This window comes from Capricornis sumatraensis, chromosome 9 (genome assembly GCF_032405125.1).
Source record: "Capricornis sumatraensis isolate serow.1 chromosome 9, serow.2, whole genome shotgun sequence".
Taxonomy (NCBI): Eukaryota; Metazoa; Chordata; class Mammalia; order Artiodactyla; family Bovidae; genus Capricornis; species Capricornis sumatraensis.
Window position 1 is genome coordinate 82,685,776 of NC_091077.1, and position 288,358 is coordinate 82,974,133.

General features: G+C 39.2%; 2 protein-coding genes and 1 non-coding gene across 3 annotated transcripts; 2 read left to right on the forward strand and 1 right to left on the reverse strand.

Moving 5' to 3' along the window:
• The first annotated feature begins 20,025 nt into the window (after positions 1–20,025).
• On the forward strand, positions 20,026–140,041 carry VCAN (versican). The gene is made up of 15 exons (XM_068979267.1): positions 20,026–20,123; positions 32,970–33,045; positions 39,549–39,926; positions 43,249–43,423; positions 43,509–43,636; positions 62,250–62,543; positions 69,165–72,125; positions 92,125–97,323; positions 100,571–100,684; positions 104,265–104,378; positions 109,608–109,766; positions 110,959–111,041; positions 132,108–132,252; positions 137,772–137,954; positions 138,101–140,041. The coding sequence occupies exons 2-15, from the start codon at positions 32,976–32,978 to the stop codon at positions 138,226–138,228; spliced, it is 10,131 nt and encodes a 3,376-aa protein (XP_068835368.1). The 5' UTR covers positions 20,026–20,123; positions 32,970–32,975; the 3' UTR covers positions 138,229–140,041.
• Positions 140,042–188,782: 48,741 nt separating this feature from the next.
• TRNAS-GCU (transfer RNA serine (anticodon GCU)) lies at positions 188,783–188,854 on the forward strand. Its single transcript has one exon. It is a non-coding gene; the product is annotated as a tRNA-Ser (tRNA).
• Positions 188,855–201,090: 12,236 nt separating this feature from the next.
• On the reverse strand, positions 201,091–276,744 carry HAPLN1 (hyaluronan and proteoglycan link protein 1). The gene is made up of 5 exons (XM_068980967.1): positions 276,665–276,744; positions 235,435–235,560; positions 214,816–215,187; positions 203,969–204,271; positions 201,091–201,380 (listed from the first exon to the last, which is right to left on the reverse strand). The coding sequence occupies exons 2-5, from the start codon at positions 235,532–235,534 to the stop codon at positions 201,091–201,093; spliced, it is 1,065 nt and encodes a 354-aa protein (XP_068837068.1). The 5' UTR covers positions 235,535–235,560; positions 276,665–276,744.
• Positions 276,745–288,358: the final 11,614 nt, after the last annotated feature.

The following is a 288,358-nucleotide window of genomic DNA, read 5'->3' on the forward strand; positions in this document are numbered from 1 at the left end:
GATGCTATCATATCGTGTTACTTTGAAGCATGGTAGAGAAAAAAAAGAGGTAAAAAGAAGCATTTAATTGACTAAAAGCAAAGGAACAAAACACCGATTGATTTATCTGTGTTCTTGCGTAAAACTGCATGAGGTAGAAGACAAATTATCAAAATCAAAATAATAAATCCCCAGAAGAGAGTCTATCATTATGTGCGGGATGGTAGGGATTTACAGAGCACTTAACTAACTCTGGGGCCTGAAATGTGATAAGTAGTGTGCTACACACTTCCCCCCCTTTTTTCTTTTCTTTTCTCTTTAGAGGGAGGGAATACGGCCGTCAATGTTCTCCTTCAGCTTCAGTTTAGAAAAGAAGGGGAAAAAAGTGGCCCCCATCGATACAGTGAAAACTTCCTAGGAAAGTTAAAGAATACTTATTCTTTGGCAATTTAATAGCAGCCTCTCTTCCTAGATTGTTTTACTTTGAACCAGATGATATATATCTCAGGTCTGAGAATAAAAACGTGTCACAATAAAGTCACATCATCGTGCTCTTATAAGACACACTTGAGCTTGCTTGACTTCTATAAAGCTCCCTCAGACCCTCTGCCCTCAGTTTCTTTCTCTGTTTCCTCCAAAAACAGTATAGAGACATATATGGTATGTTGTACATGGAAGTAGCCGGGGGACCAGCCATATCTTGACTGCTTGAGGTAGTATCTTTTCTCTCTGAACTTCAGTTTTCCCTTCTGTGAAGTTAGAAAAACCATTCACTTTTCAAGGTTATTTTGAAGATACACTTGGCTTGTATTAAATACTCAACAGTTGGTGGCCACTGTTACTATTACTTTTATTGCTATGATTATTTTTATTACTGTCATAATCATGTTTGGAAAATAAATGAAAGAAATTTGGAGCTCATCTGAGATTGTAGCATCTCTTGTATCTTTTAGACAAACACTATCCTAGAAACAAAATATTTTGGTTTCCATAACAGCAAGAGAGTACAATGATTAGGAAAATAGAAGAAATCAATGCTAGCCTTGTATATTTACTTAAACCAAGAAGAACACCCTTTTTCAAATCTGATGGTCATTGTCCCATTCAGCTTAAAACTACTGCTGGCTGCAAACTTTTTGAATATAATTTTACCCAGCATTTTAGGTTAAAATTGTTCAAAGATCATTATTTCAAAATGGCTAATAGTACCTGCTCCATGAAAGCTACGAGCAGCCACGTGAAACCAGAACCCCCAGGGACCTTCACCTCACAAGATCCCACCATCTCAGCCATACAAACACAAAGATAATTTTCAAGCAATATGCAATACTAACTACAACAAAGAGCCAACTCAGTGGAAAAGACCCTGATGCTGGGAAAGATTGAGGGCAGGAGGAAAAGGGGACAATAGAGAATGAGATGGTTGGATGGCATCATTGACTCAATAGATATGAAAGTGAAAGTTGCTCAGTCGTGTCTGACTCTTTGTGACCCCATGGACTGTAGCCTCCCAGGCTCCTCTGTCCATGGAATTCTCCAGGCCAGAATACTGGAGTGGGTAGCTGGTCCCTTCTCCAGGGAATCTTACCAATCCAGGGATCGAACCCAGGTCTCCTGGATTGCAGGTGGATTCTTTACCATCTGAGCCACCAAGAATACTGGAGTGGGTAGCCTATCCCTTCTCCAGCAGATCTTCCCAATTCAGGAATTGAACCAGGGTCTTCTGCACATGAATTTGAGCAAACTTCAGGAGATAGTGAAGGACAGGGAAGCTTGGCATGCTGCAGTCCATGAGGTTACAAAGACTTGAATGCTGCTTAGCGACTGAACAACAGCCACTTATGATATGGTGAATATAGTAGCATTTTGCTTATAGTCACATGGCACTAGTTAGGGTAGGAAAATTCTGAATCAATAAAGAATGCTTCCTTTTAGGACTCTTTAGTTTCTTATGACTGGTTCCAAATAGGAAAAGGAGTACGTCAAGGCTGTATATTGTCACCCTGCTTATTTAACTTCTATGCAGAATACATCATGAAAAACGCTGGGCAGGAAGAAGCACAAGTGGGAATCAAGATTGCCGGGAGAAATGTCAAAAACCTCAGCTATGCAGATGACACCACCCTTATGGTGGAAAGTAAAAAGGAACTAAAAAGCCTCTTGATGAAAGTGAAAGAGGAGAATGAAAAAGTTGGCTTAAAGCTCAACATTCAGAAAACGAAGATCATGGCATCTGGTCCCATCACTTCTTGGGAAATAGATGGGGAAACAGTAGAAACAGTGTCAGACTTAATTTCTGGGGGCTCCAAAATCACTGCAGATGGTGATTGCAGCCATGAAATTAAAAGACGCTTACTCCTTGGAAGGAAAGTTATGACCAACCTAGATAGCATATTCAAAAGCAGAGACATTACTTTGCCAACAAAGGTCCGTCTAGTCAAGGCTATGGTTTTTCCAGTGGTCATGTATGGATGTGAGAGTTGGACTGTGAAGAAGGCTGAGTGCCAAAGAATTGATGCTTTTGAACAGTGGTGTTGGAGAAGACTCTTGAGAGTCCCTTGGACTGCAAGGAGATCAAACCAGTCCATTCTGAAGGAGATCAGTCCTGGGTGTTCTTTGGAAGGAATGATGCTAAAGCTGAAACTCCAGTAGTTTGGCCACCTCATGCGAAGAGTTGACTCACTGGAAAAGACCCTGATGCTAGGAGGGATTGAGGGCAGGAGGAGAAGGGGACAACAGAGGATGAGATGGCTGGATGGCATCACCGACTTGATGGACGTCAGTTTGAGTGAACTCCAGGGGTTGGTGATGGACAGGGAGGCCTGGCGTGCTGCGATTCATAGGGTCTCAAAGAGTCGGACACGACTGAGTGACTGAACTGAACTGAATTTCCTATGGAACGTACTTGCACAAGAGGGGAAAAAATGTGACTTTTTAAGGAAGGGGGAACTTGTGAATTAAACTATGAATTTTAGGGTGTTTTTGGAAAAGTATCTCAGGTCTGTGGAGACAAAATTCAGTTTTGTACTTGCTACTATTATGCACATGTATTTTGGAACAACAGGCAGATAATTGCAAAGCACTATTACAATTCACACACAAAAAATATTTGACACTTTTTCTTACAGCTGCAGAGTTAGTTTGATATATCCCACAGATAAAACTGATATTTTATACTTGTTTTCTTATTACAGATTATTTCAGTCATCACCTAACTACATCTCCCAATTAAAGCACAATTTTAAGTACCAAAAATCAAACTGGGCCCTTCCAATAAATGAAACCCCAAGTATCACATGTTTACATGAACTGAATTTGAATCCAATATCTAATCTTTCTTCCATAAAAAGCCTGTAGTCACTTATGTCAAAATTGGACCTCCCAAATGGAGTTCCTATGTACCTATTTCCATCCTCAAACCACTCATTTGGTTCACAAATCACATAATTATGACTACAAAGGGATCTTGGGAAGTGCAATCACTTCACTGGCACATGTAAGTAAAATATGGATGCTCAATTTCCATCTTAATGCATGCAAATGATAGACCCACACGTCCAGGCATCCTAACTGCCCCTGTGCACAGCCTGTCACGTGAGCTATCAAATTTAAGGAGAGAATCCTGTTCCTTGGAACATGTTGAACGACATTCAGCAGAATTGTCTCCAATTCTAATTTTGTTCAAATGTCTTACTTTAATTTCTGAGTACATAAATATTGGATTCTAGCCCTTAAAGTATTTTTATCTTTTGCTTAAGAAAGTTGATGTGTTACAGTTATTTTATTTTATAAAGAAACTGGCGTATTGTCCTCTGTATAGTCTATAATGCTTGTAGCGCTTTGGATCTAGGATTCGCTAAAAGTGTGACCTAACCTCCTTGAGCTTTGCCGTCCTGATTGAAGAAATGGGACTGTATTCACGGATGCCTTGTACTACACAGAGGCTGTACACTGTGCAGTGTGAAAGACCATTGCACACCTGGACACCACAGCTCAACTCTCTGTGTTAGGATACAGGCTGAATCTTTTAACAGAGGCTCAGAGTTAACAAGCTATGAGTTGATTTCTGTCTCATGGGTCAATCTGATTAACTGAATGTAAGCAGATCACCACTGGCATGGCAGAGTCACAGGTCCCAAGTTCCCTCTCCCTTGCTTCTCTGCCATTCCTAGGCTGTTGTCCTTATACGCGTGATCCAAGAAGGCTAACAACCACATCTGCATTTCAGGCAGCAGGATAAAGCAAGGATGGAAGAGGGGCCATGTTGCCATCCTTAAAGGACATATCCTAGAGTTTGTTTATATAATTTCCCCTCCTGTCACATTGGCCAGAATTTGGTCATGTGGTCCTGTGATTGCAAGAGAATCTGGGAACTGTTGTCATTTTCCCGGAGTGATGATCCAAGAAAGGAAGGAAAGAGTGACCTATTGGACAGAAAATTAGTTGGGGGAAGTGCGCTGACTAGATTTCCTTATTTTCTATATTCTTAATGCTCTGGCATTTGAGGCCTTGATCCTGGAGAGAGTTCTCCCCCTGCAGCTAGCTAATTCCTAGAAATGAGCTTGCCTTCTATTCAGAAACCAACCTACCCACAGCCCATGCTTCCATTTCCTTTATCAAACACCCACACACCAAGCTAAAACCTACCTAAATCTTCCTGGATCCAGAGACCTGACAACTAGGGAATACTATTCAACTATCCTAACCCACATTACTCAGTGACCCTACTCGGTCTTTCCCATACCTTCCCATAAAATAGTAACAATAAAAACTCCTGGTCACATTCTGCTTTTGTTCCTCTTCTGACTTAGACCCTGTCTGGTCCTTCCCCAGGTGGCCATGCCATATGTGGGGCATGCCGCATGTCTAGGGATCTGTGAGTACAAACTTCTCCCTTTATGACAACCATTCCCATATCTGCTGTCTTACCATCTCTGACTAAAACAAATTGTGGGTACACTTTTAGCATAGTGAGCAACTAGGAATCTCTCTCAGGGAGCCTGTTACTGTCTTCCACATATACTACACAGGGATATTTTTGAGGATTAAGTGACTAGTGAATACTAACTTTGTAAATACTAACATTCTATACAAACATAAAGACAGTTATATAATTCAGTTCAGTCACTCAGTCGTGTCCGACACTTTGCAACCCCATGGGCTGCAGCACTCCAGGCTTCCCTGTCTATCACCAACTCCTGGAGCTTACTCAAACTCATGTGGGAAAATGACAGTTATATAATCCATGAGAAAAATATCTTTAATATGAAAATCTTTATTTTTAATATTATTTATTATGTCATGAAGCTGAATCTAACATCCTCCACCACTAACTTTTATTTGATTTAGCAAACACCGTAAAAAGAATGGCCAGATTTGAGAGGTGAAGGATGAATTCTTATCCCAATGGTTGATAATACAGGGGCAAGTAGAAACTAGATCCCAAGTTTTAGACACTCTCCAGAGAGTTGACTTGTCTTTATTTGGGTTGGTTGTGGGGATACGGATAGTGGGATTTTCTACAGTGAATTACTGAAATTTTACTTGATTTTTCTTTTACTACTTTTAATTTTTATCATGAGCACACTAATGAGAAATATAGAAAGATAGAATCTTTCAGGCAGTTGCCTTTAACTATTTACACTAAGAGTTAGGTTTTTTTGGTTCAAACTATTTCTCAACTGTTGGACATCAGATGCACATGTATTACACAGAAAAATCTCCCAGCAAAAGCTACAATACAAATATAACACAATTTATTTGTAGGACAAACTGGTTGTGTAAGTGACAAATTTAATACAAATGAGAATGACACAGTATACTTGTTTATATTGCACATTCCTGGATTTCACTCACAGAACTTCCTATTTAGTGAGTTTGAAGAGGGCTCAGGCAACTGAAATTTTATAAGCATCACAAGTAATTTTTTTAAATATACATTTACCATTTTTAGTAACATATTTTGTGATATAATTCATATATCATACAATTCACCCATTTAAAGTATACAATTAAATGCATTTTATTATAATCACAGTGTTATGTATCCATCAGCACTAACATAATCCAGAACATTTCCATTAACACAAAAAGAAACACCATCCCCATTAGCAGTCAAACCATTTCCCCAGCCCTAGGCAAAACACTGGTCTATATTCTCTCAATATACATGTGCATATTCTGGACATTTCATGTCAGTGGAATCATATATTATGTAGTCTTTTGTGTCTGGTTTGTTTCCCTTAGAGCAATGTTTCTGAGATTCATCCATGTTGCAACATGTGTTTATCAGTACATCAGTCCTTTTTTGCTGAATAATATTATTTTATATGGATATACCATATTTTATCCATTTAAAATAAAACTTATGGGTATGTTGGTTGCTTCCACTTTGGGCTATTGTGAATAATGCTTCTATGAACATTTGGATTTAAGATTTTATGTGGATATATATTTCATTTCTCTCATATATACACCTAGAAGTGAAATCACTAGGGCAAATGAGTAACTTTCTGTTAAACCTTTTGAGAAATGGCCAGACTGTTTCCCAAAGTGGCTGTGCAATCTCATATTCCCAACACCAGAGTCTGAGGTTCTGAATTCTGCACATCACACCAACACATGTTATCTGACATTTTGGTCCCAGCCACCTTAGTGCATGTAAAGTAATATCTCATTATGGTTTTGAATAATATCTTCCTGATAGTTAATCAGCATCTTTTCATGTATTTACTGGTTATTTGTATATCTTCTCTGGAGAAATACACATTTAGGCACTCTGCTCATTTTTTTAAAATTAGGTTATCTTTTTATTATTGAATTGTAAATTACTTTATATTCTTTATATATACTTCATATACTCCAGATACAAGTTCCTTATCACACAGATGATTTGCAAAAATTGTCTCCTATTTTGTGGATTGTCTTTTCAAATTTTTTAAGCGCAAAAGTTTTCAATTATCATGTAGCCCCGTGTTTCTATTTTTCTGCTATTACTTGTGATTCTGGTGTCAGAGCTACAAATTCCAAATGACTTTTTGTAGTGGCACAAGATATATCTTGAGAAACGCTGACCTAGTTGCAGACGGTCCTTGACTAGCTCATTCTTTTGGAGCCTGCTCTTGTGGATGTATTGAGAGCTATCGTCAAGGATAGCAGGGAAGATTAGCCTAATCACCCTCGTTACAAGATAGTCTTCCATTTAGTCATCCGTCTCGTAGCTATTAGAGACATTGTGAAAATTAGAAAGAGGAGCCAGCTGTGAGAAAATGGAATCTTTTATACACGTTTTGATGGTAGGTTTGTATCAGAGGTGGAAGATAGCTTGCCCCTTCTCCCTGTCCTGTGTAGCCCTGTGCTGGGTCAGTGGGTTAACTAGCAGACCTTGGGAGCTATTTCAAGTCCTGTTCATTCGCTTGGCTGGACACTTGTATAATTCACAGATTGCACAGCTGTCCATGGTAGCCTGGCCACTTTACTGGGGGCTTTATTTTGTTATTTCATCAAATTTAGTGTTAATATCTCTATTGTGTAGAGATCATTGTCCCTCTATGGCCAATGAGGAAACTTGGGTAGGTCAATTGGCTTCTTCAAGTTCATAAAAATTATACATAGGAGAATGGAAATTTGTGCCTTAATCTTGTAAATTCAGTTCTAACTGTTTTTCCATTATGCCACTTTCTTATATTCTATGTGTCATTCAAGTTTGAAGACCTTAAAGCTTATTAAATGTTTCTGTCTGAAACCAGATCAGAAACTCCCTGATGCGTTGGGAACCTATTTACCTTGCCTGAGTCTGCACTCAGATCACTACTTCCTCCCCATTGCTTCCCTATGTCAAACACCTGCCCTTTCCATGTGGGGGTTTGGCGGTGCTCCTCTTCCTGTACTGCTGAACCACAGGAAGATCTCTTCTACCTTCATGAAGCTGCCAGAAGGCTGTCAATCAGAAGAAATGCTGGAATTTGGTATGCGATTACCTGATCAGTGGACTGCATGGAAGTTTTTATTCAAATGAGACGTGAAGGTCTATGATACGAGGTTCACGACCACACACACAGGTGCACAAGGGCACAAGTAGAAAACCAATAGGCATGGCAGGGGCCTGGAGGAAAGACTTTTACAATTCCTTTCTTTGTAGGCAAATCTTTTTTTTTTTTTTTTTTTTTTACCCATGAGATACAGGTGGCTGCATCTTTGGACAACCCAGCAACTTGTTTTTCACCTCACCAGTCCCTGATGCTGGGAAAGATTGAGAGCGGGAAGAGAAAGGGACAACAGAGGATGAGATGGCTGGATGGCATCACCAACTCGATGGACATGAGTTTGGGTAGACTGCAGGAGTTGATGATGGACAGGGAGGCCTAGCATGCTGCGATTCATGGGGTCGCAAAGAGTCAGACACAACTGAGTGACTGAACTGAACTGAATACCTCTCACACTGCCTTCCATCTATATTATATTTCACTTGTGTGTGTGTGTGTGTGTGTGTGTGTGTGTCTATTTTCTTTCTTCTCCTCAATGGAGAAATGAAAAGGAGCCTATAAGAAAATAATTCACAGAAATTCAGGATGTCTATAAGAAGGGGAACTCAGCATAGAAAGTGGATTTGTTGCTCATCCTTGAACCTACCCAAGCAGGAGCAAAGGTATTTGGAGAGAGGCAGTTAGATGGACAGAGGGCATGGGTAGCCTCTGTTCCCACTATGTGGTCTGGCAAGAATCAGGGTTTAGGTATTTTGATGAGCTAAGTGAAATTGACCCTGAATATTCATTGGAATGACTGATTCTGAAGCTGAAGCTTCAATACTTTGGCCACCTGATGCAAAGAACTGACTCATTGGAAAAGGCCCTGATGCTGGGAAAGATTGAGGACAGAATAAGAAGAGAGTGACAGAGGATGGGATGCTTGGATGGCATCACTGACTCAAAGAATATACTTTTGAGCAAACTCAGGGCGACAGTGAAGGACAGGGAAGCCTGGCATGCTAGTTTATGGGGTCGCAAAGAGTTGGACACAACTCAGTGACTCAACAGCAACAACACAGTGATAGAACAGGAAGTAACTGCACAAAGCTGCCTTGCTGGTGTCCCAGGGGTGGTCTGTCAGACTAGGGGACCATAACACCAGGGGAATCAGGGCATGTGAACTGAGATGGAGTGGAGGAGTGTGAAAGAATCACAGTTCCATCTTCTAAGGCAAAGAATTGCACAGGGGGATATCCCGTAAAGATGCTTGAAAAGTACATATGTGTCCTCAGAGGCCAGTGTTGGGACACCTGCCACACCAAGGACATCTGCTGTCACTCACTGTTTCGAGGGAAGCTTTCAGGATCCCAGAGAGGATTATAACAGCAGCCAGTTAAGTAAGAGGGCCTTGTTATCCCTTTCCTTCACCCTCACTTCTGCATTTCATAACAGAGGTGCTGAAGACAGGAAAAGACAAGAGCAGAGTCCCAGAGCAGTCTGCCCCTCCCTGCCCTACGCCTGCATCACAGAGGAGCAGGGCTAGTGAAAAAGCAGATGTCCTCTCCCCCCTTACCCCCCTGTCACGACCCTTGAGCCTCAGAAATAGAAGCTTTAGTAGAAAGAAAGCCTTAATTCATATATGAGGTTTACACATTAAACTCTGTAAAAACAGGCATATATTAAGGAAAAGTATTTATGGACTTCCCTGGTGACTCAGATGGTTAAGCGTCTATCTACAATGTGGGAGACCCGGATTTGATCCCTGGGTTGGGAAGATCCCCTGGAGAAGGAAAGGGCAATCCACTCCAGTACTATTGCCTGGAAAATCCCATGGACAGAGGAGCCTAGTAGGCGACAGCCCATGGGGTCGCAAAGAGTTTGACACGACTGAGCAACTTTACCTTACCTTACCTATACAGATTGTTATGAAACCTGCCCAAGAATCAAGAAATTTATTGTCAGTGGGAAGGGGACTTTTGAAATAGTCGTTTGGGCAGAGACTGGAAAAACCCACTGACTTCCAGGCTTTTAATTCTCATCTCACTGAGTAGAGTCTGCAAGATGAGCTGGTTTTAAGCAACCTAAGTTTGTACTCATCTTTGTTCTTTATCATCCCTCTCCCACTGTTTCCCAAACATCATCTACTCCTTGGTTCCCAGATTAACACTGTCCTCGCTCTGGTCCTTCTGTTTGTCATCCTGATGTCTTTGTGAGGCATCTCTGAGTCATCTTAGGAAATCATTCTCAATTGCAATTGAGTTTCTGGCTTGTTCCCCAGGTGTGTGCATTCTTGATCTCTATTTCACTCCTTCTCCTTCTGAGGATGTAATTGCCATTCCCACAGGAGGTATACTCTTGCCTATCTTGTTTATAGCCTGGTATGTCAGTCTCTACTTATGAATCACGTAAAATTGTTCTTTTAGATCTCAGAATACATTGTGTCAGAGATTTAGAATCATGTGGTGCCTTCTGACTGAGATTGTACACTGAGGACTACAGATGCAGAAGTAATGTTTACAGCTCCCTTATGAAATGCAACCACTGTTCCCATTTGGTTTGCTGGGGATCTGGCTTCCTCAACTGCAAGAGGAAAGGGAACTCCCTTGGCCACTGGAACTGGGCCCCAAGAGGAATCAAGGCTGCTGATGGCACATGGTGAACAAAAGGGGAGCTGGGTCAGGATGGAGAGTCTTCCCTGCCTGTTATATATTGGTCCCAAGTGTGAACTGGACCACAAAGGAGGCTGAGTACTAAAGAATTGATGCCTTTGAATTGTGGGGCTGGAGAAGACTCTTGAGAGTCCCTTGGACAGCAAGGAGATCCAACCAGTCGATCCTAAAGGAAATCAAACCTGAATATTCATTGGAAGGACTGATGCTGAAGCTGAAGCTTCAATACTTTCGCCACTTGATGCTAAGAGCTAACTCATTGGAAAAGACCCTGATGCTGGGAAAGATTGAGGGCAGGAGGAGAGGGGGTGACAGAGGATTAGATGGTTGGATGGCATCATTGACTCAATGGACATGAGTTTGATCAAACTCTGGGAGATAGTGAAGAACAGAGAAGCCTGGCATGCTGCAGTCTATGGAGTCATGAAGAGTTAGACACGACTGAGCGACTGAACAACTTCAAATTTCTCAGAGTGAGAAAACACTCAGAAGAATGTTCATTCCACATCTACTTAACACATATATGCTGACTACCTACCACGAGTCAGGCACTGGGTTAAGGATCTCTATGTACAGCATGAACCTGACATAGAACGGCCCTGTTCTCGCAGACCTTACACCAGCGACTATGTGTCTGAAGTAAGAGGACTTCACAGAAGGTGAATTTACAGTCCTTCTAGACCTTAACTTCCATCAATTTAAGATTCATTTGATTCCCAGGAGGGCACTTTTTAGGTCTCATCTTATCTGGCTATTTCTTCCTGGGAGTTGAGATGTATGAAAGAGGAGAGTGACAAAGCTGGCCTGAAGCTCAACATTCAAAAAACTAAGATCATGGCATCCAGTCCCATCACTTCATGGCAAATAGATCGGGAAACAATGGAAACAGTGACAGACATTATTTTCTTGGGCTCCCAAATCACTGCGGATGGTGACTGCAGCCATGAAATTATAAGACACTTGCTTCTTAGAAGAAAAGTTATGACCAACCTAGACAGCATATTAAAAAGCAGAGACATTACTTTGCCTACAAAGGTCTGTCTAGTCAAGGCTATGGTTTTTCCAGTAGTATGGATGGATGTGAGAGTTGGATTATAAAGAAAGCTGAGCACAGAAGAATTGATGCTTTTGAACAGTGGTGTTGGAGAAAACTCTTGAGAGTCCCTTGGACAGCAAGGAGATCCAACCAGTCAATCCTGAAGGAAATCGGTCCTGAATATTCATTGGAAGGACTGTGTTGAAGCTGAAACTCCAATACTTTGGACATCTGATGCGAAGAACTGACTCCATAGAAAAGACCCTGATGCCGGGAAAGACTGAAGGCAGGAGGAGAAGGGGACGACAGAGGATGAGATGGTTGGATGGCATCACCAACTTGATTGACTTGAGTTTGAGTAAGCTCCGGGAGTTGGTGATGGACAGCAAAGCCTGGAGTGCTGCAGACTATGGGTCACAAAGAGTTGGATATGATTGAGTGACTGAAATGAACTGAACTGATGCAGACAAAGACCCTTAGAAAAGCCCTCAACTGACAATAGGCATGTAAATACTCCAGCTCCCTCTCTCTCAGATGGGATGCCTCCGAGGTTCGTGTTCTCCGTGGTTTCTCAGCATCCCATAGTGAGAATATGCTTCAGTTGACCACAGTGGCAACCTGCTTAAAATGCACCCTCCCTGCCCCGTCTCATTCACTACTTCTCCCTCGATATTTCTTGGTCTCTCCTCCCAGGTAAACTACCTGAATTTGAATCCTTGTTTTAGGACTTGTCTCCATAAGAGCCCAAACTAAGATAGACATTGTGTTGATCCTATTTCTTTTTTTAAAAAAATGCCATTGGAATTTTGATAGGGATCCCATTGAATCTATTGATGTCTTTCAGTAGTATGAACAATATTAATTTTTCTAGCCATGCCCACAAGACATCTTTCCATTTATGTGTTTCTTCAAATTTCTTTCCTTAATGTCATATAGTTTTCAGTGCATAGAGCTTTCACTTCATGGTTAAATTTATTCCTAAATATTTTATTGTTTTTGATGTTACTGTTTTCTTTATTTCTTTTCTTTTTCAGGTAGTGGTTACTACTTAGAAATGTAACTGATTTTTGTGCATCTTGGAATTTTACTGGTTTATTAACTCAAAAGTTTTTTGATGAAGTCTTTAGAATTTTCTATAAACAAGATTGTGTCATCAACAAATAGAAACAGTTTTAGCTCTTCTTTTCTAATTTGGATTACCTTTTTTTCTTTTTCTTGTTGTCATGGCTAGAACTTCTAGTACTGTTTCAAATAAAAGTGGAAGCAGTCGCTACCTTTTTCTTGTTCCTGATCTTAGTGGGAAGGCTTTCAGCTTTTCACTTTTGAGTATGATGTTAGCTCTGGGATTATCATATGTGGCCTTTTTATTATACTGAGAGTAAGATGGTGGTTGCCAGTGGCTGAGAAGTGGGGGAAATAGGAAGAGATTAGCAAAGGGTACAAACTTGAGGTTATAAGATAAGTAAGTTCCAGGGATCCTTGGTGACCATAGTTAACAATACTGTACTGTATTCTTTAAATTTGCTATTAGAATAGAGCTTTAATATTTCATAACAACAACAAACTGGTGACTATGTGAGTTAAAGGATGTGTTAACCTTATTGTAGTAAAGATTTCACAATATATACATGTATCACATCATCATATTGTTTGCATGCGTGTGTGTGCTCAGTTGCTCAATCACGTCCAGCTCTTTGGAACCCCATGGACTGCAGCCTGCCAGGCTACTCTGGGCTTTTCCAGGCACGAATATTAGACTGGGTTGACATTTCCTACTCCAGGGTATCTTCCAGACCCAGGGATCGAACCCACGTCTCTTGCATCTTCTGCACTGACAAGCAGATTCTTTACCACTGTGCCAATTGGGAAGCTCCCATTATGTTGTATGACTTAAACTTATACAATGTTATGTGCTAATTATATCTCAATAAAACTAGGGAGAAAAGAGATAGATTGTGTGAGATGTTATGGTGAGGAGGAGGTAGTCATAGGCAGCTACCAATGAGAGAAAAAGAGATAAAAATTCTCCAGAGGAGTTGCAGAAGCAGGGAATGGGAAAGGCCAATATTCATTCACAACTGCATTTCTGAGGGAAGCTATACATTTGATACTATATTTAAAATCAGATTATTTGAATCTTCTGAGGACTAAGAAGAGTAACAGTTTTTTAGCACAATGTTCTTTTCTCTAGTTTTCTAATGTCTACATTTAATATTCATGTCCAGGAGCCAGAGACTCTAGTGTCCTTGGATTGATCAATTTCCTTGACTTCTTTTCTCATCAGAATGACATTTAATGCTTTCCTTCCACTATTCAACTTCAGTTTGATTTATCAACTCTGGAAGGCTTTCAGAAACTTGAAATAAATTCTGAGTGCATACCATATAACTAACTTTTTATTATGAGAAAATAAAAAAATACATTTTTTTCATCTATAACAAGATTAATCCCAGGAGTCAATGTCAGTAGAATATGTGTGTGAAAAGATTTTCCAGTGAAGGAAGTAGCTTTTTTGGGCTAGCACTCTTCCCTGATTCACTGGTAGTTGGTGGCATGTTTTTTAAAAAAATGGCTGAGTGGACAAGCCACTGGACATGCACACACAGACAAATACTTTTCCCCTCTAAGTTCATTTGTCATTATGTAGATGATAAGCTTGACTACTCTAATAAATATTTGTTCTATAGAAATTATAAACTTCTTTAGGATGGGAAGCAATTCTTCCCTTTTGAATTATGCCTGAATACCTAAGGTCTAAAACAGTGTACATAGAAGGCACTCAGGAAATGTTTGTCGAATTGAACAAAGAGAACAGAAATCAAATTGAGAGTGGTCTGTTTGTGACAAGTATTTGCACAGCCTTATAGATATTCTTTTTTTTCTTGGTGAGTTATAGCAAATATTTGATCTTGTTTGTATCACAGGGTTGAAATGTGATTGTTCATAATTTGTGATAAGAGCCTAAAGTCCCTGACATTCAACTAGTCCTGCAATTCTTTCTACTGATAGAATAAAAATAGTAACTGCTGTTACTGCTATCCCTTGTTCTGATACCTATACTGGAGTTCTCCAAACATTCTTCTCACTAAACTTTTGTGTCCTGTCTTGCCTCCACCTTTGTTCACAGTAGATACTAATGATGCTATGCTGACTTTTTGCCCCATCCGTTGTGCTCTTGGGCTTCCCAGGTGGCGCTGGTGGTAAAGAACCCACCTGCCCATGCAGGAGACGTGAGATGCAGGTTCGACCCCTAGGTCTGGAAGATCCCCTGGAGAAAGCATGGCAACCCACTCCAGTATTCTTGCCTGGAGAATCCCACGGACAGAGGAGCCTGGCGAGCTATGGTCCTTAGGGTCACAAAGAGTTGGACACGGCTGAAGCGACTTAGCATACATGCATGCCCGCCTGATGCTTTCATTAAGCTTCCTGACTGTGGGTTTCATTGTCCTCTAATTAAATGAATGGAGCCTGGTACTCACTGAAAATACACAGCAAGTTTTGGCCCTTACCTGTTAATAGATTCTAAGATCTCTGTTGCTTCCTTGTGTTCAAAATCCAGATTCTTCATTTTGTCTTGGTTCATTCAGACAGATGCTTTATATATATACACATATTTATCAGGCTGTGCAGAGGAAAAGAAAAGAATTTGAGAAAGTGACTAAGAAGAGGAGGAAGGTTGCTACCTGTGATTCGATTTAGCTGGACTGCTTTATTTGTGCTTTGATCTTTTCCTGTCTAAAAACAATGGCATTTTTGATACTCTGCTCCAAGCAACCTCCCCAAGGCAAGTGCCGATGTGTTGAGCCATTTGGCAGCCGTGTGGACCGACTCAGAGATCCTCTCTTCTCCCTCATGAAGTCATCTCCTCTCGGCAGCCCAGCCTTTCCCATCACTCCATGTTGGAACTTGGCCTTGGCTTGCATAGTTCCTTCATGATGTAGATGGTCTCCTACTTCAGTTCTGGAGAAATCTACCCAACCATGAAGAGGACGTTTACAGGAAAGAAAGAAAAAAAAAAGAACTCTTTTATTGAAAGAAATATTTTACTGTAACATTTTGATTTGGAGGTTGGGGAGCAAAGGCTTGGTATCCGATTTCTGGAGAAAATCACATTTTTCATGGCTTTCTAAGGATATTTGTCTGTATTTAATTTCTCTGAGTAATTTATATACTTCAGGCTAAAGTGTAATGAGATTGTCACCATCACTTTGCCTTTCGTAGGATTTCTTTTATTTTTTAAAGAAAGTGACAAAGACTGTATATTACTTCTGCATTTCCTAGAAACCAAAGATTTGAAATGTTGGATGAAATGTCTATCCCTAATCTGTAGAGTTATTTTTGTTTTGAGAAAGCATTCTTAGAGGGTTGACTCCCTTTTTCTAGGGTCTTTGAAGTTCGTTAAAGGTGCATTTTTAATCTTTCACATTCTTTCACCATCCAGAAAGGATATTTGCTTAATTGTGCCTAGAATCTGCCAGATCAGGGATGTGAAATATGAACTGTTTTCTGAATGTGGATGGGACTGGAACCTTGTCATTCCTAGTGCAGCCACAGATAATACGATGTCTAAGAATACTCCACCTGATCAATAAAAAAGGAGAAGACTGAAATGTGATCCCAAAGGACCTCAGAAGGAGGTTTAGATAAAGATAATGAAATTCCCTGGAGACCCACCTGACATCTACACCTTTCTTCTCTAAGTCATTGGCTGGCTGCCCCTGACCTCAGCCAAGTTCCTAAAGACAAGATCAAGGCAATGAAGCAAGGCATGTAGCTTCTGGCTTCTGGTTTCTTGTAGACACCAACCCTGGGAATGAAGAATTTGTTTTATCCATGTCTGGGACCACGGAGTTTACACACAGAACATCCCCAGGACCAGAACATGATTTGAAGGGCGAAGCTCAGAATGATATTTTAATTGCTATTTGATTCAGACAAGTATATTGGGCAAATACAGTTGTAGTTATGCATGCCTGCTTGCTAAGTCACTTCAGTCATGTCCTACTCTTTGCAACCCTCTGTCCCTGGGATTCTCTAGGCAAGAACACTGTAGTGGGTTGCCTTGCCCTCCTCCAGGGCATCTTCCTGATCTAGGGATGGAACCCACTCTCTTATGTCTCCTGCATTAGCAGGTGGGTTCTTTACCACTAGCGTCAGTTTTAGTTATAAAAGCTGCAAATATATATTTTCTCATTGAATAACTTTTGTAGAGAAGGAGAGGGAAAGGAAGGAAGGAGGGAAAGAAGGAAGGGGGAAAGAGAGATAAAGTCCTCAAGGACAGTTACAGTCGCAAAGAAATAATAGAGCTGTAGACTCTGATGAATGTACCCGGTATGCTTTCCTTTTTATTCCTTCTCTATTATAAATAGCCAGAGGGGAAAATCTGCCTTAGAAAAAGAAAGCAGATATTCAAGGGTGTCATTTCATTCTGATTATTTGACAGCCTGAAGAGTGTTTAATTTTCTAAATAATAATGTTACATGCCAAAGTAAAGAAAAGGCGTGCAGTATAAAGCTTTCTAATGTTGTCCATGTTCTGACTAGTTATGTCTGCCTGAGAAAGTGCCTTTCCCTGTAGAACTGCTCGATCAAGAGTTGTAATGTCTGTGGACATAACAAGGAACTGTAAATGTTGGAAGGGTGAAGAAACACATTTGGCAAGATAAAGGAAATTATCTCAGGATGTAAGGAGTAGCTGACCCATAATTATAATCATGTTCCATCATGTACAGATGGTATTATTTATAGTGAATGTTAACCAGTAACATTTGCTTGAAAATGGATATTAATCTGCTATTAGCTGCTTGCTGCTGCTCCAGGTCTCCTTTGTAGAAAAGTTTTACTTAACTGAATTATGAAGGGAGAGCAGGATAATGGAGCGATAATAAGCTTTTCAGATTGGCAGATCTACCACTTAGAAAGTGGCCTTGGGTAGGGCATTAAACTCTTCGGAACCCAAATAGGTTCACTCAAATTTAAAAATGAGATGAATAATACATGCTTTGAAGTGTTTCAGAGAAAGATCTAGCCTGATGCTTGGGATATAAACTTCAATAAAGACTGTTTTATTTCATTTTTCTCTCTTTCTGAGTAAAGTCTTTACGTAGCATAAAGTTGCTATGAGGAGCACTGAAAAGATCACTGGACCAGAAGTCAAGAGTTGTGTGCTGGTAACAGCTCTGCTATTAATCATGTGACTTTAGAAAAAGTCACTTTCTGGGCCTTAGGTTGCTTATCTGTCAAATGTAAAGATTAAAATCCGTTTCTGTTCTATGACTCTCTTATTCTAAATATGTTTTAATGGACAGGAATTTCAACATTGGGAATGGTTGTCTAATAACTGTGTGTGTATGTGTGCTCAGTTGCGTCAGATTCTTTGCGGCCCCATGGACTGTAGCCTGCCAGGCTCCTCTGTGGAATTTTCCAGGCAAGAATACTGGAGTGGGTTGCCATTATCTTCCCGACCCAGGGATAGAACCTGAATCTGTTGCATCTCCTGCACTGGCAGGCAGATTTCTTACCACTAGCACCACCTGGGAACTCCCTACAATAACTGTACTAAGAATAAATAAATCATTGTGAAAACAAATATGTTGATTTCCAAAGCCTATAATTAATAGTTATATCATTCACAGTATTGAACTGATAGATAGATCAATCAATCAATCACATTTTGAGGACTGAAATTCTCCTGACCAATCTTCTACTTGTTTATTAATTAAAATCTATGATCCTGGAGACCACATACAAATTGCAAAAGAAATATTACAACAAGAGTCTAGGCTTCTACAAGTTTTAAAGTATGAACTTAAGTTAACTTACTCAAAGAAATTCAGTGTGAAAATGGACTTTGTCCTTTAATCATCACTGTTGTGAGATGTTGAGTTTGATATAATTTTAATAGGGATTTCTTCAGTGAGAAAAATTATCTCATTTTCCATATTTGGAATACTTCTATTTTTGTGTAGAAAGAAAAGTGTGCTATCCACTCCGGTATCCTCCGTGTTAAACTGATAGGCACCTCGGATTTACTTTGTTCTCATTGTATAAACTCATACTTGACTTCAAAGAAAAGGGAAATACAAAGTCCTTCTTTTCTAAGGGGCAGAAATCCTTTGTGTCAACTGGTTGACCCTTGCTGTCAGGTCCTCTTGGAAGGCTTTTGTAGCAGGAGGCAGGGGACTCTTCCATGTGTTGATATTGTTTACGTAGTCCAGTGGACCTGGCTGAGAATAAAAATCACATAAACTCAAGAAAGATTATGGTCCCATTTCCTGACCACAGGGGAGGTGATTGATACATCCAAGGAACCTCGGCTGCTCAGAGAAATTATTAAATATTCTGCCACGAGGGACACTTGTAAAGACTGAGGGAAAGAAAGAAGGAAGAAAGCCGAATATAGCCTTCTGGAGGTTTGTGGCAGGGGAAGAGGATCTGTTTGAGTTTGACAAGGGATTTGCCTCGGGGAATTTCCTGTCCAGCCCCGTTATTAGCAGGGTCTTTGTAGATTGCTCAGTGACCCCGGGCTCCCCATCGGGTAGCTCCAGGGGAAGGCAGTGGGGGATTCTTATACTTCCTCTCTAGGTCTCAGAAGGGTCCCCTTGTCTCAGGGTCTCTTTCAGGTTGGCAGAAGCCAGGACCCTGACACTTGCCTCACATGGGACAGGCAGGCTCGGTGGCCGCGTAAACACGCTGTAACCAAGTTCTGGGCTAATTTTTACAGAGTTTCGTTTGCTCCCCAGAAAAACCGACGGTACTCCACGGTCTCCTGCGGGCCGGCCCCGCAAGAGCCTGGGGGCTCCTTTCGCCGAAGCCAGCACTGGCAGCGCGGGGGGCGGGGTAGAGGGGGTGGGGAAGGGTGGGAGGGCCGCCGTTTCCTCGCGCACTGCGCGATGTTCCTGAGTGAGCCGCTGAATGGGGAGCGCGGCTGTCCCCAAGCCGATTGGTACTTGCTTGTCAGGAAGAAACGCCGAGAGGTGGGAGTGCCTGGGGAGGGAGGCAGGCGGTCCCTACCGCAAGCGCGGGGAGCTGCCTTTCCGCCCCTCTGCCTGCCTTCCCAGCCTGGGCTTTGAGGAGTGGCTGAAGCTGCGGAGCGCTTGAGGAGCCCGTGAATGAACCCTCCTCCTCCTCCTCCTCCTCCTCCTCCTCGCCGAGTCTCCTCCTCGGCGCTGACGGTACAGTGATATAATGATGATGGGTGTCACAACCCGCATTTGAACTTGCAGGCGAGCTGCCCCGAGCCTTTCTGAGGAGGAACTCCAGTCGGGAGGGCGCAACAGCCGCGAACCTTCTTAGGTGCTGCGGTCAGGCGTGGGGACGGGGATCTGCGGCCAGCCCCGCATCCTCCAGGACCATCCCGCACGCTTCCCCAGGACACCGCGCTTCCTATGTGACCCGCCCCGGCAACGCCGAGCCCAATCGCGCAGCGCTGAGGTGAATTTTCCCCCTAAACTGCAATAAGCCGCCTTTCAAGGTAATCACGTTTCTTTTGTTTCCCCTTTTAAAAAAAAAAAGAAAAGAAAGAAAAGAAAAAGAAAAACTTATAGGAAAAAAAAAATCTAGTTTAGAAAAAAGTACATTGTGATTGGTAGAAGGCTTTAATTAAGGCAAAGAGAACTATCTTTGAGAAGTTAAGAAAATATAGGCACTGTAAAAAATGCAGGTAACTTTCAGAAGGATGTTTAGAGAGAGGACTACGGAGGGACCTTGGTGCTGAAAAAGATCCAGACAAAAGAAGCCTGGGGTGGGGTGGGGGTAGACCGACTAATGGAATTGGGGGAAGGGAGGGAAGGAAATGCGGAGACCCCCTAGAAGCGTCGAGGGGTCTGGAGCTGGGGAGGACGGAGGGACCCTGGCACCTTGATCTTTTTGTTGTCGTTAACCTGCTCGAGGCAAAAGTTTGAATGGGGACTCCCGAGACTTGCCCACACGCAAATCCCCGAAGCCGCCTTGGTGCAGGCCACCTGGTTCCTGGCCCCTGGTGTGTGGTCAGTGCCCGGCGTTCCTGGAAAGCCGCTCTCGGGCAGCTCCTGACAAGGCGATCCGGGTTCTGAGCGGACGTGACCCCCTCATCCCGCGGGCTGTATGGGAGGTGGTCCGGTCGGGGGGAGGTGCAGGGTTCCCGGTCCGCGTCTCTTTGGCGACTTGAGGGCTGTCACGGCTCTCTCCGGTGCCCCTGGGTTCTTTTGTCCAGCGCGCTGTGCTCCGGAGCCGGCCAGGAGGGAGCAGGGGATGGGGGTGGGGTGTTTGGGGCGCCGCGGAGGTCTGCTCGGCGCCAGGGCGGGAAAAGCTTGCTCCGAACCAGTAGAGATGTGCAAGAATTTTAGCTCATTCTGAGAAGCGAGGTGGAGGCTTTTGCTTCCGTCTCAACCAGCAAGCCTGCGCTTAGAGCGCTTTTCAGACAAAGGTGGCGTGGGGACCCGAATCTGGGGCCTCTAGGATCAGCCCTCTTCGCCCAGACTCCTGTAGCCCTCCTTTTCCTTCCATTTCCCCACCCCTTTCCCCGCTCGCGGCCCTAGTTGAGCAACTTCACTGGCGAGTCTTGCGGCGGCAGAGAGCGAGTGTCGGCAGCTCCGGGGGACGCCCTGGGCTGGAGCGCCCCACCGCCCTGCGGAGGCGTGGGCGCCGCCGGGCAGTATCCCTGGTGCGTGCGGGCTGGGGGGCATCAGGGTTGTCTAGGCTCACTGTCTGTGTCACTGGGCGTGGAGTGATCCCTGTGTTAGGCAGCGGAGAGCGAGGTAGAAAACTAGTGTCATCGCTTAAACTATGTGCTCTGGGATCCAGCTGCGCCCTAAGAAGTCCTGCAAGTTCCCGGGAGATGCTACGGGAGGGAGGAAACATTTACACCGCGCCTGGAGAGCTGTCCCGCCGTGCGCACACCCACAGGCGGAAAGACAGTCTGGCTATCTCTGTCCGCTTTCTCATCTTTGTCTCTACCTTTCTGTCTCCATCTTCTCTGTTTCCCTTCCCCTCTCCCAGCCTCTGCTCCGTCTCTTTCGCTCCTGCGTCCCCTCCCCCACCGCTGACAAATGAATGGCTAGTGTGAAATCCCTGCCTCCTCTGTCCGCCGAGGCAGGCAAGAAGGGAGGAGCGAGGGAGGCGGTGCGCTCCTTCGGATCGGCCCCCAGTTGGAGAGCTTCGAGCTTGCAGAACCCAGATGTCTAGGAATAGGGAGTTTTGTGACGGGTGTGGGCGCCCCCTGATGGAGAAATCCAGTACAGGTGGAGAAAAATGAGCTCACCCTACCCACCTCCCCCCGCCCCAAAACCAAACGAGCCTCTTTCACAGCCCTGCATTAAACGATGGAGGGCCATAGCTTCCCGTTTAGTTTTCTACTTCGGAATCTGCGAAGTAAACCTAAGTGTTGGCAGGCCCAGGAAGGAGACGTCTTTGCCAAGGGCTGAAGCGCCTTCTCTTCAGTCCGCTGGGGTGTGCGCGGCGCTCCCGGGGCAAGCCTGCAGTTTGGTAGACTAACACACGTGGCCAGGTTTCAGAGGGCTTGGTACTCTATCTTGGGCGTCCCTTTAAGAAAGATCATACAGATCTTTGGGAGATTTTACTAAGGCTCATGACCACACGAAATCGATGCTAGGGCCCCGCCCAGACTATTGCCTCCAACATTTAAACTTTCTCAATTTCACAACACTCGTCGAAGACGGAAATTTGGGAGGAGGGCTCCGGGTGGAAAGCGAAGAGAAGGAAAGGACAGGAGCAGTAGGGAGAAAGGGAAGAAGAAAGGATGGGGCACATACACGCAAACAGCCAGGAGCGGACCGGCTGGGTTCGTTTCAAGGTTTTGGACTGAATTTCACGTCTCATTTTAAGCCATTGTTTTAATCCCCAGAGCGGTAACAAATCCTACTGAAGCGGCGTGCTGGGGTTAGCGGGGTAGGGGGGAGAGGCGGAGGAACTAGGCTTAGAGAGTGGGTGCTGGGGGTTTCTTTCCATACCCCTGTCCCCTCTAAAGGAACCGCATGGAGCACTTCCCGCAGCGCCGGGGTTCACCAGCCGCCGCCACGTGGGCTGGGGCTTCAGCTCCCGGCCCGAAACGGGTGTGACTTCTTGGGCTCGGAGACAGCCGCACTGCTGGACCGGCAGTCGTTCAGAGCCGCGGCTGGCTGGGCGCCTCCTGGGTCTCCGCCCAGAGGCCGGTGGGGGCGTGGCTTTGGTCCTTCCGCGGGATCGGGGCGGGGCGGGGAGAGCCCGGCGGCGGCGCATCCCTTGTAAAGGGCTGGTGGAGACTGCTGGAGCGGATCTGACTTCTATCCAGAGGGCGCTAAACACTTTTATTAAATAAGACCTTTTGATTTTTTTTTTTCCCCTCTCTTGCTTCTTGGGAGTGGGATGGAGTAGTTTTTGCCTGGCGACAGGAAAGAAGTAAAGATTTACTCCAAGCAAACAGTTTTGGAAGAAATTTGAGATGAGTTTATCCTATGATCTATATATTGACTTTTTAAAGATCGTTTTTTAGTCAATTACAAGATATTCACGTTCCAGATGTCATGAAGAGTTCGTCTAGCACGACAAGCAATTGCCATTGACAGGATTGATAGATTCCATGAACACAAACCTTAGGGGCTGTGGGTGTAACCCTGATCCCTTTGCAGCAAGCAGGAGCTTTTAGCTCCCGCCCGGCCCATAGTTGGAGCTCAGCTCATATTTATGAAATGACTGAGCGAAAGACTGCGGAATGTGGCGCAGAGTAGACGCTGCCGCTTAGAGCTGCATTTTAGACTTGCCTACTTCTTCGGTTTATCTTGGAAGAACGGGGTTTTAACGATCAGTTGTGTCCGACCTTTTGCGACCCTCGTGGACTGTAGTTCACCAGGCTCCTCTGTCCGTGGAATTCTCCAGGCAAGGATACTGGAGTGGGTAACCATTTCCTTCTCCAGGGATTGAACCTGGGTCTCCTGTACCGCAGGCAGATCTAGCCCGTCTTCTGACATCTAACTGATACACTTGCCGTTCCGTTTTGACTCCTTCTAAAAGCTGTGACCTAAATTCTTTTAAGCATACTTGGCAATTTTGCCAAACTTACAGTGAAAATATTCCTTTAAAGACTTAAAATAGGATGTTGTGAGATTAACATGAAAATAGGAAGGCATCAATGGAAGCAACTAGTCTTTGAGATGAAATTTGTTCCAATTGGGGGAATATGTAACTTGGAATGTGAGAACATACCAAGCAGAAGGTCTCAGACTGAACTTCTGGTTCTGGTGCTATGTTTAAAAAAAAAAAAAAAGGAAGATTTTATGATTGTATGTCCCAGCTAATACGGCAAAGGCTTCCATGGATTCCAAAGTAGTTGAGCAATTACTTCCTCCAGCAGGAAGTCCACGATCCTTAATCTTGTGGGTTCTGGGAAAAGGGATGAGAGTCAAGACAATTGCTAAAGATTTGTGTATGAATTCAAAGTTTTATTTTGTTTTTCTTAGTAAGTAAAATAAAGAAATTTAAAGTTAGCCCTAAATTGTATTTCCTACTTTTAAAGTTTAAAAAGAATTTTAACTTTAGTTCAAATTTAAAGTTTTAAAAGAATCCCCCTGGATTTATATATGTTTACAGACAGGTTTCTGTTTCTTCTTTTTCTCTGTGCCTACAAACTGGAAGGAAATACCTTTGATATCCTAGGATACCTATATCTGCATAAACCCTTGTAAGTTGTTTGGAAAAGACCTAAAAAGTTAATTTAAGGCTGAATATGATTAATGTTACAGATATACTCATTGGTCTTTCTTTCCTTACATTATTATGCTTAAGTACTTTGTGGTTAATGATTGGTCAGTAATTGAACATCAGAGCACAAAGATCAACCAACACTGTCACCCAAGAGCGGTATAACTAAACTTTCCTTACCTGGTGGGGTTTAAATATTTTTGTTAACTTTATTCATGGACAAATGTCACTAGATACTATATTTAAAATGGGATATTTCCCTGTGACTGAACAGAATTTTTCCAGACTCAGGGTTCTTTTTGGGAAAAGAATGAATGACTGCAGTAGGCTATTATTCCACCACCCACCTAGACAAACCAGTTAGGAGTCATAAACACTCATTGTTGGGGGTAACTGGCTCCGGGATGAGAAAACGTGTTGACTATTGCATAGATCTGTACTTTACCAGAAAATACAAGGTCTGTACTCTGTCTGATTTGGAATCAGAACAAGGAGAAGTAGAGATAAATGTCTTGACCAAGCTCCGCTTCAGTTAGTGAATGTTTGCCAGTTTCCTCTGGTAGCCTATATGTGGTTAATTACATATATGTGCATTTATACATTTATATTACACATATGTTCTCCAGGGTTTTTTGACAGCTGTGTTTCTATTACTGAATGTGCCAAGGGTAGTTCCATTTCAGTGGTCAGTGCAAAGCATCTTTATGTGATGAGTTGGTTTCCCTGAAATTCTGCTGGCTAGATTGATCATCTTTAAAAGGGTGTAAATTAGGTGAGCTACATTTAAATTTATCTTTTTTCTTATCTATATACATCCTACTTCATTCTTCTAAGAATTTTAAGAGGTGTTTACATCTATAAATTTATGATTGCATAGTTTATAATAAACTATGTAAACATATAAAATATATGTTATCTTTTTATTATTAAATTACTGAGTTGGTATTTATTACATGTGGTATAGTAGAATGAGTACTAGGCTTAGAATCAGAAAGCTTGAGTTGCAATTCCTAGTTGAGAAAACCAAGTTAACACACAACTTTTGGGCATTTGGTGTCAAAATCTATTAAATGGATATACATTTATAAACATCAAAAGCATAAGTACCTGTGAAAGGGCTCTCATAAATAACTCCACAAATAAATAGTGTTAAGATATATATCCCTGGGGCTCATCTTGATCTAATTCTATAATCTTAACAGCATTACCCAAATCATGTATTTCCTACTAAACCTGTAAAATGAGTTAGAGAGGGACATACTGTTGTCAGAATTGTCTAGTTTCGCACTTGTATGTGGAATCTAAAAAAATCAATACAAATGAACTTATTTATAAAACAGAAAGAGGCTCACAGACATAAAAAACAAATTAGGTTTACCAAGGTGGAAACAGGGCAAGGGATAAATTAGGAGTTTGGGATTAACAGTAAAATATATAAAATAGATGAACAAAGACCTACTGTATAGCACAGGCAACTATAAGATATTAAATATCTTGTAATAACCTATAATGGAAAAGAATCTGATAAAAGGTTATCTATATAACTGCATTTATATGTGTATATATAATGTATATATGTATATACATATACATGTATATGTATATATGTTTTATATGTATATTTTTAACTGAATCACTTTGCCACACAGCTGAAAATGACACAACATTGTAAAGCAAGTATACTTCAATTAAAAAAAAAATTGTCTAGTTTCATTGACTAGAAGACGAAGTCCATAAACAAACTCAAATAAACATGGAAATTCAGTGGAAATGAAAAATTATTCAGTAAATGACTTGGGCACAACTGATTGGCCCATTCAAAATACAAATCAATCTTTACCTCATTTATCCCAGAATAAAATTAAGATGGATCTAATATGAAATGTTGGGAGTAAAAAAATAACCTTTTAAAAAATAACTAGAGGAAATTATAAAATGGTTAAAATAATAAGCTAGGAGAAAAGAAACCCCTGATAAAGAAAGGTATAACCCAAAAGCTATACTAGAAAAGATTGATAAATCTGACTAAATAACAATTAAATTATTTACACAAAACACATAACACATCTAGAAAATGTCAGCATATTTTGATATGCCAGGAACATTTACAAAAGAATAGACCACATCCCATCAAAAAGAAAAATTGGCAAATATTTTGTGTGCAGGCTGCTGGCAGAAAGAGAACAATAAATGTTTTAAAAATCATATGAAAAATTGCTTAGTCTCATTCATAATTTAAAAAAAATAATGTTTATTCTGTGCCATTTTCATCAATTGGCTATAAAGATAAAGTTTAATAAAAGTTTGTGTTGGTCAAGTTGTGGGGAAACTGGATCTCATATATGTAAATAGGTTCATCTTCTTTAGAAAGTGATTTGGTAATAGCTATAATTTTTTTTTAATGCACATACATTTTGACCCAGCAATTCCACTTCTAGGTATTGTCATATAGATATTGGTAGAAATGTCACCCAAGACAAATGGACAAGAATGCCCTTTTGCAGCATTGTTTCTCATTGCAAAAATCTGGAGACACCTTAAAGGCTCATCACAGGAACTGTATAATAAAAGATGATATGTTCATGTAGGAGAAAATTATGCAGCTGTTAAAAGTAACACAGACAAACTGTATTAGCTGATTCAGAACATTCTCAGAGATAAACTGTATTTTAACTGAAGAAAGTAATGTGCCAAATAGTGTATAATGTGCACATAATTGGCTTCCCAGGTGGCTTCCCAGTGGGTAAAGAATCCCCCTGCAATGCAAGAGCTGCAGCAAATGCGGGTTCGATCCCTGACTTGGGAAAATCCCCTGGAGAAGGCCATGGCAACCCACTTCAGTATTCTTGCCTGGAGAATCCCATGAACAGAGGAGCCTGGCAGGCTACAGTCCATAGGGTTACAAAGAGTTGGACATGATTGAAGTGACTGAACACGCATGCATGCATGCACATAAGGGCATAGTCATTCATTCAAACAATATTTACTGGGTGTCCTGGGCATTGTGGATACAGCAATGAATAAAACATCAAAGACTGCCTTCCTGGAGCTTATATTATGGAAGGCAGAGAAGGGCAGTTGCCAAATACACATATATGATGGTGAGGTGTGCTATGATGAAAACAGAACTTGAGAAAGGGAATGAAGAGTGCAGAGCATTTTACATCAAGGAGGGCACAGGCAGTGAACACAGCAATACTAAGGAGCAGTGACATGAAAAAACAGCCAAGTCCAGGTGCAGGAATCTATACCTGTGTTTGTGGTAAATTCACATGGTGCTATTATTCATGGAAAGCAAATTCATGACACTGTATGCTTAAACCATGATATCTCTCTCTGCATTATAGCGATCCTCCTTTGTGTAAGCACCACATGGCAACATGATAGACAATGCTCTTTGCATCCACTTTGTGGCTGAGGTATTCTGAACAATTGGTTGTCTAGGGTAACTAATTCGAGAACTGGAAGACAAACCACTGTGTCTGCATCCTTAAGTCACCCTTTGCTCAGTGGAGCTTCCCCAAGATCAAGGGAGAATACTAAATATCTGTTTACTAAAACCTTGGCTCTCTCTTTCGCTGAGGCAGCCTACCCCTGGCATGACCCTTATCCCCTTTGCAGACATTTCTCATGGATAGGAATCCTGTTGACCTTGTCTCTCATGTCTCCTAGGCAATTAAACAGCCTCAGTCAGCTGTGACTTGATTGTTCAATGACTTTTTCCTCTTCTCATTGACTTCACTGGAATAGAAGACTAAATATAGGCACCAGCTCTCATATCTCCCAAGTCTTTCTATGCAGTCAGACTTGTTATCACTAACAGATAATGCTTACAAGACCCACACAGAAGAGCAGAAGAATAAAAAATGGGGGTTAGAGTGGTGCTAAAAACAAAGAAGCTTCAGAAAGTTTCTCATTTTATAAAATCAAAGAAGGCAAATGGTGTGCTTAAACAACCATGAGCATGAACACAGACTTACGGAAATTAGAGAAACGGAATGATGTCTGTGGCCTGTAAGGAAGAGGCAGTAGAAATATAGTTCTGAGATCAGAAGTCTGGGAATTTGAGTTGCAAACTCTGGTGACTACAGGGAATAGGCATGGAGTAGAAATGGATGAGAGGCCAACTGGGGCATTGATAATCTTGAGCTCACAGAGCCAAGGCCAGGGTCTGATGCTTGCTTAGTGCTAATGATTGGCTGGCTAGAATATGGACCTCTAATTGTTAGGTCTGATTTTGCAAAGAAGTCAGAGATCGGGGGCTTAGTGTGAACACTCCAGGTTTTAAATGTTGGCAACTTAATTTATGCAAATGTATTTAAAATATGACTGATCTCTTCCTCGCACTTTTAATGCACCAACTTCCTTCCCTAACCTTGCCTTACTGGCAGTCTTACTTGGGCAAGTGATGAGTATACTTGTTAAATAGATGAAGAACTACTTCCTCCTCTCCGTCAAAAAAAAATAATAATAAAACCCCGCACTTTTGTAAGGATGGAGTATCCTTATAAAAGAGTTAGACTTTTAAGTATCTGCTTTGGGTGGAAAATTGTGATGCAGAAGACCCGTTCTTGGTCAGGATTGCATCTTCTCCACTGGTTTTGTTACAAGATTTTGACTCTCCAGATATTGCAAACATCAGATATTATTGAGTCACGGCCAATGTTAACTGTATTTCATGTGTTAATTAGCCCACTCACGCATGTCTAAAGAGATTGTTGATGCTTCTCTTCAGAGTGTATTTCTGAATAGGAAATGAGGGCATGTTGATCACGCATTTGGTCAGCAAACCTCCCTCAAAGCAACTACTCCAAAGCCTGCACTGTGGAAATATTGTGGGAATTAGTAAGTTGAATACGACACAGATCCTGCTTTTCAGAAAGCTACTGTTCTACACAGGAGATAAAACATATTTCTAAGTAATGATTCAAAGGACATAATGATAAATTATAGGACAATTTACTGTGAGCATGAAGGTGTACAAAGTTTTAGTAATAACCCAGGTTATGATTTGCAGATCCGAGGGCTTTAAATATTCTTTTTACTAGTGATATGAAACCAGGAGGTTCTCACTGATAGAAAGCTTGAATTAGAAATTTTAATAATAAATACTGAGCTCCAAAATCACTGCAGATGGTGACTGCAGCCATGAAATTAAAAGACACTTACTCCTTGGAAGAAAAGTTATGACCAACCTAGATAGTATATTCAAAAGCAGAGACATTACTTTGCCGACTAAGGTCTGTCTAGTCAAGGCTACAATTTTTCCTGTGGTCATGTATGGATGTGAGAGTTGGACTGTGAAGAAGGCTGAGCGCTGAAGAATTGATGCATGTGAATGGTGGTGTTGGAGAAGACTCTTGAGAGTCCCTTGGACTGCAAGGAGATCCAACCAGTCCATTCTGAAGGAGATCAGCCCTGGGATTTCTTTGGAAGGAATGATGCTGAAGCTGAAGCTCCAGTACTTTGGCCACCTCATGCGAAGAGTTGACTCATTGGAAAAGACTCTGATGCTGGGAGGGATTGGAGGCAGGAGGAGAAGGGGACGACCCAGGATGAGATGGCTGGATGGCATCACGGACTCGATGGACATGAGTCTGAGTGAACTCTGGGAGATGGTGATGGACAGGGAGGCCTGGCGTGCTGCGATTCATTGGGTCGCAAAGAGTCGGACATGACTGAGCGACTGAACTGAACTGAACTGAATATACTGTGTATCAACAAGCTATATTTTATATGTATTGTTTTATCAATTCTCATTGCACTGTTTAGTAACTTACCCCAAATCTCAGAGTATAAGCGGAAAATTCAGAACTCAAATTCAGGGCTCTTTGATGATGGAGCCCAGACTTTTAACATTAAGCTTATAAATGTTTTCTGAAAAAAAGAAAAACAATTTGAGAAAAAATTTTTCTTGAAGGAGAATAATAAATTATTGTTTGTAAGCACAATTAAAGAAAAGTTTCTTATTTGGATTCAATACTCATGGAGTACATTGTCTTTATAGTATTGTATGATACAATCTAAAGTTTCATTTTGTTGGAAGCTTTAGGGTATGTGAAATTGACATCTTATTTTTTTTCCTGAAATATTGTTATAGTAATGAGATATAGGTATATACTTCCTGCTTGCTGTGGTATCTTGTAAAAAAAAATCCAGAAAAGTAGAAACCTAATTCCCAGTTTGTGTGTAACAATCTTTATTAGCATATCTTAGTGATTATATGGTAAATAATAAGCTTAATTATCAAAGTTAATTTAGGATTATCAACTATATACTTTTCATTGTGACTTGTCAGATGGTTCATTGATGGAAAATATGAAATGTATAATGTGTTAGATTAAAACTGGTCTTCAGGAAGTATCTAGAATTTTATAATTTTCTCTTAGAAAGATTCTAACACTTATTTCAAGCTATATAAAATAAAGCAATTAAATGAAGAAGAATATGAAGGGAAGAGGAATAGCTGATGTCAATTATTAAATTGAATTTGAACCCAGATTGGACTTGGATTCTTACAAGATTTTAATCTAGGTTTTATAAATAATACAGAATTTAGATAATTTCTGAGAAAGTTATAGGGCACCAACTCAAATATGTGTCAGTTACGATGCCTTTCAGTGACATTGGCTAACAAAAAGCCCTGACTTTATTGGGTTTAAATAACAAAGGAATTTATTATCTAATAAAAGAAAGTTCAAGGGTATGGCTAGCTGTTGGTCTAATGCCTGAGCACTTCAGCCCTGCCTCTCCTGATTGTTTCTCAGCTTCATCCCAGAGGGTATCTTATATACTCATGGATGCAACATGGATACAACAGTTTCACAGACTATATTCAATCTTGATAATGTCCAGTGAAGAAAAGTAACCATCATGTCCCTTTTTCTCTTCTTAAAATGAATATCCTTGCCCAGAAGCAACTACTCCAAGATTTTCTCACATCTCTTTGGCCAAAATTGCGTCATATGATCATTCCAAAATCAGTCATTGGCAAAAGAAATAGGACCCGTGTAATTGGCTTGGAAGGAAAGTTATGACCAACCTAGACAGCATATTAAAAAGCAGAGACATTACTTTGCCAACAAAGGTCCATCTAGTCAAGGCTATGGTTTTTCCAGCGGTCAGGTATGGATGTGAGAGTTGGACTGTGAAGAAGGCTGAGTGCCGAAGAATTGCTACTTTTGAACTGTGGTGTTGGAGAAGACTCTTGAGAGTCCCTTGAACTGCAAGGAGATCCAACCAGTCCATCCTAGAGGAGATCAGTCCTGGGTGTTCATTGGAAGGACTGATGCTGAAGCTGAAACTCCAATACTTTGGCCACCTGATGCAAAGAGCTGACTCATTTGAAAAGACCCTGATGCTGGGAACGATTGAGGGCAGGAGAAGGGGACGACAGAGGATGAGATGGTTGGATGGCATCACTGACTTGATGGACATGAGTTTGAGTGGACTCCGGGAGTTGGTGATGGACAGAGAGCCCTGGCGTGCTGTGGTTCGTGGGGTCGCAAAGAGTCAGACACGACTGAGCGACTAAACTGAACTGAACTGAATTGGCTTGGAATCAACAGGATCATCCATTAGGACTGGGGTTTGACCCAGGTTCCACCAAAGTATGGCCGTGTGAAGGAAGGTAGATATTAAAATGGAATCAAAGTTTTGTTAGAAAAGAGAAAGCATTGGCTACTGGGTAGCCAACCCCTGATGGCTGTTATAGAGCAGTTCTAAATGTAACTGGGGAGGAAACAGCTGTTGAGATCAAATAGTCTTCTGTGGTTGTTTTGAGCTTAGCTCTTTGATTTCTAGATGGTCCCCAACAATGATGCTTATCCTCCTCATAGTTATAACAGCAGAGAAATGTGAGCTGGAAGGGATCATTCTGAAACCCAGATTTGTTAAATGTCTTCCCCAAAGTCACACAATAAATTAATGGCAAAGCCAGGGCAGGGTTTATTGTCTCTCAGTACAGGGTGTTTCCTTTCATTCTTTACCCTTCAGACCATTGGAACTACTTTAAAACTCATGGCAAGCACTGGCCTTTTTTGTAATTAACAGCTCCTTATAATACATTTATTTTGTTTGCTCAGCCTCTTAGAAACTAAATTGAGTCTGTGCTTTAAAAAGCTTGCCGAGGTCCTCATTCTCTGTCCTGGTAACATGTGCGTGAATCAGCGATGGGTTTCCACACACTTCACATTTGGTGCAAATCCCTTTCTTTCCACATCTCTCCCAACTGCCTCCCCATCTTCTCTTGCTCCATCTATGATCAGCTTCCTGTTTCTAAATAGATTTTGTGGTCGCCCTTCCCTCCTTGTTCCAGTTGCTAGCCACTAGTTACTTAGGCTGTGGTCTATATTGTTCTTCCAACAGCCTACCCCATTGCGGTTGCCCCACACATCCACATTGTTATATGTCCCCAATTTGGGTTCTGGAATTATTTTGGTAACGACCACATTGGGTGAGAGTCAAACTAATAATTAAAGTGTTGGGACAACTTCTCCTATTGCAAGTCTCCTCCTGTGTTTACAACCCAAGAGGAGCAGCTTCTTGTACTCTTGTTACATACGATGCACAAATAGCATGTGACGTATGGCCTCCCACAAGCCTGAATGCTTACAATTTACTTTGTGTTTTTCTTCATTTCTAGGACAAGATGTTGATAAATATAAAGAGCATCTTATGGATGTGCTCCACCTTAATAGCAGCCCATGCACTACAGAAAGGTGAGCGTGGTAATCATTTTTTAGGACTAATTGAAATAAAAATTAAAGTATTGGGACATGGAATGTGATTATGGAATCACTAAAATAAAGGATGAATTTTTTATCTATTTGTTGCTGAAGACTTTTAGCTAAAATATCATTAGGCTGAAAACAGTGGTTTTAAATAAATCGGTTATTACAAAATAATGAACAGGATGCTAAAGAAGAAAGTGGGCTTTCAGTAACTTCCCAGATTACTGTCAGACTGTGCAAAAAGGCTCATTTGAGTGGCTGGGCATATTTTAAAGTTCCACTCTTTTTGATACCACTCAAAGGCTTTTCTACATTAAAAAAAAGACTATTGAACTTTTAGAGGGATACAATTTGAAAGAAATCAAGAAGATATAGAGAAGTCTGATAGACAAGTTTTTACCCCTACCTCCATTTCTTTCTTTTTCTCTTTTCTTCTCCTTCTCTCTTTCTCCTTTGTAACTGGATAAGTACACATGCACTGTTTTTCTTAGCTTTAAATTATATGTCCACCTAATGAGAGTTTTGTGATTCCAAATTTGTAGACTCTTGATCCATGAAGAAAGAATCTGTGCTGAGTATCAGTGACCTGCTCCCGTCAAGGGTCTCTCTAGACCCAGCTTCTGCTTCTTTCTCACACTCACTGCCTGCTTCAGAGTCTCTGAAATAATTTAGAATTTCTATTCTTATTCCCTATTTTTTCCTTAAACCTGTTTCCCTTCCCCTGCCCCCAGGCAGTTCCTTCTGCTCAGCAGTCCCTTCTTTCGTCCTCTACAGTTCCACTTCAGTTCATTCTTAAGATTCAGAACTTGTGACACTCAACCTATTTATTCATCCATCCTTCCTATCCATTCATTTATCTATCCATTGACAGTATTGTTTGAACAGATTCTGCGTGCTGTGCCTTAGTCTGGGTCTCCAGGGATATATCAGTGGATGAGTCATACATTGATTTAGATTTCATTAAGCCTAATCTCCTTAGTTACATGAGGTAGGCGATAAACACGTAAACCAACAATCCAAGTACTTCTGAATTGATGAAAATAAGGCAGAGTGACAACATAGAAAGTGGCTTAGGGTGGGAGCAGGGGAGGTGGTAAGGCGTCTTTGAGAAAGTAATACTTACACTGACGTGGGAATGACGAGAAGGAGCCAGCCAGCTAAGATCTGGCCCAAGTTAGGTAATGTGTTTGAGCAATAGAAGGGTCACTGCAGTTGGAGAGCAGTGATCAAGGAAAAAATAGGAGATCTAGATACAGAGATAGGCAGAAATCAGCTCGTGTAAATAGAAACACTATCTGACACTCAGAAAAGAGCTTCCTATGTTTATTTTTCTGCACCCATGTCTCTATTTCTACTTTGCAAATCTGGATGGACACCAAAGAGGTGGGATGAATTGGGAGATTTGGACCAATATATATACACTACCATGTATAAAATGGATAACTAATGAGAACCCTCTGTAAAGCACAGAGAATTCTACTCAGTGCTCTGTGATGACCTACACAGAAAGGAAATCCAAAAGAGGGGTTATATGTATAGGGAGTAACTGATTCACTTTGCTGCACAGCAGAAACTAACACAACGTTGTAAAGCAACTATACGCAAATAATTATTTTTTTTTTTAAAGAAGGAGCTTCCTATGAGCCAGGAACAGTTTTAATACTTAACATTAGCTTATTGAAACATTCACTATCCATAGAGGAAACTGAGATCCAGAGAACCTAAGTGACCTGCTCAAAGTCACAAGACTAGTAAGTTGCAGAACTGGGAGAAGAACCAAGGCTGTCCCAGGAGTGTGTGAGCTTTACCACTGGAACGCTTCTTATCCATGCAAGCATTGTAAGCTTTAGAAATGGATTTTATTCCCAGGAAGCACTAAAGGCTTTCAGCCAGGGAAACGAAGTCGATGAATATTTTCCAAGTTCCATGTTTGCTGTTCTACGTTGGTTTGACCGTAGGAGAGAAAGAGCGGCCCCAGGGAGATGACTTAGGAGGTTATTGTGATCACCCATGTATGAGATGAGGCGCTTGTATCCCGTGATGGCAGGAGAGCTGGAGAGAAGTGAACTGGATGTGTGGAGATGGAGGATTAGGACCGATGCCTGAATGGGATGTGGTGTGGTGAGGGTGAGAGAGGAACCGAGGATGGGCTGACTTCTGAGATGGCTCCCACCTCTCCTCCCCCAAATGGTTTCCAGGCAGTTTTAAAGCCCTTTCTCTACGTTCTCATTGTCCCCTGTGCTGTGACAGCTATTATAGTCCATACCACTCATTGAGGGTAAGTTATTCCTTGTTTTTCTTCCCAAGCAGACTGTGACTTCAAGAGAGCTGTTTTTTTTCTCTTTTTGAGCAGAGTTCCTGACACACTGCTAGCACTTAATCAATTTATGCTTGAGTGAATAAGTGAATGAATAAATAAATAATGAGTGAATACCACAATGAATGACCTGAATGGCCATCAGAGTCTAGGCGCCACTAAGCCAATGGCCAAGAAGCTGTCCTCTTCGGCATTTCTGGAGAGTAAAGGTGACAGAGAAGAAAGGACAACAGCTTTGAGTGAAGAGGGAGGACACAGAAAAGAGATAGAGAAAGGGGAGTTGATTTGGTTGGGTCGTAATAGAAGGAAATTACGGAGAAAGTAGCGGGAGGACTGAGAAACAGGACCATCACCCTTTCACTTAAAGAACTCACACAAATAATAGGGAAACTAACACTTATGGTATAGCTCCTTGATGATATTTTAAATAGTAATAACCGCTAACAATATTGAGTAATTTCTACATGTTGGGCTTTCTTCTAAGTATTTTACTTTGTCAACCTTTTTAAATCTTAACTCTTCCATGAGACACGTGCTTTATTCTCCCCAGTTGGCAAATGAGGAAACAATAGTACCAAAAGATTTCTCGACATAACTAATGTAGAGATCACACAACAAGTTAGTTACGGAGGCTGGAGGTGAACCTGGCAATCTGGTTCATGCTCTCAGCCAGTGTACTGTTCTTTACCCCAAGCATCAGGTGTTTTGTGAATTGGTGATCACTATTAAACAATATCATTAGTTTGGGGCTAATTTCAGAAGAATCTTCATTTTTTCAAAGGGATGAAGTTGAAAATGTAAGATACATGTAAAATATATTTTCCAAGTTCACAGTGAAGCACAGAGTAATAGCTAGTTGGGTCAACACAAGTACTCTCACCTTAAGGGTTTTTCTATTTAAGTCTAAGCACTTGAAAGGTGAGTAATTAATGAACATTTTGTCTCTTGGTTATTGGCTTGATTTTAATCCATAAGGAACTCTTTGATTTAACAATACCTTTTATATGGATTATTTACCATTGACTCTGTTATTTGGATATTCATCTAATACAATAAATGGAATCCTGCACAGTCACAAGTAAATGAATGAATGAGGGAGTGATATTAATACTTGAGAGGGTGATAAATTCCCCTAGTTTCACTCTGGCACTTCTAGGCCAAGGTCTGTGTGTGTGTGTGTTTGATTAAATTATGTAGATAGAATTTGCATCATTCTTGCTCTGCAGAATTTACTGACATAGAATGAAGCATAATTGATTATTCATTATTTGGAGTTTTCTCCCTTACAGTATTCATTTAGACCACAAACTTGAATGGTGAACTGTTGTTAGCATTCATTTTTGTTTCTTGCACTGTCAGAATTTCAGACAAGTTCTTGCAGGTAGCATTCTTTTTTAACATGCATAGTCGATAAACATTATCCTCTGTGCTACTAAATTTCTTTCTTAAAATATTTATATTTGGTAAACTCAATTCTTATTACCCAATGCATTAAGACCCAAGATTTTATACACAGAAGACTTGGCCACACAGCTTTTTGTTAATCTTGTTGATAAGACTGGATTCTCCATGAATATATATTTACATACAACTGCAGCTTTTAATTTTCTTGTATCTGTAAATATCCAGAACAATAAATAACCCTTGGGAAATTGCCTTTTAACATTATTTTGTTCCAATATATCTTTTCATTATAGCACAGTTATGGAGAAAGGCTCTAAGTGTCAAAAACCTCCCAATTGAATAGATTGGGCTGAATCAAAGAGTCTTATAAATTTATACCACAATTGATGTCAATGATAAAGATGTTTATTCTCCATTTAAAAAGCCATCTTTTATTTGTGAGCTTAATCATCTATAACTCTTCAGGAAGGAAGATAGGAATTCCTAGAACATATGATAGGTACAAATTAAGACATTTTTTAGTTTGTAAAATTCTCACCTCTTTCCTTCTCAGGACCCCTTCTCTGCCAAAAAAAAAAAAAAAAAAGTACAAGATATCTTTTTGTTGTCTTTAGCTCCCTAATGGGATCCAGTCCTTTTGAAGTTAAGTTTTAGTCTTTAGCATCTATATCATTTCTAATGCATGTTCATATTGAGATGTGTGTTACTAATGCCTTTAACCACTAACATACCAAGTGTTAGATACATAGCATTTTGTCAATTAAGAAATATTCTTTTACTCCACCTAGAGGTTACTATTGCTGTTCATCATGTTTACATGAACTGGGAGCTCCCTGTGCACTATAATTTATATTCTATTACCAACACATTGTTTCGCCAACTAGGAGAGACTGGGAGATGGGTGCAAGATGGGGAGGAGAGGTATAGATCCCTATATGAGTGGGTTTTATTTATTTATTTATCTGCATGTAATGGTGTTAAATTATAGTTGAAGTGTTCTTTCTCATTAAAAGTTTAAGGGCTTAAGCAGAAAAGCATTCTGTAGATTAATACTTTAGAAGGGTTGCATGTGTGTGTGTTCAGTCGCTTAGTCACGTCTGACTCTTGCGACCCTATGGACTGTAACCCGCCGGGCTCCTCTGTCCATGGGATTCTCCAGCAAGAATACTGGAGTGGGTTGCTATGCCCTCCTCTAGGGGATCTTCCTGACACAGGGATCAAACCCACATCTCCTGCATCTCCTGTATTGTAGGCGGATTCTTTTTTTTTTTTAATTATTATTTTTTTTATTTGGCTGCACTGGGTCTTAGTTTCAGTATGTAGGATCTAGTTCCCTGGCCAGAAATCAAACCTGGGGCCCCTGCATTGGGTGGCTAGAGACTTAGCCACTGGACCACTAGAGAAGTCCCTGTAGGCAGATTCTTTATCCCTGAGCCACTTGGGAAGCCAGGCTTAGAAGGGTTAGGTGAACAGAAGCCAACATTACCCCCCAGGATATAATGGAGGGATTGGGGTCAGGAGGAGAAGGGGACGACAGAGGATGAGATGGCTGGATGGCATCACCGACTCGATGGACATGAGTCTGAGTGAACTCTGGGAGTTGGTGATGGACAGGGAGGCCTGGCGTGCTGCGATTCATGGGGTCGCAAAGAGTCGGACACGACGGAGCGACTGAACTGAACTGAACTGAATGTTTCGCTGCAAAGCGACTGTAGCTGAATTTGTCATTACGATGAAAGCCTTTGATTCAACACTGAACCATAGTGGGTCCTTCAAGTGTTGGACGTTTCCCTGGTCCAGTCTACTGAAGTACTTTTGATAATTTTCACCTCTTGAAGTTGTTTTCATTTCCTCTAAAGTAATGTGGCAGTTATCTTAATCATTTTTCTTCTTCTCACCTGTTAACTGAAATCTGCTTTCTAACTATTCTTCCTAACATTGGTCAGGTCTTTAAACCTGCATTGCTTAATCTAGGTTCCTTTCACCCTTGATTTCTTGCCTTCCTACAATGGCCTTATTTTATCACTTGTTTTGTTCATGTTGAAATCTAAGTTGCAAACACTTTAAAATGAATGCTCATATTTTAGCACATAAAAATGAGCATTATCCATTTGCAGCAACATGGATGGACCTAGAGATTGTCAAAGTGAGTGAAATCAGACAGAGAAGGAGAAATATCATATAAGAAAAGAGTTATAAATATACCCGGATGAGGGTGTATAGAAAAGAAATTATACAAATGAACTCATCTATAAAACAGAAGCAGACTTACAGACTTAGAGAATGAACTTTTGGCTTGCCATGGGGGAAAACGGGGAAAGTGATAGTTAGGGAGTTTGGGATCGACATGTACACACTGCTATATTTAAAATGGGTAGCCAACAAGGTCCTACTGTATAGCACTGGGAACTCTGCTCAGTATTATGTGGCAGCCTGGATGGGAGGGGAGTTTGGGGAGAGTGGATACATGTATATGTATGGCTGTGTCCCTTTGCTGTCCACCTGAAAGTATCACAACTTTGTTGACCAGCTGTACTCTAGTATAAAATAAAAACTTTAAAAAATAAAAACAAAAGCAACTTTTAATGAGCATTATTAATTCCTGGCTTTGTTATAAAACATTATTGAAATGATGCACTATTCTCTGTATATAAAATCATCCTAATTATTTTACATACTGAAGATGTAACCAAATCCCTGTAATGGTTCTTATCCTTTCACTCATTTAATAGACTCAGCTTGTCGATTTTGTATTTTCTTTTTCCTGTAGTCAACATGGAAAAAAGCCCATCTGTTAAGGGCTCCCTCTCTGGAAAAGTCAACCTACCTTGTCATTTCTCAACCCTGCCTACCTTACCACCTAGTTATAACACCACCAGTGAATTTCTGCGAATCAAATGGTCTAAGATTGAATTGGACAAGACGGGAAAAGATTTAAAGGAGACTACCGTCCTCGTGGCCCAAAATGGGAATATCAAGATTGGTCAAGACTACAAAGGGAGGGTGTCGGTGCCCACACATCCCGAGGACGTGGGCGATGCCTCACTCACCATGGTCAAACTGCTGGCCAGTGATGCGGGCCGCTACCGCTGTGACGTCATGTACGGGATTGAGGACACACAGGACACGGTGTCATTGACCGTGGAGGGTAAGGCTTGGGAATCTAGAAGAAGCTGGTATTATAGGATACCTGCTTCAGAAGTGTGGTGAAACAAGATTCAAAGTAGCCATTGCTCAGGGTTTGAACAAAGGGAAAAAACACACCAATCGACCCAATAGTCCATGTCTTTCACTAAAAATGAACTGTTAATTGTTCAGGAGTCAAGGAAGGTGACTTTATACCACATATAATGAATACTTCAAGACATGGTATATAGCTCAAGAATCATTACTTCATTACTGAGACCTATCAGCAATTATTTTTTAAGAATGCAAAGACGGATCTACAGTTTAATTTTTTTTACATATATGTATATATGTGCATGTACACTCACATGCATACATATACACACATATACATACACACACACACACACACACCTTTTTTCTCACTCTCCTAGCATGATTATTAAAATGTTTGAGTTTGCTTTTAAGACATATAAGTTATATCTTAACTTACATTGAATAAATAAGGCACCTAATAAGTCCATGGTATATATTAATATCATAGTGCTTTGAAAAGGCAAGGACTCAATAAACATTTGAATTGGATCAAAACAAGAATTCGGTGTATTTTTTTAAGGTCAATACACTAGTTATCCACTGTCTTGCAATGAGACACTTTAGTTTCAGCCCCCTTTCAGTGGTAGTTTGTATGTCATTTGAATTTAAGTTAGGAGACAAAGCAAAGAAAAATTGCTTTAATTGGGTACACACATAATGCCACAGCTCTTGGAAGCAGAATATTTTGGCAAGTTATTAAGCAAAATTCTCATACCCAGACATGATGGAACAGATTTTTCTTCCAACCCTCCGTTTCCCTATAAAATATTTACCTTTCAGAAACATATACAAAGGGTTTTATTAAAACTCTTTCTTGTGTAGCCAAAAGGAAATACTCTGAATTTCAGATGTGACAGATTAATTTTCTGAACATCCTTTCCCATTCAGATCCTATTGCTCTCTTCTATAAATCTATTTTTATGTTTTCCAGGCATTCACTGAACACCCTGGGCTCTTTGCTTTTAATCTTTTTATCATTTACTTTGATTAGTCTTGGATTGTTTTTTCTACTGATCTATTTCTTCCTCTTTTTGTGTGATGTAACATACCATGTATATATATAATATATAAACTGAGATATGCATTATACATATATTATATATATATATTAAATCCCAGAAGTTTAACAACTTCTTACAATCTTCATCATTAAAGAATTAGCAGTGGATTTGCCCCTTTCCCCTCTGAAACAATGAAAATTCTCCACTTAATCTCCTTAGCCCCATGAGGTCTTCAAATTATCCAGCAATTATAGATACTTATACAGTCTGATATTCCCTGCCTTGGTCATGGAGGCCCCTTTGTGCCCCCTTACTGCCAATCCTAGGTGCACAAGGAAGATTTTTAATTACCAAGAAGGTTCTTTGAAGCTTTGATCAGCAGAAGACTAATTTAAAACCATGCAAAGTCTTGCTCAAGTCTCAGAGGTCATTATAAACATACTTATAGGACCATTTATACTTCCTGGAAATTTTAAAGTTGTTCTGTAAAGGTATAAATTTTATGAAAAACATTCGGTGGTTTTTTTTTTTCTTTGAAAAATCAGAAATGGGAAATAAGTATTAGTTGTCAGTGCATCCACTTGGTACCTGTGCAGGCCTTTTTGAATTGACACTGATCAGAGGTGCTTATTGATGACATGCCTAGTCTGTCCCCTGTAAGATGCTTTATTGGCACATACCTGTTTTGGAAGAGAGAAGCAAGGATAGGCATGTGGAAAACAATTTAATAGCTAGAAGTCAAGCTGTGTGTGTGTGAGAGAGAGAGAGATGGAGGGAGGCTGTTGTCAACTCTAAGAAATTACTAGGAATAAAAGGAAAGTGGAAGATATCTTGGAAACCAAAATTAATTCCACATAATAAATATGTGGTGTTAAATGATATGACAATAAAATCTCATCCATATAACCCAATTACTCCGATTTCTATTTTCCAGTGACTTCCTAGGCACATTAGCTTGACTCACTTTGCTGTCTGATGAAAATGACTCACCATATTTACTCCAGTTAAAAATGGAGATGCCCTTGCTCAAGTGGGAGGAAGGGCCCAAGCTTCACCCCCTCAGTTGCTCTTTTCTCAGGCTTTTGACAGCTCTTTGACCCTGAAACACAGTTCAAGAACCACTAGTTTATGCAGCTCCGAAAATACAACAAAGTGGAATTTGAAGCACATATCAGGATGCTTGGCTTCTACCGCAGGAGTCTGGAGAACTTTATTTCAGGCCTTCTTTGGGATAAAAATCATACATTTTACCTGTCAAAGTGGAGATCCTACATTATGCAAATCAGTTAGTGAATATGATAAACATTTGTTATAGTAGCCTATCCAATATTTTAAGCTATTTTAAAATTCTTTATCTAATTTGATCTTCATTTCAATAAGACAACATAAGCACTGTTAGGTATACTTTATAGAGGAGGAAATTAAGGCTTATATATGATTAAGGAGCAAATCAGGAATTGGAATAGGCCTTCTCTTATATACTCCAGTGTCTTTTCCATTATAATATATTGTCTCTGTAAGTAAATACCACAATATTTCAAGTTTGGTGGAAGTGGTATTGGTGAAGGTTCTACATGCTTCTACTGAGTTGGCCCTGAGTACAAACATGAAGTAAGAGGAGTTGATCTCGTGACCTCCTTAACTCTCTCTATCTCTTGCAGCACCTACTCCCTTTAGTTGTTGGTGGTTCCCCTGATAGCTTGTGCGTGCATGCTCAGTTGCTTCAGCCGTGTCAGACTATTTTGAAACCCCATGGACTGGAGCCCACCAGGCTCCTCTGTCCATGGGATTCTCCAGGCAAGAATGCTGGAGTGGGTTGCCATGCCCTCCTCCAGGGGATCTTCCCTACCCAGGGATTGAACCTGTATCTCCTGCATTGCAGGCAGATTCTTTATCCACTGAAGCACCCGGGAAGCTGTGATAGCCTCAACACTACCTATAATTAGGACAACTAGTCACCATTTGGGATTTAGCAGCTTAAATCTTTTTTTCAGATGGTTTCTGTGGGAACAGAAAACTCCTGACTAGGAAACTCTCTGATGGAGCAGAATGGGATACCTGAGTGAATAGCACTTCTGGGGTTCCTTAGATCACCATAATTTTGCATAATGCTATATGAAGTAAAATAAATTGTCATGGTCTTAAGACCGTGTTAGCAAGTCATTTGACATATTGCTCCAATGAGAAAATGCACAGTATGTGGGGAGACTTGAACTGGCCTGTAATTGTTCGCTGCTATCGTTGCAGGGGTTGTGTTTCACTACAGGGCGGCAACCAGCAGGTACACCCTGAATTTTGAGATGGCCCAGAAGGCTTGCATGGACATTGGGGCCGTCATAGCCACCCCAGAGCAGCTGCATGCGGCCTATGAAGATGGGTTTGAGCAGTGTGATGCAGGCTGGCTCTCAGATCAGACTGTTAGGTGAGTGGTCTGGGGGCCACTGGCCTTACTTCATCACTTGGGGAGTGAGAATATAGCGCTACTTCCTAGTCCTTTATTTTCCCAGGTATCCCATCCGGGTTCCCCGAGAAGGCTGCTATGGAGACATGATGGGGAAGGAAGGAGTCCGGACCTACGGATTCCGTGCTCCTCATGAAACTTACGATGTGTACTGTTACGTGGACCATCTGGATGGTAAGATGTTCACATTTCTATAGCTTCATTTGACCCAAGAAAATCGAGGAAACACTGGGAGCACGTGGGGATAGAGTGAGTCTTCATGCTTGTTTGGATTCCAAACAGCAACATTTAGTTTAAATAACCGTATGATTCTGTGGTGAAATAAGCTTAAATTAAAGTGGAAAGAGAAAGAGGGCTGTGTAAATGGTTATGTAGGTTTGAAATGTCTTTAGTTAATGGCAGGTTTGCTTTCAGTCATGCTGCCATTGGAACGTTTCCAATACACTTTTAGAGCATTAAGAATAGAAACCTGTAAGGGCGGTACCTATTCTTGTAAGAACTTCAGGTAAAATCCTGTGATGACAAACCACTGTGAATCCAAGTGCTGATAAACATCCCAAAGTGCAACTGAATAACACAAGCTAGCCAAGGAAGGATTTTCATGGTTTGCTTCTCCTTGTGTTCACTTTGCTACACTAACATTTAAAGTAATCATTTATTCATTCAGTCAATCAGCACGCAAAAACAAACAAACAAACAAACAAAACAAACACCCACTATGTGATAGATACTCTGCTTGTTAGAACTGTGAAGTCAGGTAAGATATAAGCCTTGCTTTAGAGATTCTTAGAGCCTGATTGACTCTGGCGTCTTCATTTCTTCCTGGGTGACAGAGTGAGACTCTTAGAGATAGTAAGTTTGAGTTCTCTTCTGGCAATGTTACCTAAGGACACAATATAGTTTTATTATAAGACACATGGAGTAGAAGTTTCTGTGACTTTTGAAATGGAAGTTCACTTGTAGCAATAGCTATCTTAGAGGCCTAAATATATAAATAGAGGTATCGCATTGAGCTATACATTTAATTTTAGCTGGGTACCCATAGAAGAATGATCTCAATTTTCTTATGTTTAAAATGAGGAGGTTGGACTAGAAAATTTCCATAGTCCCTCCCAACATAATTAAATTATCTGATTCTATGAATTGAATAAACAACCTCAGTGACTGAAAGCTAGAAAATAAGCAGCTTATATTTGCCTGGTGTCCTAAATTTGAATAGGATAGCCTGATTCCAAGAAGCCTGATTTCTTTAGTGTGGTTCTCTAGCATCTTAACATTCTTATTATGACTGTTATTTAAGATTGATACATGTGTTTTCTAAACCATAATTTCAGATACTAACAATTTACCTTTTTCACAAAGATAAAGGGAAAATAATCTAGAAAATGCAAGCTATGAGATATAGCTTATCTCCCTCCTTAAGTTTAATTTTAAATTTAGTTAACTTTTTCCATAGGATAAGAGATGGTTGATAGGAGATTCTGATTTTAGGAAACAAATTTTGTTATTGCTGTCTCAGTAAGATGGAAATTTGTACCTAAATTCAGTCAGGTGGAATTTATATTACCATTGTTGTTTTCTTTTGGAATAATGTCTATTAGAGTGATAGCAATAGAAATTTCTGGAATGTTGGTAATACTGGAACTAAATCAGAGACAGATTTTGCTAAAGTATATATGTTGTAATTATCTAAAAAATCTTTACCAAGTGTAATTGAAATGGTGGCTTTCAGGTATAAATCTGTGGCCAATTTGATCCCAATATGAATAAACATCAACAGCACAAGCCAACCTTTGTGATGGAAAGTTACAATTATGTATTTACAGTGCTCCCAGAAAGCATGCCTAGGGGTCCCTCTGCATGTCTCTTCTTCAGTCTGATCCTGATGAAGGTACTGAAACCCCACTCTCTAAGGCTACAGAATCGCTAGCTTTTTTGAAGTCTAGAGGACTTTGTGCAGAAGCTCCAGAAATTCCATGCCCTCCACAAATTCTGTGTGAGATACTTTTGACAGGTCTTGGTGAGAAAAGCCCTGCCAAGGACTCCTAGCCAAGTTGTACCCATCAAGAGCTGGCTCCCTAAAATCTGTTTAGAGTATCATAACTAGTGTTTGGGGAAAATTGAGCTGTTAGAAGAGCCATTCTGAGGATGTATGCATACACCACAATGAGAAGGATTTATCAGTCATATAGGAGTTCTTCTCCACCTCCATAAACATTGTCACTTCTAGGGCAACTGTTATTCGTAAAACCAGTCTCTGCTCCAGGGTAACCCAACTGTGTTTTATATAGTTATATATTTACTTGGGATATATGTTCATGTATTTGATAACTGAAAACTTGAAGTATGTAACACAGCATAACTTTAGTTGAGGTATTTATACTAAAACGACAGAATCTGAAATTTTTTGTCTTACCACATAGAAGTTGGAAGACAAAGATGAAAGAATTAATATAAACTCGAATTCAAGCACTGGTTGAAATTTGTGTCAGCAGAGTTACAAGGCTTTAATTTGTTTCACAGAAGGGATTAGTTTCAGAGGATATTCAATATGTTTATAATGACATTTATTGTGAAATGGGATCAGTAAGGATAATTCCCTTTTCATCACAGTATGAAGATAAAATGAGTTAAGGTATAAAGTGTTTGTCACAATGTGTGGCACAAAGTCAGTGCTCAATAAATAGTAGTTATTATAGTTTATAGATTTTAAAAAGGTTCTTATTTCTGCTGAATTCTTAATTGATTTCATTTTTGCTCTTTTGTATGTAAGTAAGTCAAGTGCCTTGAGGGATGAACAGGACCTGAAAAGATACCAAGAGAACAAAAACAAAATGAAAAATGAATACTAAATGAAAACTGAAATTGTTCCAAAAGTTTAGTTTTCATTTTTCATTTAGTATTTAGTTTTGCATGTCTAGCCCCAAACTCTCTTCTGAATTCCATATCTGCACTTCTGGTTTGTGAATCATTTTGGTGTCTCATCTCTGCTTTTCTGTCTTACCTCACAAGTAATCCCCAAGCCTTTAATAGTTCTTCAAGGGACCTGTTTTATGGCCATCAAAACAAGCAATCACCATGGCCATATCATTTGCCTACTCAGCGTGGTATGGTATGAATTTCCTGTTGCCTTCCTCCTCAAGCAAATGCTGCTGGCTCATTAAAGAACCTCAATCCTGGCTCAGGAGTATAAACTTTTCAGCTGTGTTTCCGTCTCTCTGATATGACCTTGCTTACGTGCACCAGCTGTCCCTAGCTCCTGCCAACAGTTGTGCTTTGAGCCTCTCTGAGAACAAACCTCTCGTCTTCCCAGCATTCCACTCTTCCCTATGCCTGTGAGCAGACTGCCTTCAAGAGCCCATCTTTGGCCCTTCCAGCTCACACTGCCATTTTCTGATTTTGAACTCCCACTTTTCTTAGAGTTAGGGCCACATATCTGGTGTTGAATTCTTCTTTCTGGTTGTTTTATATTCATCATACACAAACTATTACCTAATATTTTTATTTCTGAAAAAACTTGTGTAAGATCCTGGTAGAAATAAGGGAATAACCATCTTCTATAACTCTCCAACCACAGTGAAGAATCTATTCCAGTATAAGACACATAGCAGAACTAAAGAACTACACGGTGGTAATTGCAGTATTTTTCCAAACTTTGTCTCTTTCGGAAACCGCCTCCACCACCCTACCATTTCTACAGTACTTGAAAACAAATGCCAAATTTTGTTCACCAGACTTACTAAGGATCTATTTTTTTCATTGGATCACCAAGGTGCTAGTTTTTCTCTTTGAATTTCTCCTTTCACTCTTTTCTGTGGTGTCTCTTAGAAATAACTTTTGCCTAGAGATACTCCTTTATTCTTTCTAGCCTCTCCAGTCATTTCCCATTTTTGCCTCCCCAGCCAATTGTCTTTTCTGGGATTGGTCCCTTTGTACCTATTCATAAATCATAGGTTTATTTTTCTACTGCTTCCTTATTTCAAAATCAGGATAACACGTCTATAACTTGTCTAATGCTTCCATGTCATCCAGGTGTCTGACCTAGAACCAAAAGCAACTTTTCCTTTTTGTCTTCTGAGCTCCTTTATATATGTAAGCTTCTCTGGTGGCTCAGCCCATAAAGAATCCTCCTGCCAATGCAGGAGATGCAGGTTCGATATGAAAACCTAAAAATATTCAGGTAAAAACCTGAATGTCATTAAACAGCTCTTAGAGCAGGGCTTAATTCCAGCTTCTTTAGAGGATTTTATAGGATCAAAATCAGATACCAAATCTGTAAATTGTGTGATTTCCTGCCTGTGGATTCTCAGATTGACTTTTAATATTAATGGAGTTTTCAGTGTGTAATCTACAGATTACTTTACTGCTGGGAGTTATTTAAGAATTAGTGATAATTGGGTTGATTCCGTTAAAATGCCCCATGTCAACTAGAATAGCTTCCTGCACACTGTGGTTCAGCAGATGGCTTCAAATATTGATTCCGGATTATAGAATCTCTCCACATTGATTGATGTCGGTGCTCGAAGATGCTGAAACTTTTTATTCTCTACAGAACTCACAGAATCGTAGATCACAGTTAAGGCTGTGGGTTCCCAAACAGGCTTTGGACATGAACCCTTGCTAAGGGTTTGAAATTGAACTTGGAGTTCTTTTTGTTTAAGTGAATGTCTCGCTAAGAGTCACTGAGGAAGGTGTCCAGGCGTGGACCCTGGCAGAACCTCTGGAAAATGATGCCCTCTGTCAGTGTGACTTGAATAGATTGACTGTGAAGTAGCTCCAGGGGTAGAATAAGAGAAAAAAAAAATTATTTGTTGTATGGTTGTATTGTCCTTTAACTTAATTCTCAGAAAAACCTTGACAGGGATTTTTGTAAAACCTTCCTTTTTATACATGAAGATACTAAGGAACGGAAGTGAAGTGACTGGATATACCCTTTTTTTACTGTCCTTCTGGAGTAGCTTTTCAGGACCACCAAAGATTCGCCAGTAGAGGAACAGGCAGTCTTACAAACCAGGAGGGTGCCAAGTACTCTTAAGGCTCCCCCAAAACTCTGATTTTTCACATCACACAAAAATATCCTAATTCTTATCTGAGTAATGATTGCATTCCTGTTTGGATTACAGTGATTGGGATTGCTGGGTTAAATGGCAACTCTATTTTTAACATTTTGAGGAACTGTTTTGAAATTTTTACCAGAAGTACCTTAGGGTCCTGATTCTTTCATTCTTGCCAGCATTTGTTTTAATCTGATTTTTTTATTATAACCATCCTAATGTGTGCAGTACTATCTCAGTGTGGTTTTGATTTGTATTTCTCTGATAGCTAGTGATGCTGAGCAACTTTTCCTATGACTGTTGACTATGTACATAATTTTCTTGGAGAATTATCTATTCAGAAGCTTTGCTCATTTTTAATTGTGTGTTTGTCTTTTTATTACTGAGTTATAGGAATTCTTTGTATATTCTAGTTCAAGAGTGTCTATGCAGATATATAATTTGCAAGTATTTTCTCCCATTCTCTGATTTGCCTTTTTACTTTCTCAATAGGACCTTTTGATGAACAAAGTTTTTAATTTTGATGAAATCCAATATCTAGTTTTTCTTTGATAATTTGTGCTTTTGGTGTCACATCCAAGAAAACACTGCTAAATCCCTAGTCATGAAGACTTATTTCTGTGTTTGTTTCTAAGAACTCTGGAAGTTTTCACTTTTATTTTTATCTATTTTGAGTTATATTTTGTATATGGCAACTCTTTGCAGAAGAAGTAAAACAATTTTGAAAAAGAAGAGCACAGTTGGGAGTCTCATATTTTCCACTTTCAAAATTTACTACAGAGCAACAGTAATCCAAACACTGTGGCAGTGACCTAAGGATAGTCATAGAGATCAATGGGACAGAGTCCAGAAACAAACCCATATATGCATGATCAATAGATTTTCACCAGGGTGCCAAGGCCACTAAATGGGGAAAGAATAGTTCTTTTTAACAAATAGTGCTGGCATAATTGAATACCCACATTCCAAAGAATGGATTTGGATTCTTATGCCATATACAAAGGGATTTCCCTGGTGGCTCAGATCGTAAAGAATCTGACTGTAATGCAGGAGACCCCAGTTCAATCCCTGGGTCAGGAAAATCCTCTGGAGAAGGGATTGGCTACCCACTCCAGTAGTCTTACCTGGAGAATTCCATGGACAGAGGAGCCTGGCGGGCTACAGTCCATGGGATTGAAAGTGAAAGTGAAAATCACTCAGTTGTATCTGACTCTTTTCGACCCTGTGGACTATACAGTCCATGGAACTCTCCAAGTCAGAATACTGGTGTGTGTAGCCACTCCCTTCTCCCGGGAATTTTCCTGACCCAGGGATCGAACTGGGGTCTCCTGCTATACAGGCAGATTCTTTACCATCTGAGCCACCAGGGAAATGCTTTTATATATGGCATAAGAATCCAAATCCATGCTTTGGTATGTGAGTATTCAATTATGCCAGCACTATTTGTTAGAAAGACTATTTTTTCCTCATTTTAATGGCCTTGACACCCCAATGAAATCTATTGATCATAAATATATGGGTTTGTTTCTGGACTCTGTCCCATTGATCTGTATGACTATACTTATGTCACTATCACATTGTTTTGATTACTATTGCTTTGTAGTAAATTTTGAAATTGGAAAATATGAGACTCCCAACTGTGTTCTTCTTTTTCAAAATTGTTTTACCTCTTCTGGACCCCTTGAATTCCTACATGATCTTTGGGATCCATTTATCAATTTCTGCAAAAAATCCAGCTGAGTTTGAATTGAATCTCCAGATCAATTTGAGGTGTATTGTCATCTTGACAATATTGAGTCTTCAGATTATATCTGTAAACATGGGATATTTTTTCATCTTTTGTTTGGATATTCTTTACTTTCTTTCAGCAGTGTTTTATAGTTTCAGAGCTTTCAGAATATAGGTTTTGCATTACTTTTGTTAAATTTAACCTAAATATTTTTCTCTTTTGATGTAAATATAAATGGAATTTTCTTTATTTCTTTTTCTAATTGTTCACTCGAAGTGTGTAGAAATAAACTGATTTTTTTAGATTGGCCTTGTATATTTTATCCTACAAGCTTGTTGAAATTATCTATTAGTTCTAATATATTTTTATAGAATCCTCAGGGTTTTCTATATATAGTCCCTTTTATTTTATAATCTAGAATTAAATAAGTAGAAATGTCTTGACACAAACCCCTTAAAACATGTGACAGTCATTTGCTTTAAGGCTTGATGGCAATTTCTAGAATTCTAAATTGAAAGAGCTTCTTTGGAAATACAGGGCCATTTAACTCTGAGCTGTGAAAAGTTTAAAAAAAACTAGGCTGATCTTCCTATGTTGACCTGCAGCCGTGCTGTGCCTGTCAAACCAAATAACACATTCTATCTTCTGTATATTTTGAAGACTCAGACATCCAGAAATTTTTTAGAATCTCTTTCTCACTCTAATTAAAGTCTTACTGCTCTGTCATGGGGAAAGAATGAGATCTGACATCCTGAAAACCATAAAAATATGCTTAAATTTTGGTGGGATTTCCTGTATCTTTAATCCCTTCAAATGACGTGTAGAAGATCTTGTGTAATAGCACATCGACAAATATGTGGATTCCTTTTCCCATGAATGTTATCTGATTTAAAGAATGTTAACTGACTATCACATGACTGATGACAATTCTCTAAATTAATTAAAGTTTGAATTCTTCAAAACCCAGTGTCTATGCTTTAAGCCACATTTTGTTTCTCAGTTCAGTTCAGTCGCTCAGTTGTGTCCGATTCTTTGTGACCCCATGAATCGCAGCATGCCAGGCCTACCCGTCCATCACCAACTCCCGGAGTTCACTCAAACTCATGTCCATCCAGTCGGTGATGCCATCCAGCCATCTCATCCTCTGTCGTCCCTTTCTCCTGCCCCCAGTCCTTCCCAGCATCAAAGTCTTTTCCAATGAGTCAACTCTTCGCATGAGGTGACCAAAGTATTGGAGTTTCAGCTTCAGCATCAGTCCTTCCAAAGAACACCCAGGACTGATCTCCTTTAGGTTGGACTGGTTGGAACTCCTTGTAGTCCAAGGAACTTGCAAGAGTCTTCTCCAGCATCACAGTTCAAAAGCATCAATTCTTTGGCGCTCAGCTTTCTTCACAGTTCAACTCTCATATCCATACATGACCACTGGAAAAACCATAGCCTTCACCAGACAGACCTTTGTTGGCAAAGTAATGTCTCTGCTTTTCAATATGCTATCTAGGTTGGTCATAACTTTCCTTCCAAGGAGTAAGCATCTTTTAATTTCATGGCTGCAGTCACCATCTGCAGTGATTTTGGAGCCCCCAGAAATTAAGTCTGCCACTGTTTCCACTGTTTCCCCATCTATTTCCCATGAAGTGATGGGACATGTTGCCATAATCTTCGTTTTCTGAATGTTGAGCTTTAAGCCAACTTTTCACTCTCCTCTTTCACTTTCATCAAGAGGCTTTTTATTTCCTCTTCACTTTCTGCCATAGGGTGGTGTCATCTGCATATATGAGGTTATTGATATTTCTCCAGGCAATCTTCATTCCACTTTGTGCTTCCTCCAGCCCAGCGTTTCTCATGATGTACTCTGCATAGAAGTTAAATAAACAGGGTGACAATATACAGCCTTGACGTACTCCTTTTCCTTTTTGGAACCAGTCTATTGTTCCATGTCCAGTTCTAACTGTTGCTTCCTGACCTGCATACAGGTTTCTCAAGAGGCATGTCAGGTAATCTGGTATTCCCATCTCTTTCAGAATTTTCCACAGTTTATTGTGATCCACACAGTTGGCTTTGGCATAGTCAATAAAGCAGAAATAGATGTTTTTCTGGAACTCTGTTGCTTTTTTCATGATCCAGTGGATGTTGGCAATTTGATCTCTGGTTCCTCTGCTTTTTCTAAAACCAGCTTGAACATCTGGAAGTTCACAGTTCACGTATTGCTGAAGCCTGGCTTGGAGAATTTTGAGCATTACTTTACTAACGTGTGAGATGAGTACAATTGTGTGTTAGTTTGAGCATTCTTTGGCATTGCCTTGCTTTGGGACTGGAATGAAAACTGACCTTTTCCAGTCCTGTGGCCACTGCTGACTTTTCCAAAGTTGCTGGAATATTGAGTGCAGCACTTTCACAGCATCATCTTACAGGATTTGAAATAGCTCAACTGGAATGCCATCACCTCCACTAGCTTTGTTCGTAGTGATGCTTCCTAAGGCCCACTTGACTTCACACTCCAGGATGTCTGGCTCTAGGTGTTTTTTACTTCAGCCCAAAGCAAGTGAGATATTTGAAAGGTGCTGACCTGGCCATTACACCCCAAATTAGATACATTGCCAGCCTAACACTAGAATTGGATGAAGCTACCTTGGCAGCCCCAGTTTTCTTGTCACTGGTAACAGAAGATTGGTTTCTGTATAGGTTAAAGAATCGAATCTTAGGGGGAACTGACATGCTTTTGAATTATCTACAAATTTTGGCTGTCAAAAGATTATATAATAGTGTATGTTGGCTATTAACCAACCACATACAGCTGATGGATTTTGTGATCCAGGATAATGAGTATTAGTCTTTATTGCTTTGATCCTGTATATATAGACATGAGCAAAAAAAAAAAAAAAAAAAAAGAGAGAGAGAGAAAGAGCAAAAGGCAGAGGGGAAAAAAAAGGAAACTTTCTTTGAAAAAACTTAAAAGTCCAAAACTTTAAACCTAGTAATAATTATATTGACTTGTCTTTATTGCCATAACACCATATACTGTAAGTGGTTTTATTATTATGGACATGTCATGTGACTATTTCCAGCTCATATACCATGTCTACGTTTGCATACACTTATTGCCTGTATACGATTTTGACCCAAACAGCAGGGAACTGTAATAACAATCACAAATCTTGATCTTCCTTATAGTGAACAAAAAATCATGAAATTCTATTCTCAGATGAGCAAAGAGACTCATGATTAGTTTATAGGAGCTAATTTTCAGACAGTTCAGGATAGATAGGTTATGAGCATGTACACACACACATAAACAGAAGAAGCATAAATATTTATCACACTCTCCAGAAAATAGACCCATCTAGATAACTGTGGTGAGACCTCAGCTTTGACTACCACAGAGAGCAGTCCGTCTAGGAAGGACCTGAATAATTCTCTGTGATCTGCTGGGGCCAGTTTCCTGTTCGCCTTGGCAATCTCAGAGAATTGTTTGTGAAAGAAAAAGATCCTCTTTCAGTTTGCTCTGAACTCAGAGTTTCTTTCATAATTTTTCTGAGTTACTCCTGAGTATCAGCTCTTGGTTTTTGAACATTGTAGGTCATCTTAATGTTTTGGTTTGTTTTCATCACTACTTGCCACATTTTAGTATGTGTCATTTCTAAGTCTGCCAAGGAATAGCTTTTCCATTTAGCAATCAAAAGTGTGGAAAAAGAACACGCATGATCCACTTTCCAGAGAGTCTTTTAGCAGTTACTTTTCAAATTTAAGTATTATTTTTCCTTAATATTTTTGATGATGTTAATTCCTGTCATTAAGACGAATTTAGTTTGTAGAATGTCACCAGATATTAAAATCTCACCAGCAGTGTCTTCCAGTTTCTTCTAGGGCATCCCTAGAAAGTTGGAAAAATAGGAATAATTTAAAGTCACAGCATTTAACTTGATATTTTGGAAAAACAGAAGTTAAGCTACTGCATATGTGTTTACCATATGAAAATGCAAATTATCCCATGTGTGAAATCCTCTGTTCTACATTATAGTTTATGTGTGTACTAATAAGAACGTATATATATATATACATGTCAGTAAATTCTTAGAACAACTTAACTTCACATTTTACATTAAGTCGTGCATTGCTTTGTGTATAAAGGATATTTTGTGTATTTCTTTCCTTACATTTTATCTGCTCTCAAGAGCAAATGATTGTTATTACGTTAGGACACTTACATGTTCACCTTACATATGGTCCTGGACACCATCAGGGTCTTTGCCCTGGTCCAGCTTCTTCTGCTCATTTACAGTCTTTGACACAGCCTTGGTAGGCAGTGGACTTCATATGACCTGCATTTTTGTGTTTTTAGTTCCTGGTTTGATTCTGATTACCTGGTCTATATACTGTGTTTCTGTCTTGGACAGGTTAACACATAGGCTATGAGAAACTTAATATGTGCTGATGTATTTTTGTTATGGCTCAACTGAGATTCTTCTTCTTGACTGAAACATACATGATTCTCAGTCGCTCAGTCATGTCTGACTCTTTGCAACCCCATGGACTGCAGCACACCAGGCATCCCTGTCCATCACCAACCCCCAGAGTTTACTCAGACTCTTATCCATTGAATCAGTGACGCCATCCAGCCATCTCATCCTCTGTCATCCCCTTCTCTCCAACATTCAATCTTTCCCAGAATCAGGGTCTTTTCAAATGAGTCAGCTCTTCGCATGAGGTGGCCAAAGTACTCGACTTTCGGCTTCAGCATCAGTCCTTCCAATGAATATTCAGGACTGATTTCCTTTAGGATGGACTGGTTAGATATCCTTGTAGTCCAAGGGACTCTTAAGAGTCTTCTCCAACACCACAGTTCAAAAGCATCAATTCTTTGGCACTCAGCTTTCTTTATAGTCCAACTCTCACATCCACACATGACTACTGGAAAAACCATAGTTTTGACTAGATGGACCTTTTTTGGCAAAGTAATGTCTCTGCTTAATATGCTGTCTCAGTTCAGTTCGGTTCGGTCACTCAGTTGTGTCCGACTCTGTGACCCCATGAATTGCAGCACGCCAGCCTACCTGTTCATCACCAACTCCCAGAGTTCACCCAAACTCATGTCCATCGAGTTGGTGATACCATCCAGCCATCTCATCCTCTGTCGTCCCCTTCTCCTCCTGCCCCCAGTCCCTCCCAGCATCAGAGCCTTTTCCAATGAGTCAACTCTTCACATGAGGTGGCCAAAGTATTGGAGTCTCAGCTTTAGCATCAGTCCTTCCAATGAACACCCAGGACTGATCTCCTTTAGAATTTACTGGTTGGATCTCCTTGCAGTCCAAGGGACTCTCCAGTCTTCTCCAACACCACGGTTCAAAAGCATCAATTCTTTGGCGCTCAGCTTTCTTCACAGTCCAACTCTCACATCCATACGTGACCATTGGAAAAACCATAGCCTTCACTAGACAGACCTTTGTTGGCAAAGTAATGTCTCTGCTTTTCAATATGCTATCTAGGTTGGTCATAACTTTCCTTCCAAGGAGTAAGCATCTTTTAATTTCATGGCTACAGTTACCATTGGCAGTGATTTTGGAGCCCCCAGAAATTAAGTCTGCCACTGTTTCCACTGTTTCCCCATCTATTTCCCATGAAGATGAGACTGGATGCCATGATCTTCGTTTTCTGAATGTTGAGCTTTAAGCCAACTCTTTCACTCTCTTTCATCAAGAGGCTTTTTAGTTCTTCACTTTCTGCCATAAGGGTGGTGTCATCTGCATATCTGAGGTTATTGATATTTTTCCCAGCAATCTTGATTCCAACGTGTGCTTCATCCGGCCCAGCGTTTCTCATGATGTACTCTGCATAGAAGTTAAATAAGCAGGGTGACAATATACAGCCTTGGCATACTCCCTTCCCAATTTGGAACCAGTCTGTTGTTCCATGTTCTGTTCTAACTATTGCTTCCTGACCTGCATACAGATTTCTCAAGAGGCAGGTCAGGTAATCTGGTATTCCCATCTCTTCAAGAATTTTTTACAGCTTGTTGTGATCCACACAGTCAAAGGCTTTGGTGTAGTCAATAAAGCAGAAATAGATGTTTTTATGGAACTCTCTTGCTTTTTTCATGATCCAGCGGATGCTGGCCATTTGATCTCTGGTTCCTTTGCCTTTTCTAAATCGAGCTTGAACATCTGGAAGTTCACAGTTCGTGTTCTGTTGAAGCCTGGCTTGGAGAATTTTGAACATTACTAGCGTGTGAGATGAGTGCAATTGTGTGTTAGTTTTAGCATTCTTTGACATTGCTTTCCTTTGAGATTGGAATGAAAACTGACCTTTTCCAGTCCTGCAGCCACTGCTGGGTTTTCCACATTTGCTGGCATTTGAATGCAGCACTTTCACCGCATCATCTTTCAGGATTTGAAATAGCTCAACTGGAATTCCATCACCTCCACTAGCTTTGTTCGTAGTGATGCTTCCTAAGGCCCATCTGACTTTGCATTCCAAGATGTCTGGGTCTGGGTGAGTGATCATACCATCATGATCATCTCAGTCGTGAAGCTCTTTTTTGTACAGTTCTCCTTTGTATTCTTGCCACCTCTTCTTATTATCCTCTGCTTGTGTTGCTGCTGCTGCTAAGTCGCTTCAGTCGTGTCCGACTCTGTGCGACCTCATAGATGGCAGCCCACCAGGCTCCCCTGTCCCTGGGATTCTCCAGGCAAGAACACTGGAGTGGGTTGCCATTTCCTTCTCCAATGCATGAAAAGTGAAAAGTCAAAGTGAAGTCGCTAAGTCGTGTCCAACTCCTTGCGACCCCATGGACTGCAGCCCACCAAGCTCCTCTATCCATGGGATTTTCCAGGCAAGAGTACCGGAGTGGGGTGCCATCGCCTTTTCCGCTTCTTTTAGGTCCATACAATTTCTGTCCTAATTGAGCCCATCTTTGCATGAAATGTTCCATTGGTATCTCTAATTTTCTTGAAGAGATCTCTAGTCTTTCCCAATCTATTGTTTTCCTCTATTTCTTTGCACTGATCACTGAGGAAGGCTTTCTTATCTCTCCTTCCTATTCTTTGAAACTCTGCATTCAAATGATATATCTTTCCATTTCTCCTTTGCCTTTCACTTCTTTTATTTTCACAGCTATTTGTAATGCCTCCTCAGACAGCCATTTTGCCTTTTTGCATTTTTTTTCTTGGGGATGGTCTTGATCCCTGTCTTCTATAAAATGTCACAAACCTCCATCCATAGTTCTTCACACACTCTGTCTATCAGATCTAATCCCTTGAATCTATTTGTCACTTCCACTGTATAATTGTAAGGGGTTTGATTTAGGTCATACCTGAATGGTCTAGTGGTTTTCCCTACTTTCTTCAATTTAAGTGTGAATTTGGCAATAAGGAGTTCATGGTCTGAGCCACAGTCAGCTCCTAGTCTTGTTTTTGCTGACTGTATAGAGCTTCTCCATCTTTGGCTACAAGAATATAATCAGTCTGATTTCAATGTTGACCGTCTGGTGATGTCCATGTGTAGACTCTTCTCTTGTGTTATTGGAAGAGGGTCTTCACGCTGCTGCCGTACATGTCGCTATGGCAGTTTAGTCCAATCTGCTCTAAGAAACAGATCCGTGGACTATTAGTTAGTCTTCTATGACAAAAGGAGATTATTCTTTCTTCAAATGGTCAAATGGCTTAAAAATCCTGACTTCTTTATAGGAACTCGCAGTAAATTCTATAATATTACCTGCTCTGAGAAGTCTTACAGAAATGAAACCTGTCAGATGACTTGTATGTATTTGTTTTCCAAATGCTGTTGTCCACAAAACCTCTTCTCGTTGGATACCTAGTCATGTCCCAGGGATTACCAGTTTTTTGTATAAGGCATTTTTGGAAATTGTATTCTTAGAACTTGGACTCTATGTTAATAATCTTCCCAACCCACATCTTCAGCAATAAGCTTTTATTTGGTTGTGTACTAGCTTAGTCGCTCAGTCATGTCCAACTCTTTGCAGGCTCATGGACAGTAGTCCACCAGGCTCCTGTGTCCACAGGATTTTTTAGGGAAGAATACTGGAGTGGGTTGCCGTTTCCTCCTCCAGGGCATCTTCCAGATCCAGGGATTGAGCCCACATCTCCTGCATTACAGGTGGATTCTCTACCACTGAGCTGCCCAGGAAGCTCAGTGGTAAACCTTTTAATAGGTTAATTCTGATTTAAACAACAGATCATGTACATTTGTATTATGTTAGATAAAAAAAATACATAATGTCTAAGATTGTCTAAAGCCAGGTAGCTTGTGAATCAAAAAGGACTTGACAGGAGATTATTTTAGTAATATCAATAAGAAGTAAAAACAGATGTCTTAGAAATCAAGAATACTTAGGAATATGAATTAATTCAGTGATTGCTATCTGTGTATTACCCTTTAATTTACTTTTTTTTTCTTTGGGTTTTAGTATATGAAACTGATGCCAGGATATTCTGGCACATTTGAGAACAGTATTAGATGTCTGACGTTAATATTTTGAGGTTATTACATAGAAAGGTCACAATTTAGACATTCAACTTAGTTTCTTTTGGTAGAGATTGAGTGTCAGTTCTAAAAGCTTCTAGACTCAGTAAGATAGTTCCGTAGTATGGATACTTCACTGTATCATTAGAATTCTGAAATAGACAAGGCTATGTTTATGTTAAACAAGTATGATTTAGGAAGGCTTAGACATCTATTTTTTGCAACAGAGTTAAAGTAACTGTTTTTTAAATTATTATTTCAAAATCAAACAACACTTATGCCATGTATAATGATGGGCCACACATATGGATCTTTATAGATGAGTTGTTTTGATTCTCACCTTAAGTCACATTAATGCTAGTTAAATCTTCCTTTATTCATCTGAGTTACATGAAATCCAATGATGACTTCACTTTCAATAAGTTTTTAAAATTTAATTTGCAATGTTTGAAAAGTTTTTACATACAAATGAAAAGGAAAATAGGGGAATAACAGAATTTATACTTAAGTAAAATCACTATTTTTTGGAGCTTGGAGAAATAGATATTGTATACCCCAAACAAGTGAATTAAATAATTAATTTAATATAAAGTCAGACTTAAGAGTTTTTAATGAAAAGTTCTATAAGTAGATCTTTATTGATTTGATAATAATAAGGGTATATTTTTTAACCTGCCAGCACTTACCGAAACCTTTCCTTCTGTTAATACCACAAACATGTTTGCTACTTAAAACAGAGAAACAATTTATCCAGAAAATCATGCTGTCATTTTTCTTCATTAGCCCTTTGGTCTGGCTGTATTTGGAGAAGTTGATTCCCCCCATCATGTGGGCGAAAGTTGCTGTTTGGTGAAGCAGAGGTTTACTCATTTAATTTATTTCTATGCCTTGCTCTGGTTGTCTGATCAGTCTTGTTACTGAAAAGGAACAGTACTCTTGCCTCCATGTAGAAGTACCTCACCATACAGGAAACGAAGGCAACAAAATTGATATTACAGCTGTAATAACAAACCCAAGGGTTCCACCTTGGAGGGAAGCGTGCTGGCGGGCTGCCCTCTTTCACACTTCCATTGCTTTCAGGCCAAATGCAAGCGTAATGCTCAGGTGAACAAGGCTGCTGAGGCTGCTTGGGGCGACACGGTCTGTCTGTCTGCCTTTCCCCAGGTTTTGTTCTTATTTTCCTGTCATTTAGTCAGTTAAGTAGTGTCTGACTCTTATGCGACCCCATGGACTGTATGTAGCCCATTGCCTTGAGCCAGATCCACAGGCGAGATGAAGCTCCTGTCCCAGATGGCAGCTACCCAGAGCACTGCAGCCTGGGGAGCACTCTTTACTGTGCTGCTTGGGAAGGATGGAAGGAAAAATGGCACCTTTTTTCTGAATAAGAACCTGAAATGCCACTCATGTAACAAATTATTGAATACGTGCTATGCAACTGGTACTATGACCTTATGATTTTAAAACCTACTGGGAAGGGAGACATTCTAGGAATGGGGGGGTGGGGGGGGCCTTTGTTCTTTAGGCTTCCCTGGTGGCTCAGATGGTAAAGCATCTGCCTACAATGTGGGAGACCCGGGTTCGATCCCTGGGTCGGAAGATCCTCTGGAGAAGGCAATAGCAACCCGCTCCAGTACTCTTGCCTGGAAAATCCCATGGATGGAGGAGCCTGGTAGGCTACAGTCCATGGGGTTGCAAAGAGTCGGACACGACTGAGCGGACCTCACTTTGTTCTTTCAGTGTATTTTTGGGTTTGAGGTTACTGTCCTTTGCCAGCCTAGATAATTAAGGACAAAACCCCATTCTCACTTCTGCCTTACTTTTTGCAGTCAGGTGAAAGTCATTTTTCTTTTTCTTCATCAAACAGCTTTTATTGGAATTTGTCCTCGTTTCATTGGCAGCGTTTTTAGATTTGTAGTGAGAAGAGCCGAGCTGGGTGACCTGACCTTTTTCTCCTGACTATAATTTTCTGGTTTTATAAAGTTATGACATTCGCACATGGAGTAATGGCTCTATTCATTTTAAACAATAATTTGTTACATCTGGATTTAGTTAGGTGGAGGTCCAGATCATGAGAGCCCTTGTGTCTGATAGATCATAGAAGCAAAGACAAGTCTCAATGAAATGGAAGCAGGACCCCTGGCTGCTATAAAAATGGGCTCTCAATGTTTTAGCTACCTCTCTACCTCATTTTGTACTCCTCATCCTGCCTGCTCTATTTGCTTGAAAGTGAAAGTGAAGTCGCTCAGTTGTGTCCAGCTCTTTGCGACCCCATGGACTGTAGCCTATCAGGCTTCTCCGTCCATGGGATTTTCCAGGCAAGAGTGCTGGAGTGGATTGCCATTTCCTTTTCCAGGGGATCTTCCCGACCCAGAAATCGAACCCGGGTCTCCTGCATTGCAGGCAGATGCTTTACCGTCTGAGCCACCAGGGAAGCTCTATTTGCTTAGGTCTTCTCTAATTCTACCTCTGTCTTTTAACCACTTGTGAAAAGCATAATTTAATTCACATTGCATTCATTTCAGGCAGTTGTTACATTACACAAGTAACATTCCTATTTAACAAGCTCTCTGGCATTTCCAGAATATTTTACTGTGACATGTTAAGTGATAATGAGCATACTAATTGGGTCTAATTGAGCCTAATGTGGAGAACAAAGGAAATGTTCACCCTTTCTTTGTTAATCAATAAATAAACATGAAAGTTTCCCCAACCTAGTTAGAGCCCCTTCTGGTAACTTTGTGAGAACCGAAAGGCAGACGGATTTCAAACGGTATCCACCTTGGGCAGAGCAAGTGAAAAAAAGGGTGCCCCTTCTTCCAGGGGGACTTTTGGTCTCTGGCTGGTTGACTGGGAGCTGATATTGGTCCTCACACATCCTCAGCCCTGCCCAAGGGCAGGCCATGACCTGCGTAACTCTCAAGGCAGCCCTGTGCCTAAGACAGAAAAGCAGGCAACTGCATTCCATTCTGCCCCTTTCCCTCCCCCTCTTCAGACCTTGGAAGTCTTCTTGTTTTGTTGTTTGCTTTGCTGGGAGTTAATCCATTTTGATGGCAGAAATGGATGAAAGAGTCAGAAAATTGCTATTTAATTTTAGGATAAACAAAGAAAAATGACCTCAAAGACATTTCAGTACAGCTTTCTCCTTCCGGCATGCAATGTTAATAAGTACACCACAGCCTCTTTCATTGGAGAGAAAACCCGTTTCCTGGACAGTAAATCAAAGAATCAGTTGGAAAAGTTTGTTCACTTTAAAGAATCTATTGTAACTGTATTATCAAATGACTGCTTCTATGACCTAGGGAATGTACGTATATAAAATGAAATGTTTCTGGTGTGTGTTTATTGTGTTATTTCTTATCATACACTAATATTAATAATAACAAAATTAGGTAACTGAGTTTTCGGCTGTAAATTTCAGAAGATGATTACTCACTATAAAAAAAGAATGGTGTGCTTTTCCCCATCTCCTATAAACAGGAAAAGACTGAAGAGTACATTTTACACCCTTTTTTTCTTGTTCTTATTGCAGGTGATGTGTTCCACATCACTGCTCCCAATAAGTTCACCTTTGAGGAAGCTGGAGACGAGTGTAAAAACCGGGACGCCCGCCTGGCGACGGTGGGGGAGCTCCAAGCAGCGTGGAGGAACGGCTTCGACCGGTGTGATTACGGGTGGCTGTTGGACGCCAGCGTTCGCCACCCTGTGACTGTGGCCAGGGCCCAGTGTGGAGGTGGTTTACTTGGGGTGAGAACCCTGTATCGTTTTGAGAACCAGACAGGCTTCCCTCCCCCTGATAGCAGATTTGATGCCTACTGCTTTAAACGTAAGTGTTTGATACCTTTTAAAACATTCTAGATTAAAAAAAAAAAAAAAAAAGCTTCGAAGGCATGCAATTGATGTTCAACTAGCCATTGGAATGATTCCATGTCTTGCATTGTGTGCACGGAATGGAAACAGTTCAGTGACTCTCAAAAACAAGGAAACGAAACAGCAGTGATATGGTTAAAACAAGTTAGACAAATGGTTTTTAGAGAGGATGAAAAAATGTCAGGCAAAGGCCTTAACTGTGCTGCATTGCACAGAACCTGTTTCTGAGCACTTGTTTTATATTAATTGCAGTCCTTCAATGCTATTGGATTGTTGGTGCTATTATAATGCTGGGGCCAGTCATGGCTGAGTTGAATCCCTGAGTTCTGTTTTTTTCCCTCTTTGTTTGGTATCACCCTTTCTTTCAAATAGCAGAGGATTTAAATTTCAGTAAGTGCAGGTGAGTACTTGGAGCTGACATGGATAATACCTAAAAATGAACCGTGCTATAAGTAAAAATTTCATTTTATCTCAGTTTATTTCGTATAATGGAAATATGTTCCTTCTAATGCTCTAGAATCATATGTACAGTATATGTTTTTTGGCAAGCTCTAACAGAAATAGGCTACCTTCAGTTAAGTATGAATTTAAAATAACTTAAAATGGATTTGAAGTAACATTTCTCAACATTAATGATATATTTTAATTTTTACATGTCCTTAAATTACTTTAGCACTAGCAGTCACATACCATAGTGTCATGCTTGTAGAATGCTTAATTAAACAAGCAACTAATCCAGAGTCTCACTGTGATATTTACTGTAGGATCTATATTATGCCAGCAAAACAAAGATCTGCTAGAAATTTTGGTGACCTTTAGTGTGTTCAAGATGGAGCCATATTATATTGAATTAGTGAGAATTTTTTTACTCAGTTTTCAATATATGTATTGTTTTAGCAATACATACAGTCATCCCCTTGGTATCCATGGGAGATTGCTCCTAGGGCCCTCAGGGATACCAGAATTACTTACAATACCTATACTGTATAATGGGATATAATATCAGCTATGTAAGTAGTTGCTAGCACACAGCAATTTCAAGTCTTGCTTTTTGTAACTTCCTGGAGTTTTTTGGTTTTTTGTTTTTTAATCAGAAGTTGGTTGAATCCTCGGATATTGAACCCATGGATACAGAGGGTCAACAACAACTGAAATGAGTCAAAAATACACTAGCTTATTTTATAATTGGCTTCTAAATATACAGACTTTCTTCATCAACCAAAAAAACACTGAAGTGGGATATCTGAGTAGTCAGGAGAATAGATTGTTAGTGCAGTGGAAAGGTGTAATTTCATATCCTGCTATCTCCCAGCTAAGATATTTCTGTTTGGATCTCCTCCTGTAAACTCAACTTTCTGAGTGTTAAAGCCATGTGTTGTGTATCAGTGCAATACAAGCTGGCCATGAAAATCCTTTGGAATTATTTGTTTTTGTTCTTAGGCCATGAAACTGCAGGAAAAGTCTTGATCATTTTCAGGAAAACAAACAAAACAACAATAATAGCCAAACCTTATCCTCAGAAGTAGGAAGATATCATTCTTTTAAGCCACATACCCATAACAGTAGTTCCGGGAATATTTTCAAGTAGTTCAAGCTTTAAAATCAGTTTTATGTTAAGTGACTGGTGTGATTAAAGGAGAAAATCAAATTTGTGTGTGTGTATTGGGGAGGGGAGGGAAGAGGTGGATTAGAGAAATTAAATTCAGGAAGGAGTTGAATTATCCAGTGTGACTACCTTGCTTGATTTTATTTTCTTGTGCTTTATAAACCTGGCACTAGAAAACTTTTAAACATTTTTGTTTTCTATGAGAGAAAAATGTCAAACAAAGCCTGTCTATAGCTCCAAAGAATTCATCCTGATGTGTTTTAAATTATTTATTTAAATAAGGAATTCACATGAATGTACAAAATAACAAGATACTTAGATTCAAGTAGAATAACCACCTACTAAAACATCTGTATAAAACGTGAATAAAATTTGAAAGTTTAGGTCTTCTTTTTTCTCCCTAATTCATTTGAATCTATATAACTTGGAAATATATAACTTGCAGATATAATAGATTCAAATTTTTGTTTTTTTACCCCAGTTAAGCTAAAGATTAGATTCTTATTTAGTTCTTCCCTAAGACTCTACCATACTCAAAATTTATTCAGCACATAAAAGGTTAAGAAAGTTTAGTCATACATAAAAGCCTTCCTTAACACATAATGCCAACACCCTCCCCAAATTTCGAATTCATTTTTAAAAGATTCTTTTTAAAACATATACATTTTTTTAATTTGAAAAATATTCTTAAAATGACTTACCTGCTGTAGTTTCCCACAGAGTTGAGTCATGACTAAATCTATAGGGTTAAAGTTAATAAGAATTGTGACCTTAAGGACAAGTTCCAAAAGTGATGTCAGGGATGTACAGCTAGTTGGTTAAGTTGAAGAATTTTGAAATATAACCATATTTTTCTTGTTTGCTTTTACCAAATGTCAAAAGTGTTTTTAAGGCCACTTCATGGTGAATAAACAATACCAAATCTCACTTTGGTATAATTCCCTCTTCTGAAATCACTGAATAGAACGTTAACAATGGGCGATGATAAATATAATTAGAATCTGTTCTTGTTAAACAGATTTGAAAAACAAGGAAATTAATGTCCTTGTGAAATAAAGTCTTCCTGCTGGTTTCCCCTTGATTAAATTGTGTACTTTTCATTTTTCTTTGACCTCAGAGTTAAGTTTTGCAAAATAGAGTTATGCAGTGCTCTGAAGGTTCATCCATACTCCCCAAATTTAAGTGAATCAAAACCATTAAAGACTCGTGATAACCTCTCATTTAATATTATTAAAGATCTCCAGGAGAGGAAGATAGGGAATGTTTCATAGAAAACACATTCCAATATCCTGTTATTATCACTCTCAGACTGTTTTCCTAATTATCTAAATCCTTCGCATTAGAATCCGAGTCCATCTTTCCTTCTCAAGTTGGAAACCAAAATCTAAATAACAGCACTTCTACTATTGAAAACCATTGTTCAGTTGTCCCTCAGTGTCTCCTTCAGCTGAAACAATTTCCTTGTTTTGAAATTTTAATTTCTAGGCCTTTAATCACCTATGCCATCTTGCTTTGAACCCTCATTGTTTTTCACATCCCTCTGTTCAATTAAGCTTGGAGCTAAAGATAATGGTCTAAAGAAGACTAAATAAACACCCACCACTTCCTATGATGTCTTTCTTATGTATTTGTTCACTTTTACAATTGATCTGCCCTTCTAACCTATGATCAGCTTGTTATCTTTTCTGCACCCTAGATCATAATCTGACCGTAGGTGTCAAAACGTATCCTTCCCTAACTGGTCTTTTTGAAATGTTTTCTCTTTATTGAATTTGAATCGGTTGGCATTCAATCACTCATAAAACTTAAATATTACTTTGAATTCTAATCCCGCGGTTCCAACCGTTACTCTTTCTGCAACTGTGAACCCCAAATCAATTTTTTGAATATCTAGTCATTTCCCTACAATAAAGGCAGTATGGCTGTAAAGTAAATTGACTATTGTGCTGCTAATAGGGTTTTCATATTTCATTAGGAAAATGTGCCTTGTGTCTCACAATGGAAGCACTGGAGAAGATAGTCCATAGGATATAAAATACCATAAGTACAGTGATGTGAACCATCTGTGTGGCAAACAGCTGCAAATGTTCGAGGGGAGCTTTTGTGGGAAAGAAGCCTGCTGCTTTCCGACGGCTTCCTCGATAATGAAGCTGAAGAAGGGACACTGGTAGTTTTCCAGGACAAAAACTTCTCCACGTGAATTCTTCTTGTGGAGAGACACTTTCAGAAAAATCTGGAGATGTGTTTTTACTTTTGTAATAGTCATCATTAATACACTGGTATTTATTCTTAGGTTATTTTTTTGTAAATATTTGTGTTTTTTTTTTTAATTAGTTCTTTTTTTTTTTTTTGGAAGGGTTGAAACAAATGGTGCAGATGCTCAGATATACTGAGTTGTGATGGAAGTCATCTGTTAAGTTGATGAAAAAGTAACCCAACCCCAAAAGGAAGTCTGAGGTTTTCCATTCCAAATAGTAGAATTAATCAGCTTAACTATAAGCAGACCCTTAAATGGGGCTCTCATTAAAAACCCTTGCTCTGAAAACAAAGTCATGTAGCTTTGTAAAGAAGATCCTGAGACACACTACCGCCATATGACTATGTTTCAGGCCTAGATGAAGACAGCACCAAATAGTACAGTACCAATTGATAATGACATACAGTCATGTAGTTTTTGAAATCTGAGTCTTTCGTTTTTAAAATGATATGAAAAGTATTTTCATAGTACTGTAGACAGTTGCTGGCATACAAACTGGGTTGGAACATTAGGAAGACCTGATTCATAAGCCCTGTTTTGGCTCTCAGCCAGAGATCACCTCCTTTTAAGTGAATTTCATCAGCCATGGAAATACTCAGAGGGAAAAAGCAAAATTAGCTTTTGTGTTGTTATTAATAATAATATGATTAAATTTTCTCTAATATGTAGTGTACCAAGTGTTTATATTATGTTTCCTTGGGAACTTTCTCTGTATGTATATTTTACTGCTTCCCCAAAGAATGCAGTTATAAAACAAACATGATATCTGGCAGTTAAATGAGGTAACAGTTATGGAATTTCAGAGGATAGAGAATTGAATGAAAAGAAAAATAGTCAACCTCACTTTGGTTCCTTAAGTTGTTCATGTCAATCAAAATAGACCAAAGCTTCCTCCAGGAAATGATTGCAGAAAAAGCTTTCTTTAAAAAAGGGGGGAAAAACATTATCTAACATGTTTTTGAAGAGTTTAATTCTTTTTGTTTTTATTGTTTAGTTTTGTTTTAAGATAAAGGGATAAATAGTGACAGACTAAAGAATTTTAAATACACATAATGAAATGGTCACCAAGTTTTTGTATAATATTAATGAATCTGGGCTTCAAAATGGTCTAGGGAATGAACACAACTAATAATAGCTCATAGCAGACCAAAAAAAAATGAGGAATCTGTTACAGCTCAAGTCTGATTTACAACAAAATCACATCATTTTATCATTAAAATTTTAAAATAGGCTTTATTTAATAGTTTTACGTTCACAGTAAAATTTAGTGGAACATTCAGAGATTTCCCATATATGCCCTGTCCACACTCATGCACAGCCTCTCCCATTGTCAACATCCCCCGTCAGAATGGCACATTTATTAGACCAATGAACCCACATGGACACAACATAATCACTCAAAGTCTGTAGTTTGCATTAGGATTCACTCTTTGTGTTGTTCATTCAACATTTGGGTTGAATTTGGACAAATATATAATGACTTATCTTTGCCATTCTCTTATCACACAGAGCAGTTACAGTGCCCTAATATCATCAAGTTTTGACAGAGTAGATGGAGCTCAAAAGTAATCAACCAGTTTTGTCTTCCAAGGACTCTGGTTTGGGGGTTATTAAGAGTAGGCCACAAGATATTATAGATGCTACAGATATTACAACTTAGCAAAGCAGTGACCACAGATGTCCTCAGATCAGTTCCTTCTGAGGCTAGTGGCAGTTTTTGATTTTTGAAAATCTTGAGTATTTTTAAAAGGACAAAATCTTTATGTGCCTAACTACTGCATTTTCTTTATGGTGAGATGGAATCCTATCTACAACACTGTCATTTTTATATACAACTTAAATTTCTTTCAACAGTCCAGGCCATTCTCTGTAAATCTGGAGGCGTTATAATGTAGCATTTTATGATGACATGTTACTTTTTATTGCCTGAGCCCATTCTTTCTGATGCTCAGGGTTGTTTCCAGTGATTTGTAATTACAGAGCTAAAATATATCATGTGGGTACGTTACTTCCTGTTCTCCGTTTGTGTTTCCTGAAAGTAAGCCTGGACCCAAGACTCGTAGAGTTATAAACATATCGTGTAGAACATAGAACAAGATGTAGAACTACAACAAATGCCAAGCAGCCTCTGCCAGAGGCATTTTAGTATTTATTATAAACAAGGCTACCCTGCAGAGTTGAAAAGAACATGAAGACAAATGTCCAACACCTGGGATCAAGCAACAAGTGGTGTTAAAACGTTTAATATCCTGTTTTTATGAAAGCTTCCACATTATGGACCATGTAATCGTTGATATGTAACTCGGGTACATTTGATGTGGCTTTTTTGTTATTTTGCAATCTGAGGCACTCCCTCTCCCTGGAGACACTGTGTAGCTACAGACAGAATAGTAGTATTGAGTTCTCCTACTAAACTTCAAGTTGGTGCTGTAGTTTCTGAGAAATAATGTACCTACTGTTTCCAAACTCAGCATTTGTTTTTTGACCTTCTTATCTGAAAACTACATAATATTCACATTCGTTAACTAAGAACAGTCTTTTGTGATGATTAAATGTTTAGTTTCTGTCTTTGGGTTAAGTATAGTTTTTAGACTCCCCTCCATCACAAAACACTTTTGGGTCTCTCCAAATTACAGACAGCACTTAACAAATACTGGACATACAACTTTTTATTAGTGACTTGTCTAATCAACTCTTTGAAATTATTTTTCTAGCTAAACAGAATATATCAGAGGCTACAACCATCGAACTGAATATGCTTGCAGAAACTGTCTCACCCACTTTATTGGAAGAACTACAAATGGGACCAGACAGAACTACACCAATTGTCCCTTTAATCACTGAATTACCTGTCATTACAACAAAGTTCCCTCCTATAGGAAATATTGTCAATTTTGAACAGAAATCCACAGTTCAACCTCTAACTATTACCCACAGATCAGCTGCAGAATCACTCCCACCTGATGGAAGTACAAAGAAGCCTTGGGATATGGACTATTACTCACCTTCTGCTTCAGGACCTCTTGGAGAGCCAGACATATCTGAAATTAAGGAAGAAATGCCCCAAAGTACAACTGTCATTTCCCATCATGCTCCTGATTCATGGGATGGTGTGAAGGAAGACCTACAAAGAAAAGAATCAGTTACACAAATTGAACAAATAGAAGTGGGTCCCTTGGTAACATCTATGGAAATCTCAAAGCACATTCCTTCTAAGGAATTCACTGTAACTGCGACACCATTTGTATCTACAACGATGACCCTGGAATCAAAAACTGAAAAGAAAGCCATAAGCACAGTCTCTGAACCAGTGACCACAAGCCGCTATGGATTCACCTTGAGAGAAGATGATGGGCAAGACAGAACCTCTACGGTCAGATCGGGTCAGCGTACCTCGATCTTTAGCCAAATACCTGAGGTCATTACAGTGTCAAAGACTTCAGAAGACACCACCCGCAGCCAACTAGGGGATGTGGAGTCAGTCCCAGCATCAACGGTTGTTTCACCTGACAGTGATGGGTCATCCATGGACCCCAGGCAAGAGAAACAGACTCATGGTAGGATAACTGAAGATTTTCTTGGCCAGTATGTGTCCACCACACCTTTTCCATCACAGCATCATACAGAAGTAGAATTGTTTCCTTATTCTGGTGATAAAAGATTAGTCGAGGGAACATCCACAGTTATTTCTCCCAGTCCACGAACAGGAAGAGAAAGTACAGAAACACTAAGACCAGCGATGAGAACGGTTACTTACACCAATGATGAAATACAGGAAAAGATCATCAAAGATTCGTTTATAGAAAAAATAGAGGAAGAAGGCTTCTCTGGAATGAAGTTCCCTACAGCTTCCTCAGAGCAAATTCATCATACAGAGTATTCAGTGGGAAGGACCAAATCTTTTGAATCCCCAGCACTGACGACAACGACAAAGCTAGGCGTGATACCAACAGAGGCGACAGGTGTCGAGGAAGACTTTACAACTCCAGGTGGATTAGAAACAGACGGCTATCAAGATACCACAAAGTATGAGGAGGATATTGCCACAGTGCATTTGATCCAGAGCACTTTAAATGTGGAGGTGGTTACTGTATCAAAATGGTCATTGGACGAAGATAATACAACATCGAAACCTTTATGGTCCACAGAACATGTAGGCTCTCCAAAATTGCCCCCTGCCTTGATCACCACCACGGGAGTGAGTGGTAAGGATAAAGAAATGCCAAGTCTTACTGAAGATGGAAGAGATGAATTCACTCATATCCCAGGTAGTATTCAAAAGCCACTGGAGGAGTTTACTGAGGAAGACACAATAGACCATGAAAAATTCATAGTTAGATTTCAGCCAACTACATCAATTGCTACCACAGAAAAGTCCACTTTGAGAGATTCTATAACTGAAGAAAGAGTTGCACCTTTTACAAGCACAGAAGTCCGAGTTACTCATGCAACCATAGAGGGAAGTGCTTTGGATGAAGGACAAGATGTGGATGTCTCTAAGCCTTTGTCTACTGTCCCTCAATTTGCACACCCTTCAGATGTGGAAGGGTCAACCTTTGTTAACTATAGTAGCACCCAGGAGCCTACTACTTATGTAGACACTTCCCATACCATTCCTCTTTCTGTAATCCCCAAGACAGAATGGGGAGTGTTGGTACCTTCCTTACCATCAGAAGGTGAAGTTCTAGGTGAACCCTCTCAAGACATACGTGTCATTAATCAGACTCACTTTGAAGCTTCTATTTATCCTGAGACTGTAAGAACAACAACAGAAATTATAGAAGAAGCAATGCGAGAAGATTTTCCTTGGAAAGAACAAACTCCGGAAAAACCAGTTTCTCCTCCCAGATCTACAACTGACACAGCCAAGGAGACAACACCTTTGGATGAACAAGAGAGCGATGGGTCAGCATATACTGTCTCTGAAGACAGATCAGTGACGGGTTCTGACAGAGTCTCAGTTTTAGTAACAACTCCAATTGGAAAATTTGAGCAGAGTACGTCTTTTCTACCTGGTGCTGTCACCAAAGCAAAAACAGATGAAGTGGTAACGCTAACACCAACCACAGGGTCAAAGGTAACTTTCAGCCCATGGCCTGAACAAAAATATGAAACAGAAGGTACCAGTCCAAGGGGATTTGTATCTCCTTTTAGCATCGGTGTTACCCAGGTTATAGAAGAGACCACGACTGAGAAAAGAGAGAAAACATCCCTGGATTATACTGATTTAGGTTCAGGATTATTTGAAAAGCCCAAGGCCACAGAACTCCCAGAATTTTCAACAGTTAAAGCCACAGTTCCAAGTGACATCACTGCTGCGTTCAGTTCAGCAGATAGATTTCACACACCTTCATCCTCCACTGAGAAGCCACCTCTCATTGACAGAGAACCTGATGAAGAAACAACCAGTGACATGGTAATCATTGGAGAATCAACATCTCATGTTCCTCCCACTACCCTTGAGGATATTGTAGCCAAGGAAACAGAAACAGATATTGATAGAGAATATTTCACAACTTCAAGTACTTCTACTACACAGCCAACAAGACCTCCCACTGTGGAAGGCAAAGAAGCCTTTGGACCACAGGCATTTTCTACTCCAGAACCCCCAGCAGGGACAAAATTCCACCCTGACATAAATGTTTATATTATTGAGGTCAGAGAAAACAAGACAGGTAAGTCTTTGCTTTCTAGACATACCAATCAAGGCAATCAGCATTTTATCTTGAAAATTACTTTTGGAAAAAAAAAAAATCAACATGCCAAATGCTGCCATTAGAAGATAACTGGAGTGTGAAAAAATTCTGTTTTAGCTTCATATATTGTGTATTTGTACATGAATTGGAAGAATATGTTAAACAGTTTGGAAGAATGTTAGATATGATTTTATTTTAAAAGTATAAGAAGCCCTGCTTTGTCATCTAATATAACCAAATCATCACTGTTACATCACTTCAGAACATGCAGAACAAGATGTTTTAATTTCAGTGTCTTTCCATGTGTTACTACTCAAGTGTAGTACTAGACTGTGTTAACATTTCATTGGTCTTTAACTATTAACCTTCAGTACTTACACTATGGACAGCTAAAACCGTATCACATATCCCTAGGGCTGATAGACATCTAGAGGTTTGTTTTGGTTTTTCTCTTCCATGATTTGCAGGTTTATTATGCAACTTGTGGGGTGGGTAATAGGTATGCAGTTTAAATGTTCTTTTAAAGAAAGTTCAACATATTTTCAAGCTGTTGTCCTTGGATATTTTCATTAAGCTTTAAATATTTAGAACAAATAAGGTCTCGCTCAATTCTAGGAAATGCTGTAATATATTTATCAAATACAATTTCAGAAAGTGGATTACCTCTGTCCCCTGAAAACCCAGGCTATAATGTTATTTATTTTGTGATTTAGTTATAGGAATATTCATGGTGCCTTTGATTCTGCTCAAGTATTTTCTATATCTCTCTGGCAAAATTCTTAAAAGCTGTTTCTTTACATTGACTAATACTTGCAATTTTTATCATTGAACTTAACTTATTCCTTCTTAAAGGTCAGTACACTCTGTCTTCCAGATGTGGTAAGCTGAATTGCGAATACGCGTTATATGCAGTTCAATAGATCTATACAGGTTTGTCTTTTTTTAATTTAGAAGTTAAGATCATCGATTTTTGTTAAGTTGCTGTATTTTAGTTTTAGTGTGTGGATTAGAGGAATAAATGCTCGTTTTTCCTTAACCTAGCTATGAGAAGTCAAGCTAGAAGAATGTTTTTTGAGAGGTTTTTTTTTCTCTTACTGTTGGGCTATTCCCCTAGAGGTGTCATTTTTTGTAAGAGGTGTCATTTTTTTGTAATTTATGCGATACTCATGAGCCTGCTTGGGGATGCACTTGTTGGGAACACAGGTGGCTCTAATGTCTAGTCAGCTGGCTTCCAGTTAGATGGTAATTTGGCCTCTACCACCCAGAACTTTCTCCATGTCAAAGCTCTTGTGGGACAGTGAATAGCAGAGAAGAGAATACACTCTCAGAGTATTGATATTAATCTCCACTTTCCAATACAGTTGAATGAGGTCAGGATTGGAGCATTATTTTCCTGTTAATGATGCTGTTTCTTGGAAACCATATTTCTTCTCTCCTACATTGCTCTTCTGCCTCTTGGAACTGGAGATGGAGAGAGAGGACAGGCTGCCAAGTAGTGGGAATGAGGATTGCTATTAGCGGGGCTGGAAAAGTGACAAGAAGATATTACTATGAAAAAGAAAGAAATGAAGAGAAGCTTAGGGATTCCTACGAATGCTTAATTTGAGAATTTAAAAAAAAAATTCTTGAATGACTAGCTATACAAAAGTTTTTTCCCAACTTAGATTACTCTCTTGTTAGCGTAGATACTATGTTGAGTCAAATGATAGATAAAGCAGTAAGACATGTTCTGCATTTAAAAACTCTTCTAAATGGGAAACTGCACTGAGGTGAGGGTAATCAAATTACTAAACGGGAAAAGTGAAACTCAATCTCTCTGGAAGAATTGGCAGTCATCAGGAAAAAAAAATCTAAGTTTATAAATGGCTACTTGAAATGGAGAGTCTGAGTAACTTAACTCATAAACCATTTATACAAAGTGTGTATTTTTATCTGAATTATAAACTTAAGTCAGCTGGGTCTGGGAAACACAACTACGTATTTCCTCCTCTTTTTTCTACCTTATTTTTTACTTTTCTTTTCTTTTTTTTTTGGAGTTTAGTTGCTTTACAATGCTGTGTTAGTTTCTGCTGTAGAGCAAAGTAAATCAGCTAAAGATATTCATATATCCCCTCTTTGTCACCAGAGTGTTGAGTAGAGTTCCTTTTGCTATACAGTAGGTTCTCATTAGTTCTCTATTTTATACATAGTAGTGTATATGTGTCAATCTCACTCTTAAAACATGTGGCCTTGACTTGCCTTCAAACTAATTTCCATTCAGCATTGATAACTCTGGGTCAGAAAGGAGAGGGAATACTTGTTTATCTTCTTTGGCAGAGGGTTTCAGTGAGTGCAGTGGAATGCGGGGGGCTAAGGATGAGAATAACATGTATCTATCTATTAACTCCCTCACTCCATCTCTCTTTTTCTCCCCTGTCCCTGCATCTATCTATCTTTTCTGTATGCTTTATATATGCCCTTCTTAAGACTAAAAACACTGTTTATTGTCTTCATAAGACAATGAGGGTGGTGACTCAGGTCCAACTGCTTTATACTCATTTTATTTGTTTTCTATGAGAAATTTAATTTTTCAAGCATTTTTCACTTTGGAAGGGAAAAACCTGAGAGCAGATGTTAAATTAATGAGTTTTAAGGCAGGTGTACATTAATAAGGAAAAATACATATGTGCCTGGAAAACCAACCTTTTTATGTATCAAGGCACATTTTTCCAAACTGGAAAATCCTTGGTACATGTACAAATTTGTATAAATTTATTCAAAAACATAAAATTGACCTCTACATATACTGTATATTCAAATAAGCAAAAATACCACCCATATTACTTTAAACCAAGGCATTCATAATTTTTTTTGCTGCTCTCAGCAAGTCACATAAATCTTGATTTTTAAAAAAAATTTTACTACTATTAAACAAAACACACTATGCAGGACACATTTATGTTCTATTTGCTCAAATGGATCTTAATAGCAACTTAGGGTGCTGTTGCTGGAGGGCAACTGTAGTTAGCAGTTAAAAAAAAATCTGAAGGAACTTTTCAGCTCATAAAATTTTTATGAGCTGAAAAATGCTATAGGGTGTGTTTAACAGTGGTTCAGGGGATACTGAAAACATGGCTCCTGTCTATTTCAGGAGTAATTTGCACACCTGCACTTTGAAAAGTTATTGAAAGGTTTTCTTTGTGAACATGTGATGGCTCAGACGATAACGAATTTACCTGCAATCAAGGAGACCCGGGTTCAATTCTTGGGACAGGAAGATCCCCTGAAGAAGGGAATTACTACCCACTCCAGTATTCTTGCCTGGAGAATTCCATGGACAGAGGAGCCTGGTGGGCTATACAGTCCGTGGGGTTGCAAAGAGTCAGACATGACTGAGTGACTAATACACACACACACACACACACACATGAAATCTATAGAGTTTAAAGGCATAGGAAGAGTTAGCTCAATTCTGCACTTTCCCCTTTTTAAAAGCATGCTCCTCCTTGAAATCATCTGAAATGTCATAAATTAGTGTAACAGGATTATGAATGTTTCTAAAAGCTAATACACTGTAATTTTAACTCAAAGAATAATTTAGAAGTCTACAGATATTGACTGTAAACATTATTAGGCAAATGCTTACGGTTATAACATTAAAATAAGTGACTTATTAGTTTTTTTAAAACAAATTCATGTATACTGCCTATTACTTGTCAGACTTGCTTGTATTATTTGCTGGTTAGGTGTTCTTTTTTGCTAGTTTTATCATTTCTAGCTATCCAGTCTAAGTGTAAGACAGGTATTAAGCCAATATGAAACTAAAATGATAAATAGAAAATATTGATGAAATTATTAATGAAATGGCATTAATGATTAATGAAGTTTTGAGAAAAATAATTTTGGCCTCTAGATTAGAGTTTCTTTTGCTCTGTTTCCTTGTTGAGAAGTATGGTACTTTATTGGTCACAGAGTCGGACACAACTGAGCGACTGAACTGAACTGAACTGATTGCTTACATCATTCAGAAATAATTCCCATGATTAATCCCATCTGCATTTTTGTTTGTATATTTGAGAAATGTACATAGAGCTAAATATTTATTTTCTGAATATGATGCTGTTGAGGAGAGGGTAAGGAATAAGGATCATTAGCTCTGAGTACAGGAGATATCTGGGTAAATGCCAATATTTATACCATTGAAAGCACAGTCATTAGTTTTTAAAAAGTAATGTTACTCAAGATAACCGTATATACTTTTTTAATCACATTTTTATAGAATTTATTATGTAGAACTACTTTCAGATTTTTAATTATAGGATCAGATTCCTTTCTTGGGCTTCCATATTTTGAGTGCATGAAAGAGTGGCTGTTCTGGTTAGTGTTTGAGAAGAGAATATTAGGAGTCCCACTTTCTTGGGACCCCTCTCTCATCCCCAAAGGTAATTTCTAAAGTAACATGTACCTTAGAACACAGCTAGAAAGAGAATGAGATCATGTGGGTAATTCAGAATAGAGCAGCAAAAAGTTTACTCATTTCTGAATGAATTTATATATATATATATTTTTAAGTAAAAACATTTTTTAAGTTAGTCTCTCACTATATGGGCTTTCCTTGTGGCTCAGATGGTGAAGAATCAGCCTGTGGTGCAGGAGACATGGGTTCGATTCCTGGGTAGGGACGATCCCCTGGAGAAGGGAATGGCTACCCACTCTAGTATTGTTGCCTGGAGAATTCCATGGACAGAGGAGCCTGGCTGGCTGCAGTCTGTGGGGTGGCAAAGAGTTGGACATGACTGAGCGACAGGCACACACAGTTTCACTACCTGTATGTATATGTCTCACTATAATGATACACATGATTAACGTTTACCTTTGAACATTTACCCACATGATTCTGAATAAAACAAATTAAGCAAATCTAACTTTAATCTTATTGATAGCTATATGTAATCAAAATTATATATAATTATATTTCAGAGTGTGTGCAGGGCAAAATCATCATGCGTGCACTTAGAGCTTGATATTTTCAGACCACTCTTTATATATTTTATCATGTTTAAACTTCAGAGGTAATTTGTGAGGTATCTAGGGGAAGTGTGGCAGATGGCAGACAGAGGCACACTGGGCCTGCCACTTTGGTACTAGTCTGAGTCTTGGCACTCCTTGGAGCATTTTTGCAGTGAGGCAGTTCTCTCCCCTGATGAACTCACAGGAATAATGACTCCCTGTTGGCTCAGGTGCTGCTCTGTCTGTCAGTTTCTGAAAGAACATAGACGCTGGAAAGACTGGCTTCTCATTGGCATTCTATTGGTTTAAGAGGAGATGGCTTAGATTTCGTTTGCTGCTAATAAGGGGCTCTGTGTATGCTATTCAGATACCTGCTCTGGCAGGAGAACAGCATGCTGAAACCAGCAGCTCTGGGTCTGGGCTGTTTCTCCCCTGCAGAATTTTGGAGCACATCCCTGAAAGTGGATGGGGCGGGTGTCTACACACTTGAGTGGTTCCCTTTGCTGGGCTCCAGCTGTGGCTCCCTGCCAGAGAAGCACATGTTTTTTTTTCCCCTGCAGGGAATTAGGATGGCTTCCCTCATTCCTCCTTGGCTGTCTAGAAAAGGACTGAATTCTTCTATTGGCAAAATAATGAAAAAAAGAAGAGACTGTCTCTTTTCCCTTCATTTCTATAGTAGGAAAAAAAAGAATTGGCCTTAATATTTTTAAATTATTAATGAGCTTAACACTACACTACAGATCAAAGCTTACCTTTTTACCAAGTCCTTCTAAGTGAAATGTTTTGTATGTATAACACATACACTCACATAAGACACAATACAGAACTCATAGAATCTCAAACTTTTAAATGCTCTATAAATATTTTATTAACCCACTAATCTCAAGAAAATCTTGAAGACATTAAAATCATGCTTCTCACAGGTTGGGGCTTTCTAATAAAAGAGATGTCCTGTAGATGGGTAAAAGGAACTTTGTTGTCTTCTTAACATGAAGAAGCCTATTCTTTCTGAAAATGGCACTTGCAATTACAAGTTGCCAGTATCTAAGCTGCTATTGAGGTGGGGCATCAGCCAAAGACAAATACCACTTGTTGTCATTAGCAATGACCTTGAGAGAAAGGTGCACACTGCCTTCTAGCAGAGTAGTCAGTCAAGGGTTATCCTCAGGTAAAGCTACAACATGCTTTGTTCTTTAACAGACTCAAAAGGGACACAAAATAACTGTAAACCATAGGCCCTGCTCCCAAAGCCTTTAAATGCTTTTGAGGAGCCTATATTCACATAGTCAAATGTAATTAACAGTACAGAAATGCATAATTACACACTAGGTATGAGCTACTGACTAAATGGCAGATAATATCAACAAAGAAGAAATCAATGAAGGCAGGGGAGTCAGAAAATATTTCATGAGAAGAATGAAATATAAGCTGGTTCTTGTTGGAAGGGTAAGATCAAAAACAAATGACTGAAAACTCATTATTAACCTATTGCTTCACAACAGAGACTCACCAGTTGGGCCAAGGAGCCCCAAGTACTATCAGGCATTTTTCTAGACAGGGCTTGAATGACAGAGTGGCACCCCTGATTCAGAAGATGAATGCCTTCTTAGGATTCACCCGGAAGCCTGTACAGATTCATGGAAACTTCAGGCAACTTCCTCAGGAAGGAGTGTTCTCTCACATTTTCCTATTTTTCAGTGATTGATACATTTTGATAAAGATGACATCATCTGTAAGTTAAGTACATTTAGCTTTTCAAAACACGTCCCATGATGTAGCATGGTTCAGAATTAAACATTTGTAAAATTAAATGACATAAAACTACTTTTTAGAGTGGGCTGCATACCCTAAAAGGTGATTTAAAGTTTTATAATATCTTAATTCAAATGCAATTTGAATTAGCAGTATTACAGAAGCAGGTGATGTAAGTTGGGGAAGCTACAATCAGTCTTTCCTTTGATTCCTGACCATGTGGACCCAGGAATTTCTTAAATTTTCTGTCAGAATTTTTTGCCAGTAAAATGGATGTAGTAGTGATTATTGTATAGAAAGAATAGTTCCTAAATTCTGATACATACTCTTTTTTTCCCAAAGCACAGGGATTATGTAACAAAAGATGACTGTGTGTGTGTATATATATATATACACACACACATATACAAGCACACATATAAGGATCTTCCCAATCCAGAGATCGAACCCAGGTCTCACCGTATTGCAGGTGGATTCTTTACCAACTGAGCTATACATATATGTATGTATCCAAATATATTAATATACATGTATCCAACAAATAGTCAAATAATTGCCATTCACTACATGCTATACTAGAACTGGATTTTTGAAGCACACTCTGATATTCTGAATGTCCATGGATAGGTAGTTGATTTGATCCATGGGATACAGTTCGATGGAGTGGAAAGAGCCTTTGGAAACAGACTTGGGTTCATGGTCAACATTGTTATCTGCCACCTATTTGATCTTGGGTAAATTGCTTGATTGCCACAGGCCTCATTTGTTATAATAGTAAACATATGTGTTAATACTCCTGCTGCTGCTAAGTCGCTTCAGTCGTGTCCGACTCTGTGTGATCCCATAGAGGGCAGCCCACCAGGCTCCCCCGTCCATGGGATTTTCCAGGCAAGAGTACTGGAGTGGGGTGCCATTGCCTTCTCCGATGTGCTAATACTACAAACTCACCAGATTCCTTAAAAGAGACGGGGATCTCTTCCTGGGCTTGCAAGACATGGTGGCAGGCACGTCACATGTTAAAACCTAAGTGCCTAGAAAGCACCCACCACAGGGGCCTTGCACATGGCAATGACGTAGTAGAAACGAATCGCCTGTCAGCTACGGCAGTTGTTTCATTGTGAACGTCTAAATGTCGGAAAATGTAGATTGTTTTGTATTAAATATGTTAAAAATGCAATTTCCTTAAAATCTGAGATGATTTATACCACAGCAAGACAAATATAATTATACTCTAGTATCTGTCTGACTGCAAGAGCTTGTTAAAATTTTAATCATCTATGGATTGTGTTTGTCTAGGGTGATGCCATTTTGGGTGCAAATCAGAAGCAGCTGCAGCCCTTATTTAAATTTTAAATATAGTTATAGTATTGATTCTATACTATCAACATGTAGAACTCATTAGCTTTCTGCTCTTTTTCATGTGTGAAAATTGGACTGGTGATTTTTGATGATTGCAAATTTAATTTTTTTCAAAGAAAAGATCTTTTCACAAATTCTTTATAAATTTTTCCAGGTGCTGAGCCAGGCCTCTTCTTGCATATTCATAGAAAACATGGGCATTTCCTGCTGTCTTTTTGTTGTTGTCAAGGAAACCCCCTAGTTCTCTACACAGGGATTACATTCTTCTTTCTTAATAGCTCTTAGATCATTCATTTGTGCAGTGAATAAAAAATGTATTCACGGGCCCAGACTGTGTTCAGAACTTTTGGAGGGGAGGGGTGTAGCTAAGGGGAGAGACATGTGGTGAGAGGAGCAAAGGGATAAAAGAGGCAGAAAAAGAAATGCTTTGTAAAGGTTTCATTTTAATGAGGTAAAATGAAAAAACAATTTAAATGCATTATCTGTGTTTGTCAGTTTTAAAATTTATTTGCAAAATTTGTTACATTGAACCTCAGTGAGGCCAGTTTGTCACATTAAAAAAAAAAAAGCTGGTTAATAAGTGATTTTATTGATAGAGAGATTCCAAGAATGGGGCTCTGGTTGAGGGGGCAGGGGAATATTTTTTAGTGAAAACTGTTGTATTTTTTTTCTCGTTTGAATGGAAGTACTTTGATTTTTTTACAACACAACTGAGGCAATGGAAATTGTAATATATTGTTTCAACCTAGGGTATTGTGTGGACAATTCAGCACCTATTGCATGAGAAACTGTGTTCCTTAGAGGGATATGCCAATATTCAGACCTTTTGAGTGTGAATCAAGAAGGAAACCCTGATCTAATGGTATGAAAGCTATAATTATTCTCAAAAGGAGTGGTTTGATTTGGAGGAGGAGGATAAATTATGGCAAACCTTCTAAATACTTGCTAGACTTATTGTGATAATGTATAAAAATTTTTTTCCATAGATAAGTTAAAGTAGGAGATTTGAAACTGGAAAGAAAGAATCCCTTGAGTGAGAGGGAAAGTTTAATTGTACTTCAACATCTGTGTCTATGAAAGCTTGACATATTATGTACCTAGACCTGCTTGCCCCTAGTATGTAATCGGTATACACTCCCTTGTCTGACTTCCAGTGACTTCATCTTTTCATTTTACACCACAGTATTCCTGGCATTTCACAGGGTGAGTTAGTTTCTTTGGCCATGTGCTGTTCGGAGTAGGTTTGAGTTTCTCTAACTTGAGAAAGGGAAAAGAAAACACACCAACGCATGCTTCTGTAGAGTACAATGGGATATACTATAGTTACCATCCTTTATTACGTTGTGATCTTACCTTGCTCTGCTTTCTAAGGGAGCCATTTCACTCTCTGAAGATAAAACATTCTCTGCCCATCTCTTCACACTTATTCCCAGGGAGTATTTGAAAGGCTTGTTGAAATAAAGCCATTCAATCAAGCTACTCTGTGGCTGAAGTGAATTGAAATCACTCAGTCATGTCCAACGCTGCGACCCCATGGACTGTATAGCCCACCAGGCTCCTCCGTCCATGGAATTTTCCAGGCAAGAGTCCTGGAGTGGGTTGCCATCCTTCTCCCCCTGGAGAAGGATCTCCAGGGGATCTTCCTGAACTAGGTATCAAACCCGGGTCTCCCGCATTGCAGGCAGACGCTTTACCATCTGAGCCACCAGGGCTAGGGAAAGGAAAATAATGTCATCCGTAGCTTAGTTGGGAAGGCAACTTGAAATAATCAAAAAGCAAGAGGAGTATACAATAAAAGCTAGTTGCTTGCTTTAATAAAAAGAAAAATAGAGGTAATATGGGTGTGAGTTTGAGCAAACTCCAAAAGACAGTGAAAGACAAGGAAGCCTGGCTTGCTACAGTCCTTGGGGTCGCAGAGTTGGACAGAACTGAGCGACTAAACAATAACAGCAACAATGAAGTAAGTCACTATAACAGACAAAGTCTCAGAATCAGCCTCACAGGAAACTCTGGGCATTCATCCTCTTGCTGAGCAGCCATCCATGTTGCCCAGGAGGCCACAGGACAGCACCAACCAGGTGTCAGCAGCTGACAGACAGTGATGCCATTCTGTGCAGAGGTTTGAAGGAGCCTCAGGAAATCTCCCAGTGCACAAATTCTGCTCATGTTTCTTCTCAACCTTGGTTTTACATCAGAATCACCAGGGAGCCTCCATATAAAAATATCCACTCCCCCACCCCCCACTAGACAACTTGAATCTGAATTCTAGTGGTGGGACCCAGGCCTTCATATTTTTTGTTTCTTTTCTTAAATTTGCCTTCTTTTTTTAGTATTAGATGTCTGTATTTTTTAATGCATGCAGTCTTTATTCCTGGAGAATGTTGAACCCTACAGTTAAGTAAAGGCTTTCTGACCTTCAGACAGGGGTTGAAATATAGACATATACCTGGGGAAGGGGCTGCTTTAAACCTCTGCAAGTTTAAGTTTTATTTTACCAGTTTTAAGGAGGAAAAAAAAAAAGTTTAATTCAGTCTCACCTAAATGAAATGCTGGCCTTTATCACATTTTGGGAAGAGTAGCTTTTCTCACACATGTTAAATGAACCTTGGCATCTGTAAGGAAGGAAGAAAATAGAATTAACTATAACTGAAACATATGTTTTTTTAACATTTCAGAGTAATTGTAATTGAATCAAAAGTGATTGTGGAGAATGTATCTTGAATTACATGGACCTGCATGCCTCACACTGCCATACCCATATTACTTTCTCTCTATCAGCATGGAAATTAAAAGGAAATACATATGCTCATGGCTTAAGGATGACTTTGACTATACTGACAAAGTGAATATGTTCATTATATATTTCCACTTGAAAAAAATAGTGAGTATTGCCCTGAGATAAACCTATATGGATTCTATATTTGGAAAGGAAAAGAATTATAAAAAATAACATTGAGACTATGCCTGCCCACTTAGATTATCTGACTTTCATAGCCATAGAAGTCTTTAATATTTGCATAATCTGTGTTTCTTTCAGTTGTGTCTCAGAATTTGAGCTATTATTGCAGCCAAAAAACAGTTTCTTCAGGACCAGAAAAAACGCAGATATTTAAAAGAAAGTGTCAAAGTAGTAAATGTAAACGTTTCCATTCTTGATGATAAATAACTATGTAGACATTCTTTCAACTAAATTCCCAAAGAGAAGCTAAGTGGCTAGAATAAGGAGAGCCTCCAGTAATCTTGTCTGGAAAATCCCATGGACGGAGGAGCCTGGGAGGCTGCAGTCCATGGGGTCGCTAAGAGTCGGACACGACTGAGCAACTTCACTTTCACTTTTCACTTTCATACATTGGAGAAGGAAATGGCAGCCCACTCCAGTGTTCTTGCCTGGGGAATCCCGGGGACGGGGGAGCCTGGTGGGCTGCTGTCTATGGGGTCACACAGAGTCGGACACGACTGAAGCGACTTAGCAGTAGCAGCAGTAGCAGTACATGTTTAAAAGATCCTTTCACTTTACGGAACATAGAAGTTAGTAAGGAAGCTGAGACAAGTCTATAATAACCACTAGGGAATTTATAAATAAGAAACAATATGACATAAGTCCTATGGCATACCGATGAAAGACACAACCAGTTTGGGCTGAGGAGTTTTAGTGAAGACAGACGGGAGGAATGAAGACTTCAGCTGGATTGTTCATAAATGCAGGAGTGAAGCTCCAAGGAGGGTTTATGAAGCATTCCAAGGTCGGGGCAGGAGGATTCTTGTTGAATAGAAGTGTGAGTTGGGAATGAGGAGGATATTGAGATGGGGGCATAGATTTCTCTGCATCCAACTCAGAGATGCAGAGAATGAGAACAAAGAATGAGAGGGTGAGGATAACTGTGAGGACAGCGATGGAGCAGCTTGAACATGCTATTGAAGAGGTCGGGTTGGAAGAGGCAACTTTTGAAGAAGGGAGTGTTGTAATGAAAACAAAATGATGTTTGGTAAAGTTCAGTTTAGTAGCTGTAATTTGAGAGCTTAGAAGGAAGTATCGAGATAAACACACGCACATACACACACATATATATGAGGGGCATTTGTTTTACTTATGTCAAAGTGTTTTACCTACATTTTGAATCCTTGATTTTGACCAAAGTATTTTTCTGGTGTTGGGCATCTAGTCATTATCTGTCATCTATTTATCTATGAAAATTTTTGACAATCTCGGGAAACTAACATGAAAAAGATAAGAAAAGTAAGTGAAGTCACTTAATCATGTCTGACTTTTTGTGACCCCATGGACTGTAGCCTCCCAGGCTCCTCGATCCATGGGATTTTCCAGGCAAGAATACTGGAGTGGGTTGCCATTTCCTTCTCCAGGGGATCTTTCTGACCCTGGGATCGAACCTGGGTCTCCCGCATTGTAGGCAGACACTTTACCGACTGAGCTACCAGGAAAGCCCCTATTAAGAAAAGTAAGTACTGCCCAACAATTGGCTTTTGTCATTTGCTCTGCTTTCAAGGAAACATTTACAAACTGAAATAACCTGCCTTCTTTTTCATGCAGCTCTTTATCTTACTGTTCAAAAATGCTTGACGGGCCCAAAATTACTTGATTAAGCTCTCCAGGAAAGCCCTTACCCTTTAAAAATTGGAAGTTAGGGAGTCCCTTGGGCCTCTTCTATAAGCAAGAAAAGCCCACACTCAGTGGTAACTCCTTAAGCGCACTTAGAGCAGATGACTGTATCTAAACACATTCTTTCCACTTGAAAGAACAGCATTATTAGAGGATTATCTGAAGCTGGGAAAAGAGATGATTCCCATTTATCATCCCCATAACATGTCTGCCTCAAAAGTGAGGCCATCAAAAACGCTTATATTGTTTATTGCACTTTCTGGGTGTAAAATTCATGAATTGAGAAATATTGAGCTCCTTTCTCAGCAAGCAGGAGCTGTCAGTGTCCGATAGCATGCATGGGTGGTACACCAAATGAGCCTTGGCTAGCAGAGCTAACAGGGAGACACGGGTCACAGAATCCAATCTTGATCTCCCCTCTAATCTCTTACCTCTGGAGGCATTGGGTGTTGATCTAAATATCATGTGATTTTCAATTATCAAAGTAATTTAAGCATATGAAAACAAGTGACAAGATTTGGGGAAGATATTTATATCTTGATCACTAACGTCATTTATTTTTTCAACATCCTGAGTTGGCACCATTTTTAGTGTCTCAAATTTTGAAAATGTTGGGAAATTTGGAACATCTGAGAAAACCTAGTGGAAAGGCAGATTAGGTAGTCTTCCTTGCTTTACAAGGTGGCAGCTAGCATTTCATTTTAGTTAAGAATATATCAATGGTGAATGAAATTGAAGCATTTGCTTATGTCTGGATATATTAGATTCATAGGTATGTGTCAGAAAGCTTAAATATCTTAGACAACTTCAAGTTTTCTCTATTTAAATTCTATAAGTGCTTCTCAAGTACTTCAGTATGGCTGTCTATTGTATTTTTTAAATAAGGAAAAAAATCTTTTTTTTCCACACATTAAAGTGAAATCTATTTTAATAGAGAAATGTGATCCTAATATTTCTCCACTGAGTGGATTGGTATATACTTATATTTAATTAAAAGCTCTTAAATTGTAGAATTCCCTATAGAAGGCATGGACTTTAGCCAGCTGCCTCTGCATCTTAGCAACTATGTTTTGTGTCTGCTAACAGTGTGATTGTAAGACTTGTGCTATGTCTACAAAATTTTGCCATTAAGTACTTCAATATACTTGATGAGTAATTTGAGGTCAGCTAGCAATAAAGCTTTGTGTGAAATGCCATTAAAAAAATCTATTAGCATGGTATATTCAAGCTTTAAAATACATTCATAGAAACAGAGAAAAGATTATACATACGCTGTGTAGAGTTCTGCGGTTTGACTCTTGCAGTCCAAATAAAAGTTATATCACCCTTAGAATAAAATTCTAAAATAGAGTCCTCTTTTGTAAGAATTTGTTCACCTAAGAGCTGGGGTCATTAATTATTCCATGAGGTTGCACTGTTAGTACAGAATAGAGCAGATCACAATTTCATGATGAAATACTTGCTTTCACAAAAACACAGGTGTTCCCTACTCCCCTCCACCCCAAGCCGGTCACACACCCTACAAAGAAACTTTTCTGGTTTGCAATAATTATAGCTCTGGCAACTCTCATAATACGCGTGGTGGGTGAGGGTGGTGGCAAGAAAGGGGGATGAAGAAGTAACTTCAGAAACTAAATAAAGAGGAGCAAATTGGAATATGGGTGAGATGGAGGGGGCAGTGGCAGAAGTGAATTCACTTGTCTGTCCCAAGTAGATTTTGTGACTTTTTACCAAACATATTTATTTATTTGTTTGTTTGTTTTTGGCTGTGCTGGGTCTGTTGCTGCTCAGGCTTTTTCTCTAGTTGCGGTGAGTGGGGACTACTCTCTAGCTGCCGTATCTGGGCTTCTCGTTGCAGCGGCGCCTCCTGATGCAGAGCATGAGCTCCAGGGCTCACAGGCTCTGTAGTTGCGGCTTCCAGGCTCTGGAACTCAGGCTCAATAGTTGTGGTGCACGGGCTTAGTTGCGCCTCAGCACGTGGGATCTTCCTGGGTCAGGGATTGAACCCATGTCTCTGGCTTTGGCAGGTGGATTCTTTACCACTGAGCCACCAGGGAAGCCCTTCCTGACATTTTAAAAGTATGAAAACAAGTTTGCCATGCTAAGAATAAAATGTAGATTCATCTGTAGAGAATCTGTTGGCCAAAAAAACTGTCTTCAAAGCCCTGGGCAATGAATATTTTCCTCACCCTTGAACCAATATTAAGAAATCAGAAGAAACGATTTGGAACACAACTCATTTTAATAATAAATACTGATAAGTTATTAAGACTTCCCTGGTGGCTCAGATGGTAAAGTGTCTGCCTACAATGCGGGAGACCTGGGTTCAATCCCTGGGTCAGGAAGATCCTCTGAAGAATGAAATGGCAACCCACCCAGTATTCTTGCCTGGAAAATCCCATGGATAGAGGAGCCTGGTGGGCTACAATCCATGGGGTAGCAAAGAAGTCAGACACGACTGAGTGACTACTTTCACTTTTCACTGATAAGTTAATTGTGAGAAGATTCCTTTCAGAAAAGAAAACCAAATAATTTCATGTCACATGTCATATCTTTGTTTAAGAATTCTTGTCAAATGGAGCATTTTTACAGTGCTCATATTCAATGAGCACTTTTTGAAATGTATCTCCTCAATCACTGTTTATTATGATGCACGGATAGTCCTTTGGTCAGTGCCAGCTTCAAAGAACAATGAGAAGCATAAGAAGAAATTACTTGAGTATTTCTGTATTTTCTGCCATTCTGAGGCAAGGCAGATCAGGTACTTGGAAGGCAGGTGGAAAAAGGAATTCTAATTTAAATGTAATGATTGGTACATTTGCATTACGTACAATCAAAAAGTGTCCTTTGCGAAAAAGAGTTATAGGAAGGTCATTTCTCTAACCTATTGGCAAGAGGACTTGTTTCAGAGAGAAAGAGAAAGATTTGGAAGACACCCTTGGAGGCCGTAGGTTTCTGTAAAGTTGGTAAATATGAGTCTGCCATATAGTCTCATAAAGAATAGGTATTTAGTAAATTTTGTGCAATCAGTTGGTCTTGGGGATATTGCATTTTTGGGTGCCATGCATAGTTGTGGGAATTAATTTAATTTTGCATGCAAAAACCAGTACGATGCTGAGCTGTGTTGTGAACTATATGGCTGTGATTGAAGTATTGTGGTATTTATTTAGGTTAGAAAATGGAATAAATTGCATCTTACAGTTGAGTCTTTTGGCAAAATATTCTAATATGCTGGTCTAAAATGCTAAGGGAGTCCTCAGAGTTATGAGCAATGAGAAATGTCAGGGTTCCTTATCCAAGTGGAAAATGGGCTAAAAGAATATTATACTCTGTTCATTGAACTGCAATTAGAGAACATAAAGTGAATGTCAAGGAGTTTAATTAATTGAATTAAATAGACTTAATGAGTTGATAGACAATGAAATTATTATAAAAATTGTTGATTTACAATGAGTTCTTTGTTTTCTTTGCTAGGAAAACATTTTATTTTAAATTATTCTTTTCCTTTGTAAAACATGTAATTGAGCGTCAGTGTCAGTTCCTTTGACATGCTGACATTTGACAAACTGACAGGCCTCTGTGTCTTCTTTCTGCTTTTTTCCATCCCACTTGTTTTTAGAGCTACCAACATCATACCTAATGGAACCTCTATCTGTAATTATTCACTAAGAAGTTCATGGGATATGTTTATATCCGTTTTGTTTTTCTAAAAAGTAAGGAATTTATTTAGAATATCATACAAATCTATAATAACATTGAATATTTTTACCCTATTCCCAGCCTAGGAGTTTATAAATAAAGACTATCAAGCAGTTATTTCCTTATTTATCCTTGCGTTTGGCTGGAGAAGCTTGGCTGAGTAGTTAGTTTAATCTCTACTGCTTATACAAAGGTACAAAATGTGATGGGGATTTTTTTTTTTTAATATGCTTAACACACACCTATGCTTCTTATTGAAATTCTTTCTGTATTTAAGTGCAAGGTGCTGTGGAAATTTAGACTGTATATGTGATCATTTTTAATAATGAGTTCTCATGATATTTAGGGACTTCTCTGTTGGCACAGAGGTTAAAGCATCTGCCTGCAATGTGGGAGACCTGGGTTCAGTCCCTGGGTCGGGAAGAGCCCCTGGAGAAGGAAATGGCAACCCACTCCAGTATTCTTGCCTGGAGAATCGGATGGACAGAGGAGCCTTGTGGGCTACAGTCCATAGGTCGCAGAGAGTCAGACACGACTGAGCGACTTCACTTCATTTCATGATATTTATACCTAATGAAACCTAATGAAAAGGGTGATATGCTAAATGATACTATAAGCAATTTAAAATTGGCATATTTTTGAAGTTCCTGTTAAATTCTACAAAGTTTCACAGAATCGTTTATCTGAGTGCAGCTTCATGGTAGCTCAGACGGTAAAGAATTTGCCTGTAGCACAGGAGATCTGGGTTCAATGCCTGGGTCGGGAAGATCCCCTGGAGAAGGAAATGGTAACCCACTCCAGTATTCTTACCTTGAGAAGAACTCCATGGACAGAGGAGCCTTGTGGGCTGTAGTTCATGGGGTTGCAAAGAGTCAGACAGGACTGAGCAACTAAGACACTTTCACTCAACTGTATTCAAATAGTATTAACAATGAGACTACTTGATTTAGTGATTAGATAAGGTTATGGATGTGATATTTCAAAAGATTCATTTATACAGAAGGCATTTAAAGATGCATTCTCTCGTATACCTATATAAGCATAGGCATATATATTCTCTCATATTCTTTTTTCCTTAGTGAGAGGTAGCCTTCAACACAAGCTATATTAAAAGGTATTTATCATCTGAAGATGTTTTCTTTTAAAACATACACCATGAAACAGTATAAGATCACAGTAATAACTTCTATGATCTAATATTAAATGAACTTAGCCTTTTTTGAAAACAAAGGTAAGGCATTTAGTTATTTCTATGAGTTTGGCAATTAGGAGTAGCTATAACTTCTGTGGCAGAAATCATCTATATTAGTATATATTTTTAATTTTGTAATTTTTATTTTATATTGGTTTATAGTTAATTTACAATGTTGTGTTAGTTTCAGGTATACAGCAAAGTTATTCAGCTCTACATATACATATGTAAATTCTCTTTCAAATTCTTTCCCCATTTAGATTATTACAGGATATTGAGCACAGTGCCCTGTGCTATACAGTAGGTCCTTGTTGGCCATCTGTTTTATTTATTTTTTAGTTGTTTTTTTTAATTGGGGGATAATTGGTTTACAGTATTGTATTGATTTCTGCCATACATCAACATGAATCAGCCATAGGTAATACATATATTCCCTCCCTCTTGAACCTCCCTCTAATCTCCCACCCTATCCCACCCCTCTAGGTGGGGTTTTATATTTTTGTAATATGCCAGAGTTATGTACTGATCACATTTCTGTTTAGGGTAGCAGTACTTTTTGTCCATTTGAACACCTATCCCACTTTGTTTACATGTTTGAAGTGCTGAATGTATTCAGTGGAGATAAAAGTGTGTGTGGAGATAAAAGTAGTGTGTGAATGTTAAATAGGATGGACATTTGTAGAGAAGAGTGGCCTACTCTGACACAAACAGTAGTGATATTTTATGGTGACAATACAGTGAAGATGGGATACAGAGAAACAAGTTTTCTTTTTTGTTTTTATCAGAGTGAAAGGGACTAATGTAAATACAGTATATCTTCTAGTTCCATAAAAGTTTTTTTTTTTTATTAGCAAACCGTAGTTAGAAACAGAAGGAGCTCTGTAGAGTTTTTATTGGATGTTCATACACTTCTGTATTTATGCTGATGCAGAGAATACAATGGCAGAGTCAGACATGACTGAAGCAGCTGAGCACACACGCATGCAAAGAATACAAACAATATTGCTACCGTCTCAATAGAGTGTTTTTCTTTTTTGCCATGAAGAAATGTTAGGTGTTGATCCTTTCACGGGTGAAGGAGAGTGGCTTCTGACAAGAGAAGCCATTTCCCTGCCAATAGGGGGCAGGAGTGATTCCGTCGCTGTAATTATTATTCCTCCTGTAAGTTCTCAGGTTCAACCTAAGCATGTGTGGCATGGATCAGGGCTAGGCTGAAAGCTGTATCTGCAACAGTGTTCCCGGGACCAGAGGGCGAGACACCGGGCAACCCTCCAAGCTTCTCTGTGTCTCTTGGGGTCAGAACACCCACAGGTACCTCTTTTCGTGCTGCCGTAACTCTGAAACTAGCACATCTGCAGTGCAGGACCCTCTCCAAGGACACTGAATTCCACTCCGATGCAAATGAGTGTGCAGAATGTCCCCCTCCTGGTGTCCGGATGAGGAGCTTTGCTGGTGGATTTCTGGAGAGAGGAAAGGCAGATGGGCTTAGTGGCTGGTACCCTGTGGCAATCTACAATCTAGGAAATGTTCCGAGATAGGTGTTATTTCAGGTATGCTAGTTCTAATGTTTAGAAGTGACTCCTGAACTTCTTTTGGAGAAAAGGTTAATGAAAAGAATGACAATTGCCCCAGTCCAGATCACCTCTCATTACAGATAAAGCTGTAAAGGTGTGGAGGGCTCTTCTTTCCTGGTGCTTTCTGTGAGACAGCCCTGCATGGAGACCCACAGCCCCTCCTCCCCAGGGCTTCCTGCCCTTGCGCATGGAATGTGGCTGCAGTCCATTATACAGCTAAGTCTTGTCTTACTGTTGCACTGGGTCAGAATTCTCATCACACTGTGAAAGGGCTATAAAGAAACCTCTCTTTGACTTTTCTAAAAACAGTCTTCTCTAGGGTAAATTATGACAAGAGGCCAGAAGAAATCGCTTCTCATTTCCCTGTTCAATAGAGGGCATCTTCGCATTCACCGACATGAATGACAACAATCAGTTACTTTTTCTGTATGATCTGGTGAAGGGATTTTAACTTGAAAATTTTTTTTCCAGTTTGCACAGAGATGAACTCCTCCATTTCATGATTATACTGTGTGTACCTGGTGCCTTGTTTCAAGGATGTGGTTTTGTTAAACATGTTGAAGAGCTTTTGTGACCTGTTGCTACAGTTGGATTTATTTTTCCCGTTGTTAATATCAAACAGCAAATGCGAAGACTGAGAACCATGTGTAGAAGGGTGATTGCTCTTACTGTGAGCAGATTTGAATCCTTCTTTTTGTGTGAGAGTGTGATCAGCCAGCCTTGCTATCGATTTCTTCTATCGTGCACTGCCAAATCTTCTATTTAAGTATTGTGAAAACTCTTTGTTTTTTTCAGGTCGAATGAGTGATTTGAGTGTAATTGGTCATCCAATAGATTCAGAATCTAAAGAAGATGAGCCTTGTAGTGAAGAAACAGATCCAGAGCACGATCTAATCGCTGAAATTTTACCTGAGTTACTTGGTATGTTGCACAGTGAAGAGGATGAAGAAGATGAGGAGTGTGCCAATGCCACTGATGTCACGACCACCCCATCCGTGCAGTACATAAACGGGAAGCATGTAGTTACCACGGTTCCCAAGGACCCAGAAGCAGCAGAAGCTAGGCGTGGCCAGTTTGAAAGTGTTGCACCTTCTCAAAATTTTTCAGACAGCAGTGAAAGTGATAGTCATCAGTTTATAATCACCCATGCTGGATTGTCCACTGCCATGCAACCTAATGAATCTAAAGAAACGACGGAGTCCCTTGAAATTACGTGGAGACCCGAGATTTACCCCGAAACCGCAGAGCCTTTCTCAAGTGGTGAGCCTGATATTTTCCCCACAGCCTCAATCCATGAGGGAGAAGCCACTGAGGGGCCAGACTCAGTCACAGAGAAAAGTCCTGAACTTGATCATCGGGCGCATGAACATACTGAATCAGTACCTCTGTTTCCGGAAGAGTCTTCAGGAGATGCTGCCATTGACCAAGAATCTCAAAAAATCATCTTTTCAGGGGCTACCGAAGGAACATTTGGTGAAGAGGCAGAAGAAAGTTCTACCACACATACTCCAAATATAGTTGCAAGTTCTGTATCAGCACATGTCTCAGAGGACGCATCATTTATCTTAACAGGGACTCCACAGTCTGATGAGCCATTGTCCACAGTAGAAAGCTGGGTGGAAATAACCCCTAGACACACTGTCGAGTTCTCAGGAAGTCCTTCAATTCCAATTCCGGAAGGCTCTGGGGAAGCAGAAGAAGACAAAGATAAAATATTTGCCATGATAACTGATTTATCACAGAGAAATACTACAGACTCCCTCGTTACTTTAGACACCAGCAAGGTCATGATCACGGAGAGCCTTTGGGATGTGCCTGCAACCACTGTATATTCAATTTCTGAACAGGTTTCTGCAGCAGTGCCTACCAAATTTGTAAGGGAGACAGACACTTATGAGTGGGTTTTCAGTCCACCTCTGGAGGAAACAACAAGGAAAGATGAGAAGGGAACTACAGGTACAGCTTCTACAGCTGAGGTACATTCCCCTACCCAGCGATCAGATCAGTTTGTCTCTCCCTCTGAATTAGAAAGCTCAAGTGACACTCCGCCTGATGATTCAACAGCTGCTCCTAGAAAGAGTTTCCTGTCCCCGATGACAGCCACACAGTCTGAAAGGGAAACGACAAGTTCTACTGTTGTCTTTACAGAAACAGAAGTTTTAGACAATCTGGCAGCACAGACCACAGATCCCAGCCTTAGCAGTCAACCCGGGGTTCTGGAAGGGTCACCTACTGTCCCAGGGAGCCCCGTGTCTCTCTTAATGGAGCAAGGGTCCGGAGAAGCTGCTGTTGACCCAGAAACCACCACTGTTTCTTCACCTGCATTAAATTTAGAGCCTGAACTTCTAGCTGAAGAGGAAGCAGCTGGCACTTGGTCTCCACATGTGGAAACTGTATTCCCTTTTGAGCCAACCGAACAAGTCTTGAGTACTGCAGTGGACAGGGAGGTTGCTGAAATTATAAGCCAAACATCCAAGGAAAACTTGGTTTCAGAGACCTCAGGAGAGCCAACTCACAGGGCAGAAATAAAGGGCTTTTCTACAGATTTTCCTTTGGAAGAAGATTTCAGTGGTGACTTCAGAGAATACTCGACAGTATCTTATCCCATAACAAAAGAAGAAATAGTGATGATGGAAGGTTCAGGGGATGCAGCATTTAAGGACACCCAGATGTCACCATCTGTAGCACCTACCTCAGACCTCAGTAACCACACTGCTGACTCGGAAGAACCTGGCAGCACCTTGGTCAGCACCTCAGCCTTCCCTTGGGAAGAATTCACAGCCTCTGCCGAGGGCTCGGGTGAGCAATTGCTCTCAGTAAGCAGCTCTGTTGACCAAGTGTTTCCCAGTGCCGCGGGAAAAGCCTCTGGAACAGATTCCCCGTTTATTGACCAACGATTGGGAGAAGGTGCTATCAATGAAACTGATCAAAGATCCACCATTTTGCCAACAGCAGAAGCTGAGAGTACTAAAGCTTCAACGAAAGAGGAGGAGGTGAAAGAGAATCACACAGTTTCAGTGGACTTTCCCCCAACTGTGGAGCCAGACGAATTATGGCCTAGACAAGAAGTCAACCCTGTAAGGCAAGGAAATGGAAGTGAAATAGTGTCAGAGGAAAAGACTCAAGAACAAGAATCTTTTGAACCCCTTCAAAGCTCTGTTGCACCAGAACAAACAACTTTTGATTCACAGACATTTCCTGAACCTGGACTCCGAACCACAGGTTATTTCGCACTAACAACAAAGAAAACTTACAGTACTGATGAGAAAATGGAGGAGGAAGTCATTTCCTTAGCTGACGTGTCCACTCCAACTCTAGATTCAAAGGGCTTGGCATTGTACACGACTCTCCCTGAAGTTACTGAAAAATCCCATTTTTTCTTAGCTACTGCCTCAGTGACTGAATCAGTACCAGCTGAAAGTGTAATTGCAGGTTCAACCATCAAAGAGGAAGAAAGCATAAAACCCTTTCCCAAAGTTACGAGCCCGATAATTAAAGAGTCAGATACAGATCTTTTATTCTCTGGACTGGGATCTGGGGAAGAAGTTTTGCCTACTATAGGATCAGTGAATTTTACTGAAATAGAACAAGTCCTTAGTACATTATATCCCCCGACTTCTCAAGTACAAAGTTTAGAAGCCAGCATCTTAAATGATACAAGTGGAGACTATGAGGGAATGGAAAATGTAGCAAATGAAAATGAAGTGAGACCACTCGTTTCCAAAACAGACAGCGTTTTTGAAGATGGTGAGACAGCATCCAGCACAACGTCCCCAGAAATTTTAAGTGACGCCAGAACAGAAGGGCCGTTTACGGCACCTCTCACTTTTTCCACAGGCCCCGGACATCCTCAAAATCAGACACACGGTAGGGCAGAAGAAATCCAGCCCAGTAGACCACAGCCTCTGACTGATCAAGTCTCTAGCGAGAATTCTTTGACAGCAGAAACTAAAGAAACAGCAACCTCTTCCACTGATTTTCTGGCTAGAACTTATGATCTTGAAATGGCCAAAGGATTTGTTACATCAACACCAAAACCATCTGACCTGTTTTATGAACATTCTGGAGAAGGTTCTGGGGAATTGGATGCAGTTGATGCAGAAGTCCACGCTTCTGGAATGACTCAGGCAACTAGGCAAGGAAGCACCACATTTGTTTCTGACAGACCCCTGGAAAAACATCCCAAGGTTCCAAGTGTTGAAGCTGTTACTGTTGATGGATTCCCGACAGTTTCAATGGTGCTGCCGCTCCATCCTGAGCAGAATGAAGGCTCTCCTGGGGCAGCCAGCACACTGGCAAGCACAGCATCATATGAGAGGGCCACAGAAGGTGCCGCAGATAGTTTGCAAGACCATTTCAGGGGATTCAAGGATTCCACGTTGAAACCCGACAGAAGAAAAGCCACTGAAAGTATTATTATAGATCTGGACAAAGACGACAAGGATTTAATATTGACAATGACAGAGAGTACCATCCTTGAAATTCTACCTGAGCTCACATCAGATAAAAATACTATCATAGATATTGATCACACTAAACCAATATATGAAGACATCCTTGGAATGCAGACAGACTTGGATCCAGAAGCACCCTCGGGGCCACCTGAAAGTAGTGAAGAGAGCGCTCAAGTTCAAGAGAAGTACGAGGTAGCTGTTAACCTGTCTTCAACCGAGGAAAACTTTGAGGCTTCTGGTGATATTCTGCTGGTTAATTACACTCAGGCAACACCTGAATCGAAGGCTCCTGAAGACAGAAATCCATTAGATCACACAGGCTTTATCTTCACAACTGGGATCCCCATCCTTAGCTCAGAGACAGAATTAGATGTTTTGCTTCCCACAGCCACATCTCTGCCCATTCCTAGTAAGTCTGCCACAGTTAATCCAGAGTCAAAAACTGAAGACAAAACCCTGGAGGACATCTTTGAATCAAGCACTTTGTCTGATGGCCAAGCTATTGCAGACCAAAGTGAAGTCATATCAACGTTGGGCTATTTGGAAAGGACACAGAATGAGGATGAAGAAAAGAAATATGTAAGTCCTTCTTTCCAACCAGAGTTCTCCTCTGGGGCTGAGGAGGCACTGGTAGATCCTACCCCCTATGTAAGTATTGGTACTGCCTACCTTTCGGCTCAGAGTTTAACAGAGGCACCTGATGTGATGGAAGGAGCCCGTCTGCCGGATTCCATTGGCACATCCACGATTTCAGCTTTTGCAGAGCTGCTCTCTCAGACACCATCATCTCCTCCACTCAGTGTCCACTTAGGCAGTGGAGACTCTGAGCACTCAGAGGACCCCCAGCCAAGTGCTCTGCCAAGTACAGATGCCAGCACACCCCCAGTACCCTCAGGAGAACTTGCAAACATTGAAGCGACTTTCAAACCCTCGAGTGAAGAAGACTTTCACATAACTGAACCTCCATCCTTATCTCTTGACACAGAGCCTTCAGAAGATGAAAATAAACCTAAACCATTAGAACCCACGGAGGCTTCTGCCACAGAACTAATTGCTCAAGAAGAAATTGAGATTTTTCAAAATTCTCACAGCACAACCAGTGTCCAGGTTTCTGGGGAAACAGTCAAGGTGTTTCCCAGTATTGAGACTGTTGTCACAGCTGCAAGTGAAAGGAAGCTAGAAGGTGCTACACTGGGGCCACATTCTACTTCTGCTTCCGTGATGCATGGGGCCGAGGCAGTTGTGGTGCCTCAGCCCAGCCCACAGACTTCTGAGCAGCCCACCATCCCTTCTCCTCTGGAAATAAACCCTGAAACACAGGCAGCTTTGATCAGAGGGGAGGATTCCACAGTAGCGGCCCCCAAACAGCAAGTACCGACGAGGATGCTTGATTCTAATAAGCAGGCAACACTAAGCACCACAGAGTTAAATACTGAGCTTGCAACACCATCATTTCCCCCTCTGGAAACTTCTAATGAAACCAGTTTCCTGATTGGCATTAATGAAGAGTCAGTGGAAGGCACAGCAATCTATTTACCAGGTAAGGACACACGTTGATAAATCTGTTTCCAAACGTGGAAACAGTCCCTTGGTCCTAACATATTTATGTATATAATTTTGTTGTACTGTGAAAGGGGTGAAGGTTCTTTGTATTGTTCATGTACAGCAGAATAGGCCATGGTATTGATTCCCTAATGAGATGCAAAGAAAGTAAGTATAGACTGGGGGCTTCCAAGAGATACTTTGTATTTTTCTGGGTTTCAGAAACATGTTATTTCTTTTCTTTTTTTTTCAGTTGCAACATGCAAAACCTGAAATTGTTAATGGTATAAAAATTCAATTTGACTTTACCCACAACTTAAGTATGACTTTGTCTTAGGTCCCATAGTTATGCATGTTAGCTTTAGGAACGGGAAAAGCATATTATTTAAAAAAAACAAACCTCTAATGAATGGGTGCTATTATGGCAATATTAAACTCTTTCAGGCCGTTTACAAATGAGACTAGTAAATAACTCTAGTAAATACTGAACATGGTTCACACAATATCGGTTATAAGTTCATACCTTTGTGTAAGTTCCTTGCTTTAGATAGGTAGTTTACCTAATGCTTCTAACACAGTGCCTAGCCACAGCAAGTATTCATTCGGTATATATTCAAACTCTGCCTGTTGAGAGAAGATTTCTAGTGTTTTGCTGAGTAGACAGGAAGCATGAATTTGATACTGGTTCATATAGACTATGCCATTTGAGCTTCACAGAGAGGCCACAATGCGTACACTATTATCTCCATTTAAAAGGGTAGGGTGCGGAGGTTCAGAGAGGCTCTGTAATTGGCCCAGGGTTGTAGCCACACATATCATGGTAAAGTGGTATTTGAACCCAGATGGGCCTCACTCCAGAGTAGGTGGTTTCTTCCACTGGTCTTTGGTGGTTTTCTGTTAATATAATATAAAAATGCATAATATTTAATTACATGTAAAGCAGAGATCTTGGAATATTTACTCTGTAGAATTTATTTTCCTTTTAGTCTAGTTGATAATGTTAAGAAGTTAAGTTTAATGGTGTTTCCCAAGAACAGTGGGAATAATAATGTTAGTGGAATCCATAAGTAGCTATCACCACCTAGTTGCTACCTAGAAAAAGAAAAAAAGAAACCAAAAAATAGTACTTCTAGGACTGTGTTGATCAAAAATATGTTTTATTTTAATGAGTATGTTTTTACAGCATGGCTATACTTAAGAGTTATTCTTCTGAGCGTTGCAACCTTATCTTTTGTGCTACCAGTGCTTCAGTTTTGTTGTGCTTCAGATAGAGTGAAATAGTCATAAAGTGTAACTTTTATAAATGATGAAGTATTTTGTGAATACATCTGATCAAAGGTGGCTGATGGATTTTTTTTTTTTTTTTTTTGGTCACTCTTTATTGAATCTGTAAATGATAACCTAGTAATCTGGCCAATATTTATTCTTTTGTAATTTAGTTGACATATACTTCAGGTTAGAGGAAATATGATAGAGAAATCACTGATAATAACTATATCTATGGAGAGAGTTGGATCTGACAAGTGAGAAATGTGTACCAGTCTTCCAATTCGTAATGTTTACCTAGAAGCAGAGCTTGCGTCTTTGCAAAACAAAGTGGCACTTTAGGTGAACTCAGTAAACAACAGCTCCTATTGGATTGCCTGGTCTATTTGCTGCAGTTTCAGCTTTCCGAGATGACTACACACTGCTTAGGGAAGAATAAAATGAGTGAAACCAAAACTGTTCTCATCTAAACTACTTTCAGCTCCCAGCCCCCTCCCTCGCCAAGCCCTTGTCCTATACTCCTGCATGATGTCCCGTGTCCGTGGTGGGAGTAACGGTGTACTTCACATTTCTGTGGCACGTCACACTTTACCAACCACTTTCACTTTAGTGTCATTTTGGTTTTGCACGGAGAGCAGCACGTAGAAGTGTTGTTGACCGTAGCCTTGTCATCTAAGCAGCATGTTCTCAAAAGCAGAAGGCAGAAGTAGGGAGATCTTTAGAACTATAGGGAGAGTCTTAGCACAATTGGGGTCACTTTTGAAGAAACAGTTGCAAGCATCTGAATTAACCTAATTATCAGGAACCCACGCGTGCACATGTGCCCCTATCAAGTCTTTCTAGTAGTCCAGAATTTCCTTAACACTCAGAAAGTGTGAGTTTGACTTTTCTGGGTGGGAAAGGCTGTTATTTTCTATAGCCATACCTGTTTCTCACGTTTCATAAGTGGATATCTTCTTTTCTTCATGTGCAATTATTTCAGACTTTCAGGTCTTAAAATTTTTGAAACTATGGTTTTTATTCTATATATAGACTATTTATTTCAGTTCTTTTGTAAAAAATGGTTAGCTGTCATTTGGATTCTTAAACATTGAAGCAAGCACTTCTGGAAAAGTGTTCAAATAATATATAAGCTATTAATATAAATATAATTACCCATGGGATATTACAGAATAATAGATGTGCCTCAGTTAGTCTAAAAGTACTTGGATTTAGAAAATATGTATTAAACTGTTTTCTCCTCATACATTTGTACCTCTGGCCTTTATATTGATCACCTAGGAGTGTCAATTTTGTGTTTTTAATAAGAAAATTGTAGTAAAAGTTTGGGGTTTCACTTAAAGTGAGGTTTTTGTATTGGGGTTTGTTTTTACACAGTAGAGTTTAATCCATGTGTTGCTTTTCTTCAAGTATAGTTTAAAGGAGTACAATTGGAACGTGTTTTTGGAAAAAGCATATTAATGTAGCAGAAGAGACTTCAGTGCACACTTTCGAAGAAAAAGTTTCTGAGCATTAAGTGGTAAAAGGCAATAATAATTTAAATGATGGTAACAAGCCAATGCTAAAAAGAATGCATGTTCTGTGTATCCAGCCATTTCACATGAACTAACCTCGTTTAAAAGAATACATTTTCCATTCACTGTGCACATATGTGTAATCATTTTGACTAAAATCAATTGCCATTATCATGCCAACTAAATCTGCAGTAGAATATATTAATTAGTTGCCAGATACCATACAAAATACTGTTTAAAAATAATGATGATTGATTGGATCCCAGAAATGAATAGATGCAATTTGTAATAATTAGTTATAATGCCAAGAAACACTCCAGAGAGTAAAGTTAATCTTAATTTTTATGTGTAGTGCTGTGGTAAAGCCTTATGTTATGGTAGCAAAAAAATGGCATTATTATGCTAAAATATGTTGAAACTGAGAGATGAGCCTAATTGCTCTTCTTACTTTCCTGAACCTGGTAGGACCTGATCGTTGCAAAACAAACCCTTGCCTCAATGGGGGCACCTGTTATGCTACTGAAACTTCTTACGTGTGCACCTGCGTGCCAGGATACAGTGGTGATCGGTGTGAACTTGGTAAGATGTTCTTCCCTGAAAGACCATAGTGCTTTTCCAGAAGACGTATTGAGGGAGAGTTTATGTTGCTTGAATCCATCAGAGGATTTCAGAGAAGCCCATTGTAGATGAATGGCGTGTTAGATGAAATTAAAATCAGAGTAATTTAAGTACTCTGTGGGAAACAGGGATAGATGCTTATTGAATTTTCTTGATATCACCAGGACTCAAGGAAGATTACTGAGGTCAGTTGTATTTATGTGTGGTTTTCACACTCAGGCTTTACAAATGTAAAGTTTGATATATAGTATTTGCTTACATACTGACAAAAAATTTTGAATCTGTCTCCAAATCTGCATATCAATAAATTATCAATTTAAAGCTCTATTTTAAAAAATGGATTTCCCACGTGGCGCTAGTGGTAAAGAACCTGCTTGCCAATGCAGGAGACCTAAGAGACGCAGATTTGATCCCTGGGTCGGGAAGATCCCCTGGAGAAGGAAATGGTGACCCACTCCAGCATCCTTGCCTGGGTAATGCCACAGAGGAGCCTGGTGGGCTACAGTCCATGGGATCACAAAGAGTCAGATATGACTTAGTGACTAAACAACAATTTAAAAAATAGGGAGTTTTTATGTTTTGAGATGACTTGCTGCTCTGGCGTGTCATGGCAGCTCTGGCGTGCTGCTCTGGCTGTGCCCAGAGACCAGCCTAGTCCATCTCTCCCTCGAGGAGCTGTGACATTGTTGTCTTCCTCCTCTCTTTTAGATTCCAAAGAACGTCTTTGTCTCTTTAGTAAATCAGTCCCGTTTACTTCCATTCTTATTTGGGGTTCCTTCTCCTGAATAAAAATTTAAAGAGGACTCCAGTTTTGATTTGGCTAAATATAGACCTTGACCCTCGGAGAAGGCAATGGCACCCCACTCCAGTACTCTTGCCTGGAAAATCCCGTGGACGGAGGAGCCTGGTAGGCTGCAGTCCACGGGGTCGTGAAGAGTCGGACACGACTGAGCGACTTCAATTTCACTTTTCACTTTCATGCATTGGAGAAGGAAATGGCAACTCACTCCAGTATTCTTGCCTGGAGAGTCCCAGGGACGGGGGAGCCAGTGGGCTGCCATCTATGGGATCGCACAGAGTAGGACACGACTGAAGCGACTCAGCGTTAGCAGCAGACTTTGACCCTAAGAAGTAAAATGATGGGAGCTACTCATTGGGTGCTCCTTTTAGCAGCACCATAGTGGTTTTCTCATAATGACTGAATAAAGATTACACTTTAGATTACACAGAAATGTTGAGATAAAACCCCCAGCATTCATGTTAAAAAAAGTGCTTATCTTTAAAAAAAAAAAAGCAAAAGTCAACAGAGCTAGTAACTTCTATTTGTGTGCTAACCAGTGAAGACAGAGATCACAATAGATAACATTTAAGAAATAATTATGTCTTAAATATCAAATTTACATATTTTATGTGTGTTTAGCTCCTAAATCCTGTCTGTCTCTTTGCAATCCCCTAGACTGTAGCCTGCCAGGCTCTTCTGTCCAAGAAATTCTCCAGGCAGAAATACTGGAGTGGGTTACCATTTCCTTCTCCAGGGCATCGTCCTGACCCAGGGATCAAGATAGGTTTCCTGCATTGGCAAGCAGGTTCTTTACCACTGAGCCACCTGGGAAGCCCTCAGATTTATGTGTGTAGTATAAAAGTATATATGTGACCCCCATTTTTTTTCACATTACAATCAATTGAAAATAATTTAATGAGTTAATATATGTGAAACTGTTTGATCAATGACTGGTTCTTAGCAAACAATATAAAACCATCATTATGATATTAATATAATATCATTTCTACTAAGGTCATTTCTTTAGGTAAGAATAGAGAATATACCTCCTAGAAATTTAATTTGTTTTTTATATTCATTTTTGGGCTTCCCTTGTGGCTCAGTGGTAAAGAATCTTCCTGCTGTATGGGAGACATAGGAGATGGGGGTTCGATCCCTGGGTTGAGAAGATCCTCTGGAGGAGGGGATGGCAACCCACTCCAGTATTCTTGCCTGGAGAACCCTCACTGACAGAGGAGCCTGGCAGGCTACAGTCCAGGGGGTCGCAAAGAGGTGGACATGACCAAAGTGACCAAACACACATATATTCATTTTTAATACTTAATATAAACATTAACTAAATTTTTAGTGTAACTGCAAAATGCTATGGAATAAAGGCATTAATTTCATCACAAGAGATCATAGATGTCTGTTGAAAGTTTGCATTCAATATAGACACTGAAATTAGGGAGGATTTTCATAGGTGGGAGAGGAAGACTCGACACAGCAAACAAAAGCAGGATGCATCTGGGGGACCGCGAGTATTCTGGGTGCCTACTTAGTGGGCTGTGAGAGAGAAACACCAGGAAACAGCAGTGGAAAGCTAGTTGGATCTAGGTCTAAGGTCTAAGACTGTAGTGTACATGAGAATCACCTGGAGGGCTTGGTAAAACACAGTTTGTTGTTCCCATCCTCCAAATATCAGAGTCAGTAAGTCTTGGATGGGCCTGGGAGCATGCGTTTCTGATATTCTCAGGTGATACGGATACTGCTGGTCCAGCGACCACATTTTGACAGCTGCTACCCTGGATAATCCGGGTCTTTGGAATGTTTAGATGCCAATGAGGGAGAATGGCGGAGAAGGCAACGACACCCCACTCCAGTGCTCTTGCCTGGAAAATCCCATGGACGGAGGAGCCTGGTAGGCTGCAGTCCATGGGGTCGCTAAGAGTCAGACACGACTGAGCGACTTCACTTTCACTTTTCACTTTCCTGCACTGGAGAAGGAAATGGCAACCCACTCCAGTGTTCTTGCCTGGAGAATCCCAGGGACGGGGCAGCCTGGTGGGCTGCCATCTATGGGGTCGCACAGAGTCGGACACAACTGAAGTGAGTTAGCAGTAGCGGTATCAGAGGGAGAATGGATATGTGTATATGGCTGAGTCCCTTTGCTGTGTGCCTGAAACTATCACAGCATTGTTAATTGGCTGTACTACAATATAAAATTAAAAATTTTGTACAAATTGAAAAATAAATTTAAACATTTAAAAAGATTAAAATAAAAAAAAACAGTGAATAAAATTACTTTGATGGTGACTAAAGATGACAATCAGCTAAATGAAGGATATATTGGAAAGGGAAGGGTCTGGAGGCTATGAAGCCAGTGAAATATTTTCAGTGTTTCACAAGTGAGGTGGTCAGAGCATGAGCCAGAATTGGGGGTGGGAAGGCTAGGGGGATTCTTTATTGGTTTTAAGGCTCATGGGACTCATCTAACATCAGTGGAGATAATGACCTTACTCTGAATACACTTGACATTTTCTTAGGGTTGCCAGATTTAACAAATAAAAATATTAGGTCAGTGACACTAAAATTTCAGATTTAAAAAAGAAGAGTTTTTAGTACAAGTTTGCCCTAAATAAAGGATGTGACATACTAAAAGTTCTTTTTTTTCAATCTGGAATTCAAATTTAAGTGGCTATCCTGTATTTTACCTGGCAATCTTATGAAATAGGATCTCTTGACCTTTTACTGAAAGTACTTTTGTGGCTTTTATTATAGATTTTGATGAATGTCATTCTAATCCTTGTCGCAATGGAGCCACATGTATTGACGGCTTTAATACCTTCAGGTGTCTCTGCCTCCCGAGCTATGTTGGTGCACTTTGTGAGCAAGGTAAGAGCTTTTGCAACATTTGCATGAACAGTATTGATACTTCATTTCAACTGTTAATTCTAGACAGCCCTTTGCCATAATTATTTGGATTTTGTTGTTATTATTGTTGTTGTTAGCAATTTTGACCATACTGTATATTCTTTTCTGCAGAGGAAATTATCAGATTGCCAAAATACATTAGGTTTCCTAATGAGTTTTTAGCTCACAACATTTGAACAATAATGTTCATTTGATCATTGTTGTTTTGCTGATAGAATGGAATTGCAGACAGGCATGCTGAGCTGATTTTAAGGACATCCATCCACCTAAAGGGACACTATGGTACATATTCTTCCTGGGGACAGACTAGGCATGGACCTTAATCACGTATGTGACTTGTACCAAGGATATTGAATTCAGTGTTAATTGCCTTTATTTTCTCCTATCAGCATTTGAGATTCAATGGTCTTATTGTTCATAGTTGATCATCTCTGGAGAATGAGTTAATGCAGTTGTGTGAATACATTCACCTTGACTTGGCAAATACTACAGAAAAGATATTATGAACCAGGTTTCTTTCCTACTGAAGAAAAATCTATTTTCTCTGAATGAAAGGCCTAAATTCATGATGGCTTGAATCAAGTGATCCCTGTAATTTGCATTTTATGGCCAACCTGAGAGTGTATTTTGGGTGGTTAATGGTAACATTTCTGAGCCCATCAATCAGAAACAGATCGCATACTCAGCACACTCGGTTTTGGAACATCGATTTCCTCTCCTTAAAGTCATACAGTGGTTTGGCTTTAATAAAAGTGCTTAATGCCAAACTTCCATTCCACCAGACAAAATGAAAATGAGTGTCTAATAACTCAGACACATTGGTCTGGCCCCACATTCCGCTTTGCAGCATGAATCTGAATGTCAACACAATTAAAGCAAAGCTAAAAGGAGTGTGCATTGAATTGCCAAAGGAAAGGGATGGATGATGTTTGGGCTTTTTAGGGTTTTCTTTTCTTTTTCCTTATTGCATAGGATGGGTCTGTTTTAAAATTGTAAAATATAAATATGATAATTGACCAAACAAGGTCCTCTTCTTTAAAGAAAACAGTAGGAAAGATGCTAATTGTTGAAGAAAACAAAAGGGTGAGGTGCTTGAGCCTTTTGTATGTGTTAAAATGATTCTGGCTTCACTTAGTTCCAAGTACAAGGAGTGATTCAAAAAATCATTTGTGGCACAAGTATTTTGAACACGTGCAGTCTTGCAGGCACTGTTCTGGGTGCTGGTGATAGAGCTCTGAACAAAACAAAGGCTCTGATCTTCTTAACTCAGCATAATTCTTGGCAGGGAATACAAAGAGATACTATTTGTTGGTTACTTTTTAATTTACCACGTGCTTCAAGGTACAGCATTTCCTTTGGCTGACAGCAATATTTCTGTGGGTTAAGTGGACCAGAAATTGAGGCCCAGGAAGGAAAAGTGATGTGTTCAAGGTCACACAGCTAGTAAATTAGAGAGTGGGAAGAATGAACCTCAGTGGCCTTGGAAAGCCCAGATTTTTTCAACATCTTCACTCTTCTAAAGTAGCTCTTAAGGAGAAGCATTTTGTTTATATGTGAAGCTGATAGATTCAGCAGTAACATCCTTGGAAGGGAGTTTGGGAGCAATTACCTTTTACTTCCTTTTAAGAGAATATTAAAAAGAAAAAGTTTTCATTTTTCTTCTCATTTCTGGTATCGCCTTTCAGGTGCCTTCTATTTTATCTTACAGCAAGTTTAACTTTCATCCGCATGATTTGCTGAGGAATAGCTACCCCAGTCTGTTTACCAGATGCAGCTGTGCTCCTGTGATTTACTGCCAGGACACTGAAAGATTTTTTTCTCCTCTTTTCAGGTTGCCTAAGAACAAATGTTTTCTTCATTAACAGCGGCATTGTTGTCTAAACAGTTTTCTATCCAAATGTCGGTGATGACTGTGTTGTTGTTTCTTCAGCTGACCTTTTCTGTTCTCTGCTTTAGTAACTTCCCAACTCCCAGCAACTCTGAAAGAGGGGACGCATTTGGTGGAATGATAACAGATCTTAAAATCTAGAAGGAGGTCTTAGAACCGTGGAGGGCCAGTTCTGTACACACAACTTGCCCCCAAGTCAAGATACATCTTGCCAGCCAGAAGTGCCAGAGTGTTGACAGTTTCTTAAGGCTTGTGGGCTGTATGTTAGGAGTGTTGAAAACGTTACCTATATAGCGTAAGGAGAAGAGAGTTTTAGTGAGGTTGTCTAAGAATGACAATTTCAGCCTCTGTGGTCGTGAACAAGTGTTGCTGTAATCTCCCCATCTTCCCCCAACACACACAGGCCAAACTAAATCCGGGACTTTGTAATATACTCTTTGCGACCCCATGGACTGTAGCCTACCAGGCTCTAAGGAGCCGTTCAGTCCATGGAATTTTCCAGGCAAGAGTACTGGAGTGGGTTGCCATTTCCTTCTCCATAGGAGTCTTAAAGCATAAGAAATATTCCCAAATGTAGACTGATGCCTAAGAAAGCATCATCTGAAAGCATTGCCTTTTAATAAATAAGATGTGTATCACATTATTTTTAGTTAAGATTGAAAAGACAAACTGCTTCTGATAACTCCTTTCATAATTGCATCCTAGAAGGTGCTGTTGACACATAGTCCTTCATTACGTATTTGTTGAATTCACGAATAATAAGAATTAAGTGAATTGATGTGGATATTTGGCTTCTTTAAAAAAATTCACTCTGTTAAGTATTTGCACATCTATTTACAATCATTGGAAGAGTACAGATAAATAATCCGTCCCCATTTGGTTTTAGCAGAAACACTGCCTCTGTTTTCTGTACACATGTGCTGACTGAGAAAGGCACTGGGGCAGTGTCATGGTAATACATCTAAATTTTTAGGATCACTTGGTTTTCTGTACACAAGAGGAAAATACTGTCTCTTAGTGATAAAAGACAAAGAAAACCAGACTAAAACTGTTTAGGTTAATAGAGGATAAGAAAGAGGGTAGAGAATAATTTTTCTGTGATGTGTTATTCAGTAAGTTAGGGATCCTCTAGAATCTTAAACTGTTTCTTCAAATAAATGATAATTTCCAAGGTTATGGTTGGATGGCATCACCAACTCGATGGACATGAGTTTGAGCAAGCTCTGGGAGTTGGTGATGGACAGGGAAGCCTGGCGTGCTGCAGTCCCTGGGGTCACAGAGTCGGACATGACTGAGTGACTGAACTGAACTGATGCTATTACAATATCACAGCACTGACTGGCAGTAAGGGTATTTTAACAAATTTCCCGATTCTACCTCCCCCCGCACCCTCCGCAACCCTTTCATATACCAAGATCTGTTTCCTCTACACCTCTCCCACTTCTCCTCTGAAATCTTCCATGTGAACTTCCCGAAAGAAAACCCGCTACATCCAAGTAGCCAAAATAGGCTTCCTTCTTGGGTGCTGAGTGCTACTGTTATCAAACTGCCTATCTGTGTCTTGAGTCCTTTCCTATGAGATTAGTGGTGTCCAAACAACTCTGTAATACAACTCAAAACTTCCAGTGCACATTGTTGAAATCAATTAGTCAGCTGGCTCTAACTAAACAACAGGCCTGATAGACTAAACTGAAATAAGGACTGTTCTCAGAGATAAGCTGCATCTGTTGTATGATTCTGGCTTAATCGCTGAAGCCAGGAAAAAAATTAAGTCTTCATCATGCATGATTTCCCACAATGAGTTATAGCAGGAGGAATAAATGGAGTAAGAATCAGGAAACAATCTGACTTTCAGCTTGGCCCCCAAGTCAGACATATAAAATGAGCGTTTATTTCATCTCATAGAGTTTTGTTATCTTCATCAATCAGTAAAATTTAGGGGAGAGGCATCTGATCATTAGGTAATGTGGAGTTTTCACAGTGTCCCCAATTTCATAAACTTGGCCATTTTGTTCGTTTTTACATGTAACTGGTTCAATATCTTTGTGAGATTATTTCTGTTGATCATCATTTAATGCATATTTTAATCTCACCTGTGAGTGGGCTTGGAGAAGGCAATGGCAACCCACTCCAGTACTCTTGCCTGGAAAATCCCATGGACGGAGGAGCCTGGTAGGCTGCAGTCCATGGGGTCGCTGAGGGTCGGACATGACTGAGCAACTTCACTTTCGCTTTTCACTTTCATGCATTGGAGAAGGAAATGGCAACCCACTCCAGTGTTTTTGCCGGAGAGTCCCAGGGACAGCGGAGCCTGGTGGGCTGCCGTCTATAGGGTCGCACAGAGTCGGACACGACTGAAGTGCCTTAGCAGCAGCAGTGCGTGAGCTAGTCTGAGAAGGTTGCCAGTGAGAGGGCAGTGCTACGTGCAAGACTACTTTCTTTTGATATACTTAAAAACTGGCAATCTAGAAAATATAGCTGAAGTTTACTGCCAGTGTAAAATTTAAACATATTTGACAAATGTTTTCATCTCACCAGGATACAGGTTATAGTGTGCTTGTTTCAAAAGAGAAGTATATGTATATATTAATACATGTACACATATCTACATATGTGCATATGGCTTGATGGAATGAGGGGTACTAAGTTAAAGTCATTCTTGATAAACTTTAAATCCTGATGCTTTTACACTTACCTATATTCCCTCTCCTTTTGGGAAAAAGGCTCACAGTTGTTAGTTATATCCCAGAAGCTGCCAACTGATGAAGAATTTTCTTCTCTTAGTAAATCTACATGGCAAGAACCTGTGACCATGCAGCTCTCTCTCTGGGAAGTGGGGAAGGACTATTTCCAGAGCCTTTGAAGTTATTATGCAAATAGAGCATTCATAATCCTTTTAGCAAGAATTCTTATCTTATCATTTGACTGATTTCTCTTTAGAAAAGTTTGGTAAGAAATTATTAGCCCCAGTTGCTTCACAAGTGAATCAGTAGACTCTGAAGCCTACTGAGGTTTTGATTGGCCCCTTTTCCAGTTTTTCTCCTGCTGATACTGGCTTTCATCAAGGAAAGTGCAGTTCAGTAGTGCCTTTCCAGTCCTAAGATGTATTGTCACTCACTTGGCAGGAATCATGTGGGCTCTCTTTATCATGATTTCTTTGTCACTGTAACCAAAATTGGTGAATCCCTTGCTTCAGGGACATTGCATTGATGTGGCTTGGGATTTCTATGAACTTTTGGATGAGTGAACCAAGTTTGAATGATAAAGGTGAGTTTAACAAGCCCATCCTTGTTTCTTCCCAGACACGGAGACATGTGACTACGGCTGGCACAAATTTCAAGGGCAGTGCTACAAATACTTTGCCCATCGACGGACGTGGGATGCAGCTGAACGGGAATGCCGTCTGCAGGGCGCCCATCTCACCAGCATTCTGTCTCACGAGGAACAAATGTTTGTGAATCGTATGTACCCAATATACATGGGTTTTCATTCAATCTTAACACCTTCTTAGTTTTTCCTGCATCTAACTGAAACAAGTAGCATTCTCAGTTGTGACTCAACTTATTAAATCCCTCGTCTGTAAAATGCTTAATATCATCTCTCCTATGTAAGTCCCCTATTTTGAGAAACATTCAACTGTAACATAGGCAGACATTTCTTGATTTGCCACCAGAAATAGTTGAAATAGCATGCTATAGGTGGAATCATATGAAATTGCTATTTAATCATTTTTTAACTTACAGAAATGACCACCTCTTAAGTTTCCAATCTAATTCTTCCCATACTTTTTGGTCTTTGAATATGTACACATGTTGTCTAAAGTTAAAGAGAAAATTGCTTTCAATTATTTTTATCCCACTAGTTAAAATTAAATTATAATAGCACCCTAATGTTATTCTCTGAGCATAATTGGCTTATGGATGCTGAAAGCTAATGAAACTTATTGCCAGAGCTGTTTAATAACTTCCTAGACTATGGCAAAGAGGAGGGCAGCTAGCTTTTATGTAGAAAATACATAGAAATTTTTTGCTCATGAAGCATTGTTTGATGATCTATTTAATATGTTCTCAAGATGCCTGCTATCTTTTAGAAGTTTGATTGTTAATTTGCAATCTGGGTAGAGGTTCATTTAACTCTTTTCATGGTGTCTTTGCCTGTGACTCATTTCATGGTGAAAGTCATTATTTTTGAGGAAGTTTTGCAAAACTGTCCAGTCTAGGTGCTCACCATTAAAAATGCTTTGAGAAGAAACATGTGGCTTCAGAAATGAGTCTAGTATGGGTGAGATCTGTCACATTTTATTGGTTCACTGAACTTTTGCCAACTGCACAGCTTAATAAAAAAAAAAAGTGGAAAGTTTCTATCGTGAGTAAAGATGGAAAAAACTACTTAATTGTAGTAAACTGCTAGGGAAATAATTGTCCCTGTCTGATATTTTAATGTTTCACGATATTTGCAAATTAGGTTTTTAGTTTAAAACACGTTGGGCAGAAGAACAAAAGATAGTTAGACCATGAAAGATTTTTATGAGCAACTAAACAGAAATTCAGCCAGGAGAGGATTCATGATTCAGTCCAAAAATAACTTTCTTTGATACATTTCATCCATAAGTGGGGAAGGGAATAAAAAGGTCTGTGTTGTTCTCCTTCTTAGGTGTGGGCCATGATTATCAGTGGATAGGTCTCAATGACAAGATGTTTGAGCATGACTTCCGCTGGACTGATGGCAGCACGCTGGTAAGTTGGTGATTAAAACGCTGCCAATTCTAGAACTTGGTACTGTGGGTTGCTGGCATTTTACTGAGACACATTAGGCTGCAGACCAGTTAAACATCTTGCTCAGTGATATTTTCATCTAATCGATGTAATATTTCATCTACTTGGTGAAATAGGGGTTAAAATAGTTCATTCCCTGAGAACAGATCCAGCTACTAATATTCCAGTCAGGGTGGCTCTCTTAAAAGAGGAGCATATTGGATTTCCATTGAACAGGTAAACTGCACAATCAGCAGAATTGCCTCAGGTCTGTCTTTCAGATGGTTATCTTTGTTTTTACAGCTTCAAAGCAAAAAGGGAAATAATAAATGTGACAGAAAATGTCCTTAAAAAAAAAAAAACCTTTTCTTCTTACATAATTGCACTGGAAATCTGCTATTGTAAGGCATGGCTCATTTTTATCTGAGCAAAAAATGCTCACTTTTTTTACATCTTCGAAAGGATTGTTGAATTATGATCTTATAAATTTCTTTCTATTCAAACTCTGCTGACTAATTATATGGTCTCTTAGATTTTTCCACCTCTTAAAGAAAGAAGTGATTTGATAATACTGCCCACATCCTTGAGTAGGCTTCAATAAGTTTCTTCAGTCAGGATGGGTGAAGCTGATTTGAGTCGCTGCTAGTAAATGCATGAGTCTAATTCCTAAGAACTGGTTCAAGTGCAACTAGCTACAGTGGTTGTTCTGGGCTCTGGCTGTTCATTAAAATCACCTGGGGAGCGTAATTTAAAAAAAAAACTGGTGTCTAGGCTTCGGCTCAAATTCATTAAAGCAAAACCTCTGGCAGCTATATTTTCTAAGGGTTCCCTGGGTGATTCTAAAATGCAGACAAAGATTTGGGATCTACTAGGCTAGACAGTTAAGTGTAAATTCAATTCTAACTTAGATAAACAAGAGGAAAACCTGAAAATAATTTTTAAACACTTTTTGTGTGTGCTTAAGTTTCATTCATTACTGCCACTCATCTGGATTTAATGAGTTTGGCAAAATGTGAAGTTCATTCTAGAACAGACGCCAAACTAATTATTGTTTTCAGAAGTTCTGCTCTGCCTGTTCAGGAAAACTTCTCTGGGCTCTCCTGGACATGCCCCTCAGTTCATCTCTGTGTCCATCATTGTACTCAGCATTTTGTACTCGTCTATTCTCCACATAACCTGTAAGAAAGGCATTAGGTTTATTTTAATAGGAAAATGAAGGTCAGTTAGGCTAAACTTTTGCCCACAGTCACAATGCTATTAAAGGGAGAAGCCATAGGCTTTCTCCTAGCTGGTACCTCCTTGACTTTAAAAAAGGTATCCCTTATCACATTTTGCCTTTGCGGCTGCTGCTGCTGCTGCTAAGTCGCTTCAGTCTTGTCCGACTCTGTGCGACCCCATAGACGGCAGCCCACCAGGCTCCCCTGTCCCTGGGATTCTCCAGGCAAGAACACTGGAGTGGGTTGCCATTTCCTTCCCCAATGCATGAAAGTGAAAAGTGAAAGTGAAGTTGCTCAGTCGTATCCAACCGTCAGTGACCCCATGGACTGCAGCCTTCCAGGCTCCTCCATCCATGGGATTTTCCAGGCGAGAGTACTGGAGTGGGGTGCCACTAGAACCCTAAAATACCCTGGCTTGCACTGTCTCTGTCATCACACCTTATATTTAATCAACATTGTTTGTCATTTGTGTTAATAAGTAAGTTCTTTGGTAAAAGGCAGAAAAAGTACAGAAAGTAGTTTGTCCATAAAATATATTCTCAGTAAGGTACAGGATTTCAGCCCTTGTATCAAGAGACTTAGGCTTCCCTGGTGGCTCAGACAGTAACGAGTCTGCCTGCAATATGGGAGACCCAGGTTCAGTCCCTGCGTTGGAAATATACCTTGGAGAAGTGAATGGATACCCACTCCAGTGTTCTTGCCTAGAGAATTCCAAGGACAGAGAGCCTGGTGGGCTACAGTCCATGAGGTTGAAGAGAGTCCGACATGACTGAGTGACTAACACTTTCACTTTTCACTTCATCAAAAGTCTCATTTTCTTCTACTTGTCCTGGGTGGATGGTATTAATGTATCTGCAGTTGTTACCTCTGTCTGTTTTCATTTTGCTGAAATGAGTAATAATTGCAGGCCGATAATTTTGTTCAGATTATTAGTGGTTCATGTAGATGAGTTCTTATATATAAATTTTAGTTTAAGATAGACAGGATTGTTTTTATTAATGTAAGTGAACATAAAAATTAAAGATTTTTCATGTATATTACAGATAATTAAAACTTTTTATAATTTTGTTGAAGTTTATTATGTAATATAGGCATTTTAGTAAGTTTTCCCTTGTTGAATGTAGACTTCATTCCTGTGGGATAAATTGGGTCTAGGCCACCCACTATGAAGTCTCCCCCTTATAAATAGCCCAGTAAAAGTGCAGGTTCTTGTGAGCTCTATTACAGAAGCTGGAATGCCAGGCACTCAGGTGACCATCTCTGGTGGGTATTTACCTGTACTCTGCGGACCTGGACCGTGACTTATCTCTAAGTGTGCATGTTAGTTGGCTACCTGTATGCTCCTGCCCTGAGCTAGGATAGATGCATCTTGCCAGGTCGAGTACTTGTAAAGTCTCTCGTTTGAAACATACTGATCTGATGGCAAGGTCCCTGACTATCTCCAGTCAGCCTGTCATTGGTCCTATAGACCAGATTTATATATCCTCATTGTCTGTACTTTTCCATGTTACTAAATGTTTTTTCTGGTCTCTCCAAGAGCAACTTAGCTCTTCAAAGACGTGGTTCTCTTGCTTGCATTTTCTTTCTGAAGGTGTGTAGAATAAGGCTCTATACTCCCTCTGAGTTTGGTTAGTGAGCTTGAGTATCGGCTTATAGCTGGCAGATTAAGTGAGGTCTGAAAAATGTCTTAGGGAATTTATCTTGCCTGTCAGGTGCCATTTAGATATGCTTGATTCATCAGATGTCATTACTCCACTCTTCTGAAGCAAGCCAGCTGAATTCAATGTTTTTTTTTATCTGTGTCCATTAAGTTTTAATGGACTGAACATGTGTGAAAAAATAACTTACCATTTCCATAGTTTTTACTGGTCCTAAACTTGGTAAATAAGTGAGCATTGCACTTTTTCAAAGGAGAAATAATGATCTTCGTCTGATATTTTCTGGGTTTCCCTGGTGGCTCAGCTGGTAAAGAGTCCGCCTGCAATCCAGGAAACCTGGGTTCGATCCCTAGGTTGGAAAGATCCCTTGGAGAAGGGAATGGTACCCACTCACAGTATTCTGGCCTGGAGAATTCCATGGACTGTAAGGTACATGGGGTCGCAAAGAGTCGGACAAGACTGAGCAACTTTCACTCACTCTGATATTTTCAGATGAAGGTAACGTGACCTAAAATAGGTAACTATACCACATAAACAAGAAACTTTCCCTCAATTAATTCACATTTTCTAATGCAAACCCAAGGGTTTTGGAGAGAGCACCAAATAAATGGGGCTTAATTTGAAGAAGGCAGCAAATGAATGACATAAACAAGGTGAAGTTTATCAAAGAAATGCCGCAAGTAAATCTAGGAAAAAACTCTGACAGACCCCTGGTTTCTTCTTAATTCACTCTTTGTGTAAAATAAAAGTGTGCTAAGGAGTATCCTTAACTTTGAACATTTTGGAACAGAAGAGGCCATCTGCCCAACAGTCTGTCTCCCTCCTATTCGACTGATCTCTGGCCCACTTTCTGCTTTTCTAACCACCCTTGCCCCCATCCTTCCTTTCCGAGGCAGCCTAGGTGTTTCTTAAATTCGTTTGTAATTCTTTCTGCAGCCACCATCCCCTTAACAGGTTCCATGTGTGCTCAGGCCTTGGAATAAAATAGTTCTCCTTTGTTTCGCTGTTTACTCCAAGTGTCCTGCTTTTGAAAATATCCCTAATAGTAAACTCTTCCTTGGGAAAAGCAGTATCTGCTTACACTTGGGAATGGTGTTAACTTGACTATGTGCAATTTCAAGGACTTTGTTTATATTTTAGAGTGATTTCTCCCCTCTCCCCCCACCCCCATTTTTTGTTTGAAAGGCTTATTAGAGCTTATCCTTCTTGGGAGGTAGAGCAGTATTAAAACAAAAAGAACCTTTGATATTTACCGTATATTATCTTTTGTCATTCAGTCTTACAGTTAAAACAAACAAGTTGATACTAGGTCTCAATTTCAATCATTTCTTTTCTTGAAATCATTAAATTCTGCTTCCAAAAATCTTGCAGTGTATCGCATTTAATGTGATTATGCTTTATAGCTGGAATAATTCAATTTATACGCTTATACTAAATTAATAATGTTATTTGGCCAAGTTATTTACTTTGCCCTTATTCTTCAGATTCTGATGGATTCATTCCACATTATTGGTTTATTTAATAGGATGTTGCTACAATGCCAAATTCTTGCCTTTGCTGAATCTTTAAAATATTTTTTGTTATTTATTTGGAGTATTTATCCAATAAATTTCACAAAATTGTACTCATGAACAATATTTGTTCTAGCTTAACTTTTCTGATTTCTATGAAAGCTATTTTCTCTTGATACATTTCAGTTTTTATTTTGTCACTTGCTTTCCTACTAAGCAGTCACATTTCAGTTTGTCCTTTGGTTTTCTACTCACCAGTCATTCTTTAACTTGACTATTGATTTCTCACAGCAAAATGCCTCAAGTGCTTGTTAGAAAGCCTGACAAATAACTTCCATAATGAATTACTTTCCTTGTCACCCAAGTAATGTCTTCAAAGACACTAAGTTAAACCATCCAAGTTAAATACACATTAAAGCTGGCGAACTTAAATAAACATTGCTTATCTAGCTTCTATACTATTAGCTGACTTTTAAGTTTTTTCTTTAACCTATTGTTAAATGAATGACTAGTCTGAAGTGTTTTTCCCCCAGATCTTGTTTTCCACTGCTTATGACCTTCCTCTTCCCTTGCTCTGAACTATTGTTACTCCCTTTAAAATTCTGCAAATGTCTTCCTCTTGCCTTCAGGATAAAATTCTGTAATTATTTGTGAGGCGTATCACGCCCACTTTCTCCATCTGCCACTTCCTAAGCTGTTTTATCTCAAAATACCCAGTTCCAGGAATAAGCCATGACATCTCACTCCTGCAGGTCTTTGCATTCATGTGCCCTCATTCTCAAAATGTTCTCACCTATTGCCCTAAATTCACTTGATAAATGCTTGAATATCTCGCTTAGCCAAGAGTCGCCTTCTTCCAGGAAACCTTCCTAGCTGGATGTGACTAAGGACTCCTCCTCTATGTTGCAGAAACCTTTGTGCACTCTTCCCATCCTACCATTGAAACCTGTAGTGTTAATTTCCTGACACTGAGCTTTCTGGGGCGGAGATTAACTTTCATCCCTATTTTCTTGGCACCTAGCAGAGTGGTTGACAAAATCAGATATTTGAATGATAATCAGTATCCATACATTGGTCAACCAACTCACTGTGTTATCTTTTGAATCCTGAAAAGACTCATTAAGTCTTTTGGCTGAATCTCCCTATGACAATTCTTGTTTATCTAAATTGTTTTATTTAAAGTTGTATCAGTATGAAAAACATTAAACCATAAAATAGGTGGTGTTTCAAACATGATGAAAAGAAAAAGAAAATGTTTCTGTGAATTAGAAGTATGTCGCTGAGCATAATGCATCTTACAAAAGTTATTAACTCAAAGGAAAACAGATGTTCCTCCTGGAAATGATGACAATTTTGTCCATGGTTGTCCCAAGAATACATATAAGCCTTGGGAAGAAGAAATGGAAAGCAAACTTTTCAAAAGTTTGAGTTATATCAGGGCCAATTTTCCATGAAGTTTTGGGAAACTGACAATTACTCAGACTTTTAAAAACCATATTATCCAAATCCAAAATGTAGTGAAACAAGCAAAAGGAATCTCACTCCTGAATGTTTTCAGCTTGTTTCATTTTTTATGGGTTGCTTCCCTAAGGATGACGCGGTTGCTGAGTTGGGCAGGGCTTCCTTTATCCATCCGCTATCTGAGTCCATCCTTTCAAGCACAGAGGGAGCCAGACCTCAGGGAGCACTATGGAGTCACTTATGTTTCTCCCCATACATACATCCTGGCAAAATCACTTCATGACTTGCTTTTCAACTACAGATTATAGTGTGTCCATGGGCAGCAAAGTTAGGAAGATGTTGGAACCTGTTAGGTGCCGTCGTCATACCGTATTTTTATAACACAACTCCCCAGTTTAAAATCAACCCGTGGCCCTCAGAGACTTAGAGTTTTCAGGCTCTTACTCCCTCCTCTCTCTAACCCCCCCCAGGAATAAAACTCTCAGAGAATTCTCCCGAGGTCTGTATTGCTCCTTTCCGTCTTCTTTTTAGTCAGTTCCTGCAGCCGCTCAGAACTCCCCCCTCACCACTGGGACTCGGATGCTTCAGTGGACCAGATGCGATTACTTCAAAGGAAAATGTCACCTTCGATGTCCAGAGGTTGAGGATTGAATAGAACTGACAATCCAGTTCCCTTTAAAAAACATGTTGAGGAGCTTTGGGAAAGTTTGATTTGTAAGGGAAAAACCCCTGGCTTTATACTTAAACATTTAAAAGAGCACTTTCTGCATCTCTTCTATGCTTTTCCCGTCATCTCTGTTTTGTCAGCCCTCAGTGTCTCTCTGTGAAGACCGCTAGCTTGTCAGCTTCCTAGGAAGTAGGCACAGCCTCCTTCTCACTCTCCAGTGTCGTGTTTGGAGACAACAGACTTCCTTTTCTCTGCACTTGTCTGGCTTTAGTCAGAAAGTTCTCAAACAAGTTAGTAATTCACAAATCTCTAGATGTCTTATTTTCTAGCTCTAGCTAATTAATCTTGTGCCTTTATGTTATGAGATACATTATGAAATACTTATTGATATCCTTTTTGTGCTTAAAAAAATGCTACGGGAATAATATTCTGGAAGATATCTGAATTTTGCAATTTAAAAAAAAAAAAAAAAAAAAAAAACATGGTTGAGCATTGGCAAACTGGCCGTCCTAGAATTGGGAATACTCACTTGCCGTCCTGGTCATGATGCAGAGTTGATGCAAAAAAAAAAAAAGCCAAATTGGTTGTGGATTTGACTTTAAATCTAGAGTCCCCTTTTCTTCTTTCATGAATAAACACCTCAGTCTGTCATGCAAAGTATGGTGAGAAAAAAAACCAGCTTTTAAAAAGGTAGAAACAATAAAGAAATGGCCTTTAATCCAGGAAGAGACACTTAAAAGGGACAGAGAAAAAGAGTAACAAATTGCAGGCCATAAACCATTATTTTTTTTTCTGCAGGAATGTACTGTTATTACCCTTTTATAAACACAAAGGTTCGTATCCTCCTCCCCCTCCCAGATGTCTTGGACATTGAAAAGAGAATCAAGAGAATTAACTAACTGTGTCTTCCAAGTTTGTTTGCAAGTTTGTAGGTTTGAAGGGACTGAGCATGATTTGGCCGAAAACAATGATGCAAAACACAACCCCCAAGCTAAAACTTTCAGTTTTACTTTTTCTACCTGAAAATCTTAGAAGACTTCCTGTCAAGTGTTTGCAGATGGATGTGTGTTGGCTGTGCTGTGGTTTCAGCTCCAAGTCAAATGCCAGTTCCCTGTGAGCAAGTCACACTGCATATCAACATTAATTTAATTATGTTAAATCTCACAGGCTTCATCACATTATCCTAAAAGCCAAGGAAAATGTATGTTGTTTCCTCTTCCTTTCACACATTGCCCATGAGTAGAAGAATTTTCAGTTTCTTGTCCAAAAGGCCACTGAACTCTTAGTGAAAATTTTTACTTGTGTTGCAGTTCAGTTTGATTTGAAACCAAGAATTGATTCTTCTGATTCTACACGTGAGATAGATCGAGCAATATTGTAGTTGTAGAAAACAAAACACTCATCTCCTCCTTTCCCTTCCTTGAGTACAGCTGGTTTGTTACAGGCAAACAGCTGGAAGAACCATATTTAACCTCCACCAGATCACTTCATAGTTGACACAATTCTCCTTTAAAAAAGAAGAATCGATCAATGCAGTAGTTCCTTCTCCCAGAGGCTTTTCCAGCAGTGCCCTGTGAAACTTGAAAATCACACACGGTTATTTAAATTTAATTGCTAATTAGTTTAAGGCAATGCATAACCAAGGAAAAGGCCAAGAAAATGTTGAATGGATTTGGCATTTTCACGTTGCATTTGGATCGTTAGCACTTCCTGACTGAAGACCTGTACAAACAAACTTGGGGCGAAGGAACCCACTGGCATCATTCATGGTGGGGATTAAATGCAAGTGGCTTGTGGGGCTGTGCCTGGGGCCCCATCTCCCAAGTGCTCTCACAGTGGAAGGAACTCACATCCTTTGGAAACTGCTGTTGATAATTACCACTTTGTAGGGCAGTGAGCTCACGCTATTACACAAGATTAGCGCTGTGCTCCAAAGCTGGCAGATCATCTCTCCCGCACAGAGACTTGCCAGCTAGGAAAATAGTGGGCATATTGCCACTTTAACAACTATCAGGAGACCCCAAGTTAGTTTTTTTTTCCCTTCGACGTATTCATGTTTGCAGGATCCGAATCCAGGCTGCCAGCCTAGGGCAGGGACACCAAAACAAACGTCTCTTTCTCCTTTAAAACAAAGCTGCTCTTTTCCTTTTGGTAGTTGGACTAAAAGACAACAGCAAAACCATAACCTCCTTTAAAACATAAATAAACAACGACCGAGACCAGAGTAACCTGAAGCAAGTACCAGGATCAGAAGAGGGTATCTCTACCTCGAAGTGAGGTCATGTGCCCCGACAATTTAAATAAAACAAAATTAAATACAACCGCCCCCCTTCCCCCCCCGTGCCGCAGACTGCAAACAAATGCCTATTGTGACCAGAGCCATCTAGGGGAGAAAGGCATTTTAAAGTTACCAAATGTTTTGATTTCTCTAATAAGTAGTCCTCCTAAGCTCCTGGCAGATAACCATTTGACCTGTGTTCTGAAAGGTGGAGAGTTAGGGGCGGAGGAAAACCCAGAGTGGTTTATCTGAGTCCTTCATTTAGTGCAAAGGTGGTTTCTTATCAGCATATGTTTCAAAAGGGTAAGCAATCCTCTAGGGTGGGTGTTGTCTCTTTGGAGTTTGCTTTTATCCTTTTATCCTTGGGTGGTTATCTGCTTACCCCTGGCATCCTGGCATCATCTGCATTTGGCCATGGGAAGAGCAGCAGTGGCCCTACCGGTTCCAGGTGATAAAAGGAGTGTGGACACAGAGAAGTCAGCTTTTAGTACAAGGGTCATGTTTTTATAACTAATCTACATAAGATTTTAGTTAAAAACAAACTAAATCACACAAAGACGTTAACTTGTGTGCATATTGTTGTTCAATAGCTAAGTCGTATCCCTGCTCCATGGACTACAGCAGGCCAAGCTTCCCTGTCCTTCACTATCTCTTGGAGCCTACTCAAGCCCATGTCCATTGAGCTGGTGGTGCCATCCAACCATCTCACCCTCTATCTCCCTTTTCTCCTCTTGCCCTCATTCTTTCCCAGCACATGGTCTTTTCCAGTGAGTCGGCTTTTCACATCAGGTGGCCACAGTATTAGAGCTTCAGCATCATTCCCTCCAATGAATATTCAGGACTGATTTCCTTTAGGATTGACTGGTTTGATCTTGCAGTCCAAGGGACTCTCAAGAGTCTTCTCCAGCACTACATCGAAAGCATCAGTTCTTCAGTGTTCAGCATTCTTTATGGTCCAACTCTCACGTCCATACGTGACTGCTGGAAAAACCATAGCTTTGACTATCCAGACCTTTGTTGACAAAGTGATGTCTCTGATCTTTAATACTCTGTGTAGGTTTGTCATAGCTTTTCTTCCAAGGGGCAAATTGTCTTTTAATTTTGTGGCTGTAGTCATGGTCTGCAGTGATTTTGGAGCCCAAGAAAATAAAATCTGTCACCATTTCTACTTTTTCTTCATCTATTTCCCATGAAGTGATGGAACCAGATGCCATGATCTTAGTTTTTTGAATATTGAGTTTTAAGCCAACCTTTTCACTCTCCTCTATAGGTGCTTATTTTTGATCTGCCCTGTTCTAAGGATTTTAGGTGGCTATTATAGATTTGGCTTGTTTCTGATGCAGTTTCACCATTGATGTAAGTCATCTGATAATTTTAAAAGGCCAAATAGTAAAAATAAACTATTGTAGTTGAATGTTTTTGTCAAGTAGAAAGTTTAGATTATAGCTACATTGGCCTGTAGCCAAATAGAATGTAATGGGATTGGTACTTACTGTTTAGTTGAGGTCTATTTTTTAGAAAAGTGTTCTCTTCTTACTTTTCCTCACAAAACTGAAAGGACATAACACAGATAATTTTAATCTTTTTTTTTCCCCATAGTTTTGGGGGGATTCTACATTGTTTTAACTGTGACTTAGTTTGGTAATTCAAAATATAATGATGGATGGATATCACCACCTAGTGGCCAGATAGTATTTTGCATTTCAAAACTTCATATTTCCAGAACTGTGCTTAGGTTCCTGCAGGAGTAATATTCTCTGTGAGTTAAGTCCCTATAGCTTTAGGTTTTAAAATTCTAGTATGAATTGCATTATATTGTGAACTTGAAAGTTACATGTGATATGAGATGATTTTTCAAATACAATTGAAGCTAACACATGAAGTCACATGCTTAGTGAAATCCTAGCAACTGAGGCAAATATTAGGACCAGTCTTTCCCGTATCTTCACTTTATACACAGTAATAACAGCGGAAAGTTTTCCTTGGCTGGTTCCCTTGGCGTGTGAACCTAGAGGATATTTTTGGTTTTCTTATGAAAATTTTTTTACAGTGAATTAAATCAGCAGTGTTTGGGGAAAGGGAGACTAGGTAGAAAGTAGAGACTGGATTGTTCATGGGGAAAAAAAAAAAAAAACCACTCCAAATTATAACTTGAAGCCTTAATAAATTCTCCCAACAATTACAATAATATATTATATCATAGAATGACTTTACTGGACAAATGTCAAGAGTGGTTTTTATCAATGGAATGTATGTGATTAATTGTTTAAACATACTTGGCAAAAGCCAAAGTAGTTCTAAAACACAAAGCCATTAAGATAATCTAAATTTCAGTGAATTTTAAAGAACAAAAGATTCAGTCTAACTCAATCGAAGCTGAAAAACTGTAGATAAATATGTGTGTAGGTCAAGGTCAGTGACAGAGGAGGCCCTTGGCAGACGCAGATTCAAGATTTGCAGTTCAGATATACATGAGAGATTTGGGGCTCCAAAATAGTTGCAGATGGTGACTGCAGCCATGAAATTAAAAGACACTTACTCCTTGGAAGAAAAGTAATGAACAACCTAGGCAGCATATTAAAAAGCAGAGACATTACTTTGCCAACAAAGGCCTGTCTAGTCAAAGCTATGGTTTTCCAGTAGTCCTGTATGGATGTGAAAGATTATAAAGAAAGCTAAGTGCCAAAGAATTGATGCTTTTGAACTGTGGTGTTGGAGAAGACTCTTGAGAGTCCCTTGGACATCAAGGAGATCCAACCAGTCCATCCTAAAGGAGATTAGTCCTGACTGTTCAATAGAAGGACTGATGCTGAAGCTGAAACTCCAATACTTTGGCCACCTAATGTGAAGAACTGGCTCATTTGAAAATACCGTGATGCTGGGAAAGATTGAAGACGAGAGGAGAAAGGGACGACAGAGGATGAGATGGATGGCTGGCATCACCGACTCAATGGGCATGAGTTTGAGTAAACTCTGGGAGTCGGTGATGAACAGGGAGGCCTGGCATGCTGCAGTTCATGGGGTTGCAAAGAGTAGGACGTGACTGAGTGACTGAACTGAACTGATGATACGAGAGAGCCTCAAGATCCATGACATGAAACAGTTTGTACTTTTTGCTCAAGCACAAATTCAAACTCTACCCAGGGACTAGTGTGTAAAGATTGTTTAGTTAGCTAACAAGTTTGTCCAAAGGACAGCTCTGTTTTCCCATCTCAAGGAGTCTGCTGCTGTTGATTCTGCTAGTCATTTTAACCATTTTGGAATTTCTGTATCATCTTTATAGTGGGAACCTATCCACTGCACAGGTCTGCATGAACAGGGGCACTCCCAAAGGTCTAGCCTAGATATTGCCTTCCCTGAGGCCAAGAAATACTGTACTTGCAGGGGTGAATATGTGTGTGTGTGTGTGCGTGAGAGAGAGAGAGATGGTAGTAAATGTCAAATTTGTGTCACAGAAAGATGAACTTTAATTTCATTTAGTGTGTGAAAAAAATTTTTTTTTATTTCATTAGAGAAGAAAAGAAACCAAGAGATTCTGATCCTTTAGCAGAACTAATTTGTTTCCATCAATTGTTCTTTGTGGTTATTTGACCAAATTAAAAAATCGTAAAATCTCAATGAAAAGAATTTGAAATGGGTCAAATATTATGGAGAAGGGCTAGTTATCAACCAAGTTTTGATAAGGTCCATTGCTTTGAGAATGTCTTAGCTTTAAGGTGCGGATAAAAGGGATTTAAAAACAAAGCTCTTTCATGTTCCAGGAATTCTTTCTCTACTAGAGGTTGAAGCATGACCTTGTTATCTTCAGGGTTTTGATTTTTGAATTGGCATTAGCCTTTAAAGACAAAAGATTTCCTAGACAAAGTCTTCTCTAGTGGCTCAGACAGTAAAGAATCTGCCTGCAGGGCAGGAGATCTGGGCTCAATCCTTGGGTTGGGAAGATCCACTAGAGAAGGAAATGGCAACCCACTCCAGTATTCTTGCCTGGAGAATTCCATGGACAGAAGAGCCTGGTGGGCTAAGAACAAAGACTGTTTTGGAATGTTGCATGTGAGGATGAGAGTAAGTCATTCCACAGTTCAAGAACCTTCCTTGATCCAGCCTTTTCTTTTCACCATCCAGCTGCTTGCCTGTTTCCTCATAAATTGATCTGTTTATATATGTATCATATAAAGGACCAGCTGGGACGTGCCTATCACAGAAGTAACTGACTAATACTGGATGCTATGTTTCCTTTCTTGAACGGAAAGCAGTGCTCAAAGCTGAACCAAGCTAACTCCTTCTGTAAAGCAAAGCAAAATACCTGATTTATTTCTAAACCTTGTCTATTAATGAAATAATGCTTTTTGAAAAATTGAAGTATAGTGGATACACAACGTTGTGTTAGTTTCAGGTATATAGCAAAGTAATTCAGTTATATGTATGTGTGTGTGTATTCTTTTCCATTATAGGTTCTTATAAGATATTTAATGTGGTTCCCTGTGCTATATACAGTAGGTCTTTCTTGCTGTTTATCTATTTTAGTTATAGTAGTGTATATCTTTTAATCCTAAAGTCCTAATTTATTTCTCTCTACCTTTTCCCTTGAGTAGCCATAAGTTTCCCTTCTGTGTTTGTGAGTCTATGAAATCATGCTTTTTAACCTTAGAAAAAAGACAGTGATCTATCTTTACTTAAGGAAAAAGTCAATTACTTACATTACAGTTTTATCCTCAGTTTATTTTGTTCATGCTCGTGATGCTAGTTATCTGCTGAGATTTCAGGGCCATTGATCATGGTGGTGTGTATTTTAAAGATAAAAGTCGGCTGGTATCTTTGAATGACAGTTCAGACTCCAAGACACTATACAATCAGAGTCACCTTGAAAGGATGTAAACCCTGACTGAGTTTAGTAGGTTGCTGATAACTTTCAAAAGCAGAGACTCTACCCCCATCCCAAAACACAATACATACATTTTCCCTTCCAGTATGTTGAGTGAATCAAGATGGAAACTTTCAAAGAGCTGGGGAGGAAAGAATAACTCTTCAGCCACTCTGCTTGAGAGAACTAAGTCAAGTTCATCTTAGATCCGTGGAACTGAATTCACTCTCCAAGGGTGGAGAATGTTTGCAGGCAGGGGAGTTCCATGTGCTCCAGGAGACCTGCAGGGTAATTCTCTGCTTTTATGTTCATTTAAGACAGGAATAAAATTTCGACAGTAAGATACAGATTATTTGGAAACAAATAACCTAAGCATTTGTAAAATTTGATAGATTGTGGTGAATAACTTCAATCAATATTAGGATTGATTCAGAACGAATTCTCTGGTTGTGGAGACAGTTTTCATTTGAGAGAATGGTATGTAACGCTTGGATTTGGGCCAGGATTTTTAGAATCATTTTATGTTTTTGGCAGCTAACTTGCTTGAATCTGATTGAGGGGAAAAGAAAGAGAAAACAGTAATTGAAAAGTTAATCAATTAAATTTAATTGAAATGGTTGTCTTTGGGGGCACATTTTCTTTCTGTACAGATGTGTAGAGGTGATCATTTAATTGGGACTCTAACTTCTTCATACAGTATAGAGCATTAAGCAGTTCATACAAGGTTTAAATAATTATCTGTTATAAAATGCAAGTCTATTACAGAACATGTAGAAAAGTTTACATCTGATCTGGCTTTCCATCAACTGTGTGACTTTTATGTCATAATTTCCTCTGCCATCAGAAGAGAACAAAAATGCAAAGTAATGTAAGGGTTTCTTTTCAGACACGATATTGATCTAATTCTGGTCTCTAGGGGAACAAACAAGAGTTCAAGGTTTAGAATGGTGAACATGAGTCTCTGAGACAGAAACGGGCTGAGGTCTGGTCAGCATTTATTTCTGTTAGTGATGTTAAGATGAATTCTTCCCAAACCATGCTGATGTTTTGAGATAATTCTTAGTTTGTCCATCCAGTCCTAGAAGAGGGTCGATCTGGGCTGGATCACCCAGGATGTTGGCTTATAATCCTAGTGAGGAAAAGATAATCCAGATGAAAGTAGAGAATTTTTCTCTGCTTGATCCAAGAGTCTACACTTCTGTATGTATGAGACACGGTCTGTATGAACAAGGCTCGGTTACATTCTTATAACTCAGAATTGATTTCCTCACATTTAGCTTTAGTGAAAAAAAAAAAAACATTATTAAACCTAAAATCAATGATTTATTTTTCCTACTCTTTCTCCCTACAAATGATATTAAATAAGGCTATAAAGAATTCAGAAGGATACAAAGAAAGTTGTTCAGAAAACTGGAGTTTCCTTTGCTAAGTCAGTTTGGCAGTAACACGAAGCAAAATCAAAGCATCCAAGCCAAAATAAATGTGCACAATGGAGCAATCAGATATGAGGTAATAGTGTGACATGCCTGTGGCTATCAGACATTCTTGTAAAAACCACAGACTTAAAATTTGGTCCTGCACCATTAAGCCACAGTTCTGCCAAGCAACAACACAGAACATGGGTTTTAAATCACTGTTGTGAGCCAAATGCAATTCCCACCCAAAACAATTAAATCTTTTACCAGAGGTCTGAGTCTGGGCAGCTTAAGGCCTGAGAATTACTTTGGTGGCATGGAATCAGAATCTCATTTCAGTGTGAAAATGAGATGGTTATTGTTCAGATCAGGAGGAAATGTCAGCTTCAAAATGCATGGCAGTTAAGGGACTTGGATGACTTGAAATGGTATTTGTTGAGGTTAGATTGAAAAAGGGGTAGCTGAGAAATCGGTAAGTTCTTTCTGATCACTGCATAGACCATTTTATACTGTTCACTTTTACTAATTACAGAAGTAATTCATGCTCACTCAAGGCAAGTCGTCAAACCTGTAAGAATATGTAGAATAAAATATTACCTTAATCTCATATCACTGGGTATAAACTTTATATATGACATTTGATCACATTTTTTTGATCCTTTATATACACACATACACACAGCTACATCTGAGAGTATGTGCAAAATTTAGATCATTGTACATTTTTAGTACTTTGATTTTTAACTTAATACTTCTTTTAGTATCTTTCATCTTCTGTATAGTCCTCAATAACAAGATATTTAATGCTTATATAATATCCCATTTGTCTGGCTGTACCCAAGATTTATTGAATATATGTTTGCTCTATATATTTTTCCCACTTACTACCAGTTTAAGTAATATTTTAGATAAAATGTTCACACCTCTGGTTATTTTTTAGGATAGCTCTTTAAAAGTAGAATTACGAGGTCCAATGGTGAGAACTTTTTAAGACTCTTGATGTATATTGCCAACTGTTTCCCACAACGGTCATTTAACTCTGCTGACTTTGTGATTGTCTTGCTTGCAGTTTACTGGGGGCAAACAACATCTTCAATCAGGGGCCAGGCATAGCTCCTGAGGATACAGGAGTAAACAAAAGAAGCCCAAATTCCTGTCCTTAATGAGCTTACACTCTGCTAAGGAGAAAAAAATGCAATAAGTAAATAAGATACATAGGATGTTAGATGGTAATCAGTGTTATGAGGAAAAATAAAGCAAAGAAGGGAGATGAACAGTATGGGAGGGACGAGAGGGGAGCATTGCACAGTATACACATGGGGTCGGGATGCTGGGAAGTTTTCACTGGTTTCCTGGAAGAGGTTAAGAAAGTAAACGAGAAAATATTGAGCTCCAAGTTAAGTATATGGGAACTCTGGAATCTTTCACCATAAAAGTATTAAATGTAGATCTTTATTAGTTTTAGGTGATTCTTATTCTTTTACTTCTTAATTTTTAATTTTATCCTGCTTTAATTCATCTATTAAAGACAGTTTAGTTATACAGCAGCAGGACGAATGTGACATTTCTATCTGCAATGTTGCTCCATTTCCTTTTCCATTATCTATTAAAGGAGGATAGCTAAAAAAAAAAAAAAAAAAAAAAGACAGGCTTGGTGGGCAGAGGGTAAGAGATAATAAGGAAAGGAAAATAAAGAAGTAATTCGAAACCCAGGTCAGATCAAACATCAGCTCCTTGTTGCAGGAAAACCTGGCAGGCAGAGTGGCTTGGTGTCTACGGTCCTCCAAGCATCTTTCCAAGGGTCACCTAGTGGGTAACTCAGTGCTACCCTCCAGGCTAAGAGAATGCATTTAAATCCATGTAATTTCTGGATTTCCACAAGAGCAGTAAAAACATCCTTAATTCTGTGCTATGGGGGAAAAAAATCTTTACTAACCTCCCCTTAATTCTTTGCAGTTGTATCACTTTTCAGAGACTCTTCTTTACATAGCAGAGGTCTCTTGTCTCCTACCTTAATTTTCACATGATTGAGGTGTATTTCCAAGCAAAGTTAAGCAAACAGATTGAAGGAAAAGTAGAAGAGCTCTTAATTTTCTACCTTTCAAACTTAAGGTCTTCATCTCACAAGTTATTTTTCAAAGATCTAGGTTGTTTCACTATATTTTAAAGTTTTAAAAACCACATTTTTTTTTTATTTCTGAGGAGAAAGGAAAATTAGAACCATTTTCTAGTAAATTTACTATACGTTTTCTTAAAACATAAAAATAGCCATAGTACTTTTGGAAATAACTAGCAGGACCACCTCTTGGCATGCTCTGAATTAGGAACAATTGCCTTCAGTCATATTCAGTTCTTTCTTCTCTTTTTTCAGATAGAATCTAATTCATTGTTGCAACCACAGACTTATTTTTCCCCCTTTTTGAAAATTTTTATTGGAGTATAGTTGATTTACAATGTTGTTAGTTTCTGCTGTACAGCAAAGTGAATCCGTTCTATATATATATATATACACACATGCTCTTTTTAAGACTGTTGAAGACGGTTTACCCATAGAGGTCATTACAGAGTATTGAGTCGAGTTTCCTGAGCCGTACAGTAGGTCCTTATTAGTTATCTATTTTATATATAATTATCTATTATATATATATATATATATCAATCCCAACCTCTCAATTTATCTCTCCCTCCTTTCTTCTCCCCTTGGCAACCATAAGTTTGTTTTCTACACACAAACTTATTTTAAATGTAATTCAAAGTGCATGCATGCTAAGTCGCTTCAGCCGTGTCTGACTGTTTGCAACCCAATGGACTGTAGTCTGCCAGGCTCCTCTGTCCATGGGATTCTCCAGGCAAGAATACTGGAGTGAGTTGCCATGCCCTTCTCCAGGGGATCCTCCAGACCCAGGGATCAAACCTGCCTCTTTTACGTCTCCTGCATTGGTAGGCAGATTCTTTACCATTAGAAATTAATTTTAAATATAATTCAAGAAAACATGAATAAATTTGTATGCCCAGAGAGATATCATATTTGCCATTGTCCCATAAATCTGAACCTATATTCCTTTCAAATGAAGGAAATGTGTCTCCACCAGTCTAGTCAACATTAGATGTGTTGTAAAAGCTGACAGTAAGCAAAGCATATTGGGAAAGCAGTACCCAAGTTGAGTCAGACAGACCCTGAACAAACTTGTCCCATGGGAAACTACTTTCTTATTTATCAGTTCAGTTCAGTCGCTCAGTTGTGTCCGCCTCTTTGCGACCCCATGAATCGCAGCACGCCAGGCCTCCCTGTCCATCACCAACTCCCGGAGTTCACTCAAACTCGTCCATCGAGTCGATGATGCCATCCAGCCATCTCATCCTCTGTCATCCCCTTCTCCTCCTGCCCTCAGTCCCTCCCAGCATCAGAGTCTTTTCCAATGAGTCAACTCTTTGCATGAGGTGGCCAAAGTACTGGAGTTTCAGTTTTAGCATCCAATATTATTTTCATCTCACTAAAGTTTGTTACTTTTAAATAGGCATAAGGACTATGTTTTTCATGTAATTGTTGCTTGATATGGAGGCTGAATTTTAAGGTGACAAAAAATTGAACGTAAACTGAAAAGTTCTGGGTGTTTAACATTTCTAAGGTCCAAGTTATTCCCAGTCTTGCTGGATCATTGTAAGAAATAATGCATACCAAGTACCTAGAATAGGGTTTCATCTATTATTGGTGCTAAAATAAAAGGCAAGTATCACTGTTCAGTTCAGTTCAGTTTAGGGGCTCAGTCGTGTTTGACCCTTTGCGACCCCATGGTCTGCAGCATGCTAGGCTTCCCTGTCCATCACCAACTGGACAGGTTGCCATTCAACAATCTCATCCTCCGTCGTCCCCTTCTCCTTCTACCTTCAATCTTTCCCAGCATCAGGGTCTTTTCCAATGAGTCAGTTCTTCACATCAGGTGGCCAAAGTACTGGAGTTTCAGCTTCAGCACCAGTCCTTCCAATGAATATTCAGAATTAATTTCCTTTAGCATTGACTGGTTTGATCTCCTTGTATTCCAAAGGACTCTGAGGAATCTCCTCCAACACCACAGTTCAAAAGCATCAATTCTTTGGCACTCAATTTTCTTTTAGTCCAATTCTCACATCCATTCATGACTACTGGAAAAACCATAGCCTTGACTAGACTGACCTTTGTTGGCAAAGTAATGTCGATGCTGTCTAGGTTGGTCATAGCTTCTCTTCCAAGGAGCAAGCATTTTTTAATTTCATGGCTGCAGTCACCATTTGCAGTGATTTTGGAGCCCCCCAAAATAAAGTCTGTCACTGTTTCCATTGTTTCCTCATCTATTTGCCATAAAGTGATGGGACTGGATGCCATGATCTTAGTTTTTTGAATGTTCAGCTTTAAGCCAACTTTTTCACTCTCCTCTTTCACTTTCATCAAGAGGCTCTTAGTTTTTTGCTTTCTTCCAAATGAGTGATGTCATTTGCATATCTAAGGTTATTGATTTTTTTCCCCATCAATCTTGATTCCAGCTTGTGCTTCATCCAGTCTGGCATTTCTCATGATGCACTCTGCATATAAGTTAAATAAGCAGGGTGACAATATATAGCCTTGAAGTACTCCTTTTCCCAATTTGGAACCAGTCTGTTGTTCCATGTTCCAAGTATCACTGCTGCTACTGCTGCTGCTGCTGCTAAGTCCCTTCAGTCGTGTCCAACTCTGTGAGACCTCATAGACAGTAGCCCACCAGGCTCCTCTGTCCCTGGGATTCTCCAGGCAAGAATACTGGAGTGGGTTGCCATTTCCTCCTCCAATGCATGAAAGTGAAAAGTGAAACTAGTGGAAGGCAAAAGATATTTCTGGTTACATGTCATTGCTCAAACTAGAGAATCAATAGGAATTATCTAAAGATATAAATATAAAGGCAACCAGTAGAAAAACATCAGAACAATAAAATTCTTTTTAATTATCTGAAGATTCATTAAAGAAACATTTTTAGTAAGATGTATTTTAAAAGCATTACCTTGTATATCAATATATAAAAATGTGATAAATATTCCTATTTTAAAAAGTTGCAGATCGGATCATAAAGCAAAACACAACTGTATGGTGCACATGAGAATCATATCTAAAGCAGAATTACTCAGGGAAGTTGAATGTAAAATGATGGGCATAGGTATATTGGATAAATAAAAAACAAATATAGCAAATATAACAATTTACATATATATCAATATATCAAAGAATTCGGATAAAACAATTTAATTCAATAAGACAAAGAAAGTTACTTTATAGTGATAAAAATATAAATGAAGGACTGAACCTTTTATTCCACTATAATCACAACTATATAAAAGTATATGTACACATAGGGTCTGGAAGAAAGTATGCAGATTAGAGTGCCGAGTTTATGATTTTTCTCTCTAGTTGTTGCACTGCCATTAATGCTGTTACAATTAACAATAATGCCATGGTTAAAATTCTTAAAATGAGCATTGATTTCGTATTTAGAAACCTAGGATACATGCGTGCACACTAAGTCATTTCAGTTGTGTCCGACTCTTTGCGACACTGTGGACAGTAGACTGCCAGGCTCCTCTGTCTGTGGGATCCTCCAGGCAAGAATACTGGAGTGGGTTGCTATACCCTCCTCCAGGGGATCTTCTGACCCAGGGATCAAACCCACAACTCTTGTCTCCTATATTGGCAGAGGAGTTCTTTACCACTAGCACCACTGGGAAGTACTATTAATAGCACCAAATTCCTTAGATATATCTCATTGTCAAAGGAAAAAGTATGCATATTTCTTGAAGAGAGACTTCGAGATAACACATATTTTCCACTCAAAGTGTAAAAATCTTTACCACCAAAATTATTTGAGCTAAATTGTTCAACAGGAATTGCTGAGCCCATTCTAATTCAATTCTGCTGTAATGGAGCCATCACTTTTATAGTATGCTTCAACAGTTATCTTTCCCTGCATTTTTACAGCAATATGAGAACTGGAGGCCAAACCAACCAGACAGCTTCTTTTCTACTGGAGAAGATTGTGTTGTGATTATATGGCATGAGAATGGCCAGTGGAATGACGTTCCCTGCAATTACCATCTCACCTACACCTGCAAGAAAGGAACAGGTAATGATTAACCCATCAATAATGTATACTTAATCTGCAGTTCAGTTATCAAGTAAATTCAGGAAGAATAAACATCATTCTTTAAGACATAAGCTGGATGTCATATACAGCATCCTTATTGCTCTGGAACAGTTTACTTTCTCAATATAATTGAAAAGTTTGTTTTCAGAAATGTGTTCATTTTAGATTTCAAGTGCTTAAGATAATAATGTAGCATTTATGCAAAAAAAAAAAAAAAGCCTGTCAGTATTTTTAAGAAAAACAACTGTCAGCCCCAAGGGCCCACAGATCTGTTAATTTTGATGAGGAAAGCATTAAAAAAATTAGTTGTCAAAAATTAAAAACTGGGGTATACCATAAGATAATGTGAATTATTTTTTACAAATAAAAAAGACCACTTAGTGCCATTTGGCTCATGTTCAAATTTATCAGTGGCTTAAAGTACTGCAACTAAAAAACACTGCCCTGCTTTGGTGGGGACTGTGGTCCCCACCTCACTGCGGTCCTCATTCAGACTTTCCCTCCTTTTTGGTTAAGCTCCTGGTCTTTATAGGCATTTGAGTTTTTCAGTCAGTCCCTTAGAAGCTCAATCTATACTCATAAACCACAGAACAAAAATACCATCCCTATATCTATTATGACTATTTTCAAGAAATGTTAAAACAAAAACATTTATAATGTAAATTCTAGAATGAGGAGAATTGCTTAGCTGACATTAACAGATAAAATTAAGAAAGCTGATTTTTCAGTATTTATCATTGACCAATATGTTTGAATTCTAAGCCACACTACGTAGACTTCTTCCTTGAAAAAAACAAGAATTGCATCACAATTTTTAAACCTGGTTACAATTGATAATGGTGTTAGGACATGCATATTTAACTTCTAGACCCAGATTTTACCCACCTCAATTAAGAGTACAAAGTACACATGCAAAATATAAAATCATTTGACTTATTTTTTAATATAAAAATAATAAAACTAAAAATATATTCTCTATCGATATTTTAGAAAAGACTTAAACACCAGTGAAAAATTCTGTTAAAAGACAGAGAACAGTAATTTACACAAAGCTGAGTTGAAACTCAGCTGTTATCTGTGATTACTTCACTCTGCTATTCTCTTTTCTAAAATAGAATTTATTCTGAATATCCTTTCTATGTGAGCAGCTTTCCTGACTATGTATGTTACTTTAGCACTTATGCCATTAAGCTTGTGAAAACAGCTGTTTTCCCTGCTGTTTCCCTGTTGTTCCCTAGTGTAAGAAGTCCTTAATGAACTGTCTGTCTTTATCCAAATGTCATGTTTGCCTTCTTAGATATCCAAATGCCCCTGGAGTCATACTTTTCAGTTTATGACCCAAACATTCTTTTATTTCCAGTGTTATTTTTTCCCATACTAGGGTATATTACAGCAGCATTATTGACATTTTGTACTAGACAGTCCTTAGTTGTGGGGGGCTGTTCTGTGCCTTGCAGAATGTTTAGCATCATCTCTGCCCTCTATGGCCTCCCGGGTGGCTCAGTGGTAAAGAATCCACCCGCCAGTGCAGGAGATGCAAGGAACATGGGTTCGCTCCCTGGGTCAGGTATATCCCCTGGAGGAGGGAGTGGCAACCCACTCCAGTTATTCTTGCCTGGAAAATCCCACGGACAGAGGAGCCTGGTGGGCTATAGCTCATGGGATCACAAAGAGTCTGATACAACTAAGCAACTGAACACGCAACACTTCCCTCTATGCACTGAATGCCAGAGGCATTCTCACCAGCTCTACATCCTCCTCTGCTTTGTGACAGCCGTCCACATCTCTAGCCATTGCCAACTATCCCTGGGGAAGCGGGAAGAGGAAGAAAACTGCCCCCGGCTGAAAACCACAGGCCTATATCTAAAAAGGATTCACAGAAGCAGCATCATGGTATACATTTCCCAATGGGGAAAGATTTACAAAACATTAGGTCTACCTCATTAAAGAAGGAAGAAACCAAAACAAAACAATTCATATATTTTATCTCCCTACTGTCTGATTTTTATTTATGTAAACTTAATTCTTTGTTAATCTTTACCCTGGGGAATTTTATGAATTTTATAAATGTCTATATAGACTCATTTCTCTTTACAGATAATTTATACATCTTTACAGACCTAGGTAGTTTTAATTAATTACAAAGAAGAATTATATTATTTACAAAAGACATATTAAACAAAACAAACCTCAGTACATGCCATTCATGCATCTTTGGAGTGTTATGCAGGTTTTTTCCAGTCCCATCCATTTATCTCCAAATCCAGCCACAGATAATAACTTAATTCCCTTACTTTTCTCTTTAAAATGATCACTTATGCTTGTATCTGTAAGCAAATTGTTTAGTTCTGCACATTTTTGAACTTTAAGTTTGTGTTTTGTGCCTTGCTCTTTTTGTTCAGCATTGTATTTGTCAGATTAATCCACGTCATCCATGCATGTAGCTGTATTTCTTCATTGTTGCTGCTGTGTAGTATTGCATTGTGTGACTATATAACATTTTATTTATCAGTTCTACAAGTGGACATTTGGGTTATATTCAGTGTTTTTGCAGTTATAAACAATGTCACTATGCATATTCTTGAACTTGTTTATGGTAGATCTCTGCAAGTTTCCATAGGGTGTTTCTCCAGGAGTGAACTGCTGAGTCATAGGATATATATACCATCAAATTTGCTAGAAAATGCCAAATTATTTTCCAAAGTGGTTGTACCAATTTGCACTCCCACCAGCAATGTGTGAGGGGTCCTGTTACTCCACATCTTCTCCAACATTTGATCTTATCGGACTTTGAAATTTTTGCCAGTCTGGTGGGTATAAAATGTTATCTCTTCTGATTTAACTTGCATTGTCTTGGATGATTCTTTTTAGAAGTCTTTTCATATATGTATAGCTCTTTTGTAAGCTATCTGCTCATTTCTATTGCTTATTTTGAAAGATTGTTTGCTTCTCTTATATATATTGATTTGCAGGAGTTTTTTTGGTTTGTTTGTTTTTGTTTTTAATGTCCTAGTTTCTAATCCCTTGATAATTGTATGTTGCAAATATCTACTCCTAGTTTGTAGCTTGTCTTTACCCTATGGCATTTTTTAATGAATAGAGCTGTTTATTTTGTTGAGTTTTCTTTGATGGTTTAAGCCTTTTTGTGTCTTAAGAAATTCTTACCTACCCTAACATTGGAAAGATATCCTATGTTGTTTGCTAAATGCTTTGTAGTTTTATCTTTTACATTTATATATGTGCACCATCTAGAATTGATCTCCCATGGACTCTCTGAGGTAGGGAAGCAAATACTTTCTTTTTCCTTATGAATACCCAATTGTCCAAATGAAAAAAACCACCTTTTTGCTACTGCTCTGCCATGTTGCTCTGTCAAATATCCAGCATATATATGTGGATCTATTTCTAGTCTATTTGCCTTTTCTTGCCAATACCACACTCCTTGAATTATTTTAACTTCAAAATAAGTCTTCATTTATAGTTTTGGAAGAAATCTATACATTGCTTTCCTCTCAAATTTAAAGATAACTTTTAATTTGCCAGAATCAAGTATGAGTTATCTAATTTATATCACTGCTATCTCATTCTGTCTGGTACTTACTGGTGTCTGGGCCCAAGTATAGACTTTCCATATTACAATAAAAGAAGTATAGATATGCAGATGGGGGTTATCATTGAACTATATATAGTGTAGACTATTAATTGAACATAACATATTATAGAATTCTCAGGTTACCTTCTAGGAATTTGTGAAAATGAAATATGTGCACAAATACTTCTAATTTCTTAGTTTTAGATAGTAGGATTTTATAAACTATTTTTAGGTTATGTCTATCTGAGACACAATTTCTTATGTGAATGAAAAAATATGCCTGGATTGTGTTTTATTAAAGACAATTTTGTTTGCTATGGGGTCAACACTTTCTAACTTGTGTTGTTAGGCAGAAGTAAATTAAAGAGGTAAATATTTAAGTTAAACCTACGTTTGTCACTGCAAAAGAATATGGTTGTAAACAGCCTTCTGGATATGTAAGTAAATTTAACATTCACAACCTTTTAATGGGCTTCCCAGGTAGCACTAGTGGTAAAGAACCCACCTGCCAATGCAGGAGACGTAAAAGACACACGGTCTCGATCCCTGAGTCAGGAACATCCCCTGGAGGAGGGCATGACAATCCACGCTAGTATTCTTGCCTGGTTATTTTAGGATGTTGACATCTAAACATCTTGGTACCAAGGTTTCTGGTAACCATTCTCCCATTGACGATTTGCATTATTTCATAAGAGACTATGACATACCCTTGTAGGCCTTATGATGGTATTCTTAAAGTAAACTATGGGTAGGAAATGTCATTTAGGGAAATTATATTGAAGTTAAGTTATATTTTTATTAGAGCTATATAGCAAAACACAATCACCTAGAGTTAAATTAGTATATTTTTAAAGCAAGTACACTAATATGAGTAAAATTACAAATTAATACAAATGCAGTTGAATCAATTTTCCCACCTTCTTGAATTTCAAAATTACAAGTTTTTTTTTTTTTTTTTTACTGTTATTTCCTTTTTACTATTTCTACCATCACTAAGTTTGTTGCTATTCAGAATTTTTATTGTAGGTTAAAAATGATGGTTATATATTCTAAGATTTACCTTTACTTACCTTTCTTAAGAGTTGAAATTTATATATATAAGGTAATTACAAAACTGAGGCATGAATACTATGTCCTGACTTGCTCTGTCTCCATAGAGAAGACAGAAAGAGCAAATAAACATAATTGAACCTGGATATATTTTATTTACTGAAAAGTCCATATGTTAGAGCTATATTGTTATTATACATTGTAAATTTTTTCAGATAAGTAGAAATAGTAATTAATTGTTACAAATCTATTATTATTTGAAGTGAAAAGTGAAAGTGAAAGTCACTCAGTCGCGTCCTACTCTTTGCGACCCTATGGACTATACAGTCCATGGAATTCTCCAGGCCAGAATACTGGAGTAGGTAGCCTTTCCCTTCTCCAGGGGGTTTTCCCAACCCAGGGATCGAACCCAGGTCTCCCACATTGTGGTCATGTTCTTTACCAGCTAAGCTGCCAGGGTAGCCTGTTTGAAGTGAAGGTGAGTGGTAAATAAAACCACTGGGATAGAGACAAAACCAACAGGCCACAAGTGACATGAGACAGATGCCTTTTAATTTGGAATTTTTTCAGAAAAGTAGCTCTTCCAAACAGACAGATGAATGTATAACCATATGCCCTATGGTTCCTTTAAAAAACACACACACACACAATTCAAGATGACAGAATCTGAGATTCAAACCAGGCCCAAAGCCTCAGTGTTTCATTTTGTCTTGAAATTTTTCAATTTCTTAATCTAAATGATTACTGAAGGTATTTGATTGGGTAAAATAAAGAAGGAAAGAAAAAAGAGAAGAGTGTCTCATACTAATAGAAATATTTAGATTATTTGGAAATAACCCAATTTACTTTTCTTTAGTTGCTTGCGGCCAGCCCCCTGTTGTAGAAAATGCCAAGACCTTTGGAAAGATGAAACCTCGTTATGAAATCAACTCCTTGATTAGATATCACTGCAAAGATGGTTTCATTCAACGCCACCTTCCAACTATCCGTTGCCTAGGAAATGGAAGATGGGCTATGCCTAAAATTACCTGCCTGAACCGTAAGTGGTCCTTTAGAAAGAATGGACAACCATGCTATAACAAGTACTAGACACCCTCATTTTACGGCTACGGTATTGGTAGTTTAGGGTATGGAGCAAGTAATATTGTTGTGTTTTCTTTTCTTTCTTTCTTTCCTTCCATGTAGCATCTGCATACCAAAGGACTTATTCTCAGAAATATTTTAAAAATTCCTCATCAGCAAAGGACAATTCAATAAATACATCAAAACATGATCACCGTTGGAGCCGAAGGTGGCAAGAATCAAGGCGCTGATCCCTAAAATGGCAAACACATGTTTTCATCATTTCAGCCAAAGTCCTAACTTCCTGTGCCTTTCCTATCACCTCGAGAAGTATTATCAGTTGGTTTGGATTTTTGGAACACCATCCAGCCCAGTCATTTTGGGTTGCTGTGCTCCCAAAACATTTTAAATGAAAGTATTGGCATTCAAAAAGAAAGCAAACAAAAGAAAGGAAAATGAGAGCAGAGTGGAACCATTTCCAGCCTAATTTCTTTAGTTTTCTATCCGCCTCCAGTGCAGACCATTTTATAATGTATACCAGCCTACTGTACTATTTAAAAAGCTCCATTTCAGCACCAATGGCAATGTAAATAAGATGATTTAATGTTGATTTTAATCCTGTATATAAAATAAAAAGTCACACTGAGTTCAAGCATATTTAATGATGATTACGGAGCCTTAGAGGTCTTTAATCATTGGTTCGGCTGCTTTTTGTAGTTTGTTTAGGCTGGAAATGGTTTTCCCTGCCCTTTGTCAGCAAGGCTAAAGACAGTTTTTGCTGGACAATTAACAAACACAAAATTTTGTAGGTCACTGTCCCATCTCCAGCACAGGTACAGTTGGCTTCCATGTGATGCTGAAGCCTGGCTAATGGGATCCCAATGAAACTAGAGACTGCAACATGGAACTCTTTATTTTATTTTTTATTTTTTTTGCTGCGTTCCTTTTTTTTCACTTACAAGAAAGGCCTGAATGGAGGACTTTTTTATGACCAGGAGCATTTTCTAGGGGTCAAAGTGCTAATTATTAACTCAACTGGGTCTCCTTTTTAATGGCTTTCATAACACTAACTTGCAAGATTACAGATCAACACATTTCAAATGGATATAGACCTAGGGTTCTGGAGGGAGGGGGTTTGTTAAAACAACACACATTCAAAGAAAGAAATTTTGTATATATAACCATTTTAATCTTTTATAAAGTTTTGAATGTTCATGTATGAATGCTGCAGCTGTGAAGCATACATAAATAAATGAAGTAAGCCATACTGATTTAATTTATTGGATGTTATTTTCCCTCAAACCTGAACATTGACGTAGTTGGTAGTTATTTTTCGGTTTTAGCCTTTATACTCCCCTCACAGTTTGGAATCGTATAATCTAGGTACTCTGTCCCTGATTAAATAATGTGATGGATAGAATGCATTAAGTGTTTTATTATAAAGAAGAGTGGAAAAATGTATAGCTTTCAGCAAATGGTGTTTGCCCATTCTAAGCAAGGAGCACATATATAGAGATAGTATGGGCATTGCTTCTTATTAGGTGGAGTGTATGTGTTGGAATTTCTCCCTATCTCTTCCCACTCCATTTTCTCCCCTTAATTTGAATAAAATGACTGCTAAAGATGACTTTGAATTATTATCTGCTTAATTTAATGTTTAAAGAAACCCTGTGATGGAAAGAAAGCATTTAGGTGTCTTTTCCTAATTTTAGTTTAGAATGATCTTGAGAGCTCAAGATAATAAATAAAATGCAAATAGAAACAGAGCAGACCCAACAGGGATTCTTTTTCTCAAATCCTCTTTTGACTAGAAGGAGCCACAGTAGCCACAATCATACACACTGTCTTTAGGCAAGTTTCCTTGGTTGCTGTGTTAAATGTGATTAACCTTTGGGTGTTCTAGAGCACAGAAAAACTCTGTGTCTACCTATGAGGTTTTTATTTTTCCTCTTTCATTACAATGCACATAATACATTCCTGTATTTATATTATAACATGTATAGTGTAAAATGTGAATGATTGTTTTTTTTTTTGTGAATGAAAATCTAAAATCTTTGTAACTTTTTTATACCTGCTTTTGTTTCACCAAAGAAACCTAAAATCCTTCTTTTACTATACTGTGACTGGTCTGGTTATTTACCTTTTTTTATATTTACACTTATTTATTTACATATTTATAACTTTAAATCCTAATGTGCACCAACATTTTTACATTCTAGATCTATCATGGAATACAAGCTGCTGGCTTGGATGAAATGATTTTGTGGCTAGCAGAGAGATGATTATAAATGTCCCTGCAAAAATTGGAGATAGTAATTCTGATAATGTTTACAACTGCATTCTTAGGCATTGATCTCAAAGATGAAAGAAACATGCAATAGGAAAAGTGATAGGCCACACTTACACAATTCTTCCTATTAACCAGGCCAAGTGTTTCATGCGCATCATCTCCCAGCAAGCCCAAGAGAGAGGCTGTTACTGTCTGATTGATGAGGGAACAGCATAGAGAATTTAAGTCATTTGTCCCCAGTTGCATAGCTTGTTTGTAGAGGATGTATGTCATCTTTACAACCTGCATGATACTCTCTCAATATAAAATAATATATTCTCAGTTGGTAAACATTCAGGAGGTTAATTTACTGGCTAGAAGATCGTATCTAACAAAACAATCAGAAGATGTCGCAAACACCAAGTTCCTATCCATCCAGATATTCATTCATCCCTGTATTTTTATTCATTCACTATTACTAAATACTTACTATGTATTAGGCACTGGACTAGGCCCTGGAGATTCTATAGTGAGCAAGCTACACAGGTTTCTGCCAATGTAAGTTTTTTTATACTGAATGCATCTCATGTGAGTTACAGTCAATTCTATTCAATATATTTATTGATGCTGTGAAAGAACAAATCCATTGTATATTCTGCAGGTGTATAGAAGATATCAAAGGAGAAAGGTGAGTGGAAAATTATTCTGAGGTTTCTTTCTTGGAATGTCAAAAATACATGGGAAGGCATGATTAGACGCAGAAGAGATACTTTGCCTTGTTGAGCTTGTCCTTTTAATGTGCTGTCATATCTATACAGACCTTTAAAGAGAAATTACCCCAGGGAGTGTGTAAGTATGTGGCACAGTGGTCCACCTCTCCGTGTCAATGCAGGGGACTCAAGAGACGTGGATTTGATTCCTGGGTTGGGAAGATCCCTTGGAGGAGGAAATGGCAACCCACTCCAGTATTCTTGCCTGGAGAATTTCATGGACAGAGGAGCCTGGCAGGCTATAGTCCATGGGGTCACAAGAGTCAGACACGACTGGGTGATGGAACACAAGCACACATACACCCTTATTAGATGTTTATAAATAAATTTTTATTGATCTAGGTACAAATAATAGAGGCTATGAGATGTTCCATTACCTATAATACTAGGACAAAGTGAGAAGTTTAAGGAGACTCAGCACTACTCAATATCAGCCAGAGGCAGTTTTCTATTCATTTCTAAAAGCTGGGTTGTATATCAGGGGAAGAATGTGCCCCTACCATAGGGAGCTATGTAAGAAGAGGCGGTCTTATGGGGTAGCTGAAATAGAAGAGAGATGAGAGATTGTATAGGGAGGAATGTTGTTCAGTTGCTAAGTCCTTTCTGCTCTGCAACCCCCTGGACTGTAGCCAGTCAGGCTCCTCTGTCCCTGGAGTTTTCCAGGCAAGAATACTGGAGTGGGTTGCCATTTCTTTCCCCAGAGGATCCTCCTGACTCAGGGATCAAACTTGTGTCTCCTGCATTGGCAGGTGGGTGCTTTACCACTGCACCACCAGGGAAGCCCCATAGGGAGAAATACATCATTTGGATGTGATAGCAACTTTGCTGATCTTAAGTGAATTTTCAGTTACAGAACAGAAAGTAAGAACTGGATTAGCCTTGAGCTAATTGTCCAGAAGGCATATATCATGCAAACCTAAGTTATTGAGTTTGGAAACGGACAGAAAAGAATAGAATAGGTTGCCAAAAAGTGCAGAGTTGCTTTCATGAATGGGCTATACATGAGTGTCTCCCAAGCAAAGAAATCTCCAAGAGGAAATATGTCTTAGATAAAAGCAAAAGATGTTACTAACAAGTGGTTAAAGCCTCGATGATAGCTTCAACATGTTTTATTGTGTTTCTTTTAATGTTTCCTAGTATTACAAATGTGGAGAAGGCAATGGCACCCCACTCCAGTACCCTTGCCTGGAAAATCCCATGGATGGAGGAGCCTGGTAGGCTGCAGTCCATGGGGTCGCTAAGAGTCTGGCATGACTGAGCGACTTCACTTTCGCTTTTCACTTTCATGCATTGGAGAAGGAAATGGCAACCCACTCCAGTGTTCTTGCCTGGAGAATCCCAGAGACAGTGGGCCCCCAATTTATGGGGTTGCACAGAGTCGGACACGACTGAAGCAACTTAGCAGCAGCAGCAGCAGTATTACAGATGCAGTGAAAGCATTTCTGAAGAAAAAGGCCCTGCAGTGATGGTTTCATATAACTTGTACATCTTTTTTTTTTTAATTGTGCTGCAGTTCCCATTTGCTAAACACACCGAAATTTATCCAAATGATTCTTTTCTAAAACAAGTCTATACAGAAAGTTGATAAAGGTCTTTGAATGAGTCATTCAAGAATGTGTAATCTTTTCCCATTATTACTCATTTCTGTGTGTTTGGATCCCAGCTGGACTAGAAAGAGCAAATGCCAAACAAGAACAAGAATGGCTTTTGTTGAGATGTTTACAGAATAAGCAAAGCTTGGGTTTTAATTGGAATTTAATTCATGGTCCTGTCTGAATCCATCAAATGATCCCTGTTGAAGATTAAAAGTTGATTGCCTTAAGGCTGTAAGCTGTAAATGATTTTGGTAGTGTTTACTTTAAAATAAAACTTTAAACTGCGTTCCCATCACATCTGACATTGTCAACCAAAATGTTTTTCATCACAGAGTAAAACAATTATAAAGGACTTTGTTTTTGGCGTATTATAAATATTGCCATTCTAAAGTAAACATGTAACATCACTCTTAAATATATTCATCAGGACTCTAAATACAATACTAGTTTGATTCCCATTCTCATCCATCTGAAAAACAACTGAAGAAAAATAATCTTTTTAACAGTCAGATATTTTATGTTTTTCTTATTTTTGGACTTGGTTTTTTAATTTCACTTCCCCCATGTAATTGTATCTAAATATTATATATTTATACGCTTGAAAATCTTCTATTGATTAAGCTATCAACACATATACATCAAAATTTGTACTTTGAAGTGAAAAATTAATTTTAGGAACATAAACATAAAGGTGTAAAGTTAAAAATCTGGATTGAGTTATCATTGTAATTTACAGATATAAAATTGGTCAAGACAACACAATGTTCTTACAAAATTTGAAAAGTCATTACACAAATTGTAACATTTTATTAAAAATACAGCTCAATGAGATGATTAGGACTGTTTATCCCAATTCGCATTTCCATGAAACTAGAATGTGTCATGGTTTAGCATCAATTCTATTCCTATTTTATTCTTATAGATTTTAAAATGGAAAAAAACTTACTTAACTAAATGGAAATGCTTGTTTTATTCTGCAAAGCTACTCAATTTTTTTAAACTTCTTTTTAAATTATATGCCAAAAATCACATAGTGGTCTATCAAAAATTATTTTCAATTATTTGTCAGTTGATATCTCAATGAAATCCTTAAAATTTATTGGTGTCACTAGAGTCATTCATTTGGATTTGTCCTTTTGTTTGTTTATAATTTTTACATCCCAGATCAGTGCATCCTAAGACTCAGGACAGATGAAGAGTGTGTTTGATGTGATGGGATTTTTGTTTGTTTGTTTGTTTTTAATAAATGGTTTTGGTTTATTCTAAAGCTTTAGGTTTTCAAAGCTTGTTCTCTGAAACAACAACATTAACATCACCTAGAAATTTGTAAGAAATACAAATCCTCAGACCCTGCCCTAATGAAATAGAAATTTTAGGACTGAGAAGAGCAACCTGGGTTTTCACAAGCACTCAGGGTGATTCTGATGAATTCTAAAGTTTAGGAGAACTGGTTTTAAAAAGATGCAAAAGTAAAACCAATGGCCTCCACCACAGACACCTTCTTCAGTTCAGTTCAGTTCAGTCGTTCAGTCGTGTACGACTCTTTGCGACAACATGAACCCCAGCACATCAGGCCTCCCTGTCCATCACCAACTCCTGGAGTTTACCCAAAGCCCTTCTCCTCCTGCCCTCAATCTTTCCTAGCATCAGGGTCTTTTCAAATGAGTCAACTCTTCGCATCAGGTGGCCAAAGTATTGGAGTTTCAGCTTCAACATCAGTCCTACCAATGAACACCCAGGACTGATCTCCTTTAGGATGGACTGGTTGGATCTCCTTGCAGTCCAAGGGACTCTCAAGAGTCTTCTCCAATACCACAGTTCAAAAGCATCAATTCTTTGGCACTTAGCTTTCTTTATAGTCCAACTCTCACATCCATACATGACCACTGGAAAAACCATAGCCTTGACTAGACGGACCTTTGTTGGCAAAATAATGTCTCTGCCTTTTAATATGCTGTCTAGGTTTTCATAACTTTCCTTCCAAGGGGTAAGCGTCTTTTAATTTCATGGTTGCAAGCACCCTCTGCAGTGATTTTGGAGCCCAAAATAAAAGTCTGACACTGTTTCCACTGTTTCCCATTCTGTTTTCCATGAAGTGATGGAACCAGATGCCATGATCTTCGTTTTCTGAATGTTGAGCTTTAAGCCAACTTTTTCACTCTCCTCTTTCACTTTCATCAAGAGGCTTTTTAGTTCCTCTTGACTTTCTGCCATAAGGGTGGTGTCATCTGCATATCTGAGGTTATTGATATTTCTCCTGGCAATCTTGATTCCAGCCTGTGCTTCTTCCAGTCCAGCATTTCTCATGATGTACTCTGCATATCAGTTAAATAAGCGGGGTGACAATATACAGCCTTAACGTACTCCTTTTCCTATTTGGAACCAGTCTGTTGTTCCATGTCCAGTTCTAACTATTTCTTCCTGACCTGCATACAGATTTCTCAAGAGGCAGGTCAGGTGGTCTGGTATTCCCATCTCTTTCAGAATTTTCCACAGTTTATTGTGATCCACACAGTCAAGGCACCTTCTTTGGCAGATGAATGTTATAGGAAAGAGGCCAGGTAAAAGTTGAAGTTTTGGGAACTTCTCTGGTAGTCCAGTAGTTAAGAATTTGCTTTCCTGTGCAGGAGATGTGGTTTTGATCCCTGGTGGGGGAATTAGGATCCCACATGCTAAGCCTGAGTGCCACTACCAGCGAGCTCATGCATGCATGTGTTCATGTTAAATTGTGTCTGACTCTTTGCAACTCCTATGGACTAGAGCCCATCAGGCTCCTCTGTCCATGAGATTCTCCAGGCAAGAATACTGGAGTGGGTTGCTGTTTCCTTCTCCCAGGCATCCTCCCCACCCAGGGATCGAACCCACATCTCTTGTGTCTCCTGCATTGGCAGGCAGATTCTTTACCTGGGAAGCCCAATGTACTGCAACAAAAGACCTTGTGTGCTGCAACTAAGACCTGATGCAGCCCCAAATAAATATATATTTTTAAGTTGAAGTTCTGGAAATTGTTTCCTTTTGTGTGCCCATGTATCTTCCACCCCCCCACCCCGGAGAGTCTTGGGATACTGCCAGGATAAACAAGCCTGACTTGGAGAACACTGCTTTCAGATACACTGTACTTAAAGCACTTTTAGATTTTCATTATATTACCTATCTGTACTTACGAGCATGTTTGTTGATTTCTTTCCAAATTTGAATGGGCCTCTGGTTATACCAAAAAAAAAAAAAGTAAAAATAGCTTTCTCTACAGAGAAAATTGAATAAAGAGGTATGGTTAAAAAAGAATTGTTTCTTAAAGACAGACCTGAAACAAAGCCTTAAATGAAAGAACTAAGACAAATTTTAAAACTGAGAAATAGAAGTAAACAAGAAGTAACTTCCAAGCAATAGCTAGCCAGGAAAAGCGACTTCAGATTCAGTGGGGAGCCCTAAAAGAGGTATAGATGAGAGAATCCTTCACAGTGAATTGATCTATAAATAAGTCCAGTTCTTAAATCAGATGACCCTCTCCAATGCCCATTAGCCAGATCAAGTCATCATTCATTCAGTAATGTACATTGAGACTGACCATGTGCCAAGCACGATGCTAGATATTGAGGATACCATTAAAAACAAGCTAGGCCAAATCCCTGTTCTCACTAAGATTTACTGTTTGGTGGGAAAGATTATCAATGGAACTAAAGCAGGAAGAGCTCTGAAGTTTAGAATGTTGCTAAAGCCTCCATTCTTGAACATCTGTGTGCTCTGTTCTCCATTTTCACCTGATTCCAGATATAACCATGTACTTTAACTCATTCCTACATTATAACTTCCATATCTCTTTCTTGTGTGGGAAAGGTATATATTCAGCTGGTTGGATTTCAGCAGTACATTAAGTTCTATATGTCCCAAATTGAACTATTATCAACCCCACTAATTATGTACACTTATTTTTTAAAACTAGGAGTCTAAGAGTCCTAACTCTCAACTCCTAATTTCTGTCCACGTTCAATCAAGCACCAAATTCTATTAATTCTACCTCCAAAAGTTTCCTGTATCATCATCATCTCTCTATCCCGACTGTCTACAATATTTTATATAGTATTACTGTCTCTAGATACATCATTTTCAAAATGATCTTTTAAACTACTATGGAGTATTTTTTTCAAGTGTGCAAATCAAAGCTTGGCATTCTACAACTCAAAATTCTCAGAAGTTATTGTTTACAAAGTAAAATTCATTTTACATGCATAGAAAAACGTTTTGGGCAGGAACAGCTGTTCTAGGTATTATGTGCTTAATAGAGGAATTGATTTAGAAGTCTTAAGCAAATCAACATAATGAATTTTAATTAATTTGTTTTAGTCAATTAAAGTTTTAGGTTTTTTCTTCTAAATAAATCAGTTTGGTTTCCGGTTCAGTCTCTGATGAATCGTCATGTTCCCCTCGTAGCAACTGGGTACAGGGTGAAAATGGAAGACCGAAAATGTTCTCTGATTTAATAGGACATAGGCTTGCCCTCCAGGTACATTCTCCACCCTTGCCCTCCTACGAGAGACGCAGTCCCATTTCCACATAGCCCTCTCTGCCTCTGAGTCCCTACTGCTCTCTCAACTTGACCCTTCAGGACTGAGGCAGGAAAAGCTCACTATTCTGGCCCAGGGGTATTGCAGTATTGTGATTTCCTTAAGCCGCCCACCAGTATATTCAATAGTCCTCTGGTTAAACTCTCAACTTACCCTGTTTGATTGTGTCATCTGTTTCCTGCTGGATTCCTATGTGTTTTTAGATGCAGTTCAGGGAAATTTTGGGACTTTCCCAGTGGCCCTGCAGTAAAGAGCTGCCTGTGGTGCAGGAGCTGAAGAAGACACAGGTTTGATCTCTGGGTCGGGAAGGCCCCCAGGAGGAAGGCATGGCAAACCACTCCAATATTCTTGCCTGGAGAATCCCATGGACAGAAGAGCCTGGTGGGCTATAGTCCATAGGGTCACAAAGAGTCAGACATGACTGAAGCGACTTAGCATGCACACAGGCACCCAGTCCCTGTCAATCACTGGATGGGCACGCCACATTACAGTCTGCAAGAGATCCAATGTACAGTCTACATTGGATCTCTTGGTTTCTTCCACAGCACCTTATTGTGAGCTTTTGTGAGGCTGTATCTTTACTTCTTCTTTATAGCCACTAGACACTAAATGTGATTGTTGCAACTGCCAGCCATTTTTGTGCTTCAGTTATGAATAAACATAGCCACACTTCACACTGCTTGGTCCTAAGGCTGTGTTCTCTGGCTTCAATTTCCAAAATTAAAAGTGATACTCCTCAGCTTGGAGTCACAATCAAGTTCAGTATTCAATGCTTGTCTTAAAATAAAGAGCAAAGAAAAGAGTAGATGTCAAGTTATACATGTACATAACTTTCTCTGAGACTAAACATCAATATTGTTGAAGATTTATGACCACATGGGGAACTGGGAAGAGAAAGGAGCAGAGACTGCTATTTTGAGGCTGCCAACCCATTTTGTTTCTCTGGATAGAGGTCTGCTTCTGTTTTTCAGAGAGGAGGTTGTTTTTTTTTTCCTCCTTTTGTTTTTGGAGGAGCCATTCCAGGCTGTAAGTTATACAAGTTTAAGACTGAGCTTCTACTTTGGAATGAATTGGTAAAAGGAGGAGCTGAGTTGCTCGGCATTAAAAAGTAGATATTATCTTATACAAAATGTTGTAATTTTAGAATAAATTTTTACTTTAAGAAATATTCTGCTTGCTCTCTCCAGGGTATTAATTCTAAGGAGTGGAAAATTATGGCAGAAGGGCCTTCCTATGTTGAGAAGGGAAGCTGGTTTTAGTAACCCGGTAGCAGAGGTGCTGAAATTAAGAGAAACAGGTCTCTACCTGTGGAGGGGCCTGTAAACTCTGGAAATAGTTGATAAACTACACAGTTTTAAGACTTGCTTAGCTGTGTTAGAATTCTTTACATTTCTTCACATCCTCAGCATAGTTTTGTTAAGTTAGGGCTTAACTGAGATTTTCAGAATTAAGGGATGGGCTGTGCCCTCCTAAGGGAAGAGTGGAGAGGCAGAGAGCAGCAGCAGCCTTTGAGAGCCAGGTACAGATGGCACAATGGGGTAGGGAGTCATGCGCCTGGTACCAGAAGACTGGCTGGGGTCTGAGTGACATGCCAGCTGGATTTATGGGACAGGGCAGTATGCCAGAAATGTTCAGAAGGAGTCTAATAAAATTTTTTAAATTTTTGTCCAGTAACAAGTGGTCTTGGGAATATTGTTTGAGCACTAAAGGGAAGTGCAATTTCTTAAAACTAAATGTGGGAATCTGTTTACATAGGCTTTCTTATAAGTAATATCATTGTGTAATACATGGCGATACTTAGACTTTACCATGTAGGTTTTACCATGTATAGACTTCATAGTATTAGTATAGACTTTACCAGTACGTTACAATGTACTATCTTCTACCTTAAGATGTGAGGTGAATCAACAGATTCTTTTATTTTGCACAGGAAATGTAGGGCAGAGTGAGTAATTTGGGAATTTAAAAATGAATACACAGGCAAGAAAAAAGATAACCCAGTAAAATGAATAGAAGAAAATTAGCTAAGTAATTCAGGAAGAAGGAGAGTAATACAATACTATGCTTTTTTGGTAAGGATTTAGGTAAGGAAGAAGACTTGCTGAGACTTTAGAGGCTGTACTAATCTTCATTTCAATTGCTCAGTCGGGTCTGACTCTGTGACCCCATGGACTGCTACTAATCTAGGTAGAGACAAAACATGTCATTAAAAGGCAAGCATTGAGATTTGGTGATGCTGTCATTATGATGGAGAATAAAAGAAAAATATTAATTATAACATTTCCTATGTAGTATTAGGGAAAACAGAAATACTATAACACATTCATGCTAAAAAGAGAAGACAGTTCACCTGGAAAACCAAGCAATATTTGAAGCTCACTAACAATGGGCAAATATCAATTGCTTGGGAGTTTCTGGTAGTATAAGAATGGGAAACATGTAAAATGATTTTTAATAAACTGAGGGCTTAAAAACACAAAAATAATGATCCTGTACATCCATGAAGAAAGAGGCTTGGGTTGGAGACTAGACCAGAGGATGAGAGATGCTGAAGTTACCAAGCATGAATGGCCCACTGTGCTGAAGTTGGAAAATACACATCCAAACAGAGAACTGTGTGGGCAATTACTGTTTGTTGAATCATTACCTGAATCATAATTCTCCTTTAGACACCATGAAAACTCTTTTAGATATTTGTTAAATTATGTCATTGCTCTTTTACTTTTTAAAATTTATTACCTTAGCAACCCCTGCTCATTGTAAATATGTTGGAAAATTCAAAAAGGCACAAATAGGAAAGTAAATGTTCAAAAGAATATTTGCTTGAGGTCACTATTTTTTACCCATACTACCCCAAAGAGTGCTCAATTACTATGTGTTGAAGGTACTATTTATTGGGTGCTGGTCACTCTCATAAGCGAATTGCCATCTGTTTTCTTTCATGAAAATGTAAGTTCCGTAAGTACAGGGACTCCTCTGTCTTGATCATCATCATGTTCCTAACACCTGCAACAGTACCTGGCATGCAGCAGGCACTCAATAAATATTTGCTAAATGAATGACTAAACCACCTCTCTTAATATTCATGATGATTTTACTGTCATTCCTGTTTACTGATAGAGATATAAAGGCTTGGAGACATTATGCTGACAGCCCCAGGTCTCTTAGTATAAAACCTCAGATGTGCCCCCTGAAAGCCTAATTCTGAAGCTCAGGAATATATTTGGATGTAGCTCCTCAGATAGAGGGGGAGCTTGTTGAAGCTAAGATAGGATGAAATTAATAACAGAATAATGAAACTAAGACTGAGATATCTTGTCTCCTTGCCCCAGGTACCATCAAGAGCCTCTTATGTTATATTCTTTGAGCAGTTTTATTAACCAGCAGCAGCAGATGCTGAGGACAGAATAAGAAAAATGTGAAGCCCTTTCTCTCTCTGTCTCTTACCACTCTTTGCTCCAGAAATATGCCATCTACTGTTGTCTGTCACCTAAGTTAGTGGACTGAGTGATTTAGCAGATGAGAAGTTGTTGGGATTTTTAGAAAATCATGTGAATGTTTAGAAAAATACAGCTGCAATTTATGTCTATCTTAGCCTGAGAGTCAGAGTGAATGAATGTCAGTGTTATTTCATGGTGGATGTCAGTCCTTTGTGACTCTCCCTGTTGCCTGTTTAACCAAAGTAATATTCTCCATTAGAACAGAACCAGAAGTTGCTTTCCAGCAATGTGTGAACAAATCTCCAAGCAAAGATCAAGAAATTATTGCATGAAATTTACAGATAGAGCTGTGTTACAGCTATGCTTTCATCACGTGTCCTGAGAATGTTTATGTATATGAATTTTTGAAGTGAATGTCAAGATTAAATAAAATACCTAATGTATTTCTTCAAAGAAAATGTAGCAGAAAAAAAAGTGTGCTCCAAATTTTCATAACCCTTGAGATGTATTTAGATTTAAGGTACAAATGTAAACACTTACATTTATTCATTTGTGCACTCACTTCAAATTTACTCAATAGATTTTTTTTTTTTTTGAGTAAGAACTACATTCCAGGAACTATTCTTTTTAATTTCTTAGATTCATTTCAGACTTTATTATATTGTTCTGACACTAGCATAAGGCTCTTATGGTTTTTAGTAGTTGCTCCTGACAAATGAAAGTTTTCAGCTGTCCAGAACATCCTACACCTATACAGACACACTGAAAATACACATGATTAGCCTCAGGATTAAAGACGTTTCAGAGTAAAACAAGCTGTATTGGCAACTAGAAATAGCCTGTGAGTTCAGTATGGAAATAAATGTTTGGGGAGAGGAAGGAAATTTTGTATCCAAGCAACAAGTAGTTTATAATAATTCTGTGATAAATAAGGACCTTCTTGAATTTTTTGTTGTTGTTTAGTCACCAAGTCGTGTTCAACTCTTTGGCAATCCCATGGACTGTAACCGCCAGGCCCCTCTGTCCATGGGATTTCCCAGGCAAGAATACTGGAATAGGTTGCCATTTCCTTTTCCAGGGGTTTGTATTGACTCAGAGATTGACTCTGCGTCTCCTGAGGCTCTTGCATTGGCAGGAAGATTCTTTACCACTTAAGCCAGCTGGGAAGCCCCAGATCCAGGGTAAGGGCTGATAATTCACATTTCTAATCAGTTCACAGGCAATGTAGCTCTGGAATGATCGTGTAGGGCAGTAGTTCTCAAACTTGGTCACACGTAGCAAAATTATATAGCATACTCAGGCTAGGCCCTCCACCCCTCTGCAGCCTCCCCGCCTGCCTAGACCCCCCTCTCACAGAATCTGATCTAAAGTCCCCTGGGTGATCCTAACATGTCCTCAGACTTGAGAACCATCAATAGAAACCTTCAAAGGTCACATAAATTTTACCCTAAATATGAGACCATATATTTGTTTTCTGTGCTTTCAGAAATAATTTGTGAATGGATATAAAGGTATTTTAAGGCAGACCACTGATGAAATCTTGACAACTGAACTACGTGCCTTTATCTCGAAAGGTGAATGAATAAGCCCTCTAAGGCAGGCATTGTCTTCATTATCTCCTTTATTACAAATAAGGGAGACTCAGAAAGGTTAACCAGAAAACTCTTTAATTCCTGTGGAGAAATGTATTTAAAAGGACACAAATTGGTTAATTTTGAAATCTGCTCACACCAAAATTGACTCAGTTTGGTTTGCTCCTGCTTTCTATTAACTTCAATGTGTTCCATTATGGGTTATGTGGCAAAAGCTAATTACTGGAAGCCTGTAATTTGAAGTGACTGGTAATTGAAACTTGGGTTCTGTAGGAATATCTGTGTAATGCATAATACATTATTAAACACAAATTATTTAAAATACAAGTGAAGCCAGTTGAAGTCAGCTTCTGCAGTTGGTGGTTCATAATGAAATTGAAACTGCAGATAATTAACATGGGTGCAAAAAAGCTCATTCCAATTTATCCTGCAAAAATTATTCTTTGTCATTTGATATTAATTATGACATGCTAATATGTGTAATTTATTTGACCCATCTATATTCACATCACATACTCAGAATGAAAAGCAGAATAAAGCTCTAAATCCAAGAAAGAAAGAATAATCTATCCCACACTTCTATTAATATTTAATCTTTTTTACTGGACTAATATTGTAAGGTTGCCAACACAAACCTCTGTGGAAATGGTGAGACTCTTTTGAAACAATATGAAATCAGATTTTCATTTCAAATGGGATGTTATTATCTTATAAAATTTGATCACTTGATTTTTTCTAAATGGAAAAGTTTCATTAGAACAATGAGATGTGTATCACCTGGTGATAATAACATTCCATTTGAGACAAAAATCTGATTTCATAGTCTTTCAAATGAGACACCAAAATTATCCAATTTCTGTTTCAGGAATTTCTGAGGCAGCTACCATATCTACAACTGCTGCCTTGCCACTTACATTTACTTTGTGAATGTTAGCTCTAGGCTTGAACTGATGAAACCAGGCATGGCTGGCATTAAAAGATGCAACCTCTGATTCTCCACCATTTTTCAAGTCTTCATAAAGGCTTTTAGCTTTCTCTTGAAACAGCATTAAGTTGAATTGGATTCGACACTGATGCTGGTCCTGCATCCACACACTGAGAAATTCCTCCCTCACCTTCGTTACTTTTCCAAGCTTGTTTGGTATTATTGTCAGCATCATCACAGAGCAGACTTCACCGGTTCCAAGATCTTATCTTTGTTCTGTAGAACCGTGCCAATGGTTGAACTATTCAGATTAAAAGAATGAGTGACATCTACCATCTTTTTGTCTCACTCCACTCTCTCAATTATTTTCACTTTTGCTTCCATCAATATTGCTTGGTGTTTCTTAGCAGTACCAGCTACATCACTGCTATTTTATGCTTGCTTCCAGACATCCTGCGCTGGAAATAAAGATACTGTACCACTGTACTCTGCCCAGTAATGCACAATAAAGTACGCAAAAGCACAACCACTTGTAGAGGATGCATGCATATGATGATGTACACAAGACACATGAACTAATGTGACTGGACATGTGAATGCACATTCACTTCTTTGAAAGTTCACAACTTGAAGGTTTGTATGCAAGGGACTTATTGTACTGTATGAAAATAACAGCTCTTGCATTGAGGCAGGTTCTTTATCACTAAACCACCTGGGAAGTCCTGAATATAACAACTCTGACTTTCTCTGCCATCCATCTGCAACTTGGGGCATTGACACTGAAATCCACTTCTAGCCTTTAACATCCTTGTTTGTTGTCGCTGTTGTTTAGTTGCTAGGTCATGTCTCACTCTCTCCATGGTGACCCCATGGACTGTGGCTTGCCAGGCTCCTCTGTCCATAGGATTTCCCAGGCAAGAATACTGGAGTGAGTTGCCATTTTCTTCTCCAGAGGATCTTCCGGACCCAGGGATGGAATCAACGTCTCCTGCATTGGCAGGTGGATTCTTTACCACTGAGCCCCCAAGGAAAAGAGAGCTTTAAAACTCTAACTGCCAGTATATAGTCTTCTACAAGAGCAACAATCTAAAAGGCTGATTACCTTTGTTATGAAAACAAACTTACCACAGGTATAAAGATTTATACTTATGTGAAATGAAAATATCTCCTGCTATATCAAGAAACGAGACATGCCACGGTCATCAGCGATTTCTGGCCTCTAAATGTGAATGCTCAGTCGTGTCCGACTCTGCGACCTGTGAACTGTAGCCCACCAAGCTCCTCCGTCCATGGGATTCTCCAGGCAAGAATACTGGAGTGGGTTGCCATTTCCTTCTCCAAAATGTGAATGAGGGCTCCCCAAACTGTGATCCAGAAGATGCTGCTACTGCCTCACCACCCCCCCGCCCCCATGGTGATTGCTGAGTTGCTGAGGTGAGGGAATGCAAGAGGCAGCCATCTGCTACTTCTTAAAGTGAACAAGGAAACAGTATTTGGCGCCAGATAATTGAGGTGCCTATGAAAAGAATGAATTCAGTGAACCCAGAGGCTTGCATCTTTCCATACATAGAATGCTAAATTCCTTAACTTGACATTTGATCTCTGATGCCCAGACTGCCTGCTCCCTTTGTTGCAAACTTGTATATAGCCTGACTTCCTCTCCCGCCTCCTTGGAGCAGTTTTCTCAGAGCTACTGAGATGTCTCAGTCTCCTGAGCTCCTAAACATTCGCACCAAATAAAATAACTTTACTTTCAGGTTGTGACTCTATTTTGTAGTTGACACTTATAAACTGCAGACCTTTCTGAACTGAGGTACTTCTGTAATAGAGCACAGCTGAGTGCCGCCCTTAGCGCTCAGCAGGTGTTGCGTGCCGTTATTGCTGCCCCCAACCCTGTTATGAGGCAACGGTTATGAAGGACCGTTAGTGGTCCTGCTCAGCCATTGGTGGGTGGGGCAATGGGTCCCGCCCACAAGCAACCAACTGTCAATAAGCGACTGTTAGCGGTCCTGTTGCGCCATTGGTTGGTGCTGCAGTGGGTCCTGCCCACAAGCAAGCAACTGTCAAGGAGCGGCCGTTAGTGAGGAATTCAGCCAGCGATTGGTGAGTGGTGGTCATCAGGTGGAGAGTGAGGTAAGAGGCAGTTCCCAGCCTTCTCCCAGGGCCCTCCAGCTCACTGAAGCTTGGGCCAGTGGGTAAGCTGGGTGGCCCGTGAAACAGGGTTGTGGCTGTGTCCTGCAGGACTCCAGAGTCCTCACCAAGGCCACCCATTGGCCACGGCCGTGCCTTGAGGAAGCAGTGAACCTCTCCCCCATCCCCACTTCTGCGAGCTAATGGCAGAGTCAGCGGGCCTGGACTTGCCCCTGCCTTCCAGTGGCCTGAGGAGCCTGAGGGCCAGTTGGATTCTGGGCTCCCGACTCCCTCAGTGATGACAGCTGGGCAGGGTCTGGGGACCTGGCCCTGAGAGAGCCACCAACCGAGATCTGCCTCCTCTTAGGCAGGACTTGTGTAGTGGTGGTCCCAGATGGGACCCAAGGCATAAAGGGCCTTTCACTCCCTGGCTCCAGCCTTCATGCTCCACTGAGACAGACACAAACTATAACAGTCCTCCTCAGCCATTGGTTGGGTACCCCAGTGGGCCCCTCCTCCAAACCAAGTGAGCAACTGTCAACCAGCAACCAGTTAACAGCCCTATTCTGCCACTGGTCAGTGCCACTGAAAGCCCCTTCCTCTTCCCTAATGTATATAAAAGGACCCTGAATCCTAACTGGGAGAGATGAATTTTAGAGACACTAGTCTGCCATTTCCTCGGTCTGTTGGCCTTCTGATTCAAGTCATTTTTCCTTGCTCCAACAACTCTTCTCCCGATTTGTTGGCCTTGTGTGGTGAAAGTTGTGCCTTGGGACCTCGCCCTTTTTTTTTCAAAACAGGGAATAACATTTGTTTGGTGGAGATTTACAGGAACAGCATTACCTGACCTCGAGAACAAAGGGTCTGACCCAAAAAGTTTGCAACAACTACCCACGCCCTTCCCTCACCTTTGCTAAAGAAGGACTATGCTGAGAGCCTTCAGGGCACTTAGGGCTTTTAAGGCCAGAGCCACCCATCTCTTTGCATGGCCCTGCAACTAACCTTTCTCTACTCCACCTCTGACATTTTGGTATTATTTCGCCTCACTGTGTGTTGGGCACAGGAACTTGCTTTTCAGTAACACTTCTTGTTGGCCATCCATAAACAAAGAAATTCTCTCCCTAGACGAATATTTAAAACACACACACACACACAAGATTTTCCTGAGGTCCTTTCTCCACAGAAGGCACAATAGCTGTGTTGTATGCAAGTACATTTGATCCAGCTGGTCACTCATTTAAACCCCTCCTGTAAATACCGTTGCTGCTGCTAAGTCACTTCAGTCGTGTCTGACTCTGTGCGACCCTATAGACGGCAGCCCACCAGGCTCCCCCGTCCCTGGGATTCTCCAGGCAAGAACACTGGAGTGGGTTGCCATTTCCTTCTCCAATGCAGGAAAGTAAAAAGTGAAAGTGAAGTCACTCAGTCATGTCTGACTGTTAGCGACCCCATGGACTGCAGCCTACCAGGCTCCTCTTGTCCATGGGATTTTCCAGGCAAGAGTACTGGAGTGGGTTGCCACTGCCTTCTCCGCCTGTAAATACTACATTCACTTGACTTCCAGGAATCACATTGACTTGATTTTATTCTACTTCTTGGGCATCTCCTTTGCTGGTTCCTCCACATTCTTTTCTATTTATACCCTTTTTCCTGTTGATCTCATCTAGTCTTATGACTGTTAATACCATATATGTTGATGACTCAGACTGAATATTTCCCTTGAACTCCAGACTTATATGGCCATTTGTCTACCCTGCATCTCCACTTGAATTTTAACATATAGCTCAAATTTAACACATCCAAATACAAACCCCTGTTTTTCCCTCCTACTTCATCCAAGGAAGAAACTGAGTACTGTGAGGAAGAATAACTGGCGGGGAGGCGGGGCGGGGGGGTAGGATATCTACTTTTGATGGAATGGGAATACGACTATAAGGAGGTGACATTTAAGCTGAGGGGAGGTCTGAAGGGCAAAAAGGAACCAAGAAAACAAAATATAAATCTGGGATGGGGGAGAGTATTTCAGGGAAAGAAAACAATCTATGTGAAGACCTTGAAGGATTAAACAACATGATATATTTGAGAAACCAAAAGAAAGCCATGTGACTGAAGTGAGAGATTGGCAGTTCCTGTAGGTTTCACAGTATCTGTAGTGTTTAGGAATTCTCGAGTTAGATTCCTGAGGTCAAATCCAGGTTTCACTTCTTAACAGCTTGTAATATTTGACAGGTTACTTTAACTGCTCTGTGCTTTCGTTTAGTTATCTCCTAAAATGGGAATATTTTTAGCGCCTAACCTATAGAGTCGGACATGACTGAGTGACTAACACACACCCTATATAGTAGTTGTATGATCAAAAGAGCCATTGCATTATTCTTAGAACAGCAACTACAATGTAGCAAATCTTTTAGTAAAAACGGGAACATCTATTTTGAATTCAATTACTTCTCACCTCCTGGAGAACTGCCAGTCTATTCCATTATCATTTCTGGCCCCACTTCTAAAACGGCCTTTCATTTGGTCTCTAGGTATTCACTCTTAACCAAATACAATCCATTCTCCACACAGAAGCCAGGGTGAAATTTTATTAAAGAGAAGTCTGTGTCCTTATTGACCAAGAGGCTGCTTGAGGGGGATAAAGCAGGAGTGGGTAGCTCTGATGCTGGGCAGCTGTGCTTTGTGGGCTTGTAGGTGATTGAGAACTCACCTAAGGAATGGCCAATCATTTCAGGCAGTACTTGGGTGCAACCTCAAAAACGACAGAATGATCTCTGTTTCCAAGGCAAACCATTCAATATCACAGTAATTGAAGACTATGCCCCAGCCAGTAATGCTGAAGAAGCTGAAGTTGACTGGTTCTATGAAGACCTACAAGACCTTCTAGAACCAACACCCAAAAAAGATGTCCTTTTCATCATAGGGGACTGGAATGCAAAGTAGGAAGTCAAGAGATATCTGGAGTAACAAGCAAATTTGGCTTGAAGTACAAAATGAAGCAGACCAAAGTCTAGCAGAGTTTTGTCAAGAGAATGAACTGATCGTAGCAAACGCCCTCTTCCAACAACACAGGACTCTACACATGGACATGACCAGATGGTCAATACTGAAATCAGATAGTTTATATTCTTTGCAGCCAAAGATGGAGAAACTCCATACAGTCAGCAAAAACAAGACCGGGAGCTGACTGTGGCTCAGATCATGAGCTCTTTATTGCCAAATTCAGACTTAAATTGAAGAAAGTAGGGAAAACCACTAGACCATTCAGGTATGACCTAAATCAAATCCCTTACGATTATACAGTAGAAGTGGCAAATAGATTCCAGGGATTAGATCTGATAGAGTGCCTGAAGAACTATTGACGGAGATTCATGACATTGTACAGGAGGCAGTGATTGAGACCATCCCTAAAAAGTGAAATGCAAAAAGGCAAAATGGTTGTCTGAGGAGGCATTACAAATAGCTGAAAAAAGAAGAGACATGAAAGGCAAAGGAGAAAAGGAAAGATATACAAATTTGAATGCAGAGTTCCTTTTGGAAATAACAAGGAAAGACAAGAAAGCCTTCCTCAGTGATCAATGCAGAGAAATAGAGGAAAACAATGGAATGGGAAAGACTAGAGATCTCTTCAAGAAAATTAGAGATACCAAGGGAACATTTCATGCAAAGATGGGCTCAATAAAGGACAGAAATGGTATGGACCTAACAGAAGCAGAAGATATTAAGAAGAGGTGGCAAGAATACACAGAAGAACTATATCAAAAAGATCTTCATGACCCAGATAACCACGATGGTGTGATCACTCACCTAGAGCCGGACATCCTGGAATGTGAAGTCAAGTGGGCCTTAGGAAGCATCAGTACCAACAAAGCTAGTGGAGGTGATGGAATTCCAGTTGAGCTATTTCAAATCCTGAAAGATGATGCTGTGAAAGTGCTGCACTCAATATGCCAACAAATGTGGAAAACTCAGCAGTGGCCACAGGACTGGAAAAGGTCAGTTTTCATTTCAATCCCAAAGAAAGGCAGTGCCAAACAATGCTCAAACTACCGCACAATTGCACTCATCTCACATGCTAGCAAAGTAATGCTCAAAATTCTCCAAGCCAGGCTTCAACAGTACCTAAACTGTGAACTTCCAGATGTTCAAGCTGGATTTAGAAAAGGCAGAGGAACCAGGGATCAAATTGCCAAAATCAGTTGGATCATAGAAAAAGCAAGAGAGTTCCAGAAAAACATCTACTTCTGCTTTATTGCTTTAAATACTACACCAAAGCCTTTGACTGTGTGGATTGTGGAAAATTCTTCAAGTGATGAGAATACCAGACCACCTGACCTGCGTCCTGAGAAATCTGTATGCAGGTCAAGAAGCAACAGTTAAAACTGTACATGAAACAACAAGTCAGTACAGTCGCTCTGTCATGTCCGATCTTTGCGACCCCATGAACTGCAGCATGCCAGGCCTCCCTGTCCATCACCAACTCCTGGAGTCCACACAAACCCATGTCCATTGAGTCGGTGATACCATCCAACCATCTCATTCTCTGTCATCCCCTTCTCCTCCTGGCCTCAATCTTTACCAGCATCAGAGTCTTTTCAAATGAGTCAACTCTTTGCATCACGTGGCCAAAGTATTGGAGTTTCAGCTTCAACATCAGTCCTTCCAATGAACACCCAGGACTGATTTCCTTTGGATGGACTGGTTGGATATCCTTTCCAAGGGACTCTCAAGAGTCTTCTCCAACACCACAGTTCAGAAACAACAAGACGGGTTCCAAATCAGGAAAGGAGTAGGTCAAGGCTGTTAATTGTTACCCTGCTTATTTAACTTCTATGCAGAGTACATCTTGTGAAATGCCAGGCTGAATGAAGTACAAGCTGGAATTAATATTGAGGCGAGAGATATCAATACTCTCAGATATGCAGATGACACCACCTTTGTGGCAGAAAGGAAAAAGAACTAAGGAGCCTCTTGATAAAGTGAAAGAGGAGAGTGAAAAAGTTGGCTTTAAACTCAACATTCAGAAAGCTAAGATCATGGCATCTGGTTCCATCACTTCATGGCAAATAGACTGGGAAACAGTGGAAACAGTGAGAGACTTTATTTTGGGGGGGCTCCAAAATCAGTGCAGATGGAGACTGCAGCCATGAAATTAAAAGACACTTCCTCCTTGGAAGAAAAGCTATGACCAATCTAGACAGCATATTAAAAAGCAGAGACTTTACTTTGTCAAAGCTATGGTTTTTCCAGTAGTCATGTATGGATGTGAGAGTTGGACTATAAGGAAAGCTAAGCAAGGAAGAATTGATGCTTTTTGAACTGTGGTGTTGAAGGAGACTCTTGAGAATCCCTTGGACTGCAAGAAGGTTAAACCAGTCTATCCTAAAGGAAATCAGTCCTGAATATTCACTGGGAGGACTGATGTTGAAGCTGAAACTCCAATACTTTCGCCACCTGATGTGAAGAACTGACTCTTTGGAAAACACCCTGATGCTGGGAAAGATTGAAAGCAGGAGGAGAAGGGGATGACAGAGGATGAGATGGTTGGATAGCATCACTGACTCGATGGACATGAGTCTGAGCAAGCTGGGAGTTGGTGATGGACAGGCTGCAATTCATGAAATCACAGAGTTGGACATGATTGGGCAACTGAATGGAACTGAACTGAATCATGTTGCTCACCTGCTCAACTTTCCTAGGTTTAAAGTGAACTCATTGAGAATGAAATGCAAAATGTTTTCCATTTTCTCAAGCCCTCCCTACTCTGTCCCTTGTCATCCTAGGCTCATTTTCATCCAGGTTCCCTTCACTCGCTCTGTTTTCTGTCTTATTCTCATTCTTATCTTATGGCGTTCATATGTCATGTTTCCCATAGTATCTAGAATGTTCATTTTCTAGCTTTCCACACCTCGTTTTTCAGGTCTCTGCTCAAATGTCTTCTTTAAAATGACTTTCTTAATTATTGCACTTACACAGGCGCATACTTGGGCTTCCCAGGTTGTGCAGTGGTAAAGAACCTGCCTGCCAGTGCAGGAGATGCAGGAGACTCGGGTTCCACCACTGAGTCAGAAAATACCCTGCAGTAGAAAATGGCAACCCACTCCAGTTTTCTTGCCTGGAAAACCCATGGACAGAGGAGCCAGGAGAGCTGCAGTCCATGAGATCACAAAGAGTTGGACACAACTGACAGCACTCGTTGCACGCACATGTACATTGTCCTTGGTCCCTGTAAAACATTTTCTTTTTTATTTTTTTACTTTGCACTTTTCATCAGCTGAAATCTCATTACTTATTTCATTGTTTACTTGTTTCTTGCTTGTCTCCATTCCTAGCTCTCAGTGTTTATAACTATAAGTACCTATATGTTGAATCAGTGGATGCTTTTCCATATTCTGATAAATGAAAGAAGAATAATTGAGGATGTGAATTATTTCCACCTGTCAGGTAGTCAGATGGAACAGCATTTTTTTTAGTTGCCTCAACTGTTTCTCCTCTATCAGGGATTGCAGTCTTGTGCTGTTGTTCAATATCTGAAACCATTGTTTATATATATATATATTTGTTGTTGTTGTTGAAGACAAAATACATAAGTCTGGTCCCCATTTCTCTATCTTGATGGGAACTAATTGCACATGTATGATTTTTATGACTCCAAATGTTTGTACTTTGTATGGACTTTTACAAGTGCAGAGCATCTTACATAAAGGCAATTCATGCAGATCATTGTGTCCTTTCTCCATTTGTCTCCAGGTTCTGAATATCTAAGTCACTGTGCTGCCATCATGGGACACCATGCATGAGAATAGAAATTCTATGAATACACATTTAGAAGGGTCTAATAGCATTTCCTGAGTTTTTCCCCAGGGCCCATCTCTTTTATATCATATCTAGTTGGTTGAAGAATCAGGGCAGATCCCAGAGGAGATATTTCTGGGAGACCTATAATCCAAGATGTGACTGAACCCTACATGGTGCTTTGAACAATTCTTGCTTATTTATTACCAAACCAGATAGATTGTTTTAAATCTGAATGCTAGAAAAGAGAACAGCTAAGTTAATATCTGCAAGAATTTAGTTGTCCTGAGTGAACACAAGATGTTTATTGCAAGAAGAGTTACCCTCTCCCCATCTTGGAGACATATTTAAAGGATAAAATTGAATAGATATGGATATTTATTCAATAGATCTATACTTGGAAATTTGGAATATGGTTCAAAACAATAAGAAATATTTTCTATAGAAAATCAAGCTTCTATTACATCAAGTTCTAGGCAAACTGTTTCAACCTAAATATCCTGGAATTGTGTTTCTACAGACTGAAAAGTGATAATTAGATATGAATTAATCTACTAGAACTTATCATTTCTATTTTCATTTTGAACACAACAAATTTTCTCTATCAGTTAAAAGGCTGAAAATGGGTGATTTTATTACAGCATAGAAAATTCTATGTTATTTAAACCTTTGTGTAGTGAAAGGGAAGCATATAAAGAACTCTGAAAAAGACTTTGCTGTTGGTAATTGTTCTGCTATATGATGCCAATTTCTGCATTCAGACCTGGTCTGAAGCCAGGAAGTTGTATATGAATAATCCTAATGTTTTTTTATTATACATAGAGAAATAAGGCATGAAGAACATAATGATACCCTGGAAGGAGTGGGGGATAAAAGCAATGTAGACTGAATAATCAATTCTAGCATGAATGAGGAATATTAACTAGTGAATTTTTTAGTAATGTAACTTGAGTTTAGGTGTAAATATAGTATTGAAAGTTAGTATTCCACATTATTAGGTTAACCCTAATGGCTTGAAATCAGTGTCTAGCTTTTAGGTTTTAGCTTTTGACTTGGATGAAAAGCCTTACTGAAGTATTTTGGTTAATGAGTTTAGAAGACTTGTGAAAATCTTATTTATCAGAAGTCTCTGGGAGACACTTGCTATTGGTTGGGTAGGAAAGAGAGGAACAGTTATCACAGGGAAGGAAGGGAAAAATGATTTTCTCAGTCAAACTTACACATGGACCAATCCCCAAATGATAAATCCAAATTGCCCTAAAAGTATTTCCATGACACCAGAACAAAATGTGAATTACACACTTTTATTCAAAAAATGTATAAATATATGATATGCAGGAACTGTGTTTCTATCACTCTTCTAGATATTATTATTTTCAAAACATCAGTTAAAAACAAAAATCCCCATAATTCCTGCTCTCTTAGAGTTTAGATCCTATCAGGGGATAGACACACCATAAAAATCAACATAACTGAATACATTACAAAGTAGAGAAAGTGAAAACAACTTTGGGAAAAATAATAGTGAGCAGAATGGGGGCAATCCAGCTGGATGCATTGTCACTGATGTCTGAGTAGTCTCATGCAAACAGCAATATTTGATCAAAAACTTGGAGGAGATGAGGTCCTTAGCTGAAATGATATCAGAAAAAAGTGTTCTAAGCAGAGTGGGTGGTCAGTACTAAAGCTCTAAGATGGGAGATTACTTGAAATCCGTAGGAAAGAGCAAAAAGATCTGTGTGCATAGAGTAGAATAAGCAAGGAGGAGGAAACTTGGGAGAGAGATCAGAGAGATAGTGAGGGCTAGACCTTTTCTCCTTCCTACTCTGAGGAGGGAGATCCACTGTGAGTCTATTCATTCTTAAAAGATTCTATCCCAAGAGACCAACTTTGTTCTATAGATCTAAAATTAATTATGTACATTGCTCATTACTGGCTGAAGCTGTACTACTTCTGATTCCAAGCACCAACAACTATCTTCTCTCCCAGAGCATCAGCATCATCACTTCATATTAAGAAGTGATAAGTCAAGAGTACTTAACCTGTTGATGAAGAAGTTAATGGCAATGAGAGCTTCTTAAATTACAGTAATCAAATTTATTTTTGCAATGAGCTACGACATGGATCAGCAAACTTTTTTTCTGTAAAGAGACAAAGGTAAATACCTTTGGCTTTGCTGGATTTATGGTGTCTGTTGCACATACTCAGTTCTGCCATGGTGGAGCTAAAGCAGCAATAGATAATGTATAAATGAATATGCACAGCTGGGTTCCATAAAAAATTCATTTACAAAACCAAGTGGTGGGCTAGGTATGGGCCACAGGCTATAGTTTGCTTTTCCTTATGAATTTATTAGCTTTGGAGTGAAGCTCATTAGGTGAGGGGGGATGCAACATGATGTAGGAGAAAGAACAGTCATTAAAATCATCTGGAATCAGACAGACCTGTCCTTTAAGCTCAACTCTTCTACTTACCCAGTGTACATAGCAGGGGTTATTGAGTGAATGTTTGTATCCCTTCCTCATACCACATACAAAAAGATATTCATAGGTGATGCCCAAACTCCCAGCGTGATGGTATCTGGAGGTGTGGGCCTTTTGTAGATAATTAGTTTTAGGTAAGTTCATGAGAGTGGGGCCCTATGATGGGATTAGTGTCCTTATATGAAGAGGAAGAGAGACCAGAGCTTGGTTGCTTTCTGTCCACCATGTGACAATGTAGCAGGAAGGCAGCCATCTGCAAACCAGGAAAAGTATCCTCAGTAGAAATTGAATCAGATTTGCAGAAACCTTGATCTTGGACTTCCCAGCCTCCAGAACTGTAAGAAAAAAAATGCTTGCTGTTTAAGTCACCTGGTCTATGGCATTTTAGTCAGCCCAACCTGACTAAAACAGCAGGCATTAAAAAATACAAGAGAATGTTTACCAGATATTAGAGTTTGAGAAAAAAAATCGCCATTTTAGAATGTAATAATGATTTGAAAAATAAGGAAGAAGCATTGTTGAATAGACCATTATCTCTCTGAATACTGGTTCTGTCCCATTCTCTCTTTTCTCCTTCCAGTACTCCAGCTTTACAGCTTTATACATTTGATCATGCCATGTGCATACATGCATGCTCTGTCACTTCAGGAGTGTCCACCTCTTTGTGATAGCCTGCCAGCCCTCTGTCCATGGGATTCTCCAGGCAAGAATACAGTTGCCATGCCCTCCTCCAGGGGGTCTTCCCAATCCAGCATCTCTTGCACTGAAGGTGGATTCTTTACCGCTGAGCCACCGGGGGAGCCCCTGATCATGCCTTGTTGGGGATGGGCAGGCCTGCAATGCAAGAGCCATAGGAGATGTGGGTGGGTTTGATCCCTGGGCCAGAAAGATCCCCTGGAGGAGGGAATGGCAGCCTACTCCAGTATTCGTGTCTAGAGAACCCTGTTGACAGTGGAGTTACTTGTCTCTTATTATCTGTTTTGTTTCCTCTATATAATTTTTTTTACTATGATTCTTCTCTTGCTTATTCTTATTCACCCATCTTCTAGTTTGCCAATCTGTCTTATACTGTGTTCAGTCTGCTGAAAAACTCATCTAATGATTTCTTAATTTCAAATATTATATTTTTACATTCTAAAATGTCCATTTGATATTTTAATAAATTACACTTTTTTTTTTACTTTCATCCTCTTCTACTAGTTGGTCAACTTTTCCTCTAATATCTGAACCACATATGCATCTTTTTTTTTCCCTTCTTAGCTTTAGCAAACCTACTGTGTCCTATCTGTTAACATGCTTCATAAGTTTAGATACTGAGGATAAACCCCAAATGAACTATAGACGATCTGTTGATTTCTTTTGTTGACTAAAAGAAATGCACAACATGAGAGTTGTGAGATAAGTTTTATTTGGGGCAAAATGAAACCTGTGGCCCAGGAGACACCACCTCAGAGGTAGTAAAAGGGTCAATATATATGTGATTTTGGTGGAATGGGAGTCCATGCAATTAAGCACTTATCCTACAAAAGTTTTTCTGCTAGTCACAAGGAGCTGATGTCACCATGAAGGGATTTAGTATTTTTCTAGACATGAAGAGATGCAAAGATTGGGATCATGAAGTCAGTTTCTGAAAAATATCTATCTAAAGACCTTTCCACCAGTTTTCCTGGAACACAAAGTGTCTCATTTTCCACCTTGGGTTCTCTTCAGGGTGTGTTCAAGGTCACCAGCTGCAGCAGCATAGGATTCAATCTACAGAGGCAGATGGCAAATAGCCTTGGCAAGTGCCAATGTGTAATTGACACTTTCAAAGACAACTATTTATTTATTTTGGGGGGAGCAAGTAGATCAGTCCTGATGAAGTATGATTGAAAGTGAAAGTTGCTCAGTTGTGTCCAACTCTTTGCAACCCATGGATTAAAGAGTCCATGGAATTCTCTAGGCCAGAATACTGGAGTGGGTAGCCTTTCCCTTCTCCAGGGGATCTTCCCAATTCAGGGATTGAACCCAGGTCTCCTGCATTACAGGTGGATTCTTTATCAGCTGAGCCATGAGGGAAGCCCAAGAATACCAGAGAGGATACCCTATCCCTTCTCTAACGGGTCTTTCCAATTCAGAAACTGAACTGGGGTTTCCTGCATTGCAGACAGATTCTTTACCAGCTGAGCTATCAGGGAAGCCCAAAGTATGATTAGATTGTTAAATTTTTACCTTACTTGACCCTATTTGGCAGACCTTATTTCTCACTGATTACCCCATCTGAGGTCTTCACTAAAATTTTGTTTACTAATGCATCTTCTCTTTGGTATGGTGTAGACTCTAACCTCTGTTTTCTTAATACATCATGCTGCTTAAATATGTGATCAGCTTTTTGGCATTCAAGCTGCTGTTTTCATCTGGGTTTGTAGAGTTCTTCCCTACCCATGTGCAGCTTAGGCATTGTCCAACAATGTACAGGGATATATACACCATTTTCTCAGGGCTCCTTTTCTGAATTTCTCCCACTCTCATAAATCTGCTTCTGGTGTGCCCTGCTCTTGCGAGACAGTTACTCTCTACTCAGGTCCTATTTTCCCATGCTTGAATGTGGAAAACTATCTCAGATGAAAATCCAGGGGCTCTATGAACTCACCTTCTATGCTTCCTTCTCTCAAGAATTATGGGACCTGTATTATGGTTTTTCAGTGTCAAGCAGTTGTTTGGTATATTTTATCAAGTTCTTATAATAGTCTCAGTCATAGCATTAATCCATTATAAAATATTCTGCCACGCCAGAATGGAGTTACCTTTATGCTTCAACTTCATATAGTATAATTTCCATCCCACTGTTTCACTGAAACTGTTCTTGCTAGAGTCACCAGTGACATCCACAGCACTACTCCAGTGGATTCTTTTTAGGCCTTCAGTTCAATTCAGTCACTCAGTCATGTCCGACTCTTTGTGACCCCATGAATCACAGCACGCCAGGCCTTCCTGTCCATCACCAACTCCCCGAGTTTACTCAGACTCACGTCCATTGAGTCCGTGATGCCATCCAGCCATCTCATCCTCTGTCATCCCCTTCTCCTCCTGCCCCTAATCCCTCCCAGCATCAGAGTCTTTTCCAATGAGTCAGCTCTTCATATGAGGTGTCCAAAGTACTGGAGCTTCAGCTTTAGCATTATTCCTTCCAAAGAAATCCCAGGGCTGATCTCCTTCAGAATGGACTGGTTGGATCTCGTTGCAGTCCAAGGGACTCTCAAGAGTCTTCTCCAACACCACAGTTCAAAAGCATATCCTGTACCATCTCCTAATAGCACTTGAAGCAGTTGACTACGTTCTGTTTTTGGCTGTTATACCATACATTCTTGGTGTTCCTTCTATCTCTATGGTCATTTTTTTCTCAGTCTCCTTCACTGACTTAATCCTCCATTACTCAGCCTTTAGTTGTTGGAGTTCCCCAGGCCCTCTGATAGCATGAGTCTTAGAAGCTTTTTTCTGCTCACTTTACATCCCTTTTGTGAAGTGAAAGAAAGTGAAAGTGAAAGTTGCTCAGTCCTGTCCGATTCTTTGCAACCCCATGGACTATAGAGTCCATGGAATTCTCCAGGCCAGAATACTGGAGTGGGTAGCCTTTCCCTTTTCCAGGGGATCTTCCCAACCTGGGAATCGAACCCAGGTCTCCTGCATTGCAGGCGAATTCTTTACCAGCTGAGCCACCAGGGAAGCCCTTGTGTAGGTGAATTCATTCAAATCTGATGATTGCCATGGTATGCTGGAAATTTAAAATTCATGTTTCCACCGCAGGCCCCACTTCTAAGTTTCACAACTTAGGACTAATGGCCTACTCGATAGCTCCACTTGGATGCCTCACAGGGATTTCCAGATTTAGTAGATCTAAAATGGAACTAGTTTTGTGCTGTATGCTGATCTCTTTCTTCTTTCCAAGTTCTTCCTCTCAGCACAGGGCAGACTTCGCACCTCTCCCCTGTAACTCTTGCCAGCCACTTGGGAATAACCCTTGATTCCTCCTTTTCATTTTAATCCACCAGGTATCAGTAGCTCACCTTTTGATCACACTTTCAGCATGATAAGAATCCATCTCTTTGCTGGCTAATGACCTTACTTTGCTTTGTCCTGGGCCAAGTGCATTGTTCTGGAGCCATTGGAGTCGTTTTTTTTATTATAGAGCGTGTGAGGGTATCGGTTTCCCAGCTGGTTCAGTGGTAAAGAATCTACCTGCCAAGCAAGAGATGTGGGTTCCATCCCTGGGTCAAGAAGATCCCCTGCAGAAGGAAACGGCATCTCACTCCAGCATTCTTGCCTGGGAAATCCCATGAACAGAAAAGCCTGATGGGCTATAGCCCTGCTACTGCTGCTTCTAAGTCGCTTCAGTCGTGTCCAACTCTGTGCGACCCCATAGACGGCAGCCCACCAGGCTCCCCCATCCCTGGGACTCTCCAGGCAAGAATACTGGAGTGGGTTGCCATTTCCTTCTCCAATAAATGAAAGTGAAAAGTGAAAGTGAAGTCACTCAGTCGTGTCCGACTCTTAGCAACCCCATGGAATGCAGCCTACCAGGCTCCTCCATCCATGGGATTTTCCAGGCAAGAGTACTGGAGTGGGGTGCCATTGCCTTCTCCGGGGCTATAGCCCATGGGATGGCAAAAGAGTTGGATACGGCTTAACCACTAAACAGCAACAACAACAATGCAAGGGTATAGGGGCTTCAAACCTCTCTGTACAAATCTCACTGTACAACACAGGGCAGATACAGATATTGATAGGCAAGACCAAAGTCATCAAATAAAGTTTAATCTGTGTTCTCTACACTTTTATAAGACATTTCACACATTTAATGGTTAGTTTTTAAATAATGTTTTGGAAACTTTAGAATTTGGAGGCTAATTTTCTGTAGATTCTATAAGGCTTGTCTTACGGAAAATAGTCATCATTGCATAGAATTGTTTTTGCAATTTGTGAAACTGCTGCTAGCTAGATGAGCTATCAATTTATATTGCACAGGCTAAAATCTTAGGCTTCTTTTAGTCATGGATAATTGGGGATTTTAGATGTATGCATGCCATCTAGTCTAGTAAATGTCTTAAAAGTTAAAATACTTATTAGGAAGAATAATATGTTTTAACTAATGAGAAACAGTCTAAGTAAAATTCTACTCATATTTTATATAATTTCTTCAGAACCTCTAGTCACAGCACGGTACCTATTGACCTGAGTGACCTTGGGAATGTCACTGACCTGCTCTATCTTCATTTTCCTCACCTATCAATGGTGATGATATTAGTGCCTGCCTCATAGGTTGCTATGAAGCTTAAGTGACTTAGTATTTATAAAGTGCCTAAAACTGTGTTGGCCCAGGACAAACATGATGACCATTTGTTGAGTAAATAAAGTATTCCTAGCTTCTCCTTTTTGGTTTCTCTTGTTTTGGGAAAGACCTAAGGAGTCAGGAACCTTGGATTTTTACCTCAGAGGTGTCATTGCTTAGCTGTGTGACCTTAGTGTCACTTAATTTTTAGTGTCATTTACTGTAACATGATAAGTAACACTTACTAGATCCTTTTCTTGTGCCAAATACTCCATGAAGCACTTGACCTAATCATCTCATTTAATTCTCACAACTACCTCAAGATACCTGCTGAAATAATCACCTTCATTTCATCTAAGGCTTAGAAAAGATAATGACTTACAGGAAGTCTCACACTGAGTAACTGTGGCAATAGGCAGCCTGTCCATTTCCAGAGCACAGAGCTCTAACCACCTCTCTGAGATCCTGAGCCTCGCTCTTCAGTCTTTCCCAGTGGCTGCTTGTTTCCTACTTACAGAGCTTTCAGGCATTGAAAAGCAAGCCCAGTTGCAGCCAGGCCTCTGCCTCTGCCAACTGTCTTGTTCGTGGGAGGAGTCCGTGAGATGGTCTCCATGTCCGAGTGAGAATGTCCCTTGCCTCCTGGTGCAGGCTGCTCAGCAGCTCACTAGTTCACTCCAGAGATGAAAAGTAGGAGTCTGGGTGGGCCTTTTGTTCCCTGGCTTTGGCTCTTCTCTGTCATTGCTTTCTTTCTAGGATGCCTTTGTAGTTTTAACAAAAATCGTGCAGACTCAAAGCCTTGTGTTGCTTCTCTGGCATTTTTTCTCTGAACTGAGTCTTGGTTTCCCTTGGCAACCATGTAGCATGACCCTGCATAAAGCAGTTCTCACTGTAGTGTTAGCATTTCAAAACTGAATCCCTTGTCAATATAATTGTTTGTTGTCGGGAATCCAGATTGTCCTTACAGCAGCCTTCAGGAGACAATATGTCTATTTGTCATCTAATACTTTTGTGACCTTGATGGTAAGAGGAACAGGCCAGCAAGGAGGGAAGCATCACAAGGGTGGAGTGTTCTCAAAGCAGCAGAGTCTTGTGTGAGTGGAGGGTGGGGAAAGGCTTCATCCATTCCTCCATTCAGGCTCAGAAGAATCATGATGTCAGCACTGAAAAGGATCAGAGACTCTATCCCAGCCACCATCAAGATGGAGAAATCAAGACCATTAGTGGCTAATTGCCTTGCTCAAGGCCTCATGCCACCTTAACATTGGACTGGGGCCAGCCTTTCTGACGTGGATGTTCTCAGCTCGGCACAGTGTCACCCCCTCCACACCAAACTTATCTGAGTAGCAGGTATCAATCCCAGACCACAGATTCAGGTGTACAGTGGGCTGAATTGCATCTCCTCAAAGAGAGGGGACCTTGGTATCTGTGAATATTAACATATTTGGCAATAGGGTCTTTTCAGATGTAATCAAATGGGATTTTCCAGGCAGGAGTACTGGAGTGGGTTGCCATTTCCTTCTCCACAGGATCTTCCCTACGCAGGGATCGAACCCGGGTCTCCCGCATTCTAGGCAGACGCTTTACTGTCTGAGCCACCAGGGAAGTCAATTTAAGATAAGGTCCTATTGATTAGTATGGATCCTGAATCCAATGGCTGATGTCCTTATAAAAAGAGAGGACACACACGGACGCACACCAAGAATAGGTCACATGAAGACGGAGGTGGAGACTGGTGTGATAAAGGATTTCCAGGACCTGCTGGCAGGTACTGAACTTGGGAAAAGGCAATGGAGGAGTCTCCCCTAGAATCTCTGGGGGGAGGACGGGTCTGTAGCCGCCTTCATTTTGTGCTTCTAGCCTCCAGAACTCAGAGATTAAATTTCTGTTATTTCAAGCCACCCACTTTGTGGTAACTCGTTATGGCAGTCCTAGGAAACTAATACAAGGTGGCTATTAAATATAATTTTATTTTTCTGTAATTCAACATGACATTTATTTTGTCCTTCAGTTCTTCCAGGGGGTAAACACTTAAACGCAGTCCATTTAGGTTCCTGCCACCTCCCAGGGCTGTTCCTAAACTACAACTTGGGTTCATCTGCCCAACCCAGTTGTCTGAGAACATGCTTTGCTTCTGTGCCCATGGCCTCTACAGCTCTGATGACTCCAGCAGCTTCCAGACTACCGCCAGGCACGGCAGTCTCAGACAGACACTTTTTTCTCGTGTACACCAGGTTGGGGTTTTCTGGACATTTCTGCAGTGGGTGCTTCTTTGTTATGATGGCTTTGCAGGAAGAAAGGCTTTTAGGCTTCACTTTCCAAGACCCACCTGTGTCTTTTCTTCCATCTTTACCCCAGCTCTGCAGTCATGGAAAAATAATTACAGCCACTTCCTTCCACTTCATTTCTCAGCACTCTTGCTATACTCTTTATCTCTGCCTTGATTCTCTAACTTCCTTACTTAGACTTTTGGGATACAAAAGCCCAAATATTTGCTGGCTGTTTCAGCTTTCTGTTTGGCTACATCCTTGTCCTGAGGCAATGAACCCAGAATATTTGCTACAGGGGACAAGGAGGAGGAGGGCAAGAAAGCGGAAAATAGCAGTGGAAAAACAAAGAACATTAGTTGGTTTATCAAAGCTGTTATCTGGATGAATGTGATATGGAAGAAAAATGTACTTCTGAAGCCAACAAGACAAGAAATCAGATGCCAACAATGCTACTTTCTAACTGTAAATAGGGCAAGTTTTATTTAGCCTTTCTGAGCCCTTGTAGTCTCACTTACCAAAATAGGGAATTAAAAGACCTACCTTCTGGAGTTGTTGTGAGGATTAAATATAGTAAGATAATATATGCAAAGTCATAATACCTTCATTTACTAAAAACACAAAGAAGATTCCAATTAGCCAACCCACCGTTGTCACAGAAATGATGAAAGAGTGGATCGATGTCTGAGTTCTTTCCTGAGCAACCAGCATCCATGAAGACACCCGCTATTGAGCCTGAAAATTCATTCTGAGAGCGATCTCTCACTATGAAACAAAATGCTGCTCTAGAGGCTGGCCAGCTCCTTAATTGTCTTTCTGATGCTAAGGAATAGCCTGAGGATGGGAATTAGGTTTTCAGTTCTTCCCTATCATTATCATTTTTAGCCTTTGGAACAGTTTATTTTTTGTGCTTTCCTGAATCCAGATGAATACTCTGCATACAGATAGATGCCTTATATTTTAATCCACTTGGCCCTTAGACTGGAACACTGCTGAACTCTTGTGGGGAGAGAGGAGTGCTCTGGTGTTTTTTTAGGAGTTGGAGAAACCCAGCAGAGGCCTGTTGCCAGATTTTCCTTCTCTGCCTAAGAAGTTGTCATGCAGATGCAAAGCCACTAGATGTCACAAATGGGGAAGTGTTTGTCCTGCTCCCTGTGGTTTCTCCTGCAAGGAGAAATGGTGATGTACTGTAATCCTTTAAAAAAAAAAGCTTCTAAAAGACTAATTTTTAGGGCAATTTTAGGTTTATAACAAAATTGAGTGGAAAGTTGGGAGTTTCCCAAATATCCACTCACGTAAACATACTTGGCCTCCCTTATTGTCAGCATCACTTGCTAGAATGGTACATTTTTTTTAAATCAAAGAAGAACCCACACTGACACATCATTATCACCCAAAATCCATAGTTTACCTTAGGGTTTATTCTCGGTTTTGTATATTTTATGGGTTTAAACAAACGTATAATAACATACGTCCATCATTATACTATCGTTGCTATTGTCTGAGTGGTTGTATATCCTACCAAATTCATATGTTGAAATCCTAACCTTCAAAGGTGATGCTATTAGTAGACGAGGGCTTTGAGAGGTCACCAAGGTGGAGCCCTCATGAATAGTACGTTGTTGTTGTTCAGTTGCTCAGTCGTGTCCAACTCTTTGCAACCCCATGGACTGCAGCACGCCAGGCTTCCCTGTCCTTCACCATCTCCCAGAGTTTGCTCAAACTCATGTCCATCGAGTCAGTTGATGCCATCCAACCATCTTGTCCTCTGTTGTCCCCTTCTCCTCCTGCCTTCAATCTTTCCCAGCAGCAGAGTCTTTTCTGATGAGTCAGTTCTTTGCATCAGGTGGTCAAAGTATTGGAGCTTCAGTTTCAGCATCAGTCCTTCCAATGAATATTCAGGACTAATTTCCTTTAGGATTGGCTGGTTTGATTTCCTTGCAGTCCAAGAGACTCTCAAGAGTCTTCTCCAGCACCACAGTTCAAAAGCATCAATTCTTCAATGCTCTTCCTTCTTTAAGTCCAACTCTCACATCCGTACATGACTGCTGGAAAGGCCATAGCTTTGACTATATTGACCTTTGTCAGCAAAGTAATGTCTCTGCTTTTTAATATGCTGTCTCGATTTGTCATAGATTTTCCTCCAAGGAGCAAATGTCTTTTAAATTTCATATCTTAAGTCACCATCCACAGTGATTTTGGAGCCCAAGAAAATAAAATTGTCATTGTTTCCATTTTTTCCCTATTTGCCATGAAGTGATGGGACCAGATGCTTTGTTCTTTGTTTTTTTTGAACGTTGAGTTTTAAGCCAGTTTTTTCACTCTCCTCTTTCATCCTCATCAAGAGGCTCTTTAGTTCCTTTTCACTTTTTGCCATTAGGGTGGTGTCATCTGCATATCTGAGGTTATTGATGTTTCTTTTGGCAATCTTGATTCCAGCTTGAGCTTCATCCAGCACAGCATATTGCATGATGTATTCTGCCTAGAAGTTAAATAAACAGCCTTGACGTACTCCTTTCCCAATTTGGAACCAGTCTGTTGTTCCATGTCTGGTTTTAACTGTCACTTCTTAACCTGCATACAGATTTCTTAGGAGGCAGGTCAGGTGGTCTGGTATTCTCATCTCTTTCAGGATTTTCCACAGTTTATTGTGATCCACACAGTCAAAGGCTTTAGCGTAGTCAATGAAGAAGTAGATGTTTTTCTGGAAGTCTTGCTTTTTCTATGATTCAATGTATGTTGGCAATTTGAACTCTAGTTCCTCTGCCTTTTCTAAATCCAGCTTGAGTATCTGGATATTCTCAGTTCATGTACTGTGGAAGCCTAGCTTGAAGGATTTTGAGCATTATGTTGCTAGCATGTGAAATAAGTGCAATTGTGTGGTAGCTTGAACATTCTTTGCCATTGCCTTTCTTTGGGATTGGAATGAAAATTGACCTTTTCCAGACCTTTGGCCACTGATGAGTTTTTCACATATTCTGGCTTATTGAGTGCAGCACTTTCACAGCATCATCTTTTAGGATTTGAAATAGCTCAACTGGAATTCCATCACCTCCACTAGCTTTGTTCATAATGATGTTTCCTAAGGCCCACTTGACTTCACATTCCATGATGTCTGGCTCTAGGTGAGTGATCACACCATCATGGTTATCCGGGTCTTGAAGATCTTTTTTGTACAGTTCTTCTGTGTATTCTTGCCACCTCTTTTTAATATCTTCTGCTCCTGTTAGGTGCATATGATTTCTGTCCTTTATTGTGCCCATTTTGCATGAAATATTCCCCTGGTATCTTGAATTTTCTTGAAGAAATCTCTAGTCTTTCCCATTCTATTGTTTTCCTCTATTTCTTTGCATTGATCACTGAGAAAGGCTTTCTCCTCTCTCCTTGCTATTCTGTGTAACTCTGCATTTAGATGGGTATATCATGAATAGGATGAGTATTCTTATTAATGAGCTCCCTGGCCCCTTTTGATATGTAAGAAAATAAGGAGAAGTCGACCACTTATAAGGGAGGCCTTCACCCTAGCATACTGGAACCTTGATCTCTATCTTTCAGCCCCTGGAACTGTGAAAAATACGTTTCTCTTGTTTATAAGCTACCTGGTCTATAACATTTTGTTTTAGGTGTCTGCATGGACTAAGACAATCATACGGAATATTTTCACTGCCCTATAATTCCTCTGTGCTCTGTCTGCTCATCTCTTCTCTCCTTCCCCCAACCCTGACAACCACTTATCTTTTTACAGTGTTTATAGTTCTGCCTTTTCCAGAATGTCATATAGTTGCATTTATACAGTACTGTGGCCTTTCAGATTGGTTTCTTTCACTTGGTAATAAAATCACTCTGCATCTCTTCATGGCTTGATAGCTCATTTTATTTTAGCACTGAATAATATTTCATTGTCTAGATGTATCATAGTTTATTTATCCATTGACCTACTGAAGGACATCTTGATGGCTTCCAAATTTTGGAATTATGAATAAGTCTTCTGTAAACATTCATGTGTAGAATTTTATATGGACAGAAGTTTTCAACTCTTTGTACTAAAGTGTGTGATTGCTGAATCATCAGTAAGAGTATTTTAGTTTTCTAAGAAATAGCCAAACTGTCTTCTAAAGTGGCTGTACCGTTTTCCCATTCACACCTGCAGTGTTTTCTGGTTTTCTACATCCTTGACAGCATTTGGTGTTATAAGCAGTCCAGGTTTTGACCATTCTAATAGATGTATAGTGGTATCTCATGGTTGCTTTAATTTGCATTTCCCTGGTGACATATGATGTTGAGCATTTTTTCATATGCTTATTTGTTATCTGTATATATTCTTTGATGAGGAGTCTATTAAGATCTTTGACCCAGTTTTAAAATCAGTTTTTTATCATTATTATTATTGAGTTCTAACTGTTCTTTGTATATTTTGAATTGAAGTCTTTTATTGTTTGTAAATATTTTCTTTGTGGCTTGTCTTCTCATTCTCTTAATATTATCTTTCACAGAGCAGAAGTTTTAAATTATATTAAATTCCAGGTTAGCAATTATTTCTTTCATGGATCATGTCTTTTGTATCTAAGAAAACATCATCATACCCAAGGTCACCTGGGTTTTCTCCTATATTATCTACTAGGAGTTTCACAGTTTTGCATTTTACATTTAGGCCTGTGATCCATTTTTGAGTTAATTTTTGCAAAGGTGTGAGATCTGTGTCTAGATGTCAGTTTTTGCATGTGCATGTCTAGTTGTTCCAGCATCTTTTGTTGAAGAAACTGTTTTTTTGTTCCATTGTATTGCCTGTGTTCCTTTGTCAAATATCAGTCAACTGTGTTTATGGTTATCTATTTCTGGACTCTATTCTGTCCCTTTGACCTATTTTTCTGTTTTTCCACCAAAACCACACTGTCTTGATTACTGTAGCTTTATAGAATGTCTTGAAGTTAGAGAGAATAAGCCCTCCTTCAATATTGTATTGGTCTATTGCCCCTCCATATAAGTGTTAGAAGTTCGCCGATATCCATAAAATAAAACGTTGAAATTTTGACTGGGATTGAATTGAATTTATATATCAACTTGGGAAGAATTGATATCCCGTGTTTTATGACAGCCGCAACCTTTAGATAACCAGTGTTGTAGCTGGACCTGCCTTGTGGTTCTTATGATTGCAAAATGCTGTCAGCAGCAACCATCAGAAAACTTTAAAAAATATGTTTATTGTTTTAAGTCCTGGAAGTTATATGGCACATCAGTGAGCACACAGTGAGGTCACAGGTAGAGAGTGAGAGAAAGCATAGATATGGGTTTCTGCTTTTATTGGGACCAAGGGTGCATGCCCAGGGAGGGCGCCTATGGTCTCAAGGGCTAACTCTGTATTGGTGAATCTAAGCATAAAAGTGGGAATTTAAAGAATGAGAAGAGAAGAGATACAAGCAGTCCAAACAGTCAGTTACTGAAATCAACCAGAGGTGTCAGGGAGAGAGCTAGGGAGGTGGCAGCCTGGTTCTTTATCTAGCTGTGTGGTTCTTACTAAGGACAAATGCTCAGGAAGACAAAAGTACGTCAAATGACTCTTTTCCTCTAGAATGTGGTGGGACAAAAGGTGGACACGGACAAAGCATTTCAGGGCTGGGACTGACTGCTGCTCAGTGTCCTGCCTTACGTAGTAATGTCCCTTCCTGGGGAGCCCACAGCCAATGACTGACTGGGGTATAAAGGCTCAGTCATTTCAGTGCAAAGTGGGACAAGTCAACAGGGCCATCTAAGCTCCAGAACTCCCCTCAGCATCAGCATCAGCTGTTTCTGAGACCTGCATCACAGCTTGACTTCGCCCTCAGCTATTCCTGCTTCCTTCACCGCCCCTCCACAGGCACTTTCTAATAAACATTCTACACACTAACTTCAGCCTCCAAGCCAGCTTCTTGAAGAACCTCTCCTGTATCAGTGCATGGAGAGACAGCCCACAAGCCACATTCAGGGTTCCCTTCCCTTCCGGTAGCAAAACTGGGTATTCCCAAGTGTGAAAAGGCCGAGAGAACAAAATAATTGACTTACATTGAAAACTAGCTGTGGTAGTTTTAGCTGATTATGGATGGAGGTAATACCAAATGCGGGCTCCCCAGGTGGCTCAAGTGGTAAAGAATCTACCTACCAATGCAGGAGTCACAGGAGACTCAGGTTCAATCCCCGGCTCAGGGAGATCCCCTGGAGAAGGAAATGGCAACCCACCCCAGTATTCTTGTTTGGAAAATTCCATGGACAGAGGAGGCTGGTGGGCTACAATTTTATGGGGTCACGAAGAATCAGACATGACTAAGCGACTGAGCACACACACAATACCAAATACAAGTGTAAATGAATAGAAGTACCCCACACAGAACAACGAGGCCAAATGGCCCGTAGGGAATTAACATTGTATAATATTCTAATCCAAAATAATTAGGTGAATTCTTAGTTCTTCTCAAAAGTCATTTAAAATGTCAGTGATCCTGTTATTCTTTCTGTAACTTCCTCAGAAAAGATCTGTTTCTTCTTTCACTTTGCTCATACAGCAGTTGGCATCAAGGGGATGGGAGAAGGGGTAAGGGGAAAGCAGTGTGCCCTGGTGGCAGGCACAAAGTGGGTATATTGTCTGTGGAGAATTTAAAATAGTACTAAAACGGACTAAGGGTCAGCCTGCTTTCTGTTATCACCATGCATTGCTGATTCTAAACAATGTCAGTAGCAATATGCTTCTTCCTCCAGGGAAGAGTGCTCCACCTCCCACCCCCATAACTTATACACTCCTCTCTATCTTGGTCAACTATGAGTCAGTGTATACCTTAATTATGGCAACTTGTATTAATACTAATTTCCCCATAAGTTCTTTACATCTGATTTAATAATGGCTGATCTTTGACCCTTCTTTGTCACCTCTGTATTATCCTTATTATAATTCCTGGCCAAAGTAGTCATCAGTATTATTTAATTGAATAAATAAAGGGTAGTGGTTCTTCATCTACATGTTACAAAGATAATAAAGTCTTCTAATCTTAAAGCTCAGTTAGTGTCCTAAGTCAATATCATTGTGATCCCCTCAAAGTTGATTTTCTTTTAAATTTCCAGTTATTGAATCAAAACAGTTTTCTACATACTGAGGCAGGAGATAGATGGGTTCCGGGTTAGACATTTATAGCCAACCTCCTGTTTACACTTCCAGATAGAAATAACAACAGGAACAGGGTAAATAGCTGGACTTTGCCTCTGGTGGACACTTAAAGATAACAGAAAGGCAGAGGCAGAGAGGAACAGAGCCCTGCCCAGATAAGAGATAGAGAGACCACATATTTCTCATTCTCGAGGTCAAGGAAATCTTCCCAAATGCATGTCTTCAGAAAGGCTCCTTGGGGGTCAAAATGGAGGAGGCGTCACCCCATACAAGGTGATTTCAAAGTACCTATAGGCCTCTTCCATATTGGCTAGGATGCTGCACATACAGGGGAAAACTGTCAATTCAGTTCAGTTCAGTCATTCAGTCGTGTCCTACTATTTGCAACCCTATGAACTGCAGCAAGCCAGGCCTCCCTGTCTATCACCAACTCCTGGAGTCCACCTAAACCCAAGTCCATTGAGTCGGTGATGCCATCCAACCATCTCATCCTCTGTCGTCACCTTCTCCTTCTGCCTTCAATCTTTCCAGCATCAGGGTCTTTTCCAAGTAATGTTTTTTGCATCAGGTGGCCAAAGTATTGGAGTTTCAGCTTTAGCATCAGTCCTTCCAATGAATATTCAGGACTGATATCCTTTAGGATGGACTGGTTGGATCCCTTGCAGTCCAAGGGACTCTCAAGAGTCTTCTCCAACACCACAGTTCAAAAGCATCAATTCTTCAGTGCTCAGCTTTCTGAGTCCAACTTACATCCGTACATGACTGCTGGAAAAAACCATAGCTTTGACTAGATAGACCTTTGTTGGCAAAGTAAACTCTCTGCTTTTTATTATACTGCCTAGGTTGATCATAACTTTTCTTCCAAAGAGCAAGCATCTTATAATTTCATGCCTGCAGTCACCATCTGCAGTGATTTTGGAGCCCCCCAAAATACAGTCTGTCACTTTTTCCATTGTTTCCCCATCTATCTGCCATGAAATGATGGGACCAGATACCATGATCTTAGTTTTCTGAATGCTGAGTTTGAAGCCAACTCTTCCACTCTCTTCTTTCCCTTTCATCAAGGGGCTCTTTAGTTCTTCTTCGCTTTCTGCCATAAGGGTGGTGTCATCTGCATACCTGAGGTTATTGATATTTCTCCCATCAATATTAATTTCAGCTTGTGCTTCATCCAGCCCAGCATTTCTCTTGATGTAATCGGCACAGAAGTTAAAAAAGCAGGGTGACAATATACAGCCCTGATCATCCTTTTCCTATTTGGAACCAGTCTGTTGTTCCATGTACAGTTATGACTGTTGCTTCTTGATCTGCATACAGACTTCTCAGGAGACAGGTAAAGTGGTCTGGTATTCCCATCTTTTTAAGAATTTTCCACAGTTTGCTGTGATCCACATAGTCAAAGGCTTTGGCATAGTCAATAAAGCAGAAATAGATGTCTTTCTGGAACTCTCTTGCTTTTTCAATGACCCAACAGATATTGGCAATTTGATCTCTGGTTCCTCTGCCTTTTCTAAATCCAACTTGAACATCTGGAAGTTCCTGGTTCACATAGTGTTGAAGCCTGGCTTGGAGAATTTTGAGCATTACTTTGCTAGCATGTGAGATGAGTGCAATTGTGAGGTAGTTTGAGCATTCTTTGGCATTGCCTTTCTTTGGGATTGGAATGAAAACTGACCTTTTCCAGACCTTTGGCCACTGCTGTGTTTTCCACATTTGCAGGCATATTGAGTGCAGCACTTTCACAGCATCATCTTTTAGGATTTGAAATAGCTCAATAAGAATTCCATCACCTTCTCTAACTTTGTTCATAGTGATGCTTCCTAAGGCCCACTTGACTTTGCAATCCCAGGATGTCTGGCTCTGGGTACTCACCATTGTATATTGGTGATGCCCAGCCATCTCATCCTCTGTCGTCCCCTTCTCCTCCTGCCCCCAATCCCTCCAGCATCAGAGTCTTTTCCAATGAGTCAACTCTTCGCATTAGGTGGCCAAAGTACTGGAGTTTCAGCTTTAGCATCATTCCTTCCAAAGAACACCCAGGGTTGATCTCCTTCAGAATGGACTGGTTGGATCTCCTTGCAGTCCAAGGGACTCTCAAGAGTCTTTTCCAACACCACAGTTCAAAAGCATCAATTCTTCAGCACTCAGCCTTCTTCACAGTCCAACTCTCACATCCATACATGACCACTGGGAAAACCAGAGCCTTGGCTAGACGGACCTTAGTCGGCAAAGTAATGTCTCTGCTTTTGAATATGCTATCTATGTTGGTCATAACTTTTCTTCCAAGGAGTAAGCGTATTTTAATTTCATGGCTGCAGTCACCATCTGCACTGATTTTGGAGCCCCCAAAAAGTCTGACACTGTTTCCACTGTTTCCCCATCTATTTCCCATGAAGTGATGGGACTGGATGCCATGATCTTCGTTTTCTGAATGCTGAGCTTTAAGCCAACTTTTTCACTCTCCTCTTTCACTTTCATCAAGAGGATTTTTAGTTCCTCTTCACTTTCTGCCATAATGGTGGTGTCATCTGCATATCTGAGGTTATTGATATTTCTCCTGGCAGCTTGTGTTTCTTCCAGTCCAGCATTTCTCATGATGTACTGTGCATGTAAGTTAAATAAGCAGGGTGACAATATACAGCCTTGACATACTCCTTTTCCTATTTGGAACCAGTCTGTTGTCCCATGTCTAGTTCTAACTGTTTCTTCCTGACCTGCATATAGGTTTCTCAAGAGTCAGGTCAGGTGCTCTGGTATTCCCATCTCTTGAAGAATTTTCCACAGTTTATTGTAATTCACACAGTCAACGGCTTTGGCATAGTCAATAAAGCAGAAATAGATGTTTTTCTGGAACTCTTTTGCTTTTTCCATGATCCAGCAGATGTTGGCAATTTGATCTCTGGTTCCTCTGCCTTTTCTAAAACCAGCTTGAACATTAGGGAGTTCACGGTTCACGTATTGCTGAAGCCTGGCTTGGAAAATTTTGAGCATTACTTTACTAGCATGTGAGATGAGTGCAATTGTGCGGTAGTTTGAGCATTCTTTGGCATTGCCTTTCTTTGGGATTGGAATGAAAACTGACCTTTTCCAGTCCTGTGGCCACTGCTGAGTTTTCCAAATTTGCTGGCATATTAAGTGCAGCACTTTCACAGCATCATCTTTCAGGATTGAAATGGCTCAGCTGGAATTCCATCACCTCCACTAGCTTTGTTTGTAGTGATGCTTTCTAAGGCCCACTTGACTTCACATTCCAGGATGTCTGGCTCTAGGTGAGTGATCACACCATTGTGATTATCTTGGTCGTGAACATCTTTCTTATATAGTTTTTCTGTGTATTCTTGACCACAGACCATATTTATTCATGTATTCAATTGTACAATGGGTAAGAATGCATATGATGAATATTAACTCCCATGTGCCAGGCTCTGTGAGCTAGTACCTCTGACATATCACCCAGTTATGTCTGAGAGTTCCCAAGTAGAGGTATTAGCCATGGTCACAGACAGATGAAACTTAAACACGTATATTTCTCTCACTAATACTGACCTCCTCATATAATACAACTTCAATGCATTATTTAATTATTTAATAACAATGGAGAAGAGGGCAAAAAAAGAAAAAAGAAAATTATCTCTAGCCACTCATCACCCTTCATTTCTCCAATCTAGCCTTTACCTTGTGGCCAGATTATCTTCCAATGTCTATATATAATTTTAAGTCACTTTCTTCATCAAATTTCATCAGTGGTTTCCTGTTATTACAAAATAAACACCCAAACCCATGACATTTAAGGCTAGTTGAAGGATTAAAATATACAAATAAATGTCAGAGAATCAAAATGACAAACATATGGAAATTTTCAGAACTTTTCTTCTCCCTGCCAACTGCAGAGCGGTCTGGCTTTCTACTGCTCAGTGTTTTCTTTTCCTTTTTCTTTTGAGAAGCATCCTTCCAGTGTCCTGTGCACAACTGCTGTTTGGGGCTGGGGTATAATTTGGGGGCAAGAAGGAGAGTGGGCCTGAGTTTCACTGTGTGCTTAGACTATTACATGGTGGCAGGAGATTGCCCAGAACTCCGGCATAGTTGATTTTTGTGAATCAAAATGGGAGAAATGATGAAAAATCTGATCAAGAAAAGAGAAGGAATGGTGCCAGAGAGACAATGGCTAGAAGTGGGAAAGGAGATTTTTAGGGTGATTAGTGTGGGATGGGACCAGAGTGGCTGTGGGTTGGGAGGGAGATGAATGGGGAGAAATGGGATTTTAAGAAGCATTCATCAAAGTAAGAAACTGAGTTACTTCAAAATTTCTTTCGGTGGCTGGACTATGTTTTCTTTGTCTGCCATCGTGTTAGAAAAATTATTTAACACTCCAGACTTCATATCTTAGTTTAACTAGCTAATCAGTTAATTAAGGTCTACAGCTGCCTTCGAGGTCAATGAGTATTAGGAAAAGAAATCCTCTCATCTTCCCAGTTATGTTATCTGACCTTTTGGAAGTTAATACTTTTCTTAATTTCTGTTTTTTCATCTGCACACTAGGGTATTAACGGTGCCTGCCTCATCAAATGGTTGTGAGGATTAAGTGAAATCACGCATATATAAAGTCCTCAGTTCAGTCTCTGACATAATGTGAGTGATAGATGAATGATAACTTCCTGTTATTGTTTATATTATTAGTTGGAGAGACTCAAGCTGAATCCTTGGAAGTCTCCACGATGAAATTATGTGTCCTGGCAAGTTAGATGGGACCAAGAGACACCCTGGGGCTTGCTGAATAATAGTGACTAGAATCAAAGCATTCTATGCCTTGCAGTGGTTCCTGTAGTCTGTAGACACAGCATATTTTTGTATCTAACTTCTAACATGTCAGATTTCCTCTAAGTAGTAGTTTCTTCTGTTAAGCCTTTCATATAATTTTGACATTTTTCTGCATCTCATTTGCTTGTGTGTTTTTATTTTTTCTTTTATATTCCATCTTGTTTGCTTTATCTTACTCAATTCCACTTCTAAAAAAGGATTTAAGGATTGCAAAGCTCCTCCAAATTTGAATTTAGCAAGGCAAAAAAGAACAACTTGCTCCTCAAGATTTTAGCTTTTTCACCTTCAGAGGTGAAAAGGATGGCGGTCTTTAATCAGTTATATCTTTTTGCTTCATAACACAACAACAAAAAGCCACACTGCCTCATCAGATAGTTGTAATTATAAGCCAGATACAAATTAAAATAAAATTCGAAGAAATAGACACTGGGGCAAAAGCTCTTTGAGCCCAAGTGGTCTAAAGGGACTATTTGTCTTTCCCTTGGTTTTCTTTCAGTTTCTCCTAAAGCCTGTTCTCTGGTTATTGAAATTATAGGATTCTATTCTCTCATACCATTTTCAAAGGCTCAGTGTTCTTAATTTGTGGTCTGAGAATACCAGCATGAGCGCTCCCTACTAGAATCATCCGTGGAAGGGTTTCCAGGGGACAAGACCCTTTATAACTATTGTAAAGATGTGTCTGTGTGTTCATGTGCACAAGCAAACTGTTTTCTGGGAGAAGGGTTATATCCATTAGTAAAATCCCAAAGACCTCTCCAAAATTACAATTTGTACAATTTTAACCATTCATCCAAATACTTAATTCTATTTATTTTGGTTTGTTCCTGCTTTTCTCATTGCATATATATACTATGGTAGTTCTATACAGGCATTTTAGATTTCAAAGCAGAGATATTTCTTCCTTATTCACTATCATCTGAGAGGATTAACTTCCAGTTCAGGGCCTATGTAAGAGATATTTCAATTAAAGTTTCCAAAGAGTGTGGATGTGTGGTGATAAAAATGTCATTAAGCTTGGTTCTTCCTGTGTATGAGTCTATAAGTAAACCAGGAAGACAGATATGTTTTTAAAAAAAAAAAACCACCACCAAGAACAACAGTCACAGCACTAGAGAGTCCTATGGGGAGTAATGGGGAAAATAGATGAGTTTCTGAACCTATTCCAGGAGGTTAGGATGGACCTGTTGAAATAAGTGATATTCAAAAGTGTCTTGAATGGCTCTGAGGAATTTTATAGTGAGACCAGGTGGGAATGAGCATTCTTGGCAAGAAAGAGGACAACAGTCAGTTTGGCCGTATCTGGAATCTGAGGGTATAGTGGGACCTGTGACTTGTCAATATAGTCAGGTGAATGATCCCAGATGGATGACTTGGGATTTCAGATCAAATCATCTGTACGTGGATATGGTGTGTGTCCTGACATAAAAGTCTATCTAGAGGAAATGTCCTTTGGGAGGTCTGCTCAGTTGTTGAGAACCTCCAGGGCTTGGGAGAGAGGGAGACAGAGAGACAGAGGATGAGCAGACAGGGACCATCTGGGAATTGAGCAGTTCAGGATCTAGAAATGTAGGTCCAGGTCTGAGATGGAGACACAGGGACAGTCCTCTGAAATATGAAAGGACCTGAATCTGCCAGAGGAGAAAGAGGTCAATGGTGCTATATACATTGTTCAATTTTATGAGCAGTTTACAATGCAACAATGAATGTAGACCCTTAAACACTTCAGTTTGATTGTTTAAACAGGGAGCTTTCAGCTTATTTTATTAAGAAGTATCTTGGGCTTTATGAAGATCATTGTACAGAGAGCAATGGTTTAGGTCAGGCAGTTATGTTCTAAATGAAACCCTATTATTCACTGGAAAAGGTCAAATGTAAAATGGCTATTTTTGAAAAGGTGACTGTCACGTAATTCCTTTGTATTTTAATAAATAGCATATTCATGGATACTTTATTCTTTTACTTTCACATTTTTGGTGCCTTGGCAAATAGGGCCATGTAGCATTTTCACTGATAAACACATTACTGATGGCAGGGCCTATAGACCACAAAAAGCAAGACTAAACATTGTAAAGTTGTTTGTATGCTATGGCTCTTTGCGAGAGAACCAGACATTTGTATCCTTTGCCTGAGGCTGCTTAGAGACAGTTTAGCTGCCAAATAAAGTTACTAAATGGGCTTTTAATTTACTGTATATATCTGAACCTGAGGATAATGTTGTGAGTATCTGAGAACTGGCTGTGGAACGAGCTAAATTTAACTGTTATCACCATATAAATGGTCATATTTGTTTGATTCTTTTAGTTTGGAGAAAAATATTTCTACACTGGTGCTGAGATAATATGTTTGAATTAAACGTAAGGGGCAGAGTCCCTCTGGAAAGATTTTGCTCTGAAAATGACTTTTTTCTAAGCCCTTTTCCTAATCAAGATAGAAAATTTTATAGGCTGTTTCCCCCTATCAAATAATATTTACTAGTTATATATTTTGACGACACAGGCCTTTGTTTCTTTTCTTCCTTTGTTACCGTTTATTATTTTGCCTAAGTATGTTGTCAGTGAAAGTGAAAGTGAAGTCGCTCAGTTGTGTCTGACCCTTTGCGACCCCGTGGACTGTAGCCCACCAGGCTCCTCTGTCCATGGGATTCTCCAGGCAAGAATACTGGAGCGGGTTGCCATTTCTTTCTCCAGGGAATCTTCCCGACCCAGGGATTGAACCCATGTTTCCTGCATTGCAGGCAGACGCTTTAACCTCTGAGCCACATTGTCAGTATATACCCTTAAATCAAGAAACCCTAGGGTCTGGCAGGCAGGAGGAAGTGATAATGTTTATAGGATATAGTCACAGAATATAGGATTTGTTAGAAGTGAGGGGGCAATAGAGGGAAGGAGTTGAAGAAACAGCTGCCTGGAAGTTGCTTTCCTCCTCTCAGACCTCTAGCAGTCTGTGAGATGGTGACCAGTAAAGTCACAAAGAGAGGACCCCCTTCCTGAGTCCTCCTAGGCACCCCAAGGAGGACACATTTCCAGATGGGAATTAGCAGACAACGAACCTCTTAGAGTCTGGCCCTGCAGGGCTCTGGACATGCTGTTTACAGACTTTTTCCAGAAAAACAGAATTGTTTTCCATTTTCCATAGTTGGCTGTTGGTAATGACTGAAAGGTATTTAAAACGCAGTTTACTAGTCTGATGGGCATCTTGTCATTACCACTTAACTTAGGTGCTGGTACTCTACATTGATTTTTAAAGTTTTACATATTCTTTGCATTTATATTGTTCATAAAAGCTTTTTGTCCAAAAACTTTACCAGTTGGCAATTTAATTCTTTCCAAAAGTGTCTCTTGTTTAAATATGAAATCACAGCTTGCACTTTTATCAAAGAACTACTTATCTTGAACATACTTATTTTGAATTTTTAAATTGTGGATAAACCCGGTTGCATAAAATTGTGAATACTATATACTTCAAAATATTACCACCTTCTATTAGCAAAATCTAATATTAGCAATGCTAGTGACCTGTATTTTTTTTTTAAAGAAGTATTTTGTTTATAAAAGCTTTTCTCCTAAAGATAAAGATTCCATTAATGCTAGCTCAAAGGGATCAGTTTAGCAGCTGGTGTGTGGCATGTGGTATGTAAACACTTTTAATATAAAAATGACATGAATCTAATAAAATTATTCAGGCATTCACAATTTTAAGTGCAATTAAATCAATGCATCTAGATACATATCATATTTTAAAATTTTTCTCTTCATTTGTAGCCTAATCTTGAGTTACTTAGTTTATTTGTTTTGAGTCTCTGACTGCTAACCTTAATCCCATTTCTCCAGCATTTTGTTCAGCTGCTGCTAAGTCACTTCAGTTGTGTCCGACTCTGTGCGACCCCATAGATGGCAGCCCACCAGGCTCCTCCGTCCCTGGGATTCTCCAGGCAAGAACGCTGGAGTGGGTTGCCATTTCCTTCTCCAATGCATGAAAGTGAAAAGTGAAAGTGAAGTCAGTCAGTCATATCTGACTCTTAGCGACCGCATGGACTGCAGCCTACCAGGCTCCTCTGTCCATAGGATTTTCTAGGCAAGAGTACTGGAGTGGGGTTTTGTTCAGACTAGTCCTTATATTATCAGGAGGTTGTTGCCATACTGAGAATTTAGAATCTGCTTTGAAATTTCAGGAGTTTTCCCTGCTCTTAATGCTATAGAAAAATGTATATATCTGCAAAAAAGATTTTAAATTCCTATTCAGGGCTTACAAGGCAATTGTTTACCTGAGCACTTAGGAGAGAGAGGAAGCCCTCAGGGTGTGGATGAACAAATTCAGTGTTTGGGAAGAAATATGCCAACTAATACTTCAAAATATTGCACTTCATCACGAATGTCTGTATTGTCTGTTATATATGAGGGGGCACAGTTTGAGAGCTGCTGATATATATAACATTGTCTGGCTAGACCAATTTGGAAACATTTCAGTCAAACCTGGACGTTGATCTGCTTCACAATTGGTGCATTCTCACAAATTCCACTGGGACAAGTTCCATGCATTTCCATTCCTCTATCCAGCATGCAGAGAAGCCTCTGGAGGCTTGGAAATTTGTCTCATGACCTTAAGTTCTTCACATATTTACTAAGACCAACTCATATTAAATAGCCCAACAAAACTTGAACAAGCTTCAATAATTGTGTTTTCCTGAGCGCAAGTTGCCTTTCATTAAAGGCCACAGGGGCTTCCCTAGTAGCTCAGTTGGTAAAGAATCTGCCTGCTATGCAGGAGACCCAGGTTTGATCCCTGGGTAGGGAAGATCCCCTGGAGAAGGGAATGGGAGCCCACTCCAATACTCTTGCCTTTAGAATTCCATGGACAGTACAGTCCATGGGATCACAAGGAGTCGTTCACAACTGTGCAACTAACTTTCCTTTCCTTTCAAAGGCTACATGAAGAGGAGAAACTCAATTATTTTAAGATGAAAATTTAGATTAGGTGGAACTCTACAGATTTGCCAGCCATCTGGTTCTGTTACAAACTCCTCAGGGATCCTGAACATATTTGCAACTGAAAAAATTTGAACTTGAATGACTTTTAAATTGGGATGTAAAATGTGGCAACCCAGACTATGCACAGATATTTATCAAGGACTAAGGAATAGATTTATTTTGAGGTTTATTCCCCATGATGTTTTCTTTTCTTCAGAGAAAATTAAAAAGAACACATACATGTTAATAATTCAACAAAAACTCTTTCCCTAAAATTAAACTGAAGAAAGAATTCATAGGGCCTGGACTCCATCTTAGGCCGGTTCATGCTGATCTTGCTCGGCCACCTTTCCAATGGACTCTGAACTCTGTGTTTAGTGCCTATGAAAACAACAGAAGGATAAGACCCCCTCCAGACAGGGGAACCTTGAAGATCGTATCTAGGTTACCCATTGCCTAACAAAAAACATACACTAGTCACCCCTTCCTCCAGACCGGCCATAGATTTTCTGTATCTATCGGAGTGTAACCTCGGGTTTATTGATTATTGGTTAATTGTTTGACTGAGCACATGAGCACATAGCATGTGAATGATGGGGTTACTGGGATTGTATTTTCCTTGGTTTATGTAAGGCTCAAGGAATTTGGGGTGGTGGGTTCAGACACCTACACATGGGGTATAAAAGATTTTCACAAATACTGGTCAGGGTCCTTGGCTAAGAGGAGACTCTACCTTGGGCCCGCCGGTGTAATAAACTGCACTCCACTATCTGCATTGTCCTTCTGAGTGAGTTTGTTTCCTGGAATGCGTGACTACAACAAAACTATATTTAAAAGCTACATTTTAAATTAATCCAAAAAGTCTTCTGCTCTGTAACCGTTCTCACTTGCCAGTTTGCAGGGAACCACATTATCAGCTGTTAAATTCTTAAGTAAAGGAAACTTCTTGTAAAGAAAATCCAAAGTGTAATTAGTTTAGAGACTATAGATTATGCTTTTAGATTAGTTTAGAGACTATAAAGTAATGTATCTCATTTTCATTTTGGAAATTTTCTTATCTTTTTAAAATTAAAGTAAATTTGACACGTAACATTGTATAAATTTAAGGTGAAATGTTGTGTAATCCGGAGTCACAAAACATACCTTGGAGAACACTCAAGACAGTGGAAAGTGAAAGTGAGTCCCTCAGTCATGTCTGATTCTTTGTGACCCCATGGACTCTACAGTCCATGGAATTCCCCAGGCCGGAATACTGGAGTGGGTAGCCTTTCCCTTCTCCAGGGGATCTTCCCAACCCAGGGATCGAACCCAGGTCTTCCACATTGCAGGTGGATACTTTACCAGCTGAGCTACCAGGGAGGCCCCTCAAGACAGTGAAGTACAGTTTATTATGCCAGCAGGTCCAAGGGGAATCAGTTCACAACAAGGACTCTGATATTTCTGAGAGGACCAGTTTTATACCCCCCACTACATGACTGGTTACATGTTAGCAACCTCTTTGTTGTATATGGTTGAGTTTTACAACAGGTAGGTGCTAGGAGAACAAACAATTAAGGTTAAAGGGTGGGGGGAACAGTGATTATACATCAAGGGGAGTGTCACCATGGTTAATCTAACAGGGGCTGCCTGACCTCAACTACAATCTCCGTTTGTCATCTGTAAGGAGGGAAGAAGTCACTAGGAGACCTGGTTTTCAGTAGCAATGGTTTCCTCACTTTGGGTAGGGTTCAGGCCCAGTTCACATCCTGTCTGTAAGATGGATGGCAGGCTTCAAGATGGAGTCACTCCTGCTTTCTTCACACTGGCCCCAACAATACAACATGTTGATTAGATACATTTATATACTGTAATCTGATTATCATGTAGTGCTAATACCACTATCACATTACATAATATTCATTTCTTTTTCTGTGTGTGATGAGAATAAGATCTAGGAAGGGATTATTTCATTTTCAGATCAGACACCTCTTCAGCGTTTTCTCTCAATTAAGCTGCACCTGTTTTGAGATTTGCAGTGAGCAGTATGTGAGAGCCTGGGCTTCTGGAACCATGTAGGAAGTGGAGAAGTATGTAGGGGGTTTGCTGTCAACAAACTTGCAGTGTTTCTTTATCAGAAATGTCACATAACAGAACACAGGTGACCAAGTTGTGTGTCAGAACGTAACTTTCAGTTTATAGCAAACTGGCATACACCAATTTTAGATCCCTTAAGAATCATTAGTAAGAACCTCACACTCCCTGCCTACCACGATCCCCTATTAACTACCAAAATTTCACTTATCTCCACTAAGGGGCTTCCTAGATGTCACTAGCACTACAGAACCCGCCTGCCAATGCAGGAGACATAAGAGACACAGGTTCAGTCCCTGGGTCAGGAAGATCCCCTGGAGAAGGAAATGGCAACCTGCTCCAGTGTTCTTGCCTGGAGAATCCCATGGACAGAGAAGCCTGAGGGGCTACAGTCTATGGGGTCTCAAAGAGTTGGGCATGACTGAAAGTGACTTAGCACTTAGCACAAGGGAGTAATACCAACACACACCCAGACAACATATGTTTCAGGATTATCATTGAAAGATATCTCAAACCTTTCATGCATGTAATTGACAGTGGTTTCAAGACAGTTAATTCTAATTTTGAATCCTAGAGGGATGATCTTGTATCAATGAAAAACAGCTTCACTTACAACAGGAAGATATGTTAAGCCAGGAAAAAATATTTTTGGTTCAAATGTCCATAGAATTATACGTTGAGAAAATCCAACTAGTTCAGCCTGAGAAGAAAACTTCCAAAGGAACATTTACAACATAAATTTTACATTGTATTTGATTTTACAATTCAATAAATGTTTGTAAAAACATACATTTGTGGAGAATTTTGATGATTCATTTGAAAACTACATTGACAACGACAGAACCATTTTCATGCTAGAAATATGGGTACAACTTGTGAGGGCCAGATTTTGACTGTGGGGCAAGAACTATTGAGGTCTTAAATTGATTATTACCATATTAAAGAAGGAATAACTTGCTTTGTACAGAGCACAGTATATAGTCGACTAAAGGGTAATCATTGTAAGTTTAAAGTCTTAGACTTTTGTACAGAATTGCTATTTGTACACTGTGCTTGAAAAGGAAATCACAAATAATTATGATGATGATGATGATTAATGATAAATATAGCATTTATTGAACACTTACTAGTGCCCGACACTCTTAGAAGCATTTAACTCATTTAATCAACAAATAAACCTAACCAGTGGATAAATGCTGAGATGGATTTCCTGATGTTAGGCACTTCTATTGGATCAGTGCTGATAAGATACTAGAGATGGGTAAGATATCCTAGGACTTTTTGCAGAAGGTCAACTTTGATTGAATCACTGGAGGTGGCTGGTTTCAGGAAGAGCACACTTAGCTAGCTTAGATGGACATTAAGACAAGAGCATGGTTGTGGTTTCCTTACAGCTGATTTAACAAAGCTTCACTGAGGCTTTTCCACTGGTTTCTTTGTTCTCTTTTTACGCTGATCATCCACCTTGTAATAGAAAACTCAAGCTGTTCCCCCAAACGGCACTATTACCTGTCTTGGGGATGTAGGGAAACTTGGGGGGTATGTTTTGAGCTGTTAGATTGATTAGAAGTGAGTATTCACTAGCAGTGACTGGAAGAGTGAGGGACGTTAAGTGCCCTAAAAGGTGAGATAATCCCACACAGTAAAGAACCATTTTATCCAAAATGTGCATGGCATTTCTGAGAAACACTGCGGGTGATTCAGATCCTCACCAAGAGATATCCAGGGAGACTTTATATTGGCAGACCTGTAATAGAAGATACAGTGGAGAGCAATTCATAAAATCAAGTCTGGAATATTTTTTCCAAGGTTTTTTTTTGTTGTTGTTGTTAGAAATTGTTAGATTCCAGTCAGAAGGCAATGGCACCCTACTCCAGTACTCTTGCCTGGAAAATCCCATGGACAGAGGAGCCTGGTAGGCTGCAGTCCATGGGGTCGCTAAGAGTCAGACACGACTGAATTATTTCACTTTCACTTTTCACTTTCCTGCATTGGAGAAGGAAATGGCAACCCACTCCAGCGTTCTTGCCTGGAGAATCCCAGGGATGGGGGAGCCTGGTGGGCTGCCATCTATAGGGTTGCACAGAGTCAGACACGACTGAAGTGACTTAGCAGCAGCAGCAGCAGTGAGAATCCACTAATATTATAGCACAATAATTTGTTAAATAATTTTTGTGTAATGCAACTTTGCTGTAGAGATTTCAGAAGTAGAAGGAAAAAGGATAACACTCATGAGTATGTTAGTGTATATCCTTCTAGACTTTACTACACATATTAATTAATTGCACAAAGAAGACATCACATAATTTTTTTAATTGCCATTTTTTTAGTATTTGCATGGAAGGAAGGAAGTTTCATAGCCTCAGATCAATACTCTCTACTTGTAAATTTTTGAAGTTTTTGAAAGGATTTTATATGTGAAGAGACATCAAATACTTACATTTCAAATAGCAGTGTTACTGATATTTTTTCAGTGTTTTATTTATCTTTGCATTATTCCAAAGATTGGAAGTGATTTATTTACATCACATGTCAAAACTGACTTTTGAAGTAGTGCTTTGGTCAGTAAGATAAGGGCATTTCTGCAGACTACTATCACTGTGATAGCTTTCCTCCACCGACTCTCTAAGGCATTAGGCAGCAGTCTCTAGATGCTTTTATGCTGTCTATTGAATTGAGAGTTTCTAAGTTTTCACAGTTCATCCTGAGCAGTGCTCTCCCTCCAAATCCTGATGCCTGAACTTTCCTCCAATGGTCATTTAATACGGAGCCAGTTCTCAAGGGAATTGTCATGCTTCAACAATTTGCTTTATCTGTTTGGTAGTGGCAAATTGTTATATGTTAGTGCACTTTTCTAATTAATATTTATTCTTTTTAATCCACTCAATATGGTATATTTTTCTTTAGAATTAGAATTCTTCTTCTTGGTGGAGAGGATAAAAATAGAACGTTATGCCCTCTGTTTGCACAGGCAATATTCTGGTAGGGAGCCTCATGCCTTGTACCACTAGTACTAGTCTTTCTTTTGTTAGTTGAAAGCCAGGGAAGGAAAGGTCAGGTCCTGCTTCCTCTGTCAATGCTAGACCATTGACCTCCTGCTCTCTGGAGGGGCCAGAGAGCTAAGGGAGCTGAAGAATGGCCGGAGGATATTTCAAACTAATTAACTGTGTTGTTCATGACTTCCACGTGCCTCAGCGTGAGTTGCAACTGACTTAACTAACTCTATCAGATTCAGAGGCCAGTTAGGAAATTATTTATAGCATTATTGACATAGTTTATACATCGTATATTTTCTAGAACTGATGACTCAATTTAGCAAGTGTTTATTTACAGACATAATGGAAATAAGACATTATAAAATTTAGCAGTACTTTTCCCCAAATATTTAGATTATGAGTAATTTTCGTTTTCTTTCTTTCCTATTGTATGTTGGCTTTTTGTTTATTTATCTATATTTTTGGTCTAAGGGCCCATGTTGTAATATAAAGCTCATTGTGAGAATAGGTTCTTCTTCCTGAAATATAACTAAATCTCAGAAGCAATTGGCTTCAAGTAGAGTTTGAATTCTTGTCCCCGAAATGTTTTACACAATTATTGTATAGCCCTCGGATTTTGGTAGTTTATATGGGAAAGAATTTGAAGTTAGGATATATGTAGTTTATAGTAGTTTTTACATAAGTGACAGTGATAGGGCAGGCAGGCAGAAAAATAGCTTATTAGAACACATCTGCTAATATAATGGAAACTATTACTTGAAGAAAAAGAGAAATCAAATGAATCCAATGTTCACATTTGAAGAATTTCTGAGTTTGATCAAATTCAAACCAATTATACTATTTTTAAAATTATTTTAAATTGTGAACTATAAATATCAGTCCAACCATATATCAGTGGAATGGTTTTGATTTTTTTCCTGCTAAGTCTGTTAAGTCAGTGTTTCTCTACCCTGACTACATATTAAAATTTACCAGAGGTCTGTGAGGGAAGATTCGAACAATCCTGATGTCCAGGTTGCACCTTGGACCATGATCTATGGGAAAGAGACCCAGGCCTCAAAGTTTTTCTAAAGCTCCCTAGGTGATTCTAATATGCTGCCAACTGCTTTAATATATTACTAAATTTTCATGTATATTGAACTGAAAGGTTGGCCTTTAAAAAACTTTTCTTTTTTTTTCCTATTAGAATAGCAGACTTTGCTTCTCAGCCACTTGAAGTTAGGCTCTCAGCACAGGAATTAAAGTGCTTTCCCATGGAGCAAGGATGTTCAGTTTGGCTGACCTCGAGTATAAGCAGAGCCGCAAAGTACTTTATTTATCTTTTCCCTGGGCTCACAGCAATCATTACATGTGAATATGTTTATTTATCAGAATAATAAATGAATGGTTCTGCAGTTTTGTTTCAGATTCACATGTAAGATTCTCAGCATTTTCAAAGAAGGGCCTTTCAAAGACTTAAAACTTCAAAATTTCCTGCTTTTTGTTTTCTACTCATATGTACGAGTTTTGGCAGGCAAAATTTTAATTGACTAAAATCAAAGAGAGAAATAGTGAAAAAAAATTTAAAAACAACAAAAATCCCAGATATTTCAAGCAGAATGAAGAGCTGCCAATTGAGCCCCTTACTTAGAAAGAAAAATATGGGAATGTGGTATTCTTAGAATTTACCACCATATGAGAATCTCATCTTTGTTGATCAAACTAATAGGTTCATTGTTAGAAAATGAAGAATCTGAGCTTTCTCTCTACCTTGAGAATAATCCCTTGAATAAACACAGCTCACGCTGCAGTCAGACACCAACTGAAAGCAAGAGGCATCTTTTAATAATGGAGGCATGTGGAACTGGACAACTTCAGTGGACAGGGATAAGCTGAGAAGGAAAATTGTTTAACTTCAGAGAAGACATGGAGCTACTCTCTGGGCGGACCCAGGTCGTTTAGATGATGAGTAGCTATAGAGGTGACAAAGCTTTATTGGTCTGAAACAAATACAGAGAAAATAAGCTTCACTTCTTCTTAGTGGAAAAAAAAAATGTATGTGCAGTGAATTTCCTTCTAAAGATTGGAGCAAGTAGACTGCTGTCAGTATCCTAAATACATCACCTACAGAGAGATAAGGACTCCAGAGTCATCTTAAGCTGTGCCCTCTAAATAATGCTAAATGAAGGGCTAAAGAAATCATACTACCCAGTAATGCTTTAATGTAACACTTTACTTTTTGGTGGCTCAGCAGTAAAGAATCCATCTGCCAATGCCGGAGATGCATGTTTGATCCCTGGGTCAGAAAGCTTCGCTGGAGAAGGAAATGGCAACCCACTCCAGTATTCTTGCCTGGAAAATAAGATGGACAGAGGAGCCTGGAGGGCTATAGTTCATGAGGTTGCAAAGAGTCGGACACAACTGAATAACTAATCAATTCTTGCATATCATCTTAGACAAGGTCCCTTCTGCTCAAGAACAGTCTTAGTATTAAACCTTGTCACTTGATAGAGAATTAAGGGCACCACATCTGAACAGTGAACTTGTTTTTATTTAAGCACTTTTCTAAAGGAGATCAGTCCTGGGTATTCTTTGGAAGAAATGATGCTAAAGCTGAAACTCCAATACTTTGGCCACCTCATGAGAAGAGTTGACTCATTGGAAAAGACTCTGATGATGGGAGGGGTTGGGGGCAGGAGGAGAAGGGGATGACAGAGGATGAGATGGCTGGATGGCATCACTGACTCAATGGACATGGGTTTGGGTGAACTCCAGGAGTTGGTGATGGACAGGGAGGCCTGGTGTGCTGCACTTCATGGGGTCGCAAAGAGTCAGACATGACTGAGCGACTGAACTGAACTGAACTGATGGAAACCCATAGGACCTTTCAGTGTTAGTACCAAGCAGGTTTGTGTGTGATTTGGCCATAATAATACAAGAGGTTTGCTGGAAAAGTTGAGATGATACCTTTCAGCTGTGTGATAACTTAAACATTAAAGAAACATGATTTAATTTTATGTTACCCTTAGACTTTTTTCTCCAAGGCTGTTCAATGTATTCCAAGTAAGTATGGGAAAAAATTTAAAGTAAACTTTTCTGTTTGAATGTCAGTAACCCAAATTGTTTTAGATGTGCTTACATTCAAGTCATTGTACCAGTAATAGACTCTTGCACTCAAGAATCCATTTTTAAATACCAGAAATATCCAGAAACTGTCTTCCACATTGAAAATTCAGAAGGGATGGAAATATTAACAAATATGTTCCTTTTTATTGGAGTATAAAGTACTTGAGAAGGACTTTAGCAAGAAAATTAAAAACCTTTTTAAAATTTAGCTACATATGTAGTTTAAATATATAAATCTATTCGAGGATACTACAGATTCCTGGCACTGCTAACCAGATGAACAAAATAAATTATAGTAGATTTGAATCAAGGTAGATTTGGGGATAATACTATTGCTGATTTAGTTATACTACAGATATACTCCTTTTGTTGCTGTTGTTGATAACTTTACAAAATATAGGAAATGGGAGTTGGTAGGTGTTTACAATTTGAAGTCAACTGTATCAGAGCAAGGATGAGTTAAATGTCTTTTCTTGAAACAATGCATTTATGGGGTTTGACACAAAGAAAAATAGCTAAGATTCTACAACTCAAAAGAATCAAGAGATACTGCAGTAACACAAAATTGACTTTTAATTTTTGTTTACCAGTTCATTGTATCTTACAGAAAATGAAAACTTTTTTTTTTTTGTAATACAGATATGGTTCTTCTCAGATTTGTACTCAGTAGGTATTAAATGCCTTTAAATACTGACTTCCTTTTAATCAGGTGGCTTAATAATGACTTTTGTATTTTTCATTTCTTTCATTGTACATCATTGCTGTGCTGGCAGTAGTGAGCTACGGTACAGTTAACTTCTCTACACAACTATGTCAGTTATCCACTGATCATTCTTTATGTATTCTATGCTGAGAATGAATAAGTGATTCCCTTTTCATCCTTCCCTCCTTAGTGGTCAACTACTCCTTGAGACCACCATATTCTTTGGAGCACTGAAATCAAGAAACCCAGTATGGCTGCCAGCAACCAAATTGGAATCTCCTTTGAGACTACTTCTAATTGCCAAAATAATAAGCGACTATATTATTGCATAAAATAAAACTTTAACAGGTACCGGCCCCCTTTCTATGAAAGAAAGTTTAAATTTACAAATACCATAGTTGACTAGAAATTACTGTGATAAAACATGGCAGCAGTTGGTAAAAGATGGCTTCCAGTGTTAATGTAACTAACTTGTTTTCATTCTTATACTGCCTTTTATAGGTATCATTTCTTCTTGTCTATTTTTTCAAATGTAGGCTTGTCAGTGAAATATGCAGATATACTTTGTTCCTTAAATGGGCCAAGTGTTAATTATAAACGAAATGATCAAAGCAAGATTTCCTAACCAGACTCCCATCTCATCCCTCTGTTGTTCTTAGTACCCAAGTCTGAGTAGCAATTGTTGAATTAGCCAGTGTTAGCCAGTGTTGTACCAACTTTCCATTAGGAACTGTGTTAGTATAACCTTTTTTTTTTCAAACACTCTCAGTGAAATATCTTGAGGAATGAAATAGGAAAATAGATATTTGGTGAAAATGGAAAAATAAGAACATTAAAAAGAAACTCTTATCAAGGAGGAGTCCTAAAGGGTATGGGAATTCTGATCCTTTGGGAGAAGTCAGAGGATAAAAATTCTGCCCAGCAGTATTCATTCTGTTAAGATTTTTTTTTTTCCCCAAGCATAGAAAAATGGTGTGCAGTCAGTATAGACTTTAGTCAGCTAACAGTCACTCCAAAGATTTTTATCAGCACCAATTCCTATACTAGTAAGTATTCAAAAGTTAAGAAATGTTACTATGCTTAATATTATAAAGGTAGAGTTTTGCAGCAATAACTGAAATTTGTATATCTGCTTCAATAGAAATTCCTTTCCACTTGTACTTCCAATAATATTCTTGTAATGCGAGTAATAATCATTCAAGTATGGATTTCCTCCAGTGAGCTGAACCCACTTTTGAGGTACTAGAGTCACTGTTTTGGAGATAGTCCCTCTTTAAATAATATATTCATATTATCTTAGACCATTCAGGTATTTTTAATTTAGAAGTTTGAATTCTATTTGTATCAGCAGTGTTTGAGTTAAACTACACAATCTCTTTGGATTTATATTTTTGTATAATTTGCATATCCAACCTACTGTAAAAATGTGCATGCATACATTCTCATCTTTTAATAGTAAAGCATCTGAAAATTTCCAGATATGCTTTTGACAGAAGAAATAATCTACTTTTATTTACAATATTCTGCCTAGAAAATATATGAGTATAGTTATGGTTTCATGGACTTCCAATTGTCCTATACCTTCCACACACATAACTCTACATTTATAGAGTAAATTTATTAGAATTATTACAGAGCTTTGAAGGCAACCACAATCAATTCAGGAAACAGATTTATTTACTCATGTTCATGGGAGGAAAATCTACATAAAAACATTCATGAAAGCATATCAGCTATGTCATACTTGGATTATTATACTAAATCCCATTTATTAGAACTCATTGTGAAACAATGGGAAACCATGAAATGTAATTTGAATACAAATATTGGTCCCTGTGGGGTTTCAACACTCATAAAAATATAGGAAAACCGAGCTTTATTTAAGATTGGAGCTGCTAATGGGGAAAGTTGTTTTTTGAAGCTGGTCTTACCCTTTCATATAAAACCCTGAAGATTTTAGTGTAAACTCTTTGACAGCTTCAGCATTTCATTTACGCCTGATGATGATCAGCAAGAAAGTGACGTCCATCACTGTTCACATTTTCTATATGGAGAAAGGTTAAAACTACTTTGTTGACTTTTCCACCCAAACACAGGCACCAGTTGGACTTCCTAGTCTATATACAAATAGGAATAATAAGAATTCTGAAAGTTGGGTTCTTATTTCTTGGTTAGGCAAGTATAGTTATTTATTCCTTCTATGATTTAAATTTTTGTCATGTCATGTAAATAAGAAGGAAATATTAAATATTTTAAAGTTAATTTTATAGGACAATATCACTTCATAGGCTAACATAAAATCAAGCTGCTAAATTTTACAATTTTTCTGTCCAGCAGTTTATCTATATAACTGCCCTGAGTAGATGCTAAATGCTGCTTAGCAAACGGCCCTTAGAATTTAAATATAATTCAGTAAAGCTACTCAAAAGAAAACAGTTCTTCTCAGGCATGTATAATTTTAATTAGAAGAAGGTAGGAATCTCTCATTGGTTAAATATGATCTGCTTATCTTAGTTTCATACTTCATACAAATGGGGGTCTTAAGGGGTTTTAACTGTGCTTGTCATACATTGGAGTCCATCTGCTTTTTTTTTTTTTTTTTTGGTCAGAAAGGCAGGATTTTAAAGAGTAAAATATTCTGACTATTGGAGCTTTGAAATATTTTAGAAAAGTGTAGATTGTTCCCTTGTGAAACTAAGTGTTGTGCAACCTCTCAGAACCTCAGTTTATGTAAAGAAGCCTATATTTCAAATCTGTTGTCTCTAATCTGTTTATTGTAGTGCATTTCAAAATTGTACAAACGTGTAAAATTTGTGCTTGTGGCAGCTGCTGCTCTGAGTAGCTTTACTTTCCTTAGTTTAATCCTAGCAATCCTCAAGCTATTGCATGCCCCGATCATGAAAGGATACTTCATTGGGATGATGTAGCCTAAACAGTTTGGCTCTAAAACCTCCATATGTAGTGCTTCCCTTAAAATTATATTAATTTATAATATATATTGAATGATAATAGCTTTACAAAAACAAATTAATGAATTGGTCTTTATGAAAATGACTTTTTACAGTAAGTAAAAAAGGGTTATCACAGTTTTGGTAACTTGCATGAGTTCATATTGGAAAAAAAAACCAAAAAACCTTTCATTTCACATGTTCTTAATGACTTTCAAACTGACGTGCTTTAGGGTCACGCTCAGTTGTATGCTCTGAAGCAGTAGACACCATACAGCTTATGCTTTTTATCTGGGAAACCCACGAAGCGCACCGCAGCCTCGCTAGGACTGCAGCGCCTTCTTGGCCTAGAGATGGGGTAGCGGACACTGCCGTCCGCCAACCAGCCTGCATCGCAACGGTCATATCCCAGAAGTTTCCAGGCAGCGAATATCTGGCCCACTTTAGCAATCTGAGCACCATCATTGAGACAAGCCTGCACCGCTTCGTCGTAGGTCAGCTTGGTGGGGTGGATCAGGTAGTAAAATCGGCCTGCAGAGAGAAGGAAAGAGGGTCAGTGGGCCTGTCTGGAGCTTAGCCCAAGAGAGATGGGAAGGGCCCCAGATGGAAGTGATTCTCAATGCAGGGGTATATAGAGCAGTGTCTGTAGAGGTTCTGAAACAGGCTAGTCAGTTAAAGGCAGTAACCCTAGATCTCTCTCCATTAAATTAGTTTTTTCCTTGCCCCTTAATGTGTGTTCAGACATGCCCTTTTAGAGTGGTGAAAAAGAAAAGGGAAATGACAGATGCAGCCTCTGTTAGCCAATTAGTGGCTAAAAGGGCCCTTCTGTGGCATTAGAGAAGACAGAATTCCATGTTAAAAGCAAGAGCTATTTAAATTCTAGCTGTAGCAAGACTGAAGCCCAGCACAAGTTTCTGGAGAGCCAAAATTTGAATGTGAAAGGATCAAAAAACATTCCTGACAGAAAAGTCCATTTAAAAAAAATCAAAAGCCCTCAAGTCCTTTTCATTACAGGTATCAATAAGGCATTATTCTTATTCAAAGACTACAGTATGAAAATGCAAAACATACAGGAAGTCACTTGCCATAAATAGTGCGGACTTAGAATGTGAACCCAGTCTGTTCACTCACTAGCAGAGAGGAAAGGAGTAAGTTGTTTTTTCCAACTTCCCTCTGTGGGAGGGAGCTCTGACACCTAACCATTTCTTGATTTCACAAAAAAGAGCGAGTTAGCCTCAACCACTTACCTCAGTAGTGTTCATTACCGAGATTCCTTCAATTTGTACTAAATATGCACAAAAAGTATAAAACATGACACCGACTAACTAAAGTCACAGGCACCTACCAGTGCAAGATTTTCTCAGACTTTTAGTTTCAGGTAGAATAGGATCAGACTCTTACCAGGTTACACATTGTCATGTGATACCCTCCTGAAAAGTGAAAGTCGCTCAGTCGTGTCCAACTCTTTGGGAGCCCATGGGACTATACAGAATACTGGAGTGGGTAGCCTTTCCCTTCTCCAGGGGATCTTCCCAACCCAGCGATCAAACCCAGGTCTCCCACATTGCAGCAGATTTTTTACCAGCTGAGCCAGAAGGGAAGCCCAAGAACACTGGAGTGGGTAGCCTATCCCTTCTCCAGTGGATCTTCCCGACCCAGGAATCGAACCAGGGTCTCCTGCACTGCAGGTGGATTCTTTACCAACTGAAGTATCAAGGAAGCCCTGATACCCTCCTGCCTCTCTTCAAATATAGATTATTGAAGTCTAAATTAGTGCTTGTCAGTTCTTCCTAGACTAAAAGGGTATAATTTGGAGAATGGGTAGTGGTCATGGGAGCATTAATAGAGGGTTAGCTCAATTACCTGTACCCGAGGCTGGCAAACTATAGCACATGAGTCCAATGAGGTTTTATTAGAACACAGCCACAGCCATCTGTTTAAGATTGTTCGTGGTGGCTTTTGTGTTGTAGTACACAAAACTACTCTTGCCTGGAAGATCCCATGGGTGGAGGACCCTGGTAGGCTGCAGTCCATGGGGTTGCTAAGAGTCGGACACGACTGAGTGACTTCACTTTTACTTTTCACTTTCATGCATTGGAGAAGGAAATGGTAACCCACTCCTGTGTTCTTGCCTGGAGAATCCCAGGGACGGGGGAGCCTGGTGGGCTGTTGTCTATGGGGTCGCACAGAGTCGGACATGACTGAAGCAACTTAGCAGCAGCATACAAAGCTACATGAAGTAGTTGGAACAGAGAGCATATGGCCCACAAAGCCAAACATATTTACTGTCTGACCTTTTGTTGATCCCTGATTCCTTTCTGTGTTCCCCATAGCATATCAACAGGCAACTAAAATGTAAAATAATGGGACCTGGGCCAGCCTCATGGGTTTGCAACCTGCACAATTACATTGGGCCTCATGCTTGATTGAATGTTCTGCTGTGTCATCTTAAGATTTTTAATAATTTTTTTTTTTTTAACAAGGAACCCACATTTTCATTTTGCACTAGGCCCCACTGTCACATCACTGGTTCTGGAAGAAGCAAGATAGGGTTGGGAGTTGTGCTGAATTCAGCTGATCAGTCATCAGTACCGATGCAACCTGGATCTCTCACTTCTGCTTTTGCCTCCAGTGTTATTTCTACTTAATTTTCTTGCAAAGTTCTCTAAATCAGAGCTCTCTCTTTATCAGAGCTCTCTCTTTATCCAAGCTCTCTATCCTAAGCTTTGCTGATGATCTATGAATAAATTGACACTGTAATTTAAAGAAGAGCATGACACTGATGCCATCCTTACTTCAGTGGAGAGATCTATATCCTATGGAGGGCACACAGTGGCAGCAGCATCTTTGACAGTAAGAAAAAGACTCCATAAAACATGACAAACTATTTTACAGCAACAGTTGGATGCAATAAAACCAAATAATCATGGAAATATGTACTTGTGCTTGGTATCTGTGTGGATTTTTAAAAATTATGATATTACAGAGCTTCTTTTATATGAAGCAATACTTCAAAGATTTTTCTTTTTTTAAGTAGATAAGATTAAAATTTTAATGTCATATCATAGTATGTATTGGTCTCTGGGATAGCAAACAAGGTAGTATGGTTAACATCTTACCATTGAAATTGGATGTAAAACAGAAGACATCATATCTGCTTTTATCTTTGTCCCAAAACCCGTAGTTCCTGACGCCAGGCACTGTGTTCTGGCCTCCACAGGGTTCTCTGGGTTTTGTGATGGGATATTGCACAGACCCATCACTGAGCCAGCCAGCGTTGCACCAGTCCAGCCCACTCCGCCAGGCATCATACAGCTGATCAAAGGAGGCAATCACAGCATCCTGGTCCAGACAAGCCTGCTGTGCCTCATGAAAATTGAGATTGTAGCGCCCCAATCTTGGAAAATAAGGGAACACTACACCTGTCCAAAGGAGAAAGCAAGGACTTGTTAGTGGCACAATAGTAAGAACTATAAGCAAATCCCACTTGGGTGGGGAAAACAGAATCACCATCATATGAAATAGCAGCTTTTTGTTCAGTTTGCAGTGTTTTCTAATGGTCCCATTTCCCTTCAAATAGACTCTCAGCTCTGAGCATTTCACAATGAGCTATTTGGTCTGGTAACTTCAGTGATTTACCTGTTTTGCTAAGCATTCAACTCAAGCCTCATAATTCTCCTTTCTGAAATGATTCATCTGCAAATTATAGTTTTCAAGTTGCCCTCCCGGTGAACTTACCTTTTGCATATCTAACAAAAACCTAACTAAGAAGTCTTATTTCATATTAATAGGGTAATTTTTTACAGTGAGGCACTTCCATAAAAAGCAACCTGGCTCTCTTATTCATTTGTCTCAGCTTTTACTGTAGCTTAACTTAATCTTATTTTTTTCTCTCCTTGAACAATACAACAAAATAAGAGCTTTCATTTTAAAATATTTCTATTACTATTTTTTCAGCTTCTGTATTCATGCATTGCAAACTGAAACTAAGCTTTTCTAAACATTGATATTGCAAATAGAAAGCAAAAGCCTTTAGAAGCTTGTCCTATACAAGGTAGGTACAAAATAGACATCTGCCAAAGAATTAAATATTTTAGAGGACAAAAACCCTTAGTAAATGTAGCACTTGGTGAAGATTTGGCCCTTGACTTTGCCTGGGAATATGCAACAGTTTTCCAAAGCATTTCTTTAGGTTGGTTCAAATCAGATTATTACGGGAGGTGATTGAGCTGTCTCACAACTTTCTGCACAGTTTCTTTAAAGAATAAGGGTTGCATCATAAAAATGCAAAGTTGTATCATTTGTTGGACTTTATGAAGGACCACTGAGTCAAAATGTCTCCTCCATGGTTGCTAAAAGAAAATTAATTTTGCCTTTAATTTTTTTATTATAATGAGTAATAATTCATATTTTAGCATATGGAATGTAAAAAAATGTCTGACTCACATAGTAATTTGGTGGATTATACCAAATGTGCTATTTTACGAGACTGCAGACCCTGTGCAAGATGATGCACAATCTACTAATAGTGTAACCAGTTGCACAGGAAATGTTCTCTTTTATCAATTGTCCTGGAATATTCTACAGGAAGAAATTTCAAGAGCCTAAATCAAGTCATGTCCACTGAAGGCCTCTGGAGGACACATTTGTCCCTGCAGGGCAGTCCAGCTGGCACCATCCACTAGAGGCAGAGATCCAGGAAGGCTTCCTGATCTCATCCTGCCTTCTCAGGTTCTTGGCTGAGAGATCTGTAAACTGACTTGAAGCCAAAAAGTAAGAAGGAAAAGACTCTCTTGGTTGCCTCTGCCCCCTGTAGAGCTGGGGGGATGGGGGTGGGGAAAGCCTGGAGGTGACTCCTTCTAAGAAGGGCTGTGCCCCGGCATCCAACTAAGAGCCCAGACAACACTGAGAAGGAGACGCTTTAGTGTTCCCAGTCTCCTCACGCTTTGCATCCTTTTCTCAGCATGCCCAGGAATGCCAATGGAAAGGAAAACATTTCATTTTTCCAGGAGAGCTTTCCTTGGCAGCTAGACCTTAAGTGAGAGAAAATCTCAACCTATACAAACCTAGATTCAACCATTTAGGTTGAATTCCATTTCCCAAATAGCTTGAGACGGTAACAGTGGAGAAAGCAGGCTATTTTAATTTGTAATAGTTTTAAAGACCTAGGCAACCTCTCAAGTTTTAATTCACCAGACTGATTTGGTGAACTCCCATAGGCATTGTGGAAATTTTTTCTTTAGTCATTTGTCCTTGATTAACCATTGAATTATGTTTGATTTAGTTCCAAAAACAGTGTAATATATTTTTGAGTTCCTTTTACATTTAACATAATTTTATGCAATCATTTCTCAAAGTCAAAGTGTAACCCTATATTAAAATTTCACCTTTTTTCAATGGTGAGAGTAAATGGTCAACTTACTGTAACTCAAAAAATTTACTTAGCAGATTTTAATCAATGTTTGATGCTAGAAAGAACAAATTCCAAGTAAATCAAGGTCAATTTCCACATCCTCACCAACATTTTAAAAGTTTCACTTTATTGTACACATTTCAACAATCAGATGTTTTGTACAAGTGGGGGCATTTCTGGAACATGTTTGTTAGTATTTATTTATTTACTCGTTTTACTTCCAGCTAGTTAAGATTTCAACATCTAAGACTATAACTGCAGAAACTTTCTTGGCTCTGTGGAAAAATGTGAAATTCCTACAGTTGAATTATGGAGCCAATGGTGATTACTTTCATCCAGCATTACAAAAATAAGAAAAGTTAAACTTTCATGAGTGAGAAAGAAGGGTATATGATTATTTTCCAAGTATGATTATTTTATACTTATATGTCAAAATATAATCAAAAGCTCTTTACTTTTCCCTGAAAGGCTGGTATGCATTACTACAAAGGGGATTAAAAAGAAATATCCATCACATGGAAAAGGATAATATCAAGTGATGTGAGTAGTTTAGTGAATTGAAATGACCCACAGAGATGTTATGGGGAGGGAGGTGGGAGGGGGGATTCATGTTTGGGAACACATGATGTAAGAATTAAAGATTTTAAAATTAAAAAAAAAAAAAGCACATTCTTTAAGACTTATAATTGCACAGTCCAGTTCATCTTAGTTGTTGGCAAATATCAATTTGTTGGGTATGTGAAAGATTTTCATGCCATGGTGCATAGTAAAGCTAAAGGAAATTTCAGTAACTCCATAAAGTAAATATTTTTAACAATAAAAAGGTAGAGGCCATGCAGAACACTTCTACTTTCCACAGTATCTCTCAGAATGCCTTTCAGTGTTACATACATATATGAAATTAGCTTTCTATTTCTAAAAGTTCTCAGATCATATTTTTGTGAATTGGCCCCATTTTCATCAGTGGAAGACCAATAATACAGTGGAAGATTGGAAGTACAAATATCATGTTTTTCATATCATTATCTATATATTTATCTATTGCTCAAATGAATTCTGTAAGCCAAGCTACTCATGAATTTCTGGGGACACTCTCCTTGTTATATAAGGCTTATCTCTTTCTGGATGTTGTTTCTAGCAGTGTGGGTAATTTGGTAGTAATCAGAGGGCTTTACCCTATCCAAGATTCTACATGAAAAAAATTATGCTTCCACAGCTAATTCCAACTCATATGTAGGTCAGTTTTTCAAAAGGGTTTACTTTAAAAAAAAATCAGTGTGATTTGAAAAACAGACTTTAAAATACAACTAAGAGCAGGCATTATACTGAGTACTCTAGGATACCTTGAGTTTGGGGTATGGTGTCTTTCTGCAAAAAGTCTGTGATTGTATGTGTGTATACACACACACACACATAAAAATACGACTCCAAGACAGAATGCTGCTGCTGCTGCTAAGTTGCTTCAGTCATGTTCGACTCTGTGCGACCCCATAGATGGCAGCCCACCAGGCTCTCCCATCCCTGGGATTCTCCAGGCAAGAATACTGGAGTGGGTTGCCATTGCCTTCTCCACCAAGACAGAAGAGAATCTTATAAACACAAACCATACAATTTTGGCATCTTGAAGTAGAACGATTTTTTTTCTAATTGGGAAAAGTCTTTGAACGACATAGCATTTAATCTGGTATTAAGGGCCAATATGATTAAAGACATTGTACAATTACAGTTGGAAAGGCAGCTTAATTATGACATTTAAAATGATACACTTCCTTGGTCTTATTTATGCATGTTAGAACATTGACAAGGAACATAAGCAGAACTTGCCTGACTGCGTGATGACCCTATGTAAGCATGTAATTGATAGTGAAAAAAGGTCAGAACCTGGAATAAGAGCTAGAAATGATTACCACAAGGTATCTCTTCTGCTGCATGTGGTTTACCATAGCCTTCCAATTCTTATGTATATAATTGCTGCACTGTGAGCATTTATCCAAGACTCAGATAACCATTATATCTACTACTGTGGGCAGGAATCCCTTAGAAGAAATGGAGTAGCCATCTGGTCAACAAAAGAGTCCGAAATGCAGTACTTGGATGCAATCTCAAAAATGACAGAATGAACTCTGTTTTCAAGGCAAACCATTCTATATCACAGTAATCCAAGCCTATGCCCCAACCAGTAACGCTGAAGAAGCTAAAGTTGAACGTCCTATGAAGACCTACAAGACCTTCTAAAACTAACACCCAAAAAAGATGTCTTTTTCATTATAGGGCACTGCAATGCAAAAGTAGGAAGTCAAGAAACACCTGGAGTAACAGGCAAACTTGGCCTTGGAATGTGGAATGAAGCAGGGCAAAGACTAATAGAGTTTTGCAAAGAAAATGCACTGGTCATAGCAAACACCCTCTTCCAACAACACAAGAGAAGACTCTGCATGTGGACATCACCAGATGGTCAACTCTGAAATCAGATTGATTATATTCTTTGCAGCCAAAGATGGAGAAGCTCTATACAGTCACCAAAAACAAGACTGGGAGCTGACTGTGGCTCAGATCATGAACTCCTTATTGACAAATTCAGACTTAAATTGAAGAAAGTAGGGAAAACCACTAGACCATTGAGATATGACCTAAATCAAATCCTTTATGATTATACAGTGGAAGTGAGAAATAGATTTAAGGACCTAGATCTGATAGATAGAGTGCCTGATGAACTATGGATGGAGGTTCATGACATTGTACAGGGGACAGGGATCAAGACCATCCCCATGGAAAAGAAATGCAAAAAAGCAAAATGGCTGTCTAGGGAGGCCTTACAAATAGCTGTGAAAAGAAGAGAAGTGAAAAGCAAAGGAGAAAAGGAAAGATATAAGCATCTGAATGCAGAGTTCCAAAGAATAGCAAGGAGAGATAGAGCCTTCCTCAGTGATCAATGCAAAGAAATAGAGGAAAACAACAGAATGGGAAAGACTAGAGATCTCTTCAAGAAAATTAGAGATACCAAGGGAACATTTCATGCAAAGATGGGCTTGATAGGAGACAGAAATGGTATGGACCTAAGAGAAGCAGATGATATTAAGAAGAGGTGGCAAGAACACACAGAAGAACTGTACAAAAAAGATCTTCAAGACCCAGATAATCACAATGGTGTGATCACTCATCTAGAGCCAGACATCCTGGAATGTGAAGTCAAGTGGGCCTTAGAAAGCATCACTACGAACAAAGCTAGTGGAGGTGATGGAATTCCAGTTGAGCTATTTCAAATACTAAAGATGATGCTGTGAAAGTGCTGCACTCAATATGCCAGCAAATTGGGAAAACTCAGCAGTGGCCACAGGACTGGAAAAGGTCAGTTTTCATTCCAGTCCCAAAGAAAGGCAATGCCAAAGAATGCTCAAACTACCACACAATTGCACTCATCTCATGCTAGTAAAGTAATGCTCAAAATTCTCCAAGCCAGGCTTCAGTGATATGTGAACCGTGAACTTCCTGATGTTCAAGCTGATTTTAGAAAAGGCAGAGGAACCAGAGATTAAATTGCCAACATCCGCTGGATCATGGAAAAAGGAAGAGAGTTCCAGAAAAACATCTATTTCTGCTTTATTGACTATGCCAAAGCCTTTGACTGTGTGGATCACAATAAACTGTGGAAAATTCTTCAAGAGATGGGAATACCAGACCACCTGACCTGCCTCTTGAGAAACCTATATGCAGGTCAGGAAGCAACAATTAGAACTGAACATGGAACAACAGACTGGTTCCAAATAGGAAAAGGAGTACATCAAGGCTGTATAATGTCACCGTGCTTATTTAACTTACATGCAGAGTACATCATGAGAAATGCTGGGCTGGAAGAAGCACAAGCTGGAATCAAGATTGCTGGGAGAAATATCAATAATCTCAGATATGCAGATGACACCACCCTTATGGCAGAAAGTGAAGAGGAACTAAAAAGCCTCTTGATGAAAGTGAAAGAGGAGAGTGAAAAAGTTGGCTTAAAGCTCAACATTCAGAAAACAAAGATCATGGCATCTGGTCCCATCACTTCATGGGAAATAGATGGGGAAACAGTGGAAACAGTGTCAGACTTTATTTTTTTGGGGGGCTCCAAAATCACTGCAGATGGTGATTTCAGCCATGAAATTAAAAGACGCTTACTCCTTGGAAGGAAAGTTATGACCAACATAGATAGCATATTCAAAAGCAGAGACATTACTTTGCCAACAAAGGTCCGTCTAGTCAAGGCTATGGTTTTTCCAGTGGTCATGTGTGGATGTGAGAGTTGGACTGTGAAGAAAGCTGAGTGCCGAAGAATTGATGCTTTTGAACTGTGGTGTTGGAGAAGACTCTTGAGAGTCCCTTGGACTCAAGGAGATCCAACCAGTTCATTCTAAAGGAAATCAGTCCTGGGTGTTCATTGGAAGGACTGATGCTAAAGCTGAAACTCCAGTACTTTGGCCACCTGATGCGAAGAGTTGACTCATTGGAAAAGACTCTGATGCTGGGAGGGATTGAGGGCAGGAGGAGAAGGGGACGACAGAGAATGAGATGGCTGGATGGCATCACGGACCCTATGGACATGAGTCTGAGTGAACTCCAGGAGTTGGTGATGGACAGGGAAGCTTGGCGTGCTGTGATTCATGGGATCGCAAAGAGTCGGACATGACGGAGTGACTGAACTGAACTGAGGTGGAAATTGTCAAGTCCTTTATAGTGTCTGTTCTTAGCAATCACGATTCGTCAGATTTTATTCTATGATGGCACTGTGGCTATCGTTAAAATTTTTGTATTTTTATTTTTAAATGAAGTCTTATCTCAAGTTGAAATATATAGATAAAATAATACCCTGGATTTTTCTTGAAAATTATTCAGTGGGTATAGCAGGCTACAGATTGGCTATCTGATGACACTTTTTGAAGCTGGATGATTATATACAGAGAACATTATACTCTTCATCATAGTCTTTCCCCTCTTTCAAACATTTGAAATTGGTGATAATGAAAAGTAAAAAGAAATTTATCCCACCCTATTGCCATGCTGAGCCTTAAATCAGTCAAACTGGATGCTAACTACCTGTGGCATCTGTTGCTCACATTTTGGCCTTTGAAGAGTTTCTCCTTCAACCTGTGAGGTTCTCTTTCCCATTTTGTCATGCTTTCTATGCTATGAAGGTACAAAGTTCACCTCTCATGGTCCATATCAAGTGTCTCTTCCTTTAGAGAGCTTTCCATTGCATGGCCCTTCCTTTGCATGCAGACTTTTTTGTATTGAAAGTATAAACCCATTGTATCAAACATTCACTCACTTATAAACTATTTACTGGAGAAGGGAATGGCAAACCACTTCAGTATTCTTGTCTTGAGAACCCCATGAACAATATGAAAAGCCAAAAAATATGACACTGAAAGATGAACTTCCCAGGTTCAATAGGTGCCCAACATGCTTCTGGAGAAGAATGGAGAAACAACTCCAGAAAGAATGAAGAGATGGAGCCAAAATGAAAACCATGCCCAGTTGTGGATATGACTGATGACAGAAGTAAAGTCCGATGCTGTAAAGAACAATATTACATAGGAACCTGGAATCTTAGGTCCACAAATCAAGGTAAATTGGAAGTGGTCAAACAGGAGATGGCAAGAGTGAACCTTGACACTTTAGGAATCAGTGAACTAAAATGGACTGGAATGGGTGAATTTAACTCGGATGACCATTATATTCCATTTAGCAGGTGAAAAGTGAAGTTGGACAAGTTTGCAAATATTTACCAAAAAAAATGTGATTAGAGTTACAGTAGAAATCTGTCGTCTGAGAACATCATAGCTGGGGGTGGAGGGGATAAGGCTCAGGGTAGCATTGGTCTTTGGTCTTATTTTTAAAGGATTGCATTGTCTCCAGTTGTTCAGAAATGGATTCATGTAGATAATGTTAAATGTGGAAATGTCAGTCACTTTAAGGCAGATCCTCTGGTTAATGACTGTTTCTACTCTTCCTATAGCACACAAGAAGATGGAAAAACACTGCAATGAAGGGGATTTAGCAGCTGTAATAGACATACCAATTAACGCAGTATGACTAAAAGACAGTCCCTTGATCATCTCCCAAATAACTTTGGGGCCTTTAAAAAACTTTAGAAAGCTTCAGAAGAACTGAGGCTGTCAAACACCAGTGCCTTTCTGAAACCTCTACTCTTTTACTGCAACAGAAACTTTCTCCTTACTGCAAACCCCCAGATCATAGCAGATAAAAACAATGACCTCACTGAGGGCACTTGAAATCAAATTCTAGTCCTAGCTCTTACTCCTAACCATGTTACCTTTGGAAAGGAGTTTTCCCTAAGTTTCAGCTGTCCAGGGGCATTACTGAAAGTGAGCAAAATAAATATGGATATGATTAGAGCAATTTGTACCTACTTACTTTAACAAGTTCCACCTTATTTTAAAGTTCTTACTTTTGAAAGTATCTTAGAATCTTTAATGGACTGTAAGATTGTTGAATGAAAGGAACTATGTTTTAGAATTTTTTGTTTCTCATGGTACAAAAACAGCACTTTAAAAAATATTTATCAGTTAAATTGGTTTCTTGGGCACATTTACTTAGCTCATATGCATATGAGTTATATGGTAAAGAAGTATCCTGAAAACATGGAAAACATGGAGATTTGGGAAGGTGCAGGGCTTGTATAGGAAAAATTACTCTTCTTACAATTCCCCTTCAACATATCTAAGTATGTCTTAAAGGCAGTCTCAGTTTGACTATCAAGTGTATTATCCTCTAAAATGTGCTAAATCTCTTTTCAAAGGGACAGCAGGCTTTATACTCAAAGCCATCATCAAACAGTTATAATTTAGAAAGACCTTATATTCATTGTACTTATTTATCTGGTTTCCTTCTATTTCTGGCAAGTTATATTGTTTTCTATTTATTTAAAATTTATTTTTAAGTAAATATAAGGAGATAACAAATATGGGCATATGAGTTACTTAAGTTTAGGAAATACTGCGGTATATAAACATGGACTTTAAGAAGAAAAACTACCAACTGATAATATAGTTCAAGCTATTGTTCATAGATTGGAAGCCAATGTACAATATGGATAAGTAACTTGATCTGGTTACAAAACATATACTGACAAAGCTGGGACTAACATAAGCATCTTAGAGTTTCCATTGCCTGATGCCCCTTTGATAAAAGAAAATGACCCTCAATTAATATTTGATGATTACTGTCTTCTCTAAGCCAACTGCTTCTTTCATCTTTAATAATGCCAGTGTTCATGGATATTAAAGTGAATCAATAAACACTCTAAGTATAAGGCGGCGTGCAATCAATCAGGTGCCAAGAACTACAAGTAAGAAAAGGTCACAAAAATGCACATTACAACATCAAGCAATGTATCAGACACACAAAGCTGATAAATCTGTACGCATGTAATGGTACTCTATCGGTTTCAGAAGGTCACATCTTCAGTGGTATGCTAGTGGACAAAATAGATATTTTTCCAAAAGCCACAAATATGTCCTAGAATGTAAAGGAACTTAGAGCAAACACACACCTATGGTTTACATAAGGAAGGACTATTCCATTAATGTAGTCAAAATTTGTTCTCTCATGTAAAGAAATGCTCAGATTATGAATGAAGAGTGTCTAGAGATATATCATCAACTAAGGAGAAGTGTAGAGGGCTTTGGTAGAGGCAAGATGGCACACTTTATTGTTTAGCTTTGTATACATTTTGGTCTTTGAACCTACTGAGAGTGTTGAGAGTGTTAGTTGCTTAGTCGTGCCTGACTCTTGGTGACCCCTTGGACTGTAGCCTGCCAGACTCCGCTGTCCATGAGATTCTCCAGGCAAGAATACCGGAGTGGGCTGCCATTCCCTTCTCCAGGGGCTCTCCCTACCCAGGGATCGAACCTGGGTCTCCCACATTGCAGGCAGATTCTTTACTCTCTGAGCCACCAGGGAAGCTGAACCTACTGAAAGTATTGCATATTTAGAAATAAAACTCCCTCCAAAATGCCTTGACCATTTGCTATTCAGTATCTAGGAGACTATGGACCATTTAAAAATTTACTTCTTTACAAGAATATTTAAATAAATCTAGAGGTTACTTTTTGTTAAATTAAGTTTTCACAGTTATTTTACAGAATACAACTAAATTTATTTTAGTTAGCAGATGTCCTTCACAAACTTGCCATTATATTGAAACAGAGACAATTTTAGAAGCATAATAAAAAGCCTCCACTCTGCATTTCTTAATAACTATGTAATGAGGTTTACATTTTGAATGGCACAAGGCAGTTCCTGAATATTGTTAATTCAGTTACACTGCACATTTCTTCTACTTGCAAATAGCTTCAATTTTGCATATAACCATTATGTATAAATTTCAAATGTGAAAGCTTGATTTGTAGACAGACGGCAAATTACAGAAAAACATGCTTTACATGGACTTTTGGTTTCTCACATCAGCACTGGGGTAACCACTGGACATTACTTGTCATGAAAAAAAAAGCAATGATTGATTATCATTCCTAAGTTTAACACAATACTTACCTTGTAAATCTAATGCTACCACAGCAGTATCATCTTCTAATCCTTCAATCACCTCACACTTATATCTCCCATAATCCTCTAGAGTAAGGTCTGTGATCACCAGAGAAGCATCATTATCGCTGCCTCCTTTCAGAAACACTCTACCGTGGTAGCCTCCATAGGTTTTCTTGTGGTATCCCATGGAAACAAAGACATCCACTTCCTTGAGGTAATCTGAAGTTAGCTTGGTCCACTTGATCCGGATTTTGTGGGTTCCTGAGCCAAATGCTGTAGGGTCTCGGTAAAATTTACATGGCAGTGTAACATTGCCACCTCTACGTGAGAACACCTTGGCTTGTTCTGCTTCCACCACTAGACGGGGGCCATTTTCTGCTATAATTGAAAAAAAAAAGAGAAAAAATATGCTTTTAGACTTTTATAATATGAAATATACTACCTATACAGGGTATCTGGTAAAGAGTAGCGTTGAAGATAAGCTTCTCTGCCTTGTTGAGCAGTGACCTGAGAAAGGTACCTCTACTACACAGTGGGGTTCTACAAGGTAGTCATGTCTTTTAAGCCACTGAAGAAAGGGAAAGTTGTACATGACAATCAATGAGAAATACTGGTTATAAGATTCTATGGTCATCTGAAGTTTGAGGATGTCATCATAAATTCCATTTTTCTTCTATATTTAAATATAAAAATGTAGAAATAAGACAAAGAGAAGTGATGGGGAGCCATAATTATTTCATTGATATAAACCTCAAAATTCAAATTGGATAAATTGATCTTTCCTCAGCTGAACTTTCTAATCCAATAAGTCTGTATTGTATTTAGGGAAAAGTTTATGGCAACAGATTAATGTTCATTGAACTGTTCTGGCCAAATAACTTAGAATGTTCTCCCATCTCTGCCTTCAGATACACACCTGTGATATGCCATTCTGGAGCATTTCAAGCAACATGTATGTATTTTATTTTCACACAAAGGCTAGACCTCAGAAAGGCATTTTTAGTGAATGTTTTTGAAAAAGCTCCAGATTTTGAAATATATTCCTCAAACTTTGAATGGCAAAAGTGTATCCAAAGTTATATTTCTTTTCTAATTAACCAGATAGTTACTTGTTTCTTTATTCCCTTAAATCTCCTTCTACTGTCCCTCTGCTTTTTCTGTGTCTTGGTTTACAGAATCTTCTCACTTCACTTCTGCCTTGACTTGCCCTTTAGCTTCCTTCCTCCAAGGACTTTATTGCCTTCCTAAGAGCACCACGATATTCCTAGCCTGCCAAGTCAGCAGGGCTGCCAGGCTCTGGATAGCCAGCTGTTATTTTCAGATCTTGGCTTTCTCTGGGGTTCCCCCTGGTTCGCTCATTGTGCTTTTGACCTTGATGAGCTCTCTTGAGAATGTGTAAGCTTTGAAAATGAGAAAGCGCTACAAGAACTCCTGGATGCACATACCCTCTCATCTACACACAGCTTTCAAAGGCTGCCAAAGCTGCCTTTCAGGCAGTCTTTCCTCCTCTAGGCTGGAGGTTCTGAATCAGCCTTGGTCATGAATCATTAATGGTATACAGGTCATCAGGCAGAGTAGTCGGTCATCTCCAGACAGACCTCAAAACTTGGTTATTTAATGGCATATGTAACTTTCAGATTTTAAAATAAAGTGTCCAAGAATGGACACACTGGTTCCATTTTTATTATAAAGCAATCAAAATATTAAAAAATAAGTATATTTAATTTATGTCAGCTCTAATCTTCAGAAACAGAATAGTTTAACCGCTTTTAAAGCCATCAGTGCCCTACCTTGAATAGTTTTTAAAAAATGAAAGGATAGTAGCTTAATTAGCCAGCTTAAAAAAATCCAATTCATTAAGCATTGCCTTTGATTCTCTTCATCTTCTTATTTAGGCCCATAGATTCATAAGGCATAACAGGTAAATCTATTCAGCTCTACTGTATGTATGATACTCCCCCTGCAATGTCCTCAATGACCACACCCATGTTCTACTTAAATATTTCTAGTGTCTTCTTTCTGGGAGGAGGAAAAAGTGCTGTTTAGTAAGTTGCTTAGCAATGCCTGAGGCCCTACATGGATCTACCCAGTACCTTGGGAGGACCCCTGGAGCTGGGTCTTTCCATGATGGGACTTGAGACATGACATGAAAGTGAAGTGAAAGTCAAAGTTGCTCAGTCGTGTCCGACTCTTTGTTGACCCCATGGAATATACAGTCCATGGAATTCTCCAGGCCAGAATACCAGAGTGGATAGCCTTTCCCTTCTCCAGATCTTCCCAACCCAGGGGTTGAACCCAGGTCTCCCACATTGCAGGTAGATTCTTTACCAGCTGAGCCACAAGGGAAGCCCATATAAGACCTTCAAAAAGTTGAAGTTACCTGATTCTCTCGTTTTTTTTTTTTTTTAATCTTTTATCTTATATTGGAGCATAATTGATTAACAATGTTATGATAGTTTCAGGTATACAGCAAAGTAATTCAGTTATACATATACATGTATCTGTTCTTTTTCAAACTCTTAATTTAGATGTTTACTTAATATCAAGCAGTTTCCTGTGCTATAAATTAGATCCTTACTGGTTATCCATTTTAAATATAGCAGTGTGTACATGTCAATCCCGAAGTCCCTAACTATCCCTCTTCCCTCCTTTCCACCATAAGTTCATTCTCTAAGTCTGTGAGTTTGTCTCTGTTTTGTAATTAAGTTTATTTGTATCATTTCCTTTTAGATTCTGCATATAAGTGATATCATAAGGATAGTTCTTTGTCTTACTGTCTTATGACAATGTCTAGGTCCATCCATTTTGCTTCAGATGGCATAATTTCATTCTTTTTAATGGCCAAGTAATATCCATTGTGTATATATACATCTTCTTTATCCATTCCTTGTTGGATATTTAGGTGGTTTCCACGGCTTAGCTATTGTAAACAGTGTTTCAGTGAACATTAAGTGCCTTTTGGACCATGTTTTTCTCTGATATATGCCCAGGAATGGGGTTGTTGGATCATATAGTAGCTCTATTTTTAGTTTTTTAAGGACTCTCTATACTGTTCTCCATAGTGGCTGTACAAATTTACGTTCCTGGCAGCATTCTCTCCCCACCCTCTCCAGCATTATTGTTTGTGGATTTTTTGATGATAGCCATTTTGACTGGTATGAGGTGATATCTCATTGTAATTTTGATTTTCATTTCTCTAATTATTACCAATGTTGAACATCTTTTCATGTGCCTCTTGTCCATCTTTATGTCTTCTTTGGAGAAATATCTATTTAGGTCTTCTGCCCATTTTTTCCATTGGATTGTTGATTCTCTCATGCTTTTTACTTTAAAAGTCAAAGCTAATGCCTGAATGGATTGGGTTAAGGGGGTATTATAGTAGTTAGGAACAAGGGCTTTGATGTATCAGAGACCTTGTACTAACCTCTTTAGGTTTCTAGCTCTCTAGCTTTGAGCAAGGTGTGTAACCCCCAAGCCTCAATTTATTTTTATGTGAATTAGAGGTAGTAATATCTACTATGTATAGTTGACATAAGAGACCCTGAAAGCACTTAAAATAATGGCTGACCAAACTATTACTCTGCATAGTTTTTCCACTATATTTTTCCAGTATGATACTGCCTGATATTACATATAATTTTGACATATATTAACCTTCCGTGGTTCCATTATAAAGTTTTGAACCATGTGGAGTAAAAAAATACATACAATGCCACCTGTGTTATATAGGAAACTTGGAAATTATTGTGTGGTTTAGCATAATCATAAGGTATTCCAGAATGAATACAAGGCCTGAGTGTTTTATAAATTAAAGAGTCAAAGTACAGATCAAAAGTCTTGTCTAAGGGATTGAAACTTCTAATTTTTTTCTGAGGTTAACTATAAATCATCTTGTAGTGTTTTAGAAGTATACACTTGTGATTTTTTTTTAGGTACTATTTACTTATACTCTGGCATTGTGAGTAGATGATGACTTATGTGGTATAATGGTGAGAACTAAGCAGACACCAAAAATAGTTTTTCTAACAAGACTGCTAGAATGTATAAATTTCTACCATTCTTATCTTTTGGACAGCTGGGGTGTTGAGGTAAAAGATGCCAGAAGCCCTGGCTGAAATTCAAAAAACCCTATGAAAAATATGTAATGTATAACACGTTGAGTGACTGAAGGCCATTAGTGTTCATTAACCTAAATCCCCAACATGACCTTTAGAACAATGCATTTTATTAGTTTGCTTGCTTTCAGAAGCTCAACACTGCAGATTATACAGCATTGAATACTGCTTGTGGGAGTAGCAGGTAAGATGTAGGAAAGAGCTCTGGCCATTGAGTCAGGAACCCTGGGTTCTGTTGCAGGCTCTGGTAGGGCTCTTTGAGTGACAGGTTTATGTCATGAGAACATTGAGCTTTGGATTTGTATCTAGCTGCCTTTGGCAGGTTGTCATGATAGGGATCAGCCAGGAAACACACTAAGCTGGAGATGGGGAGGGCAGGAACAAAGGGAACCTATAATACTGAAGACAAACTGCACAGTCGCGCCTAGAGTAAGATTTGAATCTGATCCTTGGATTCAAAAATGTGAACTGGTTTGAAATAAATGTTTAAATCAAAACTATTCAGTCAACAGGGTACTTGAAAAGCAAATCAAATGCAAAAGGTAAAAATAAACTTTGATCATCAGAATGAGTATTGCTTATCCCTTAAAATTTTTCTTTAACTGGAAAAAACTAGGCAGCATATATGTGCTCATTTTAGGGGCACTGAATTTTTTAGAAGTCTATCTGTAAGTTACAGGAACTTCATATTTTTATTAGTGAGTGTCAATGACATTGACTTGAAAAGATTTGATGACCTTCAAGACCATAGTTGTCTCCAGGGGAAACAGCAGGGCTTCATTATTATTTTATGAATTCTGCTGTGAAGTCTAGAGGACATCATTCAATTTCATGAAATTATGAAAGCAATGGCATGACTGAACAACTGATCTCTGTGTCAGTCTGTAATTTAGAGGAAATCTTTTAAACAATAGGACAAAAACAAATAGTTGCAGAAAAACAGTTTAGAAATATGGTATGGGAATATTACCTATTGTTCTTAGTTCTATTAAAAGTGTAATCATGGCGGGGGGCCGTTCATTGCTAAGGAAATAGAGATAATAGAAAAGAAAAGGTGTTATGAGTCAGAGTTGGTCTTTTAAAAATAAATAACTTTTGGATTTTAGAAAACAACCAGTTTTGGTATCGGTTACTTTCTCACTGGTGTATAATGAAGGAGCCTCCAAACTTTTGGATTTTCTAGACCAATAAAATGCAAAAAGAATCCAAACAGACAAAATGGAGGAATATATTTCAGATGGCTAAACAAGAACAAAAAAACACTCCCAAGGAAAAATTCTACCACTATCGTTTGATTTTTTATTTTTTACATATAACATAAAATTTGCCATTTTAACCATCTTTAAGTGTACAGTTAGCATTATTAATTACGTTCACACTATTGCGCAACCACTGCCACCATCTATTTCCAAAACTTTTCATCGCTTCAAGCACAAAACTAATTCCTCCCTTACATCTGAAGCTAGTCAGCAGACACTCAAGTGCCAGCTCCACAATGAGTCATTTGAAAATGCTGCATAAGAGTTTAAAAATGGTTCCTTATTTTTGTGGTATTTGTTATCACTGTGATAGGTTGAGATGTGTAAGACAACACTTTGGAAACTGTTACTTCCCTTAGGCTAGCCAGCCTGCCCAAGGATGAGCAAGCAGGCTGGATTTGTATCCTTATGCCTGTGCTTACCACAGTCTACTGAAAACAGTCATTCTGTCTGTTTAATGACAGTCTCTCTAGTGCACATCTTGTTATATTGTTCCCCCAGCATCAAAATAGTGCCTGGCCTGTGATAAGTGTCTGTAACTGAATTAGACTAGTGCCGCCTGGAGCCTGCACTCAGCTATGGTAGTAATGGACCCCTGCACATGCTTTATACCATAATATAGCTCTAAGATGAAAACACTTTTATAAAAACAGCTAGATATATGTATTAAAGACAGTATTTAAAAAGAATACATGATTTAGACATTTATCTCTCATGGTATCTTACACATTACATTTGAGTAGGATATAGAATTTAGGAAAAAATTATCTTACTCATTAACCTTTAACTCTTGATAATTACAGTCAGTCCTTCATATCTAGGTGTGCCTCTTTTGAGATTCAGCCAGTTGGGGATAAAAACTGTTTTAAAAAAAATGTCAGGAAGTTCCAAAAAGCAAAATTTGAATTTGTTGTGTGCCCAGCAAGTATTTACATCGCATTTACATTGTATTTAGAGCTATTTGTCATGAATGGATTTGATTGTTGGACTGTAAAGAAAGCTGAGGACTGAAGAATTGATGCTTTTGAACTGTAGTGTTGGAGAAGACTCTTGAGAGTCCCTTGGACTGTGAGGAGATCCAACCAGTCCATCCTAAAGGAGATCAGTCCTGGGTGTTCATTGGAAGGACTGATGCTGAAGCTGAAACTCCAATACTTTGGCCACCTCATGCGAAGAGTTGACTCATTGGAAAAGACCCTGATGCTGGGAGGGATTGGGGGCAGGAGGAGAAGGGGATGACAGAGGATGAGATGGCTGGATGGCATCACCGACTCGATGGACATGAGTCTGAGTGAACTGCAGGAGTTGGTGATGGACAGGGAGGCCTGGAGTCGGACACGACTGAGTGACTGAACTGAACTGAACTGAGAGCTATTTGCATAATATTTGCATTGTTTTAGGTATTATACATTATCCAGAAGTGATGGAAAGTATAAGGGGATGGTGCCTACAGGTCAGGTGCAAGTACTGTAGCATTTTATATAAGGGACTTGAGAATCTGAAGATTCTGGTATCTCAGGTGAGTCCTGGAACCAACCCCGGTGGATACTGAGGGAAGATTGTATTTTGTTTCCTTCAGACCAGAATAAACCTAATTGTTTCTGAAGCTGCTTACTGGGAGTCAGAAGCTCCCATCGTTTGGTCTTGATTCTGATCTGTCTAGTAAGCTTTGCATCAGAAACTTTTACAAGGTTCGCCCCCACTGTCACCACCCTCCAGTCCCCCACCCCTCCACCCATCCAGCCTTTACTGCCCTTTCAGAGGGCTAATTGCTTTTAGTTTATCAGAGACAGAGCTTTAGTTTCTTCCCCAGCTCTTCCTGACTGTAAGAACTCTGAGTCTCTATGACTCAGCTCTTCAGGAAGGACAACCTGATGAGGGCAAGAAAGAGGCTCTAAGGAAGATCATGTCTGCCCTCTGCACTCAACGAGTTGATCTGAGTTTGAAATCCTATTGGATTTATCCCTAGCCCATCTTTACTTTCATCTGGAGTTCAAACACTGATCTGAAGACTTGTAAGATTATGGGTATTTCTTACCGTTTGTATGAATTCAAAAGAAAAAAATATATATATTTGCCTAAACTAAACTATACCTGAAGGAATCATTGGAAGCTCAAGAAACTAATAACCATGAGAGCCTGTGGGAAGATAAGGTAGCTGTGTGGGTAGAGACTCCTGAGAGATTTTCATGGTGTATACTATACTTTCATATTTTAAAAACTTTTGAACTGTGTGTATGTATCACCCACTCACACAGTAAACAGAAATGGTATAAAATACATAAAATGATTGAGGGAATTTAATTAACAAAATAAACAAAAAACTTTGCCTAGAAATACACACAAGAAGCTGGTAACTAGAATTGTAGTATACTGCTATAATTGCAGGATTATAATTTTGTATAAGACCTACAGCTCTGTTATTTATAATGTTATCTTTAAACAGGTCTTCAAAATGTGAAAGTTTTATCTCATTTTTTTTCCCCAGTCCTTTAAGATGCTGCTGACAAAGGTACTGACTGTCATCTAGTTTCGATTATAAAGGAAGAATCCAAAGCTGAAGATAAGGTAAGTGAAGGTTACTCTTTGCTCTGAAGTGATTACTGCTGTTTCTCACCCTCTGTGACCCTGCCTCTTGGTCTCACAGGCTACAAGAACATACTCCTCTCAACACCCCCCACTCTCTGCCAGCACCTCCCTGTTCTCTAACCACTGTAGAGTCTTTGTCCCCTGCTAGTTCCTGTCAGTCTACAGCTGAACCAGATTACCTAGAGTTGTGTTTTCAGGTTCCTTAAATGCCACGTGACCTGTATTATCTGATGTGATGTGCTGTGGCGCATTCTCTTAGGTATTGACCACATCCATCTTCCTTTCTGTTATGTTCAGGCCACTCAAGATGGCTGTTCTCTTGCTCTCTGTATATCCCCAGTGCTGGCTTCGTCTACACCCTACTCCCATGACTGAGCCTCCTACATAGCTACCCCAGACCCCAGCTAATGATTGCTTTAGCTTTATATCAGAATGTCTCCACCATGACAGCTTATCAAAGGAGAGGTGAGAGGCATTCCCCTCTGCTGGTTTCCCTGGTAACTAATGAACCAACCTGATTTTACTTCCCTGTATAACTGATAACCTTCCCTTACCCCTGGGAGTAAAGACTACAGCCAGGTCCTGTCCACTCCCTGCCATACACAGTGGGGTGTTGCTCCAGGACCTTGCTTCAGACATGTAAGCTCCCTCATCCATTAAACCATTGATGACTTTATTGCTGATTCTGAGCTCTTTCTTCAGTCTTGAGGTTGGGCAAGTGCAGGGCTTATAAGCCTATGAAGATCAGCCCAACACTTGCCTTAGAGCTAAAGCAATTCTGTGATGGGTGCCCAACACCAGAAAATAGTATTGTTTGGGTGATGTTGGGTATGTGTACCACGTTATTTTCATATATCCAAGTTTTATAGTGAAAAAATAATGGTTAGAGCCTATAGGTTTTTTTCAGAGACAGTGGAAATCCCACCCCCCCAAAAGGATAACTTAAACAAATTTTTGCCATAAAAAATAGGCATCAAGAGCCTCCAAGTAGTTCGAGGGCATCCACTGATGTTTGTTCTGAAATGTAAACCCAAAACTGTTACTATCTTGAAAAATATTGTCTCTTTTTAATTACTTTTTCTTCATCTGTTTTGACCAGGAGTAAGAAGTGTGGTGAGGGTGTTTAGCTCTGTTCTGCTGACTAAGTTCTTTGTGGGCTTTTGTCTTTTCACTTTCATTCTTGTTTTATCTGTTATCGCAGACGCTATAGTTTATTGATTAAGCCTATGAATTATGCCTCTTACATTGTATCACTTAACCTATATGGCCTCAGTTTCCTCATCAGTAAAACAGAGTTAAGTCACCTTCCTCCCAGGGTTCTCATGAGGATTAAAAGGTCATACACTGAGAGCTTAGCCTGGTACCTGGCACCCTGAGTGCCCAGTAAATGTTGGCTCTTACTCACAAACACTTACTTAGTGTCCCAAGTGTGCTAGGTATGCAAACCAGCTTCTGTCTTCAACATTGTCTTCTTTCCTGCGCTCTTTCAGAAGACAGTTCCTAGAAAGTACTGATTCCCAAAAACTTGCACCACATCAACTTACGGTGATTTTCCTAGTGGTTCTTAACAGCATAGGAGCTTAATTCAAGACCACCACTTTAAAGCCTTAAAAACGAAACCAAACCTGTATCTATATAATCCGACTTCTTCCTGCCTCTTTCTCAGTTTTCTCTGGGGCTCCAGACAGTCTTCATCTGGGGGTAGGGGTGGAATGTGCATATATATAGCTGTCATCCCCACCTTGCCCCTCGAACTTCTCTTCAGAATCTCTATGGCAGCCTGTGAGACAAGTTTCTCCAAGGCTCGAGACCAGATCTTTTCTCCTTGTGATTTAATTTCTTCTGGAACATAGTTATATCAATTGAATGGAACAAGATGGGAGCCGTTTTTACCTACCCCTTTGCTCAAAAGTTTTTAAGAGAAGGCTTAGATGGAGGTTGTATAATTCCTGGTGGGTTAGGAGCACAAGAATCAGCCTGCCTGAGTCTGAGCATCAGTTTTACCACTTAATAGCCAAATGCCCAGGAGTAAGCTACAGACGCTTTCTCAGTTCAGTGAGGATAACCACTTTTCTATAGCATGGTGGGGAGGACAGACTGAGATGATCTAGGTAATGCACATTCTATTGTGCATTCTATATTCTATACTGTGAATCACACACAGTAAGTGGTTTTAAATGTTAATATTAATTTATCAGTATTATTGCCATTGGTAACTTCAGTATAACTGGTCCCCACACTACAGAGTCACGCTAGCTGTGTCAACCCAGAGCTGTTTGCATTTGCTAATAATTTTCAGAATTTAAATTTATCCATGTTATCAATGATTTATGGATAATGAAATAGCATTTTATTTCCATTATTTGAGACAGAGTAAAACCAAATTGAGTTATCACATAGAGAAATTAAGAAATACATTATAAGAAAATAAAATTGATTGTTTCATTAACAATGAATTACAATCTTCGAAGAAACCTGCTTTCCAGGATTTTAACTGTAATACAGGCTTATTTCAAAGGGTATGGAGAAACCGAAACATTAGCATGAGTCATTCTTCTTCATTAGGCTGTAATTAACCATAGTCCCTAATTATTAGAAACATGTCTTCATGTGGTAAAGGGCCCAAATCTACTTGTCTCTGCTCAGACTGCTTCCATTTTGTGGTGAAGTGTAAGGTCAAGTTCTCCATAATTTGCAGAAAGGACCCTGTTGGTTTTCTACATTGCTATGGTTACTGTCTTCCCTTAGTGTGAAAAACATCAGGATAATACTGCCCAGAGTCAGTTCTGGAGGCAAAAGGGAACTGTTGATTCTTTGCTTAATCAATGATCATGACTTAATAGCCTATAATGTATCAAATATTAAGTTTAGTGCTGAAACAAAATGAAAGGTAAATGGAACACAGATACCTAGGTGGGCAAGACTGAGAGAAGTGAAGGGAGCACCACAGTCCCGAAAATAACAGGGAGTACAAGGGACTGTACTACTGCTGAGCACACATGCTCCATGCTAAAGGGAGCGGGTATTGGTTCCCACTGATGTCCAATGAGAATGCAGCCTGAAAAACAGCAGGACTTTCAATTTTTTGGCAGATGCTAGAAATGTACGTTTTAAGACAAATATCTCCTATTCTATTTTTAAATACCTTGCAATTCATTTAGATTTTTTAAAGCTACCTGGAAAAAAAATGACCACACATCAGTGATCAGGATTTAGACTCTAAGAGGTGAATATGTGACCTTTGTAACCTCCTTCACTGCCCACCCTCCCACCCCCCCACCTCTAGTTGATGCTGAGGGATTCCAAACTTCAGACCAGGGCAATCTCCTTGTCTCTGCCTGCATTTCCTCCTTCTTCAGGTGAGCTCATCTAGTCCTATGGTTATGCATATTTATGTACTGGTGATCCCAAAGCTTCCTACCAGTGTACTTTTCCTTGAGCTCTGAAATAGTAAATCCAATTACTTGCTGCTTATATATTGGATGCCAAACAGATAACTTGAGCCCTCCTCTCCAGTCCAAACTTATTCTTCTCCCGGTCTTCCTCAACTCATTTTCTGCCTACATCATCCATCCATTTGTTCAAGCCAAAACCTAGAAGGTGTGTTTGATGTGACCCTTCCTTTCCCTTAATCTCTTCATCTCTACATCTAATCTATTATCAAGTGCTGCCATCTCTGTCTCCCCCCCTTTTTTCCCCCCAGATTGGCTTCTCTTCATCCATTTCCACTGTTCCCATCCTGGTTCACACCACCATGATTTCTCATCTAAACTACCTCAAGACCCTTCTAAATGTTTCCTCACTTTTACTCTTCACCCATCATAATCCAGTATCTACTTGATCTTTTGTACATGAGATTCATAGTACACCAGCCCCTTGCTCAAAATCAAGCAGGCAAACACCACCATTACAAACAGAAGCCTCTAGAAGTGGAAGTCTCCTCACTTCAAAGATATGTTTTCAATGGTGTTTCTACTGATATTTAAAATTTATGATTCTTTAGAAATAAGATAGGACTCTTCTTTCTGTCAACCTCCTTCACCTCATCTGAACACTTTACTGGTTGCTCCTGGTTCTAACTTGCTTTGTTATTTTTGTTCTCGATGGACTATGATCTTCCTGAGTTTTTATCCTTAATGTCCTTGTCTTGCTTGAGTGGACAGTGTTTGGAAAAGGTAGGTAAAATTATTGTTTAACTCAGTATTGTTTAGCACATTTCACAGCACCACCCTCCAATATGTAAAAACATACTACTTGGAGCTTATACGTGTGGTAATTAGTCTCCAAGTAAGCACTGAAATTAACAACCAGCATGTTTAGTTAAAACAACATTAAAATGGCTCCAGTTTGCACTGGTGATTTGGTATTTCTGAGAACATGTGTATTTAGTGCCACTACCCTGTTGGCTTTTCAGATGGGGCAGTGGTAAAGAACTCAGATGCCAATGCAGGAGATGTGGGTTTGATCCTTGGGTCAGGGAGATGCCCTGAAGAAGGAAATGTCAACTCATTCTAGAATTCTTGTCTTGGAAATCCCATGGACAGAGGAATCTGGCAGGCTACAGTGCATGGGGTGCCAAAGAGTTGGACACCACTAAGCATGCATGCACATAGCACATTGTAGCAATACAAAATACACAAAATGTTTTGGAGTGATTTGGATAGAACTTTTATATTTCTTGTGCTTTCACTGTCTTCATTTTGAAATAAAAATGCTCAGATCATAAAGATTCCCCCCCCACCAGATATTTTCACTTTGATATCTCTTAATTAAATATTTTTAACTTCTTAGCATTTTGATAGATTTTTGTATTCCAAACTACATTCTGAAAAGAGTAGTTTCCATTTTATATTCAAAATAAAGAACCAAAACAACAAAGAAATCTAAATCTATTTTTTTCTTGATAGCCCCTGCTAGCAAGTCAGAGAAACAGGGAAAGTCAGAGAAACATAGCATGTTGAAATTACTCTAACATTAAGCCATTAAGTTATAGGTTAGTACAACTTGCAACCAAAAAAAAAAAAAAAGCTTCTCTATTTAATTGACTGTTTCTGGGGAAAAAGAAAAAAAGCTTTGGGAAAGTTTCCAAATAATCATTGACTTCCCACATAATATGCCAATTTCAGCCCCCAGAATGGAACAGAGAAAACAATGACTGTTTTAGTGTGAATTAGCTACTACCTGAAAATATTATTAAATATAGGTTTTTATACCTGGAAATATTCCAAAATTCATTGTTTTAATGGATGCCTTATAAATAACACAGAATTCAGACTTTTAGGTTACTTAATAACAAGATTAGAAATATTCTTAAAAGGTATTTTATGGGTTTAAAAGGTGAGTATGAATACAGTTTTATAATAAGATATTTTTGTTTGGCAACTAATTATTCTTTTCTTCATATTTCCACCTCTATATAACACTTATTTTAATTTTTTTAATCACCTTTGATGCTCTAATAATATTGTCATTAAGCTCATTGAGGAGATGGTCTGTCCTACAGAGAATAACTCATTGTTTTGCACAAAGAAGGCCAATGTTTAACATATGCCCAAATAAGTAAATTATTTCAAAAGACACACAAATGTGAAGAAGACTCCGCCATGGGCTAGCAGATGCAAAGTTGGCATGAAAATATACATATATATTTCTGAATATAGATTAAAGGATTTATCAAAAGTATATATCAACCTACAACTGACTTATAGTTTTTGCTTAGTTGAATGGCAGTTATCATAGTCATATTCATAATGATGTCTGCCTTTCTCTAGACCATAAACTTGATGAAGACAGACTGTGTGTTCTGATCATCATTCATTCCCAATTCCTATTTAGGTGCTTGCTGTAGACTGAACATTTGTTGCCCCCACCCCCACCAATGAATATATATTGCAGCCTGTTTCCCAATGTGATGATATTTGGAGGTGGGGCCTTTGGAGGTGATTAGGTTGTGAGGGTGGAGCCCTCATGAATAGACTTAGTACCCTTATAAAAGAGGCCCAGGATAGGTCCCTTGTCCTCTTCTGCCAGGTGAGGACACAGAAAAAGGATGGCCATCGCTAAACTAGGAAGCCAACTTTCACCAGACACCAAATGTGCCAGCATCATAATTGTGGACTTCCTAGCCTCTAGAACTGTGAGAAATAAATCTCTATTGTTTACAAACCACCCAGTCAATGGTATTGTGTTATATAGCAGGCTGAAGAGGGGTATATGTGTATTTGTGCAGCATTTTGCAAATATATATGTATATATGCCTGTATATACATTTTCATTCTTTTGTGTTTATTTATTATATATATGGTAACATTCTTATTTTTATCAAATGATAAACCTGTTTAATGTAGTAAGTTCTCATTAGTATATTTGACCTTATATCCTAAAGCAAACTAAGAAGAAATTTTAGAATTAGGGTGTTGCTAATTTTTATAGTTTCATGATGAAATTCTCTGATTTTTTTAGCTAATAATTTCTAGGTAGTATTATTAATAGTGTATGTATTTAGCTAAATGCAATTTGGAAAATGTAGTTGACATTCATGGATTTTGCATTTGTAGCTGTAAATAGTATATGATACCTCAAAAAGAGAAAAAGAAATTATAATTTAACTCTTAATAACAGACTCATAGAGTCTGAGTCCAAATGAGTTTTAAGTGAAAGAGAGAACACATATCCAGTTCTCCCACTAAACTCTGGCTCTGTAGATAGTTTATGATCAATCAAACATTATTAAATTCACTTTTGATCCTTTCTGCACCACCAGATCTTGACTCTGAAGATATTATATAAAGAACATGATAGCATTGCAATGACCACATGTAAATCAAATATTCTTCAAAGTTTCATGCCCACATTAGGAGGATTGCTGCATCCCACCTCTGGTTGATTCTCCTGGAAGTAAGATGTTATGTGCAATACAGGAGCCATAAAAGCAACCAAACAAAACTTGCTACCGAAACTCAGAATCCTCTTATCTGCTGCCTCTCATTCTACAAACTGAAACCTTCCCTGCAATTTGCAAAGACTGACTTGGGCTTGATTAGGAAAAGTTCCTGGATTTTGGTCCTGAATTTATTCAACAAGCATATTGATCAACTACTACTTGCCCAGTAGTATTAATTTAGGTGACAGGGAGGCATTAGGCAAAGATTCCTTCCCTCCTGGAGCTGATTTATGTTCTTGTGGCAGAGATGGACACAAACAATTACGTAAAAATAAGTAAAGTAGATATCCAAGACTAGAGAGAAAAGGAAAAGGAGATCAGAGATAAATCGGGATGCCAGAGGAGGGTAGAACATGGTAGGCAGGGTGAGTTCATTAAGAAGGTGAAAAGTGATCCGAAATTTGAGGAAGGGTAGGGGGTTAACAAGAGAAATTGTTCCTCATCAGCCATGCAACCTGGGCCAAGCAACATTTAAACTCTGGGTCTTGATTTCCTCATTTGTACAATGGGATATTGACCTCAATGATCTATATTAAAGTCCTTTTAAGTTATTACATTCTGTTAACTATTATTTACTTTATGCCAACATTACAGAATGAAAGCTGTGACCCAGTTAGTGTGCACGAGGCCCACACAACGTGTCATGTGTTGCTAAATGCCATAGGTTCTGCAGGGTTTAAGAGGGGCTTGTTATGGTGACAGTGAGAGAGGAGAGTGAAAGGCGGCTTAAAGGTCAACATTCAGAAAATGAAGATCATGGCATCTGGTCCCATCAGTTCATGGCAAATAGATGGGGAAACAGTGGAAACAGTGTCAGACTTTATTTTTGGGGGCCCAAAATCACTGCAGATGGTGACTGCAGCCATGAAATGAAAAGATACTTACTCCTTGGAAGGAAAATTATGACCAACCTAGATAGTATATTGAAAAGCAGAGACATTACTTTGCCAACAAAGGTCTGTCTAGTCAAGGCTATGGCTTTTCCAGCGGTCATGTATGGATGTGAGAATTGGACTGTGAAGAAAGCTGAGCACCGAAGAACTGATGCTTTTGAACTGTGGTGTTGGAGAAGACTCTTGAGAGTCCCTTGGACTGCAAGGAAATCCAACCAGTCCATCCTAAAGGAGATCAGTCCTGGGTGTTCATTGGAAGGACTGATGCTAAAGCTGAAACTCCAGTACTTTGGCCACCTCATTTGAAGAGCTGACTCATTGGAAAAGACCCTGATGCTGGGAGGGATTGGGGGCAGGAGGAGAAGGGGACGACAGAGGATGAGATGACTGGATGGCATCACCGACTCGATGGACATGGGTTTGGGTGAACTCTGGGAGTTGGTGGTGGACAGGGAGGCCTGGTGTGCTGTGATTCATGGGGTCGCAAAGAGTCGGACACGACTGAGTGACTGAACCGAACGGAACTGTAATGATAGTGGCAATTTAGAAGTATCTCATTACACTCATTGATGTATTTATCACATATATTCAGCACCTACTATGTGCCAGGGACTACTGTCTAGCTGGAGTGTGACAAAGCCAACAGTCTAACGCTAAGCTGGGATGGAGAGTGGTTTGGGACACAAGGAGGAAACAGCCACATTGAGTGGGGAGTGTCTACTTCTGCAAGGGATTCTAGATCTGCATTAATTTTTCTACTCACAAAGAGATGAACTTCTGACAACTCTTTCTTTAAAAAAATCTAATTGCTTTATCTCTTAAGACAAGTGACCATAAATTTCACTTATTATAACAAAGGGTGCCACAGTGGTAAAGAATCTACCTGCCAATGCAGGAGACGCAAGAGACACAGGTTCAATCCCTGGGTCAGGAAAATCCCATGGAGTAGGAAATGGCAACCCAATCCAGTATTCTGGCCTGGAAAGTTCCAGAGAAGTCTGATGGGCTACAGTCCATAGCATCGCAGAGTCGGACGCAGAGCACACACTTGGGCACATTACAAAGAAGGGAACTGCTTTCATTTCCAAGATTTCTTCTTCTTTTAAAAAATTTAAAGGAGCTTAGTTGTGTTTACCTGATATGTATATTCAGGGGAATATTACTTAAGTTTGGAAAAATTCAGTTTCTACAAGGAAAGTAAAAGTGATCAGATAATATTTAATACCATTGGGGAAATCTTAAATTGTACAATTTTAAAAGGGCAAAGAAAGCTACTTATAAAATGTTTATTTCATTAGAACTAAAGTAAGATATTGTTCTTACTGCTAGCAAATGAATTGAAAAGCAAGAGCTTTTCCCACCAGTGTTTGTGTTCCTTTTTTATTTAAAAATCATTTTTCCATGACAGTAAAGAAATAATCAACATGGCAATAACAACTTTCATCTACTGGGAGCTTATTGTATGCTGGGTACTAAGCACTTTCCCATATGTTATCTAATTTAGTTCTCATAAAGCTTTATTGAATAAACAGTGATGATGTCCAGTTTTATAGATGAGATAACTGAGACTGAGAGAGACTAAGTGAATTGCCCAAGGTCTAAAGCCAGAAAGTGGCATTAGGGGAAAAATTCTTAAACTGGCATCAGGGGAAAAAATCTTAAACTGGTGATCAGAAGGCCTGCACCTGAAATAGCAGAGGCAGGAGTCACTAGATCACTGACATGGAAAGGAACAGGCAGGTATGTATTCAGTAACTATTTTGGTTAATAGCAAACAGTCATAAAATTTCTCTGCTGTCCATATAAATGTTTTCTTAAAAACTGTATTTTATAAAGTATATTCATCATCTCTGAACTTCTACTGGTATCTGAAAGTCTATAAAGAATTTTTAGACCAGATCTAAATATTTTTAAAATTGTTCTTTTGTGAGATTTAATATTCCATATGAAATTCTCCCTAATGAACTCAAGTTTCAAAGGATTTAGATATTGTTTGACTAGGCACATCATGAAATGAGGAATATAATCCATTAGCTGAGATTGTTATAGAGACAATATTAACAGTAGCTATCTCTTTCTGTAGAAGTATTTGAGGAAATTACTATTCCCACACTGTCAACAGTATATGATATATAAGCGAATAAATTGATTACAGATTTTTAGCAGACTCCATGGACAAGTAGTTTGCTTTCTCATTTTTATTGAATCAATTTGTAATCAAACTGATTTAATAAAAAATTAAAGGAAGCGAGTTAGTACAAGCACATTTTTATCTAAAACTATGCCTTTCTCCATGGAAAGCTAGCACAATTTCCTTTTTCATCACCAAAAAAGATACTTTTCAATAGAAACTCTTTGTATAGGTATCTATACTTGCCATTTTCCCCCCTGGTATTCTGATTTTCTTTAAAAACCAGATTAAAAAAATTTTTGCATACATATCTATAGAATTTCCCATAGATAGAAATCTTCAGAAAAAATAATTAGGTAACTCTTATGCATACGAGTTAAGAACATGTTAACAAAGTGTTCAGCATCTCTATCAAGGCAGCCAAGATGAATTTGAGGGTGATGTGCCTGGGGAACTTAACAGTACAAAAATTTTAAAAATTAATGGAAAATGAGAGACAGAAAAGGTGTTCTTGCAGTAAAATGAATTTTGAATGATTTTCTATTACTGACAGAAGCTTATCAGTATGCTTATCAGTATGATTCAGGACTTTGAGATTCAGATTACTAATATAATGATTTGATTGCAAAATTCTTATAAAATTTTTATGAAAGTTTCAGCTCCCTTAAATTCCTTCTTAGCCATGTTTGATTTAATAAAAGTTTTAAATGTGACAAAATAATCCAGTATTTCAAGTGAGTAATGAAAGATGTCTGCTTTAATGAACACCTACTGTGCTATGAGTTTATTTTTGTGTTATAAAAGATGCCTGAAATTATGGCAGATATTTGAAAGTGTTTCTCTGAAGGGGGAGAACATGAAAGTTCAATCTGAATGCTCTAATAAAGAAAAAACAAAAATTGTTATTGAATAGAAACTAAGAGGAACAAATAATTGGAGCAATTTTAAAATAAATTTCAACTATGGACATAGCATGACAATATTGACTCAAATCATATTTCAGTATTAAACTTCCTCGAGCAAAATGTAGACCTTGTAGTTTTATTACTTGAAAGCTCAGGGCAACTTTCTAAGAACATTAATTTACAATTAAAATGAAATGGACTAGCAAGTCATTTTTGAAAAAATCAGATAGTGTAGGCAAATAATCTCAATACTTTTGATACCTTGTGTCAGCAATTCTTTTGCACTAAATTTCAATAGAGTATATGGGAATGGAAAGACTGGAGAAACAGAAGTTTTTCTTGATGAGAAATCTTGAATCTGACTTATAGGCTTCTTTCAGGAATAACTTTTAAAATGCTAACATACTTTAAAATATTTTTATACTCTGCATGAAATTTACATTTTGTGATTTATACATAGTTAGTAATATAACAGGTATCTAGTCTAGTAATAACTTAAACTTCATTGCTAAAATTTATTCTCCATGAGATTTAAAACCATTGTTAACAATTACTAGGTATTAAACTCTGAATTGACTTTGACTTGACATTAAGAGGATGTTATCCTTCATCAGAAATCTCTATGTGTAAATGTCTTAAGTCTCTGGGAAACAGCCTTGATTCTGCTTTTATACAGTAAAGAAAATAGCTGAGTCAGCAGTTTGCATAGTAAAATTTGTGATTATATAATTCCTTTTTATGGTCCAATAGTGAAAAATGTAAAGCTGTTAGAAACATAGAGGTCTGAAAGAGGAATGTCTAAAATAACTAGACATTGTCAAATTCAGAGTTCTATTTGGGTAGTCATAATACATACAGAAAAATGCTTTCTAGCCAGATCTACACTATCATTTGACCTTCACAAGTCATACTTTTCAACAGTGGATGCAATTTTCTGAGACTGCACTTTTGACCTTGAAGATATTGAGTTATATCTTCTCAATGTTTTATTTCTCTTAGCAAACTTATAATGTTTCTGGTCCCCAAACTGACTTCATCTAAAATTCTTATCATCATATGTTTAAACTGTTAAATTCTGTAATTCTTACTTTAAATATTCAGCATACAAGGGCAAAGAGAGAAGCTCCAGGTCCTTTGGAACTATCTTTTTCTTATTGCATAAGTCTCTTAGCTTTCTTAATGCGGGATGTCCCTCATCTGAAGCTGGAGCTGAGGAAATAGCTGCATTGTACTGCAGCCTCAAATCTTGCTACAGCTCCCAGGCTTAGGATTCAGCTGAGCTGAAAAGAAACATGCAGGGAAAACATTGCTCTGTGGAAACTAAAGCTTTACCGAAGGAGATTTTAATAGGGTAAGTTCTTTTTCCTGAAAGTTAGCTTGTCTGACTTATTTTCATGTTGTTTTTCTTGATGACTCTAACAGAATGACCTTACATGTAAGTTTTACTTCCTATTTCTCCCTGCTTTTGCCCTGTCTTTAAATGAACTTTCTCCCCTGCATTCTACTTAGAAGATAGCAACTGAAAAGCCTTGAACAATTGCATCAACTCCCTGCAGTTGGATATCCTTAAGCCAATCCACTTTAATTGTCCCTGATTCTTAGCTCTACCGTAATGCAATAGCATTTGAAAGCCAGGGAGCATGTTCACCAATTAGCAGAAAGGAAAAGAAAAAGTCAATGCAGCAGAACTAACATTGCGAAGCACTAACGTTAATGTTAAGAAATCACTTAACATTTCTAAGTAACTTGAAATGGATTTAACTTTCATAGGAGAAGCTGCGCTTTCTTACCTTGGATATGAATAACTCTGTCATGATCTACAGTATAGTTGTTTGAATGATGATCAGCCCAGCAGATTGAAATCAGCACCAGAAGAAGTAGACTCTTCATCTTTGTAGCCCGAATAATCTTCTTCACTGTGAGAGCATCACATACAAAGAGGCTTGTGAGGTTTGGAACCCTTTGGAGTGTTGCACTGCACAACTTTTACTGCCTTATCATCCTAGAATGGGTCTGTAAAAATATTTAACCCAATCTGCTCAGAAAGTTACTGTAGCTGTCTTTGGGAGCTGAAGACTGCAGCTTTGAACAATTCCAGTTTCCCTTATGTAGTCAGAGTCCAAACAGTGTTTAACTCTATCTTTACAGAGTTGTAAATCTAAAAATTTTTTTAGAACAGTATAGTTTTGATACAGAGAGTTACAGCAAGTTAAAAGAGATATGACAAAGATATAAACAGACTTAAAAAAAAACATTTAGACCTTTGAATTTGAAGTACAAGTTAATAAAACAATTTGATATAGCTACCTATGACTATTTATCACCCAGTTTAATTTGTAACTGAATATTAAGCCAGGGCAAATAAAGAAGATTTGCATGAAATTTGACATCATCGTTCATTTTACATATGGCTTTCTAAGCAGGTTAGATTTGCTTGTTCTAAAAAGAAAAGAGGACACACACACACAATGCCTGATTAAATAGAAGCAGCACATTTGTTACAGACTCCCCGTCTTAAACACTGCTTGGGTCTATGGTGAATAATTGAAAATTAGAGACAAACGAAGTTAGAATTGTGCATGCTATCACTGCAGTCATCCTGATTGATTTTTCATTCATTTCTACCTGAAATGCTGACGCATCAACTTGGAGTGCCAGGTAGGGTCTCTGCAGTCAGCAGAGCCTTGGCTGCAGGGAACATCCCCGCCAACCTCGCAGGGCAATTAGGCAAATGAAGAGCTGAAACAGACAGCCAGGGACAGCTCTGGTCCTAAATGACAGCGGCAGAGCCATTGCCTGGCTATCCTCATTCAAGACCAATTTGATAAAAAGGGACCCAATCCCCGCAAAACTTTGTCATTGTAAGGACCAAAAAGTGATTCCAAATAGTACACACCAGATGACCTTTGCAGTATTTGCCAGGCAAGAATTTCAGTGTAGCTCCTCTGTTTTAAATGTGGAAGCTGAGAAAGATATTAAGAAGGGCTTTCTTTTCCTCTCATGCACACAGAAGCCTTAACAATACTTGGCTATTTTTAAAACTGAAATTGCACAGTACTGGCTTCTCACACTAATTTGTTTTTTCCAGGAAAGCCTGACTCCCTGGAATACTTATTAAAGAGCTCCGAGTCTGTTCCTGGAGGTCTTTGCAGGCCAGCCTCTTCTCCAGAGCCTAATGCCCTAATCACGGACGTCTCCAGGTCCCTCTTGGGACCTCAGTACCTCCCTGTCTCCTCCTCTCAGAGTCATTATGATGCTCTGACTTCAGGCTCTAGTGTTTGCTTTAACCCTTTTCTTTCTATTATGTCACAGAAAGAAGATAGTGGATGAGCAAATTGAGAAACTTACTTTCCTAAGAAACTAAAACTGTCACCTTCAAAATTCTATCTGATTTACTGATTTTATTTTCAGAAGTTTACTTGCTTGTTCCTTTGAGGCTTTTTGGGAAATGGTTTTTTTTTGAAGCTACTGACTTTTGCCTGTAGGAATACTGTTAACAAATATTACCTGTTTTCAGTTCGGAATAATGCTTTGGGTGAAAATATATAATAAAGGTGACCTTTTGGAATTTGGAATATAATTGGCACAATTACAGACACACACATAAGATAGTAGGCCAGCTGGTGCACGAGGTGTCCTGTGCTGTCTTGCTTGACATGGGAATCAGAGAAGAGGGGGAGTTGTGGAAGAGAGGGTATGAGAAAAACATACAAGTGGGCATTTAAAAAAGACATTCAAAGAAGGGTCAAGATGAACTGAGGCAGAGAATTTGCTATATTATCTTTCACATTAAATTGAACATCTACAGTATAACTTGTAGAGAGTTGTGTACTCTCCTCTCAAAACATACACATACATGCACACACATACACAGTTATGCATCCTACCACAGAAGTCATCCTGATTTGTTCTCATTTTTCCTAAGATTTATTACACCCAAACTTGTCTCCTTTAATTCCATATCATAGTCTTAAAATTATATCACTAAGAATTCATTCCACTATGTTATGATATTAACTATCCAATGACCCAATTTAAAAATGCAAACATCCCTGGGGGGAGGGTGGGATAGACAGTGCTGGGGGTAAATAATAGTAATAAAAGCAGTTCCTTTTCACTGAATGTCTGTTATCTGCCAAGAGCTCTGCTAAGCACTGTGCATATACTGGCACATGCAGTCCTTACAATAATACTGTGAAACACAAGCTTCCATTTTTCCTGACACAGTCACCTTGCTGGAGGTCACATATCTAAGAAAACAGCAATGTTTGTGTTTGCTTCGGCAAAAGCAGCACCTATTTTGAATTGCACTTATTTTTCTGAAAGAGAAATCTACTTACTTGTTTCGTTACCTTTTTAAATTTAGGCTCTTTTACTTGAACCTACTATGCTCTTAAACCTTTGACTTGTGTTATATGTGAATATAAAACTTTTCCCCCCAAAAGTATGAGGAGTCAGATGGCACTTTTTCTTAGCCTCCTTCTGCCCTGCCTCATTTACAATACCATGATGGTGCCATGAGCACTGCCATGGTGGCTCATGTGTGGGTGCACAGACGTGTGGGTGCACAGACGTGCTGGTGCACAGACGTGTGGGTACACAGATGTGCGGGTACACAAATATGTATTCATACACACACACCATCTTTAATTAAAATAGCTGAGGACATTTCACATCTTCAGTGATTTGTGATTAGAATAAATGCATATATCAGTGAACACTTGCAAGTACCCCACACTGGCATTAATGCAGTCCAGGTAGGAGAAAGTGGAAATGATCTTTGTTACTCTGCTGGTATAACGGCTGTCTTACCAAAAGACATGAAAATATGTAAGAAAGCTTTAGGGACACAATCTTCAGATGTGTAAGCAAACTGCAGGTACACATGAGGCTTTGCACACTAGACTGAGGTTCATGAGGACGAGGGCTCTGCCAGCTATCTATGTGCTGATCCTCAAAGGAGACCTGCTTGTCTGCATTTGTAATGATGTCTTCTCTGAATGTCTAGATATTTTTGGTTAAAATTTTTCAGTTTTTTATAGGAGCAAAATTTAGAAAATTTGGGAGCATGTATCCAACCAGTTATTGTTGGCCTTGATTTAGCATTCTTAGCTCACCTGCAGCTCACACACTGATGGTCTCCTTCTACAGGCTACCAAACTTTGGAACCATGGTGCTGTAGCCACCTTCAAGATGAGTGCATATGGAAATGTCTGTGTTCACAGTCACAGACATCATAGGACTGTAATTTTGCAGTTCTGCTTTGGTGAAAATTGAGCTACTATTTAGAAGCAATCTGTCTACCCAACTAAAAGTCTCATATTTTTATAGACACAGAGATAAACTAACAGTCTAGTAACAAAGTGGCCAACTGCTATTTCTTAAATACCTAATATGCTAAAATTATTATTTAATTAGACAATGGAGAAATAAAACCAAAAACAGCATGTATGCTGTTTTCTGTATCTTGAGAGGTAATGCCACATATTTCCTGAACTACTATTACAGTGGGCCCTCTGTATCTGTGGGTTTTGCATCCTCAGATTCAATCCATGTCAGGACAAATATATTTGGAAAAAAAATTCCAGAAAGTACTGAAAAGCAGAACTTTAATTTCAACTATTTTGGTAGCCTTTACATTGTATTAGGTATTATAAGTAATCTAGAGATTTAAAACTAGGGGAGGATGTGCCTAGATTATATGCAAATACCACTCCATTTTATATAGAGACTCGAACATCTGTCAGTTTTGGTATCCACAGGGCATTCTGGAACCAGTTCTCACGAGGACACCTAGGGATGACTGTACATGCTAGGTACTGTCCTTGAAGCTTCACTCATTTAGTTGTTATATCTCAGAACAACCAAATTGAAGTCAATCTGTTTGTATACACATTTTACAGTTCTGGAAATGAGTCAGTGTGGCGAATTCCCCATCATGTCAAGTGAGAAGCTGGGGATCTGGGCAGTCTAATATGACCCTAGAGCCTGCACAATCCACCACCATCGGTGGGGGTGTCCTGGTACCCTGAGGAATGCCAGCAGCTCTCACAGCTCTTTCAAGGATTCATACAAGCTGGAGTGCTTCTCCCCAGCCTTCTCTCACTGGGCTGTAGGCATAGCACTCATCACAGCCCTACTGGCACAGTTATGTGCATGTCCAGAGTCAGAATGCTTTCCTCACTGCATGCCCAGCACCCAGAACTATCCTTTGTGCCAAGAAGAAGGGTGAATTTAAAATTGGACCTAGGAGAAACACTTACCAAGACTAAAGGAGCTAAGAAGGGAGTTTCTATGCTGTTTATAAAGGTCACATGTGTTATTATGTGGCAGATGCTGAAGAGTTGGTTTGTTCCTCCATTGAGGGCATCATGGAATTGACCAGGTTTGAATTTAGCACTTGAAATTTAGTTTACAAATTATGAGAATCACTACAAAGGTTGCTAGAAACTGAACAAACCATAGAATCTCATTGGACAGAATTATTCTGCCATAGACTGAATCTCCTCTTCCTTGCTATCAAGTCTGATCTAGTTAGAGGTGGGTTTGTGATCAGTGGTGCAGTGAAATGAAAAAAAGGAAAGACAAGGGAGTGCAAAAGTATACCTTTTTCATTAGGTTAAATTAATTCAACTTTTAAAAATTGCTCTTTTTCTAAAGTAACTTTTTTTGTTATCATTTTTATTGTTCGAATGGCCTTTATTTCATGGAATTACAACTTTTAGATTTTTTAAAGATCATATTTTATCCTTATTTAGCAATATCTTTTTAATGAAAGCCTTATACTAGCTCATCACTTGTTTTGTTGTTTTTGATTGGCTTTGTCTTCTGTTTTGACTCTGCAGGTGTGTAAAATTCAGAAGTCAGACTACTGACCCAAATGATGGCCAAAGAACTCAGACTATTGATGCATTTGAATTGTTCAGTGTGTGGAGGAACCGCTGGGCTGTTACCTAAGCCTGAGGATTTATAGTACACAATGGAGCAGAATTCAGAACGGCTTGGAATATACCCAGCGCTCAAAAGAGAAGTCATGACTAAAAAACAAAACAAAACAAAACAAAACTTTGCTCAATTATACAACAAAATTCCCCTCAGGGGGTTAGTCTGTATAAACTCCAAGTGAACATAGCATCTGCTCTGTCGTCTTGCATTGTTCTATGAAAGTGCAAATTACTAAAGAACCAGAAAAGAATTTATGATGCCCTGAAGTAGATGTCCAGCCACAGACATCATGATGACCTCCTACTCAAGCCATCATCAGTGTGCTGCTTCCAGAAGGTGGGGAAAGTCCTCAGTCAGGAAGAAGGAACTTTTCCACCTTCTCAGGTTGTTCCCCCAGTGGCTCAGTGGTAAAGAATCTGCCTGCCCAGCAGGAGATGTGGGTTTGATCCTTGGGTTGGGAAGATCCCCTGGAGAAGGAAATGGCAACCCACTCCAGTATTCTTGCCTAGGAAATCCCATGGACAGAGGAGCCTGGTGGGCTACAGTCCATGGGGTCACTAAAAGAGGTGGACACAGCTTTAGCAACTGAACACCAGGAGGAGGAAGGAAATGTGAGTTCTACAAGAAGTCTCATAATCAAAACATCATGTCTCAATTTTTTCACCTACAAAATAGTAATATTTTGTTTCCTAAGGTGGAAAGTTTTTGAAAAAGTATAAAAACTATGCAGCTTGTATTGTTATCAATACAAGTTCACCTCAGACCTGATCAATTTTTATGGCGAAATGTAAGAAAAATAACAAACTAAAGATAATTTCCTTCTCAAAGGCTGGTGAGTTCTAAAAAGTTCACTATCCCTTATATGTGGAATCTAAAAAAAAAATGATACAAATTAACTTATATACAAAACAGAAATAGACCCGCAGACATAGAAAACAAACTTATGGTTACCAAAGGGAAAGGGGAATGGAGGAATAAATTAGGAATTTGGGATTAACATGTACACACCAGTAAACATTCAATAGGTAACCATCAAGGGCCTTCTGTGTAGCATAGAAAACAATACTTATATATACAGAGAACTATACTGTAGTAACTTATAAGAAAAAGAAACAGAAAATATACACGTATATGTACATATATACATACACATATATATGTACATATATACATACACATATATATGTACATATATACATATATATATATAAAACCCTGAATCACTTTGCTGTACACAACAGTGTAAATGAACTATATTTCAATTAAAAAACAAAGGTCATTATTTGGAATGAACACAGGAATGAAAATACAGCAGAGGGCAGGAGCAACAGGAAGCCCATTAATAAAGCAAATTCCCAGGGCCCTAAACCAGGACTTCTGAATCAAAAATGAGAATGAGGCCCGCCCGCAGTGCTTGACAAGCCCTGCCCCCTCCCCCAGGTGAATCGGACACAGGCTCAGTTGGAGAACCACGTGCCTAAGCCTTTAATACCAGGCATTCTTCATCTGGTGGTTCAGGGAGCCAACGCGAAGTTATTACGCCGAGGACAAGGAAGCAACCGACTGAACATGTCTGGACCACAAGGTCACCATGATGTCTGGTAATGTTACAGGTTTAGACTAATTGAACTTAGGGTCTTCACAATTCTCCAACTAAGCTGCATTTAAAATTTTATGAGTTGTTTTTTTTTCTTCCTGCTCCATACTTTCAAATCAGCCTATTTAATTCCTATTTTCCCCTAAGTTTTTCATTTCAAAGATGCTTTTATCTTTTCTCATTTTGCTTTTCTGCTTCTGTTTCTCTATTTGTTATCTACAGACTTACCCATGCACTGTATCTTCATTTTTTTCTCTTTTCCCTATATGTATTGTATATATTTCATTACTTGGTAATTGATGTGATCATATGATTTATCATCCAAACCAGAGCACAGGGTGAACAGGAAAACTATAACTATATGGGAAAACAGTACCATGTAAACTGGGTCTATTCTAGGGAGAAGGGCATATGTTACGAGTATAATGGAGGAAAGGCACACTTTAGATTTGTTCTTTGATCTGCCGCTTTCTAGTTGTGTGACTGTAAGTGGTCATCCATCTGCTTCCAGGTCAAATACTTTATCCATCAGTTGGAATAGTTGATGACAAATATCAGAGTCTTCCACATGTTCATTGTTGTTCTTATTGGCATTTAACTTTTTCTTACCAGAGATATTAGACCCTCCATTCTACTCACTTTGCATTTTAGGACTGTCCTCCTCAGCAAACAAATTCATGGATTTTTTAAATGGATGACATCAATAATGCTTGTTTAAGTAGCATCTTGAATCACTTACTGCTTTTTGGCTCAGTGTTCTTTGCCCACTCTTTCTTAGAGTATTGGGGACAAATTGATAAAATTTGGGACAAACTCAGCAACTCTTCACTTAATCAAAGCACACAAGCTCCAGCTGCTTGTTGACCCATCTGAACCTACTTAAGGTAATTCCTGAGGAGGAGGTTGCTGCTGCTGCTGCTGCTGCTGCTAAGTCGCTTTAGTCCTGTCTGACTCTGTGCGACCGCATAGACGGCAGCCCACCAGGCTCCCCCGTCCATGGGATTCTCCAGGCAAGAACACTGGAGTGGGTTGCCATTTCCTTCTCCAATGCATGAAAGTGAAAAGTGAAAGTGAAGTCGCTCAGTTGTTTCCAACTCCTAGCAACCCCATGGACTGCAGCCCACCAGACTCATCCGTCCATGGGATTTTCCAGGCAAGAGTACTGGAGAGGGTTGCTGTTGCCTTCTCCAGAGGAGGAAGTTAGACTTCTCCAAAACCAGCTTTATGAAAGGATTCCACAGTGCTTTTGTTTGTGATTGTTTTTCTAAAACAAATGTAGAAGCACAAATTATGTTTGGTATTTATAGTGTCAAGTCCTTCAATCTCAAGGGAGTAAGGGAGAAAGCAATGCATATACTTACTAATTAGCACAGTGACTTATTTGGACTTGTTTCTGAATAACTAATACTGGCATTGCTGAACAAATATGTGAATGAAACATATACAGCAAGATCCTGACACTTTCAGGTTATAACTATGTGAAACCCTAACAGTGATGCTAGGGAACATTGCTAGCAATGAAATGCTGGGAACATTCCATTCAGTGTTTATTTATATGCAATACCTTTGGTTGGAATTGTATTGGAGAGTAGGTAGTATAAACTGTGCTTTTCCAATCTAGTGAGATAATACCAGTGGATAGATAGATATCAAAATCCACTCTTACGACAAGAAAGAAAACAAACAGAAGTTGTTAACTATAGTAACATTTAACATACTATGCACTATGTTAACTATAGTAACATTTACTATGCACATTTACTATGTGCATTTACAATGGCAATGAGTAAACTCTCTTCCGAGGTCATGGCAAGGAAATTCCAGACTTGCTCTCAGTATACTACAATATTCTAGTCTGAATACTAGTGGATAATTCACAGGTTGCTGGAGAGAAAAATAGTATGAGAGATGGGCAGTCTTAGGATACCAAAGTCCTGGAGTGTTGCGGGCATTGCCTCAGTAGCTTGGGCATGTTCTGTGAGCTCTCTTTACGTGCCTTCTGCAGGGTTCTCGCAGCTACTCAAAAGCCATTTAGTTACATGAGATTTCTAGGTTTTCAGAGTCGGCGCATGTCTTCTATAATTAATAGTCTGTTTCTTAACCAGAGAGAGTTGTTAGTAGAGGAAGTCAATAAATATATGCTCAGCAATACATTTTGATGATAACTGTGAGATTAAAAGACAATAAATCTTTTGTCTTCCTTTCTGTTTACTTTGGGGAAATTATCCTACTTTTGTTGCCCTAAAAAAAATATTTTACCATAGAACATTAAAAATTAGACTATAACTAGTATGAATATTACATTGCTATGCAATTAAAATGCATCCTTCATAGAATGTAGAAAACATTCATTTTCTATTATTAAAGAAAACGTTCAAAAAATCAAAATATCTCATGAGCAATTCTTAAATTTGTTGGTATATAAATTAGCAGTGCTATCATTTCACAAGCTCACTCATAACTTCTTTACTGTTTTGATTGCTATCAGGGTGTATTGGCATTCTAATCATGATCAAATTATGGGAGTAATAAGTCTACATACTAGAGGTTATTTTGATTAAAATTAAAATGTCACTAAAATTTTGTTTCTGCCCTGGAATAATTTCCTCAAAAACCAACAAGAAAAATGTGTATAGATGTTAGCATTGTTCTGAAAAATTTCTTTACTTTAAAGAATATACTTGATATGCATACTTGTACAGGGAAACACATCATTTTATATATTCATTCTTCCTTGAGTCATGATCAAAATTCTCAGCACAAATAACAGGCATTACATTGAATAATATAAAGTTAGACCTTAAAATATTTTTCTTAATGTGTAAAATCAAATGACTGGCTGCCATTATCAGTAATACTGAATGGTTTTTGAACACTGACAAGGAATTTGGCACTAAATTAAGAACTCTGCAAAGGTAGACGCATTCTCTAGTGAATTGCAATTCAAATAGGACTTGAACACAGGCACTTTAAAGAGACTGGAAGGCCCATTGGCCAAGAATAGTTATAGTTTTAGGAAGCAGTTTTTTTCTGAAGCATTGCAAAAGAATGAATATATATGAAGACTACGAAGAGTTTAGATTGCTATCTTATTGTTTCCTAACTAACATATAACATCCAAAAACAGACGAAAGTGAATAAAATACAACAGTTCATTTTAAAGCCATGGAAAATAACTCTCTTCATATTTTAATGGACAAATAAGAATAAAATTACCAGTGTTCGGACTACTTTTAAATGTAGGTTACATAAAAATGAGTTAAACTCCAGCTTATATTCATGCAACTAAATAAATGCAAACTTCTTGGCAACAGACTTTATAATTTGAAACAAAATGTTTTAATTTAAACTAGAAGTAGGGTTTATATGGATAGAAAACTGATCATAACATCACTTTGAAATAAACTGCTTTTGAAAGTACTTCTAATTAAACTTGCAAAAGAGTGTTTTAAGAATATTTCATTTACAATTTTAGCATTTCTTATAAAATTCAAAATTGCAACAGCTGTCAGTTAAACATCATATTAAAACTGAATCTAAAAATACAACTGCAAATCATCTACAGGACAGCTTTGGGGGATCACAGATGTGACAGTAACAAGTTTTCAACATAACGCAAAATCCAGCTCTCAGCCCCCACTACATCCCGCATGGAATTCTAAACTAGTTAACAACAAGAATCAGGAAACTCACATATATTTTAAACGATGATCAAACTCTGAGAAGGTGTAGAATGATTTTAAATATGTCAATCCTGACTTTTTACTAAGCACACCGAAGAGTTTTATGAGCAATGTTTTGCTGTGGTATCTTATCATACTAAGTCATGATAAACGCAAAAATAAATCCATTCATGATCTTTAGCAGCAAAAGCTTCTCTCCTCTCTGCTTGATGCAGTCGCCACCTCTTTTGGCTGCAACTTCTAAGATCTCGTCCAAGACCCTGAAGCAGGTTTACTATTGGTCCACATCCTACGTCAAAGCATGATCTCATCAGAATTCAGTTCATTGGCCTAGGGATAACAAAGGCTGTTCCAGTCCAAAAGGCTGTGTCTACACAGAACAAAAAGGGAGTATCCAGTATTCTTCAGTTAACTTGGCAAATATTGACAACTAAGCTCATTAAATCAAGTTTCCAAATTGGTTTTGTGATACAAGACACAACCCAAGAATACATCTTAATAGATGTTTTAAAGTTATAGTGATCTTCGAGAGTGTTTTAAGCTTTTAAAACTAAGTAATCCTCCTTTGTATCTTCTTGAGCTGAGGAATTTGTTCGTTCTGAAAACAACCAAAATCATTTAATCAGCCTTCTTTATAGCACTGAAGCTTAGAACTGACTACCCTAGAATCTAAAATACCTACATAATGTATAACTTTTGTAAAGAATGCCATTTAAGACTTTTATGTCATATAAGTATTAGGCTTGCCATTGACTTAGAAGTAAATAATCAGCTAGGAGTATAGTGTACAAAAATGTGGGCAGTATTATCACAAGAAATACAGAAAGTGGATGCACATAAACCTCAAAAGTTTTTCAATGTCTTAAATACCATGAAATTACACTCCCACCCCTCCACAGACTTTCCCTTTCAGTTTTCTTCCAAATTCCCACCATTAGAGTTTCCAGTACGAGGTTCCCCTAGGTCTTTTCTATTTCAAACCCGAACATGTTTTTTTTAAGATGTTATGGAGAGCTCACATCCATGCTAGTGAGAGCAGTGTAACAGTGACAGAGTTCTGGGATGAGTACTGTTAGAGTTAAGGAATAAACGGCCAATCATGAACAGTTACATAAAGATCAGAATTCTCATCAATGCCAGGTAATGAGAGCTGTGTATTTTTTGTGTTCTAAGGCACAGTGGTAAAGAATCTACCTGCTAATGCAGAAGAATCAGGAGAAGTGGGTTGGATCCCTAGGTTGGGAATATCCCCTGCAGTAGGAAATGGCAACCCGCTCCATGGACAGAGAAGCCTGGTAGGCTGCAGTCCATGGCGTCGCTAAGAGCTGGATACAACTGAGTGACTTCACTTTCACTTTTCACTTTTGTGCATTGGAGAAGGAAATGGCAACCCACTCCAGTGTTCTTGCCTGGAGAATCCCAGGGATGAGGGAGCCTGGTGGGCTTCTGTCTATGGGGTCACAGAGTCGGACACAACTGAAGTGACTTAGCAGCAGCAGCAGCAGCAGCCAGTATTCTTGCCTGGAAAATTCCATGATCAGAGGAGCCTGATGAGCTACAGTCCAGGGGGTCATAAAGAGTAGGACATAACTGAGCAGCTGAGCACAGTGACCTTTGAATAGTCGCTTTCTCCTTGCTAACTTCAGGAAGTATGCAGAAATATCTCTATCTAGGTGATAAAATGTAGTCCTGAGAGTAAAGTACCTAGAAAGAAAGGGATATGGTTCAGTTCAGTCGCTCAGTTGTGTCCGACTCTTTGCGACCCCATGGACTGCAGCACGCCAGGCATCCCTGTCCATCACCAACTCCTGGAGTTTACTCAAACTCATGTCCATTGTGTTGGTGTTGCCATCCAACCATCTCATACTCTGTCGTCCCCTTCTCCTGCCTTCAATCTTTCCCAGCATCAAGATCTTTTCAATGAGTCAGTTCTCTGCATCAGGTGGCCTAAGTTTTGGAGTTTCAGCCTAAGCATCAGTCCTTCCAGTGAATATTCAGGACTGATCTCCTTTAGGATGATGGACTGGTTGGATCTCCTTGCTGTCCAAGGGATATGGTAACACTGTACAATTTCCAAAAATGAACTGCTATCAAAATTTTTTTTTAACCCTCCAAACTGAACAGTCATAGCCCTCAGGTGTTGGTAATAACTGCACACCTGAAAATCATTTTTAGTGTACACAATACACAATACTGCAAGGAGATCAAACCAGTTAATCCTAAAGGAAATCATCCCTGAATACTCATTGGAAGGGCTGATGCTAAAGCTAAAGCTCCAATACTTTGGCCACCTGATGCAAACAGCCAACTCATTTGAAAAGACCCTGATGCTGGGAAAGATTAAAGGCAGAATGAGAAGAGGGAGACAGAGGATGAGATGGTTGGATGGCATCACCAATTCAATGGACATGAACTTGGACAAACTCTGGGAGATGGTGAGGGACACGGAGACCTGGCATGCTGCAGTCCATGGGGTCACAAAGAGTCGGACATGACTTGGTGACTGAACAACAAATCCTGCAAATACAGAGAGAACCACTAAAGGTATAAATACCATAGGAAATAAAATGCAAATGACAGATTCAGTGTTCATTTGCAGACAGTAGTTTAAAAGGCAAAAGCCCCTACCATTGAGAAGCAAGCAGAAAGAACAAGAAAAGGAGGAGGGGGAAGGAAATGAGGAATTAGGGGGAAAAGGAAGAGATGGAAAAGAAGGAGAAGAAGAGAAGGAAGGGGAAGAATACATAGTAACTGGGCTGTGGACAAGGAGCAGTGTTCTTCGTGCTAATGGACCCCTGAAAAAGGCAGCCAGCAACACAGCCACTGGCGATGGAGGGATGACTTGAAGGACAGATATTCCAATACAGAAAGAATGGCTAGGCTATGCGAACAATCTGAACAGATCCAGGGAGGGAAAAAACCAACCTGACAGGCCTTAAGGGCTCCTTAATTATGCACTGTGCCATATGAAGCCACAATTCAATTATCCATTGAGCACTATTATATGTCAGACAAGTAGAATTAAGGTTCAACTTCAGATTGCAAAGCATTTATTACCCTCTGGGGAGGCTGCGAAGCAGGAGACAGAGCAGGATGCTAAGTGCATAGAGGCATCTCTGTAAGACACTAAGGGAGAAAGAGGAAGAGCTCTCTGGTAATACAGCGGGAAGGGCACCACCTGGAGCTATGAAATGCAGCAGCCTGGGAAGGCAACTAACCGTGGTGCCTGGGAGGGGATGGGGATGGTTTCACAAAGAAAGGGACTTCTCAGCTGGATCTGAAAGGCAAGAAGGAGATAGAGCAGAGGGGAAGGGATACTGCTGTCCATAAGAATGGCATGCACAAAGGAAGCGAGCTGTGAGAGACTTGGGCTGCTCATGTGACTGCATGTGTTAACAGCTCCCTGTGACTGAAGAGGAGGATAACCAGAATGAATTATCTGGAGGTGACGCCAGACAGGCAGGCAGGGGCAGGGACAAGGCCTTAAATGTCATACTTATTTGCGTTTTTCCTGGTGCTGCCAGCTTTTCTAAATGAAGTTCCATAACCACTAAGTGTTATTTACCTTATCCTTACACATCTCATAATTGTTATTTAGTCGCTAAGTCATGTCTGACTCTTTTTGACCCCATGGACTGTAGTCCGCCAGGCTCCTCTGTCCAAGGGATTTCTCAGGCAAGAATACTGGAGTGGGTTGCCAGGGGATCTTCCCAACCCAGAGATCGAACTCGCATCTTCTTCTGCTTGGCAGGTAGATTCTTTACCACAGAACACCTGGGAAGCCCACATCTAATAATGCCCTAAAAATACAACCTTGTTAGAGTACATTACTAAGAAGGATTTTCTCTGTTTCTTGAAGCATAGTTGATTTATAATGTTTCAGGTGTACAGCAAAGTGATTCAGTTATACATATATATATACATATACATTCTTCAGGTTTTTTTCATTATAGGTTATTAGAAGATAATGAATATAGTCTCCTGTGTTATATAGTAGGTCCCTGTAGTTTCTTTTATGTATAGGAGTATAGGTCTGTTAATCTCAAATTCCTTACTTTTTTCTCCCTGCCTTTCCCCTTTGGTAACCATAAGTGTATTTTCTAGATTTGTGAGTCTCTGTTTTGTAAGTTCATTTGTATAATTCTTTTAGATTCCACATATAAGTGAGACAGTATTTGTCTTTCTTTGTCTTATTTCACTTAATATGTTAATCTAGGTCCATCTCTGTTGCTACAAACGACGTTTCATTCTTTTCATGGCTGAGTAGTATTCCCTGGTAAGTATATACCACATCTTCTTTATCCATTCCTTTGTTGATGGACATTTAGGTTGCTTACACATGTTGGCCATTGTAAATAGGGCTGCAGTAAACATTGGGGTGCATGTATCTTTTCAAATTAGAGTTTTCATCTTTTCTGGATATATGCCCAGGAGAGGGACTTCTGATCACATGGTAGTTCTATTTTTAATTTTTTAAGGAATATCTATACTGTTCTCCATAGTGAAAGTGACAGTGAAGTCGCTCAGTCATGTCCTACTCTTTGCGACTCCACGGACTGTAGCCCACCAGGCTCCTCCGTCCATGGGATTTTCCAGGCAAGAGTACTGGAGTGGGTCACCATTTCCTTCTCCAGGGGATCTTCCTAAGCCAGGGATCAAACCCAGGTCTCTCGCATTGTAAGCAGATGCTTTACCATTTGAGCCACCTGGGAAGTTGGCTCCATAGTGGATATACCAATTTACATTCCCACCAATAGTGTGGGAGGGTTCCCTTTTCTCTACACCCCAAGAAGGATTTTCTTAATCATGTTATGTCATCTATTTACTAAGGAAGATACAAACTTAATACATTTTAATAATATTTCCAATTTTTGTGAAAGTAAAATTGTCTCAAAAGTAATGTGTTAACTTTTACTATTGGATTCTCAGTCTTTAAGGGTGGCCAGATTAACATGATATTGCTATAAATTCAATGATTAGTGTAATTATGGAAGACATCAACATTTGAACACATTTTCATATTGGACTATAGCAAAAGACTGTCAAGCCACATACTTTAAAGTGCTTCTAGGAATATTTTATAGGATTTGAGAGCAGAATTCAGCCCATTTCATGGACACATAAAGCTGGAATGCAAGCTCCAAGAAGGTAGAAACTGTTCACCAGGATATCTTCTCTACACAGTAGGAGCTCAGAGGCACTGGATTTTTTCTGTGCACTGCAGGATGAATGGCAGCCCTCAGTGTGGATATTATACAATATGCACAACCATGTGCTATATAGCTTTCTAGATATTAGACACACCACACACATACAACCTACCTATTGAAGAAATCATCACATTTCATACAAATTTAGAAAACAGTCATTTAATTTTCAAATGATAAATGAAGCACCGAAAAGTGCCTGGCTCCATGTTAATGTTACAAAACTTTAAGCCCCCTCAGGATCAAAAAAAAAAAAGGTATTTTATTAGTCTTTGTACTCCTGGCACGTAATGAGTTTTCAATGAGTACTGAATGAATGAATTAAAAAGACTGGCATTTCTGTGGTTCTAAATGGAGCTGATGGAGGGTGTCCTAGAGTTAACTAAGTAATTACCAGAGTCATTCAGTTATTCCATTTTTTGTATTGATTATTGTGACCCTTTCTGGCCTACCTCAACCTGTCCCCTTTCAACTTTGCTGCTTGTTTGAAAAGGTAATCTACATAATCTGACATAAAAGGACCACTTTTGGTCAAGAGCATATGACCATCTGTACCTTCTTCCAAGTATTTCCACACAAGCTCTTGAAGTCCATTTGTTGAACAACATAAGGCATAAAAGCTTGAAAAGCATTTGTATGGACTCTTATTGTCAACTGTCTACCTCTATCTGCATCATCAGCCCCCAGCCCATCTTATTAATAGAACATTCTCACACCAATAGAAAATAAACACAGTACAAGCCATTGAAGGCCTCCTATGAGTAGAATTATTTTTCGTCACCATTTCCTATTTGATTTCTTCCAGATCATTTAAAATTGTACTAGCCACCAATGGCAGAGACAAAACAAAACTTAGGTATGTAAAATGTAGTCAAATAGGAACTAAAAAGGGAAAGAACAAGACATGAGGCCAAATTATCTATCTCATTTCCTCCTATGTGCTAATTTAAAATTTGCTTAAGGGTCATGACTTTTGATGTGCTCCTTGCATGATGGACAGAGGAGCCTGGTAGGCTACAGTCCATGGGGTCGCAAAGAGTTGGACACGACTGAGCGACTTCACTTTCACTTTGCATGATATCTGACTTCTTTCATGTAAAGGGAAAGGTATGACAGGTAAAACAAAGAAGCAGCTGTTGCTACTGGTGAAAAAGCAGAAACAGGAGCAAGGCCAGTCTGTCAAATATAATCACCTTACAGAGGCTCTCTGAACCCTGTTGTCCTTTTCTGCCATGCTAATGGAAGGCTCCCTGGGCTTAGAGGAGAGACAAAGACAGTGAATAGTAATTGCAGCCATAAAGTAGGAAGTTTCAATGTCTTTGGACTTCAGATGGCAATTTCCAGCAATGAATGAATTCAGAGGCAACTATGTCACCTCTTCATTCTGCTAATGCTGAAACGTATCAAATCTAATGCCAACACAGGCATTGCCCCAGCCCCCACTAAATCTTACCACTTTAAAGACAGTCTGCCAGTGAACTTAGAAATGCTCACTGAACCTGTGATGCAGGACCAAGGAGTGAGAGGAAGATGGTAAAGGAGGTGGGGTGGAAAGTGACTTGAAACAAAAGAAGTCATTATAATTTCAGGAAGTTCAAGGGCAGGATAATGTTTATTTTCTTCACATCTGGAAGGGTGTGTTATGTTTTCACTCATTCCTAAATTTCAAGGGAAGAATTTCATTCTGTCAAAATGCCATTGCTTAAAAAATAGGTTAAGTTAGCTGTTTGACAGTTAAGCGAGTTAAGGGGACAGGTGTTTGGAATAAGATTTAAGATTAAGATTTCCTCTTCCAAAAGAGGAAATATACTTAAAATAATAAAATGTATACAAATAAACTGGTATGAAAGGGGCAATTTGTCATTAAAAAGAAAAAAAAACCCACAGGAACGAAAAGAGGAAAAGACTAATCTCATTGAATCATTAACGTCAATGATCTGGTTTAGGCAAAATCAGTTTTTAAGAAATGCACAATTGGCAAATATTCTCTCACATGTAGTGAATGGCCTAAGGATGCATCTGCTGTTTCTCCCATTGAGAAGAAGAGCATGGCCCTCAGGAACCTCTTCACTATGATTTGCATTTTTAGTGATAGTTTAGTAAGGTCTTTGCAAAATAACCCTGTTTGCAAAAGCATAAATTTCTATTTAGTCATATGTATAAGCAGAATAAATAGCTACTTAATGGCATCATATGAAAAGCAGTTATTCAAAAATACTTTAGAAACAAGTATATAAAATGTAGTCTATATCACCATTATGGAATCCAAACCAGGAAAGACCACTTTAAATCCCATTGGATTGCATCTGGTGTCATACTGATGTGATTAGACACTCAGCTTCCCCAACTGCGATGCAACTGGCTTGATCAGAGCAGTGCCCACACTGTAGTATCAGTCCTTGAATCTTCAGCATTTAGGCTAGAAGAATACCCACATGATTATCTTACAATTTGTATCTATCAGTTTTAATACTTTAGGACACCCTATTCTTTGATATACATAATGGAAAGAGAAAAAAGAAAACATCAGGAAGAATGATAAACTGTTAATTTGTGCTTTTTGGTATTAGAATGTCTAAATTCCGGAATTGCGTTTATATAGAATATTCCTAGTTACTGCTCTTAAACAGAAACACCCAAAGAATATTTTTATCCCCTTATCCATTTATCTCTATGCAGCAGCATAGTTCCTGCCATGCTTTATTTGGTTCTCTTCACAAACTTTCCAGTGCCCACAATGGATCTGGCATGAGCTCACTGGCACAGTCCCACTTTAAGAAGTTCTCATTCTCAATTGCAAAATGAAGCTGCCTTCAATATACTAGCATAATTGGCAAATCAAATTTCCTCCAATAATTAAATGTACATGAAAAACAAATGGTTGTTGACCTCTTTAGTGGGCACCCATGATTTGGGATAATTTCTTGGGATGGTATTTGCCAAATGCAGATCTGAGTCTTTTTTTTTTCCTTTTGTGATAATGGGTATGTTAGGAAAGCTTATTTAAATGGGAGACATTAATACAGACTGAGGAGACAGCCCTAGAAAATGATGCATTCAGGGCAGTGGTGGACAGAAGTGGGAAACCTTCAGCTTATGGACAGGGAGAAATAGTTACTTATAATCCCACTAATAAAACCATGAGCCAAGGAAACTAGCCAAGGAGCTGAAGGCCACGACAATATTCATTTGCCAACCAAAGCCCACTTGGCCAATCGCTGATGAAGGTCAGCAGCACCATGAGGAATGTAAATTCAATGTTCTGTATTCAGGCAAGTACAATTTGTAGTACAGACATTGTATTTACACAGCCAAAAATGCCATTTACAGTGAGATTGCTTGGAGGATATGCAAAGTCTACAATAGTCACATAGTCTACCTTATTTAAATTTGCTCAGTCCACTAGTCAACCACTCCAATTATTAGGTCCCTGTTTGTATAAGATTTTCTTTTCTCATGACAATTCATTTAACCTTCCTATTTGGGGTGAGTGGGTGGAGAGTGTTTGGGGTTGCTGGATTAGTGTGCATGCTAAGTTTTTTAGTTGTGTCCGACTCTTTGCGACCCTAGGGACTATAGTCCACAAGGCTCCTGTGTCCATGGGATTCATCAGGCAAGAATACTGGAGTAGGTTGCCATTTCTTCCTCCAGACCAAAATGGAATGAATGATCTGAATGCTAAGTGGTGACTGTCTTCACTGTCAAACTGTTAGACTGATACAGACAGTAAACTACTGAAAATCAGAATCACAGGCATTTGAGTAGTGACGATGACTAACATTGTCAGCCCGTCCGGTGTTTCCCTAGAAGGAATAGCTGCCTACTTAGATATTTTTCAGGGAAATAAAAGGCCTCAAGACTGAAATACAATTTTTTCCCCCACTGATTGGCCAAGAAGAGTAAGAAGGCAAAAGAGGTCTCTGGAAGAGAATGGAGCACCCATAAAAGCAACTTCAACTACTTTAGTATTTTGCCTAGGGCAAGCTCTAATGAGGGGATAATATTGAGAGAATACAAAGGGATGATTTCGAACCCAAAAGTGGAATCAAAATGTACAGACTAAGCCTAAGTAATAACCAATTTTCTCAGAATTGCACGAGTTCTTTACTAAATTTCCCTAGATATTTTAAATTTATTACACACTGATTTTAATATAGGCTGCAATATGTGTGTGCATCATTTACATATAAAAATAAGCAAACCAAGTAGTTTGCACACACGTACACGTGTGCGTGCACAAACACAATTACAGTTGGCTAATTCTAAGTTCAAATGTACACACATCTTTTAAAAAAGTTTTTCACTGGATTCATACAGAATTTTTCCCTCTTAAAGTTAGAGCTAGAAAATTTTATGTGAACAAACAAAAAGCATTGAATTTCTCTTCTTGCTTCAGACTTAAAGGACTAAAGTTATTTTACATTTACAGTATTATTAGTTTGCTAGTTTCTTCAAAGAACTATTTTTTAAAGGACCACCCAGAAGATTCAACTAATTGAGGAAGCAATCTTCAGTTTACTTGAAAAGAAAGACTGCATGGGACACATTTCCTGGCACCAGTACTCTGTCATATGTTTGGACTGGATATAATGCAAAGGACAATCTTAAAATTTGAAAATAACTTGGTCTTTTCTTTCTGTTCCTAAAACACCCAAAGCAAGAAAACAGTTAAGAATTTCTGATACCTTTTTCAGAGAGATTATTTTATAATTTGAGGTTTAGCAATGCCAGGAAAAAAAAAATGAACCACCCAAGGAGATCATAAAAGCCAAAGTCACAGATGTAGAAACAGGTTTTTAGCAGTGTGATGAGTTACTGAGTTTGGGGAAAGTGTAAGATGTTATTCAAAGTGAATTATTTAGGCCATGGAATTCTCCTTAGGTCATGAGAGAAACATCTGTAAGTGGGAACTAAAAGGTTTTATGAAAAATATTTGAGGAATACATTAGGACCTAGAATAACAAAAATGTAATGGTAGAATTAAATTGGAAATCAGTAACAAAAATATATGTGGGATATATCCATGTATTAGGAAACTAAACTATAAACCTCTAAACAACCCAAGGCTCATAGAAAAAAATCAAAAGGAACATTAAAAATTATTTTCAATTGAATGAAAGTGAAAACATTAAAATTTGGGGGTTTCAGCTGAAGCATGTAGTGAAAGTTGATAGCTTTACACACCTGCAATAGAAAAAAAGTTTCAGGTCAGTGACTTCAGATTCCACCTTAAGAACCTAGAAACTGAAGAGTACTTGAAAAGCAGAAGAAAGAATAATAAAAATCAGCACAGAAATCAATGAAGCAGAAAGCAGAAACAATGAGAAAATCAATGAAAACAAAAGACACGTTCGTGAAAAGATCAGTAAAATTGATACACCTCTATCCAGGCTAACCTGATAAAAGACAAATTATTAATTAATAGGACTAACCATACCCACATGTTGGATAGGATATAGAGCAACTGGAACTCTCTGTAAGACACTGCTGGAGAGAATGTAAAATGGCAAGATCACTTTGGAAACTGTTTGGCTGTTTATTAAATGTAAACATTACCTACCATATACCAGCCATTCCACTCTGAGGTGTTTACTCCAGAGAAATGAAGGCATGTGTCTATACAAAGACTTATGCATTAATATTCATATCTGTTTTATTTGTAGCGGTCTAAAATGGAAATACCCTAAATGTTCAATGGATAAAAAACTGTGGTATCCAGATGGAAATACGATTCAGCATAAAAAGGACTAAATTACTGCTATACACAATAATGTGAATGAAGTTCAAACAACTGATGCATGAATGAAGCCAGATTTTTTTTAAGAGAACATAATGATTTTTTATATAAAATTCTAGAAAGTGCAGACTAATTTTCAGTGACAGAAAGTAGACAAATATTTGTGCACAAGGAAGAGGGATAGGGGAAGGATTACAAAGGGATTGTAGAAAACTTTCTGGGTGATGACCATTTATATTAGCTTAATTGTAGAGATGGTTTTATAGGCATACACACATGCGAAGCTGATCTTTTGTGCACTTTGAACATGTCCTCTTTATTGTAGGTTGATTGTGCTGGGAGAAATATCAATAACCTCAGATATGCAGATGACACCACCCTTATGGCAGAGGGTGAAGAGGAACTAAAAAGCCTCTTAATGAAAGTGAAAGAGGAGAGTGAAAAAATTGGCTTAAAGCTCAACATTCAGAAAACTAAGATCATGGCATCTGGTCCCATCATTTCATGGCAAATAGATGGGGAAACAGTGGAAACAGCATCAGACTTTATTTTTTGGGGGCTCCAAAATCACTGCAGATGGTGACTGCAGCCATGAAATTAAAAGACGCGTACTCCTTGGAAGGAAAGTTATGACCAACCTAGATAATATATTGATAAAACAGAAATATTACTTTGCTGATAAAGGTCATCTAGTCAAGGCTATGGTTTTTCCAGTGGTCATGTATGGATGTGAGAGTTGGACTGTGAAGAAAGCTGAGTGCCAAAGAATTGATGCTTTTGAACTGTAGCATTGGAAAAGACTCTTGAGAGTCCCTTGGACTGCAAGGAGATCCAACCAGTCCATCCTAAAGGAGATCAGTCCTGGGTGTTCATCGAAAGGACTAATGTTGAAGCTGAAACTCCAATATTTTGGCCACCTCATGCGAAGAGGTGACTCATTGGAAAAGACCCTGATGCTGGGAGGGATTGGGGGCAGGAGGAGAAGGGGACGACAGAGGATGAGATGGCTGGATGGCATCACTGACTCGATAGACATGAGTTTGGGTGAACTCTGGGAGCTGGTGATGGACAGGGAGGCTTGGAGTGCTGTGATACATGGGGTCACAGAGTCGGAGACGACTGAGTAACTGAACTGACTGTGCTTTAATAAATATTAAAAATAATCACCCATAATTCCAACTGAGATTAATTATGGTTGAATCTTATTGTATACTTATCCAAACATTTTAGTCAAATACAAATGCTTTCATTTTTGCTGAAATGGAACCAAATTACATAGCCTTATTAAAAGCAATTTTTAAAATTGAATATATAATAGGCATCTTGTCATTTCATTAAATCCTCTTTTACATCATTTTAATACTGCATGTTACATTATTATGTGTGTCATATATATATATTTTTGTTTGTTTGTTGTTTTGAGATTTTATTTAACTTTTTATTTTATCTTGGGGTTTCATGGCATCTGGTCCCATCACTTCATGGCAAATAGATGGGGAAACAGTGGAAACAGTGCCTGATGAACTATGGACGGAGGTTCATGACACTGTATAGGAGACAGGGATCAAGACCATCCCCAAGAAAAAGACATGCAAAAAAGCAAAATGGCTGTCTGGGGAGGCCTTACAAATAGCTGTGAAAAGAAGAGAAGTGAAAAGCAAAGGAGAAAAGGAAAGATATACCCATTTGAATGCAGAGTTCCAAAGAATAGTAAGAAGAGATAATAAAGCTTTACTCAGCGATCAGTGCAAAGAAGTAAAGGAAAACAATAGAATGGGAAAGACTAGAGATCTTTTCAAGAAAATTAGAGATACCAAGGGAACATTTCATGCAAAGATGGGCTCAATAGGAGACAGAAATGGTATGGACCTAACAGAAGCAGAAGATATTAAGAAGAGGTGGCAAGAATACACAAAAGAACTGTACAAAAAAGATCTTCATGACCCAGATAATCACGATGGTGTGATCACTTACCTAGAGCCAGACATCCTGGAATGTGAAGTTAAGTGGGCCTTAGGAAGCATCAGTACAAACAAAGCTAGTGGAGGTGATGGAATTCCAGTTGAGCTATTTCAAATCCTGGAAGATGATGCTATAAATGTGCTACACTTGATATGTAAGTAAATTTGGAAAACTCAGCAGTGGCCACAGGACTGGAAAAGGTCAGCTTTCATTGCAATCCCAAAGAAAGGCAATGCCAAAGAATGCTCAAACTACCACACAATTGCACTCATCTCACACACTAGTAAAGTAATGCTCAAAATTCTCCAAGCCAGGCTTCAGCAATACATGAACTGTGAACTTCCAGATGTTCAAGCTGGTTTTAGAAAAGGCAGAGGAACCAGAGATCAAATTGCCAACATCTGCTGGATCATGGAAAAAGCAAGAGAGTTCCAGAAAAACATCTATTTCTGCTTTATTGACTACGCCAAAGCCTTTGACTATGTGGATCACAATAAACTGTGGAAAATTCTGAAAGATATGGGAATACCAGATCACTTGACCCGACTCTTGAGAAACCCGTATGCAGGTCAGGAAGCAAAAGTTAGAACTGAACATGGGACAAAAGACTGGTTCCAAATAGGAAAAGGAGTACATCAAGGGTGTATATTGTCACTCTGTTTATTTAACTTCTATGCAGAGTCCATCATGAGAAACACTGGGCTGGAAGAAGCACAAGCTGGAATCAAGATTGCTGGGAGAAATATCAATAACCTCAGATATGCAGATGACATCACCGTTATGGCAGAAAGTGAAGAAGAACTAAAAAGCCTCTTAATGAAAGTGAAAGAGGAGAGTGAAAAAGTTGGCTTAAAGCTCAACATTCAGAAAACAAAGATCATGGCATCCAGTCCCATCACTTCATGGGAAATAGATGGGGAAACAGTGGAAACAGTGGTTGACTTTATTTTTCTGGGTTCCAAAATCACTGCAGATGGTGACTGCAGCCATGAAATTAAAAGATGCTTACTCCTTGAAAGGAAAGTTATGACCAACCTAGATAGCATATTAAAAAGCAGAGACATTACTTTGTCTATAAAGGTCCATCTAGTCAAGGCTCTGGTTTTTCCAGTAGTCATGTATGGATGTGAGAGTTGGACTATAAAGGAAGCTGAGCACTGAAGAATTGATGCTTTTGAATTGTGGTGTTGGAAAAGACTCTTGAGAGTCCCTTGGACTGCAAGGAGATCATTCCTGGGTGTTCATTGGAAGGACTGATGTTGAAGCTGAAACTCCAATACTTTGGCCACCTCATGCGAAGAGCTGACTCATTGGAAAAGACCCCGATGCTGGGATAGACTGAGGGCAGGAGGAGAAGGGGACGACAGTGGATGAGATGGTTGGATGGCATCACTGACTCGATGGACATGGGTTTGGGTGGACTCTGGGAGTTGGTGATGGACAGGGAGGCCTGGAGTGCCTGAGTTGGACATGACTGAGCAACTGAACTGAATTGAAACCACCAAAGGCAGATAACCTTGAAGAAGATTCTTTTTTAACAAGAGTGTCCTAAAACTGTTTTGATGACTTTGTATGGTGACTCTTATTAGAGCGCCTTCCAGAGAGCCTGTTCACGCTGAATGACAAGCACTTTTCTAGCTGTCCTTAAGGACCATATATGCAGTTCAAACTGTAAACTATCAAGGCCCAGGGTGCCTTTGTTTTACTTCAAGGAGAAATACTGTGGGATGTGTAGAGTGTTGCTCTGCTCCTGAGCAGTCTTCCTCAATCAAAGGTTCATAGGTATTACACAGAGCATATGGGCAATTATATCAAAATCTCAACTTCACAGGCAGTCAATACACTGTAAGGCATTTTGTATATGCGTCAGTAATTTCCAATAATATGTCAGGTACAGATGAAGGGAAATATTTTTGTAGTTCATTCAAAATTAAGTTTCCTACACTGTTCATGTATGCACTCAAAATTCAGATTTGTAACTCATGGGAACATTCTGTTACATAATGTAACGTGTAAGCAAAGAAATAACTAATTCCCAATATATTTAGTACTAAATCAATTCTGTTCCATAGTGTAGGATAATAGGTTTAATTAACAGCCAACTGAAATATTGATAGTAACAGGAGCATAATTCAACTATAGTTCTACTTTAAAATCAAGAGCAGAACACAGGAATTCTTGTGTTACTAGGTTGAAACAAATGCTTTGCTTTACTTAAGATGATACTTTTCTGTTGCTATACTGTGTAGAAATAAGACTTTTCTTTTAAAGTGGGAAGCCTGACATTCGAGGTATTGCAGATGTGTTGTTTCTGAATGACCCTTTGCTTTCCATCAGTCTGAGGTGGCAGTTGCTGGCCTAGGGCAAATCTATTACCGTTCAGAATTTACAGTTATTATTCAGGAGTCACAGGTTGTTCACTTCTTATCTTTAGCCTGGATATTGCAATACTGGTACAGGCAGAGTGGACTGGGGTGAAGGGAAGCATTTTTTCAAAGAATGTACAGTAATGCAAATTATAATCATATTTTGAGTGCAGACTCAGTTGCTCAGTTGCATCTGACTCTTTGTGACCTCATGAATCTGTAGCCCGCCAGCCTCCTCTGTCCATGGAATCTGCAGGCTAGAATCCTGGAGCAGGTTGCCACTTCCAGGTGATCTTCCTGACCCAGGGATCACACCGGCATCTCCTGCGTCTCCCGCAGTAGCAGGTGGATTCTTTACCACTGTGCCACTTGGGAAGTCCCAAGATCACATTTGCTTTATTCCAATTACAATAAATTGTATTTTCTGTTAACATTTAGATCTCATATTCTTCAAGATATATCATTTTACCTTTGGGAAATTAATGTATTATCACTAATCATAACTGTTAGACAAGCTAGATTTCAGTTTTTGATATTCTAACAGTTTAAGGATACAAATATTCAGGGATGGTACAATGCTGTTTTCATTCTGCTATCTGAAACAGTAACAACGTGGCCACTCCAGTACTCTTGCCTGGAAAATCCCATGGACAGAGGAGCCTGGTGGGCTGCAGTTCATGGGGTCATGAACAGCCGGACACGACTGAGCGACTTCACTTTGACTTTTCACTTTCATGCATTGGAGAAGGAAAGGTCAACCCACTCCAGTGTTCTTGCCTGGAGAATCCCATGGACGGGGGAGCCTGGTGGGCTGCCGTCTATGCGGTCGCACAGAGTCGGACACGACTGAAGCGACTTAGCAGCAGCAGCAGCAGTGATGAAATAAAGTTACAATAAGAGTGCAGATGATCAATGCATTCTGTTTTCAAAAGAAAGGTTTTTAACTCCACACTGACATTTATTTTCCATTTCTCTGGTGCACTGGCTATTTGTTTAATAAAAGGAGACCTTTCCAGTAACAAGGACATTATCTTAATCATTAGAATAATTCTGTAAGCACCATCAATCAAGAGGTTTGCTTAAGTCATGATAATATACATGAATTTTTTTTTTTTAATCTTAGAGTTTCAAGACTCAAAGCTTAGTACTTGCAATGTGGCTAAGAAGCTAGAAGAAATAAAATGATCTGCAGAGTTTGGAACAATGTGCCCTAAATAACAAAATTTTACAGAACATAGCATAATGTTTTGCATCTAGAAATAAATTGCTCAGATATGAAATGGGGAAGATATTGGACTTAATCAATGTAACTTCACAGGGCAAAATGAGAACACATGGATGGAAGTTAAGGAAGCCAATTTTGTGCAATATCAGAAAGAACTTCTTGGTAAGTCCTCTAAAAGTGAAATGAATTTCCTGTGAAATACCAGTGCTTTTTGCCACTGCAGGTGTTGAAGCAGATCAACAAACATCTGTCAGTTATATTACACCAGGGATTTCTAGAGTGGGTGGAACACTGGAACCGATTAAGTCCTTTGAACTCTGATTCCCAATCTAACCTTTTGGGTCAGAACCCTTTAGGACATCAGATGGATAAACAATCTACTAAGAAGAAATACATTTCAACAATTAAATACAGTATAAGAAATAGAAAATTATGTAAGTAATGATGCAAATAAAAAACTAAGGAAGAATTGAGAGAAAAGTGACAAGTTCTAGCTAGCAGTACAATGTCAGATTGCCCAGAGGAGTCCTTATATTGAGGATTATAGTGGGTGTCATAATTCAGGTGGGAAGGAGAATGTGGTACAGGATTCCTGCCTGAAAGGAGGGCCCAAGCAAAGAATTAGAGGAGTAGATAGAACTCCATGAATATCTGAGAAGAGAAGAGAACTATTCTGGAGCTTTTAATTAATCAGAATCTTTGTGATAAATCTGTATTTACTTTGGCTGTCAAGACCTGTCTTTCAGCGCCTTAAACAAATAGGTATAAGGTTGTAAAATACCTGACATATATCAACAAGAATGAAATCATGCCGTTTGAAGCCACGTGGACCGATCTGGAGGTTATCATACTAACTGTAGTGAGTCAGAAAGAGAAAGACAAATACCATATGATATCACTAATTTGCAGCACCTAAAATATAACATAAATGAACTTATCTACAAGACAGAAACAGGCTCACAGACACAGAGAACAGAGAACAGACTTTTGGTTGCCAAGGGGGAAGGCGGGTGGGGGAGGGAAGGACTGGGAGTTTGGGGTTAGCAGATGCAAACTATTATATGTTATACATAGGATGGATAAACAACGAGGTCCTACTATACAGTGCATGGAACTATATTCAATATCATGTGATAAACCACAAAGGAAAAGAATATAAAAAAGAATGCATATGTGTATAACTGATCACTTTGCTATATATATATATATATATATGGTTTAAATCATCAACTTCTCAGTCATATTTATTTCTTCTTTGTAATCTAAATTAATATATAGTGATAAAGATAGATAGGAGCCTTCCAAATTGCTTCCAGAATTTTCTTAGATAGCAACAGGACTGTACAGAATCTGAACACAGACTGCAGAAACAGTCACCAGGTGCTAACTCTCTAGGCTTGAAGACTTTGCTCTCAGAGAAAGTAGGCTGAGCATGAGATCCACCCAGAATATGTTCAAGCCAAACTACTGACTTTGGGGATTTTCCTAAAGTGAAAAGAGAAGCAAAATTTCCAACCAGCTAATTTCGCTACATGTTAGTCTATCTAAAGTCCTTTGTTTCTGGAAGCTTTTAATATTCTCTTTGTTTCTGTCAGCAGTTTTTCTGTACCATGCCTGGCTGTGAGTTTTTTTAATTTCTTTATTTTCTGGTTTTTATCCTGTTGGGCTTTGTAGTGCTCCTTGAATATTGAATCCCTGACAGGGATAGTCACAAGCTATTCTTTCCAAAAGATTGTTTCTGCCCTATTTGCTGACCTCCTGCTGGGACACCAGTCTATACCCCATATAAGTTTTACACTTTTCTTCCCTCCAGGATCTTTCATCCTTTTTCTACAACGTCTCCATCTGGTTATTTTTTCAGAACTACTTTCCGGTTTATTATCTCGTCAGTGTCTCTAAACTTTTTGTAAACTCATGTATTGAGTTCTTAATTTTGGTTATTACATTTTCTCAGTTCTAGAGTTTCTATTTGAATCATTTTTGGTAGTTTCCAGTTCTTTGCTAAAATTCTTCGGACCCAATTTCTTAAACATAAAATCTGCATCTGATAACTCTAATATTTAGAGCTACTGATCCATTTCTGCTGTCTTCATTTTTCTGGTCATTTGATCCTGTCAACTGGGGTGTTGGACTCACTGCTAGATGAGAGATGAGGCTGGTAAGGGAAACTAGAGCTGGTCACTGAAGACCTTGCCAATCATATTAAATAACTTGGACTTAATTTTCACAGTAATAGAAAGTGATTGAGGAGATTTAAGCAGGAAAGTTTTTTCCATTTACACTTTAGAAAGATGACTCTAGCCTTAAGGTGGGAGAATGCATTAGAAAGCAGCAAGACTAGAGATGCAGAGACCAATGGGTAAGGTTTACAGGAATGTAAGAAGAGAGGATGGCAATGAGGGATAAGACTTGCACTAATGGAGATTTTAGTGGGCTTCCTTCATAGCTCAGTCGGTAAAGAGTCTGCCTGCAATGCAGGAGACCCAGGTTCAATTCCTGGGTCAGGAAGATCCCCTGGAGAAGGAAATGGCAATCCACTCCAGTATTCTTTCCTGGAAAATCCCATGGACAGAGGAGCCTGGTGGGCTGCAGTTCATGGGGTCCCAAGAGTTGGACGACTTAGCGACTAAACTACCACACCACCAATGGAGGCTTTTAAAGAAGGGTGTGTATATCCAAGAGATTTTTGTGGGCTAGAGTCTACATGATGATCCCACGTTTCTGTTTTTGAAAATTGAAAGAAGAAAACATGGTGCCATTTACTAAACTAGGTAAAACTGAGGGAAGTTCAAATTTAGGAGAGAAAGAGTTGACTTCAGATTAGTGCAGTTGAGATGGCAGGCTGACTTCCTAGTTGTGAGATGGTTGTGGTCTGGACACTCAGGAGAAAATTCTGGGCCAAATATACAGCTCTGGATGTCATCTGCACACAGGTGACAGTGGTGTCACACAGAGGAGTAGATGAAAGGGCACAGGGAGGAGCTGGAGGTCAGGGTGGGGCGCCTCGGGCTGAAGCTATCAGAGCACAGAGCTGCCAGGAAGCAGGTGGGCTCTCGGAAGCCTGGAACAGACTGAGATGGAGTCAGAAAAGAAGTCTGTGGTAACCGGGCGAGTGCATTGTTACAAAACTAAGGGTAGAGATCATGGGGAGGGGAGGGGAACATGGTCATCAGAATGAAATGCAACTAAGAAGACATACCGAAAACAAGCAAATCATTGGTGACCCTGGTGAGGGTGAAGGGAGAAAGCAGGTTGTGGTGGGCTGAGGAGTGCACGGGTTGAAGGGGTGGACAATGAGCACAGGGAGTTTGTGAAGTCAGGCTCTGAGGAGGAGAAAGATGGGTAGATAGGATGCATGTGAGACTAGGGCATGTTTTCTAAGTTTAGGACAAAAGGATTTGACCATGATCAAATGCCCATAGGAAGATATAACCAAAGTGGGAGAGGCTGAAAGATACAAGAGGAAAAAAAAAAGAAAGCCTGCATGCATCCTAAGTTGCTTCAGTCATGTCCAACTTTTTGCAACTGGAAGGACTGCCAGGCTCTTCTGTCCATGAGATTCTCCAGGCAAGAATACTGGAGTGGATTGCCATGTCCTCCTCCAGGGAATCTTAAAAAAAAAAAGCCTAATTAATAGCAAATATGGGGGCTTCCCAGGTGGTGCTAATGGTAAACAAACAAACAAACAACAAAAAAAAAACAACACCAAAAAAAACACCCACCTGCCATTGCAGGAGACCCAGGTTCAGTCCCTGGGTTGGGAAGGTCCCCTGGAGGAGGGCATGACAACCAACTCCAGTATTCTTGCCTGGAGAATCCCATGAACAGAGAAGCCTGGTGGGCTACAGCCCATAGCGTTTCAAAGAGTTGCATAGGACTGCAGAGACTTAGTACGCAGCATGCACGATAGCAAACGTCTGAAGACTGGAGGATTCAGGATCTAGAGCTCAAGGGGCAAGGTCTGCCTGAGATGCTTAGAAGCTAGGGAGAGAGAGCCTTTCCCGTTTTTTCCTAACAGAAGGGAAAAGTCAGGAGATTGTTTTGGTGGCAAGACAGGGGGATGGTTCTTTAGAGATGGTTTCTCTTTTTAGTGCAAATTAGGGGGGCTTGGATATCTGCTGTAGGGAAAAAGCAAAAACTGTCAAGCAATATGGTAGAACAGCCACATAGCATTAATGATCCGGCTGAAGTCAGATACCATGAAGTTGGCTGCATTCTACAGGGTGATGAGTTCGCCCAGCAGTTCCCAGCAGTCTGGAGCAGTTGCAGAGGAAGTCGACTGTTAGATACATCCTGAAAAAGGATTTGGGCCTGGTGGGCCCCTCTGCAGACAACAGGACAAGGCTAATGAGAACGTTGGCAAGTGTGACGGACAGTGGAGAGGAAAGTGAAGATGAAAGGGAACAAGCAGGTGGAAGGAACGTAGAAGTGTGCAGTGGAGGCTCCAGGACAACGTGATGAAGCAGAGTCTGCGACTCCAAATTTCCTATTTTGGGTGACTTGGATTTGATGATTATTAATTTATGTATAAGAAGACCGATTTTCTTGAGACAGTCTTGGTTTATACCTGTTTTGCTGGAGTAATTGCTAAGTTTCACCCCGTTTCACTTTCAAAAGTGTCCTTGTTTGTATAATAAATTAAATGTCTTGGTATTTATATAGAGATTACATGGAACAGGCATGGAAGAAGGGAGATAATTAGTTTAATTTTCGACATGTTGAGTTCAGGGAAATTCAGGTTTAAAGATCATGTCGATCAAACATTTGGGCAGATACAACCTATACTCACCCATAATACCTAAGTCAGTATAGTACTAATTGACTTATAATTTAGTGATTATCTCAAGTGATATACTAATCTGCAGATAATACATTAAATTCCTAGAAAATATTTGCTTGAGGGCCTTTCCTTGGTATTAAAATATGTGGTATTTGTGAGTGAAATGAAAAATATTAATCATGTGAGAAACAATTTTAACACTGACCAGTTTGTCAATCTGGTGTAACGTATTAATGGACTGAGTTCAGTTGGGTCATTCCTCAAAACGCCACAAGGTGGCAGCACAACTACATGATGATGTAATTAACAAAGGCAGATTCCTGTCAGATATTCGGCAGTTAGAACATTTAAGAGTTTATTTAAAAAAAAAAAAAAAAGAGTTTATTGTCATTGGACATTACAAGTGCATGCATGCTAAGCCGCTGCGGTCGTGTCAGGCTCTGTGCAACACTACGGACTGTAACCCGCCGGGCTCCTCTGTCCATGGGATTCTCCAGGCAAGAATCCTGGAGTGGGTTTCCATGGCCTCCTCCAGGGGGTCTTCTCTACCCAGGGATTAAACCTGGGTCTCTCATGTCTCCTGCCTTGGCAGGCGAGTTCTTTACCGCTAGTGCCACTACATTATATAAATTTTTATAAATGTATGCCTTTTAATTTAAAAGTAATTATTTGTTTTATCATTATTGCCAATAGGAAGATGTGAAAATTAAAAAGTTTGATTATGAAATATATACATCATTTTTAAATATTTTAAACAGGTTAAGACACATGATGTCTCTATTCCCTGGTGGCTCAGTGTTTAAAAAGGCCACCTGTAATGCAGGAGACGTGGGTTCGATCCCTGAGGGGCAAAGATCCCCTGGAGAAGGAAATGGAAACCCACTCCAGCATTCTTGTCTGGGAAATCCCATGAGCAAGCCTGGTGGGCTACAAAAGTCCACGGAGTCATGAGAGGGTCAGATGCAACCTAGTGACTTAACAACAAAACACGTGATCACTGATCTGCATTTATGGGCATTCTTAAGATAGCTATACATAGGGCCTCCCTGATGGCTCAGATGGTAAAGAATCCACCTGCAAGGCAGGAGACCTGGGTTTGATCCCTGGGTCTCCAACGATCCCCCGGAGGAGGCCGTGGTAACCCACTCCAGGATTCTTGCCTGGAGAATGCCTATGGACAGAGGAGTCTGGCAGGTTACAGACCATGGGGTCACAAGGAGTCGGACACGACTGAGCAGCTAAGCACACACGGTATATCATACACTAGCTATAAATGTCTTATAAGTTTGCATTTTGATTGGTATATTGTAGTTAGATAATTTTACTTACAGTATCTTTTTAATACATTTATCTCACTAGTGAACATACACTTAGTAACTTCATTCGTTGGCCTTTGGGAGGAAAGTGTTCAGAAATCTCATGAAGAAACTCTTGTTTGCCATATTCTAGCTACAGCAACACCAAGGGAGGTAGGTGCGGTTATCTGATTTAGCCAGTGGGTAGTACAGGACACCTGGATAAATTTGAACTTCAGCTAAACAGCAAGTAATCTCTTTAATATAAGTGTGGTACCATACAATATTTGGGGCATACGTAGACTAAAAATTAGTCAATTCTTCAATATATTTTACGTGGCAACCCAAGTAGGGAGCAATAGGAGGGAGAAGAATTGGGGGATGGGGGGAAAGCAAGCTGCGGAGGAATCCAGGATTCTAGGCTCCAAGTCTGACCTACCATTTAGAGGTCTTCAGGACCAAGGAAAAGAATCATAAATGGACTTGAACTAGGCTGCATTCTGTGGTGAACTCATTTATATGTTAAGCTAAACAACATGGGCTAGGGTTAATCAAGTACTCTGGTGAATTACCATCTACACCACACATTGATTACTGATTTTCAAACAACAAAATACGACAACATATATTTAAAGCTAGCTCAGTTTTGGACAAAATTGAATAAATAACTGCAATTCAGACATTTTGAGGTCTTACCCACATTCAGGGTTATCATTATGAAAATCTGTCATTAGAGCATGAAGGCTCGGAAAGGCCATTTTAATTTCATTTAATCAACAAACATGCCTGGCACCTTCTGTGTGCAGGGGACTGACTTAGACTGTGAGTATAAGGATTAATAAGACACGGATGTAAATCGTCTCAGTAGCCATATATCATTGATAAGATAAAAGTACCATTTCCCCCCCGGGTTTTGGTCCTTGATCAATTGTTTCTCCCTTTGTTCCTCCCTAGAATGATCTCCTTTCTCTTCTGTGTGATTTTCAGCTACCATTTTAATACTCAAGACTTCCAAATATCTATTCCAGCCATGACTTCTCCGCTGTGCCTAAGTATGTACATTTAACTGATATGAGTTCCTGGCTGTCCCATGAGTACTTCCTAAATTAGACTCACGGTTTACTCCCAGAAAATTTTATTCTTCGTTTATTCCCAGTCTTAGTCAATTGCAGTGCTCTTCCTGTTCTCCTCTGCCCTTCAGACATTCACGCAATCCTCAACTTCTGTCCCCCATCCAATCAGAGTATCCTTACTAGATTGTGTGTCTACTGTTCCAAGTCCTTTCTAAACTCATTTCCTTCCTCCAGCCTCAACTGCCTTAAATTTAGAAATTTCTTAAAATTATCAATTAATTTTATTTACATTATTTTATACCAATAAGTATATTTTTAAATCTGAGAAGAGTTTATGATTTTAATGGCATTAAAAGAGAAGAATAAGACTGATAAGGAAACACAGGCAGGGTCAGAGAATAGCCTGGGGTTGGGAGGTGTTCAGATGTCTGAAATACAGACACTTGGAAGAGAAGGCAGGGAAACCCCTCAAGCTTCCCATTCAACTGGAAGCATTTATAGGGTGCCCACTGAATGTTCTGCAGAAGACTCTTGAGAGTCCCTTGAGCTGTAAGGAGATCAAACCAGACAATCCTAAAGGAAATCAACACTGAATATTCAACGGAAGGACTGATGCTGAAGCTGAAGCTCCAATACTCTGGCCGCCTGATGAGAAAAACTGACTCATTGGAAAAGACCCCAATGCTGGAAACGATTGAGGGCAGGAGGAGAAGGAGGTGACTGAGGATGAGATGGGTGAATGGCATCACTGACTCAATGGACATGAGTTTGAGCAAACTCTGAGAGAGAGTGAAGGACAGGGAAGCCTGGCATGCTGCAGGCCATTGGCTTGCTGCAGGCCACGGGGTTGCAAAGAGTCAGACACAACTCAGTGAGTGAACAACAATGGCATAACAACAACAACATGGAACCTTAGGCATTCATATCCTGCCGCGAGGTGAATAATGCAGGTCAAAGATCACATTCCTCTAGACTGCAGGGAAGAAGGGGAAGGAAGCAAAGTCTTTCAATCTGGGTCATTGGTCCTAGCAATTTAAAAAGTGATGAACACATCTTAATAAGACCAGCCCAGTATCTTCCAGGAGCATCAGCGGTGGCATAATCAAAGGAGTATAATTAAGAAAAACAGAAATAAATCTGAAACAACTAATAACATGACTACCCTTATGCCCTATATCAACTATCAAATGGGAAATATTTAAACAAATGATTCTGATCGGTGTTACTTTTAAAAAGCCAAGGCAAATTTTCAGTTTTATTTCCAGTTAGTTTTCCAGAAGCTATAATCAGCATTGATGCTGAAATTTCTCAAAACCCATTGGAAAGGATCTCAGCACACATTTTAGAAAGATGCTGGCTTTGATCCATTTTGTCAACGTGATGGCTAATACCTGTCCTTGTCTTGTAGCCTATCCCTGTCTTCCTCCTTCAGTACCTTGACTCAGAGGAGTTCTGGACCACATATGTGGATTCTCACTGCTATGTCGCTGTATTTGGGGAGACATAAGGGCTCAAACAAAAGAACATGAGAAGCTATACGTGTTTTACCTGTCCAGAGGCAGCCACCCAAGCATGGTAGTAAAGGGCTAAGAGGACTCAAGGAAAGAGAACAGGAAGGTTCAAAAGGAGGGGTCATGATGTCCTTTGCAATGGAGGAGGGGAGTTTGTGTCCGGGCAAAGCACTGAGGGGAGGGGGGTAGGACAGGTTGATCAGGCTAGGGGTTAACTGGACCCAAGATCCTGTGTGTTTCTAGAAACAGGCCTTGAGGGAATCTCTCTGGCCTCACATATGGAATGGGGATAACAGAGATTGAAGACCGTGGAGGCCTAAATCAGCTTAATTACACACTGTGGTGTAAGGATGGGAAGGCCCCCAGATGCTTGAAATTCTTTCCACAGAAAACAAAACATTTACTTTACAGAGATAAAAGGCTTGAAATGTAAATGCATGAGTGAAACTCATTCACACTTGGGTGTAATCAGTCAGTCAAGAAATCAATAAACAGAGGAGTATCAGATTCCCTGGGGGTCGGGGGGCAGAGAGCAAGGGTCGAGGCTGGGTGGAAAGGTAGGATAAGTGCCAAGGAAAGAGACCTAGGAGACTAGGAAAGCCAACTTCACCTACTTGGCACATTTCACTTGTGATTCATGAGATGTGTCTTCTCCACCGGCTTGTGAACTCCTTGAGCCAATGACTCTGTAGCACCTAGCACTGAGCCTGGTGCAAATGGTAAGCACTAAATCATTCTGTGCGCGTGTTGAATTTTCGTTCCAAACTGGTGGACAGCAACAGTATGCAAATGGACTTTTGCTTTTCCTGCCCATCCAAAGAGACAGATTACTGGAACCCTTACTCTCCTGGGGTTCTGGAGTGTCAGAGCTGCCGTCTCAGGCCCATCTGTGCCCATACGACCAAGAAACAAGGGTCTTACTCAGCTGGGAGATGGCAAACAAGGGAAAATGATTTTAAAGATGCCTGCTCAAAATTCCCCTAATATGAAAACTATGAGGCGAGGACATTTTGGTTGCTTCTGCTTATAATATACATCAGGATCTTGCAATGCTTTCCGTTCATTATCCTCAGTGTGGACTTTTTGATTTTTTTTAGTATCAGTTTTCCTCGTATAGATAGAGTGAAGAGGCTAGCATGTGGTGCTAGCATGGTGCCTGGCAAATAGCAAGTGTTCAATAAATTTTTGTTGAATGAACAAATGAATGCATGAGTGATTGATTGGGGGTGATCCCCAAATTCCAAGCAATTTAGTAAAAAATGAGGAAAGTTCACATCAAGTAGGTAGAGACTAAACTGCATAAAACTTTGTGAAAAGTTGAGGAAAATCCAGATTTACCAGACAAACACTTGAATGTTATTAGCTTAATTGGATTTTATGTGATACAGTAAATGGAACTGGAATATAGTGACTGGAGTATAGGAACAAACCAAGTCAATTTTGTTCTCTTTGGGTTAAGCTAGGTTGAACAAAATGGGAAATTTCTGTTGCCCTTGCAAGACTGGGACCTAGTAATTTTTCTAAGCTATTTGGAAAATTCTGACTTTGTTTGTTTTTGTTTTGCTTCGCTTTACAAATAGCCTCCTGGCCCTCTAGCAATACCTCCATCTCAGATATCACTCCCCTATCAAGCTATAAAACAATTAATAGAAGCTCAAAATATTTGGGCAACATTTGCTATTTTAAACAAATCCTGGTTTTGGTCTGAACATAGTTAAGAACTTTTCAGGCCCAGCAAGCCCCGCTTCAGGTCTCCATTACTGGAAAAAGCCATTATGTGGAACCACTGCAATTCAGCCAAGAACGTAGTAGTATTAGCACATTTCAGAAAGCTTGGCTGATTCTCTCTTGTAGGTTGTTCTTATCTAGTATCAGGTCACCTGAAATCATTAAAACCTCTTGTAGCAGTTTTCCAATCCATGACTAAATTTCCACTTTGAGGACCTCTGACTTTTTAGGCAATCTCTCACTAGAATGAGTCTACGATTCATGCTAAATCACAAGGATGATCAGATGAAATTGTTAACAGAATGCTATGTTTCTGGTGGATAATAACTCACTGGACATAAAAATTAAGATAATATGCTTTATTTTAGATGATTGTTGATGTTGATTCCAGCCATTACCTCCAATCAAGTCAGGCTATAATTCTGTGGCATTAATGAAGACAGACTTAATGAGCAGCTCTCCTTTCACAGCGTAGGTCTCGCTGGTGTACACAAAACCAAAGTCCCCTAAACAGGAAACTTCCATTCCACACCAGCAGGCCTAACTCGATCTGTGGATTACACTTCCAGAGCTCAGCAAGCAACAAATTAATCATGGTTTCCCCCAACTGAGGCATTTTTTCCCTTCCAATCTGAATTTCAGAACTTGTCTTGATTAATGCTGATGTGCTGAACACTGTTGCCATTAAGTCATATATCTTGCAAAGAGCCATTTGGAGTAATAATTCATATATCTCCTGGAGCAAAGTTTTTCAAAAGTCTCAATGCAATATTCTGTTGGATCAATCTCCTATGATATCTTGATGCTTCTTTCCAACAGTGGCTTTCATTCTAATTGTTCTTAAGATTTTTATCTATCATGTCAACTTAATAGAAACAATGTTCCTGCTTCAAAACTACATATGAATAACAGGTATAGATAAAGTTGTCCTACATGCTGATTATTAGTCCCTGAGAGCAGTATTTTGTAAAACTTACCTCACTACCCCAAAGCAACTTTTACTCTTATCCTTTTATATTTAATGAAAAAAAATCTAAAGAATATGTGCTAGTATCTGTGTGCTAAGCTTTTAAGCTAATTATTATTTATCCACTTAAAACGGATAAATTTTCCATTTAGGAAAATCATTCAAGATTCAAACTCTCCCCACTCTTTTTTTAAGCTAGGTCATGACATCTCTGCAGAAGACAAATCCTGTATTAGCAATGAGTTATTGTTGTTCTGTTAAGTCAGGTCTGACTCTTGTGATTAGAAGTGAGTTACTGTTATCCTCAAGGAGGCAGAAAGTTGATGATGTTACTCAGTAAAGAGTAACAGTAAACTAATTTTTAATGAAACCACCATGAGTTTAATCAACTGTTAAGTGATTCCTTGATTTTTAAATTATACAAAAGTCACTTGTTGTATTTTCTACTCTGAGCACCTACCCCAACGTCTGGCCTGCAGTTGGTGTTCAATGTCAACTGAATGGAACTCAGGATTCTTTACCGAGGCTGGTGAGAAAGCGTTCTTCAATTTGTCCACTAGGTGGCATACAGGGACCATGCTTCCCACATGGAACTATCACAGACCCTCCCATTCATGGTGTAAATAAAGAGCTGCATTATTAATTTATACCATAGCATCCACCATAAACCACCTAATATTTGTTTAACCAGCTGTTTCCTGTAATCCTCCTTAAACACTATTGATTAAAATCCTAAGAACATTCAAGTTTCCATCCCTTTCCATTTTACCCCAACAACATATTGTTGCTTTTACTTAACACTAAATATATTTAAATATCATAGGCTAAGTACTATGGTTACTGATAATGAATACAGGAGGTTGGAAAATTAACTAGAGGCAACAGAAGATGACAATGCAAAAGTGTTTTCAAATTTGCTCTGCATTTCGCTGGAATTTTAACTGGCTGTGAATACCATTATTTTTAAAATGTAATCCGGAAAATAAAACATACATGGGGCAGAAGGAAATGAAAAGAAAAGCAGTATTAGGGTGTTCCAAAAAAAGGGAGTTATTTCCTGAATATGCCTCTTGTTCATCTTTACAAAGACCGAGGGCTGTGCTACCTTAAGAGTCAAAGACTTCTTCAACTACTCAGAAAATACCAACATTCCACACCCAAGATGCTAAAAGGCAGGACTGTTTAGTAGACCATCTATTCATAAAGCATCTTCATTCGCCGAATGTATTTATCCTGGATGTGTTACCGGCTCCCAAAGGAAGGAAAAGGAAGTGAAACCACTAGGGATATAATGAATTTATTCTTCTCTGTGAAAGTATCTTCAGTTCTTCTAAATTACAGTGTCAGTCATTCCTCTGAGATTCAGGGTCTAGCTGACAATAAATGGCTCACTTTATAAGAACACCATGTTCTCTTCTTGCTTGTTTCTGATAGAAAGCCCAGGCCCACTGAACACTCCCCTTTGGAATACTGGCCTCTGGGTACTTTCTCTTTGGAGACCAGTGGTCTGGAGGTTGTTGGTTTTCTCTTGCTCATTAAGCTATGTTTAAACAAAATTAGTTCTTATCTAGTTTTTCCATTTTTAATCTGTTACCAGTTTTGTGAAGAGATTACCAAAACATATAGCCATTCTCTTAGTTTAAAAATTAAATTATCAAGAACAGATAGCCTCAAAGTGACTGAAGACTAAGGTTTGAATAAATGCCCAACCTCCTTTGGCATACTTTCTATTTTATTGAATGAAAGAAAAACTTCTTTATTCATAAAAATAATGGAACTGAACTTAAGACACATCAAACTAAAAGTTATCCAAAGAGAACGACTATGATGTATTTTTGGTAAAACAGTATTCCCATTTTATGATTCCATTAAAATATTGAAGTCGCTGAAGTGTGTATAAAATGACTGCAAATTTAGTATACTGAAATAATAAAATAGAAATGGTTACCAGAAACTACATTTGTAATGAATAAATATTACATTTCATGTAGAAATTAATTCTCAGGCTTTATTTCTTAAGAACCGTTAGCTTCCAAGAAGCCAGCCAGTATGTTTGATTTTATGACATCACACTGGAACGTGTACAGGAACGCTTTCCATCCTAAAAACTCCCAAAGTACTGGCTGCTTTGTGTATTTTTCCAGGGATAAATGAAAATAAAATAACTTATTTTCAAAATAATAAACCATCTTATTTGGAACACAACAGTCATAGTCAATGGAAGAAAACAACTTCATTTCAACCCCAGAGAGTTCAGATTTACTTAGGATGGTAAACAGTCTCACACAAATCATTCATTTAAGCAACTTTTAAAAGTAACCTTACCAACCATGACTTAAAAGGAATTTTTTCAGTGTATTAAAATTGTCCACCAACATCATTCTATATACAAAAAGCATCAGAGTTCTGTGATCTTAATTTCACAATTAAGTTGAGAACCCTGGACCAAAATCAGTAACATCTCAAAGACTGTCACTCTTACAGGTATTACCTATGTGATTACAATAACTTTCTTTTTCACATAAACTTACATAGTCTCTAAAAGAACACTCAAATCTGGAATGGACATTGCCATTCCTCAGCATTCCCTTCAGCCTATACTATCCGTTTTTCCAGGTGTTATAAAAATGTTTGTTGAAATACAGATGGAAAAACTGCCACTTGGAAACCATGCATCCACCAGATTTATAGTAGCATTAGCAAAATCTGGGATATTGGACTTCCTCCTTGCCCCAGTCTAGACTGAGCTTGTTTATTGCTGAACAGTATTTTATCTGACAATATGAATCCTTTTTTTTTTTTAAAAAGTTGAGATGCCATGTCAAACTCAAAATTAAGAAAAGTTATTTTAATGTATACATATATTATGATATGTATTGCTCTCTGAAATCTTAAAGGAATCAAGGCTTAACCCAAAGAGGAAAAAAAAAAAAGGGATTTTTACCTTGTCCTAAAATCCAGAAGTTCAGATGCTCTCAAGTCCTGCTCAAGTTGGAGCCTGGAGATCAAGTGAAGCCAGCGCTCTTTCCCCTCACCTTAAGTTTGTCTCTGGGCAAGTGTGTGTGCGTGTGTGAGTGTGTGTGTGTGTGTGCGTGTGCCGCGCAGAATGTCTCTTTGTGGCGCTGGATGGCAGAGGTCCTGCTCCTGGGAAGAAGGAGGCACTTTCTCACCAAGAGCAGAAGAAAAGCAAAGCAGCGTCACCAGGAAAGTTCTCCTCCCAGATCCCCTAATTACAGCCTAACGTGCGCTTCATGCAAACTTCAGGGAGGAAGGGAGGGGCAGCTCTATGCCCAGACCTTGTGGAACAGCAGCCTCTTAGATGACTTTCCCTCTGCTCAGATCCCGGAGTTACCCGCTCAGGGGTTCAGGCAAAGCGGGAGCTACAACCACAAGCCCTCACCACTGCACACCTCCTGGGTCTGTCCAGAGGGGATGGGGCAAGGGGCTGTGGAATGATCCTGGGGCAGCGGGGTGAGGCAGACAAGCCAGGACAGTGAATTTTCACTTTGTTTCTTAGCCTCTGCTTAAAATGAAGATCCAAAAGTAGGGGAGGTCCTCGCTTTCCCGTCTCCCTCTCCCCAAGGTATATCCATGGTAATCAGGTAGACAGGTAATTATGACAACAGCGGATAAAGCTTCCAAAATTTAAGGTGCCCTTTCACCCACACTGCCAGAAGTATGCTTTCTTGTTTACTGGACGCAGTATTGATACTGAGTTTGATTCTCCTTTAACAAACAACTGCTATTGTATCCTTGGATGACAAAGCTCAAAGAACCTGGGTTTATTTATAGAGTGAAGAATGCGAGGGGCAGACAGGATGGGTGGAGTTGGCTTATGGATCCATAACCAGGATTAGAACCAGATGGGTACAGAGCGCGCGCGCACACACATGGAGACAGGCGCGCGGGCGCGCGCAAGCACCCCTGAAATAACCACTGGGGAAGATGCTAGGACACGCGGGAAAACGCCTCCTGAACAAACAGACATTTATTTATAACTTCTGGGTCAGTATATAGGTCCATTGATTCTCGCCTTGAGTAACCAAGGGTTTTGGAGAGGAAACGGCTTCATATTTCAATAACAGAGCCACCTTTGATGGAGCCTAGGAGGGGGGGAAAAAAGAAACACACCGCAGGAAGCAAACGGCTGTTGCAGCCGCCGGGAGGAGGGAGCGGGGCTGGCTCGGGGATGAGGACAAGCAAACAAGCCCGAGAGGCCCCTAGCCAGGGAGGAGGCGAGACGCAGGCCATTTCGCTTGAGAGCTTGGGGTGCCAGGGCACCAGGGGCGCTGGGCGCTCGGAGGCGTTCCGGGGATCGCGGCTGCGCTCCCCTCTCTCGCCCGCGGGCTTAGGAGGCGCAGGCTGAGCTGCGGGCTCTTCACGACCGCTGCCGCTCAACGGGTGCAAAGGAAGGGCAGAGCGTCTGGAGAGCCCGAGGACTGAAGAGCAGAAGGATCGGTGGGGCGGGGGAGTTGTAGGGAGATAAGCCAGTGGGATGGGGCATCGGTGGGACAGGGCTCAGGTGAGCCACGGGGCCCAGTGGCAGGGACGCCAGTGGAGCTGGTGCGGCGGGGGGACAGGGCGCGAGGAGGGCATCGCGCGCCGTCGCAGCAGCTCAGTAGGCGGCGAGCGGCGCTATTGTCTTGGAGATAAACCCTAAGCCGGGTTGGCTGCTTCCTCTTACGAGAGAGGCGGGAAAGAGGTCTTAACGAGAAGATAGTAAGGCTTCGTTCCAGCTTTCCCCCCAGGCTGTATTTCACCGGTTCCTGCCCCCAGGTTCACCCTCGCCATTCGGGTCTTCGGGTAAATTAATGTGTGCCTCTTGGAAAGATTTTATTCCGCAGCCAAACGAAACACTCACAAAGTCTCATAAAGGAAGACTAGTTATATTCGCCACGACATACTTAAAAACGAATCCTCCAACAGACAACTCAACACCTTTCCTGTCATTTCAAAACCTGGGCATGGGCGCCCCCTTTTCAATTTTTCTCTGTCCTCACCGGGAACAGGCCGCTCAGGACTTGGCAATTTTATATCATTGATTTCGTGGCTATTCGAGACAGCTGTTCTGCTGTAGGTCCCACATTAACTGCCAATAAAAATAAGATACATCTCTGCCTCTCAGCTGTGAAAAGAGTTTTTATGCTGTTTCTTGTAAATGTTCAGGATGGTATGCACTTTGAGGACCATAAAGGATTTGGACTTAAAAACAAATGTACGGCTATGAAATCATATAAATATGTTTGAATACTGATCTTGTTCCCTCAGTTTAAACACCTAATTTCTGGGAGTTGCCTGGGCAGTAAGTCAGATCAGCTGGTTCATCTCGGGTTCATCTCGGGCACTTGTTCTTTATTTTGCAGTCGTCTCCAGCCATATACAGGTATTCCAGCACAGCATTAAGAGAACATAATGCGTTCTCTTCAGAAATTGCTTATTAGCTACAAAAAAACCCCACCCATTACGCAATTTAGTCCCTCCACCGTGAGTTAGAATTTTGTCTTTTTTCAGTTTCAGGTAAAACCCTACCATCTGAGCTAGCTTTCAGAGTTATCTCATCTATTCTTCCCCATCCCTAGCTCCTACCTTCTCTGATAGGCTAGTTACTAGTGTGGTCACTAAGATGGCTGTTCTCCTGCTTTCTGTACATCCCCTGCTGGACCAGACTCTTCTTTACTTAAACCTTACTCACTTGAGAGATCCTCCTACAAATTTGCCTCTAGCTCCAGCAAGTGATTGTTCTAATCTTTGGATCAGAATATCTCCACCAGGAGAGCTTATTAAAGGGGTAGTGAGGGGCATGTGCCTCTGCTGGTTTCCCTGGTAACTAATGAGCCAACCTGATTTCAATTCCTCCTATAAAACTAGTGACCTCCCCTTCCCTCCCCTGCTCTTAGAGCGAAGACCATCGCCACGTGCTGCCTGCTGCCTGCCACCCATGGTGTTGCTCCAGGACCTTCCTTCTGCCATGTAAGATTCTCTCTCCCTAGCCGTTAAACTGCTGATAGCTCTGGCGCTGACTCTTGTTTAGGTCAAGGCTTGGCATGGACAAGACTTGTAAGCCTGTGGGGTGCAACATCAAACTAGCTCTTGTTAAAAGATCCCCAGTACAGTGTTTTTAATTTCAAGTACTTAAACCTATTAAGTTGTTGTTTAGTCGCTAGGACGTGTCTGACTCTTTGCGACCCCGTGGACTGTAGCCCACCAAGCTCCTCTGTCCATGGGATTCTCCAGGTAAGAATACTGGAGTGGGTTGCCATTTCTTCCTCCGGGGGATCTTCCCAACCCAGGGATTGAACCTGTGTCTCCTGCATTGCCAGCAGATTCTTTACCACTAAGCCACCAGGAAGCCTAGAAAAATATTAGAAGATCCAAATGTTTTTTCAAGGAAACTCATACCAAAGTCTACTGTGTGTGAAGATTTTTTTCAAATTATTAACATCAATAATTCCTGTGGAAATGTTACCAGATCCTAATTTGTGTGCCCCATGAATGGTGAGGCCAAAAAATACTGGGGTTTGGAGCAGAGAAGGTTTTCTTGCAGGGCCAAGGCAGGAGAATAGGCGGCTCATGTTCAAAACCCCCGAAGTCCCTGATGGTTTTCAGGGAGAAGTTTTTATAGGCAAAATTTGGGGTGAGGGCTGCAAGGTGTGTGACTTTTTGCTGATTGGTTGGTGGTGAAGTGACAGGGCTTTGCTTCCTGGAATCTGGTGGTCTCCCTCAAGTTCGCAGGTTCTGCCTTGCTGAAGGCCTTAGTTCCTGAGGAAGAATTCAGACATATTACACATATTCCTTGGGGGCTTGGGGACTGGGCCTCTGCCCCATTGCTGCACTATTGCTTCTGGACTCTTGCTCCCTTGCTTCTGCATTCCCTCGTTCCCTGATTAGCTATTGCTTGAATCTGCACTTTGGAACTCCGGTAAGATCCAGGAGGCTGAATGAAACCTATTTCCTACAAACAAGAAACTGGGGACAGGGAAAGGATTTGTACCTAGGAGGACCCCCCCAGGATCCTGCTCAATTTCAGAAACTTGTCTTTCATGGCATAATGAGGTATTTTGTTTACATTTGGAAGATAAGTAAGGAGACCAACTTTCTTAAATTACAAGGAAAAAGCCAAATATCTTCTTCAACATTAATTTTTAAAATGGCTTATGTGCTTAAAATTCCTGTGAAGTTTTACCTTAAATTGCTTGGCTAAGTGCTCAAGATACAGTCTAGAAATTCAAGTGGAAAATCAAAGTTCTGGAAAAGTAAATACCAATTTAGAGCTAATGGATATTGAAAAGACCTTGTTTAGCATAAAGCAAAAGTAGTTTTATAAGAATGAAAAATAGGTCAGAATAGTGTTAGTAACATCTAACTTTGCATTTTTTTTTTACTAATTGTAAGACAATTTGAGTAATTGGATTGAACTAAATAAAATTGAATATTCAACCATTTTTGACCTACCAAAAAAGGCAACTCAACTGGTTTAACCTAGTGCAAATTTCAATATGTGCATATTATAAACATAGCAGGAACATTTTCAACATTAAAAAAAAATCAATATAAAATATCATGAATCTTTAATATGTGATAAATTTGCAAGCAGAGTGGTATTCCTCCTGGCATATTATACTTCCAATGAAATATACATTTATATTCTAATGGAGATTATCTAAATTCATCTCCTTTTCAAACTCTGAAAGAGGCTGCTCTATTCTCTACTGAATTTCAGAGAACTTCTTCTCCATGAATTTGTGTCTCCTGGAATTTTTGCCTCAGGCTAATATACCTGGATGAACATCTGCTAGGGGAAAGGGTGCACTCTGGATGGGGGTGGGGAGGAAAGCTGTTTGACCTTTCCTGTCTGAGGGCTCAGAACTTCATTAAAGCATCTCTTGGGATTGTGGGCTAACCATGAGAAAGATATCATTTGTAATTAAGTCCTTCCCACTGGCCATATTCCTGTTGAACTCCATGATTAAGATACAAATTCAATATTTTAAATGGTCACAAAGCATTTGATAAAAGGTTATTTGGCTTTTAATTCAATGGGTGGGATGACTTTCCAAGGGCCCGCTTTTTGTACTCTCACTCTCAAAAAGTGTCCTGCGGAGAGACTCTTCAAAAGGGCAGATGAAATAATTAGGCAATAAATTGTTCAAATGTTAAGAGCAGAGCTGTTCCAGAAGCTAGTGAGGCTACATGAATATCATACCAAGTGATAAATATCCTCAGCTCCGGAGAAGTTAAGTGCCTACGTGTTCTATTGCTTGCCTGGTGGGTTGGTTTTGGCTTCACGGCATATTTCTTATAATCTATTCTTCCTTCAGTGTGTTTCTCTTGTCCTGAACACAGAAACTCTTTCATTAGTTTTTTAATACATTGATGTCTATTTCATTATTAACTAAGTTCTATTCATTTCGCAGTAGGGCCCAGATTTAGTCTCGTGTCCTTTTTTCTGTATTGATTGTTAAGAAACTTCCCTCACCCACCATCACAATCCCATATTACTCTTTAGAGCATCACTGGCCTATTTTATACTGTCTTGTATTTTACTTATATTTTCATGTATTTAGTTTCTTTTTTTTTGAAATCAGGTGTACTATAAATTCTCTGAGGGATGATATTATATCTTTGCACTTGCAGTTGCTAGCACACAGCCTTGCTGGTAGAAGCTGATCAAAAAATATTTATTGCTGTTGTTGAAGATGACAATATCATCTTTTATACTCAAGAGGGAAAAGAACAACAAATGAGGAACGCTAGTTATTGAACAAGCTAGCTCAGAGTATTTTGCATCTAATTGCCAGTGGCATAAATAGTAAATCACCAGAGGCTGATTAATAACTTGTATCATTGTTATTGATCTCATAGAATTAAAGGAAACATAATACATATTTTTCTTCCATGTTCAGTTGATGAGTAATTGTATAAAAGATAACAAAGGTAAAATATTTTACCCTTTTAAGAAACTAGGTTGCTGTCAGTGGCAAAATAAGGTTATTGTCAGTCACTTGAATATTGATTGATTTGCTTATTTTTATAGTTATTTTAAATTTAGACCAATTATAACTATCAATAAATCTAGTCTTTATTGTATTTTCTTCTTGATCCTTTTCTCTAAAGGTTATAAGGATGTTAAAGTCTAATTGAGCTGGACTGGTTCTTCTTAGGGTAAAATGGGTGAATTAGCTAATGCATCAGAGTTGGCATAGGGCAAGACTACTCAGGAGAGACTAAAGCGTAGGGCGTTGATTATTGGGAAATGAAGGAAAATAGTCCAGCTTTGTTAGAAAAATGGAGAAAGACAGTGATATTTTGTATCAGAAACCTATGGAGAAGAATTTCAAGAGCAAATAATTGGTGAAGTGCCAAGCTTAGAGACAGTAATAAGACTAGAAGAGAATATTAACCTAAATACTTAAAGCAGCATGCCTGTTAGTAAATTTTGACTTAAGTGTTTTGGAATAAACATTTGGATGTTTTTAAAATTATCTGTACTGGTCAATGCTAAACTAGGTAGATAAAATATATTTCTTTCATAGTATCACCAGAAATACAGAATTCTTTATTTACATACAACTTTTAGGCAGGTACTAGGCAAGGCAGTATTTAAACTAACTAATATATGTAGCACTAACTATATATACATGCATCTATCGTTTGGATACCCTTTTTTTTTTGTTAAGGTCATTGGAAAGCTCACTTGTAGTTTATTTTAAGCAGTGAGGAAGTAAAAGGATTTTGGAGGGAGCCTTTGAACCGCACATGTGGAAATAGCCTTGCATGTATTTATCTTAAACTTCCTTTCACAGACTAGCTCAGCCAATTGATTCTACTGTAAATAGGAAATCTGCCGTTCTTCCTCAACCACAATCTAGTTGTTCCAACATATGGCTAAATTAAGGCATGAAAGGTTAAATTGGAAGGAAGATGTTTATGAGTAAACAAAGAAAAGAAAAAGAGGAAATATTTCTCCATTTTGTGTCTAATTGACACTTCCACTAGACTTGTTGAAAGCACCGCAATTCCTCAGTAATTCTGCCCTGATGTCAACTCAAGAATATTCTCTTGCTGGTCAAAAGCCTGGGGTTGAATCTCTTTTGAGCTTAAAGGCCAGTAATTTTGGAATATGAAAAATTCTGAAAATTTGCAAAGTTGAGACTGTAATTTCAGCTTGTACATGGAAAAAAATGTCAATAGCTTTAGCATCTGGTGATCTCCAGGAATTTTTTCTCTATTCATGTTCTCTTTTCCAAACTCTCCTGCCCCTTCCAAAAACACTTAAATAGAAAGTATTTACAGTGAATAATCCTTTGCTTTCTGAATAAGTAAATCAAGTCTTCTGAGAGTCACGGATTGTCCCCGTAGTTATGTTCTTATCCTGAGATAGATCTGTGAATTGTCCCAGCCACCATTTCTGCAAATCGGAGTAGTTCTTAGGATGCGGTTATGATTAATGTACTTCTCCTAGAGCATAGCTAAGAATTAATTATTTTTTCCTCTCCATTTATTACCTTATATCTCTTATGGAACTTTGCACAGTTCAACTCATTAGTTAGGTATATATCTATCTCATTATACTGTGAGCACATTGCTTGTTCATGGCTAATTCATTCTTAAATCTTCCAGTGTTGCCTCCCACCCTACCTCAAGCTCAGAGCCTTGTACATGCAGGCATAGAGAAAAGCTTGCTGAATTGAACCACATCAAAACCACAGAGAAAGTGTATTAGCAGGGAGAAATCCAAAAGTGATTTCTAGTCCAACTTTTCAGGTTTATCTTTCATAAAAAAAAAATAGCCATACATTTTGATTTAAAACCCGACTTGACTCATTTTTATGCCCTTTGTTTCTTAGTTTCTTTCTTCAGCGTCTTAGTTCCTCGCCACACAAATGCTTGATCTTTTCTGCTAGTTGGAAATTACCATGTCAGGAGTCTGACTCTGGAGGAAGTCTGAAATGTTTCTCACACCTGTAACCTCTTTTTCATTTTAAGTGTCCCTATCTTATTTGATCTTTACTCTTGTAGTAGCATCCTGGTGGCCTCTCTGACTCAGCTCTCCTTTGCGGGCGTCCGTTTCTACATGCCTATAATACTACTTTCTTCTGTCATTGCTGTGAACACAGCACTTCTTTTGTTAAAAACTTTTTGATGAGGCTTGCTGGATAGCTGAGCTCTAAAAAACCTAAGATGTGTATTTAGTTTTGTGACCTATACGTTAAAATCTATACTGCTTTACTCTGCTTGGCCTGAGAGTGGCATTCTTAACTCTGAATTAATTGCTTTGTTTGGAGGCTATAGAAACTGCCTTGGGTCAAGCTGAGTAAATATAGCTGTTCATCAGATGCTGGCAACTCCCAAAATATATTTTTATTACTAAATTACTATGCATGAATGTTTCTTAAATAGACCTCTGCTGAATGGAATTTTGGACTCCAATTTCATAGACAGTCACTATGCTCCATTTCTGTAAATCTAGGCTCATAAAATAATAGACAAATATTTGTAAAGCAAAAAATTTACTTGATAATTTTGTATTATGATTTAATCACTTTGTGGATTTTCTTGTGGATAAAAGGCTTTGTGTTATTTGAGTACTACTTATTATGTGAGTACTACTATTAGAATTGCACGCAGAGTTTAGAAGCCCTCTCCCTCAACTGGAATATTTGTAAAAAATGAATAAGCTAAAAATTATGTGCAGTGCCCTCTCAAGACTATTTTGTTTAAAAAGATAATTTTTTAGAGCAGTTTTAGGTTGAAAGCAAAATTGAGAGGAAGGTATAGAGATTTTCCAGATGCCCCTCCTCTCACATCTGCCTGCCCCCGCCCCTGTCCATAACCTCCTTCTCAGAGTGGGATATTTATTACGCGGTGAACCTACATTGACACATTCTTATCATCCAGAGTCCATAGCTTATATTAGGAATCACCCTTGATGTTGTATACTCCATGGATTTGGACAAATATATAATGACATGTATCTGCCATTTCAGTATCATAGAATATTTTCACTGCCCTAAAAATCCTTTGTGTTCCACTTATTCATACCTCCTTCCAGCTAACCCCTGACAACCTCTGACTGAGTTTCTACTTTTAATGCCTCTAGATAATTTAAGAAGCTAACAGTGAACATAGGATTCTGTGGGATCCTATACGGAATGAGAATTTATAGTCCTACAAGCCACTTAAAAAAGACAAATTAGGGAGCTTTTAAATACATGTTACTTATGTCAAAATATGTCCTGCTACTGCTGCTGCTAAGTTGCTTCTGTCATGTCCGACTCTGTGCGACCCCATAGACGGCAGCCCACCAGGCTCCCCGTCCCTGGGATTCTCCAGGCAAGAACACTGGGGTGGGTTGCCATTTCCTTCTCCAAAGTATGTCCTAATACTGTCTAATTCTTTACGGAAGGGGAGGAATAAAAGTTTTGAAGTAAAATAATTCAGTGCATCAGGAATATATTCCTGGCTCTTTAATGAGAGTGAAGCTTCATTTCTGCCTAGTAGATTGGCATGCAGGCTGCCTCACTACTAACTCTCTTTCGATCTTTATGAATGGTAATATTCTCTATTTGTAATTTTGCTACTAAAAATCATGAATTATGTTTTAATCAACTGTACAACTTAAAGGGAAGTTAAGGGTCATAGCATTGTTTTCATTTCAATGTAAAATGTGTGTCATTTGTGACTACTCTTTTAAAGGTGAACTCTGAAAATGACTTCTTTCTACCACCATTTTTTTGAGTAATTAAGCGTGAGGCATCTTTTGTCTTACTGATTCTTCAAAGTTCTGGCTGTCAAGTTATATCATTTTCCTTAGAGTTTAGAAGAAAAAAGTACTCTTAAATAATAAAATACTTAATTTTAATGCCTGAAATCCTTCTGTATGCTGATATCTCAAAGAATAAGAAAGTTATCCTTATGGCTGTAACATCCATTCTTGACCTCTAGGAATGGAGTAATTTGAGGCAATCCATGTTTGTTGTTTTGATGGAATAACTATTTTAGTTTAGGTTTTGTTGTTTTTATTCCAAAGTGAAATAGATTTTACTCCAAACCATGGAATAAGAAACCATCGTTAATTGACCAACAAAACAACTATAGGACTTCTCTAGTGTCCAGTGGTTAAGACTCTGCGCTTCCACTGCAGGGGGCAAAGGTTTGATCCCTGGTCTGGGAGCTAGATCCCACATACCATGGCCAAAGAAATTAATAAGTAAATAGCAATAATTGTTCTTAATGCTTTAAACCGTCTAGTCTGCATTATATCAAAATATTCATCATCAATTGTTCAGGCTATTTTCATTTTTTTCAGTCATCATGTAGACAATGAACGTAGTCCTAATAGAGTAGAAGCTTATGTACATGTATGCTTTTATTCTGTGGTGGGAACTGGAAAAGGGTTCATTACAGTAACTCTGTATAGGTTTGATGTCACATGCTTAACTTGGACTGATACTTTATATATTGGCAAAATGATTGTCTATAAAGGTCGTTGCATCTTCCTGCCCAATACAGCATATATTCTGTCAGGGAAAGTTGCATAATTATGAGTCTTTGGTTGGAAAAATTCTAACTGGGCAGTTAATTTTGGCAATCCTAATTTCCTTGCCAGATAATTTTTTTACTTTTTTCTCAAAGATATGATTCTCTTCCTGAGAAGTGTTTACCAATACACTGATAAAGTGAAAGTGAAGTCGCTCAGTCGTGTCCAACTCTTTGTGACCCCATGGACTGTAGTGTACCAGGCTCCTCCCTCCATGGGATTTTCCAGGCAAGAGTACTGGAGTGGGTTGCCATTTCCTTCACCAGGGGATCTTCCTGACCCAGGGATCGAACCCGGGTCTTCCACATTCCAGGCAGACGCTTTAACCTCTGAGAAGCGGGCTGTAATCACTTTTGGTTTTTATCAGTACCTAAGGAATAGACCTTGGGAAAAGTCACCCATTTGATCTGCCAAAATACTGAAAGACTTCTACTTAAGTTGTCTTGAAATTACAATCTCTATAAAATGTTATTTTAAACTGGATGAAGCTGTTATTATAATAGATAAAATTGCTGCCTACCAAGGTCTAACCATTTTTAGAAATTGAGTACAGTTATATATGAACAAGAAATAGAAAAGAGTCAGAATTAAATTCTCTTTTCCTCCCATTATTTTCTTAAGGTATTTTTTCATAGGAGAAATGATAAACTATGAAGAATGCAATATATTTGGAAGTAACTGACATCTAAATTTTTCTCCTTAAAATTTCAGCTTTAGCTTCTCTGTCATATACACTTTATCTCATATTTTTATGACTTGTTTGGTATATGTCTTTCTTGGTAGTGTTTAAACTACCTGAGGGCAGAAACTAAATCCATTTTATTCTCTGCTTTATCTTTAATGACTTACATGTGGTAAGTTATTGACAAATATTTAACAAGTATTTTAAAAATAAAGTTTATTTTAAAAGTAATAAAAATAGAAAAGAGCAAAACCTCTTTAACTAAAATTAGGTCTCATGTCTAGGGTGTCTTTAATTGAAGCTTTGAAGTACATTGACACTCAAGAGAAAAATGTTTCCCTACCCTAATTTATATATTCTCACAAATCTTCCAGATCTATTAATAAGAAATAGTATTAAATTCCTTTGAGCTGGGA

Coding starts and splice junctions, on each gene's coding strand:
- VCAN (XM_068979267.1), top strand. CDS start 32,976: ATGTTGATAAATATAAAGAGCATCTTATGGATGTGCTCCACCTTAATA. Junction 100,685..104,264: donor TGGTGATCGGTGTGAACTTG/GTAAGATGTTCT, acceptor CTTTTATTATAG/ATTTTGATGAATGTCATTCT. Junction 104,379..109,607: donor TGGTGCACTTTGTGAGCAAG/GTAAGAGCTTTT, acceptor GTTTCTTCCCAG/ACACGGAGACATGTGACTAC.
- HAPLN1 (XM_068980967.1), bottom strand. CDS start 235,534: ATGAAGAGTCTACTTCTTCTGGTGCTGATTTCAATCTGCTGGGCTGAT. Junction 215,188..235,434: donor CAGAGTTATTCATATCCAAG/GTAAGAAAGCGC, acceptor TTTCAATTATAG/CAGAAAATGGCCCCCGTCTA. Junction 204,272..214,815: donor GGTAGCATTAGATTTACAAG/GTAAGTATTGTG, acceptor TCCTTTGGACAG/GTGTAGTGTTCCCTTATTTT.